The sequence below is a fragment of the Lygodium microphyllum genome, chromosome 5 (genome assembly GCF_053477565.2).
Source record: "Lygodium microphyllum isolate KBCC chromosome 5, Lygodium_microphyllum_v1.1.10, whole genome shotgun sequence".
Classification (NCBI taxonomy): domain Eukaryota; kingdom Viridiplantae; phylum Streptophyta; class Polypodiopsida; order Schizaeales; family Lygodiaceae; genus Lygodium; species Lygodium microphyllum.
This window is the reverse complement of record NC_141139.1, coordinates 2,736,753-3,025,110: the sequence shown is the minus strand read 5'-3', so window position 1 is coordinate 3,025,110 and position 288,358 is coordinate 2,736,753. Positions and strand designations below refer to the sequence as shown.

The following is a 288,358-nucleotide window of genomic DNA, read 5'->3' as shown; positions in this document are numbered from 1 at the left end:
TCACTATCCCTTGAGCAAAGGCAATGTGGCCCATAAGAACTCCTAAAGAGACTCCAAAGATGCATTTCTTTGGGTTGAGAGAGATCCCATACTCTCAACATCTATCAAAGCACTACTCTAGGTGTCCCCAATGCTCACGAATTAGCGTATAGACACAAAAGTCATCTAGGTATACCTCAATGAAGTCATGCATATGGTTTTGAAATGTAGCCATCATCACGTGTCGGATGGTAGCAGGAGTGTTACTTACAGAGCCCAAAAGGCATCCTTCTATAAGCATAGGTTCCCCATTCTGTTATAAAGGTTATTTTGGATTGATCTTCTTTTGTAATCTAGACTTGATTCTATCTGTTGAATCTGTCCAAGAGAGAATAGAGCTCATGGCTTGCAATTGTATCCAACAATTGGCCTATGAAAGGGATAGGAAAATGATCATTCTTGGTCTTGGAATTCAACTTTTAGAAGTCCACACATATTCGCAACTTTCCATTCTTCTTGGGTACTACATTAGGGCAGAGTACATCGTGAAGTTGTCACTTTTGCATAATTTGGGTCAAGGCAAGTAATTTAGGTATTTTTACGGTGACAAAATTGGATTCAATATTTGAAATAAAAAATTACACCTGTGTCTTTGCCTCACTAACTTGGCATCAGGCTTTAGGTCAATGTGATGTTGGCACACCGTGGGATCAATACCCTTCAGATCTTTGTATGACCATGCAAATACATCCAAGTTCTCCTTCAGTAGGTCATGCAAGACTGGCAACTCTTCTTTTGAAGACTGATACCCACCTTCAAGTGAGGTTTGGTACCATCTACATTCATGAACATTAATTTCTTTTCACCTCCACTTCATGGATAAAGGTCCCATAGGCTGCTTCTGGGTATCGATATGTGACTCCTTCAAGGGAGTAGCCTCCTCTTCTGATGATCCACTGGAACCAACTTCCTCTTTCAGTGGAGACTTAGCTTGCTCCTTGGGAAGCTGAAAGGGTATTAGAGCAGTTTTGGATTTGGTTTGTGGACTGGTTATTTCTTGGCTTGAGGACTCATCTTCCAATAATGCATCCAAGAATGTCACATAGCAAGAACCTTCTATGTTTTGTTTGAGTTGCCGAGCTAATGGTTGATGGCAAGGTGCATCATCATCATCTTCTCATGAGAAGGGTGGATTAGGGTAGCAAGAACCACTACTAAAGGAAGGCTTCTTCTTCTTAATCCATTTCTTATGGATATGTTGCACATGATGTGACTCATTAGCCAATCCAAAAGATACCAAAGTTATTTTGTTTAACAACATGGAACACCATATTGGGGAATATGGGAATATTCCATAAGTTTGGCACACGTTGTCAAATATTTAGATTTGTCATAACTTAGATTCCATTTTTCAAGCACTTTCCAATGATAGGTCACATCATATGGTTTTGAGAAACTTATTGGCATGTTATCCGTGTTCCACCTTTTTAGTATTCAAAAAATGGGAATTGGGAGATTCCCAAACTCACTAATAATGTGTTATGGGGTTTTTTTACTTTTGAGGCTTCTAGAACTTCTTCCTCATCTATGCCTTCTGCGAGTAGGATAGATTATTCTAGCTCGCTTTCATAGTCTTCTTCTTCACTGTCATCTTCATCCTCTTCAAATTCTGTTTCTATTTCGATAGGGGCTCTATAAGAGAAGAACGTACTCTCTATTATCTCCTCTACTTCTACTTCTCCGTCTGTCTCTGCCTTTGCCTCTACATCTATCTCTGGCTTTGTGTCTGCTACGGCCATGTAATAGGGAGAATAGTACATCCATGCTTCTATCTTGCTATCAGAGGTGACTTCATGAGTCATTTCTAGTTAATTCAAGAGGTAGTATTCACCCATTGACAATGACTTTGCTTCTTTCAACATTTGGCTTACAATGCCCACTGTGTTAGGAACCATGCCTTTATTTTCTTGGGAAAGATTTGTTTGACGTCTTATTCATCTCCTGATGTGCCATCTGTTACTTTGTTAGAAGAGTCTATTACAACTGCAATGGAAGTGGATCCATTGTCTTTTTGCGATCCATACAACTTCAATACCACTTTGTTGGGTCCTTTGTCTAGGGTTAGGGTTCCTTTGAACCAATCCACACATGCCCTTGTTTCAAAAATCCTTGGTCTTCCTAGTAGCAGAGGATATAAGGTCTTGTAGGAATTTGGTTTGACCACCAGATATGTCAACAAATAATCCCTTCTTGCGAGGGTTGTCTTCATGTACAAGAGAATGCCCAAAATCTTGATTCTGCTTTGGTCTGCTAATCTAATAAGCCATTGCGTGTATTCCTTGCAAGCCTAGAGGATTTGCAAAATGATTTTCAAGCTTATGCAATTCTCTACTTAATTGCATGAAATGCTTACAATTTGATCTAACATGGCTAAAAATGACTAGAACAAGCGAAAATTTTTCAAGAGACAAAGCTTGAAGATTCTCAAATAAAAATGAAGAGAATAGCTTCTTGATTACCTGGTCAAAACTAGAAGGGGGAAAGTTACCACAGCACATCATCCTCATGTTACTCAAGGAAGAAGCCATCGAGAACCATTGACTAAATCCAATCCTACAAGTTCTTTAGGAAAATAGTACCTTGAAAAAATATGTCCTCTAAAATCAAAATTTCTCAAGAAAATTTGCACTATACTTCCTTAGTTAGCTCAAAGATCTTCATATAAAACATCCTTAGTTAGCTTGATTCTTCTTCAATAATAGCTTTATCATTTAGATTTTGGATCTAACATGATTTCCTAGGCTTAACTTTCATCATCTTGTATACATTCATAAGCATGCAATTCAGATGAGAGCCAAATTGTATAATGCCCATCAACATTTTTAGTACAAACTCGATACAAGGCTAAAAGCCTAGTGTGATAATGTTGTATGACACTTTTATGTCTTTTTAAAAAAGAGACAACAAAGAAAAAATGGAAAAAATGAATATCATGTAATGTACTATATTGCATCTAAGGATTCTCAAGTTAGACATGCTTGATGGCCTCACTCAATCAGCTCCATCTTCAACTCGCTTGCCCCAATTTCTAATCCCACACATGTTTAGGACACATCAAGGGTAGGGCATATGTCTAGAAAGATATTTCTTGCCCACTTGCACTTTTCTTTCCCTGCATACCTAGGTAGTTATAGATCACATATTGTAAGGCCCATCTTCTAATCCAACGACATATATCCTATAAATATGAAGACTAGCACTCCCCTTAGGGAAATGATAACACATGAGGTTTGCACATGTTGAAACTTATGGATAATCCTAGCTCCTCATCACTACTTTTGAAGCTAAGTTCTCCATTCTTCCACACTTATAATTCCTCCTCTCTAGAACCCCAAGTCACATCCACTATGAAATGACTCATCCATCAAGTGTACTCACATCAACAATAATACCATCTTTAATAGATATCATTTTCATCCACCAATGTTTGAATTTCCATCAAGCGAGAAAGTGGAAATACATTCCCCACCTTTCATAACATGAGCAACATTCCATCAACAACCACCATCGCTTCTCCATCAACCCCACTACTCAAGTTTCACGATTTCATAAATGATGCAAGCTATATCATGCATTCTTTTGTAACCAATAGATTAGCACTTATTTAAGAAGGGAAAAATGATAATGACTTTAGATATTTTCAAGAATAAAATTGATAAAAATAATGATCATAAAAAATAGAATCTAGTAGAGTTAAAAGTGTGAGGAAGCTACCAAGGGAAAAAAGAGTTAGCATCATTCTTAGAATATTTCATAAATAGCAACTACCACATACATATATTGCTAAAGATAGTAAGAAGAGACTAAGTCAAAATAGCATATTAATTTTGGAAACTATTTAAGGCCCTATCATCCCTTTAAATTATACCTCTATTCAATTTTTAGTCCTATGAATGATCCACATTATTAAAATATCCACAACATGTGGAGAATATTTATTCTAGGATCCAAGCATTGGACTCATTTTTGTGAAAATTCCATGGAAATTTGGTTAAAATAAAATTTCCAATAAGCCTGTGCATATAAAAATATCTTGCGTGCTATCTCTTGCATGAATTATGATACCCATGACAAGTTGCAAAGGCCTAGTCAAATGGCCATGCATTCTTCATAGACAAAGAGAAAAGGGTTGAAATTACCCACTTAGAATTATTTTCTTCTTGCTTCCACCATAGCCATAGCATGGGAGAGTGAGAAAGCATGAAACAGAATCAGAGAATGTGAGGAATTGTAGGAGAAACCTCACTTCTCCATAATATTTCTATCTTTCTTCTCCTTCTTCCTCTCATACCCATCTCCACATGGAGCTTGAGATGGCCATAGACTCATTTGAGATAGAGAGAGTGAGGGAGCGATTGAGGCATATAAAGAGGAGAATTGAAGGATAATATTTGCTTCTCCATTCTTTCTTCCATTCTTCTTCTTTTCCCCTTTCTTCTTCTCAACAAATCATTCTCGGAGGTGAACAATGGATTAGATGGGAGAGGTGGCTTGAAGATTACCAAGAGCATTATCTAATTGGCACCATCAAAGCTCCTCTTGGCAGATCAAACTACAATGACAGAGAGAGAGAGAGAGAGAGAGAATTCAACGGGCCTACTGGACTTGTTCTTGAATCTTCCTTTGTTTTTTTGTAGTCATGAGATTGACAAGATAGAACATGGTCAACTTGGAGCTTACAAGCCAACTATTTGAGTGGTAATTGTGCCAAAGTGAGTGGAAGTTCTTGAAACACACCCTTGCGTTAAGTTCTCACAAGCCCCAACATTCAAACACTTATGCATACCATTCAATATCTTTTTATTACTAGTTGCATTGACCATTGCTCAATGATTGGTCATTATATAGCATTTATTAGTAAATAAGAATGTGGTTTAAGATTAATGAATGTATTTCTAGATGTATGCATATGTACTTACAACAAAAAATGTGGACTTGTGAAGGCTTTATGAGGACTACATGGCCATCATAGTCTCATCCACACTAGATACAACTTTGTATAACTTGGTGAGAGTTTTCAATGGTTGATGCTCAATCCATTTGATGTGAAATGTTTGTTACTAAAAAGATATACTATTGAATTATTGAAGTTATGAACATCAAGGAACGAAATCATGAAAAGGAATGCCTTGAAGAGACTTATAATTGTCAAATATTATTGGGAGAAATCTTCAAATCTTTTGCAAAGTAACCTCAGTAAATTGAATGGAGTTGGGAAAAACAATGAAGAAGATAACAAGGGTGCACTATCGCATGAAAGAGCATTGCCCTTTTGAGAGAGAGAGAGAGAGAGAGAGAGAGAGAGAGAGAGAGAGAGAGAGAGAGAGAGAGAGAGAGAGAGAGAGAGAGAGAGAGAGAGAGAGAGAGAGAGAGAGAGAGAGAGAGAGAGAGAGAGAGAGAGAGAGAGAGAGAATCCCTTTCCTTTAATTGAATGGACTTGGGAAAAATGAAGAAGAAGATAATAAGGGTGCACTATCACATGCAAGATCATTGCCCTTTTTGAGAGAGAGAGAGAGAGAGCATCCCTTTCCTTTAATTTTCTAAAAAAATCCTTCTCAAAAAGTAAGATATCCATACTCATAAGCCTTGAAGGATGCTACTTAATTGAAGTTAAAGAATGGGTTTTTTTTTTGGGATAGGCATCACCTTGTCACCACACCATGTTAGAGAGTAGTCATCCCTTGGACTAGCATCATTAGGCTATAGTTCGTGTATTTAGTTCTCTTAGGTGGAGTTACACATTTTTACTATCAATTTTGTGCACTTTCAGCATTCATCAATAGGAGCCACCATTTCTCGGGCATGTTAGATATTAGGTAGGTAGGCAATTGTACTATATGGTAGCCAAAGGTTGATTACTAATTATTTTCCAATTTTCTATAGGAGTCAATAGCATTTATGATTAGGTAGTCTTTTCGACATCCTGATTTATTTATGCCACTATTTTTTGCTATTCATTTTCTGGTGCCAACTTTCCTTTATCACTCGTGTCTTTAGGTGGTGGAGAGAGGGATCAATTCTCAAGACAAGATACCTTGATAGCTCGTTTGTAAATCTGCCTTCTTTATTTTAGTGTTCATTGACTGTAGATTTTTTCATTCTTCTCTCTCTTTTCTCTCTCCCTCTTCTCTCATGTTTATTGTCTTTCAGTCTTGTCTATATGCTTATGCATTCACTCTAGTTTAACATTGTATCATAGCAATGTAGGGCTAATTGATTGTGGCTAGACCTGATTGGGAGGATTCTTTGTGGCAAAAGTTTGCATTTTTAGCCTTCAAGGTTGAGATGAATAGGTGAAGCACTGAGAGAAGGAGTGAAGTTGCTACTTTTTGCATGTCTTTGCTATGTAAGGAGAAAAGGCTATGTTTTTAGCCTTTTGGAGTAGATTTTGAGTTTTCATCACCTCAAAGGGTGAAATTCCTTGAGGACAACTGAATGAAACCCTAGTGGGTAGTATTGGTAGCATGCATAGAGTTAGAGGGGCCTACCCTTGTCTTTGTATAGGTAATTCCATTTACAATATTGACTGGGAGTTTCACGCTATTATGAACTATGAGATCCCTATGCTATTGAATCTTCCTTCAGATTAGAAACTGGATGTGGAGTCTTATGGTTTGGCAAAGCTCATGATCGAGGCAATAGACTATCTTATAGCCCATGATGCATGCAAGCTTTCTGGATGGGAAAGTCAAGTTAATGAAGGTACATGCACATTGGGAAAATTAAATCACTATATCTATTCTTTCCTCTTTCTCTTTCACACTCCATCATTTCTCACATCGAACAGTTGACTGTGGCTTGGGAGATATGGCTGAATTAGATCAAATATAGAGTCAGGCGATCATGATGAATTGGGTATCTTTGGAGGTTCAAATGAGAACTTTGAGTCCTAATAAGTCTTTTCTATGAAGGAGCATGTCAATAAGCTTCAACAATTGCAAATGCAAGTCTAGAACACAAGGAAGGTGATTACCCCGGAGGACATGGTGATAGCTCTTCTATCTCAATTATTACTACCCTGATTTAGTGCATTTTATTCTACCTTGATTGCTTCAAGGCAGACAGAGACCTTTAAGTGGGAGGAGTTGGTTTCACTGGTCTTGGACCAAGAGAATAATCCAAAGGTCAAAATGATCCCAAGTTAGAAGCTTGACTGGTCAGTCTTCCAAACATAAGAAGAAGAAGAAGAAGAAGAAGAAGAAGAAGAAGAAGTCCAAACATGACAAAAGCCAAGGAGTCTACTAGTAGTCACATTTGTGGCAAGACAGGTCCTTGGAAGAAAGATTGCCTCAACAAGGACAAGAAGGACAACATGAAGGAGAAGCCTACCAAGAACTTGAGAGCCATGGTGGATGCACCTTCATCAATTGCCTTCCTCAATCTGGAGATGATAGAGGATGTTCCTCCAATAAGCAATCATGTAGCAATGATGGCCCCATAGTCTTGTGAGTGGATTATGGATAGTGCCACACGACTCCTTCTTTAGATCAAGATTGTGCATATGTGTCCAATGCATGGGAAAATTCTCATAGATGATAGTTCTTTAATTCCCATAAAAGGCAAGATTGATATGCAATAGATTCCAAATGGGCAAGGTGGTGTCCACACGTCAGAGGTGCTCTATGTGCCAAGTCTAGGGTATCATCTACTTTTAGTTAGGAAGATCTGTGCTCTTGGTTTGACAATCAAGTTTGATAAGGACTCTTTCCAAGTTCATGATGGAGTATCTTGACATGTTCTTTGTGTAGGATATGAGAAGAATGGAGTCTAAAAGATGTGGTCTTCTTCTACCTTTTCTTCTCTTCTTTTTTCTTCACAAACTCAAATCAAGCTACGGCATGCTTGGTTTGGCGACCTCAACTACGAGTACCTTCAGAAGGCATTGTGTGGTCAGCCTTGTGCAAGGATTGCTAGAGATTATGGTGAGCCAATTGCCATGTGTATCTTACATTCATGATGGCAAGCAGTATAGAGATGCTATTCCTAGCAAGGATTCACGATAGGCTAAGGAGCCCTTGGAGCTTGTTTTGAGACATACTTATGTGGACCCATGAGGATGGAATCCCTTAAGGGAAATTTTTATTTTATGATAATTGTTGATTATTTTAGTAGGTTGACATAGGCATATTTCTTGGTGCTAAAGTTTGAAGCATTCTCACATTTTAAGGCTTGATTGATCTTTGATGAGACTATTTTTGGTAGGAAACTCAAGACCTTGTAGAAAAAAAACTCAGGAGAATGGCATATTGGAGCAGAAGAATCATAGTGTGATTGAGATGCCACAAACTATGATGGAGCATCAGGTAGACACTTTAGTGTCTTTGGGTTGAAGTAGTGGCCGTTGGTGTCCACATTCTTAATTGATTCCTTACCTTAGTCGTTGATGGTATGACCCCTTTTGAGGCTTACTTTGAGCAAAAGTTGGATGTCTCTCGTCTCAAGGTGTTCGGATGCGATGCATATGCTCAGATCTTGAAAAAGAAGAGGGACAAGTTTGAGCTGGTATTCTAGAAACAGGTGTTCATGCGGGATATAGCTTATAATCCCAAGTATATAGGCTTTATGATCTGACTTCTCAGGAGATATACACAAGTTGAGATGTTCGACTTGTGGAGTTTCTAACTGTAGAGGGGGGTGTTGGGCATTCCCATTCGTGGAGTTGGGCACCTATTCTAGTGCCTTTGGAGCCCTTACCTATTGAGGCTCCACCCTTAGTGGTGGAAAAGATTGCTTCACTACCAAATTCACTCATTGCAATAGCCTTGATGTATATTCCAAAGACTTTGAAAGAGGTAGAGTGGTGAGGGGAGTATCCTCCTCCTCCTTGTTTGGCTCATGACATACTCTATCATTTAGGGATTGAGGGAGTACTTGAGGAGTCATAACCATAGGATGGCATGTGGCACTCTTAGAGGAACCAAGCACATTCCCCCAAGCTTGCCTGTATTAACTACTATTTGATGACTCATGCTAGCCCACCTCTATAAAAGAGGCTTTATAATCACAACATTGGAAGAAGGCTATGGAAGATGAGTTGGGATGCTACTGAAGGGAATGGGACTTAGGACCTTGTGCCTTGGCCCATTCATCAAAAGATTAGAGTGAAATGGGTCTGTAGGACCAAGTACCATAGTGATGGCACTTTGGATAAGCACAAGTCATGGCTCATCACAAATGCCTTTGCATAGTGGCCAGGGTTGTATTTCCACATCACCTTTGCACCTATAGCTTTGATGGCTACCATTAGGGATGTTCTTGCCTTAGCCAGCCGTATGAGATGGCTAATTGCATTTCTTAATGATGATTTGAAGGAGGAGATCTATGTTGAGTAGCCTCTTGGCATTTCCTCTTCTAATGGACATGTGCGCAGGTTGAAGAAGACCCTTTATGGCTTGAAAACAAGCTCCACATGCTTGAAATGAGAAGGTAGACTCATTCCACAAAGGAAAGTTAGGGCATCGACGTTCCTCTTTTGATCCCTAGTTGTATGTAGACACCTTAGTTGGAGGGCAGGCATTGTTCATGCTTTATGTGGATGATCTTATATTAATAGGTCACCATGCCTAGAAGGTCAAATAGGCAAAGGAGGAATATGGGCCTTCTCCATTTCTTTTTAGACCATGAGATTTGGTAGAGTCTAAGGGGGATTTTCATCTCCTAGCAGTGGTACATGTAGGAGCTTTTGGCTATGTTTGAGATGGAGGGATGTAAGGCCATTTCTACTCCTATGGATCAAAACTTGAATGCTATGGCCCATGCAGGTTCACCAATGGCGAACGCTTCTTGCTACTGACAATTGATTGGGTCCTTGATTTGGCTTCTTAACACTCAAGTTGATTTGTGCTTTCTTATAGGTTTTTTGATTCGGTTCATGAGTGAACCCAAGTTGGTTCATTGGAAGGATGCTATGAGGATTTTGCAGTTCCTAAGGGGGACCCTCGATCTTGCTATTCATTATCCATCAGGCATTGGAGATTCAACTTTGGTTCTTATATGCTAGATGAATTTAGATTGGGTTGGAGATGTTTATCAATGGAAGTCAACAAGGGGATATTGCTATACTTTGGGTGCAAGCATTATCTCATGGAGTGGCAAGAAGTAGCCCATAGTTGCCATTTCTTCTACAGAATCAAAGTATTGAGTAATGTCTTCTACCACATGTGAGTCAGTGTGGCTTTTGAGGTTACTAGGATAGCTTGGTTGCCCAGAGATAAGTCCTACAACACTTCATTGCGACAATGAGAGTTGCATTGCTTTGGCAACAAGAAACCCTGTGTTTCATGCCATGTTGAAGCATATTGGGGTACAATACCATTTTCTATAGTGCATTTGTATATCTACCTTCTTCATTTTAGCATTCATTGATTGCATATTTTTGTGTTCTTTTGTCTCTTTTGTCTCTCCCTTTTCTCTTTATTCATTATCTTTTAGTCTTGTGCATACACTTCCACATTCATTGCACTCTGACACACCATTGTATAAGCATATGGCCTAGAGCACAATGCTAAAAAATGCTTGATCCTCAATCCAATTTGATGGGAAAATGTTTATTAGGAAAAACATTAGTTGTGAGTGATAAGCTATGAATATCAAGAACAAAAATGTGAAGAGAACTACCTTGAATATATTTACAATTAGATTGGAATACATGTTTTCTCATGAAAAGAAAAAGAATGGAATGCATGTCGCATCTTATGGGAAGCAATCTTCAAATCCTTTGCGATGTAACCTTGTTAAATTGAGTGCATTTGAGAAAAAGATGAAGAAGATAACAAATCTTTAGAGTTCTGGGGAGTGAGTAAAAGATTGATGATAAGAAAGGAATGAATAATGGGGGTATGTAAATACAAAAAGTAAAGTTGTCCATGTGGCTATGGCTATGACTATGGAAATGGAAGGAAAGACTCGATGAAAAGATTTGCTAACCAAAAAAGGGAGAATGTCCAAAAAAGAAACTATTCTTGGAGAAAGACACTTTAAAAAAACAATTCTTTGAATAAAACTTGACGATGAGATTCTTAGGGGAGGTGGGTGTCCCTTTTTGGAAGGGGGATTTTTAAATTTCACCCCTAGGAATTATGGACAACCAATGGAGTGTAGGCGACATGGAGATCCATAATGAAAGTGGTAAACAAGGGTGAGGGGAGTTGAAGGTCACTAGACAAGCCTAGATCCAATGGGTTCAATGAAAAAATAAAGTATACAAAATACTAGGCCCTTTGCACCTAGATTCTTCTGATGCTTCGCACCGATATTCTATTGTGCTTTGCACCAAGGTTTGAAGGCACATGTTTCATGTGGTAAGTTACTGCCATTATATGAATTTAACAACCCATAAACTATATAGAGTGTTACTTCTTTTTCTTCCTTCACACACATGCACATGCACACACACACACACACACACACACATGCACACGCACACGTACACGTAGGCACACACATGCATGAGTGCACATGCACACGCACACGGACACACACATGCACATGCACACACACACACGCACATGTGTGCATGGACGCACACACGTGCATGCACACACGCACGCACACGCACACACGCACGCACACGCGCACACGCACGCACGCACGCACGCACGCACACACACACACACACACACACACACACACACACACACACACACACACACACACACATTAAGCCATCAGCCCATTGGAAACAAAACCATAGATAATTTTAATTCTCCACGACATTTGATTGCAATATATTTGTTAATTTATATATTTCTACCATGAGAATGATTGAATAATAAAATTTTATTTTATATTATGTATATCTATTTAGAAGGGGGGGCATTAAGTATTTGGTAGGTGATTAAGATTCATGTATAGGTCAATTTTAGTGCCATAGGGGAGAGGGCATCAAAACTTAGGGATATTAGTCTTTTTAGGTGGGGATTTAAGTTTATAATACATTGACAATAATAAAAATACATATTATATATAATACATAATATTTAATTATGTTAATCTTATTTACAAAATATTATACATATATTACTAATTATAACAATCCATACACACATGTAATGTATATTAATATAAAATAAATATTATGTGATATAAATATAAAATACAAGATATATACATATTTATATATTAATATATATAATATAATATAATACCATATATTAAAAATATAAATGTATGTATATATAATTTATAAAATGATAATATTAATATATAACATGTGTGTGTGATATTAGATAAATAAATTTCTTAAATATATACATATTTGATTATATATATATATCACAATAGTATTATATAAACATTATACACAAACACTCGTAGTCATATATTTATTTAATACTCAAATTATTTAAGAATATTTTCTAAATATGTATTATTTAAATAATTTTTAATAAAATATTAGATATATATTACAATATATATGTAATGAAAATATTAGATAAATATTCATATAGCATATTTATTATATTTATTATATTTATATATAATATATATACCTATTTGTATACACATGTATTAAATACATTTTTATATTAAATTATATTTAAAGCATATACATATTTATACACATATTTATGTACTACATCATGAATACTTCATCATATGCGTGTATATAAATATGTATTCATATACATACATAATATATACATATTCGACATTGGTGTATATTCAACATGATGTGACAATACATGGGGAGCCATGGATTTGATATTCCCATAGTTGAACCCAATAGAAAGCCCTATGCTTCAATTTATGCTATCTTTATGCTCTCTCATTGATTGTTATGCTTATGGGGCAAATTGGCAATGGGATAGGATAGATACAAAAGAACTTGGGGTTAGCCACATGTGGATGGGGTCACAAACAAGCACGGGCAAGGTTGGCTCAAGGTCACATGAATGGGCACCACATGGCATATGCCCCATAAAGTGTGGGAGGGATCAAGAGCACACCACATGCCCTGCACTGACCTCCTGTTAATAGGTATAATAATCTATAACAAATATAAAACATAAATAATATATAATGATATGAAAATACAAATAATAGTAATACGTTATTATGTATTACATAAGAACACAAAGAGAAAGAGCTCTATTAAAGAATAAATCTTAAAAATAAAATTTTAATGTGAGGCATACAACATAAAACATAAACATAATCTCTCTTTAACAAAGAATTAAAATTTTAAAAACTATAAGTAAAATACAAAGAAACAAAAGTACTTGGAAGATTGATTTGATGTGGAAGTGTACTAACTACATGGAAAAAATAATTGTCATTATGAATTTGAAATGTATTAAAGAATTATTGAAATTGACTGTCATGTACTTTGTTTTTGTGTGTGTGTACTTGCACATCTCTCTCCATGAATGTGTATGTATACATACATAGATGTAATTTCTAGAGAAGGGGTGGTGACATAATGGTTCATAGCATGTCACATTGTGCTATATGAGGCCATGAAATAGGCACATAATACATTCAATAAAAATGTTGAAAATCTATGCTATATATAGTTTTATGCTATGCAAAAAATCTACACTTTTGTGAGCAAAGCGAAGCCTCCTTTGTCATTCTATTATCTACATAAGATCTTCCCCACTACCTTTATACCTTGCTCCCTATCAAACAATTAGTCACATGCTCCATAGCAGATCAACCGTCCTCATAAATCCTCTGTGTGTGTGTGTGTGCGTGTGCGTGTGCGTGTGCGTGTGCGTGTGCGCGTGCGTGCGTGCGTGTGTGTGTGTGTGTGATGGACATGCCATGATCAAGTGTATGGATTAATTCTTCTTCATGCCAAATGAATCCACACCCTATGTGAATGCACCCTTAACAGGACATCCTTGAGCCAACCATGAGAACCCACCCTTGCTATGTCATCACCTATATCATCAATGATGTCATCATAGAAACCCTAGAAAATATGCTATGTCTTCGTCTGCATAATCAACAATGTCATCGTGGAACATTCTAAGAGATCTTTAGCCGCTCTCCAACACCTATAAAAGGAGGGGGCTCACCATAGAGCTCCTTAGTCTTGCCAATGCCAATCTTGGGAGCTCAAGGAGTTGACACCTCCAAGTAAGTAACTTTGAGTTCCAGTTCTAGTTCTTGTCTAGTCATGGTATCGAGTCTTGTCTTCTTCTATACTCCTAATTGTCTTGTCACCTTGTAATCTTGTAGTACAAGATCTTGTCTAGTACTATGTTGTATCTTGTTCATCCCCATTGAGGGAGATCTTGTAATTTTGATATCTTGCATCCATACCTACAATTGCGAGTTGTGGGATTCTTCATATCCTATTGAGCCCTATTGTCTATACCTACGGTCTTGGGTTGTGGGATTTTCCGTATCTTGTTAAGCTATCATTGTACATTGTGCCCCTATGTGGGATTATCTTGTAATCATGATTCTTGTAACAAATCTTGCATCTAGTCTAAGTCTCCCAAGCATAGTCTAGTACTCCCATAATAGTTTGACATTTGAGGTCAAGCATGTCTTAGACTCAAGGATTTCCTAAGGTCAATTGGAATACCTTGTTCACTAGAAAGGATATGACATCAATTATTGCAGTTGGGAACTTGCAGAATATCTCCAAAGAGCACCTCTCAAAGTTAAAGATTTTCACAAGAGGAATCCAATGAAAATTGGACCAAACCACCAAGCCGCTCCTCGTGGAACTCATTGTTAGAGGAGGAGGTGGTCACGGACATGTTATGATCAAGTTTTTGGATTAATTCTTGCTCACACCATATGAATCCACACCTCATGCAAATGTATTCTTAATAGGACATCCTTGAGCTAACCATGCAAACGCAACCTTGCCATGTCATCATAGAACCTTCTAGAAGATATGCCATATCATCACTTGCATCATTGTTGATGTTATCATAGAACCTTTTAGAACATACACCATGCCATCACTTGCATCATTCATGATATCATCATGGAACATTCTAGAAGATCTTTAGCCACCCTCCAACACCTATAAAAGGAGGGGAACTCACCATAGAGCTTCTTAGTCTTGCCAATGCCAGTCTTGGGAGCTCAAGGATTCGACACCTCCAAGTAAGTAACTTCGAGTTCCAATTCTAGTTCTTGTCTGGTCATGGTATCTAGTCTTGTCTTGTCTTCCATACTCCTATTGTCTTCTCACCTTGTAATCTCATAGTACAAGATCTTGTCTAGTACTATCTTGTATCTTGTTCATCTGTATTGAGGGAGATCTTATAATTTTGATATCTTGTATCCATACATATGGTCCCAGGTTGTGGGATCCTTCATATCCTATCAAGTCATGTTGTCTATACCTATGGTCTTGGGTTGTGGGATTTTCTGTATCTTGTTAAGTTATCATTGTATCTTGTGCCCCTACGTGGGATTATCTTGTAATTGGAATTCTTGTAACAAATCGTGGATCTAGTCTAAGTCTCTCAAGCATAGTCTAATGCTCCCATAATTGTGTGTGTGTGGTTTTTTATAATTAAAGAAAAAAAGACCCACAATTAGCGAGGGATGTATGGATGAAGGTCATGAATGTGAACTATCACTATGGGGATGGGGTGTGTAGTGGTTGATGAATAATTGAATGTGCACAACTGCTTGAACGTGCATCATCACCATGGTTACCATGGTCATTGGGGGGGATGAACTAGCACAGAGAGAGAGAGAGAGAGAGAGAGAGAGAGAGAGAGAGAGAGAGTCAACACTGTATAGCCTATAAGGCTATAAATTTAGGAGGATGCCAACTCGTAGGTCGAGGATTTTGGAGCTTTGTTCAAGGTGTAGCTAGCGATGGCCCATGGATTGTGAGCAAGGACGGGCAAGATGCACTCAGGACTTTACCCTAGCGATGAGCAAATGTGGAGGAGTCGGGGTCATTTGATGCATGAGTAGATGTGGGAGAGGTCAAGGTTGCCAAATGTGAGTGGGTGAAGTCAAGTGAGGGGTTGGAGTCACATGCCATGTGGCACTTAGCTTGGCAAGCACAGGAGGGGGTGAGAGTGTGCCATTTGACCTACCTCCCTAACCTCTTGTTAATAATAGCAGAAGATGCACACCACCTCCTCCTCCTTTAGACCATCTCAAATATTTATACTTGGCAAACTTATTAGGTCCTAATCTAAAAGACCCTTTTGGAGTCCACATTCCCCCTAATGAATACCACTACCATTAATGAAGGTGTTATCTTGTAAATGATCAACCCACCAGGCTTTTAGCTTACCCAAGATTCTATTTGTTGAAATATTTGTTTGAGTGTATCTAGAGTAGTGAGTGGTGCCTTCTTTGTATGCAAATATGATGGGAACTAGACCTTAGGGTATCGAAAGATGAGGATGAAGAGTTGAAAGGATAAGGATCCAAGTTGGCAAGTCAGATTGGACCCAATGCAATGTATCCAAAATACACATGAGCCTATTTAAAGAGGCAAGCTAAAGCAATAAGTGAAGGGGGTTTTCTTTGCTTTCTCAACCTATGGCTATCTTCATCTATGATCCTTCTTGAACTCTATCTCTTTGACTTGGTATTAGAGTCACCATCCTTATAGTTGTGAGGTTGAGCATCCATAGCTACAAGCTTTGAAGGTGTTGCTATTCAAGTCTGATTGAAGCTTGTGAAGGGCCTACTTACCATGGAAGGCAACTTGCTTTATAATCTTGGGGTCTATTTCTCAATCATACATAGAGGTAGAGAAGAGAAAGAAGTATTTGTTGTTGCATTGACTTAGTCCTTGAAGCAATAAATTAAGTCATCTTTTGCTAGAGGAGAGATTCATAAAATTTGTTGCCAACAAAGGTATATTTTTGACATGTACAAAGTCATGGAAGCTTAGAGCAACTGCATAGCCAACAAGTTAAACATGTTTTAATTATCCCCCTCTAAATTAGCCTTAGTAAGGCTTAATAGGTGCTACCACAAAAGCTAGTCAGAAGAAGACCAATAACTTTGACACTTGCTAGGACATAAGTGGATGCAAGCTCCACCATGTTAATGCTAAGAAGAAGCTCAAGGAATGGAGAGCACATGTAGTGCATCATCTTTCAGGGTGTAGGAAAGCTTATCATATGCACTGGTCCTAAACGGTCAGGATTCAACAAACCTCTAGTCAAGACATACAAATGGTCTAATGACTAGATTCTAGGAATGGCTGATTTGATAGTGTTACCAACGATCAAAGAGGCTACCAAAGAGAAGTTGCATAACATTCACATAGGCTAGAAATGGTCACCATTGACTACCACTCATTTTCAAAACGGTAAGTTTTTCTTCATATTTCTCCCTCCTCCATTCACCCTATTAAGTCTTAATAATCTTCATTGGTTTACACTTTAATCTTCTTCATTAATGATATGAAAAAGCCCTCTCTCAAAATCATGTTCCCACTTGAAGTAGTTTTCCTTCAAGCTCTTGTTCACATTGAGCCTTATAAAAACTAATTCAATATAAAGCTTATCATTCCATCCATCAAATTTCAGTGCCAATGATGTATCATCATCATCATCATAAAAATGTTATAAGCCATGTATACATGTATGTGTTTATATATGCCATTGAGCAATCCTCAAAGCAATATAATGCCCACATTCATTGACATGTACATGAAGAGCCAAAGGTCAACAAAATCCCAAACTCCATGTATCCCAAAATGATCCATGTAGTGTCCTCTCAAGTTGTGTGGGTTGTGAAGGCAGTAACTCAATGCAGATCGTGTAAAAAAGAGTATGACTAAAGGAAAAGAATTTTCAAGGTTTATTCTTCACAAATAAAAAATTCTCAATCAAGCAAAGATGATGGCCATGAAGAAAAGGTCCAAGGAGACAAATCAAATGAAGTAGACAAAGAAAATTAAGAAGAGCAAGGACTTTATGAAGCCTACCAAAGCATATGAAAGACCAAGAAAGGAAGCCAAAAGAACAAAAGTAAAGCAAAAGGAAGATCAAAGGTGGAGCCAAAGTCCAATCAAAATCCAAAGAAAATGACTAAGCAAAGTAGCAACATGGAACAACACCCACACAAGAGGATTAAGAAGATGTGGAAAAAGAAGGAAAAGACAAAGCTTGACTACCTAGTGAGGTGGGACAATCAATCATGAACCATGTAACCACATGACCACCTTGAAGTAGCTGAATAAGGCACCAAGGGGGGAGGGGGGGTGTTGAAATATTTGTTTGAGTGTATCCAAGATTGGTGCCTTCTTTATATGCAAATATAATGGCAACTAGATCTTAGAGTCTGGCAAGATGAGGATGATGAGTTGGAAAGATAAGGATAATGAGGCAAGCTAATGCAATAAGGGAAGGGGTTTTATTTGCTTTCTCAACCTATGGCTATCTTCATCTATGACCCTCCTTGAACTCTATCTCTTTCGCTATTGCACTATGAAAGAAGCTCGTCACTAGTATATAGATGCATCCAAGTGAGCTTTGCTAATAATAACTCACTAGGTTAATTTTTGACATGTTATATTGATTCTAACTAATCTTAATGTTATTAACAAGTATTGCTAACGCAAACACTAAATGTTATTGACATGTTATTTTTTATGCATTTACATTATCGTAATCCCTAAACTCAATTGAAATAGAGTGGTTGTTACAAGTGCTACAACCTAATGAAGTGCCAATGGACATAATATGTTTTAACTTTTCTTCTAATCCTTGCAAGGTAACCAATCAACAGCTTGGTAAAATCTAAAAGTACATATTAAAGGCCTAGGGAAAAGGGACCAAGTCATCTAATACCAATCTATAATATTGATACCCTCTTGTAGTTACAATGAAGGGGTACACAAAGGGACCAAGTCATCTAATACCAATCTGTACCTTCTTGTAGTTACAATGAAGGGGTACACAAAGGAGTATGTAGAGATAAATAACATGCAGCCTTGATTGCACATTTACTGCATGGTCAAAGCTAAGATGGAGGGCATTATCTTGCTCTTATGGAGCCTTAAATATTTCCAAACATTAACTAGTGAGTTACTTTTTGTTGCTCTCTCTCCAATTTTGCCATATCCCTCCCTTTTATATAACTTTAAGCACTTTTAAGTAGATGGTTGTATGCTTTTATTTTTTTCACTTGCTTTTCTCTTTGGCTTTCATCATAGTTGTCGTATTGTGTCTCCATGTTACTCACGTCATGTCTTTTGTTATTACTTCTCTCTCTAAACTCCCCATTTCCATCACTCTCCTTGTCTTCTATTTGTGATCATCATCATATTTTCATGTTTGTGTTCATAAAAACAAAATCTACCATGATTCTTCCAATCAATTAGAATATGGAGATCTACCATGGTATTCAAATTTCAATCCATTTTTAATGCTATATGTCAATTTTATAACTTACTTTTTAACCCACTCTTATTCTAAAAGCATCGTAAAATTTGAAGGGTTTCGGAAAATTCCCTATAGAATGTGCTGAAATGCCAATCTTTGTGACCATTAAAGTCAACTATTTGTCTATTGAGAAGCATGGTAAAGCCAAAACTAGACATACTGCGTCGAGCAAACGTTTGTTGATAGCAAGTACAGTGGTTCTTATTCTACTCTTTGCCTCGAGTTAGCCCTATGACCTGAGGGATGAAACCTACAACGATGGCATATTGAAGCCAAAAATATTTGGCATTTCCTTGAATGTGTATAAGGTTTGCATGATTTGTAGCAAAGGCTTGGGCAGACAAGTTTAGTATGGTGGTTGTGGGAGAAGGTTAGGTTGTTTGAATCCGAGAGATTAAATGCTTAACGTGCACTTTATTAAGGTCTCAATGCCTTAACTCTTTTAAAGCTTTGCGTTGGCACGCGAAGCTCTCTCGAGTCTCGAGACCGCCCTTGTGGCACAACGTGCGCTGTGGTGGGGGCCACCACGCGGTCACCACGGCCCATACTGGCTCGCCACGTGGCAGCCTCCCCGGCTGCCACGTAGCCATTGCCAGAACTATCATGTGTATAGAGGAGAGGAGGAGGATGCATGGTGAGTCCATGGCTGCTGTTTTCTATGATCATTCTCTGACTCCGCAAAATTGTAGTTATGTGGATGAATGTAATCGTACAAAGTGGTGGTGAAGGGCCCTCGCCTTAAGGACCTAGCACCTCCTTATACACCCTAGGCAACATGACCTTAATCTTTGGTATAAGTATCCATGATGTTGCTATTAACCTGATTTCTTTCTCCATAGATCATACCCTTAGTGTAGACCGAGGCTTTGTCTTAATCAACATGGGCTTAGGCATTGGACTAGGGCTTGGACTGTGGCTTTTAGCTGTGGTGAAACAACCGGGGAGGTAGATAATTGGCTACTTCGGATATCCAAGATAGGTGTGGGTATCACCAACTAGCTGGTTGGGATGAACAAGAGCAACACTACTTCCCTGGTCTTGGATGGGTCATTGTTGGAAGGTTTCACCACTCGGACAAACAAAGGGTTTGGATCGAGGGCATATTGTAGGAGGTTAGTCTTAATTTGGCCAATATAGCTAGGGAAGAAGCAGCTCCTCCCAAAAACCCAAAAGGCCACTCCCTACTTCCTTTTAGGCTTAGCGTTTAGGCCACTACCAACTTCCTTTTAGACTTCTTCTCAAAAGACTTCCTTTTAAGGAGGAATGCATCGCCTAGGCACATGCAATTCTCACCACTATTCCTAGCCTTGAAGTTGTGCCTCTAAGTAGGCTTTGTAAATATATTTTTCTTCATAATGCTATATTCATTATCAACATTTTATTTAAAAAACTCTCCCCACTATGCCCCTTTTGTGAAAGGGATAAATAATATTAAGAGGACATGTTTTGAGATTGTATCCACTCTGCCCGCTTATGTGGAGAAAATTCAAGCCATGGCTAGCAAATGCCCATTTGAACAATGACTTTAGCATGTCTGTCACCTTCTTTGCTCACAAGGGGTGCTTGGACGATTCTAGCTTGAAGCTTATTAGACTACTAAGTACCCTAGTTCTTAAAGTTATCTAGAATAGAAGGAATGACTATGCTTTTGGGACAGGTCCTAGAAAACCTCCAAATGAATGTACTAATTTGCTCCTTATTGGCTTGGGTCAACTCTAAAGCCCTTTAGGATCACCCACTAGATTTTTAAGCTCTACTACAAAAAGCTTAGCTCAATTGCCTAAGGCGTTGTTGCATCTATGATGGTGTAAATACTTTTACTCCCTTTTATGAGTAATATTTAGACTTTAGTGCATCACATAACAGAACATGAGGAATGATATTGCATACAAATAATGAAGCTATGTTTATAATACTTGGTTGTCCGAAGAACATGAGGAATGATATTGCATACAAATAATGAAGCTATGTTTATAATACTTGGTTGTCCCAACTAGCATATCTCAATATTTTCACAAGTTAGCATAAATCATAGCATGGAATTTAATAAATTCTCAATCAAAGCTCTTAATGTTGAAAACTTGAATAATTATGGTGGTTAGCTAACATTTATATCTAAATGATTTAAACAACTATTTCTACATTGTTTCTCATTTCTAATTAAGACTCACGCCAAAAGGACAAGGCTATATGCATTGCATTAGCCAAACAATGTTTTTAACACATTAGCCTCTAACTATTGGTAAGGCAAGGTTTAAAGGTGATACTTAAAGAGTAATAGTCCTTAAAACTATTTGTTCTTTCCTAGGCTCTATAAGGGTCTTCTTGACATATCTAAATTATCTTTCTTCTTGTCAATCAATTTGTTAAGATGTCTATATTCATTTCACTTCATTTACTTTACTTATATGTGAGGTCCATCTCTCTTTATTGCTTCACCAGCTTCATTTTCTTTTCATGCAATGTTCTTTACATTTTTCACTATTTGGGGAGACAAAGTCACCAACTCTCTCTCTCTCTCTCTCTCTCTCTCTCTCTCTCTCTCTCTCTCTCTCTCTCTCTCTCTCTCTCTCTCTCTCATGGGTGTGTGTGCATGCATGCATGCGTAGAACTTGTACAACTTGAGTAACAGTAATCTCTCTATTTATTTATTTATTTACCTATCTATTCATCTGGCTATTTATATATTTACTTGAGTAAATCTAATCTCATAGGTGGCTTACATTTAGACGTCTCATTTTGTCTTCTTGACCTTAGGTGTTTTTAATAAAAAATGTGTTTTTAATGCCTTTTAGTAATATTCATTGATGGTGGCTAATGCCCACCTTTTACCCAAAGATGTAGTATGGTGGAACCTCGTAATTGTGGGTTTTGAACAGTTGACCTTCCATAACTCTCACACACTCCAAACAACTTGAGCTATTTTGTCTTAGACCTTAGGTATTTTGCTAGGTCTTGTTTTGTGTTTCATTTGCATATTGTATTCAACACTTTTTTTGACCTTTTGGCCATCTCAAAAATCACCTCACTTCTACATCTTATCTCTTTCACTTGTAATGCCTCACTTCCATGCGTCTAGAAGAATCATTGGGTAAAGAGTCTATTATCATGGAGGGTTATTTTCTAGCCCAAGATGTGGACCCTTGATTGAGGGAAGATATCATTACACAAACAACAAGGTGATGAACATTATTTGTCAACTATTCTAAAGTCTAACAGAACTCAATAGGGTACTAGACAAGAAACCAAACACTATGGATTATGTATGAAAAAATTGTCATGTGATCCTAGTTCTTGTCTTTTTGCTTTCTGGTTTTATTAAAGTTAAGTGTTTTGTTAGATGAAGTTGGGAAACGTAATTTAAAATTATCAACTTTTAAGCTCTTGTTGCATGAAAGAAGGTGTTTATAGATTGCTTTTTATCATGCAAATTGAAAATTATACTTATCAATTGGACTTTGAAAAGCATTTCCAAAAGATAGGGATTTAATGGAAGATGAATTGCACAGTCATGAAAAAACTTCGAAGTTTTGAGAAGCTTTAAGACTTTATACTTTGCAACATTTTAGTTATAAAAATAGCCAAGACATATTGTTTAATTCAATATTTCTTTTTGTGTGTACTGGTTATAACCTAAGTAAAAGGGGCCAATACTTGCAAAAAACCTTTGATATAACCAATCAAAAGAAAAGCTAAGAAGTGATTGATATTTCTTATCAAGTTTTTGTAAGTAGCAAGTTTGTAAGCCTAAGAATCTAAGACGATAGGTAGTTTTGTTAGATATGCTCAATGCCCCACCCTCATAAGGGCCACCAATGATCCATGGTGCTCAAAGTTGGCCCCCATTATGAGGAGAAGCCATATGAGAGCCTAGATATTGGTTGAGTCCTAACTTGTATGTTAGATGAGGTCTATGTGACCGGATGGAAAAAAGGTGATCGTGGTGTGTCTAATCTTTGGGGCACATTGCATCGAGTTGCGGGGTAAGGGAGTTATCAGGGGCCCTAGCCAACGGTAAAGGGAATATTCCCTAGCCAACTAGTGGAAGTGCACATGGAAGGTCAACAAACACATGTGCGTATGGAAGGTCAACAGACATATGGGCACATGGAAGGTCAACAAACACATGTGCATATGGAAGATCAACAGACACATGTGCATATGGAAGGTCATTCATCATGACCCCCTTCACAGGCTATAAAAGCTAAACCCCTTCACAGCCATCAATCATCTATCTTTCACCTACTCAGAGTTGTTCCAACTAGCCTTAAGCTCTTCACCTATCTTCTGTCTAGATCGCCATCTAAGCTTCACAATGGAAGTGCATAGGTGGATAGAGCCATCTTTGTATCAGTTGTTTGGAGCTAAAGAATTTTTTTAATTCTCCTCTTATCTATTGTGTACTCTCTATCTCTTTCTCAGATTCTGTTCGTTGCGTCGTGTAATTTTTACATGGTATCAGAGCCCAGGGGGCTCTAGGGATTGAAGAGTGCATAAGAGGCAAAGGCTTCAACAGTAAAGAGGAACGATCTCGTCTTCTGGAAGTGGTTCTAGCGCATCAGAAAGTGGTGCAGGAGGTGGTGCTACTGTATCGGCTATTCAAACACTAAGGATTCATCCACCAACCTTCAGCAAAGGCAAGTTAGATGGTACAAACTACACCTTGTGGAAGTTCATAATTACAACTATTGTTGATTCTTATGGGCTTTTGGAGACTCTGCTAGGGACTAACACAGAACCACAGCCTACCCCCGACCCATCAAATTCTAGTGTGATGATTCCTCCGAATGTAGATATTCTACGAGCTTGGAAACGAAGGAATGCAAATACATTGTGTGTCTTAGTTACAAGCTATTCTTGACTTTGATTCAACATACAACCAAAGCATCAAAGGCTTGGAACATACTGAGGAGCTAGTAAGTATGAAATGTGAAACCAAACAAGGATTCAAAACTTGGAGAAACAACTAGCAGCGGAGAAGTTTGCTGAATGAGAGACAACTAAAGCATTCATCACTCAGATTAAGAATATACGTGACCAGATGGCTGACACTAGGATACAAAAGGCTAGCGAGGAGCTAGCGAGGAGGTGTCTTCGGATTTGTCCACATAAGTTTGATGGACTAGTAACTGCCCTTAATACTTAGGTGAGACCTCAAGCTTTGACTTTTGAGGAGTTTTGTGCATTATTGATGGAGGAGGAGTTGAGATTGAAAGCCCAAGAAGGAAGCAACAATGGAGATGTTGCATTCTCTACCAATGCAAAAGGCAAAGGTGGTTCCTCCACAAAAAATGATGGTGACAAAAAGAAGAAGGGCGATAAGAAGAAATTTCAATGAGAGTGCTTCTACTGCAAGAAGAAAGACATGCAATCGCAGATTGTCGTGTTAAGAAGCCAGATGAAAAGAATGGCACCCTTAAAAGTAAAGGGAAAGAGACAGCCAATATGACTAAAGAAGAGTTGGAGTTATTCATGGCGACCGTTGAGGAAGTGTGCTCCTCGGCGCAAGAAGAATCTACCATTGACTCATGGGTGTTGGATAGTGGGGCCTCCCGTCACATGACCAACAAGAAAGGTCTATACAATTCTATGCAGCCTCTACAAGAATTCATCACTACGATGGTTGTAAATGATGCAAAATGCCCTATTGGGAGCACAGGTACTATTTCTTTTGTTGCTGCAAATGGTGAAGTAAAAAAGCTTTCAAATGTGTTGTATGTTCCCAAAATTAGGGGAAATCTGTTATCAGTCTGCCATAACTGATCTTGGTCATGAAGTGTTCAAGAAGACATGTGTAGAAATTCTCGACAGTGCTAGCAAAGCTGTTGGCAAAGGAGAAAGAATGAACAACCTATATAAGCTAAGTGCTCTTATAGCCATCGATAGAGTGGGCACCACTAAGCTTTGGCATGAAAGGTTTGGACACATCAGATTTGCAGTGTTGAAGGAGATGCACAAGCAAGGTATGGTTGCTCACCTACTTGTAGTGACTGAATTGAAGGAACCATGTGAAGCTTGTATGATGGGTAAGCAACAAAGAAAGGCATTTCCACAAGAAAGCAATAAAAGAGCACAGGCTCCTCTAGAGTTAGTGCATGCTCACTTGTAGGTAAGATGCCTACATATGCCTTGGGGGGATCTTCTTATTTTATGTTGATTGTCGACAACTACAATAGGAAGATGTGGGTGTAATTCCTTCGTCATAAGGCTCAAGCTTTTGGTAAGTTTGAAGAATGGCTAAAAATTGTTGAGAATGAAATAGGGAAAAGTGTGAAGAAATTTAGAATAGATGGTGGTGGTGAGTCAACTCAAAGGAGTTTGAAGACTTTTGCAAGAGCAAAGGGATCAAGCGTCAATTGATGATGCCTCACACACCTCAGTAGAACGGTGTTGTGGAACGCAGGAATCGCACCATTGTGGAGATGGCAAGATGCATGCTAAAAGGCACGGGATTGCCTAACCATTTTTGGGCTAGAGCTGTTAATACTGCAGTCTACATTCTAAATCATCAGAGATACACAAAGACTCTCAAGGGAAAAACACCTCATGAGACTTACACTGGTAAGAAACCATTTGTCTCACATTTTCGAATTTTTGGATATGAATGTTATGCACATGTTCCAGATGAGAAGAGAAACAAGTTAAAATCAAAAAGTAGAAAATGTATTTTCTTGGGTTATAGTGATGAGCAAAAGGCTTACAAATTATATGACCAAGAGGCAAAGAAGATCATCGCTAGCTGTAATGTGGTGTTCAAGGAGCAGCTGCATACAATGGAGGAGGAGAAGGTAAGTTCTTCCACTTTATCATCAAGCAAAGAAGTAGTCCACTATGGACCTGTCCCGAGAGTTACCCCTATCCTTAAGGAGAAGGAAGCATCATCTTCAGATGGTGAGGAAAAAGTTCACCAACCTAACATCACCCCACCGAAAAATCCATTGCCGCATTGGGTGAAGCAACTCTATGACCACAATAATCCTATGCCTATATCTGTTGAGGAGAAGGCAAACAGACCAAGGAGGTCTCAGAGAATAGAGGAGCAAAGGAGGGCTTTTGCTCACATAGTCAATATGGCCTTGAGGCCGAGATTATGAGAGAAGTAAAGGAGCCAACTGACTTAGAAGAAGCACTTGCAGATCCATCATGGAAGGTAGCTATGCAAGCCAAGTATGATAGCATAATGAAGAATGATACTTGGGAGCTAGTGGATTGGCCAACCAAGCGGAAGGTTATTGGCACCAAGTGGATCTGGAAGGTAAAGTACAAGGCTGATGGTACCTTAGAAAAGTACAAATCCAGACTAGTTGCACAAGGATTTCCACATGTTGAAGGGTTTGATTTTCAAGAGTCATTTGCCCCAACTGCTAGAATGACCACTATTCACACAATACTTGTAGTGGCTGCCCACAAGTATTGGCTAGTTTACCAAATGGATGTTAAGTCAGTGTTCTTAAATGGTGACCTCAAGGAGGAGGTATAGGTGGCTCAGCCACCAGGATTTGAGACCCCCCATTCTGAGAACAAAGTGTGTAAGCTAAAGAATGCATTGTATGGGTTGAAACAAGCCCCTAAAACATGGTACCAGCAGATAGATAAGTTCTTTTTAAACTTAAAATTCAAAATATGTGTCTCAGATGCTAACTTGTATGTTTACAGGAATGGTGAAAATTCTGTAGTGATTTTCCTATATGTGGACAACCTTCTTATTACAGGTGACTATGAAGATACGATCAACCAAACTCGAAAGGCTTTGAGTTCTAAGTTTGAAATGACAGACTTGGGCTTGCTGCATTATTGTTTGGGGATTGAAGTTTGGCAAGAGCCAGGAAATATCTTCATCTCTCAGAAGAAGTATGCATGGGAGATCCTGAAGGCATTTGGCATGACCGAGTGCAAGGAGATAGCTACACCTATGGAGGTGAATGCAAAGTTATCCGTTGAGGATACATCAACACTAGCAGACATTGGGAGGTACAGGAGGTAGTCTGACCTACTTGTGTAATACTAGACCAAATATCAGTTTTGTTTTTGGTGTTTTGAGCAGGTTCTCAAACAAACCTCATGAGAGTCATTGGAAAGCTGGGATGTGAGTGCTCAGATACTTGAAAGAAACTCTTGACTATGGTCTCATATACAGTTCCGAAACTTCTCTTGTGGGGAACTGTGACTCGGATTAGGCAAGAGACAGTGATTCCAAGAAGTCAGTTTTTGGTTATTGTTTCTCTTTGGGTTCAGGAATTTTCTCTTAGATTAGTAAGAAGCAACCAACAATGGCATTGTCTTCTACTGAAGTAGAGTACAAGAAGGCAGCTTGTTTTGCTGCATGTGAAGCAGCATGGTTGATAAGGATCCTATGGCATATGGGAGTGCAGGATGAAGAACCAATTGTACTAAGATAAGACAATCAGAGTTACATCGCCATTGCCAAAAATCCAGTGGTTCATGCATGCACCAAACATATAGAGATCCAGTATCACTATGTGCGTGATTTGATCGAGGATGGGATAGTGAACTAGTCTACTTTCCAACAGAGGAGAATGGAGTGGATATCTTCACCAAAACACTTACGAAGGATCTGCTTCAAGTTCATCTTTAAAGACTCGGCATTGGGTCAAGGAGATAGTTCACCTGCGGGTTGGACATTTAGGGGGGGTGTTAGATATGCTCAATGCCCCACCCTCATAAGGTGCCACCAATGATCCATGATGGTGCTCAAAGTTGTAAGGCCCCCATTATGAGGAGAAGCCATATGTGAGCCTGGATATTGGTTGAGTCCTGACTTGTATGTCAAATGAGGTTTATGTGACCAGATGGAAAAAAGGTGACCATTGTGGGTCTTAATCTTTGGGTTAGACAGAGTAGTTAAGCTGGTAGCAACTCGAGGCACATTGCATCAAGTTGTAGGGTAAGGGAGTTATCAGGGGCCTTAGTGAACGGTAAAGGGAATATTCCCTAGCTAACTAGTGGAGGTGCACATGGAAGGTCAATAGACACAGGTACATATGGAAGGTCATTCATCATGACCCCCTTCACATGCTATAAAAGCTAAACCCCTTCACAGCCATCAATCATCTATCTTTCACCTTGTTAGAGTTGTTCCAGCTAGCCTTAAGCTCTTCACCTATCTTTTGACTAGATCGCCATCTAAGCTTCATAGTGGAAGCATATGGGTGGACATAGCTATCTTTGTATCAGTTGTTTGGAGCTAAAGAATTTTTTTAATTCTCCTCTTATCTATTGTGTACTCTCTATCTCTTTCTCAGATTCTGTTCGATCTGCCGTGTAATTTTTACAGTTTTTTGTTAAGTGAGGACTAGGAGAAAATTGGGAAACTCTTAGGAAAATGTGCGACTCCTAGTAGCATGGCAGGCAGGAATGCAATAGAAAAGGCCCACTAACCTCGTTAGGCTTCCTAATTTTGATAGGACCTCCAAGGCCTAGAAAACTAGTGAAGGCATGCATCTTGAGAACTCTTCTATAGTATGTGGTGAGCAATGTGATATGCTCAAAGTTGACAAAGCCTTGTGCACTAGCAATGCATTCCTTTAGTGGTTGAATGAAGGTCAAAGGTGGATGAAAAAGGGTATTCGAGGTCCCTGCTTCATTTTCCTTACTTCAACTCAAATAGTGGTACATACCATACACTCAATGGTGGGCATCCTCTTCTGCTTGCTACTCCAAAGTTCCCAACAAACACAAGTTTGCCATATGGCTCCTTTCACCTATGAACTTAGGACAACCTTGTACCAGTTTAGCTTTATTGGCAAAGGGATTTCCTTTACATGGCTTGCTTCCTCTACTAAGGAGTGTGTATTGGGTACCAAAATTGGGTACGAGGGTGATTATGTTTGTACCAATTCATGGTCTATACATTTTTCCCTCAAGAAAATATTGCTCCATGAATTTCCTATATGGATCACTTTTCCCTCACTCCTAGATTGGCTTGAGGGAGAGGTCTCTACTATTGCAAGAACTCTAAGCAAGATGTTTCATGGTCCCAAAAGCTCCTATTGTTTTATGTAAGCTAACAAAAAGGTATGCATTCTCTGTGATAGAAGGAGTGAGCTACATGAAGTCTTGGAAATTTTTTATGCAAATGGTCTTGAAATATTTCTTAATGTTAGGTTTGCACCTTCTTTGGATGCTTGCCATGTATCTATCTACTCTACTCATGGGAGTTTGGAATCTAGCAACTCATCCTAAAGGTAGAATCACATGGCCCCTCATGTATATTTGGTAAAACACTTTGCATGTGGGAATCTCTAGTGTTGGGGTAAAGGCCAATGTGGTTCGGCCACCCATCTTACTCTCTAACCCTCACTATGTATCTACACTCTCATTATTTATTCTCGGGGTGATAGAGCAATAAGGTGTTGCTCACAAGAGAACTAGTGGAGGCACCACAAACACAATGTTTTCTCTTTCTCTCCACATCTGTGCACTCTCCATTCTCCTCGTGGCTCCATCAACTAGTATCAAAGTGGGTGGGACTCTCAATCCACCCAATGCTACCACTAGAAATCTTCACAATCTCCATTTTGAATGAGATTCTATGTATGCAAACATATTGAAAAATTGTCAAGGATAACTTGTAAGGATTCAATGTGCTCCTTTTTTTAATATGAGGCTATTTTGAGCTTCATCTTTTTACCCATAAGTGGTATACATACCATTTTGTCTTTTTCTACAATTTTGTACATGTTATTCAAAACCTACAAAATAGATCAAAGCTTATAGTATCGTCTAAAGACATTATATATAGGTTATCAAGCATTTGCAACCAATGAGATAGACTATTAGAAACAAGCAATTTCAAGTTGCTACTTGCTTTGACAGAAGTTGCAAATTATAGATTTTACAATTCTGGAGTTTGTTGTCGATTGCTATTGTATGCAACAAGTATTACTAGAGTCCAGGCTTTGATATATATATTGTAACGATTCTTGAGCTACATACATTGTTATACTATCTATGCATATTTGCTTATGAATGAGCAAGGACACTGCTATTTGATGTACTACAATGGTTTTAGCTTGATGCACTTTTGAATAGTTGGATGTTGTTATACTATTATATTTGTGAGGGAGTATTGATGTAGTAATACAAGTTGTTAACTATAGTGATTTTCACAATGTTTTGACACTTAGCTATGCATTATCATTGACATGGGGTTCATCTTCTATCTTCCCTCAGTTCTGGTTATACAGAGCGGGTGTTGTAGTAATCAAGTGTTATTGAAGTCTAGATATATGTTGTAGCAATTCTTGAGCTACATGTATTGCGATACTATCTATGCATATGTGCTTATGAATAAGCAAGAACATTGTTCTTTGATGTACTACAATGGTTTTAGGGTGATGCACTTTTGAATAGTTGGATGTTGTTATGCTACTATATTTGTGAGGGAATATTGATGTAGGAATACAAGTTGTTAACTATATATAGTGATTTTCACAATGTTTGGACAATGATATATGCATTATTTATGACATGTGGTTCATCTTCTAGCTTCTCTCAGTTCTGGTAATACTAAGTAGGTGTTGTAGAAATTTTTGCCAGTTTTCTAGTGCAATTTATTAATTTTTTCGTTACTATCACTTGACAATTAGTTGTTTTGTACGCATGGTTCATCATTTACAATTCACAAGGAACTATATAACATTAAAAAGTTTGATGGTACTAACTTTATTGTGTGGAAGAATCATATCCAAGATGTCCTTATCTAGAACAAGCAATTGAGGCCCATAAGAGAGATAGATGCAAAACCAACAAACATGTTTGAAGACAATTGGTCAGAGTTTGATGCATTGGCCAAATCCACTATTAAGCTACACTTGATAGAACTTGTCTATTTCATAGTAAGACGACTATACATGACTTATGGAAAAAGCTATTTGTCTCTAACAAAGTGTATCTCATGAAAAAGTTGTTCAAGTTGCAGATGAAGGAGAGCTCTACTATCGCCTCCTACCTTAATAAATTTAATTTCATATTTAGTTAGATATAGGATCAAAATTTAAAGTTTGAAGATGAGATTAAGGTAATCTTTTTGTTGTAATCCTTGCCTGCATCGTGGGACGCATTTAGAGTAGCAATCAATAATTCAACTCAAGATAATGTGTTGAAGTTTAATGTTGTTATGGGTAGTTTATTGGCCCAACATTGGCAACTCAAGAAGAAAGAGGTAGAAAATAGTATAAAGACAAGAACTAGGATTGTGGGCAATCATGTGGCAAATCCAAGTCTAATAAAGATATTAAATGCTTCCCTTGTGGTAAAATGAGTTATATCAAGAAGGATTATTACAAATGGAAGAGAGACCAAAAATATAACAAGAAGAAGAGTGGCCATTTTTGAAAGATATGGTCAAAGGAGAGAAGTCTTTGGTGCTACAAGATTTTGGCATGCTATTATTTAGTGCCTTTCATTGGATTCTATTGATGAATTTTGATTTTCTTCCTATAGAATGCTAAAGATCTACTTAAGATAAAGGTGGAGAATCATGTCAAAAGTGCTAAAATCCAATTAGAAGCAACATTGGGACATTATGGTCGATGGTCCCAATCAATTTTTCTTCAATGCCTTGAAAGCTAAACATAAATGGCAATCCATTACTACCATCAAGGATGAAGCAGGGTGTGTATTCACTAATGAGTGGAACATCATCAATGGCTTCCAAAAGCACCTATAACTGCTTCTTGCTACATAATAAAAAACTTTTGATAATGGGGCATTTTGTGTTAACTTTTTTATACTCAGTTTGATACTATTCCTAATAATTAGGTGGTACTACTATTGGATAGATCCTTCTTAGAGAAAGAGATCCTATTTGTGCTAAAGTCTATGAAAAAGGGGAAGTCTCAAGGGATTGATGCCCTCCAATTGGAATTCTATCTTTCACTATAATATGTCTACTTAAAGGATTTGTTTAATCTCCTAAATCACTTCAAATCCAATACATCTACCTAAAGGATTTGCCCAATATGTCTGCTTAAAAGGATTTTCCCCATCTCCTAAATCACTTCAAATCCGATAGAGTTGTGGATCTCAACAATGTTGAGGGTCTAATTAAGTTCATTCCCTAAACACAAGTTAGAAGCAAGCCCTCCCATCGAGACCTCATATAATGCTAAATTATCTTACAAAGACTTTCCTAAGGATTTAGAGTTAAAGCATGTTTTGTGTGACATTGTTCACTTCATGCAATATGAGTTCATGAACAAGAGAAAAAATCATCATGTTGTCCTCAACTTGAGATATGCAATGGGTCTATGTTTTAGAATTGGTCTAAAGTCTCTTTTGTTGAATATGGACATTGATAAATCATATTCTTGGATTTTTGGGATTTTATCGTGGCAATAATTATGCATCTATTAGAGGGGTTTCAACTTAAAATATTAGAAAGAGTTGTTCAATTACACCCTCTTTTTTACATTGGCTATGGCTATGGCTATGTAAGTGGAAATAAAGACTTGATGATCCAAAGAAGAAATTGAACTTAGAGAAAGACGCATTACAAAATCAGTTTGTTAAACAAAACTTAACATAACATGAGATTTGGGAGGGTCGAGGGGGGGGGGGGGGGGGGGTGTAAGGGCTTTGTAGCTATACCATGCCGTTGCTACCAATTGCACCTATATAGGGAGTAGTAGTGACTCAAAGCCCTGCCTTGTTTCCACTCTACGTGTGATTCCCTATACCCAGTGGTGAACCCTCTTATGTGCGGCGTCACGAGGGTGTAGTCCTGGGATGTGTCTATGTTGTCCCGCTTTTTGGATTGAATAATACAAGAGTATACCTTGAGCTCATATATCGTGTTACCTTTCTGTGTCGTGTTGAGTGCGTAACAAGTGCAGGTTTATCACACTTGGTATCAGAGCAACTCTTGCTCGGAGTGAAGGAGTGCTCACGGAAGCAGGAGGAAAGATCCAGTGCCTCGAAGAGACCGAAGTCATAACGACCCACAGCGTGATGCCCCGCTTCGTGTCACCCCACGTCGCGACGCCCCACATCGTGTCGCCCCACGTCACGACTCCCCTCGACGCGTCGCCCTGGCGTGACATCCCAACATCGACATCCCACCGTCTGAAGACATGATGCGGCTTCCCCACGGCACGACCCACACCACCACAGGCGAAATGTGGCTTCCCCGCGTCGACACCACCACCACCCACATGGAGGACGAAAGGGAGAATGTCACCCTTCCAACACTGGAGGAGAGGAAGAAGAGTAGGGGGCAAGAATGGAGAGTGGCCCAAGAGGAGAAGGTGGCCGGACTAGAAAGACAATTAGATGGTATGTCAGGCATGCTGGAGTCAATATGGAGGAACATGCAGATGAAGGAAGAGGAGGAAGAAAGGAGAAAGAAACTAGAAGTGGAACAGGGCTATAGAGAATGGGTGATACAACAACAAGAAGAGGAGAAAAGACACAAAATGCAAGAGGAGATAGATAGAATGGGTAGAGAAGAGACATCTAGGAGGGCGCAAGATACGAGAAAAGAGAAGGAGAAAGATTATGGTTACATCATCTCAATTACTGATAGCGCATTCAGACTATACTTGCATACACACCCTCCTCCAGGTACTTCGTTCTTTTTTTATTTTTATTTTTGCATATACATCACAAATCATTATTAAAAACGAATCAATTGATCACATTTTTCCATGCGCATTCGTGCTAAACACACCTTTTAATTAATTTTAAAGGAACCAGCCGTTCATGAAGCACATGCTTCGTGCACCAAAAACACTTATTAATTTGTAATAAAATGAACCCGTCATCACAGGTGCACGCACTAAACAAAAAGTACTACACTCATATTAATTTATAAAAATGAACTTGCATTTGTAGACCCAAAGTCAAATGTAGTCCAGGCATGTTTATAGCACCATCAACTTAATAAATTTTTAATGAATAAACTAAATAAACGTTTTTTAATTAAGGTTTATCACCTAATAAAATAAATTCACCCTTTGATAATTAAATTGTAAAATGAACTTACAATTAAATCCCCCTTTTTCCTCACATCGCACATTCCCCCCTTTAATAAATGTGTTACATAGGGTGGGTAACGCTACAGTCAGTTGAAGTCTTTATTGGTAGTCTTGGTCAATTGAGCTTGATCAGTAGTCAATTTGGAATTTGATTTGGTGTTTTTTATTGGTTCTTTGATTCGAGTTGGGGATACATTGTGTATTTCTTTTCTTTTTTGCTTGATACTACGGGGTTTATGGGTGCTTGTATATATGCATCGTGTGAAGCTTTCGGCCACATAAGTGTAGAGGTCATGTTGAAATTTCTCTAGGATGTGGATTGTTTGGGGTGGTCAATTAGTTGGTCTAGTATGTGTGAGTTTTTGTGGTCGCTATCTCATCTCTTATTATTTTGGTTCTTTTGCAGGCATTCTTTGTTATTGTTTGTGTGTGAGTGTGGTGTGTGTAAACCATCTAAATGGTGCCTGGTACTCCTTCCCCAATCCAATACATTTCTTTGGTGTCTCATGACTACTCCTTATTTACTACATTCGGATATTATCAGTAAGGCAGGATTAGCCAAGTTTGTAGCAATTCCATTGCCACTTATCCTAAAGGATACTGATATTTGTGATCAGTTTTTAGCCTCTTACAATAAGAGATCTGGTCTTTTGAGAAGAGCAATTATCCATCTAACACCTAAAAGCTTGGGCAAGGCTTTGTCTTTACCCTATCAAGGAGACTCTTTCCCTATTGCTCGACAATTGTTCTCTATCAAGGATATTCTCAAGTTGTTGCAGAAGCAAACTCAAGATGTATTGGACCTTAAGAGGGTTATTACTACTTCAGGAATTAGTGTCTCCATGATCTCTAATCCTATTTGGAAGTAGTTATGCCAATTTCTTCAAAGATAGATTTATGCCTTCCAAAACACCTTCTAACTACCTTTCAAAGGAACTATTCACAGCTTCTCGAAAAAGGAATTACTATTGATTGGAGCTCCTATCTCTTGTCAAAGATGGATCAATATTTTGTTAGAGCTACATGGGGTAATGTGACTAATGTCACATTTGGTTCCTACCTTTCTATTTTCTTGGCGTATGTTGCCCCTCCGAAGGAAGTTCCTACATTACCAATTCATCCATTAGATGTTCCTCTTCCTCCTACTAAAAGCATTGATGTTGTTATTGAGGATCTTGATCCCCTCTTGCCAGTGGTAATTCAAAGAAAGCACCTTGAATGAGTGGTTGAATCGGCCCCACATCCTCCTCTAGTCTCCATTCATGTTCACTCTAGTAGTCAGCTGCCAACTTTCCTCACAATGTTGAATCTTTTCAGAGCACATCAAGATGGTACTATGGATATTTCCATTCCCTTTGTACAATGCTTGGTGGCTGCCTATATCCAACAACTCTATTTTTCTTGTTATGAAGAAGTTTCAACAGACCAAAGAAGAGATGAATAAAGCAAATGATGAGTTAGCTTCAGGAAAGGTTTTCTAATCTTTGTACCTAGATGTAGTAGACTAAGATTATTGATGCTTGGAGATTTCTGGTTTGCAAACTCACTTGGCTGACACTAAAACCCAATGGTTATTGTGACTGAGGAGAGGGATAGATTACTGCAAGAGTCTCAAGAGCTTAAAGCTTTGATAGCTACCTAGACACAAAAGAGCTTAAATTAGCTACTACCACCTTAGAACATAGCAACATTTAGATTCAACAACTTAAGGAATAGTTGGTTCAGTCACGTTCTGCTTTGCATAGTCCTATTGTGTAGGCAGTTCCTTCATTATCCCCTGTGGATTTTGCGATCCTTCAAAGGAATGCTACCTTATGTCCCTTGTTTCAAGCTAAGGTGGAAAGACTTTAGTCTAGAATGGACTTACTATAGTCTTTATTTGAACAGTTTCAGGAGTTTGTTCCTCCAAACCACTCTTTCTTTGTTCATTACTAGCAACACAAGCTAGCCTTCTATATCAAGCTCTCCATGATGAATTTGCCTCTTCCAAAGGATGATTGGAGTGGAGCTTGGTCTACTGACTTATTGATTGAAGTGACTAGAATGATTTTTTGAAGACTCTCTGACTATAGACACTATTGATGTCTTATATGTACTTGAGAGGTGATTTATTAATTCCAGATGATGAAGATTTAGCCTGGTATATAGGGGATGTGGTACTACAAGCTACATTATATGTCAGATATTTATCATTGCAAATTGATCAAATGGTCTAGGCATATTCTTCTAAAGTGGCTGATTGCCCTGAAACCTCTTGGCATACAATGATTGACTCTGTGATCCTAAATCAATGGCAAAAAAAAGCCTATGTTCATGTGCAAAACAATAACTAAGGGTGGACCTCTTAGCCCACCTTTCAAAACAACCCCATTTCGATTCATCTTTCTTTGATTCTTATAACCATCGTCGATCCCCATCTTAGGTCCATCAATTCCTATCTTATCTTATTATCAACAGATGGCCCATAGATATGATGCTTATCTTTCCCTTTATAAATCTAGCTCACAAGTTATCTTACCTTTTCTTTTTCAACCTCAAGGTGCTCCTCGAATTCCTATTTTCACATAGTCTTTTTTAATTGAGGATCAAGTATTTTTCCCTTCTTCATCTCGTCCTTCCCCATCTATAAATATTCCTTCCACTTTTTCAACTTATTTATTAACATCATTTTTAATGGTTTCTCCTAGGTTCTCAGCTAATCCCTCTTTAGTACATTCTTCCTTTTATGATTTTGATTATCCATCTCTTCATCCTCTTTTATCAGTTCCTCTTCCCTCTCCTACTACTTCTATCTCTTATCCACCTCAGTTGGTTAGTGGGTATGTAGGTTTTTGATTAGAAGATTCCTAGAAGACGAGGATGGAGTGCAGGAGATTCACTTACCAGACCTCAGATCAATTGGCCATTAATTCCAAGAGAATAGACAACTGCTAGTTAAACTTTCCATAACTATCTTTATTTTGCTTAGTAGCATTCATAGACTTCAGATCCTTCAGTGAGATTGATTGATCACTTAGCTTGGTATCTGGAGTATATGCATAGGCATTCACATAATGATCAGAAGTCGATACCAAAGCTATACATGAATGTGAATGTGACTATTGATCCTCAATAGTTGGATATCTTGTACTTTCATGCTCTTTGTTTGCGTGGCAGATACCTTGTTTTAGTGAAGAGGATATGTTGTTTGCAATTTTTCCAAAATCCTCCCAAAACTTTTGTAGACGAATCCTTCTCTATGGATCGCTTCTGTAATCACCAAGCCTTCAAGAGGGATCATCTTCATTGATACCCATGAATGTAATTTTTGATGATTCATAATGCTATCTCTTTTGGAGGTGCCATTAAGATGGGTGTTTTGTGTGTGTGTGTGTGTGTGTGTGTGTGTGTGTGTGTGTGCGTGCGTGCGTGGGTGCGTGCATGCGCGCGCACGTGCGCGTGTGTGTGTCTGTGTGTGTGATGGTTATTTTGTTGTATGATGGGGTCATGGTGATTGGAGATTCAACACTGCTCAAGACGTTATTCTTTTTGAAGATTTGTGGTGATGATGATGCTGAATGGATAGCTCAAGAAGTAGAAATTCAAAACCTCTTATATCCTTTAATAGTTTGTCATGCTTTTATCTTTCTAAGCTATAATAATGGATAAATGTGTTTTCCTTTCATTGCAATTCTTTATCAGATATACAAGTTATGAGTTGGGGTTGTGTTTGGATGGTGTTTTTTCCTAGGTTGCGAGGACGCTCCTTGATTAAATGTGAGAATATGTTGAGGGTTGAAGTGACTTGATTTTTAATCTGATTTTTGTTGTTTTTGTGGATTGACTTGTTGATTTTTTATGGATTTTGAATTATGTTTAGTTGTTTTGGAAGTGTTTGAGAGTTTTTTGGATGAGGTTGATTATTTTTTGAAAGCTTGTGATGTTTTATAGTGGAAATAAGATGTTTTGATATGTTCTGTTGATGTTCTGTTAGTGTCTAATTCTGCCTATTTGAGTTTGTTGACCTTCTATTTTGCTCTATTTTCCTTCTATATAAGGGGTTAGAATTATTATTGATACATTTTGAGAGTTTTTGGAAGCTTATTGATTGATTTTTGATGGTTTGGAATGATTTAAGTAAGGTAAAGACTTTTTGATGCCTTCTATAACCCTCTATTGACTGTTTGTAGAGCCTTTGTCTGTGTTCTATTCTGTTCTATATGCCTTTGTAAGTGTGATAATTGATGAATTTGTAGCTTGGAAAAGTTTTTCAATCTTTGGGAGAGATGAATATAAGTTCAAATTATCTCAAAGAAGTGGAAGAAGTAGCTACTGAAGACTTGAAGAAAAGATTGAAGTGATAATGACACTAATGAGCTATGAAGAGACACTATAGTGGCTCTAGTGAACTTTCATATCAAGCATACCTCTTGGGAGGGGTATCCATGACCTAAGAGAGGCTATGGATGATTATTCTTGATTATCTCATTGTACAATTGAGAGAGAGAGTATGTATGAGTGTGTGTGTGATAGCCAATTCTATGCAAAATAATGTATCTATGAGTGAGAGATTGTGAGAGAAAGTTATGGAACTTTTGAAGAAGAATACTATGTGATCATTTCCATTCAAAATGGTGTATTATCATGTATCTTTGTGGTTTCTTGATGATTTATATCAAGAATATGAAGAGCATAATCAATTTTATTCAAGTTAAAGCCATGGGAGAATTGTTTCTATGAAGCTACGTGAAGATTTCTTATTCCTTGTGTTCTTTTCCTTGTTGTAGACATATCAAATATGAAAAGATGTTTGTTGATGATACAAGATAGGTTTTCTTGTAGTAGAATCCATATTTTCTTGGTGTTCCTCTTGGGGATCCATTGATGCAAGCAGTGATGGAGTGCTCTTCTGGAATCCTCCAAGGAATCTAGAATATTCCAAAACTTTCTACAATCTTCTAGATCTTTTGGTGACCATGACATTAACCCCTCCTTTAGTGACAAGCCATGAGAAGAAGTGGGGTTTCTTGGTACAAACCTTGGATTTAATGGATGTCAATGATGGAAATCCTTCACTTTATTAAGTTCTTGGAGCAAATAATAGGGTTTCTCTAGTAAAGGTATGACTAGCATGTTGTAGGAGAATTCAACCAAGGATAAGTAAATACATGTAATTATCTTGATAATAGTTTATTATACACCAAAGATATTACTCAAAGACTTGATTTACTCTCTCTATTTTTCCATTACTATGAGGGTGATGGGATAAAGAGAGGTTTCTTTGGACACGTGGGAGCTTGAGGAGACTTCTCCAAAAGTAACATGAATTGTGGTCCTCGGTCTGAAACAATGCCATTTAGTAACTAGTGATAGTGGTATATATATTCAAGGAAAAGTTACGTTGTGCCTTGTGCCAAACATTGTCTTGTGGATAGGAATAAAGTGTGCCATCTTAGTCAATCTATAAACCACCACAAGAATGGAATCAAACCCCTTTGAAGAAGGTAGGAACAAAGTGTTCCATAATGAATCTATCGACTACCATAAGAATGGAATTGAATCCCTTTGAAGAAGGTAGATCAATTATGGAAGCCCATTGACATGAATGACCAAGGGTGATTAGAAATAGGCAAGTAGAGGAGTAACCAATGAGGTTGATGGTAAAGAAACTTGGCTCTATTGCATGTATCACATGTGTGTATAGATTCTTTGACTAATATTCACATTTGAGGCCACCAAATGTCTCAAGAGATGAGCTCTATTGTTTCATTTACTCCAAAATATCATGTGCTTGGAAGGTCATGCCTTTTTTGAAGTATGTATATTTAGAAAAACTCTTCAACATTTGTATACCCCTCTTGGACATTTTGTTTCATATATTTAGCAAAGACATCCTTTGAATTTATTTCTAAACTTGCAAAACAAAAGTTGGACCTTCAAAGATCCTTGCTTGATATTACAAAAATTGGAGCTATTTTGGTTTTAAAGAAATAAGTTTTATTGATCATAGTAGGGATCAAGTACTTATTGAAGCCTTTTTTTGGCCTATTTTCTAACTATATCTTAGGTGCAATTTAGGAGCATCAAGTAATGCACTTGGTTTTTCTTGTTGAATACCTCTAATTGGTATGATATTACTTAACCAAATCTAGAAAGAAAGTTGTGCCATCTTGCTTATTGTCGTTTCAAGAAACAATAACCCATGAAGCACCCTAGAACTTTATGGTTTGTAAAGAGTCAAGACTCTAATTTTGTGGAGTGCTCCTTTGAGAAGATGCCTTCATGTTTCAAAAGAGTCAATAATAGCTAGAAGTTTCTTCTCATGAATTTCATAATTAGTTACAAAGAATTTTCTAAAATGAATGGCCACTAGATGTACTAGACCATCGTCACCAATTTGGAAAAGAACAACACCAAGAGCAAAATTTGATACATCAATCACCAAGAAGAAAGGCTTAGATGGATATGTATGTATCAATATGGGGGTTGTAGTGAAGTTTTGCTCAAGTGTTCAAAAAGCCTTTTTTGCATCAAGGTTTCACATAAATTTATTATTTGCTAACATTTGGATAAGGGGCACACTAATCTTAGAATAATGTCTAATGAAGTTTGCAAATCCTAAGAAACATTACACATCTTGACATTAGGGGAGATTTGAGGTCAATTTTTGGCCTTGTAAGAAATTGAGGGGAGAGAAAGTGTTATGCACTTTATAAAATACACCACTAGAAAAAAAATTGCAATCCATGGGAAAATTAGCCCTTGGTTGATAAAAGCAAAGTTTGATGGTACAATAAAAGGACCATTTTTGTATATGCTCGATTGTACTTCCATTAATTCTTAATTTGGATTTTGGAGGGAAATCCCTAGATAAGAAAAGTTAAAATTGTATAGAATTTTGAGCATGTCACCGACCCAAATGATATCAAGCCATGACATATGTCTATGGTATCATTATGATCACTATGGATGGAGTTCAATCAAGTAGACTCGAGTTTGAACTATTGAGAAGCATCCTATCCCGCAAACAAATCTCTCCATCATCCAATTGACAAAGCACAGGAGATGTGCTAAAGCTCGCTACCCCAGATATAGCACGAGCCCCCTCCATCCATTAAGCTCTCAATCCAACCCCTAGGGCTCTTTGCTATGCCACTCAAACTCTCTTCTTGGTAATTTGCAACCAATTTGCCTAATGCCTTGAGGACTCCATCAAGGAAGGGGGCTATTAAAACTACCCCGGTGAAGCCCCCAATGTCAAAATGCAACAAGGGGATGAAATCCCTGCATCAACAAGACACCGCAATCCATGTCGGAGGAGACATGGATCCCAACTGTTGCAAGCAAGGATAGCTGCTCCATGGAGCAGTTTGAGAAAACGTCAGTCTAATTTAATGATGAAGACAAATCCTCAATGAGACCTAAAGGTGAGCTTCCATGGTATTACTTTGTTTGGAATTCACTTTGTTTGTTCTTTGTTTTTCCACATTTAGCTAAGACTTCATGCAGTCTACCATATTAGCACATATGGTTGACCTCGATGTTTCAATTCCCAAGAGCTTCTTGCTTGGTCACCCTCATGTGGTTTAAATCCACAATGGGTCACTACAAAGAAAGAAAGGCCCCTCCTAAGGATGGAGAGTACCATATCACTTTTGGTGGTGACCCTTTTATGTGGTGGAACCCCGTATGGGTAAGCTCCAAGTGAGAGATCCCCATCTCAATGGTAGAGAGCCCTCATATCACATGGTCATGACCCTCATATGTAGTGAGGGTGAGAATTGTGTTCATCAAATGAGAAAAGCCTGTAGATTAGAGAGGCAACCAATGATGAAAATTTCAGCTCTTCCCAATGTAGGCCAAGTTGGCCACAAGGCTGAGGATATTGGCTTTTGATTGTATCCTTGAGATAGATAAAATTGTTGCTTCAACCTACATCTACATAGCTAATATTGATGTAGCAGTGCGAATGCAAGAGAATGCAAGAGATCTTGAAGTCATGCAAGTTGCAAATAAGGGTTGGAAGAATCCAAGATGTTATCGGTGGATTAATGCCAAAGGAAACACTCAATCCTTTTTAGTCTCCAACAAAAAGCACCCACAAAGAAAATACATTTACGAGAAGCTAAAAGATCTTATAGGAAAGATGTCGCAGTAGAGCTATTCTTCCAGCTTCAATATGGTTTCACAAAACATATCTAAAGACATGAAGAAGTATGTGCTTTATGGGCACAGTGAGAATTTAGTAGACTTTCCAAAGCACTTTGCAACTCTCTAGTTTGCAATTGCCTATGCCTTGATCAACACACTAGAAAGGTCAACTATAACTATTGCTATGAACATCTGATTTTGAGAATGTAAGGTTCTTTGCACACTTGATTATAGATAGTGGAGAATAGAGTTGACCAAATGGTGGCCATCTTTACCAAATTTTGATAAAGAAAATGAGGTGATAATAATGTGAGAGAGGTGTTTCTAACATCATCCCAAATTTTATATACATTAAGTATTGTTTAACTCTCAAAAGAGGGCCATAGTATGTCTAACCTCCAAGATTGATTGACATCTCTTAGGGAAAAATAAAATGAAAGAGTACTATAGGTGAGCAAATTTTGCTATATGGCAGAGGAGCTACACCACGAGTATGGTGTGAGTCTAGAAGGGGTGCTTCCAAAGAACTTAGGTGAAGATTCCTTGTATGAAGACCAGTGGTTGACTATCTTCAAGCACAAGCACCAAAAAGGTGCAAAGATCTACCTAAGCTACGTGTACCCTCACTTGGCAGAAGATTGTAGGTTTCTTTTTCATAAGATGTATCAAGCACCTCCGTCTTGTGTGAGATCACAGCCAATTTTCACGGTGCTATTTATTTGAGCGATGCCATGATGGGGTGAAAGACCTCACAGGACACAAAGTGGCATGGGAGAGGCTTGGGAAAAGTGTGACTCAAATGTGCAGGAGTAGACCAAGGGGGTTAGAAAATATGATTGAGACATGGAGAAGGGCAAATGGTGCCTCTTAGGCTGGTGTCTCTCCTAGAAAGAAGCCTCACTTCCCAAAGTCTACGAGTGAGATTTGTACAGAGTCAGGCTTGGGTATGCAGTAGGGCCAGCTATGATTACATTGTTGAGTCGGAGTCATTGTTGGAGAGGATGCTTGGCAAGACCAAGAGTGAAATAAATAGGCTATCAGAGTTGAAGGCTTCAAATCTAACAAAAGAAGAGGTGTTTCTTAGGAGCGAGGGGTCAAATGCAGTGGTTGGTCAAGTGCATAAAGGACAACATTAAAGTGTATGAAGCATGCCTCCAAGAGCTCCAATAGCATATCTCATGTAATGATGTGCAAGGTAAAGGAGGTAGAGATTGACCTAAGAGGAAGCCAGTGAATGTTACAATGTCTTGAGGTCAATGAGAACATAAAACGGCTAGAACAAGCGGTTGAGCTTGAGCAGGTATACTCAATGTACTTTATCTTGGTTTGTCCTTGGTATGGCCTCTTAATCTCGTGGGAACTCTTGGTTGTTTTGGATACATTTGCTACTCTTGAAACCCTTTCAGTACCATCTGATACTCCTTGGAACTCTCTAGCTAATCTCCTTGCTTAAAAACTTATTGGTACAAACTTTGGCTCTTTTGGTATATTTTGGTATTTCTTGTACTCTTTGGTACATTTGGTACTATGTGATACATTTTTACATTTGATCCTATTTGAGACATTTGGTTCTCTTTGGTGCATTAGGTTTATGGGTTGCATTTGGTACACATAAAAATGTAGGGTACATTTGGTCATTTTTGGTACTCTAGGATTATTGAACCTTTGGTGAAATTGGTGCTTTATTGCTTCTTAATCATTTTGGATCACTTGGTTGTTTTGGATACATTTGGTACTCTTGAAACCCTTTTAGTACTATTTGGTGTTTCTTGGTACTCTCTTTGGTTGTTCTAATCACTAACAAGCTTATTTGTATTACCTCATGCTCTTTTTGGGATATTTTGGTATTGGGTATCTCTGTGTAAAGTAGGATGTCCAAGATCCGTGACGCTAAAATGTCGTTAGGAGACCTTGGCCACTAGGAGCCCAAATTCCAGGTCGATCCTAATGGGTTCGACCGTAAATGTTCCGTTGCGAGGCAGCTTCCGGAAAACCTAGGCAACAAAACCCGAAATATTCCATGGAAGTGTCGGGCAACGACACTTAGATTCATTTCTTAATAGACCGCTAAATGTGTACCTAGACAGCCGATGGGTGGGCACCTTACATCCTCCAATAGCCAGTCATGTTTAAAAGGTCCTTTTGATTCCTTCAAGAGCACCACATTGAAATCAATGATTATCAATCTATCCTTGGCTATAGAAATATCACCTAGAAGCTTACTTTCCATGGCAAACTCCTCTTCAAGTCACCAAGCACTTAGGGCTATAAAATAAGTTTAACAAATTAGGTATATGCAGCAAAATAAACAAATAGCTAAACTCAAAAGTGGTTGAGTTGCATATTATCTTCACCTAGTCTCTGCTCATTTTCAGGAACCGTAGTGGGCTCCCCTTCTCTGTCCAGCTCCCCCTTCTACTCTCTAGAGACAGGAATCGTAGCAAGATCCTCCTCTCCTTTCAGTTCCCCCTTCAACTCTCTAAAGACAAGAACTATAGCAAGCTTCTCCTCTCCTTCTAGCTATTAAGGGAAGCGGGTGGGCAGAACCCCTGACGGGTCTATCCTACATTAGGGTGGTCCCAGAAAACTGGGAGGCTTCTCACAAGATTTTATCGTCATTCGACCTTTAGGTATTGTTAGGTTAGAACCCGATTCATATCGCTTTAGGGGACCAGAATGGGACTATGCCCTATGGGCAGAGAGGTTGAGCAGCACATCCCTCTCATTTCTCATTCTCTTTGAACCAAGTGCAGCATGGGTCTGCTTCGGATTGGGTATCTCTCCGTAAAGTAGGATGTCCAAGATCCGACACTAGAATGTCGTTAGGAGACCTTGGCCACTAGGAGCCCAAATTTCAGGTCAATCCTAGTGGGTTCGGCCGTAAACGTTCCGTTGCGAGGCGGCTTCAGGAAACCCTAGGCAACAAAACCCGAAATATTCCATGGGAGTGTTGGGCAACGACGCTTAGATTCGTTTCTTGATAGACCGCTAAATGCATTCCTAGACAGCTGATGGGCAAGCACCTTACACCCTCCAATAGCCAGTCCTGTTTAAAAGGACCTTTTGATTCCTTCAAGAGCACCACATTGAAATCAATGATTATCAATCTATCCTTGGCTATAGGAATATCACCTAGAAGCTTACTTTCCATGGCAAACTCCTCTTCAAGCCACCAAGCTCTTAGGGCTATAAAATAAGTTTAACACATTAGGTATTAACATCCTAAATGCTTTTACATTCAACTGGTTGTTAGTTGTTATTTGGATGATTATTCCAAGTGCTTGTGATTTATGGTAAATGCATGGCAAGGGTCTATGATGACAAGTCGCCATGGGAATAAAGGAATGTTTTCTTGGAAAATGATATTAGGGCTGAATGCCTTGTTTGTGCTTGATTCTTAAAGGATTTAATTAAGGAAGGATATATTGCATAGGTGGATCACCTCCATGATCGCACCGCGGAGTAACTCGAGAGGGCACTGCTCGATTCATGGGCCGAAGGTCGAGTGGTGAAAAGGCGAACCATGGGAATGATGTTTCGCTCCTAGACAACTTGCGGGTCAATAGCTTTGGACACCCCTTGCTACATCTATAATGGAGTTGAAGACCTCCATGGCCCCCAACATCTGGGCATGTTGGGAGATCCTATTCTAGATAAAGGATTGAGTTTGTGGTGCCATGTGAATTGGACCAGTTACTTCTGCAGGGCAGAAGGGATACTTCTATTGGATAGAAGCGATACATAATTTCTCTTGTATGAATGGGAGACAAAGATTAACTTGAAGATAAGTTAAGGAACTTGTTGTCAATAGATTGCTTTGCTCTGTTTTTGTGCCTGTGATATAAGTTATGCGAACGAACCATGTTCCCTAAAAGGCTTAATTAATGAAGCTGACTTTAAGTGTCACACATAAATGTGGTAGGACCTAATTAGAAAACTAAAGCTATTAAGGGAAGCAGGTGGGCGGAACCCCTGACGGGTCTGTCCTAAGGAAGGGTGGTCCCAGAAAACTGGGAGGCTTCTCACAAGATTTTATCGTCATTCAACCTTTAGGTATTGTTAGGTTAGAACTCGATTCATATCGCTTTAGGGGACCGGAATGGGACTATGCCCTATGGGCAGAGAGGTTAAGCAGCACATCCCTCTCATTTCTCATTCTCTTTGAACCAAGTATAGCATGGGTCTGCTTCGGATTGGGTATCTCTGTGTAAAGTAGGATGTCCAAGATCCGGCGTTAGAATGCCGTTAGGAGATGGCCACTAGGAGCCCAAACTTCAGGTCGATCCTAGTGGGTTTGGCCATAAACGTTCCGTTACGAGGTGGCTTCAGGAAACCCTAGGCAACAAAACCCGAAATATTCCATGGGAGTGCTGGGCAGCGACGCTTAGATTTGTTTCTTGATAGACCGCTAAATGCATGCCTAGACAGCTGATGGGCAGGCACCTTATAGTTGGTATTAGAGAGAAACTTTGTAATGATACGTGATTGAACAATATCCTAAATGCTTTTACATTCAACTGGTTGTTAGTTGTTATTTGGATGATTATTTCAAGTACTTGTGATTTATGGTAAATGCATGGCAAGGGTTTGTGATGACAAGTCACCATGGGAATAAAGGAAAACCTGAAATATTCCATGGGAGTGTTGGGCAGCGACGCTTAGATTCATTTCTTGATAGACCGCTAAATGTGTGCCTAGACAGTCGATGGGCGGGCACCTTACACCCTCCAATAGCCAGTCCTGTTTAAAAGGTCCTTTTGATTCCTTCAAGAGCACCACATTAAAATCAATGATTATCAATCTATCCTTGGCTATAGGAATATTACCTAGAAGCTTACTTTTCATGGCAAACTCCTCTTCAAGCCACCAAGCTTTTAGGGTTATAAAATAAGTTTAACAAATTAGGTATGTGCAGCAAAATAAACAAATAGCTAAACTTAAAAGTGGTTGAGTTGCATATTATATTCACGTAGTCTCTGCTCATTTTCAGGAACCATAGTGGGCTCCCCTTCTCTCTCCAGCTCCCCCTTCTACTCTCTAGAGACATGAATCGTAGCAGGATCCTCCTCTCCTTTCAGTTCCCCCTTCAACTCTCTAAAGACAAGAACTGTAGCAAGCTTCTCCTCTCCTTCTAGCTCCCCCTTCTGTTTTTCACATACAACAAGCTTGGCAACAAAAAATTGTATTCGTAAAATAGGATTTTATTTATTTCTTGTATAAAATCTTTTAAGGGATAAACCAAGGAGAGTACAAGGAATGTATTGTGTCCCTAAAAAACTTAATATTTTTGACTTATATTGATCTAATGAAGCCTTTGATGGATAATCACAGACGCTAATTCTCGATATATAAAATACCTTGAGATGGAATTGTCGAAAAAATACATTTCATAATAAAACTAACCAATATTTCTTTTATCGTGGGCAAAGACCCATGAAACTCCAAGGGAGTTATTCTTAAGAATAGAATTCTTGTTTATTCAGTCCAAACAAGATCTCAAGGAAGGGGAAATCCAAGAAGACTATTGGAAGGTATTGACACTTACACTAATTTTTTCCTTGATATTATTATTTTTGGAAAGAAAATATTTGTCTTGGAAATAAATTTGTTAAAATTTTATGCTCAATGCATTCGAAATAAGATGTTCATGATTCTAAGTTAGATATTAATCTTTCCTTAAAATCATTAAGCTAAAAGATGGATGATCAAGTACAGATCACCAATTGAGGTAGTATTTTGATGAGCACAGAACACTGACTGAGGCAATGTTCTTGTTGGCACTAGACCTCCCCAACGCCAATGTGAATAAAACAACCTACTCCAAGGGGTTTCTTTTTTGCTTCGCATTAGTGAGTATAGACCAATCATGACATGAAAGGTCTTGTCATATAGGGAACTCTAGTTGATAGGAGGAGGTGAGGATACTAGGGGGCTCTGGTCATAAACTCCTTAGGCTCTTATGAATTGCCAACTACCCTTTGAATTCCAAACAATATCTGTTTACCGCAGCACAAAGGATCGGAAAATGGAGCAGAGGTGCAAAAAAATGGAAGAAGGAGATAACCGAAAGGGCACATGACAAAGGAAGGAAAAGGCGCCCCGGATGGAGGTTAGACCCTGAAAATTTGAATGACGACCTCTCTAGAAGGCTTCAGTATCGCCTCGAGAAAAGAAAAGAGTAAAAGCGCGCCATTAAATTGAAGGCACTCCCGAACCCTTGTAAAAAGAGTGACGGGCTCACTCTTGTGCAAATTGTATGCATTAGTTGGGGATGGGATAAGTTCGAACGGTGGGAAATAGAAAAAGAGGGCTAGGCTAATGGCCGGCCATGTAAAAAGTGGGGATGACCGCCCAAAAAGTAGGGCATGTATATAAAGTTCAAAAGTGAATGAGAAGCTCATTATTGTGTGTGGCCAAAAGTGGCTCTCCTCTTCTTCTTCTTCTTGCTTGCTTGTGCTTGTGCTTGAGAGAGGGAGTGTGAGAGTGTGAGGGAGTGAGTGTGTGAGGGTGTGAGGATGAGGGACCGGGGAGGAGAATCTCTCCATCTTCTTCTCTCTTCTCTTCTCTTCTCTTCTCTTCTCTTCTCTTCTCTTCTCTTCTCTTGCTCGCGGCTATGGAGCTTGGAGCATGGAGCTTGAGGATGGAGCTTGCTTGAAGCTTGCACTTGGATCGTGGAGCTACCAGAGTGCGCAACAGAGGAGGTAACTCGATCGGCATGGAGGTAAGCTCACTACACTCGTAAGGTAGGCATTGCGCATCAGCTATGTGAGAGGTAGCCATGGCCGCTTGGCTTGAAACGCTTAATCGTAGGTCTCGGGGTAGAGCTCCGTAGCTCCCCTCCATTTTGGTTCTATTTTTCGGACTGACGGAATCGAGCCTTGAGCGCTGCGCGCATCGAATCGAGCATAGAAGTAGGATTTGCAGCCTGAACCAGTGCTCAAGATAGTTAGGAGATTTAGGAGGTTTTAATCCTTGGAGCAAGTAAGTATTCTTGAATTGTTGTTGAATGTTAGAGTAGGACCATCCATCTCCATCTCTGTTTTTTATTTTTGTTGCATTAGGTTAAGATTAGGATAGGAAAAAGAAGAAAAACAAAAGGGTTCTACTGCTGTTGGAAATAGGAAAATAGGGACACAGATTCAGATTTTTGGCTGGAAGAGTATGAGGGATTAATTTCTGAGGCTACAGCAGGCTCGGATGGGGCAATAAGAGGCTCAGGGAACCAGGAAGCACCACATTTGACATTCTGCCTTCTGAGAAGAGAGTGAGCTTGAGAGCCAGTGAGAGAGCAAGAGAGAGAGAGCTGCAGGGAGATCGCAAAGTGCTGATCAATTCAAGTGCCACATCACTTCAAGGTATGCCTGGCAGTTCCCTCTATTGCTTTGCACCTATTTGGAAGGCATGGCACGATTCCGTGGAGTAGGCATTGACCTTGAGACATCGCGCACAACTCGCGAGCCGTCGTCCATGCCGTCGGACCAGGCCATCCGAGTCCTAGAATAGGATTGCTCGATTTCTGGAGTCGGACCGTCCAACTCCAAAAATCAAACCACTTTTCTGATCCGAGTCCCAAAATCAGTACCAGTCCGAAAATCGGACCACTTCGACTGTTATAACCGGATCCGGTGTCAAAATCGGACCACGTATCCTAGTCCCAGATTTGGACCACTCGACCCATTGCAATAGTCGGACCCTCCCCTGTCCAACTAAGGAAATTGGACCAAAGTAGAATTTAACCACTGCTCCTAATGTGAAACTTGGACCAGCCCATCTGATTCCCAGGATTGGACCAGGCTATCCGATTCCCAGAATCGGACCAATTCACCAGAACTCTAAATAGAAGGCTTTTAAGCCTGCCCCATAGTCCTCGCCACCTTGGTCACATCCTTGATCCCCCAGGGAACCCAGTTTGGTCCTTAGAAGCCAAAGGCTAGACGAGATAACCAAGGATTCACCCCGAACAGCTAGACACTGAGCAGACCAAATTTAGAATTTGACTTGACGTTCGGCGACCAACAAACCAACCAACCTTGAAGCGGAATAGAGAATGCAGCAGGGACTTTCAATAAAACCTTAGATCAGCCAGAACCTATGCTTAGAGCCACATCAGGCTACGAATGTGAGGGGAAGAGTGGAGTTTGCATTGAGCATTTCTTGCATCCGCACCTCACTTTCTGATTTCATCACCAAATGTGCACTATAAGAAAAGGAGAAACATGTTTTCGCACTGAGCACTAGAAAGCACGAAGCACAACTTGTGAATAAGATTGACAACTGCTTTCAATAACAAGGAACTCATCAGGAGACATAATAACATCAAGGAACCCACTACTAAGAGAATATCCCAAAACATAGCGGGCTACCTGAGGGCCCATCAGTAGGACCCTAAGAGGACATGACGATCCAGAAGGCGACAACATAGAGGATCGAAGGCTGTTAGAGCTACTCAAGTTGATTGATGACCTTGTGGAGCTGGAAGTGGGAGCAATGTTAGGATCACGAGGTGGACAAGGAGAGGACTAATTGGACTTGGGGAAATTCCTAGTCCTAGTGCAGGAGTTAGTCAATGAATATGACTTGTTGACTAGGACGGTGGTTCAAGGCAGGCTAGTAGAGGAAGTGGTAGCAAACCTAGAAGAGGAAAGAAAGGGAATTAGAAGGGCGCTAAAGAGCATAATTGCCTATAACCACAAGCAAAAGGCTAGGAAACTCCAACAAGATGTGAACATGTACGAGGCCCCTAGCCTTGGTCGGTGCAGCCAAAGCAGGACCAAATGCAGAGAGAGAGCGAGCAGTAGAGGCTGACTTATCATTAAGTGAACTAGTAGCTAGGCGGCTCATGGACAACACGTCCGCCGAGCAGAGCGCAACAACCTTAGCCACAACATTACTCTCAGGATTAGGGGTCACACAAGGGGCAAAGGGACAATCTAGGATCCTTGTTGTAGCAAAGCAGCTAGACAAGTATGAACCTAGCAATGACCCATATAGCTTTGTGAAGCAATTTGAACGTCTGCGAAGCAAACGGTCTCATGGACCTTGCACAACGCTCTCAAGCTTTTAGGCTGTGTTCAGGTGATAAGGAGAGAATTTGGTACACTAGTCTAGATGCAGCTGAGTGCACATCAAGAGATTCTCTGAGGCAGGGTACTCTGACAATCTCATCGTCCGGTGATGAATGTCAGTCAGAGGGAAAAGGAAGACGTAAGAGACTGCGTTACTCATGTGCATGGCCTCTTCAAGAGGATCCCTGCCAATGAGCGACCTAACGAGAAGGTTGTGTCTACCGTGTTTATAAATGGGACTCGGAGCGAGGAGCTCTACAAAGCTTTGGCTAGTAACTCCACTCTACACAGAGACGTGTTAGCTAGAGTTTTTAAAGAGACAATAAGGGTGGACGATCAGCTTAGGGAGCGAACCATGAGGAACGCCAGTTGAGACAGTACAAGCCAGAGAGCTCCAAAGCAGACAACAGCTTTGGAAGAGAGAGAGAAATCTAGCATACGGGATAAGGGAAAAGGTGTTGACCAAGGCCAGGAGCTGGCTGAGGTGAGAATGGAGCTTGCACAATTGCAAGAACAGATGAGGAAGCCTGTGCAATCACATGTGCAGTGTATACACTGTGGTGGAAACCACCTTCCAGCCGAGTGTCAAGATCCTAAATCTAGTCCATACTCGAACTGCAGTAGGTTCAGTCATGATGCATTGCATTGCAGATTGCCAAGGAGATTCCCATATGCGCAGTAATACAACCCTCCATACTTAGGCAACAGGCCACCTAACCTCTTTGGCAGGGGAGCCCAGCTAGCTCTTCCAGCACCAAATGACGCAAGACCGGTCATTCCTAGGCTAGAGATGAACCCAACAGGCATACCTAGACCACCAGGGCCCTATGTAACCCAACCACCGAGTGACGCTCCTGTTCACTAAGTGGAAGAACCTAGTGAAGAGGAAACCTATGTGAACCCATACATCCCCTATGATGAGGAAGACAATCCAATCCTGATGGACTATCGACCGATGCTGGTAATGGCGCTAGGTAGAGGAAGGGGCAGAGGCTTTGGAGGACCAAGCCAAGATCCAATCTCATGTTGGACTTGTAGTCATCCATGCCATATTTCATCACGCTGCTCGGAAAGGGAACATGCAAACAAGGACAAAGCTGACCTTCGATGCATCGAGTGTGGAATCACACACCTATTTCTTAACTGTCCTAGACGGAAGCCATCAACTAGTTCTGCCAACATGCCCTCCGTATCCTTGAGACTATTCGGTGTGGAGACCTTTGGCAGTGAGGATACGCCCATCCCACTGCATGTCATGATGCGAGCACATATAAAACAAACAGGCATCTTGTTGCTTGGGCCAAGTAACCTGGATGCAGCCTCGTTGGGAAAGAAAAGCCAGAGGAGAAGGAGAAAGATAACAGACGCAAAGATTACCCTTAAGACTGAGGAAGCTACAACTCTAGTGGCAGGAAAGAGGGTCACTGATGCAGAGGTAGAGACCTCAGCTCCTAAGACAGCAAAACTAGGGAGTGCCAAGGTAGGGGAATACCCCCACCCCAGAAGGCAACTCAAAGCTATAGCCAAAGTCAAGGAGTGGGTCAAGGATGCCCAGGAACACCTTAAAGATGTAGAACCCATACTAGAAGACTGAATGGAAGACCTCTCTAGTGTGAGTACACCCGTTTCACCATCGCGACCTCAATCAAGGAACACACCCACACCACATGAGATGCCAAAGAGGCAAGACCAAGAAAAAGCTTGTCAGCAAGCTAACCAAGACATATGGCCAAAGAATGCTGACCAAGGAGGAAGCCAACCACCCAGCAACCTCCTCACCACTTTAGTAACCACCCCAGTAACCGTGAACCTAAGAGATTTGCTTTGGCAATACCCTCCCTTATGGCAAGAATTAAGGCACTGGGTGGAGGGAAAAGGGAAGCATGCTGTCGCTGACTTGCAAGAGCAGGACGCAGTCACGCAGATCCCAAGCCTAACGCTACACTCAGCTCCAAGGTCACTACACGTCAACGCTTTCTGGGAAGGCACAGAGATGCATGCAGTCTTACCTATCCTAGCCTTGGGGGATGCAACACGCAAAGGAATCGTAGACATAGGCGACGGGGTCAATGTCTTAGACTAGTTCTTTAATAAGAAGAAGGAGATGCCATGGTTGAATACCACCAGAATGATTAGCATGATAATCTCCTCAAGTCACCATCAACCTTTCATTCAGTGTGGGAATATACAATCAAATCAGCTAGACCTTTTTCATATATTATTTTCATAAATTTCAATGGACTGGTAATTTGATGCTTATGTAGAAAGCATCAATCTACTACGACTTGCACAAAACATTGATTTGCTTTATCTTGGTGCCATCATCACCGCCTTCCATGTGCATGCATTTAACCTCTTAGATAGTCCCTCTCATATACACTCCCTTGGACAAGTCATCTACCTTCACTCGTCCCATTGGCTACCTAGTGTATGAGCACATATATGTGGGTGGTTCCTAGGTGCATTACAAGGGTTGAAAACCACTTGATGTGTGTTGTTTACTAATCCATGGAGTAAATTTAAAGGATCAAGTTAATTGATTTGAGACTACAAAACCTAAGAAATATAGTTGCCAAGATCAAGGAGCAAGGTAATGAAAAAATGGAGGTTACATGGAAAATTCTCAACAAAATGAAGGGTGATGATAGATTGCTTGCATCGCAAAAGACATGAGAGCAAGAAGAGGACATTTGAGCCTCATTATCTCACATGGGGGCATGCATGAGTGATGTTCTTGTTCCATATGCTAGGTATGATGATGACAATGATGATGATGATGATGATGAGGAGGAGGAGGAGGAGGAGGAGGAGGAGGAGGAGGAGGAGGAGGAGGAGGAGGAGGAGGAGGAGGAGGAATTGCCTTTTAACAATAATGAAGATGATGCGTAGACTAGTAATTGGTTTGTAGTAACTAATGTCCCTATAGCCATGGTACTTTTGGATGTTTCTTTTAAGTTTTTAAGCTCCATTGTTGAGTGTTTAGTGCTTGTTGTGTAGTGGCATGCCTCTAGAGTCTAGGATTATCTTGTTGCAAATGTTAGTTACTTTCATATTAAATCAAATTGTAATTTGTGCATTGTGTATGTATCCTATTATCCAAATGCTTTTTTGGAGATATTTTTTCAGAATATCTTGAAATAGGTATTAAAAACTAGGGTCACACAGGATTCAAGTCTAGGGTTCAAATCATACTTTCATACGGGTTTGCATTTGACATTTGAATGATGTAAGAAAAATCTATGGACGTGTCTTTTAAAAACGTGAAGAGAAGGAGGATGTTGCCTTAAGGACTTCTTGCTATCCAAAGAAATTGAGCTCACCACCAAATGTTAAAGCTCCACCCTACAAATATTGGAGCTACTAGCTGCTCTTGCCAAAAGCTTCCACCCTCTCTTTCACTTTCATTAGCAGTGTCCTCTCCACCTCTCTTATCTCACTATCCTCATTTGCTCTATGAAAATAGAGTTTTTCACGCACGTGCAAATGTGTGCAAACACATATATGTGTGTATCTATGTACGTATGCATGTATGTTGTATTTGTATGTAACATTTTCCCTTTAAACCAAAATTCTAACTCTTTGGTACTTGTGTGTGTGTGTGTGTGTGTGTGTGTGTGTGTGTGTGTGTGTGTGTGTGTGTGTGTGTGTGTGTGTGTGTGTGTGTGTGTGTGTGTGTGTGTGTGTGTGTGTGTGTGTGTGTGTGTGTGTGTGTGTGTGTGTGTGTGTGTGTGTGTGTGTGTGTGTGTGTGTGTGTGTGTGTGTGTGTGTGTGTGTGTGTGTGTGTGTGTGTGTGTGTGTGTGTGTGTGTGTGTGTGTGTGTGTGTGTGTGTGTGTGTGTGTGTGTGTGTGTGTGTGTGTGTGTTGCTTCAAGTATGACCTCGGTGACCTTAATCATAGCACTTACCAAGTTAGTAGCTAATTGCACTAACATTTTAAAGTCTAACATCTCTATTTAACAAATATACCTTATATTAGTGACAATGATGAGTTAGATCATGTATAGAGATGGAAAAAATGCATGTAATGGTGCTAGTTGAGTAGCCTAATCCCCAAAGGTAACTTTCCATCACTAGCATCGATAATCAAGAATCTGGGTATACACAAAGTTCTCAAAGGCCATCAAGTTCCCAAGCAAAGTGATTTGAAGCTCAAGTTATGGCATCTAACCACCAATCAATTTCCATGTTATAAACCTAAATTGCATTTTCCATTATAAGTGCACAATTGGTAGAGCTTCATGTCCCCTATGATAGCCTCCACTTGCAATAGCCCAACATACCAATGAGCTCACCACCTACCTCTTGCTCTTGATTTTGACATCCTTGCGTATGTAATGGTGACATAGAACATATTCCATCTTGTTCCTAGATATTTTAGTATATAATAATGGTATAGAGCCAAACCAATTTGACGTGGCACATAAGTATATTATTTGGACATTGATGATACCCATTTCTAGAAATGAGGGCCCTTCAACAACTCCTATTTTCTCAATGTAGGGTTGTTGATCCAATAAAATTAGGGTAAGCAAAAGCTCCTATTTTGTCAAGGTAGGGTTGTCAATCCAGTAAAATTAGGGTAAGAATTAATCTAAACTTATAGTGTATTAAACAAAAATATATGGATGTTCTTTTAACAGTAAGACAAATGCTCCAAAAACCTCCATAAACAAAGTCAATTGTGGACATCCCTTTATCCCTTTGATCATTCATCATTCCAACTTTTAGCTTTTTGCAACCTAGCCTCACATTACTACCCTTATTTAATTTGAAGCTCCTACTAGCTTGTTCTTAGCCTACCACATTTTTTAGCTTGTTGTTGCATGTCTATCAAAATTGCCATCAATGTTAGAGCACTTCAAGCTATTGGCATATCTATCCTAGCCGCTAACAACCTATTTCCCCAAAAATGTCATCCACTGTCGAGCTCTTATAGCCATATGTTGGGCATCTACTACTATATCTCACCTTGATTCAAGCTACTCAATTGTCACCTGCACCACTTGACCTAGTGTCACAATTTGACTTGCTTGTATTATACATGGATTAGCTAATTTTCTCTCTACTTACTATTCCTTTCTATTCATAGTCATATTCAAGATTAGGTACATCATTGAGGATTGTTTTTTGCTCCCTTTACTACCAAACACATAATATTCAATCTTAGTGGATTGCTCTATTGCATTTTGATATTTGTTATAAGCACCACACACCCAGATAGATATCATTTACCTTTTCCTTGGTCTTTTAGACACTGAGGTTTGATGTACTTATTTGTATCACCCATATTTTTATTTAGCATTCTACAAATCATGCTAATCATGTTGTCATACCTTTCACATTTCTCTATGCTTACCATGCCGTTTCTTCATATGGTATTAGAGTTGGAACTCTTATAGAGAGTATCCTATGTATATCTTAAAAGATTGTCATTCAAGAACACCTTCTAAGATGTCTCACACATCTTCTCAAAGTAGTCTCCCTCAAAGCGATTGGTACCTCTCAATCTCCTTCCAAGATATGAAAGAGGTAGTTCTCCCTCAAATGGAAGGGTTCCCACCAATGCAAATGCATTTCCTCACTAAAGACGAATATGCAATAGTCTTGAGGAAATGATTTAAGAGAGTTAGAAAAGGGTTGACTTCTTATGCTTATGATCCACCTTGCAACCCTCCACCTTTGATATATGATGGTAATGGCTTAGTCTACAAACTAGAGGGGGATGCTCTTAAGTCAATATATGTTGGTGGGGATCCAAAATCTCTAACTACAAGAAGATACACCAATTTGGGATTTATGAGCTATAGAATCTCATCCTTTCCATCAGCTCTTGTACAAGGTATGCATGATTAAAATTTTGCAATTCTTTCTTTCATTTCTCCTTCAGAAGTGTAGGTAATGAGTGCAAGTGACCATGGAGACCCAATTTCATATCACTATGGAAGTGTAAAAAGAAGCGATTAAAAAAGCCAAAAATTAGGTAATACCTCTTTTGATGTGTTCATTCCAATGAGTTTCATTTTGGTGCTTCATCATTACTTAATCAAAACAAATCTCCACAAATCCAATTCCCACCCATTCAATCTTCTTTAGCTAATTAAACACATTCATCTATTCCACCATTTGCCACACTAAGGGTAGTAAGATATTATGCACACTTTCCATGGCTTTAAGTCTTATCCCTTAGCTAGGTGATGGTGGTGAAACTATGGTGGAAGTTTCACTCCTAAACCATGCATATCAAGCCCCTCTAATCACTCAAGTGATCACACAATTTTCTTACATGTGTAGTCGAAAAATTACCAAAAACTACAAGAAATGCATATGCTCTTGGGAGTACTAGAACATTAGGATTGGATTGGATTTGGGCTAGTTTGATGTTGATTTAGTTGTTGCTTGGCTTTGTGAGGCCCTCATATTGTAGTTAGTTGATGTTTTCTAAGCTTAGAGTTGGGCACATCTTGTAATTTTGGTGCACATGACACATTGCAACTATTATGGCTTCTTCATCCACTTTTGAAAATGATTTTTTAATATTAAAATTTTATATGGCACCCATTTTTCTTATTAGAAAGAGAATCTATAATGTATTGGTTTAGAAGACATAGGTGAAGCCAATTAAATGCAATGGGTGTTAAGCTTGAGGACATGGATGCATATGTATGGGAAGAAATGGATGAGCTGGCTCATTCCACTATCATTTGACACTCTCAGAGTCATTTATTTTAATATAAAAGACATGGTACATAGTGCATATGGTTTATGGAAAAAATTTGCAATTTAGGTGAGAAATAAAGTGTTGCTTCACAAGTATATTGATTGAAAAAGCTCATTTATGTCCACATGGAGGAGAGGGATTCTATATCCAATCATCTGAATGAGTTTAATACAATTTTTAGTTAGTTGACATTGTAAAAAATCATTTTCCATGAGGCTATGTTATTGTTGGTCACCTTCCCTAAGAGTTGGAATACTTTCAGGATTTCCATTAGTATCTCCACACATGTAATTGGTCTTATGAGTACTAATGTTGAGAGTAGTTTGCTCACTAAGAAGGTGAATAAAAAGAACAATGCAAGGTCAAAAAGTTCAAGTACACTCATTGTGCGGGGATGCTTCTTTGTAATAAGAAAGAAAATATGAACAATGTTTGCTATAAGTAGAGGAACAAATAAAAGGGCTAAAAGAAAAATAAAGATGATGACAAAAAGGAAGAAAAGGGTAAGGCAAAGATAGAGGAGATAAATGCATGTAGGAGTAATGATGGAGACGTCTTATTTGTATCTTCTTTTGGTGATGCATTGTTGGTTTCCATGGACAAAGACATGTCATAAAATTGGTTTTTGGAATGAGGATCAACATTCTGCATCACTCCACATAGAGAATGGCACGCTACTCATCATGATTCTTGGAGAGGAGGATATATCCGTTTTCGTAATAACTATGCATGTGGCATTGTTGGTATAGGAGATATGCATTTGTCACTATCTAATGGATATTTTGTTATCTTCTAGAATGTATGGCATGTTCCAAACTTAACTAAGAGTCTCATTAGTACAAGATTTCTTATTAACTATAGTTACCAGTTGATCTTTGGAGATAATGTGTGAAAAATTTGCAAAGGATCTCTTGCTACTGCAAATCATAAGTGAAAGAAGGTTGTACAATCAGATATGGATTCTTTGGTGAAAAATGGTACTTGGGAGGTCCTTTTCCTAAGGGCAAACATGCACTTCCGTTCAAGTGGGATTACAAGTTAAGGTATCTCCATCTATGCAGGATGGACTTTGATGAGATATTCTCACCAATAGTTAAGGTATCTCTATCTGATGCATTGCCTAAGTACATGGAAATATTGATGGCTAAGGGATTCAAGTAGGAGAAGGGGATTGAATTTAATGAGATATTCTCACCAGTAGTTAAGATGAACACCCTTCGCATGTGCTTGCATTAGTTGCCAAGAAAGACATGAAGCTTGTTTAAATGAATGTAAAGAAAACTTTCTATTATGGTGACTTGCATGGAAACATTTGCATGCAATAGCCTACATAATTTATTGTCAAAGGCAAGAAATGGTTTATGTGTAAGCTATATAAGAGCCTATATGGTTTGAAATAGGTTCTTAGGCAAGGAATCATTTATTGTTGAAGGCAAGGAATAGTTTATGTGTAAGCTACATAAGAGCCTATATGGTTTGAAATATGCTCTTAGGCAATGGTATCATAAATTTAATACTTTTATGTACTTTTAGGGATACATTAGAAGTGAGGCTAACTACTTTCTATACATTAGAAAAGCTAGGGATACAAATCTTATGATTTTGATTCTCTATGTGGATGACATGCTAATTGCTAGAAAATTGGTCATAATTGTGGATTCACCAAGGAAAATGTTGCATGAAACCTTTGATATGGACTTGGGGAATGCTGATCACATTCTTGGTATGTACATTATGTGAGATAGAGACTAAAAGATATTATATTTGTCTTTAAAAAAATACATTGGCAAGTTATTAGAAAGTTAGATATTATATTTGTCTTTAGAAAAATGCGTTGGGAAGTTATTAGAAAGTTTGAATATGTAGAGGGAGAATAGAGAGGGAAGGCTATTAGTGTTCCATTACCTTTGTATTTAAAACTTAGCCATGCATCTACATTTGATAGCTTGATGTACACCATGGTTGGTACACGTCGAGACATTGTCTATGTAGGAGTTGTTAGGAGGTGTATGGCAAACCCTACAAAGAAATTATGTGGGATAAAGACTAAAAGATACTTCATTTGTCTCAGAAGGAATACATTGGGAAGTTATTATAGAGTTTAAATATGGAGAGGGAGAAGACTATTATTGTTCAATCGCCTCCATATTTAAAACTTTGCCAAGAGGATAGCCCCAAGTTAAGAGGTTCCTTATGCATATGCACTTGATAGCTTGATGTATACTATGGTTGGTACACATCCAAACATTCCCTATGCAATAGGAGTTGTCAAGTGGTATATGGCAAACCTTGGAAAGAACCATTAAAAGTAGTGAAGAGTATTCTGAGATACTTGAATGGAACTAAAGCTATGTGCATATGATTTGGAAGGAAGGATGCATTTGTTCTTTGATATGTAAATGTTGCTTTTGCAAGGAGTATAGACTCTAGGAGATTTACTACAAGTTTTGGCTTCACTTTACTGAGGCTTGCAAGCAAGCTATATGGTTTACTCGTCTAGTGGGAGACTTGGGTATTGTAGAAGAGGTGCTTACATTTCATTATGATAGTTAGAGTGCCATTTAGTTGGCACGGAACCATGTCTCTCATCCACATTAAGTGATATATCACTTCATCAAGGACATGCTTGAGGACAAACAAATTGAGCTTGTCAAGATTCATACTATATAAAGAGTTTAACCTATAAGCACTTTGCAATAGTTGGGCTCGCATCCCTTGTACAAGTTCACAATGTACAATCATACACTTCATCAAGGACATGCTTGAGGACAAACAAATTGAGCTTGTCAAGATTCATACTATATAAAGAGTTTAACCTAAAAGCACTTTGCAATAGTTGGGCTTGCATCCCTTGTACAAGTCCACAATGTACAATCATATATAAGTGAATATAACAAAAAATAAGAGTATAATTCATTATACCTACTAAAATCTTGTATGTGCTTCTCTCTCTCACCCTCTTTGTACTCCATAGCTTTTATATTGGATCCCACCATTGCTTCCCTTTAATGAGAAATAGTCACAATATCTTGTCGAAATTGTTTCTAGTGTGCACACTCCTACCATTTTTATTATTTAGCTCTTACATTTTGCAATGTTGTAGAAAGTCATTTTGAAATTCATTATTGATTCTTACTACTTTTTGAGACATTGATGTATAGGTAAAGGATACTATGGCTTTGGTTTTTTAGCCATATTATACATTCAACTAATTTCCACTACTCATTCTCACTAGGATTTTTTAATGCTAAGCTTTGTTGGGTACTCAATTGGTTTCACTTTCTAAGTTAGGTTAGCATAACACAAACTAATATCACCATTGACACTATTTACATGGAATATCAATGAGTCTAAGATGAAAACTCATGGTGCATCAATTAGTTTAGGATGAAAATACATAGATGTACCCATCCAAACCATTGGTATATACATGCATTGTGTTTCTAACTCTTGGGATAAAGTAGAAAAGTTGTAAGTTAGAGATAAGCTTGCAAGTTACACTCATGATAATTCTCTATTTTTCAAGAAAAATAGCTTTTTTAGGATAAGATAATAAATCCCCTAAACAATGTTGATGTCTTGCTTTCTTATTGATTCTAGTTTTGTGGTGTCATCTTGTTTGAAGAGAAAAATAAGAAGAGAGCTATTGATGGCATATCTAGCTCCAACCTACATGCTACACTACACTATTAACTCTAACAATATTTGCTAGGTTCAAAAGTTAAAATGCATGGCATGCTTGTTCAAAGAATGTTGAAAATGTAGGACATGCTTTAAGGCATTCTTGGATGTTTGAAAAGAAAGGATCAAGCCTCCCATTAAAAGAAAGGATGTTTGAAAAGAAAGGATCAAGCCTCCCTTTCTTGGATGTTTGAAAAGAAAGGATCAAGCCTCCCACTAAACAAAAACTAAGGTCAAACTTATACTTCATCAAACTGTGTCAAAAAAGAAAACATTATTACAAGTTTTCATGCAACTTATGCATAGGCTTTATCAATTTTCTATTGTTCATGAAAGTTCAATATCATAAAAATAGGATATATCATATATAGGTCATATATACATGTATGTGATATATACATATAAAGTCTCATTTCATTATCAAAAAATAAGAGAGAATTATAGTATGGAGCTACATACTAACCCAATGGAAAAGCATGCAAGCTATGCACACATTGACAATTACATGGAGTACTACATGCAATTCTCATATCATTATGGAAAGTATAAGAGAGAATTATAGTCTAGAGGCTACATATTAGTCAACTTGAAAAAAGATGCAACCTATGCATACACTGATGGTTACATAGTGTTATAAGTGGATATAACTATAGTAAATGATGCTTTCAATTACCCTCTTGTAATCTTGGAGAAATCATTTAACTCCTCAAATTTCTATCACTGCATTTTGCATATGTGAATTCCAATTACATTTGTAGGATATATACATATGTAAGCCCTTGCATAGGTTTTATCATTTTGCTATTGTTCATGAAAGCTCATTATCATACAAATAGGCTATATCGCATGTAGGTCGTCTATATATGTATGTGTATATATGTATGACATCTCATTCCATTATCAAAAGTATAAGATAATATTATAGTTTGGAAGCTACATAATAGCCTACACTTCTAAAAGCATGCAAACTAAGCATATGTTGATAATTACATGGAGTCCTACATGCGATTCTCGTACCATTATGGAAAGTATAAGAGAGAATTATAGTCTAAAAGCTACATATTAGTTCAAAACTTGGAAAAAGATGCAACTTATGCATACATTCATAGTTCATAGAGTGTTATAAATGAGTATAAATATAACTATAGTACATGATGCATTCAATAGCCCTCTTGTAATCTTGGAGAAATTGCTAAATTCCTTAAATTTCTTTGTGTATCTTGCATAATATTTGAATTCCAATGGAGCTTCTACATTTCTAGGATAATTTACGTATATGAGCATAAATTCGTAAATCCATGCATAGCTTTGGGCACGTGCGCATGCACATGCATGTGTGCTTGTGTGCACAGGCACGTGCACGCACACACACACGCTTGAAGGGTTTTAGTAGTTGATAGCCCAAAATTTGGTGTGTTATGATGCCACAAGATATGCCATCACAATTGTATCTTTTGTACCACATCTAATGAGTCTATCACTCACCTTTTATTTCATGCAATAGCCCTACAAGGGTGAGTTTTCATTTCCTAAATATAGAACTCTATCATTCACCTTTTATTTCAGGCCAATGGCCCTACAAGGGAGGGGTTTCATTTCCTAAATCTAGAATTTTGTGGCATGTCTATGTAGCATCATATTTTCTTGGATTGTGGATAAATAGCTACCACCTATCAATTTTCAGACATAACATGCCCACTTTTAATTTGTGTGTTTGCTTGGCCTTTCAAATTTTTAAGCCCAAGTAATACATCTATATCCAATTCAACTATAAGCATCATGGTCATTTTGGTTGTGCACAAGGATTGTTACTTTGACAAGTGGATTCCATGGTTTCAATTGGTCTCATGCTTAGAGAAGTAGCAACTCCATGGATTAAGATCATCCATTCTACTCCTTGTTTAGCATGATGCCTTCTTTTGCAGTTTTCTACATGTCCTTTTTGTTTTAAGAAAGGAAAGCACAAAAGGATACTTTAAGATTAAATGCTAAATACTTTAAATGAGACTCAAGACACATTGAAATGATTATGTACACACATGATTAGAAATGAACACGAGAACATAAATATTTAAATATACAAAGAGCTCATATTGATTTTGTTCATATATTAAATTGCAATGTTATTCTTGCCCCTTGTATGTGTAATATCAAAGTCATAATTATGCAATGTAGCCACCCATATACATTGCTTTGGAGTGAGGTTTGACTGTGATAGAAAATATTTGAGAACCCTATGATCACTTTTCACTGTAAAATTCTCATCTATAATGTCTTGCTATAATTTTAAAAATATAGGGATAGATTCATGATATACAAGATAGGCCTCTTGGAGCTCCTCTATCCAATCACTATAAAGTATTGTGATGACTAAAACCTTGCATGTCCACATTCTGGATAAGGGATCAGCAACTATGTTATCCTTGCCCCTTTCCTTGTGTGTGTAATATCGAAGTCATAATTTTTTTATGTAGCCATCCAAATACGTTGCTTTGGAGTGAGGTTTGATTGTGATATGAAATATTTGAGAACCCTATGATCACTTTTCACCATGAATCAGATAAAGATAATGATGCCATTTCTTGGTTGCATGAATAATGGCCATCATCTCTTGGTCATAAAAACATTAATTTCCATCCCTTTGTCATTGAGCTTTGCCGCTCTCAAAGGTTATTACCCCATGCTCCTACAATAAAACTAATCATATGCCCCGTCCACTAGCATCATACTAAATTATAAACTATTTGAGAAAGTTATGGTGAGAAGGAAATAATAGAGTCAGCAAGATACTCACCAGCATCAAAGACAAGCATAGCAAAATGCTCAAATAATGAATATCCTTCAAAACAGAGCTGTCATTTCCAACCTCTATACAGGATCTGATCACATCAGCAAACCACATCTTATCCTGTTGCTTAAGGACATCAGCTATGCCTCCACTGGTGGTATATAAACTGGTTTCAGCCACTTCTGCAACATCATCGCAGTTTTGGTTGAATGTAAACGAACCAACATCCTTAAGGAAACATTGGCTGTTGTAGAAGCCCAGTGTCTTCTGGGTAACCCATAAGCAAGTTCATATTTTGCAATGCCTGTCCTGATGCGCCTTTGACAAGATTGTCAATCTGAAAATGTTAAATGACTCAGCTGTATTGCAATCCATACCCATGCACTACATAGTTACCATGGAATCTAAAGTCCTCTAAATCAAACACTCACCACAGAAATGATAATTGCCCTTCCTGGCAACCGGTCCTCAAACACATTGATATGGCAATAGTTGGAACCTCGAACATTTCGTGTCTGTGGAATAACACCCTTGGGCAAAACAACCACAAATTTCTCCTCCTACTCATGATATAAAACTTTGAAGTCAGATTAGAGGGACATTGAGGTCTAAAAACGAACAGAAGCAACAGTTACAGACACATTACATACCTGATATTTTTCGATCAAGTGTTGATGAAGATCATCAATCGTTACCCCAATTGCCATTTGCACATAGATAGTAGATTGCATACCTCGACTCTTAAGAGAGTGCACAGATTACACACAAGACTATAAATCATTTTCAAGTTGAGTAAACTGCCATAAAGTTTCATCATTCTGTGATCTAAGCTGAAATAGCCGATTTGAAATTGTTAACTACACAAGTTGTCTGTTGTGTTACTTTGACACGAAAATGTCCAGTGGGTAGAGCACATTTATCTCAACAATAATCCCCATGTTATTACCAACAAACATAATTCAGGAATATTGAAACTTCAACCATGCAGTGCATGAAGGGTCATTCATTGCCAGTTGTGATTTTGCAATGCATGTCTTCAGAACAATACCAATAGCAACTTCTATACAGATACACGAACATTAAAACAACACACATATGGCTTAGATGTGGCATGAGATTCAGCACTGATCCTGTCCTCTTCAAAAGTTTCACCCTGTTTCATGGCAATAAGAATAGGGATCAAGATGCACCTAAAACAAAATGGTAGTGTGGCATTGGGGGGGCTCTGTATGGCTGACTGCATTCACATGTGGCTTTTATTATGCACAAGAACATGAATCACATGGAAAGAGATATGTTCACAACATCTATTAGCATTGTCATACTATATCTGCAAACATGCATGCAGGACTACTTACACAGTGTACAAGCGCACATAGAAATGTGTGCATGTGTGTGTGTGTGTGTGTGTGTGCGCGCGCGTGCACACGCGTGCATGGACGCACGCACATCTGAATACAGTTTTACTAATCTTTAAAAGAACAAACATGTAGTGGAAACAGACACCTTCTTACCATGGGCATCAGATGAGGAGTGAAACTAATGGTGACTTTTGATTTCACAGCATCAGAAAGTCCCTGTTCTATCTCTGGTACTGCAAAAACAAATTCCATATGTTTTGTAAGCACAGGGTCAACAACCGAAAGGCTCTCTTGATTATTGATGATTCAGCATTTAAGAATATTGCAAAAGCACTTTCTGCCACTTAAAATGCCACAATTGCCAACATTCAAATTTAAGACTGCATTTGCTAGTTTATATCTACAAAGGGAACAGCCACTTGCATTAACATGTTGTTTGGCCTAGAGCTCTCAATTGCACCTACTGCAGGTGATGTGACCACTCAATCACCTCTTGGTCCAAGCCTTCATACCCAATAGTCAACCGGCTTAGGGTTTATTGTTGAATGAAAATGTCAAGCATAGTATGGAGTCTCAACATTGACCAACAACAATTTCAACCAGCTGCTCACTACTTCAGCTTGTAAGGTGCATCACTTGCTTCTGGATGAACTTGATTCTACCGATTTCGGAAATGTTTTCTGAGCTGATTTAACATTTGCTTCTACATGAGGCATATGACCATTGCCATTCACATACAATTATCTCTAAAAATCTTTGCAACCTGCCAAGTTCTGTTGAGGCTTCCTTTTGAGATTCCTCTGTAAATTGTATAAGTGTATTTGCAACATTTTTTGGTCCCAGACTTGGTAGAAGCTTGACAGTTGAAGAGGCAGCCATCTCATGTCAAAGTCTCAATAAGACACCTGAATATTTGGTTGAAGGGGCACCCATCTACAAGCTCATATGCAGTGGTCTTTGTAAACAGATGTTTATGTCATTAATGGCATGCCCAATAAAAAGTAAGTACCCTTAACAACAATGCAGCTCATGCTCATGTTCTCTTGATAGGATCCTGGACTTCCAATACCTCAGGAAGAAATGTTAGCAGACATGTTCTCTTCTATCTTGTTCTATACCCATCTCCTGGATGTGAGACTCTATGAGAGCCTGGCGAGGGCATTCAAAACTTTGGCACTGTTTGGGTCCATCAGTCCTTTGCGCATTACAACAAACTCCATCCCAAACACATCAGGTGGAGATCTTAGATCTATCCATTTCCTTCTTTGACTCGTCCATGGCCTCTTAGGACCTGCCCACTGTTCAGCAAGCAAGCCATGTGGTACTTCAGCAGCAGCAGTCCTTTTCCTCGGCATTCCCTGCCCATCAAAAGGAGGGTTGTCAGGTCCAATGCTGTCCAATTAATACCATCCAATGTTAGTATGGTACTGATCGAACTAAAAAATCTTCCATGTACATCCAATGCCACCTTTGACGCCTGTGTGTGTGTGTGTGTGTGTGTGTGTGTGTGTGTGTGTGTGCACGTGCACGTGCACATATATACATATGCATGTGTGTGTGTGGGTGGGTGTGGATCAATATGATTTATGAGCTTGTGGAGAAAGCCACCAATGCTCTTGGAAGAGAGAGATCTCAAACGGGGAGGATGTTTCCATCCATAAAGAAAGAGGAAGACATGTAAGTGGGCCACAAGAGAGTGGCAAATCCATGGTAGGGTCATTTTACCATTTTCTCCACACCACTAAGGATGGCTTTATTATACACCCAAGGCACATGGATACTCACCTACCGCATGGGATTAGATGTGTTACTAATCATTGATCAGATACCCACCTCCTCACACCAGCTAGAGATTGAGATTGGCAAATATACATCCATATCCCCCAAAGAAATGTATATGTTGGATCTGTCAACGAGAGCTAGAAATAGAGGAGCACCACACCTATTGATACCCAACATAATATGAGATTCGAGCCCACTTTCATTGTCTGTTCAAGGATGGATTCCATTGTCCTGCACTACACTAAAGAGAGATACCTTGGTCTTTATCTCATGAAGATACGAGGATTGAGAGAAATATCCATGAGTCAACACCCAAAGACAGCTCATAGATTTCTTTGTGACAAGCACCCAAGTAGCCTTAGACCAGACTTAGTCTACACTTGAGAGGGGTACCAAAGGGCCCCTCACACAACCTTAGCTTACATTTATTCAAGGGACACTGATTGATTGAGCAATTCAGCTTGGCTGATCCCAGTATCCTAGAGCACAACATGTCTCGACAACATATGCATATGAAGATACAACAAATCATTGCTAACCACCCAAGTTCTTCTCTACATGGGAAGAGATTGACACTATGCTCCGATGACTAATGAGGAATTTTTGGAGTACTACAAGCTGGTATTGATAGGTTAGGGAGGTCCAAAGAGAGCAACACCACTTCACTCACTAGAAATGGAAAGAGTACAAGAACACACTACTAGGACATTCTCCTAATCTTCCAAGGTAGAGATATTGCTGCAACATGGCAGCTTTAGAGAGCCAAAAGAGCAGGTGCCCACTGAGGATCCAAGGACATGGCTTATGCAAAATGTCTATATAATATGCCACACCAACTTCCTATACCCTAGCCAAGAGAGCCAAGGTTCACATCCTTGACTTTTTTCATGACTAGCATGGTGAAGCAAGCTATCTTGAGGCTACAATTGCCACATCACACCGATACCCAAGGTGAGCATTTCACATATGCAATAGAGGTTCTTGCACCATTCCTTGCTTTCATGTTCAACAAGGTCTTGACGGAAGGATTCCTAAACGAATGGATTGTACATACTATTGTGCCTATCCATAAGGCTGGGATCCAAGGAACTATCAAACTATGCGATTGTTGGCCAAGATCTATGGAGCATAGTGATGGAGGTGGAACTTTCTGAAACCACTCATTATATGGGCTTCTAGTCAATGTGACTACTTGACTATAAAAATCTTAGTCATCTGAGCTTTCTGGTCAATCTGACCACTCGACTAAACTTTTAATTTCTCTCGAGCATCTCATCAATGACAATCCAAGTATAATTATAGGGCATTCTCGCCATTGGCCACCCTTAAATAGAAAGATAAACATGTAATCATATTTTGAAACACTTAAATAATACAAATCCGCTTTCAAAGTATATGAGTATCAAATTAATTTAGAATTATTGAGCCAATATATCTTGGTAACAATTGATATACAAAAAATTTGTTGCATCCCTCCCTCTTGAAATCCATTTTGTCCTCAAGACACTGCTTGAAGTATTTCTAATCCCACAGACTCTTCATAAGCTACAATTATTTTTGGATAGTCTTTAAAATACTCTTTTGGTATTCATTTAGAATCTAAATGAGAGTGACTTTTAAATTTCAAAATGAATTTTCTAAATATGTTTCTTCCTCGTTTCCTGATCATATGCAAAACTATTTGCTCTGGTTAAAGTATCTCCTTCTATTCGTCTACTTCACGTGGATCCTCTATTACATGTTCCAATGGTGAAGGCTCTTCATAAGGATTCAAAAGATAGATATGAAAAGCATTGTGAATTCTCCAATGCTCTAGAAGTTGTAACCTATAAACAAACATCATTAATCTTTTCAATCACTTGAAATGACCCATAATTTGTTACTACGAGCTTATGACTTGGAATGAAGGCTTATTACAGCTTCTTAGACGAGCTTTATCAAATTTCAGCCACACCCAATCTCCTAATAAAATCATTTGCCTTCAATGCTTATCTGCTACTTTCTTTTGTTTTTCTAGAGATCTTGGGATAGCTCGCGTCTAACTTGGGTGAAAGCTGTATCCATATCACACACGAACTCATCTGAATGAAATATCTCCTCCTTAGTTTTAAGAATAGGTAATAAAAGTGGTTATCCATATATGATCTCAAATGGTGCTCTACATGTAGAAGTATGAACTGTGTTTGTAAGAAGATCAAGTGCGGACAGTAGATCCAGCTTAGTAAGCACGATCTCAAAAGATATGAGCGGAGGTGAGAACAAAGAGTCCAGCGCAGAAGACTACACTATGTCCCTCTCATCAAAGACCACATCCCTCCAAACAATCACCTTGTTCGTTCACAGATCAAACAAACAGTAGCCTTTCGATGTGGAATACTAGTCCACAAAGATCAAGAGATCACCTCAAGGGGTGAGCTTTCCTATCGTGCCATCAAGAGTTTGCATATAAGCACGACTATCGAAAACTCTAAAGTCTTTTTAGGGACCGCCGCAATAATGCCTCATACAAAGTCCTTTAAGGGACTACTGCAATTAACAGCCTCAACCCAAAGCGCCCAAGGAGCTTTGCTACGAATAATAGAGCATACCATATTCATGATTGTCCGGTTTCTATGCTCTATGACTCCATTCTATGCTGAGGAATTGATAGAGATGAGTTGGTATGCAATGCCTTGCTCCTGAAGAAACTCACAAAACTCAGTGGAAGGTAAACTCGCCACTAGAATTGCTCCTCATAATATCCACACAACGACCACTTCCAGCAACACTCAAGCACCATTTAAGGCAACAATGAGTGTGGGACCACAAAGATCTACATGAATAAGCCTAAGGGTTTAAACAACACGAGTGATATACTATTAAGGAAAGGGTGTACAATGATACTTACCTTGCTAACATGCTTTACAGACCTCTCAAGCTAGTTTTAGGTATGGAATGCCCTCAGTCATCCCCTAATGTAACAACTCATAAAGAGAGTCATAGCCAAGATGTCCTAAGCGAAAATGCCAAAGACACTCAAAAGTCCTTAACTTCCGTGTGGCAACCAAGGCTTGGAAGCGATGAAACTCCGAATCATTGGCAGTCGGCTCGGTAAAGAAATGAGTTGTGTAGTAAAGACCATTATGTTGTGCCTTGTCTCGAGTAATCACTAGACCAATCTAAGAGTCTAGGACCTCGATTGTGGTCAAGGTGAAGAAAACTGCTTACCTCAATTGGTAAAGTTACTGAATAGACAAGTTCACCCCAAATTGAAGGACATGATAGATATCATCCAGCGAAGCAAGTTTTAAACCCTGTTTAGTGGAAATTTTGATGCGACCCTAGGGCTAAATCGTAATAGAGAAGTTGTTTTCTACACGAACACTCCCAACTGCAAGAACTCATGAAATGATAATGTCTGCTGATATAGGAGTCATGTGATGCATATCTCCACTTTCCACGAGCCAATCAAGTGTTGAGCCGCTTGGTTGTGATGAGAGGGCCTCTGCAAACACCTCATCACGAGACAACTTGTAAATATGAACGAGACTTACATTCGATGTCTCTAAGGAGTCGATGTAGGCCTCTATAGACCAGTCATACAAACACTCTAGAGTTAAGTAGTTCGCCAACTGTAACGACTAATTGATGGCAGTGTCAGTCTAGTCTCGCCACTGCCTCTACTTGGGATTACTCAAATGGGATGTGAAGGTCTGATTCTTGGATTTTGGCTGTGTGTCTCTTATCTTCGATCGATACTCGTCATAATGGCCAACCTTTTGACAATGTTGATAATACCTATTCTTCTTAGTTACATTCTATCATCCAAGTTTAAGAGTAGATTAAGGGGTTCCTTAAGATTCACTAGCCTTCTTTTGATTTTAACTTTGATTTGAGTTTTCTTTGCCCTTGTCCTATTGCCCCCGTTGAGAAGATGCAGCTAGAGTCTCCTTTATCGAGGACGTATTATAAAATTGATCGAACTGTGTGTAACGCAACAACTGACACTCAAAGTCATAAAATGTGGACATCTGAGGCTGTTAAATCATCTACTGCACAAAATGGAAATATTTTCTTGGCATTTTGTTAAGCAACATGATAACCTAATCGTTAAGAGGACTTAATAGCCTTAGTGGTTGAGAACTTAGCGAGGAGACGCCTATAATCAGGCAACTTGACTTTCAAGTCATCTTTGTTTGTGATTTTAAAATTTTGGAGTTCACCATCAAAATTGATATGATGGAACTTGCCTCAAGTGGCATAGCGATTAGTCAACTGTGCCCAATGCTTGGATACTAAGTCAAAATGCTAAAGCTAAGAGTGAAACTCAGACAATAAGCCCTACATAAGCTCGACAATAGCATAGGCGTTACGAGCCTTCCATGAGCGGATGACCTTGTATGAAACAAGTGTGGGATCAAGTTGGGGTTCCAACCCTTGCACAAAATCCCATTGTTTCTGAGAGTCTAAAACATGTCTCATCAAATTTGACCAAGTGGTATAGTTTGACCTGTTGAAATGAGTCTTATTGTTAAATGCATGCTTGCCAGATGAGAAACCTAAACCATGGGGTGTCTGTGAAGATGGATAGGTGGGGTAAGATGAAGGATAAGTTGCTGGTAGCGGTGGTGGATAAGAAGGGAGTAATGGTGAATAGACAGAAACAGGTTGTTGATGTCCAATAAGCGCCAATTGCTGCCGAGGTACTAAAATAGACGTAGATCCATACGATACCATAGGTGGAGATAGAGGCATTGGGACACAATAGCCCTATCCAAATGTCAATTTGGACATTGGTGCTATAGAGACAAACTACAATACCAAACCATCCACACTCAAGTATGTCTGAGATACACTCCCAGAGGGATAACTCGAATGTGTATGTGTGGGAGGTCACAAGCCTCTGCCTTTGGTATACCACTCGGAAACGAGTATATAGAGATCCTGAAGGCAGTGCCTAAATGTGCAAAACCCCCCAATGTAGTGTGTGATGAATAATGTGGTGCACTTAATGGAAGTGGAAAGGAAGGTGCAGCGGAAGATGAGTAAGGGATGGGTGGGAGCCCAAATGGATTTGTAATGGATATTATGCGAAACATGGTTGGTTCTTTTTGTCCATTAAATGCATTAGACGAAGATGCACCTACTTCAAATCAACCATAAGAAATAAAGTCATTTGAAGAAAGAGCAAGTAGCAAAATACTTATAGGTTTCTCTTTCGACTTCTTACCTAGTCTTAAGTTCATAGATAAATACCTATCTTTCTCGTTACTCAAAAACCAAAGGTTGTTTTAAAGAGTCCCTTCTTAACAAGCATCCCCCAATCCAATAGGAAATACAGAATCAGCTAGAATAGAATTTAAAATAATAGGATTTGTACCTAGCATTGGAGGAAAGAGATATTGTGGAACCGATGTGTAATTCGAGCCAAGTTCCACTTATAGATGGCCAATTGGTAGTGGAGATTCCGAAGGTCCTGCAAGATCATTAGTTTTATTCACCGAAATTAAAGGAGAAAACTCAAGCTTACCTTCAACCTCCTGTTGAGCCCTATGCATAAGGATAAGATCATACTCAATGGTAGAAATCTAATATGGTTTGTGGACTCCATGGAATTCCGATAATTCTCCACCCATGTCCTATCGGACAGAAGCAAGCTGGGAGACCCACTCTTGTTCATTTTTGTCCATGTTTGGCTGTGGATACTGGAGCCGTGTTATGAATGGGTTTAAAGTTATTTGACCCTTCTATTGTTCCTACTTTTGCGGATGAGCTTTTCGATCAAAGGCCAAGGTTTCTCAGAGAGTACCTAGCTTCAATACCATATGAAGAAATGCTCTAAATGCAGAAAACACAAAATCAATCATACGACAAAGCATAGATTGATAAACATTGAATACAACTAGCGTTAATGTAACTTAGAGACAATGAATACAATAAATAATGAAGTGAATGAATAATGAATATACAGTGCTCATGCAGCAAACACACTATGCAATGAATTCTGAACCTTGAATTCTTGTACCTCTGGGTTCAAGATAGAGGTTATGAGCTAGAGAGTGTATCATACTCTGAACAGATCTCGAATCGTAACAAGGCAACCTCCATGTGTCAAACACTAGCAAACGTAGCCAAGGAAGGATGAATCTAATGCAAACAGCACTACAAGAGAGAGAAAGACTAAAAACGCAGATACATAGTTGCACTCGTACGTAGTACGAACTCGTTCATACTATACGATTCGTACCGTACCGTACCGTACAAATTTGTACTTTGCACGTAGTTGTTGTTGGTGGTGGTAGTTTGGGTTGTTGACTGTTGCTGTTATGGTGGTGGTGGTGATTTTGTAGCCTTGATCGATCAACCAAGAAAGGGGGTGGAAGCTTGATTAGACTCCTCATACATGTTTTGTTATGATTTATCCTAGAGCCAAAGGCTATACATAAGGTATTCAAGCAGTTCCAAACGTTTCTAATTGATGTCCCATCATTTTTCACAATATATTAGTGTCATCAATAAATAAATTCAGCACCATTTGAGAATCATCAAGTAGTTTAATCCTATTGATTTTACCCTAATCATAGCTCATTTTGCACCACCAAACCCAAAGCATTAGTACACATTGCTAATAAAACTAGGCCAGAGGATAGCTTGGCCTAATGTACCTTTTGAGAGCACATGAATTAGTGAATGTACCATCGGTAGTTACTTTAGCCTTAGCAATGCCAAACAAAACCATGACAAAATTCATAAATCTTTTACCAAAACCTTTGGTGGTTTGTTTGGTAATTGTTGGTCTCATAGGTCATTTTGGCCTCTTGTAGACGTTAATAAAGCATCTCATGTCATTTCATCTCTCTTTCTCTCTCCTTAGAGAACAAACATCTCATTGATGGAGAGTTTTCCTTTTTCTACTTTCACTTTTAGATCATTGACATGTTTCCCTTTTATAGGACACTATTTCATTTTTTCAATCTTATAGGCCTGTTTTTCATCTTTTCTCGTTCCAGATGAGAAACACACCATCATTGTATGTATTGCTTTGGTCTCATAGGCCAATTGGCCTTTTAGAGACATTAATATACTCTCTCTCTCTCTCTCTCTCTCTCTCTCTCTCTCTCTCTCTCAACCTTCTCTCTCTCAAGCATACATGCCTCTTATTTGTATGATCATTCATGTATGATGTATCCACTCCTATGTATGTACTTGTGAGTTATAGCACATGTTGCACATGCGACATATGCCATAGAGGTTTTGGCGTGTTACCCTCAAGTATTCATCTTATATACTCCAATAGCATTGCTGACTTTAAACATTTGTTCTATAGTCTATAGTTCAAAATAATAAAGTTATTTTTTTTTTCGTACTAATATCATACCGTACCTTATAAAATCTTAAGGTACCATTTAGTACTGTATTTTATCGTATCGTACAGTACTTTTCGTACCTGACAGCTATGCACAGATATATGAGGAGAGAGAAAAATGGCAACTGTGTTGAACATGATAAACGCAACCTAACTATGCTGAGCAACAAGAAAAAACTGATGGCGATAATGCAGATGCTGACGGAAACAATCGGAGGAGAGAGATTGACTGCAAACATAAGTAGGACGATGACGGTGACAGCTCCTACTAATGGCGATTGGATGCAAATCATGTTGACTAGCCCTAGCAGCAACAAACGCAAATTCCCTGATGTTGGTAACAACTCTAGGAGGTAGGCGACTAGTACAAAGGCTGGAAACAAGCACCAGAGGATAGCACACTGCAATGTAAGGCTCTGACCATGATGTCCTCCGCGAACGGGGTGCAAGCAGCAAAGATACAACTCCTAAAACATGCAAAAACAAGATTAAGGGAGAGTGGTGGGCTGCATGCCTTTTTATAGAAAGTTTGGGACACCCAAATTAGGGTTTTGCATGATGTGGGACAACAATTCTCTAAGATCACATTTCTTTTTAAAGTAAGATGGTTTCTTCATTAATTGTGTCTTAGGGTTGTTTAAGTCAGACTAATACATTTTTAGCTCAACATGGGATAGTCACACACTATGGTCAGAAGCAACTAGAGCTAGGATATGCATACATCCCATATGGAGGTCAGTATGTAATGGGTTTTTCGAGATGTTTGAGAAGAAAATGAGGCAACGTATTGTCTAGCTATAACCACATCAAGACTTAGTCTAGAATCTAGAATGCTTACACTATGCAGTTAGTCGAGAAAAAGAAAGAACTCCCCACCGACATGTCGTTACTCCCGCCCCCGCCATCGCAACCCGTCAAACCCCCCCGCTCGCGCGACACGTCTCTCGTCTCTCTCGCCTGCCAGTTGCCATTGCGTTTTTGGAGCCGCCGACAACTCCCGCCATCGTAGCGACAGTCCTCTCCCCCCCCCCCCCCCCCCCCCCCCCGCCTTACAGCCGCCCATCCTGTCTCCCGCCCGACAGCTCGCCCCTACCTATCCTATGGCCGCATGTTCGCCTTGCACCCCCCCCCCCCCCGCGCGCGCTCTCCCGCCTGGAGGCCCGGCTAGGCGATCACACCACCACTCTAAAAATAACAAAATCCCCCCCCCCCCCCCCCACAGGTAGCGCAACAACATGTTAGTTAGATTCTCGGCAAGGACACGCAATGGAAACTTCTGGTCAGACGCCGACGCATTCTGCGAGTGCCCCCTAGTTAAACACCTTAAGCATCATCCTCTCTGAGGAACAGCTCTCAGCCATCCGTGCCACAGAGCTGAAGTTGAAAGAAACAGCATTCTTTGGTCAGGTCGTTGGACACTCCCCGTCGAGGGCTCAGTTGTGAGATTGGCTCCACTCCACGCTGCGCATTGGCACAGCACAGATCGTAGAGGCAGTCCTCATGGGCCGAGGGATTTTCATGGTTCGACTCACCTCCGTGGATGCAGATTGTGAGTTAGTGGAGAGCTCACCCTATGCCTCCACGAAGGGGATCATCTGCATGGTTCCCTAGTATAGCGGCTTTACGGTGGAGACATTCACGCTCCACAACAGATTTCTCAGACACCCGGTCGCTCTACTTTTCCCCAGACTGGCGGTAGAGTACCGCCAATTAGTGGAGGACTTTGGATGGCTCTTCAGCACAGTTCTTCCTACCTTCTTCGCAGATGCAGTGACAACTGCAGGAGTTCTGAAGGTACGAGTGGCCGTGAAAGACACAAAGAGTATACCCAAGTTCCTTGAGATTGAGGCAGAGGTCACTCCTTTAGGCAACACGTCATTGTGACTGGGCAACCAGGGCAGTGCTTACGCTGCCACGACTTTGGACACAAGGCAGCAGATTGCACGCGTTTCGGAGCCAAGGCAGCTCCGCCGACAGGCCTGCAAAGTGGATGCTGGCGGCTTCACACGGGTCCAAAGACGATAGAGAGGGGGACGGCAGGGGGGCCCACAGCCAACGCCGCAATCGCAGCCTTGACAGCAGGGTGCAAGAGGGCAAGCGACGCCCCCTCGACAAAGCACTCCGTAGCTCCCCCTACCCGTCCCATCCAGTAGGACTGCAGTCCCCCACAGCCACCACCCGCGCCATAGACTACCCCTCCTAAGATCCCACACCCCACACATCCACCCTCCCCCACCTCCCAAGCCTCCCCCGCTGATCGTGGCCCACAGCCCCCCCCCACACCCGCCACATATCTTCGACCATCCCACCATCCCTCGACCCTCTTCCCCCCCACCATCTCACCTGCCAAGCACCCCCCTTGATCTGCATCCGTATCAAGTGATCCCTCCCACACGCACTCCCGCTCCTCCCATAGGAGGTGATGAGCCACACATGCCTACATCCTCCTCGCACAAGCAGTCTTCCCCCTCCCACACAGCCACCAGCTCATCTGCCCTTGCCGCCCGTCACATCTTCCCAAGACAAGCACAGCTGTTGCCACAGAGTCCTTCCGTAGTAGCCCATGGTCCTACCTGAGAGTTGCGGAGCGCGGAGTGTTCCCACTATCTCTAGAGGTAGGAATCTTCATGGTTCGCAAGTCAAGAAGGGGCAAGGTTCATCTACTAGCACCACCTGATGGACCAAACTACTCATTTTTCTTTAAGTCCTCTCACTCAGGAGATTGGACAACGACACAGACAGAGGAGGAGTTGAAGAGACAGGTGATGGACCCACATCTCCCAGTGGATGGGAGAAGGACTAGCACTATTTGCACAGCAGTGGCCTAGTTGCATGATAGACATTAACTGGTGAGCTGGGGCCAAGGTCCCACACTTGACCATTATCTTTCGAGCCCCTCCACAGTGGAGGGCTCCGAGGGATGTGATCAAGTGGCCCCTAGCACAAGCGGCCCGTTTCTACCACTATACGAAGTCACGACTCTCAACATGGCTAATAGATGCATTGATAGTACCACCTGGAGCATCTATCACCCCTATGGTCCGGTCGAGGGACACCATGGGGAACAAGAGTTCGCCGTCCAAACTTACGGCGAAGCGTACTTGCATGCCCCATAGTTTCTCATCCTCATCAGCAGCCTCCACACCGAACAGATATCTGTTCGGTCAGTCACAGGTTTCCCGATGAGCTTACACCTTGCATCCTGGAATGTGAATAGTCTCCACTACAGTGAGGTACGTGGTTCCAAGAAGTTGATTGTTCGGCAAGAGCTGCAGCCTGCCCTCGCCGGACAGATCGACATTTTACTTCTACAGGAGCACAAGCTCACTCCCTCCCAGGCCCAGCGGGTAGGAAAGGTACTCCCGGCCAGCTCGCACACCTACTGGGAGCACGGCATAGGCGCCCATGGCAGGAGTGGAGGTGTATGCATCTCTATTGGCCTCAGTCTCACCGCATGTGTACAAGACCACGGTATGATAGTAGCAGGAAGGGTTCTATGGATCAAATTGGATATTGGGAACTCGTGCCTTGGAATGCTCAATATGTATGCACCTACGGAGGTTAGGGCACGCAACAGGCTCTGGGTGGAGATCGCGGATGGACTCCCAGAGGTGGACTTTGGATCATTGAAGGGACTTCAACAACCTGGAGGCTTTGGAGGATCAGCAGGACAGAGGCAGAAACTACCAGGGCATGGCCGGGGAGGAGCAGGAAGCATGGGAGGTATTTCTATTAGCAATTGATGCACGCGATGCCTGGAGAGACCCTGCCTTCCACAGGAGGGAGAGGTCACTCGACTTCTCTTGGGGATACAGGCGGCTAGGTGGAGTCTTGCTAGAGCGGTTGGACAAGTTTTATGTGGGAGAGTAGGGAGGCTCTCGTGGAGGCCAAATTGGGTAGTTCGCGTGCACCACGTTATCCGATCATTGCTCGGCTCTCCTGACACTAGATCCCCTAGCATTTGCCCTAGACACTCGATCCTGTCGGATCCCTGACTCGATCTATAGGAGGGAGAAGGTGAACAGATAGAGCAGCTCTGGACTAGGGAGTGGGACAAGAGGGACCAGATCGCATAGGAGGTTGCAGAGGTCCTAGCCGAGTCGAGCAGAATCTGCCAAGAGGCAACCATATAGGCCAGGCAGCAGAGCTGGGAGGAGGAGAGAGCTCTCCGGTGGGACCTTGCAGCCATGTAGAGATTACTATAGGAGGCACCAGGGGATCCCACCCTCCACGCACAGGAGGTGCGAGCGCGAGGAGCCATTGCTCGCCTAGAGAAAACGCGCTCAGAGTTTTCTTTCCGCACCTCAGCAGCTTTTTAGGCACGAAAGGGAGACACGATGTGCAGGGAGTTTTTCCAGGTGTACCAGCCTTGCACCTCAAGAGAGCAAATACGCAACCTTCGAGATAAGTATGGGAGGACTCGTTCTAGCCCAGACGAGGTAATGGAGATTGCCACTGAATGCTACATGTGCATTTTCCAGCAGGAGACAACCTCAGCTAGAGGACAGCGATGTAGGCAACAAGTCTGGGATCACATCCCGTCCCTCGTCACAGAGGAGATGGGGCCCTCCCTCCTAGCCCCCTTCACAGAGAAGAAACTAGAGGAGGCTTTCCATACACAGGACGGGAAGAAATGCCCGAGAGAGGATGATCTCTCTAAGGCCTTCTTTACTACCTACTGGTAAGTGGTGAAGGACCCCCTACTGATGGCCTTTCAAGAGATTTTCACTTCAGGACAGATGCCAGGGAGCCTTTCGGTAAGCCTTATCAGTCTTCTCTCCAAAGAGGGAGACCGATTAAAGCTTTCCCAGTGGAGACCGATCACCTTATTGTCAATGGCCTATAAGGCACTGGCAAAGATGATTGGTAGGCAACTACGCCCCGTACTGCAAGACATCATCCATGACACACAGACAGGCTTTGTCCAGGATAGGAGTATCTTAGACAATATATTCACCTTCTTTGAGACGACAGAGTGGGCTCAGCACAATGGGCAGAGACTGGCTGTATTATTCTTGGATTTCGAGAAAGCTTTGTAAAGAAAAATACCCTGACACAAAAACATAAACAGAAACCGTACGACAAAGCACAGACTGATAAAAAGAACACAGTTAGGGTTAGGGTTAAAGTAACTCAAAGACAATGAACATAGTGAATAAATGAAATGATATGACTACTAATAATACGATGCTCATGCAGCAAACACACTATGCAATGAATGAATACTAAACCTCGAACTCCTGTATCTCTAGGATCAAGGCAGGGGTAATGAGCTGGAGAGTGTGTCGTACTCCAAACGGATCCCGAATCGCAGCAAGGCAGCCTCCAGATGTCGAATACCAGCAAATGCAGCTGTGAGAAGCTGGATCTGATGCAGACAACAGTGAGGAGAGAGAAATACTAAAAATAGAGCCTGAAGGAGAGAGAGACTAAAAACGCAGGCAGGACAGCCTGCAGGAGAGAGAAAGACTGCAGCGACTACAGACAGGAGAGAGAAAACTGTCAGGGCAGTAGCTAGAGCCTGCAAACGCAGCAGTTTGCTGGCGTGGCAAGCTGTACGACAACAATGCAGATGAACAGCAGTCAGTCGCCAAGCAGAAACAGCAGCAATCAGTGTGTGGAGGGCTGGAAACAGGCACCAGACTGTAGGGAACAGTGATGGACAGCAAGGGCTGAGATGTCCTCCATGACTGGGGTGTGGGCAGCAAGCTGGTAACACTTGAAACCTGCAAAACCGAGATTGTGAAAGAGTGGAGGGCTGGCTGCCAATTTATAGAAAATTAGGGTTCTAGATCCTCTCCCACTTAACGTTCTCGATCCGCTCCTCATTTTAGGGTTTTGGCTAAAATAAGCCTAAAACAAGCATGTTTGGGGCTATTTAAGTGGCTAAGTGCATTTCTTAGCACAACAAACCTATGACAGGGTGAACTGGGATTTCCTAGAGGGCACTATGGTGAGGTTGGGTTTCCCCCAGGCTTGGATTCGCGGGGTCGCTGCACTTTACAGATCGGCCACCAGCAAGGTTCTCATAGGTGGTAGACGGGGGAAGGAGCGGAGAGATCGGTCTGGCAGGGCTGCCCCTTGGCCCTGTACTTGTTCCTACTCTTTGCAAAGGTGATATCTCACTTTCTCAGGTCTCGTGTGAGTGGATTACGCGGCGTCCGACTTCCAGTGAGAGAGGAGACTGAGTTGCTAGACTCAGAGTATGCAAATGATACAACACTCTACATAGAGGACGATGAGTTGATGCTCGAGAGAGTGAGGCTGGCTCTTGAGGTGTTCTGTTCTGCAGCAGGAGCGAAAATTAACTGGCGAAAGTCGGTTGGTTTCCTCACAAACCCGGACTCTAGCACGGAGTAGGGCGTCCACCTAGGATTTAGATGGGTGAGCAGAGGGCATACCGTCCGGTACCTAGGGTTCCACGTGGGACTCGACATCACTCCCGCCCAGCAGTTTATTCCAGTCCTCGATTCTATTCGGAGGAAGCTCACCTACTAGAGCACGGCTCGCCTCTCACTAGCCGATCGGGCCCTGGTGATTAACCAGGTCCTCCTAGCGACGGCCTGGTACATCGCCTCGTGTTGGTGCTTCTCCTCATCCTGTGTAGTGCAGCTTCGCCGCCTAGTAGGGAACTTCCTTTGGTCCGGGTCAGACGGCTCTAGGGATGATTCCCAGGCAAAGGTAGCGTGGGCGACCATCATACGACATCGGTCAGAGGGAGGGCTTGGGATCATAAACCCAGAGTTTTAGGGTATGGCCCTCTTGGGCAAGCTAGTTGTCCACAACCTCACACCGGGAGGGTAGACTTGGAAGGTGCTATTGCAAGAGGGTCTTTAGAATTGTAGACCAAGGCTTGGCAATGAGTGGAGGCCGTCCCTGAGATGGATCTTCACGTCAACCCAGATCACCCCCCCCCCCCAAAATCACCTTTCCTACGCAGCTTACTCCGTGTGTGGCAGGGCCTCCATAAGGCCCTAATCTAGAGGCCCCCAAGCTACCAAGAGGAGATAGACCGTCAGCCGGTCAGCCGGTGATTTGGAACCCCCGAGTCAAAGATCAGGAAGGGGCACAGATTGGCAAGCGCTCCCACATCCAATGGGTTGGCTGGGAGACCGGCCCAGCTCATATCATTAGGACATTGCGGGAGGTGTACAGGATGGCAGATGAGGAGCTGTTGCAGCCAGTATCAGGCTGTCAGAGAGGAGTGGAGTTCGAGGCAAAGGGAGATAGACACAACAATATCTCCAAAGTGGCTTGCTCCCCCGATACGAGTGCAGATAGAGCCCGGGGAGGTATAGGCTGCTAGGTTTTCACCAGCAGGCATCCCCCTACAGGTAGCAGGTAGAGTGGGCGGCACCCCATAAGGAACTTTCTTCACCGTTCACGAGGGGGTGCGGCTGGCCCTTGACAGAGGGCAGTAGGATGAGGGGATAGCTGCCCTTTCGTGGAGGAGGATTCGGGTGGTGGGCCTTCAAGGGAAGACATGGCAATTGGACCCCTATGTCTTCTGGAAGGAGCTCAGGGAGTGGCACCTTTGGATTTGGGAGGGCAGACCACTTGATGAGCTGGAGTGGGATCTAGGAGAGTGGCTATGGCCGACCATTGCAATCGCCAAGAAGCCACCGAGGTTCCTGGAGTACACTGCCAAGATTGGTAGATACGTACTGATGCAGGAGACTATGGATTGGGCGCCGTCACGTAGCAAGCACTAGGGGGAGCATAGCATCACGGAGTCGTTCCATCGGACCTTCTAGCGCCGCCTGCGGGATAGCTGGAGACCGAGGAGGGTATCGTATTTCTTATGGCTGGTGGCACATGGAGGCTTGGCGGTGGGAAGTTGGCTAGCGCAAGTGGATAGTGTATACACAAATTTTCTCATCAAAAGATCAAGGTTATAGCTCCTTGCAATGAGAATCGGTACATTTGATCCAAATTCAACCATTGGCACTCAAGGGTGGCGAAGATACAAGGCTTACGAATCAAGACCCTTACAAAGACTTGATAGAGATGCAAAGAAGTGAGCATTAAGAAAGTCATTCCAAGATAGGGCTCCAGACATTCCCTTCTTTAATTACTCAAGTAAACTAGGGAGACAATTTTAATGAGCAAGATGAGAGAGATTCCAGTTACTGCTACATAGCGTTGTACAGAGGGTATCACCCAACCTCTTATCTGCAAAGTCTGGTAGAAGATTGGAAAAGAGCTTCTGGCCAAGCAACAGCACACTCTTTCTTTCACTTCCGGTAGATAAGAGCCTGACAATAGGCACTTCTGGCTAAAATCTGATAGCATGCAAGAGATGTCACACAATTGAGAAAATGCGAAGGATCAAGATATCACATTTCAGGTTCCCCCAAAGCATGAGAGATTGGCCTGGAAGTGCAATCATTTGGCTGCAAAGAAAGGACCACCATGTGAATATAAGGGCATTCAAGGGTCTTCACATGTGGTGGTTCTTGCAATCTCTCCCATTTTCATCTAAGCGGATGTATCATCTCTTTGTGAATGTAAGCAAGACTCTTAGAATTGGAGTTGTAGCATTACTGCATCTCATTATCTAGATATAATAAGCAATAGTACTAGAAATGAGCTCCCATCTATGCTAGTGTTTTATAATCTAGTCCATTTGGGTGAAGCCTGAGTTGTGTATGTCTCTCATCTGATGGTTTGAAGTATGAAAAGAGATACTGGCAAAAGGCCTAATTAGACATTTAGAATGAATACACAGGTCAACAGGACTCTAGGTTAACTAATATGGTTTGACCTTTTAGAAGCACAATGCATTCAGGAGCTTCGGCAGCTCGTACTTCATACATAAGCTTACCATGGTCTGTTCTTCACAAAGCAGGATGGTAACCCTCAATGGTGCTTTACTTGGCTACCTTTGCTTCTTTCGCCCATTCATCCCAGAACACCATGAGAGGCCTTGTATTCATGCAAACATATGCCTTTTTGCTCTAGCATTGCTGCTGAGTCCATATACTTTTTTTATTTGCCTTTTTAGTACTAAATATTTACCGGTTTATTTTGCCCCAAACCAAAAAAACCAATCTCCACAAGGACCAACCAAGGCACTCAGAAATGCACAACTGAAGAAACTAACCATGTCGATGTCTTGTGATTCCATATGCATTAAGCCCCTCAGAAATTTCTGTGTACAAATTTGACTCTTTTGCAGCACGCCCTTTACATATCAGAAACCAGACACTCCATCAGTGAGCTAAATGAGAATCAACAAGAGAAGAAATGATGTCCAGAACATAATCAGCACTGCAGTAAGCATCTGGTAGTCTATACCTGCACCACTAACACCTGATTTTGCATCTATGATTATAGAATCAGGTGAAATGAGTCCAGCCTGCCACAAAGGAAACACTTAACACCATATACCACAAGCAGAGTAACATGAGATAGCCATCTACACGCAAATCAGATTTTCACATACAACAAATGCTTATAATACTAATTGAATTCTGTACATTGTTGTAATGTTACTTACATTATGACTGTAGTAGCTGTTATGATGGAATAGATGATGGAGGAAAGACATTGCTATTACACAGATGTATGCTCTTTTTCGCTTTTACCAACACTAAATGTGAGCAAAAATTAATATCTGAAGCTCAAGTTTACATACCACCAGTAATGGAACTAGGGGAAGCTGAACTGAAGTTGGATAGCAACCAGGATTAGCTACCAATCTGGCATTCTTGACAGCTTCTCGGTTTAGCTCAGTTAGGCCATACACAGCTTGCTTCTGTCACAAAATTAATCAAGTATAATGTCAAAAATGTCATTCCAAAACAATGATAAAAACAATTAGGGTGACACAAAATATAAACAATGAAGTGGTAAATTCTCACAAATCATATCTCTGTAAGTGTCACAAATGAACTAAATTTCATAAGAAAAGAAATGCATTCAAATGAAAGCAATTAACAACTGTAATCATAATTGTCAAAGTATGAAAAGTACAAAAAAACAATACAGTAAAAATACATTATTCTCTCCTAACAACTACTTGAGACCTATTTTTGCTTTGATAAAAAAAAAGGTAGAAAAGTTTGAATCTCAAACAACATAATCCCATGAGACTATCATAAAAGTATAAGGAGAATTTGACTCATCCCAATGTGCAAATGAGGACGAAAAAGAAGTATCCATTAAGTTGGTACCCTATGGTACTAATATATGCAGTACAGTACATATAGTACAGCATCATATTAACCCTTTTGTACTTCGTACTAGTGCAACTATGCAACTGTAGAGAGGTAGGAAAAGAAGTGTCCATTAAGTTTGTACCCTAAGGTACTATTACCTGCAGTACAGTACCTATAGTAAGGTATGGTATGAACCATTGTACTTTGTACTAGAGTACCTATGCAACTGTAGAGAGGGCATATGAGATAAATCACTAGACAACAAATACATGCCCAAAGTGTCATAGTTAAATTTAAAAAAACCAAACATGGAACAGGAAACGGGAACAAGAACACCGACAAGAAATATGATAGAAATGGGGAGGCCCCATTCCAAGGAATGGGGAGAGAATGGGACATTTAAAAATAGGTAAATTTAACATTTTTCATAATTCTGAAATAAACAACTTCACTAGTATTGAAGACACTCCAATAGCAATTTCATTACATCATATTGCAATTAAAAACAAAGTGACTGATGCATCATATATTAAGACCAATCGATGCTGCAAAACAAGTACATACTAAAAAAGTCTAACTAGTAAAGATTCAAGAGCCATGAATGTCTAAAGGCTGAAGTACATATGTCATGTTATAAAATAGCTGAGGCCCACATGACAAGGCCAATAATAGATAAATCATAGAAATATCAAGCGAAACTCTCAAAACAATGCACAAAGATGGCAAGCGGAAACCACAAGCTGCATCTATGACCAATCCCTAGGTGGTTTCGCCTAAACTGACATTGAAAGGAAGCAACCATTTATGACTTTGGGCTGCAAGAGAGGTGTCTTGTGCGTGTGTGTGTGTGTGTGTGTGTGTGTGAGAGAGAGATATTGACATCTTCAATCTTAAAGGATAGCAAGAAGATCTTCTTAAAGGAAATGAATAGCAAGGGCGCTGACCTAGAGTCTAAGTTATAATAATCCCGGTTTACGCTATTTTAGGGGAACGGAATGGGACTATGCCTTATGGTAGGGAGGTTGAGCCTTGCATCCCTCTCGTTTCCCATTCTCCTTGAACCAAGTACAGCGTGAATCCGCTTCGGCCCTAGCATTTCTGCGTAAAGTAGTTCGCTAGGGGTTTGACGCTAGTTGCCGTTTAGGAAATGACCATTAGGGGAGACCCTGATTCAAGTCGATCCTAAGTGGGAACGACCAGAATACTTCCGCACTCAATCAAGATCGATGGATAGAGTATGTCATACATCTTGGATGAAATAGTATAAAAGTACCATTTGGAATAGGCCCTCAACTCCGTTAGTTGCTATGCATGTCACTAGCAGATCTCCCTCGTCTCTCTCTGATGTAGTGTCATAGGGACGTAGAATTTTCAAGATGCATTAGTCTTGCTAGTGACATATGATTAATTTAATAATCAAATGTGCAAGCTTGCAAGCCATGTGATGCACATGGTAGCTATTGCATGGTAACATGCCAAGGATCCCGAAAAGTAGTGGATATCAAAGGCAAAATATGTGACAAGTTATGCCAGCTGAGGTTTGAATGTCAATTGGCATTAGTTTGGCCCTAGGATAGTTATTTGGCCATTAAGTATCAATGGTGACACTAGGGTCTAGGTATAAATTAATTAATCTATGCCAATCTAAGGATCAATGAAGGCTAGGGACCACTTGGGGTTGTAGATGGCCTATCCAATTAAATTATGAATGGACATTTTAAATTTTTTGCAAGGTCAAAAGAACTGAAATTAATTTTCAGAATTAATTAAGTATGACAACTGATTGATTCGCTAGAAATTGCTAGAAAATGGGATTAGAAGGTTGCCACTTGTTGGCAAAAATGGCCGTGCAACGGGAGAGAAGGTTGATTGGGCTGAGAGAGAGTCATTTAATGTATTTAGCGGTGTGGGGAGAGAGAGAGAGAGAGAAGGAGCTATTGGTCAAGTTTCTATGCAGAATTCAACCACTTGCTACAGGCAACAGCAACCAGGGACCTTTGGGGATCAAGCGACAGCAGTTTGGTAGACTCCCGAGGATTGACAGCTGCAATTGAATGTTGGCAACAGCATTCAAAGGTGTTTGGCGGCAGGTGGCTCCATTTAATGTAAGTTGGAGCAGGCAGCAAGCACATTGAAGGGCTTTCTTGCAAAGAATCTCAAATTTCTCTCATCTCAGCATTCTCTCACCTTCTCCAACTTGTGCTCAGTTATTCTCAGCAGATCTCAGCCATTTGTAGTAGATCTCAATGTAATTTGGTGGACAGCAAAGGAATTTTTGCTATAAACCCTAATTTGCAATAAAAATTAGGGTTTAACAACCACCTTGGAACCCATGCCATTAGTTAAAGGCATCGTACACTGAAATCAGCAGCTGAAATTCAAGGGAATTGTTAGGGATTCTAGATGCTAGCCCATCCCAACCGATTTGGGACAGTATTTGGCTAGTTTGTGGTTCCATTTATACAAGTCCTAGGTGAAGATCAAGGGGCAATTGGCTCGAATTGCTTGTTGATTGGTTGTGATAGCAAGGGGCTTTTGGATCAATGGAGGAGATTGTAAAATCTTAGTTGTACTCCATCCAAGAGCAATACAAATGAAAGAAATACCGCAAGAGGTGCCAGTTTTGGAGCCACCAAGGTGTCCAATGTCCAAGATTATTATGGTAATGTGTGCATTTCAGTTTATGTTCATTTCCTAATTGCTATAATTAGGTGCTTAATCAAGTTTTACCACCCTCTCGGAGAAGGAAGGCTAGTTTCATGGTTTTGTTGTCAGGACACCACTCAATCCTTTGATTTGGTGGGCTCGAGCCACCTGATTGCAAGTCAGAGCTTTGTGCTAGTGCTGATTTTTGTGCTCAGCTGAGAAATTACAGTAAGATATCGTCATACAATGAAATAAAATCAAGCAGTGATGATGTCTCTTAGTATGGACATTCACATGGTGAAGAAAGAAATGCAATGCTTGATTTTAGACAACGCTCACACGATGGACCACAAGCTGAAAATATTGTTGTTAGGCAAGATACATGGCCTTCGAGGCAAAATGATGCTGATGACCAGCAAGGAGAAGAGAAATCTGATGACCAATTCAAGAATCAGATGAGGACAGTAGCAAATCTCTTTGCTGAACTCACAAAGGATCCTCAATTTGTTCGATTTTTCGTTGCTCCTATGAAGGGGCAAGGGCAAGAAGAGGAACTCATCTTCTACACCTTTGAGATAGAAAGGTGCAACAAACATAGTGCCAAAGCCTTGACTTGAAACACCCAAAGAAGCCAATGAAGAGAAACAATTGGTACCTACGAGGCAAGATGTGCAAATGCAAGGCCATCATGAAAGTGCCAATCCATTGGATTTTGCACAGCTAGATATGCATGCAATGATGGGGCAACCAAGATACTTTGGTAGTAGCACTATTTTTCATGCAATGGTTGGACAAGGATTGCATACGAGAATGTATGCCATAACTCCTTATGATATGCATTAGCCAATGCATGGTGTGCAAGGCCCAATGTATTCGGATATGGCTGATAATGTACATAAACCAATCCAATATATGTCAGTATTCGTTTGATACCCAAGGCATAAAGTGGCATGTTTGGTAATGCATCTACACCCCCGAATGCTTATGGGGCTCAAGGAATGAGTGCTAGTCATGCTAATGCTTCTTTTGGACTTGGTCACGATGTAAATACAAAAAATGCACCCTTTTCTGCAACAGCCAATGTGTGACAGCTTAACTCCTAAGAAGCAACAAAGGACTACGATGAGGGTGGAAAAGGGGTGAAATTTGAGTCCTTCAATGATAGGCTGAAAGCTTTGACTTTCATTCAACAACTTGATGCAGCCGATTTGGGGGGAAACTTCATCGAATCCTCTAAGTTTTGGAGGCAACCACTTTCTTGAGGAAAAAGCATTTTAGTGGTGGTCCACACTCTTGATGCAAGGTAGAGCACCGTCAACATGGATACAATTCAAGCAAATGTTTGCATCGAATTGATTGACAAGTACTTTTAATGTGGACATCATGACAACTTGGAATAAGATTGATACGAAAAGGAATGCAAGAATTTAGAGCAATACAATAAGAAGTTTTGGGATGCATTGCTGTCTGTCACTTCTTATCCGGTTCCTCTTCCTGAGCAAGTGGAAATGTATGTATGTAGACTGCCCAAACGAATCAGGGATTTTTACATAAAATCCACCGTGTCTAGCATGTCTTAGCTCATAGAGACTATTGCTATAGCTGATGCCTTGCTGAGAGGAAAGGATTCAAGCTTCTAAGAGGGTGCGGAGAAGCCCAAATAAAAAAATTTTTGAGACCAAGAAAATGGAAAAATCTGAAAATTAGCTTAAAAAGAGGTAAAAACAGCAAAGAAAGGGCTAGAACATTGTAGGGAATTAATGGCTTCAAATAAATGCTTTATTTGTGAACGGGAGGGTCATATTGCAAAGGACTATCCCAATAGGCAACAAGCTAGAAAATCAGAAAATTAGGTAGATCCTAAGGAAAAGAAGCCCAAAACATCAATTGGATTGGTGCCCAATGTTGTGAGTGATCAATCCAATGATGATGCTACTGAGTTATGCAAAGCCTGGGGCAAAATCAAGGATCGGTATGCTTTGATCTTCTTTGATAATGGTGCTTTAAACAAAATCACAATAAAGAATTGGTTTCTAATCCCTTGAATCGATAATGTTATGGATAGTTTTGCAAGGGCAGCAATATTCACTTGCATAGATTTAAAAAAAGCGTATCATTAGATACACATTAAACCGGAGGATGTACCTAAGACAACTTTCAAGATATCATTTGGGTTGTATGAGTTTCTTGTCAAGCCTTTTTTAGACTTACAAATGCTCCTACCACTTTTAATTAGATGATGGATCGCATCTTCAAGCCACATAGAGGATTTATAGGGCACTTTCTTTGATGACACGATTGTCTACTCAAAATGAGGCAAAGTATATAAAGCATTTAGACATTGTGTTCAATGAGCTAGCAGAGGCTAGTCATTAATGACAAGAAAAGTGAATTTTTTTTTGCATGAAATACACTTTTTGGGACACATTGTATCAGTTGATAGTATAAACCCTGCAAAGGTTGAGGCAATACGTTCATTATCACCATTGAAGAATGCACATGAGATCCACAACTTTTTGGGTTTATGTTCCTACCACATGGTAAATTCATACACTATCTACAAGAAAACGTTATTTGTTAGGGGCTACAATGCAGGCACATCATCAGACTTTGAGGTACCTTTTGACGCAAACAAAGTTGTCAAAGAAGCATATAAAATGGCAAATTTTCTTTAAATGTTTCATTTTCAAATTATACACATTGATGGTAAAAAGAATGTTGTGGTTGATGCATGTCAACCTAGGCGTGGAGCAATTGTGCGATTATTTTGATAGAAAACAAATATGAATGAAATAATTAATCGATGCACAACAATACTCAATCACAAATGTGAAGCATTGTATTAATGAGTGAGAAAGAGTACAACACTCAAGGTGATCAAAAGGAATAATGCCACCTATGTGCCAATGAGGCACAAAATGTCTTTTTATATTTAAAAATGAAACCCTAACGGCTTAACCGTCATAAGAAACCCTAAAATAAACCCTAATCCTAATGTCAATTAGTGCCTAGGACACTAGGGGCAACAACTACATTTAATGAGAATTTAAATGCCTAGGCAGCTTGGATCATGAATCAAAGGGCATCAACAACGTGTAGCCCACGAAATGGCCTACAAAGTCCTCTCCATGAAATGGGCCGACTGATCTAGAAAAAATGATACAATCCTAGAAAATAAAAAGATACATAAGATCATGGTTACACAAGTTTATCCAAGTAGATATAGCAACCTATGACATTACAGAGTATAACAGATCATGGAACAAATGGAATCAAGTTCAAGGCTTGCCAAAAAACCTGAAACTTTGGTCAAGAAAGTACCTTTGTGAAAAGATCTACTAAGTTGTCTTCAGTAGATACGTAAGACAACTCTAGTTCTCCAGCTAATATCCATTCACAAACATAGTGGTAATGAACTTCTATATTCTTTGTGCACTACTGACTGCTAGTAGAGACATTCGTACTTTGGACACATTGAAGCAAAACCTACACAGTAGTTTTAACATGAAGGATCTTGGTGAGGCAAATCACATTTTTGGCATGCATATACTCAAGGGCAAATCAAAAGATCTACTTTATCTATCACAACACGAGTATGTATCCAAGATTTTGCAGCATTTAAATATGGAGAGGGGGAAAGCAATTAGCATACCATTGCCTCCATATGTGAAACTCAATGCAAAGGACATCCCTACATCTAATGATGAAAAGGCTAAAATGGCCAAGATTCTGTATGCTCCAGCTGTGGTGGCTTGATGTATGCTACAGTTGCTACACGTCCTAACATAGCATTTGTAGTGGGAGTGGTTAGCAAGCATATGGCATATCATGGCAAAAAGTATTAGAACGCAGTGAAAGGTATCATGAGATATCTTAAGGGCACAAAGGATTTGTGCATTTGCTTAGGAAAGCAAAAAGCATTTGCCATTGGCTTTATGGATACAAACTACATTGGTCATCTTGACTGTAGAAAGTTCACTTCAGGTTATGTATTCACCTTTATAAGGGGAGCAGTTTCCTGGATCTCCAGGCTACAAAGCGTGTTGCATTGTCTACTATAGAGACAAATTATGTGGCTACCACTAAGGCATGCAAGGAAGCTTTATGGCTTTTATGTCTAGTGGGACAGCTTGGCATTACCAAGATCCATATCCTCCATTGTGATAGTCAGAGTGCTATCATGCTAGCACAAAACCCCATCTTTTATGCAAAGGCGAAGCACATACAAGTAAAGTATCACTTTATCAAGGATGTACTTGACAGAAAAAACACTGAGCTTGTCAAGGTACATATAAACGATAACCCTGCAAATCTTCTCATGAAGGGTCTTCCAACAGAGCAATTTGCTCATTGCCAACAGATAATGGGAGTCGGATAGTATTTGTATTTCAGCTTTGTACATACTTAGACTTAGTTGATTCTTTTCCTCAACCTTAAGGCATACTGCCTTTAGGTGGGAGGTTGTTGGAAATAAAGGGCCACCATGCCTTTTATATATGCACAGGTGTAAACACACCCTTAGTACTTGTACTTTTATATATCTATTTCAAAACCTAAAAGAGGTACACTCTATTGTACCCCCACATCGTGCATCTCTCTCACTCTCTACTGCTCTACTGCTGCTAATGTTTCTCTCTCTATCTGCCATCGCCATCACTCATCATTGGATCTCCACTACGTATCGCTCACTTCACCTCAAAGTCAATTTGATAGAGTTTCCACGAGGCTGTGGAAAAAAGCTCTGTGAATGGTTTTTGTGTTGTATTGCTATATTGTAGATGAGCTACCTTGTTCCTCTGCCTTGTAATACACCATACAGCCTGATGAGAACTCACAGTCATACTAGCTAAGCTTCAAGATGAAAGGTTAGTCATGGATAAAAGTAGCTCACACACCACAGCAACACTCAAACCAATGACTTCATACAAAAGTTCACAGTCACACAATCAATCATAAAGATCTATGTCATCATTGAATGGACAGACACAACCTTTCAATTCAATTCCTTGTTCATTATTGAAGTAAAGAATGCCATATGAGCAAACAAGTCCTCATCATTATGCAGAAGCCTAATTCTTCAAGTGGAAACCTGATCTTCAACCTATATAATAAAGTTCACAGTCACACAATCAATCTTACAAATCTATGTCATCATTGAATGGACAGACAACATTTCATATTCAATTCCTTGAGATCAAAGTTGGGCCACATTCTTGGACAGAGGACTTACTTATCCTAGGGGAGGTTTCAAATTCAGGTTGCTGCCTCGGTGAGAGACTGGTTTGCATTTCAGGAGCTACCACAGGATATCCAAATGTAGAGACTACATGACTAAGGGGAGCGAGGGCTATGATTTGAGGCCATAACAAGGGGTATACCTTCCGATTGGCAAACGGACGGAGACACTTCTCAAACCTCCCTTGGTCTCTTCTCTAGTGGAGACATCCTTCTAGTGATTGTTGTGACTATCAATGATAAAACATTCACTTTTCCGGTTAAGGATGACAGCCTCCAACAAGAGAACTTGGACCAGACAAAGTTCACAGGATGCTCCAGACAGAGGATCAGAGTAGTAGCACACTACAAGAGGACGTGGCACATTGATCCAAACCCACCCACAGAAGGTATGGTGGACAGACCTGAGCATGATATGTCACAGCACAGTAGAGACCATGGTCATGACCTGTGGGGGCAGTAGCTTGGGTCACAGACCTAGGCCCAACATGTGGCTATGAGGATGTTCAGGGGAACCTTTCTTTCTTCATCATAGGACAACATCTGAGCAGGATCAGATGGAAGTTGATTGCTAATATTATAGCTTAGTACATTGGACTGTGAGGTGCAGTCATGCTATAGACCTTCAGAATGTATCCATGGCAGTGACTCTTTCAAGGATTTGGACTGAGATCATCCACACTCTCTGCGGGAGATGGGAAGAGGATGTGGAGTGACTCTGAGAGGATGAGGAGAGATGCCTTCCTACAGACCTAGGACTTGATAGCTATCAAGGAAGAGGTTGAACAATAGCAAGCAACTGTTTAAAATTACTGCTTGGGATAATATTTGCATAAATCTGAACAATAGCAAGCAGTTTCATTTTATACTTGACAGAAGGAAGAGGTTTGCTTGACAACTATGTGGGAATTCCTCATTAAGGGTCTCAAGGCCATATTGGAAGAGGTTTGCTCCATATTGGAATTCATCATTAAGGGTCTCAAAGACATATTGGAAGAGGTTTGCCCATGCTTGACAGCTATATGGGAATTCTTCATTAAGGATCTTGAAGACATTGGACACCAGGATTGTCCATTTCTTGCTGTTTTTAGTCATCCAACCATCTCTTTTTGTCATCTTATGCTGTATATTGTAGTAATATTCTGACAAGCCATAGTTTTCTGAAAATCAGTGGCAACAGCAGCATATATCTACTGGATAGACCTATTTATGCAGCCATATAGCTGCAACCAATCTCCAGTAGTAACAGAATGCACCAAAACAAGTGATTGGAAAGGACAGGGACAAGTGACTGATCTGAACTGGGATTTACAGCGGCAACACAATGATCAGAGGGAGAAAAGGGAACAGAGAAAGAAGGAGAAGAAACAGCAAAGAAGAAAGAGGGAGTCCATCAAAGGAAAGCCAGGTTCACTGTAGTCTTCAGCCACGATTCTGAGTCAGCCCATCACAACTGCCTCCAGTTGCTGGCAGTCCAATGAGAGCAGGCAATAGCGATGAAGACTGGGTAATCTCCAGCCTTGACAGGGTCAGTCCAGCCTAGCAAAACAACCGATTAGCCACCTTCACAACCTTCATGCTCCTCACACACACACACCACACACGCAGTAGATGTACAACACATAACGCGCACGGATGCGCATACAAATGAGTGAGTTCACACAAACAAGATAAAAAGTAAGCAGGGTAGACCATTATTACTGAAACTTGTTGCCTTTTGCCTTACCTGCAGTTCAACAGCTCCATGTGGTCTGTTGTACCATTCTTCATACTCCTTCACATTGTGTAGTCGAAAATCCTTTAAACATCAACAATGTCCTTAAATGCCAGTAAATGTCAAATGATCTACAAAAGATTCAAAAGTAAATAGCAACATGGAAAAGGTCCACATACAGCAGAAAGATCCACAACTTTCATGTCTTCAGGAAGACTTGAGATTATTTCCTGGGAAATGACAAAATGCATTAGTAGAAAGATGGACCATAAACTAGCATATAAGATATTTCAGCAAAAGTTTATAAGTGAAGTGTGTCTTCAGCTAATGAAGCCAATGAGCATAACCTGTGACAAAATTTTACAATGCCACCAATGGAGCTTTCTGCATAATGCTGCTCTAAGTAAAGTATCAACATGTGGATGGCAAATAAAGCCTCCACCAATCAATTACCTGTGTTGTGCCGTGTGGAAGGCAGCAAAAAATAGCATCGACCTCAGAGAAATCTGCATCTCCGACAGCTATCATATTTGGAAGATCCTGAATGGCATGACATATAAAATCAAATAAAGGGATTGGCAACCATTCTTGTGACTGTTCTTTCACTCATCAGCAACAACTTCAACTGTTCTTTCATTCATCAGTAACAACCCCATTCTGGAAAACAATACTGCAGAATTCCGTCTGGATTTCTTATTCTTGTTTGTGTTTGATTCCCAGATTATAGCAAGTATATATGACATGTTTCCTTGGATGAGGAAAAGAAGAAAATTCTTTAGCTGGAAAGCGTACAAAGCCCAAAAGTTGCACGCCAATGAATGGGAATTCAACACAAAGGAACCTAGACATAAAAATTGGAGTGATCAATTTTTTTACTCCTTTTCTCCGTGTAGCACCTATATCTAAAGGGCTTATTTCTCAGCTCGTTCTTAACAATTATGTGGACCTCTGCATTGCCAGTTTTAGCACAAATATGGATACCTAATTTTTAGTTATGTCACATGCACCCACTGACACTTGGCCATATGTACATGTTTAGAAAAGTGAAGATCCGACAGGTCTAGGTAGACAAGACATGGTTAGACACTATAAAACACAATCAAAATCTCTCGCAGATGGTAGTGGTGACTAATTAAATTCTTTTGGTGATTGTCAAGGTCCATCACCTCTTACTCAGCCTTCTCCAAACCATGCATTGAGCAAGTGAAGCATCTTATCCAGAACTTTAGCTAGTGAAGATGGGATGGCCTCCTAACTAGAGCAAAGGTAGCATACGATTTATTATACAAGTGAGATTTAGAGGTGTGCTTGGGATCATTCATGACTCGCCAAAGTAAAGCTTTGCTTCTCAAGCTAACAATCATCCTAATAGAAAGAAGGGTAAACAGCATGAAGGAGAATCAAGAATGAGGAAAGCAAGAATGATGAATGATGCAAGCTATCAATGTAGGCCATCTCATGGGCTATGCGTTGATACCCTTAGATCCATGATCCAAGCTCCCTAGGCATGCAAATTCTCATTAAATGCAATTGTTGCTCCTAGTGTCCTAGACACCAAGTGACACTAGGGTTTAAGCCATTTAGAGTTTCATTTTACTATAAAAAGACACTTTGTGCATCCTTAGCACTTAAGTGTGGCATTTTCATCGTGATCGCCTTGAGTGTTGTACTCTCTCTCATTCATTAATACATCGCCTCTCATCTATGATCAAGTATTTTTATGCATCAATTAATTATTTCATTCTCTACAAGTAATGGCACAATTTCTTCACACCCAGGCCAACAAAGGTATCGAAGTCACCTACCTCTATCACCTACACTAGCGGCCATCTTCTTTATAGCCATTGCCATTGAGCACCACTGCTCGGCCAGTGCCTACAAGCCATTGCCACTATGCCGACTTAGTCTTCTTGGCGATTGCACCCTATGCAGCCATCTTCACCCTTGCTTCTAATCACCTCGGGTCACTTCGCCACTTGAATCCAACCACCCCGTAGCTATATACTTCTATCCGTACAATCATGCTAGTTGCAAATCTGCACCACCCTTACTACTGCTACCCTAGTCACGTTCAACTACTACCTTCTTATCAAAGAACTGTTGTGTGGATTGCTTCTCTATCATGAGCAGGCTGTTAGTTTCCTGATCATGTTCATTTGATGCCTTGTTAGCAAACAACTACTATCTGGGCTGGATGTTTATCATGAGAAAACTACTATTTTGAACATCAAACTCGCCTCCCAATCATAGAGCGAAACAACCTCACCCCCAAGCTTGGGAGCTAGCAACACTCTGGGTCACAACCACATCCCAAGAGCTAGCATCCCATACCACGAGCCCAAACCATCTAGTTGTGTGGACACATTGGTCTATGAGTGAAAAGTCCAAGCATAGTGATGTCACTAGAATGAGAAATGAACTTAATGGTTTAATTAAACTTCATGAGATTTTTAATTAAAATGAACTCTAATTCTGGTATCCCTAGCTTTCAGCATGGTGACCATTGCACCAACAGTGAAGAATTTGACATTGGGGCATATAGTGGACAAGTGTATGGTTCATGTGGTACATGGACAAGGCTAAAGGATCAAGGTGTAACATGAAACTTTCATTAAATTGAAAGTTTGCACCTTAGAATTAAGTTACATTGAAAGTTTTGCCCAACAAGTAGCTCACTTAGGACACTTACGTTATTAAGTAGGTCCCGAGTTAAAGTTTTATCCAATGAGCAGCTTACTTATAATTAAAGACTAAGTCATTAATTAACCCTTAATAAAAAAATTTGATATAATTAAGGAGTAATTGGTTACTCATTTGGAATGCTTATCTTGGCTATTTGGGATTGCTTCTTTCATTTGAAAAAACCCAAGTTTGAAGATAACCATCTTTTCTTTCTTGCTACAAAAAATTGTAGATTTCAGCCATAAAATGAGCTTACAGCTTAGATGGAGTGTGGAGAACATCCAATGTTTCTCTTCTTGGCATAAGGATTCCATTGGGCAACCTCGTAACTCCATTCCACAACAAGGTATGCTACTATTTTTTAGCTAAATATCGGAAAAACAAGTTATGACAACACTAGGGCTGAGATCCTTTCTTCTTCTCTTCGAGATCTCAAGCTTAGTGCACTTGTTCGGTAATTTTTTCACGAAAAAAGTGATATTCTCACAATTTCATCGCAAGAAACCCCCCTTGTTTGTGAGAGGAACCACATGGGAACTATATTAGAGAGTTATGTCAACAAATGCTCTGTGAAATTGAGTTCAATTGCTCGTTTTCTTTTTTAGGGTTTGGCAAGATCAAGTGTTTATTCACAGTTTTGAACACTCTACAGTTGGTTGGAGACAAGCGGTGAAGGTATCAAGGCCATCGTACACCCGTGGATTAGTTATATCGTCACAAGAAATCATTGAAATACAACCATTTGTAACCAATTTTAAGCATACTTCAATAATCTAAAGAAATACCGAAAGGAGCGCCAAGCTTTAGGGTCAACAAGTATCAATGTGTGGTGTACAAGCACTCTAGCTCTAGTTCTGTGTGGAGTTTCTTGTTGAATTTATTATTTTGCTAAAATGTGATTTACTACCGTTTGGGCTTCCAAAGGCCAGTTTCATGGTTCCGTTGCCAGAACATCACCAACTTTCTGAAGGACGTGAGCTTATGGTCATCTGAGGAGCAAACACGTGTATTTTGGTTTTCTATAATTCAATTACAGCAAGGTTTATACTCACTTAAAAGTGTGTACAACAAGGGACAAACATATTGATTAATATAGATTTTGACAAAGCATATGACATGATTAGCTCAAGATTTATTTTGGAGCCTATGAATGAAATGGGCTTTGGCAGACTTTTTACCAAAGCCTCCATAGTGGTTCAAGTCAATGGGATTACTTCTGAGCCATTTGTAATCAAGAGGTCAGTGAGATAGGACTGCCTCATCACCCCACTAATATTTGCCATTATGGATCCCTTGATCCAAAATTTGAAACTAAGATTGCAACAAGGAATCATCAAGGACCTTTTAATAAGTGAGGATCACTTTTTTATCATGCAATTTAAGTTATTAGTGATTCAATTGAAGCTAGAAGGTTAAGAGACAAAAATAAAGCACACATTGATTTGTGGCTAAATAGAGGGTTATATCTAGCGGACCCATTAATAGGTCAATGACCTGGATTTTGAACACTTTATGATACAATTATATTTATTGGAGATGGAAAATTTGGATTGTTGAGACACTATAATCATTTGCATTCTCATCATAAAAACCAAGTTCATAACATGAGGCTAATGATTTATCACAGTCACTATTCATGGGAGGAAAAAGTAAAAGATGTCACACAACAGTGGTAGTAAAAGTAAGGAACGGGCTTAAAAATGTGTACAGCAAGGGGCAAACAGTAAAAGATGTCACACAACAGTGGTAGTAAAAGTAAGGAACAGGAATTCCCTCTTGAAAGGCACTCAACACATGGTTTTGAGTCTCCAAATACTGAAAATGCTTTAGGACAGTGAGCAGCAACAAGTGTGATCGGTGAGCATACAGCTCAACCACATGTAATTCCACAAGTCCAAGGTGCTCAGGAAGCAAATGCAATGTTTATGGCACAATTAGCAAGTGCTCTATGAACTTGCAATAGTTAATTCAGCAACCTCAATTTGCTGAATTTATGCAATCAGTTCCTAATGTTAAAGGGAAAAAAGTTGCTTCACATTCTAAACTGCCAAGGCTCATGAGCAAACTTTTCAGCCAAAGGTATTGCATACACCAGCACTTGTAATGCCAAATGTGCAAGGAACTCCAATTCAGTAACATGATCATCCATTAGGGAATATTGTGCAGCATATTCCTCATGGACAACAAATAATTCCTCCATTGTCCATGCATCCAAGTTCTTTTGGGGGTGGATCAGTGTTTTAGGCTATGGATGCCACTGCACCCACCAATGTTGACATGCAAAATGTAGCTGGTTTTCAGCCACCTATGTTAGGTGTTCACACAAACTATCATGGGGAAATGCAGCCCCAAATGCACACTAACATGTATAGTAACATTGGTATGCAGCCAGCAATGCAAACTGAAATGTTTGGTCCCTTGGAAAGCACTACTAGGCATATAGCAAAAGCAAATGCAGCAATGGCATCACCGGGACCACCATTTTTGCAGCAACCCATATATGATAACTTAACTTCTTTTGGTAAAGTTAAAAACTACAAAGAAGGTGGGGCAGCAGTCAAATTTGAAAACATTAATGGTATGCAGGATTGACTCAAGGCTTTGACCTTCATTCAACAATCTAATGCAACCTACTCTGGGGGCAATTTTCCTGAGCCTTCAACAGTGCACAAGGCAACCACTTTTGTAAAAGGAAATGCACTTTAGTGGTGGACAACCCTTTTCATGCAAGGCAAGGCACCAGCAACTTGGGTGCAATTCAAACAAGTTTCTCTTCTCACTCACAAACACTTTTGAAGTGGATGTGACAACAGCATGGCACAACTTGGATGCAATTCATTGCGCTGATTTGAAAGAGTACACAAATAAATTCTCGGCAGCTTTGTTGTCAATTAGCTCTTTTCATGAGGTCATGATGGTTGAGCAAATAGAAACCTACCGTCGCCGTTTACTAAAACCAACCTTCCTTCCATGGATGGGTGGTAATTCCCTCATTACAAATTATTACAATAGCAACATTTCTTACAAAATTGAGAAATGCAAATTAACTCACAATCTTGGACAATTGACACCCCGTTGGTCCCAAAACTAGCACCCCTTTCGATATTTCTTTAACTTAATTGAAAAAGAAGTTGATGTACAATGGGATTTTTTCAATCCCTTTCAATATTCCAACTTCCCTTCCTATCCAAAATGACCAGCAAGTCTTCAATCTGATTTGCCCCTTGATTCAAGCAATCAATTGGCCTTCACCGGCTTTGATTGATTTGCTGGTCCCTCCACTTAAATTTGACTGAAAACACGTTCAGCCTTGTTAAATCCAAGTCTTGGAGCTTCCAATTTTTTGGCACGTTTCTCGAGGCTGCTACTAAACCCTAATTTTTGTTGCAAATTAGGATTTACAGTAGAGAAATCTGAAATTTCTTAACCTCTAGTGATCTCAAAACTATAATCCTCGGAGCAAGGCTATATAAAGGCTCGCAAATGAGAGAGAATGTTGAGGAGAGAGAAAATTCAGACTTTCTTCATTAAAAACTGAAAAAAATCAGTCATTACTGCTGCTGCCTTATCTAAACAGCCCGTAAATGTTGTGCGTACTGTTGGGAACCCTCTCCCTGCTGTCGCCTACAATAAATGCTACCGCCAATAGCCCAAATGTTGTTCGCCTGCAGTTTGGGGTGTTGAGCTAAAAATGCATTAGCTTTACTTAAACAGCTCCAAAACATACTTAATTAATTAAGAAACCTTGTTTATTCAAAACAAAAGCGATCCTAGAGAGTTTCTATGTCCCATAAGTGTAAACCCACTTGGGAGGGCCCAAACTTACTATAAATACATATGTGGCCCTCCATTCAGCCCACAATCTCATTTTTGCAGATTTCAGGTGCTTCAGCTTGCTGCCCAGACCCCGTTCGCAGAGGACATCTCAACCGAAGCTGTCCATTGCTGTCTCCATTAGTTCGCGCGTGATTTCCAGCCCTCCTCACGCAGTTTGGAGTTGATTCTAGTCAGGCGATTGCTATTCCTACGTAGACCTACTGCCATACAATTTGCCACATCATCACAGCCCTAAATTTGCTTCCTACAAGCTGTCGCCCAACTATCCTACTTGTCGACTCGCAGTTTTCTCTCTCCTGTAAACTGTTTTGCCTACGTTTTTAGTTTTTCTCTCTCCTGCAGGTTCTCTTGCCTGCATTTTTAGTCTTTCTCTCTCTTGCAGGCTGTCCTGCGTTTTTAGTCTTTCTCTCTCCTGCAGGCTATCTTACCTGCATTTTTAGTCTTTCTCTCACTTGTTGCCTACGTTTTTAGTTTTTCTCTCTCTTGAAGGCTGACATGCCTGCATTTTTAGTCTTTCTCTCACCTGCTGCCTGCGTTTTTAGTCTCTCTCTCTCCTCACTATTGTCTGCATCAAATCTAGCTTCTCACTGCTGCATTTACTAGTGTTCGACATACAGAGGCTGCCTTGCTACGATTCCAGATCTGTTCAAAGTACGACACACTCTCCAGCTCATTATCCTTGCCCTGATCCTTGAGATACAAGCGTTTGAGGTTCAGTATTCATTCACTGCATAGTGTGTTTGCTACATGAGCATCGTATATTCAATAGTCATATCACTTCATTCATTCACTGTATTCATTGTCTCTAAGTTACCCTAACTCGAACAGTGTTCTTTTATCAGTCTGTGCTTTGTCGTACAGTTTCTGTTTATGTTTCTATATTAGGGCATTTCTTTACATAGCATCAGAACTTGGTACTCTCTGAGAAACCTAGGCCTTTACTCTGAAAGCTCTACACAAGAAGCAAAAACAACAATAGGTTCAAATGACTTCAAACACAATAACATCGAATCAGTCTCCAGAACCAATGATGCTGAGAACCGAGCGAGAGTGGGCCGATCAGCTTGCTCCACAAAGTTCCAACATGGTAGAAGACACCTCTGATTACATGGAAGAAAAGCTAGGCAGGCTCATCTCTGAGGAATACAAACTGATCATAGCTTATAGATGAAAGAAGATCGAGGAGCTCAAAGATCGAAGGATTGCCCTTCAAGAAAAGCTTCTAAATGAAGGTATGCATGAATTTCTCTCGTCAAATGTTGTGCGTAAATATGAGTATGTTCCTTTCTTTCATCCTCTTCCATCCACTCCGGTGTAAGGTACTTTAGATTCGTCTTTTGTTCCTTCTTTTTTTGCCTGGGGAATCACAATAAACATCCCAAACTCTCAAACCTAGGTGGCAGATGTACCTAAAAAGAATAGGTATTGTCAACATTGTCAAAAGGCTAGTCATTTTGATGTAATGAATGTCGATTAAAGGCCAAAGGCACAGCAGCAAAACCTAAATCACAGACCCTCGCCCCTCAGTCGAGCAACCCCAACAGGGAAGACAAGGTGATGGCAAGGGGTAGTTTAAAGATCAAACTCATACTGCCACCGCTCAGCCATATCAATGGGCTTGACAACATTCTCAACTCCAGAGGGCTTGTCTGACTGGTCTGTAGAGGCCCACATCGTCTCCATAGAGACATCAGATGCGAGTCTCGTCCACATCTGTGAGTTGCCTCTCGATGAGGTTACTGCAGAAGCCCAATCGTCACAGTCGAGAACTTCAACTCCTGTTTGGATTGTGGACAATGGACCTACACATCATATGACTTCTATAGCGGACATTTTCCGTTCTCGAGCCCTTGCAGCAGGACGAGTCCGCGTAGGAAACAACTCCTCAGCTCAAGGTGTATCAGTTTTGCCACTGACAAGGGTCCTGATCTGTCTTCACTCGACAATATATATCATGTCCCTCAACTTGGGGTGAACTTGTTATTTGTTCAGCAGCTTTGCCGGTTGGGACGAGCAGTCTTCTTTACAGCAACCACAGTCGAGGTCCTTAACTCTTACATTGGTTTAGTGATTGCTCGCGGTGAGGCACAGTCTAATGGTCTATACCACATGACATATTTTCTAACCAAGCCGACACTTGAGGGCTCCATGTTCCATAGCTTCCAGGCCTTAGCCACATCTCGGGAACCTACAAACAATGAGCACCTTTGGCATTTTCGCTTAGGGTATCTTGGTAATGACTCTCTTTATGAGTTGTCACATCGTAAGCTAATTAAGAGTCTTCCACGCCTGAAGCTAGCTCGAGATGTCTGTAAAGCATGTCAGCTCGAGAAGCAGCACCGTACCCCATTCCCTCAGCAAACCTTACATCGTGCTGAGACACCTCTTAAATTGATTCATATTAATCTTTGTGGGCCGACATCCATTGCCACCTTGAACGGCACGTTGTACTTTTTTTTAATAGTGGATGATCATTCCAGATACATATGGGTGTACTTTCTCAAGCATGAGTCAGATGCTTTCACATATTTTTCTACTTGGGAGCTGCTGGTTCATAACCAGACTGGTCGTCGTGTCAGTTGCATGAGTGATACCAATGGTGATTCATCTCCTATAAGTTTTCCGATTTTCTACACAAGCATGGCATCTCCTACCAGCTCACCTCTACCACCTCCCCTTCTTAGAATGGAGTCATAGAGCATAGGAACCGGGCAGTCATGGAAATGGCATGCTCTATGTTGTCCACAGCAGAGCTCCCTGAGCACCTTTGGGTCGAGGCTGTTAACACTTCAATGTACATCCTCAACCGGTGCCCGACTGCGGCTATTCCTCAAACGACTCCGTATGAGACATTTTTTGGCTCTCGGCCCACTTCCAAGTCTTCGGGTGTCGTGCGTACACACACACGCCTAATGACAAGATAGAAAAGCTCACTCCCCGAGCTCATCTCCTTATTTTTGTGGAATATTCCTCTGAAGCGAAAGCCTATCGTTTGTTTGACCCTCAGACAAAACAAGGTGATCGTTAGGCGGGATGTCGTCGTTTGATAAGAGGGATATCATGCAATCCTGTACACAGGACTCCAATTTGATTCCTTCTTCCACATCATCAGAGATCGTGCCTACTGAGCCTAGTCTACTTCCCGCTCCTCACATTTCCGCAAATTCTTCCACTCCTAGGCCCCCCTCCTCGAAACACATTGCCTGACTGGTACTAGCAAACCTTGCGGGATTCGGGGATCCTACCACTAGATTCCACTCCAGAGGGGCCTAGAAGATCTGCTTGGCTTACTCCTCAAGCATCATTTGCGTCGTTGTTTACAGCTGATTATATAGCGCATTTTGAGCTAGATACATGGCAAGAGGCTCTTCAGCACCCTCACTGGCGAGAGGCCATGGAGAAGGAGTTAGAGAGTATTGACCGAAATGAGACTTGGACATTGGTGGATCGTCAGAGCCACAAGAAAGTCATCGGGACAAAGTGGATTTTTAGGACCAAGCTAAAAGCTTATGAAACTTTAGACAAATACAAGACTTGCCTTGTCGTACAAGGGTTTCGACAGAAGTATGGCATTGATTATAAAGAGGCATTCGCCCCTACAATGCAGTTGAGTTCCTTTCGGTTGCTACTCACACTAGCCGCTCACCACGGTTGGCCGATACATCAGATGGATGTCAAGAGTACCTTCCTAAACGGTTTCTTGGAGGAGGAGGTCTATGTGGAGCATCCACCGGGCTTTTCTTCACGAAACCCTAGGAATAAGGTATTCCGCTTACATAAAGCTCTTTATGGGCTGAAGCAAGCGCCACAATCTTGGTTCCATAGGATGGATGAGTTCTTGAAGACTCACGAATATCATTCTACCCCTTATGACCTGAACTTATATATTCGATCTACGAGCAGAGGGGGTTAGCTATATCCTGCTATACGTTGATGACTTACTCATCACAGGCTCAGATTCTGCTATCATAGCGGCATAGTTTCCATGCGTTTCGGAAATGAGAGTTTCAGAAACTGGAAGAAACGGAGTTTTGGAGTTTCGGCCATTTGAAATTTTGGTGGAAACGGTGTTTCGGAGAAACCAATAAATTATGATTAAATATACATATATATACACATACTAAGTATACTAGAGACTAGAGTCACTGGTGACTGAACAATCTTAACATTTAGCACAATAATCCAATTTCCAAGACCCATGATTTAAATTTCACAAATCACATTGCGCAGCAATTTCACATAGTTATCAATTTGGCAAGCTACAAATCACAAGATTGAAGAAATCTTAAATCACCCAAAATAACTTACAATATTTTGAAATAACAGTGTAATATACTAACATCATAAAATCTGTCATCCAAGAATCATGATCAGAACTTAAAAGTTAAAAATCAAGTTCATCATTCATGAGACTCATCACTCGTCAGTCATGATAATACGAGTAGTCACCGGTGACCAGTGACAGATCATAGTACTAAGTAGATATATGATACATCAAGATTCATCATTCATCATTCAAATTTCAAAAGAATGTAACCTAGATTCTAGAATCTAGATACATCTAACAACAACAAAAACCAATTTAAAGACTCAAGAGTCAAGACTACAAGCTATAGCAATGATCATACGATATATCATGTGAGTTGTGACATGTCTCAAGAGTCAAATATCAAAGTAAATAATAGATCTATGAGATCTCAAAGAACTAATAACTTCAAACTTCAAACGACGGCCACTGGCCAGCCATGGGAAAAAACATAAGCAATTGACAACTGTCAGCAATACTCAGCATCAACAATAAAATCAAGGCTCAAGGCTCAAGGCTCAAGCATTTGTAGCAACATCATCTAAGTCAACAGAGGTGTTGTCATCCTGATCCTTCTCTGGCTCATCGCTATCCACATCAGCTGATGAGCTAGAACTATCAGAAGCCCCTGAATCTGCTAGAGCAACTGAAGTGCTAGCTCCATCTATGGCTCTCTAGCATTGTGAAGCAGTCTTGCTGCGCGTGGTACGGCTCAGGGCTATCATCTCCTGATAGAGCATGGTATATATGTCCAACTTCTCTGGAGTGATGTCTGGAACAAACCTCACCTTCTCTATGTCGATCTTGTCAATATTTACCTGTGTTTATTAAAAAAGTTATCTTTAGATTCTAGAATTGGCATTCAAGAGTCAAACTTCAAAGACCATAAGCTATTAGCAAAATATAAATATAATCACCTGCGCACGCTCGGGATGAATATCGTTTTTCTCAAGCAGTTGGAGGTTGCAATGGCAAAAGACCAACCTCTCTAACTAAGCAATGGTAAGTTTATTCATTTTCTTTGTATGGAAAAGGGCCTAAGTCCTCCAATTTCTCTCACAAGGGCCTGAGCTATATTCTTGTGAGAGAACCCGTATAGCAATGTGTTTCTATAAATCATCATTCAAATAGAAACACAAACAAAGCCATAAGAATCTAAGATTCAACTTTCAAGAATCAAACTATGCAGTGAATGCCAGTGATAATAAATTACAAAAATGTGATTATGTATAATTATTAAAAGAAATCTTGGGGTTGCAAATTACCAATGTGGGCGGACAATTTCCATACTTTTCCCACCATGAGACAGGCTGAAGTTGAGTCTCTCTCAATTTCGCATTCTCTCTACCAAAATGCAAGCTCTCATTGCAAAATGTCAAAAGATCATCCTCAATCCTTTGAAGCATTGACACATCTCCATCTGTCACCTTTGTCATATACTCCATGCATCATCTCGCCAAAGAGGATGCAAGACATGGGCCACTGCAAGAATTGGTCTATGAAACCAATTTCATCTCCTCTCCCACACAACTACGATTTAAGCAGTCCTTAAGATGTCAACATTGAAGAAATGTCAATTCAAGTCTCAAAAATAGTTATTCAAATTTCAAAATTCACACATATAATATCAATTTGTAAAATAAAGACTCAAGAGTTACTTGTTCGAGGGCAAAAAGTTACTTTTTTTTAGAGTCTCTCCTATCTTATCCATATACTCATAAAGGAGACCCATAGTGCTAACCTCCATATCAGTAATGCATAGCACTCTGTACATAGGATTGAGAGTTCTCAACATAGCCTCCACATCTTTCCACCAAGTATCATTCATGACATTGCACCGAAATGCCATGGTCTCTGGATAATCATACTCATCCCACTGCATGAACTCATTAGACCATATAGTGCGCACCAACTCCTTGTGAACGTACACCAATCTCTCAAGCACAATGAAGATGTAGGCAAATCTGGTGGTGGAGGGTTTTAAGAGCTCAAGGTGGCTAAATGAGCAAAATATAATAAGAACCTTGGGCCTCCTCCTCACAAAATTGACCATACTTGTGGCCGTGCTGAATATGGCCTCAACCCATTGAATTTTGTCTATATCCTCAATCAAAAGATCAATGGAATGAGAAGCACATGGTCTCCATACAATGCTTGGAAACTCCTCCTCTAACATGCTGCCCATGGAAACACAATTGCTTCCATTATTGGTCACAACCTGCACAACATATTCAGGCCTAATTTTCAAGATGGCATCCCGCAAATGCTGCTATATAAATACACCTATCACTACAAGGCCTGGCAAAGAGGCATCAATGGCCTTTACAAACATAGTGCCCTTACAGTATGAGACCATGACATTATACACATTTCTCCTACGGGCATCAGGCCATCCATCACACAAAACGGTGCACCCATACTTCTTCCATGCATCTTTCAATGGCTCTAATTCAACCTCAATGTATGCCTTTTCCTTCTTGAGCTCTCGTGTACGTAGTGCCTCTGAGGATGGGGCCTCCCATTCACATCCAATGCGACTGATGGCTTTTATGGTTCCTCCATTGCTTTGTTTTAGCCACATGGAAGGGAATAGCACATCTAATGAACAATCTCATCAACTCTCGAGTTGCCTCAGCTATGGCTTGCTTTTGCATAGCAACATGTATGCTAGCCCTCTGTAATGAACCTCTAGGAGCATCTGAAACATCAGGCTAAGGCAAAGGAGTCCTCGTCTCACGTGAATCAGAGACCGAGGCTGAAGCAAATGCACTTGCAACACGATTTGATGCAGCCCTACTTCTCTTTGACGGTCCAACCACACTTGTGCTACCCTCTTGTTGCTGAGCTATGACTAAGTCTTGGTCATGTTCTGCACCAAATGACAAAAGACCAAGCCGTTGCCTCCTCCATAAATCAAGAGAAAACTTCACATCTCTTGGCACATTTGCACATGGAGCTATGTCTCTTCTTGGCACATGAGCAAGATGGCCTTTGACCCTAGTGACACTCCCTGTTTTCACCATGCCACAATAAATACACGTCTACTTTTTAGATCCACCTAACCCCTCATATGAGGTTATGAGAGTAACATGGCACCAATTAGGATCAGGAGCCATGGTATTTTCTTGGCTGCAAGCTGTCCAAACATCAAACAAATTACACATAAGGATGAAATAATGTGCACATGGCTGGCAAGACAAAAAATTTCTTATATCTTGGCTGAGAATTGCAAAAATTCAGTTCTGAAATCTACGTGTGCCATGAAAACAGGCTGAATGTTCACAAACAAATGACACATAAGGCTGAAATGTGTACACACAACTGGCAAGACAAAAAATTTCATATATCTTGGCTGAAAATTGATTATTGCAAACATTTAGGCCTGAAATCTGCATGAAACAGGCTGAATGTTCACAAACAAATGACACAAGGCTGAAATAGTGTGCACACAACTGGCAAGACAATAAAATTCATATACCTTGGCTGAAAATTGATTATTGCAAACATTCAGGTCTGAAATCTGCATGAAACAAGCTGAATATTCACAAACAAATGACACACAAGGCTGAAGTAGTGCACCCACAACTGGCAGGACAAAAAATTTCATATATCTTGGCTGAAAATTGCAGACATTCAGGTCTGAAATATACAGGAAAACAAGCTGAATGTTCACAGCTGAGGTTACCTTTCGAGAAGAGAGCTTTCAGCGTTACTGAGTGACCACGGGCTGATATGCAACAGTTCAAGCACGATTGCTTCAGTTCGAGCGGGTGCAGCAGTAGGAGAGTCCAAAATGAGCAGGGGGAGAGATGAAATATGCAAGCGACTAAGAAACGCAACCTGTTTTGGGGGTTTTACCCTGCCTGTCCCCTATCTGGCAGAAACGCCGTTTCCCAGAAACGGAAATGGCCAGAAACGGTCGCCTCGTTTCTGGCCATTTCCGTTTCTGTTTCTGGAAACTATACATAGCGGAAATCAACGCTAAGCTTAAAGCTACATTTGAGATGACAGACTTGGTTGTCCTATTTCTTGGGGATGGAGGTAGTTTATTCTGGGAGTAGTATTTTAGTGTCACAACAGAAGTATGCACTTCAGCTCGTGGAACAGTACACTCAAGATCAAACATGGCCAGTGGCCACGCCTCTAGATCCTACTGTCCACTTCTCGAAGGATAACCTAGGACAGCGAACATACCTATCATTCTGTTGTAGAAAGAATTCTTTGGTTAATTCACACTCGACCTTATTTAGCTTACTCAGTTAGCATACTGAGTCAGTATTTCACAACACCTAGGATGTCACATTGGATTGCGTGTCTTCGTGTGTTGCGTTATTTGCAACGTACTTATTCTTATGGCCTAACCTATGGTTCTGGTTTATGTTTGCAGGGGTACACTAATTCTGATTGGGCAGGACATGCTGACACCAAGCGTTCCCATGGCGACTATCACCAGGTGGTGATACTTTTTGCAATTGCTTTTCTTATTTACTTATATAAATATTTTATTTTTCTTTTTTTTAGTTGTTGCTTTTTACTGCCAGAGTTCTCTTGGATTAAGCCAGGATCTTTGCATGGTCAGAAGAGACAGCCATTGGGACAAATTGGACTAATGGTTTTGTCTGAGCCTTAGGACCGGTTCCATATTGAATGGGCACTGAAGAATAGAATGCCAATGGTTTGGGATTGTGTACTTAGCCACTGGCGATGGTGCAAGACAATGAGCCTGGCCAAGACAGAAGATGCATATGTGTGAATGCTCATGGAATAAAAGTCACTGTAACTAAGCCACATTGCACTTTTTGATGTGGTTGCAATGATAAAAGTTGCTCAGAACAACTTACTACCTAGGATCGGCTTGGGTACATCCTCCTCTACTTCAACTTGACGGGGAGAGGGTACTTCCCTCTTGCTTTCCCTTCCAGTTTGAGAGGGGGTGGCTTCTACTCTTGATAGTGACAGTGATGATACTTACAGTTTTTTTTTGACATTGCATTCATTTATTCTTTTGTATTGTATTATGGACATTTGTAACTTCATCCCCACTGTCAGGATGACATGATTGTAAAAGGGCACTTGGACAAGTGAATAATTCTCCTGCGAGGGCACTATCCCAATGACACTGTTGCATAGCATATTGCATGAGCATGATATCTTGCATCTCCCTTGGTATTACTCTATGCATTGGCATTCTATTCATGTAAACATGCATCTGTGCGCATTTATCCCTTTTCGGTCGTTTGGAGTGGTCGACCCATATTCGTGGCATTACACATGGCAGTCTCCAAGGCAATCTCTTTCCAGCTTGCTTGCTTGCTTTGCTTGTCTTGCTTGCTTGACATATTTGCTATACATACACCTTAGTCATTTTCTTCATCCTTGACACCCAGTAATGATAGGGATAGTATGCTTATTTTGTGAAGGTCTTGGGTGACTCCCTTATCACTCTCCCGTTTGGGGCACAAATACTCAATTGGACGAAAACTGATTTGAAACCCTCACTTAATGCTTAATCTATCAAACCTTCATTTTATTTTATTTTTAAACAAAAAAAAAAACCATAGCTGATTCCATCTGCCTTTCGCTATGGGCATTGACCACATTCACTGAGCAAGTACCATGATAGCTTCAAAGATGAGGAGAATCAAAAGTTATATTATTCTTGCCTATAGCCAACCTACTCTTTCCTGCTGCAAAATGGAGGTAAAATAGTCCCAATTAGCTCCAATAACTTTCTACAATTCACAACGGCAGAATGGCCACATTTTTCCTCTTCTTCAACCTCCCACCAACCTTTATGGGTAAGTTTGCCAAATGGCAGTATTCCCAAATCGTTTTTACAGTATTATCCATAATTAAATATTAATTTTCAGTCTTTAAATACTAAAAATTAATCTAATAATTATTTCAGTGCCCTGAAAAATAATCCGACTAGCCAATAATTAAATTGGCTAGGCAACTTCCATTCCCAAGTGTCTATGCGCCATCTTTGACCATCAAATTGGTATTAGGTACCATTAATCGCCACTTCTCTAGTATCACCAACTAACACTTATCGCCAAATGAATGACCTAGGCCAATAACTAGCATCAAATACCACCAAGTACATGTGCGACATAACTTACAATAACTTTTGCCTTTGATATCCACTTAGAAACACTATCTACTAGGGGCTGATTTTGTTGTACAAACACATTGCAATATTTTCTCACTCAGACTAAGCTAGCTGAGAAGCATATGCGATGGGCCAATTTTTTATCTATGTTTTGCTTTCACGTAATATACAAGGAGGATAAAAAGAATGTTGTGGCCGATGCATTGTCTAGAAAGCCACAGGTTTCAGCAATGTCTACAGCATATCATCATGAGTTAGATGAGATGAAGACACAATATCCAAAGGATAAGAACTTCGCAAGAGTCTATGATCTGTTATCAAATGATCAACACCATGAGCACTATACTTTTAGAGAGGGCTTTCTTATGATGCATGGTCCATTATGTGTTACAAAGCAATAAAGGGCCAAGGTTATAGTTGAAAGTCATTCACCTCCGTATGTAGGGCATCGTGGCATTGATGCTATGGTGAAAGCAATTGAGACTTTCTTTTATTAGCTAGCTTTGAGACATGATGTAGATCACTTTGTGCGTACATGCATTGTATGTCAAAAGGTCAAGTTTGATCGACAGAAGGCACCGAATTTGTTGCAACCCTTACCTATCCTTGATAGACCATGAAACAACATGCCATGGATTTTATCTTTGGTCTTCAATGATGGTATATGGACTCTTATTTGCAAACTCGTTTCATTCCGATGAGCAAAAAGATAACTACGGATCACATGGCAAGATTGTTCATGCAGAACATCTTTAAATATCATGGCATGCCACAATCTATTGTAAGTGGTAGGGATCTTTACATGAGGAGTCTCTTTGTGAGAGGCATTTTTTAGAATAAGGATACCACCCTAAAGTTCCCATCTTCTTTTCATCCACAAAAAGATGAACAATCTGAAAAAGCAAATGCTATTATTTTCGATTTTTTGAAATGCTATGTGTCTAAGTATAAAACGAATTGGGAACAATTTTTGCCTCTTGTGAAATATTATTATAACAACACAGTGCACAGCTCCACTGGAAAGGCACCGTTTAAGATTGTGGAAGGCAAGAAGAAAATCCCACCCATTTTGCAAACAAAAGATAAGATCTTTAAGACCCACAAGTATGTCAAGAGTTTGGATGAAGCTTATGCTAAAGTAAAGATAGCTCTTCTAAAAACTCAAGAGAAACAAAAGAAAATAATTGATCATCACTACAGAGCTTTGGCATTTGCAAAGGGTGATTGGGTCTTGTTATACTTTGAAAAGGCCAGGTTAAAGAAAATGAAAGGTAAAGAGCGTCTTTTCCCTAAACCCAACATGAGGTATTAGGGCCCTTCTAAGTGTTGCAAAGGCTTACAGGTTGAAGCTACCTGAACATTGGAAGATTCACAATGCTTTTCATGTGAGTCTTTTTAGGCCTTTCCATGGTGATATGTCTAATGATATTTGTGATGAGATGCAATCAAACATTGAGGAATTTGATAAAATCTTGGTTCTTGAGCAAATATTGGCACATAAGGAAAGGAAGGTCAAGGGTAAAGTCTCCCATCACTATTTGGTAAAGTTTCAAAACTATGTACCCCTTGATGCAAAATGGATGGAGGAGGATGATTTCATAGAATCATCTCATTTATTACAGCTTTATCTTGATACTTTATAGTTGGAGCCAACTTCAATCCGCTGAGCTAGATCAAACACGACAAAGCATAGATCTAGAGCATTGTATGATGCTCAAGAGGGGGGTGGTGCTTCTACTTCCTTAGTACAGTTATACTCACATATCTAGAGGCCCTTTGGAGATCTTTCAAATTCCATATAGATACTTCTATGATCAACCTACTAGACACTTATGTTTCCATAGTTATGTTTGGTTATTTACTAGTGCAATGAGTACCACTTTCATAGCAATGGATTTGTACAATTATGATCGGTTGTATACTAGTGTAGTAACTATCATCTTTTTTTTTTTAATGTATATTGCCAAAACATGGTGTAATAGCAACGTGCTTGGTCACTTAGAAATATGTATGAACAATTATACATTGACAATACATACAATATTGGCAGTATGCTTGGTTGCTAGAAAATATGTAATGGTCATTTAGTATGCTATGTTGGATTTTAGCTACATGCAATCAGAGTCACTTGCAATGTTTCAAGAGGAGATGTCTCCAAAATGAGAAATGAACTTAATGATTTAATTAAACTTAGCAAATATTTTTAATTAAAATGAACTTTAATTTTGGTATCCTAGCTATTAACATGATAACCATTACACCAACACTGAAGGATTTAACACTAGCTATGCGAGGACAAGTGTATGGGCCATGTGGTACATGGCCAAGGCTAAAGAAACAAGGTGCAATGTGAAACTTTCATTGAAAGTTTGCACCTTAAAATTTAATACATTGAAAGTTTTGCCCAATAAAAGCAGCTCACTTAGAGTACTTAAGTTATTAAGCAAGCCCTAAGCTAAAGTTTCGCCCAGTGAGTAGCTCACTTATAATTAATGACTAAACCATTAATTAGCTCTTAATTAAAAACGTGATATGATTAAGAAGCATCCAGTTACTTAATTGGAAAGTTTATCTTGGCTATTTAGGGTTTCTTCTCTCTCATTTGGAGAAACCCAAGTTTGGAGACAACCACCCTTCTCTTTCTTGCTGCAGAAAATTGTAGATTTCAGCCATGGAATGAGCTTATAATATAGGAGTGTGAACTGTATCCACTTTTTCTCCTCTTAGCATAAGGATTCTATTGGGCAGCCTCGTAACTCCATACACAACAATATCATAAAAACAAGTTATGACAAACTATGGACTGAGATCCTTTCTTCTTCTTCTAGATAGATCCCAAGCCTAGTGCACTTTTTGGGCAATTTTGTTGCGAAGAAAGTGACATTCTTATAGTTTCATCACAAGAAATCCCCCCCCCCCCCCCCTTTTTTATAAGAGAAACAATGTGGGACTGCACAAGACTATGCATGAGGATTATCTTAGCAAAAAAACTCCACGAAATTCGGTTGAAATACTTGTTGTCTTTTTAAGGGTTTGGCAGGCTAAAGTGTTCATTCGCAGTTTTGAATACTCTACAAATGGTTGGAGACCAACAGTGAAGGTGTCAAGGCCATTGTGCACCCATGGATTAGTTATGTCACAAGAAATCGCTTAAATACAACCATTTGTAAACAATTTCGAGCATATTTCAATAATCTAAAAAAATATCGAAAGGGGCGACAAGCTTTGGTGCCAACAAGTTCCGTGTGTGGTGCAACACCACTCTAGTTCTAGTTGTGTAGGGAGTTTTCTTGCTGAATTTACTGTTTAGCTGAATTCAATGTTTGCTAAAATATGGTTTAAATTAAGTGTTTGCTAAAATGTGATTTACTACCCTTTGGGCTTCCAAAGGCCGGTTTCAAGGGATCCCACAAGGATGATGCACAATAGGGTCTTGAGTCTAGTCACTTCGTGACCACTTTGACCAATGCTACTAGCACCCATCCAGATGTAAAAGGATATAGGACTCACCCTCCACTATCCACTTTGGGTCCATTGATGAATGGTTCTCAATTTTCACTGGATAATGATGGGAAACTTTACCTTTACTATAAGCATGTTGTTTGATCCTGTACATACCAAATCCAGCTTGAAGCCGTCCCTAACAGTCCAAAACAACATCGGTCCTTAACAAAATCAGTTGGTTGCTGATGTTGTTAGTTGCTTTCACCTTGCCTCAGGTTGCATGCACCAGCTTGCTATTTTTCTTTTCCCGAGCTCGGCACACTAATTTTTGAAGATCTTTACAGCATTAAATGCTGTTGGTACAATCAGGGCAGGTGGCTGGGAAAGGAAAATTTTAGCATTTCTCACTATAAAGTTGCTGTCCTTGTCAAACATGTGTGTAGATGTACTTTCTTTATGCATTTATTGCAGTAATTACTCTATTTAAAGCAGTTGTAACCTTGGCTTCTCCAGTCATGGACTACCTGGGAACCAAAAAGAGAGTTGTTGCAGTTGATTGCTACCCCAGAGCAGTCTTGACTAATTTTCGAATGTTAACATGGCTGTTTAAATGCAGGTGACAACAGCAGTTGACTTTCTAAGTCTGTCATGGTTTTTAATTGCAGTCATGGCAGTCTTTTTTCAGCCATAAGCACTTGGGAACAGTGGTTTTGTTTTTTGGCTGTTGAATAATTAATAGTTCAGAATATATTCTTGCTCCCTAAGGTCTTTTGGCTCTAACACCAACAATAGCTGAAGGATAAAGGCTTGCTGGTCTGATCAGGAAATTTAAGAGCAATTGAACAGTGAATAAGAGAGAGAACATAGTCACTGAGCTGCCTGATTGACTATGTTCTAGTTCTTTTGATTGTGGAGAAATTATGCCTAGAGACAGGGAAGATCCTTTCACTCTCCAACATCTTGAAAACTTGGCAGAGCAGTTGTCAAGAAAATGACAAAGAGACTAGAGAGGTAGTAGGGTTTGCAGGGAGAAACACAGTGTGTACGATAAACACAGAGAGAGAAGAACTCAAAAACACAAGAACATGGTGATAATGCATTGAATCATGCTATAAGAAGAAAAGTTGATACAGCGGAGCCAAAGCTCAAATGATAACTGCATTGACCTGTCTGAATCAGGCGGTAGGACCTTCGGGGAATCTACACACTAAAGGTAGAGAAATGCAATCCTCCAAGCAATGGGCTATCAAAGTAATCACTAGAAGGTGAAGAACAATTATCAAGGGAGAGAACCGCAGTCTTTTGATGTCGTCAAAGCAAGGTGTCCAAGACAGCACAAAGACATCTACATCCAACCCTGCAAGGAACACAAAGAAGATCCTCACAAACAATAGTCTCTTCCTTCTACATCTCCAAGTTGAAAAACGCGTGTGAAGGTGGAGCTTGAAGGAGAAGAGTGCTGACGCAAGTAAAGGGATGGTAATGCCAAGTGGAAGATACTTCAAACACAAAGGGTGAGCGACCCTAAAGCTAAGGGAGAAGATGGTGATGGAAAACTGTAGGGATCGATTAGGCACTTAGATCGAGGCAGGCTGTCCTACGCGTAGTGAGAGACAGAGAGAGCGAGACAGAGCAGAGTAGAGAGTGAGCACCTTTTAAGGTACAATGACGAGTGTACCACTTTAGGTTTTAGATAGATATATATATATATATATGAAAGTACAATGTGCTAAGGGTGTATTCACACCCGCGCACATATAAAAGGCACCATGGCCCTTTAATCCCAACAACACCTAAAGGCAATGTGCCTTAAGAGGAGAAAAGAATCAACTAAGTCTAGGTATGTACAAAGCTGAAATAAATATATCTATCCAACTCCCATCATCTATCAGCAATGAGCAAACTGCTTTGCTTGAAGACCCTTAGTGAGAAGATCTGCGGGATTATCATCTGTATGCACTTTGACAAGCTCACTGCTCTTGCTGTTAAGTACATCTCTAATGAAGTGGTACTTCACCTGTATGTGCTTTGTCTTTGCATGAAAGATAGAATTCCGTGCTAGTATGATAGCACTCTAACTATCACAACGGAGAACAGGTAACTCTGTGATGCCAAGCTCTCCCACCAGACGTGAAAGCCATAAAGCCTTCTTGCATGCCTCAGTGGCAGCCACATACTCTGCCTCTGTAGTAGACAATGCAACACACTTTTGTAGCCTAGAGATCCAAGAGACTGCTCCTCCTGTGAAAGTAAACACATACTCTACCTCTGTAGCAGACAATGCAACACACTTTTGTAGCCTAGAGATCCAAGAGACTGCTCCTCCTGTGAAAGTAAACACATACCCAGAAGTGGACTTCCTACAGTTCGTATGACCAACATAGTCTGCATCCGTAAAGCCAACAACAAATGCCTTTTGCTTTCCAAAGCAAATGCACAACTCCTTTGTGCCTTTGAGGTATCTCATAATACCTTTCACTGCATCCCAATGCTTCTTGCCAGGGGTTGCCATGTATCTGCTAACCACTCCCACTGCAAAGGCAATGTCAGGACGTGTGGCAACCATAGAATACATCAAACTGCCAACAACCGAAGCATATGGTAACTTGGCCATTTCAGCCTTCTCATCATCAGATGTAGGGCTGTCCTTTGCACTGAGTTTCATATATGGAGGCAATGGAACCCCAATTGTTTTCCCCCCCTCCATATTGAAACGCTACAAAACTTTGGAGATATACTCCTTCTAAGATAGATAGAGTAAGCCTTTAGATCTATCTCTGAGTATTCGCATGCCAAGAATGTGATTTGCATCACCCAGATCCTTCATGTCAAAGCGGCCATGAAGACTTTGCTTCAATGAGTCCAAGGCATGAGTATCCGTGCCAGCAATCAGCATGTCATCAATATACAAAACCAAGATAATCAGGCTGCCATCTGCTGCCTTCTTGGTGTACAAGCAGTGATCCACTTGACTTCTATGAAAGCCTTGGGACTGCATGAATGTATCAAACTTATGATACCATTCTCTTGGTGCTTGTTTCAGCCCATACAAACTCATTTTGAGTTTACATACCATTTTTTTCTTTGCTTGTTCAACAAACCCTTCAGGTTGCTGCATATATATGTCTTCATGCAGATCACCATGTAAAAACGCAGTCTTTACATCCATCTGTATGAGCTCTATATCCTCAACTGCAACCAAGCCCAAAATAATTCTCAATGTAGTCATCTTGACTACAAGAGAGAAAATCTCATTAAAGACAATTCCATGCTCCTACTTATACCGTTTTGCAACCAATCTTGCTTTGTACTTTGGTGAGGAACCAGAAGTGACCTTCATCTTGTAAACTCATTTGCATGGAAGGATTTCTGCCCTTTAGGCAACTGCACCAAGTCTCAAGTGCCATTTCTTTCAAGAGATTCCATCTCTAACAGCATGGCTTTATACCATTTCTTGCTGTCCTGTCTGTCCATTGCTTCCTTGAAGCAAGACAGTTCACCACAATCTGTCATCATGACATAATCAGCCACATTAATTGCACCAGGAACAAACCTGTTAGGTTGTCTAGTAGCCCTAGATGATCTCCTAACCCAATGGTCATTGTTTGCTGGTTGTTCCTGCTAATTTCCATTTTCAGCATGCTGTCCTGGCATTTCAGCCTACAAATCAGCATTAACAGCTTGTTGTCCTGGTTGTTCCTGCACATGTAATGGCTCATTTTCATGGGCAACAGTTGACTGATCGTTTCCAGCATCATTTCCTGCATTTACAGGTTCATTTACAGCAAGTATTTTCGGGTTGTTTGTGCATGCGATTTTCCCAGAAGCTAACATCATTGCTACATACTACTTTTCTTTTCTCAGGATTCCACAATTTATACCCCATTTCACCCTCGTCACCATATCCTAGGAAAATGCATTTACAGGACTTTCGCTCAAGTTTGCTGTATTTTTCTTTACGAATGTGCACAAAAGCCTCGCAGCCAAACACTTACAGATGAGCATATGAAGATGGCTTGCCCGACCACGCTTCTTAGGGAACTCCCCTCCCCCCCCCCCAAAGACCTGTTTGGTGATTGATTAATCAAGTGAACGGCTATCATAATAGCCTCTACCCAAAAACCATGGGGTAATGCAACATGAGACACAATCGTACGGACCTTATCTTGTATGGTCCGATTCATACGCTCTGCAACTCCATTTTGGGACGGATTATGAGGGGCAATGAGCTCCCTCTTTATCCCTTTGCTGTCACAAAATGCTTCAAAGGCCTTGAACACATATTCCCCACCATTGTCAAAGCGAATACACTTAAGTGTCTTATCTGTTTGATTTTCAGCCAATGCAAAGAATTTTTTAAACTTATCAAGCACTTCATCCTTGCTACGAATAGAGTAAACCCATACTTTCCATGTAGCATCATCGATAAAGGTGACAAAATATTTCTTTCCCCCTAAAGATAATCCTAGCATTTGACATACATCCGAATGTACTAACTCTAGAGGAGAAGATTTCAAAGAAAGAGACTTTTTATGTGATGTCTGTGCATGTTTATCATAAATGCAATGATCACAATGCTCAAAATCAGCATAACGAAGACAAGGCAAGTAACCCAAACGAAAAAGCACTTTCATTCATATTTGACTCATGTGTCCCAACCGGCCATGCCATAAAGAAACGCTTGGCTGCTCGGTCACGGCAACAACATGGTCACGCACACTAGATACATGAAGTGGATACAAAGTATCACTCTTGCAACCTCTGGCAATAACCCTAGATCCCTTACAAATCTTCCATTTTCCATCACCAAAGGTGGTATGGAAACCATCATCATCTAGCTACCCTGTGCTAATCAAGCTCTTCTTGAGCTAAGGTACATGTTGTACATGCTGAAGTGTAAAGGCATAGCCATGCTGAAACTGTAACTGCATACTGCCAATACCTGCAATCTCACATGCATAGTTGTCCCCAAGATGGACAACAGCATGTCAATCCCTTGTATAGGCGAAAAACCACTCATGATGAGGGGTGACATGAAAGGAAGCACCTGAATCAAGAATCCAGGTACGCATGTCATCACCTGTATCTGTAAGTAAAGCATGTGCACGAAAGTTGAAGAGACAAAGAGTATGTCACTCCCACTGTCACTGTCATGAGTGACTACATTCACCTCTTCAATTTTTACACTGCTCTTCTTAGGCTGACTGTCTTTCTTCTCTTCCTTGCTATCATCTGTCTTCTTGCTTTTTCCTTTCTCTTTCTTCCATTTGTAGCAGTCACGTTTAAAGTGACCCTTCTTGCCATAATGATGGCATTTAACATCTTTGCTACGTGATTTACTGCGTCCCTTACCATCATATTTGCCCTTTTGCTATGATCTGCCCCTAGTATCCAAAGCACGGGAAGACTTACTGGATGCATTGTTCTACCGATTCATCTCTTCTATAAGTAAAGCACTCTCTACATCAGCATACAAAAGGATCACATTAGAATTGCTCATAGCAATCCTAAATGTATCCCAACTCTCTGGTAGAGTGCAAAGCAAGAAAGTAGCCTTAAATTCCTCATCAATCATGAACTTCAAGGCAACCAGCTGGCTGAAAATGGAGTTAAACTCACTCAAGTGAGTAGACATTGCTGTACCTTCTTTCATATACAAATCCATAAGCTTTTTCAGCCAATACACTTTGCTTGCAGCACTCTTCTGTGCATACAGTTCTTCCAGTCTAGTCCATATAGCATATGCACAATCCAAACCTTCAATGTTGAACAGCAAGGCATCAAAAATCGATAGCTCTATGGTTGAGCGTGCAAGCTCATTCAACTCATCCCAATCACCCTGATCCATGTCCACAGGCTTTGCCCCTTTGGTTTTGATCGGCTTTGCCTACTTCTTTTGTAATAGGATATTGTAGCACTGTTTTGGCCACACTGCAAAATTATGTGCACCTTCAAGCTTCTTAATGTGCATCAAATTACTGCTGTCATTGCTGCCAGCCATGATTTTCAGCCCAAATGTGACCAAAAAACCAGCAAATGCAAGCCCAAACTGTCACCTAAGTGACCAAGGTACAAACAAGTACCAATCAGCAATAAATGACCACGCAGAAGTACAGATTTCAGATCTGTAATTAAATTTTCAGAAGCACCAAACCATGTGCTATAGCATTATCCAACTGATTACAGCTGTTCCAAGGGCATGTGCATCACATTACATGAGAAATCCCAAAATTTCAGCTGCAATTTCTGTTGTACATGTACCCACGGGCATAAAATTTGACACCAACGGTCAAAAGCCCCAAAATTTTGTGCTCAAAGCGTCAAACACACATCTGCATTTCCTCTGTCATGCATAGGACTGTCCAATTTTGCCAAAATAAAGCAATTTCAGCAAAACCCCCCAAATTTTACCAAGTGTTGATGTCCAATTTGCGCAGAATTCAACCTGAATGTACATAAAATGACCAAATGCTGCACAAATTTTGCCCAAACTGCAAAAGCCCCAAATTGCACGGGGTCCAATGTGCCTCAATGTCGAGAAATTGGGTTAATTTCAGCCCAATTTGCGCATGTACATTAAAAGCCCCAATTGTTCGGGACAAAAAGCCATTTCTAAGACAGATTTGCTTGTCCTGCATCCAATTCCCCAAATCTAGGAAAAGCCCCAAATTTCTAGGCCAATTTTGCACAGATCTGAGACTTTGTGCTTGCGCGCGCGAAACCTTGGTTAGAGGGGGGAATTTCAAAGGATTTTGAAGAAAAAAATTTGATGACGGGTCTGTTGACCCGTCAGTCGTGCGCCGTGACGCTGACGCTGCATGTTCGCTTGCTCGCGCTGGTCGCCCCGCTTGACACGGCACCTGTCGCAAGTCCCTCACGCCGCGTCAGGTTGTTGCCGTGCAGTCGCTCGTCGACTGCTACCTGCCACACGCCGGCTGCTGCCCGCTACCCTGTCCCGTCAGTTGCAGTCACCGTGGTCCACGTTGGACCTCAACCAGTCACAGCCCGTCACGCCTGTCACGCAGCTTGACTGCGCCCCCAACCAGCTGCAGCCCGTCACCTGCTACTGCCCGTTCTGTCCGTCTGTTGCCCACCAGCAACCCACCAGCGATTCTTGCTCGCACTGCCTCTTGCCGGCTCTGATACCAGTTTGTAGAGATTGATTAGGCACGGAGATCAAGGCAGACTGTCCTATGCGTAGTGAGAGACTGAGAGACAGCGAGAGAGCAGAGTAGAGAGTGAGCACATTTTTCAGTACAATGACGAGTGTACCACTTTAGGTTTTAGATAGATATATATATATATATATGAAAGTACAATGTGCTAAGGGTGTGTTCACACCCGTGCACATATAAAAGGCACGATGGCCCTTTATTTCCAACAAGAAGAGCCACAAGCCACAAACCACAATGTCCTCTTGAAGGGGTAGGAGGGTATGGAAGGGAAAAGAGTAAGAAAGGGTGTTTGATGACAAAAGGAGGAGGTTGAAGAATGATTGAAGAGGTGAAAAATGAATGAAGTGACTGCCTACTTATAGGCATAAGATGTCGAGGGTGGTGCACCACTGTGTGGCCGCCCACTTAAAAAGTGACCAAAATGTGAACACCAACCCTAATTGAAGTGTGCAAACTAAAGAAGTGGTTTCTTAACAACGGTATGCTTCTAGACTTACATAGACTTAAGAAGAGTTCAACTGTTTTCATAGCCTGCTTAAAGAGGTGCAACACAGAGAATCATCCCTTTAAAGGATACACACCAAACAAGTATACTTAATCTAGCTCATATGGATCCACCAGCCATAGAAGTGTCAAATTACAAGGTTCTCTCTCTTTTATCTTTTCAGATGATGATTATTCTCAAAAGATTTGAGTTTATAGCAAAATCGAAAGCATTCAAAAAGTTTGTATGTGGCATACTCTTGTTGAGACAAGGACAGGTTCACATATCAAAATAATCAGATGTGCCAATGGAGGTGAGATCTATAACCAAAGACAAAGAGGCAAGCAAATTGAGGCAAGTCTCTCTTATTGAGCTAAAATGCTTTAGCCTGATTCAGCCCCAAAACACACTAATTAATGAAGAAACCTTCTTATTTTTAAAAGAAATGTGATCCCAAGGAGTTACGATGTCCCACATGCAAAACCCTCATTTGGGTGCACCAAACTTTCTATAAGTAGGCATGCAGCCCACCACTCTCCCTTAATCTCGTTTTTGCAAGTTTCAGAAGCCATATTGTCTGCCGCCCACACCTCCTTTGCAGAGGACATCACGGTCAAAGCCTTCCCTCACAATTTGCTATCATCCGACACATAATTCAGCCGCTGGTCCCCCCTGAGACCCCCCAATCAGGTTCCTAATAACTCCCACACCCCGCAACTCAATGCATTGTGCCTCAAGTTACTACCAACATAACTACTCTATCTAGCCCAAAGGCTAGATCCACAAAGGTCACCTTTTTGCCATCCGATCACATAGACCTCATCTAACTTACAAGTCAGGACCCAACCAATGTCCATGCTCACACATGGCTTCTCCTCATCATGGGGGCCTTAGATCTTAGAGCACCATGGATCATTGGTAGTACCTTACCAGGGTGGGGCATTGAGCATATTTAACATTAGGCACACTTGACTAACCGCTATGTGGCTCGAGATAGGACTCATCGTATCAATTTGGATCATGAGCTCCAAAATGTTAAAATCACAAACAAGGATGACTTAAAAGTCAAGTTGGCTAGGTATTGACATCTCCTCGTTGAGTTCTCAACCACTAGGGCTCCTAAGTCCTCTAACAATCAAATTACCTTATTGTTTAACAAGCAGCCAAGAAAATATTTGCATTTTGTGCAGCAGGTGATTTCACAGCCTCAAATGCCCACATTTTATAAATTCGAGTGTCACTCATTACATTACACATGGTTATTTAATCAATTTCACAACACGTCCTCGATAGAGGGGGCTCTCATTGCATCTTCTCAAAGGGGGCAACAAGGCAAGGGCAAACAAACTCGAATCAAAATCAAAATCAAAATCAAAACAAGGCTAGTGAATCCCAAGAAACCATTTAAACTAGTCTTAAACCTGGATGGCAAAATGTACCTAAGGAAAATAGGTAATGTCAACATTGTTAAAAGACTTGCCATTATGATAACAAGTATCGATCTAAGACACGAGTCACACAACTAAAATCCAAGAATTGGACCCCCACATCCTAGTCAGATAACCCCCAGTAGGGAAAGTAGAGTGGTGGCAACCCCTGAAGGGGCAGTGGCAAGACCAAACCCACACTGCCACCAATCAACCATCACAGTCGGCAAACTACTCAACTCCAAAGGGTTTGCCTGACTGGTCCATAGAGGCCCACATCGTCTCCTTGAAGTCGTCAGATGCGAGTCTTGTTTATATCTGCAAACTGCCTCCTAATTAGATACTTGCAGAGGCCCACTAGTCACAGCCGAGCACCTCGACACCTGTTTGGCTTGTGGATAGTGAAGCTACCCATCACATGACTCCTATAGCGGACATTTTCATTTCTCACGCCCCTGCTGCCAAGAGTGTCCGTGTAGGAAACAACTCCTCTCTCAAGATTCAAGCCCAAGGTCACATCAATTCTCCCACTAGGCACGGTCTGAACCTCGCTTCATGTCCCCAACTTGGGGTGAACTTCTTGTCTATTCAGCAAGTTTGCCAATTGAGATGAGTAGTTTTCTTCACCACGACCACAATCTAGGTCCTAGAGTCTTAAACTAGTCTAGCGATTGTTTGTGCGAGCCTAAAGGCCTTTACCACATGACACCTTTTCTTACCAAGCCAATTGCCAATGATTTGGAGTTCCATCGCTTCCAAGCCTTGGTCACCACACAGGAGCCCACGAACTCTAAGCGTCTTTGGCATTTTCACTTACGACATCTTGGCTAAGACTCTCTTTATGAGGAGTTGCATCAAGGGATGGTTAAGGGCCTTCCACACCTAAAACTATCTCGAGAGGTCTATAAAGCACGTCAACTAGGTAAGCAGCATCGTACACCCTTTCCTCAGCAGTCTATTACTCGTGTTGTGGAACCCCTTAGGCTCATTCATATAAATCTTTGTGGTCCCATATCCACTGCCGCCATAAATGGTGTACTGTACTTTTTGACAGTGGATGATTTCTCTAAATACATGCGGGTGTACTTCTTAGAGAACAAGTCAACACAAGTAAGATGCCTTCACTTATTTCAATGCTTGGGTGCTGCTGGTCCATAACCAAACTCGTCGTCATGTGGATACTATAAGGAGTGAGTCTAGTGGTAAGTTTACCTTCCACGAGTTCTTTGAGTTTCTACAGGAGTAGGGCATTGTATGCCAACTCACCTATACCAACTCCCCCACATAAAAATAAAGTTGTAGAGCATAGAAACTGGACCATCATGAATATGGCACACTTTATGCTATTCGCAACAAAGCTCCATGAGCGCCTTTGGGTTGAGGCTATTAACACTTCAATGTACATCCTTAACTAATGTCCGGTCCCTAAAAAGACTCTGTACGAAACATTTTTTGGCTCTGGGACTATTATTTCTCACTTTCAAGTTTTCAGTAGTTGTGCCTATTTGCACACTCCAGATGACAAGATAGAAAAGCTGACCCCTTGAGCAAATCCCTTGATCCTTGTGGGCTACTCTTCCGATGCGAAAGCCTACCATTTGTTTGATCCTCAGACGAACAAGGTGATCGTTAGAGAGATGTAATTTTTTACAAGAGGGATATAGTGCAATATTTTGCATTCGACTCTTTATCCTCCCCTCCATTCACATCATTTGAGATCATGCCTACTAAGCCGGGTCTATTGCCCGATCTTGACCTTCCTACAGATACTTCAGCTTCCAGTTGTCCTCAACGAGACCCGTTACTAGTACCAAAAGATCATGCACGTTTCGGGGATCCTTCCACCAAATTCCACTTCAAAGGATCCTAAAAGATCTGCTCGGCTCACCTCTCAGGCTTCATATGCATCATTATTTAGAGTTGATATATTACACATTCAAAGCCGAATAGTTGGCAAGAGGCTCTCCAGGACCCTCTATGGCATGAGGCCATGGAGAAGGAACTCGGTAGTATTGATCGAAATGGGACTTGGAGATTGGTAGATCATCCTCATCACAAGCTGGTCATCGGGCAAAGTGAAATTTTAGGACCAAGCTAAAGACTAATGGTACTTTAGACAAATACAAGGCTCACCCTGTAGTGCAAGGTTTCAAGCAAAATTATGGCATTGACTATGGGAAAACCTTCACACCTATTGCTCACTTGATATTATTTCATCTATTGGTTACGCTCATCGCTCATCATAGTTAGCCGATCTATCAAATGGATGTTAAAAGTGCCTTTTTGAACGATTATTTAAAAGAGGAAGTCTATGTGGAGCAGCCTCCCAGCTTTTCTTCTACTGACCAAAATGACAAGATACTTCGCTTACGGAAAGCTCTTTATGAGCTAAAGCAAGTGCCGAGGTCTTGGTACCACAAGATGAATGAGTCCTTACGAACTCATAGATATCAGTCTACCCCCTATGATCCAAATCAATATGTGCACACCACTGGCACGGGAATCAACTATATTCTGTTGTACGTTGATGATATCCTACTCACTGGCTTAAATTCTACGGCTATAGTAGAAATCAAGGCTATGAAGATATGCTAGGGTTTGCAATGAGGAACACAACATGTAGTACAACACAAAGACTCAAACAAAGACAAGCAAAACTCAAACCCTAAATGCAAAACGCAAAAACTCAAAACTCAAACAAAGACAAGCAAAACTCAAACCCTAAATGCAAAACGCAAAAACTCAAAACTCAAACACAGAGAGAAGAAACTCTGAAGTGAATAAATGTCAATGCAATGTTAGAGAGAGACATCCATCAGAGACGGATCCCAAGTGCTGGGACCACTAGTCGAAGTGTTGAAGTGCAGAAAACACCAAACACTTATCAGTAAAGTGTTAGGAAACTAAGTCGACAACAAGAGAGGTGTTTGTTGATGTAAACGGCTTGCTAGACAACAAAAATGCAAATACTACAGCAGTCGCCTGGTGGGAGAGATGGCAGTAGCCTATCATCTGGCACCAAATGCTGAAAAAGCAAGCTTTTTAGGTGCTATGAAGAAACAGCAAATGGAGACCTCCAACGAACATGGCAATGGCCAAAAACAAGCTGCCTAGGACTCGATAGTGATGAGCTACAATTGGTGATGGCTGTTGAGAAACCACTTCTTCAATTTACACAGTTCATTTATGGTTTCGCACTGACAGCCCCAAAAAGGACTGGTATCCACATTTTGGTCACTTTTTTATTGGACACCCACACAGTGGTGTGCCACCCTAGATAGCTTATACTTATAAATTGCCAATCACTTCATTCATTCTTCAATTCTACCACTCTTCAATCATTCTTCACCCCTCTTTCTCTGTCATCAGACACCCTTCCTTCCACCAACCCCTTCCACTGCTCTCATACCCCTTCATGAGGGCATTACAGTTCGCAGCTTGTGGCTGCCTTCACCATTCCTCTTTTGCTTTAGACGCCCTATTCCAGCATCAAGCCTTGCATTTGGAGCATCTTCCACCTGGCATCACCATCATCTGCTTGGCATCAACACTCTTCTCCTTCAAGCTCCACCTTCACCTACGTTTTTCAGTCTAGAGGCCTTTTCCTTGCCTGGTATCATCATCTCCAAGTTGGCATCACCATCCTAGCCTCTTGCGATAGTCTCTATCACCAAGCGTCAATGATTTAATCACTCATCTATCACAGGGGCTGCTGGGACCTGCATTTTTGCAGCTTGGCTCCTCTATCACCTAACATCACTCGTCTATCACAGGGACTGTTGGGACCTGCATTTTTGCAGACTAACTCCTCCTCACCGAATGTCACTCATTTGTTACAAAGGCTGTTGCGACCTATGTTTGTGCAGCCTGGCTCATTCTCCATCACCTAGCATCATCATTATCCACCCAACGTCAGCATCTGGGTTGCTCTCTCTACGTTTGACAACTCCAACACTCTGGGATTTGCATTTTGCTGCCCATGTCACTCCCTAGCATCAAAGGACTGCGGTTCGCTTCCTGAACAGCTGGTGATCATCTTTCACATCTTTGATGGTATAAGAGGACTGCAATTCGCTCCCTCAACAGCTGTTCTTCACCTTCCAATGATTACTTCAATAGCCCATTGCTCGGAAGACCGCTGTTCTTCGATATCTTCAACCCCCCACATACCTTCTTCAACACAACTGATAGCACTTCCTTCATCATCAAATGATTTGAACGAAGTCCATGACCCATGAGTTTTTAGATTCCCCCTCTCTTGTAGAGGGGGATTGAGAGAGGGCTATACTATCTTTGCCCTTAGAGAGGGCTTCTACTTGTTCGTCTTCAAGGGAGGCACCTCCTCATCATGAAGTTCATCACCCAACATTTACTCATTTGGGATGGCTGTCTTCGAGCAGTCATTTCTCCTATTCATACCCAGGATCTTCACAGACCGCCTCGGTCGGGGCCTTGGAGGTTCAACCACAACTTGGTGACAAGGCCTTCGAATTTCTTCCAGCATGGAGTTACGGAGCTTGTGGCTTCTCTCTCGAGGTGGAGTCAGGTTCTACAATTCATCCCCTCTACTATTCCTTACTATAGGTTATCTTTCAAGTGGAAATCTTGGATCTCTAGGATACTCTACACCTTCTTCGTATCTCTCTTCGCTCCTCTTTCTTCATCCCTTTTTGAACCTGAGCGGGAGCGTTGAGAAACCACTTCTTTAGTTTACAAACTTCATTTAGAGTTTCGCACTAACAGCCCAAAAAAGAGCTGGTGTCCACATTTTGGTCACTTTTTCAATGGGCGCCCACACAAGGTACACCACCCTAGATAGGTTATGCCTATAAATAGGCAGTCACTTCATTCATTCTTCACTTCTACCACTCTCACTACTCTTCAATCATTCTTTACCCCTCTTCCTCCATCATCAGACAACCATCCCTTCACCGGCCCCTTCCACTGCCCTCACACCTCTTTAAGAGGACATTGTGGTTCGTGGCTCATGGCTACCTTCACCATTCCTCTTCTGCTTTAGGCACCCTATTCCAGCATCAGGCCTTGTGTTTGGAGTCTCTTCCACCTAGCGTCACTACCATCTGCTTGGTGTCAACACCCCTCTCCTTCAAGGTTCACCTACACTTGCATTTGTCGATCTAGAGGTCTAATCATCTCCAAGTTCACATCACCATCCTAGCCTCTAGCAACAGTCCCCATCACCGAGTATTAGTGATTCTATCACTTGTCTATCACAAGGGTCGTTGGGTGTAAAGGCCCTTTACGCTCTCCCATGTATATATTACTTTACATGTGAACTCACCCTAGCAGGTGTAAGTGTATTGTACCCTAAGTATAAATACATTCTTTTATTCTTTGTGTGTACCACGCTGATACACACCTATTTGTAGACTCTCACTCTCACACTCAAGCTCTTGCTGCTCCTTGATTAACGTGTGTGCTCTCTCTTTACTTTTGCTCGCAAACCGGTATCAAAGCTAATGGTCCATGCAGGCAGCCGCAACATTGACAATCATAGGTAGTAGTCGTCAACTACAGTCGACAGTCACAATCAGTGTACAAACACTAACTAAGGGCATCGACAATCGCAGCACAGACAAGCATCAGACGGTAGTCAGGTGGACGAGACATACACGCGGCCACCAGTGGTTAGGACCAGCACGCGGGGCTGGGGCGGGTCAATAAGCACCAAGCAGAAGCATAACAATGGACAAGACTTGCACGTAGGGCTAGACGGACTAACGGAGGCCAAGCACGCGTGGCAGGCGACAGGACTGACAAAGGCCAAGTGGTGAGCAACAGGACTGGTGGAGGCCAAGCACACGTGGCGGGCAACATGAGACAGAGACCAAGCGACTGACGGATCGCACGTATCTGAATGACGGACAGGTCGACGGGGGTCAGGGCTGACGAGAGCCTAACGGGCAAGTCAACAATCCTCTTTAATAAATCTGAAATATTCAGTTTTTATTCCTTCTTTTCCGGGCATTCACACGCATAAGCACAGATCATAAATCTATACAAATTTGCCCTTGGAAATTTGGGGCTTTTCCAAATTTGGTGCCTATCACATACTTCAGTGACTCTAGACCCATAAATTGTAGACATTGAGTGCATAGGTCTTGGAAATTTTGTGGATTTTCAGGTGCAAGTGAAATTTTTGCACAGTTGAGCCAATTCCTTTTGAATTTGTACACTCTTGGATTCCGAAATTGGGGCTTTTGTAGAATTCATAAAATTTCTGCAACATTTGCCCACATTTGATGCTTCGGAACATGAATTGATACAATTGGAACACTTTTACTGTAAAAATTTTGGGCCTTTTCACATTGGTGATGTGTTTTGAGTTGATTTGAGGCTGGACAGTGAAATTTGCAGCAAATTCACTATTGAGTGGGAGAATTTTGAGCTTTGGATGCTTCAAATGTTGTAAAAGGACAGCTTCTCTTGGTATATGTATTGTTGAATGCTCGTTATGCAATGAAACAGTGGTAAATACAGCATTTGGGTTATTGCATTTGGGCATTATGGTGATGTATTACTGAAGTGGGAGCTGTCATTAATGCAAATGTATCAAATTTGATTCGTGTATATGCTGTAATCAGTACTTGAGACTGAAATTGCAGCTAAACATCTGCTTTCTGGACACCTTGCAAGTACAAGAGTGTGTACTTGTTGTTACATTGAGCAACCTTGCTATTGGCTAAAAGCATTCAGCCGTTTATTGCATTTGCTTATTGTTAAAAATGGCTGGTAGTGCATCTACATCTGACATAAATAATCTCTTTGAGATTCGTAAATTTGATGGCAAAAGTTTTAATCTTTGGAAAGATTGTATACAGGGTATACTATTTCTAAAGAATTGTGATGATGCTTTAGCAGAACATAAGCCTATTGCTTTGTCAAATGAGGATTGTGGGCTAAAATGAATAAAAAGGCCATTACTTACATTAAAATGGCAATCACAAATGATATCTTGGTTGATATAAAGGGGCTTCATACTGCCTATGCAGTTTGGGAGAAACTCAAAGCTACTTATGAGAATACAACTCCTGTCAATTAGATACATCTCATGTGAAAGTTGGTCAACTTGAAGCTTGATGAGTCTAAACCTTCCTCAGAGCATTTGAATGTTTTCACTGGTATTTTGAGTCAGTTACAGGATGCAAGCTCGCCATCTTTTGATCCTAAATTGAGGGCTATCTTCTTGCTCATGAACTTGCCCGATTCATGGAAAGCATTGGTTGTGTCATTGAGCAATAACCCCAACTTGACATTTGATGGTGTGTGTGCTTCTATTCTCAATGAAGAGATCATACGCAAGGCAAGTGGAAAAACAATGGATCAATCTACAATGTAAGAAAAAGAACTGAAAAAAAGACCTAATGCTGCAAATAAGAACAAAAATCGCAACAAAGCCAAGGAAAAACAGCAAGATGTAACTTGTTATCAATGTGGCCGCAAAGGGCATAAAAAGCCTGATTGCAAGTACTTTAAAAGGAAACAAGAACATAAGAAGCAGGCTAATGCAAAAAGTAAAAAGAATGAAAAGGATGGCAGCTCTACCCCTAAAGAGACAGAAAAAGCAAATGTGGTATCTAGTGTTGTCATTGAGGAGATAGAAAAGAATGAAAAGAATGGCAGCTCTACCCCTAAAGAGACAGAAAAAGTAAATGCGGTATCTAGTGTTGTCATTGAGGAGATAGAAGAGGATAAAGATGCTAATTTTCTGGTTACATTTTCATATCCACGTGCTATGACAATGGAGGACATGTATATCACTAAAACGGATGTGATAGATGCTTTGTTGCCAGCTCATGATGGTTTCTCACAATCGTGGATTGTTGACAACAGTGCTTCATTTCATGTAACTCCATCTTTGGAGTGTTTTTCTTCCTATACAGAAGGTAACCTTGGAAAAGTCTACCTTGGTAACAATCATGCATGTGATGTTGAAAAAATGAACACCATACACTTGGCCCTTGAAAATGGTCAGGAATTGATCCTTCATGATGTTAGGTATATACCTGGCATCAAGAAGAGTTAGCTTTCTGTTGGGCAGCTAGACAACAAAGGTTACTTCACGACTTTTGGCAGTGGAATGTGGAAGATACAGAAAGGGTCTATGCTAGTCACTAGAGGTGGTAAAAAGGGGACTCTATATTATCTCTACTGCAAGGTACTTCCTAGAAAGTTTGTTGTTGTTACTGAAGTACAATCACACATGGAGTTATGGCACAAGCATCTTGGATACATGAGCCAAAGGGTTTGCACGCACTTTCTTCACTTTGAAGAGTTGATGTGAAAAACTCAAAGCTTGACTTTTGTGATGACTATGTTCTGGGTAAACATGTAAAGAGTCCATACTCTCATGAAGCCTCTAGGAACGTATGTATCTTGAATTTAGTCCATTCTGATATATGTACCATGCCAATAAAAACTCATAGTGGTTTCCATTATGTTATGTCTTTTATTGATGACCATTCAAGAAAACTATGGGTTTACTTGCTTAAGCAAAAAAGTGAGCCATTGGATGCTTTTAAAAGGTTTTACGCATTTCTTAGCACTCAAAAGGGTTTAAAATTAAAATGCATAAGAACAAAGAACAGGGGAGAGTATGTATCTAAAAAATTCAATAAATTTTGTGATACAAATGGGATTAAAATGAAGCTTACCGCTCCTTATGATCCGTCATCTAATGGTATGGCTAAGCGAATGAATCGTACGTTATGTGAGAAGATTCACTGCATGCTATCCACTGCTAATCTCTTGCAATTGTTTTGGGGAGAGGCACTTAAAACCACAATATATATCTCCAACCAATCTCCACACCGTGCACTTGAAAGTGGCATTCCTAATGAGGTTTGGTCTGGCAAACTTGCTTCAAATGACCTTAAGAGTCTTTGGTTGCGAATGCTATTACATATACTTGTTGATAACAGAACCAAACTTGACATGGAATCTCATAAAGGCATCTTCATAGGTTATGAAGATGAGGATGAAATGGGCTATACAGTTTGGGTTCCAAGCATAAGAAAGGTGCTACGCAGCCGAGATGTGGTATTTAATGAGTCAAAGCTGCTGAAAAATGTCACATCTAATGACTCAGACAAAAAGAAAGTTAAATTTCAGCATGATCAATCACTTGAACAGCCATCAGCCATTGAAAATTCAGCTCCTTTTGATGCTGATTATGATAATCAACGAATCATTATTGAGCTAGATGAAAATGGGCAGCAGCTGGATATTGAAAATCAGCTAGAGAACCAAAATCACCATGCTGAGAATGAATTACAGTAGCTTGAAATTGTATTACAGCAATCTGAACATGCAATTCAGCAGCCAAACAATGAGGTCATTGACATTCCCTTGGATGTGGATCCATTACCTAATAACACAAATCATTGGGTAAGAAGGTTTACACGTGTCAAAAGACCCATACAAAGATTTGATCCTTCTTTGGACTGCATTTTGCTCACAGATGAAGGTGAGCCTCTTACGTATAAAGAGGCTTTATCATGTGAATTGAAGAAAAAGTGGGAGCTAGCTATGCACGAAGAAATTAAGTCATTGTATCAGAATGATGCTTGAGATTTGGTTACATTGCCCAAGGATAGGAAAGCCATTCCTAACAAATGGGTCCATAAAATTAAATGTGTGGATGGCAAACTCAAATACAAAGCCAAACTTGTGGCTAAGGGGCTATACGCAAAAGGAAGGCATTGATTTTCAGGAAGTGTTTTCTCCTGTTGTCAAAATGACCACTCTTCGAGTGTTATTTGCCATTGTAGCATCTATGGATCTTGAACTTGATCAAATGGATGTTAAAAGTACATTCGTGCATGGTGATCTGGAAGAAGGGTTGTACATGAAATAGCCTGAAGGTTTTGTTATACAAGGAAAGGAGCATTTGGTATGTAAGCTGAAGAGAAGCTTGTATGGTTTGAAACAAGCTTCTAGACAATGGTATAAAAAATTTGATGCCTTCATGCTCTCACGTGGATGTAAACGAAGTAGTGCAAATCACTGCTTATATATTAAGAAGGCTGATGATGGAAGCCTTATTATACTTGTGCTTTATGTGGATGATATGCTTATTATACTTCATGCTCTCACGTGGATGTAAACGAAGTAGTGCAAATCATTGCTTATATATTAAGAAGGCTGATGATGGAAGCCTTATTATACTTGTGCTTTATGTGGATGATATGCTTATTGCTAGTAAGCATAAAAGCCAGATTAATGCATTGAAAAGATAGCTGAATTCATCCTTTTTCATGAAGGATTTGGGTGCAGCTGAACACATTTTGGCCATGTGTGTGACACAAGATAGAGAGCAGCAACTCTTATTTCTCTCACAAGAAAGGTACATCAGCAAAGTACTTGATCATTTTCTATGGCAGATGCTAAGCCTCTTGGTGTACCTTTACCACCATATCTTAAGCTTAGTAAGGCAGATTGCCCAAAAGACGATAAGGCAGCCAGCTCTATGAAGGGTGTTCCTTATGCTTCAGCTTGTGGCTCACTCATGTATGCTATCTCGCAAGTCTACTAGCGGGTACATATTTACCTTGATTGATGGGGCAGTTTCTTGGTGCTCTAGATTGCAAAAGATAGTAGCACTCTCTACCATTGAGGTTGAATATATTTCAGCCACTGAAGCTTCAAAAAAACAATTTGGCTTGGTCATTTGGTCAAGGATTTTGGGCTGCCCACCAAAACACTTGTACTTGGATGTGATAGCCAGAGCGTGGTATGCCTGGCTAAGAATGCCATGTTTCATGCACGGTATCATTTTATCAAACAAGTTCTGGATGATGGTCTAGTAACACTGACTAAGATCAAATGACAGGATAACCCTGCAGACTTTCTCACTAAAAGTCTTGCAAAGGCTCCACATGAGCATTGCATTAGACTTGTGGGAGTCGGTTAAAGGTTCGCTTAGGACCTTTAAGTGGGAGGTTGTTGGGTGTAAAGGCCCCTTAACGCTCTCCCATGTATCTACCGTGTTTATATTACTTTACACATGTGAACTCACCCTAGCAAGTATAAGCGTACCATACCCGTAGTATAAATACATTCTTTATTCTGTGTGTACCACACTAGTACACACCTATGTGTCGACTCTTACTCTCACACTCAAGCTCCTATTGCACCTCGATTGACGTGTGTGCTCTCTCTCTGCTTCTACTCGTACTCATCAGGGGCTACTGAAACCTGCATTTTAGCAACCTGGCTCCTTCTCCATCACTTGGCGTCACTCATCTATCACAAAGGCTGCTGGGACCTGCATTTTTGCAGCCTAACTCCTCCATCACACCTGGCGTCACTTATTTGCCACCAAGGCTATTGGGACCTGCGTTTTTGCAGCCTGACTCATCCTCCATCATATGGCGTTATCATTGTCCATGTAGCGTTAGCATTTGGGCTGCTCTCTCTACGTTTGACAGCTCCAACACTCTGAGATTTGTGTTTTGCTGCCCAGGTCACTCCTGAGTCCTTGGCATCAAAGGTCTATGGTTCGCTTCCTCAACAGTTGGTGATCATCTTTCACATCTTCGATGACATAAGAGAACTGCGGTTTGCTCCCTCAACAGTTGTCCTTCACCTTCCAGTGATTACTTCGATAGCCCATTGCCCAAAGGATTACTTTTTGCTCCCTTCACTGTGTAGATTTCCCACAAGTAGTGCCACCTAATTCAAACAGGGCAATGCAATTATCTTATGAGCTTCAACTCCGTTGTATCAGCTTTTCTTCTCATAGAATGATTTATTGCATCATCACCATATTTTTCCTGTGTTTTTAGTTTCTCTTCTCTCTCAGTATTTGCCATACACATTGTGTTACTCCCTGCAAACCCTACTCTCTCTCTGCACTCACTTATGTCAACATGGTATTAGAGCATACATGTTAATTTTTACAATGGCTGGACAACAAATGTTTGGTGGCTGATGGCTGAAATTTGCACAGTAGAGTGAGAAACCTAAACAAAAGGATAAGGCTAAATGGAGGGCAGCTCACCTATTTATAGATGTTGAAGGATACCCCAAAAATTAGGGTTTTTCATTAATTAAGTGTGTTTTGGCATTGTTTAAAAATGCTAATCGGCTACTATATAGCATGTTTTAAATCGGCTACTATAAAGCATGTTTTAGCCCAACAAAGACAAAATTTTGAAATTTGCTCTACATTCGAGATGAGAAACTTAGGTTTGTTGTCTTATTTCTTGGGAATGGGGATTGTTAGATTCAAGGAAAGTATCTTTTTATCACAACAAAAGTATGCTCTACAACTGATGGAATGGTATTGTGCTAATCAAACACGGTCAATGGCCACGCCTCTCGATCCCACTGTCCATCTGCATAAGGATATCTCAGGTCAGCCTTTTAATGCCCATACCTATTGTTTTATTGTAGGAAAGTTACTTTGGTTGATTCATACTAGGCTAGAACTTGCATGCTTAGTCAATATTTTAATTTAATGTACCTAGAATGTCTCATTGGATTACTTGTCTTTATGTGTTAAGATTTTTATGGTGTACCTATCATTATGGACTAACTTATGATCATGGTTTATGCTTGCAAGGCTACACTAATTCTGATTGGGTGGGAGATCCTAACTCCCAACATTCACATGGCAACTACCTCTATGCCTTGGACACGGCACCCACCTCTCAGGGTAGCCATAAGAAGGAGACGATGGCAGCTTTCATGGCCAAGGCAGAGTATTGGGCTCTCTTTGATGGTCCTACAAAAGCCATCTATCTAAGAAACTTGCTGGTCACACTTCAGTTTCCTTGCAAGTCGCCTACAGTTATCTACTACGACAATTAGAGTACCATTGCCCTTGCAAGCAATTCTATCATTACCCCTTGGACACACCACATGGCAGTTCATTTCAATTTCACCAAACAGCAGGTTGAGCTAGACATCATTTGCCTAGAGTTTGCGCCATCCAATGTCAATTTTACAAATATTTTGATCAAGGTGGTCAACATGCCACTTCTAACGCATCCTCTACCATGAATCGGCTTCGGTACGCCCTTCTCTAATTCCTCCAATTGACGGGGAAAGGTGCTTCCTTCTTACTTCTTCTTCCCATTTGACAAGGGGTGGTTTCCTTCTCTTGATAGTCATAGTAGTGAAGCTTACAATTTCTAACTTTTAAACATATATTTATCTTATATTGTACTTTATGGATATGTGTGACTACATCTACACTATCAGGATGACTTGATTGTAAAAGGGCACTTGGACAAGTGAACAATTTCTTTGCGAGGGCTAAAACCAGCCTTCCTCCTTGGATAGGGTGGTAAATAACCCGATTAAGCACTATTTACAGCAATTAAGAGGGATGTGAGCTCCATGAGCCCTTACCTCACCCGCGGTGTCGCGCAAACTCACAAAACTGAAATGCACACTTAATCTTGGACATTGGACACCCTGCTGGCCCCAAAACTAGGGCCCTTTCAATATTTATTTAACTTAATTGAAAAAGAAGAAGATATACAATGGGATTCTACCAATCCCTATCAATATTCCAACTTCCTTTGCTGTCCAAAATGACCAGCAAGTCTTCAATTTGATTTTTCCCTGGGTTCCAGCAATCGATTGCCTTCACCCGCTTTGATGGAGATGGAAAATGCCCCAAATTCATTGATTTGCTAGTCCCTTCACTTGAATTTATCTAAAAACAGCTTCAACCCTGTTGAATCCAAGTCTTGGAGCTTCCAATTTCTAGCATACTTCCCGGGTTCCTGCTAAACCCTAATTTCTATTGTAGATTGGCGTTTACAGCACAAAAATCTGAAATTTCTCAACCTCTAGTGATCTCAATGCTCTAACCTTCGGAGCAAGGCTGTAGAAAGGCTAGGAGATGAGAGAGACTACTGAGGAGAGAGAAAATTCAGACTTTCTTTGCAAAGAACTAAAGAAAATCTGTCATTTACTGCTGTTGCACTGTCCCTCAACAGCTTATAGATACAAAAGAACTAAAGAAAATCAAACATTTATTGTTGCTGCACTATCTCAACACCCTGCAAATGCTATCACCTGCTGTTGATTGGTCTTCTCCTAGCCCTCGCTGTCTCAAAAGGTCCTCCAATGGCTGCAAATCAAACCAGCAGCATCTCCTCCCTTTCTCTTACAAGCTCAATCCACTCAAATACCTCTCTCCAGCCTCCAAAGACGTTTTTCAGTCTTGCATAGGCATTTTTAACAAGTGACAACCTTTCCAAATGGTTTTTTCAGCATTATTCATAATTAAATATTAATTTTCAATCGTTAAATACTAAAAAATAATCTAATAATTATTTCGGTGCCCTAAAAAATAATCTAACTAGCCAATAATTAAATTGGCTAGGCAACTTCCATTCTCGAGTGTCTACATGTCATCTTTGTGTTAGCAGAGTATTTGTCAGCTCATGTGTGAGTCTGAGCTTGATCTGGGCTGGGCATTTCTATTAGGTATTTTAGGTATTTTTCTGGTGTGGCATTTTATGCCATTGGGGCATTTTATGCACCAGTCGACCAGCATTAATGCTGCCCGACCAGCATTATTGCTCTCCACTTTTTTTGCCTATTTATACTCGGTGCTCCTCCTCAGTCAGTATCATCATCATCACCTTCACCATTTGCAGACTCTGTGGAGAGAGGAGCCAGTGCCAGTGCCAGTGCCAGTTTCCACGCAGCCAGTGACTCACTGTTGTATGCGACTGTCTCATGTTCAGATATATGGATTCCATTTCCCGTGCGTACATCTGAGTTCTCATCTGTATCGTGTTCTTTTCTTTTCTCTTTTTGTCTTGTGTTTCAGCAGTTTATTTCAGCGCATGTTTATGCTTGCACCGCTGCTCCACTTCTGACATGATATCAGTTTTCAGGATTTGTGTTTCTGCTGTGTTTTATTGCTGATTTTAGGACTGTTTTGTATCCCTGCTGATCAGACGACTGCTGTCGCAGCCAGGCGACCTGTTTTGGGGCTGTTTTCAGCCTGCGTTTTTTGCAATCTTGCCATCGCCTGCTGCCTACGCACCCTTTGCTGCCTGCGTTTTTCATCTAGAGCTGCTGGCGACAGTTTTCTACTTGTTTTTCTCCAGTTTACAGCCTGCGTTTTACTGATTCAGCGTCTCTCGTGGCTGGGTGACTGTTAATTCAGGCCGTTTTTGCTGTTTTTGGCAGTTTTTGACTTATTTTTTTTTACTTTCTGCAGCAGATTTTGTCTTCTATTGCTCAGATTTTGGGTTATATTGCATGTGAACTCTCGTTTTCTGCAGTCTGTGCTTGTGTTTTGGCTGTGTTTCCTCTCTCAATTCCATCTCTTCTCAACTTCTCTTCTTATCCTCTCCATATGGCTCCTCCGTGCACTTCCACTGCTGATAAGTTACATGGACCTGATTATCTCACATGGAGTGCTGTCATGAAAGCTTGGTTTGTGTAGAAGCGGCTATGGTACATCGTCTGTGGAGCTATTGCTCGACCTCTCCGTCCTTTTCCTCTTCCTGAAGACTTTGATGAGGACAACCATGAGGAAGCGGTGCTCACATGGGACTCGGACGATGCCCGTGCTTACTCGGCGTTGCTTCGGTGTATTTCTAAAGCGGTCTTACCGGCGGTTACCTCCTGTAGGACATCTCCTGAAGTATGGCAAAAGTTGCAGCAGATGTACAAGGCACCTTCCACCATGCGGGCAGTCACACTCTATGGCCAGCTCCAGCAGATGAAGTTTGAGCCGAAAGATGCTATTCAGTCTTTTCTTCTTTGTGTTACGCAGGTACAGGACCAGCTTCGGCACATGCAATCTGCTCTTCCCGAGGCGCATCTCGTCGGGACGGTCCTCTACAAGCTCCCCCTGGAGTTTGATGGAGTGGCCAATGCTTTGCGAGCGCAGACATCATCGACTCCTGTCAGTTTTACACATATGACCTCGATGCTTCTTGAGCATGAGACATCTTTGAGATTACAGGGGCGGCTTCCGGCACATTATGGCGGCGAGGCTTATGTAGCTTCAGAGAGGGGTGACGGGAAAAAGAAGTCGAAAGCCCAGTGTTACCACTGTGGCAAGAAGGGACATTTGCGGAAGGACTGCAAGACGTTAGCGGCTTCCAGGAAGAAGGAGCAGAAGACGAAGCGGGATGTTGACTCTACTGATGCGTCCTCTCCTTCATCAGACTCCGACTCAGATCCTCCGACCAAGGAGAAGTCCAAGGCGCAGAAGGGATCCTCTTCTTCGGATCGCGGGAAGGGCTTGGTGGCCCCTTCCTCGACTGCTTTCTAGTGGTGGTGATAAGGTCATCCCTCACAACTCTCTTGTGCCAGAGAGGGAGTGTGAGCAGGTGTTCCGATGGGGCAGCCGCGCCTCATCTATACTTTTATATAGGTGCACAGGTTCCAGAGAGAGACGTCCCTGACGCATCGATTTCAGTCTGGCGGAATCAAATCCTGGAGCTGGGATTGACATCCAAGTTCATGATGAGCTAGTTATCTGACAGAGAGCGGGAGGCTTTCGTCTGGAGCTCACATGAGGGGACACTTTGGCGGTCTGGCCAAAGGCGGGGAATCCATGGTCACCTATGTTCAGGGGCATTTTTGACAGGATGGTCTTGTATGCTACTGCGAGACATTGGTGATGGACACAGAGACATGCTATGATCTTCTCTATTTTCAGGTGTTTGGTACGATCGACATCGACATCAGGTTCTCTCCGAGGCACCTTGGTGGTGGCTTGATCACCCACTGCTTGGGTATCCATGGTTCTACTTAGTGGTTCTATGTTGTATAGTTTCTGATCCCTTTTCATTGTACTATTGTATTGTGTCAAATCACCCATGATCTGAGAGAGGGTGTTAGCAGAGTATTTGTCAGCTCATATGTGAGTCTGAGCTTGATCTGGGCTGGGCATTTTTATTAGGTATTTTTCTGGTGTGGCATTTTATGCCATTGGGGCATTTTATGCACCAGTCGGCCAGCATTAATGCTGTCTGACCAGCATTATTGCTCCCCACTTTTTTAGCCTATTTATACTCAGTGCTCCTCCTCAGTCAGTATCATCATCATCACCTTCACCATCTGCAGACTCTGTAGAGAGAGGAGCCAGTGCCAGTGCCAGTGCCCACGCAGCCAGTGACTCACTATTGTATGCGACTGTCTCGTATTCAGATATATGGATTCCATTTCCCGTGCATACATCTGAGTTCTCATCTGTATCGTGTTCTTTTCTTTTCTATTTTTGTCTTGTGTTTCAGCAGTTTATTTCAGCACATGTTTATGCTTCCACCGCTGCTCCACTTCTGACACTTTGACCATCAAATTGGCATTAGCTACCATTAAACGCCACTTCTCTAGTGTCACCAAAACTGACACTTATCGCCAAATATATGACCTAGGCCAACAACTACAACCAGATACCACCAAGTACGTGTGCACCATAACTTACAGTAACTTTTGCCTTTGACATCCCATGATTTCCTCGGGTCCCAAGCTCGTAAATTTACTCCAACCCTAGCTACACCTAACATGTGCAACATTTACTTAACCATGTGGTTAAAAATTAATCCACATGTAAGTGAGGTTTCAAAAATACATATCCTCATGGCTTTCATCCAAGCGACCCGGGTTCAAATCTCGGCAATGAAACCATGAAATCAACCTTCCTCCTTGGATAGGGTGGTAAATAACTTGATTAAGCACTATTTGCAACAATTAACAAATTCATGAAACTGAAATGCACACTTTACTATATAATCTTGGACAATGGATACCTGTTGGCCTCAAAACTAGCGCTATGTTTGGTATTTATTTAACTTAATTAAAGAATAAGTTTATATACAATGGGATTCCCCCGATCCCTTTCACTACTCCAACTTCCCTTGCTGTCCAAAATGACCAATAAGTCTTCAATCTGATTTGCCCCTTGATTCGGGAAGTCGATTGGCCTTCACCCACTTTGATGGAGATGGAAAATGCCCCAAATACATTGATTTGCTAGTCCCTCCACTTGAATTTGACTAAAAACAGCTTCGATCCTCTTGAATCCAAGTCTTGGAGCTTCCAATTTCTGGCATGTTTTCCGAGGTTGCTGCTAAACCCTAATTTCTAGTATAGATTAGTGTTTACAGCACAAAAATCTGAAATTTCTCAACCTCTAGTAATCTCAATGTTTTAATCTTTGGAGCAAGGCGATGAGAGAGAATGCTCAAGAGAGATAAAATTCAGACTTTCTTTGCAAAGAACTGAAGAAAATCTGTCATTTACTCTTGCTGCACTATCTCAACAGCTTGTAAATGCAAAAGAACTAAACAAAATCAATTATTTACTACTGTTGCCCTATCTCAACACCATGTAGATGCTGTCACCTGTTGTTGATTGGTCTTCTCCTACCTCTGGCTGCCTCAAAAGGTCCTCCAACGGCTGCCAATCAGACCAGTAGCATCTCCTCCCTCTCTCTTGCAGACTCAATGCACACACTCAAATGTCTCTCTTCAGCCTCTAAAGACGTTTTTCAGTCTTGCATAGGCATTTTTGACAAGTGGCAATCTTCCCAAGTGGTTTTTCAATATTATCCATAATTAAATATTAATTTTCAATCTTTAAATACTGAAAATTAATCTAATAATTACTTCGGTGCCCTAAAAAAAAATCTAACTGGCCAATAATTAAATTGGCTAGGCAACTTCCATTCCCGAGAGTCTATGTGTCATCTTTGACCATCAAATTGGCATTAGCTACCATTAAATGCTACTAAGTGAGGTTTCAAAAATACATGTCCTCATGGCTTTCACCCAACCAACCCGGGTTCAAATCTCGACAATGGAACCATGAAACCAACCTTCCTCCTCAGATAGGGTGGTAAATAACCTGATTAAGCACTATTTGCAGCAATTAACTAATTCACAAAACTGAAATGCACACTTTACCATATAATCTTGGACATTGGATACCCTATTGGCCTCAAAATTAGCGCCCCTTTCGGTATTTATTTAACTTAATTAAAGAATAAGTTTATATACAATGGGATTCCCCCAATCCTTTTCACTACTCCAACTTCCCTTGCTGTCCAAAATAACCAGCAAATCTTCAATCTAATTTGCCCCTTGATTCGGGAAGTCGATTGGCCTTCACCTGCTTTGATGGAGATGGAAAATGCCCCAAATTCATTGATTTGCTCATCCCTCTACTTGAATTTGACTAAAAACAGCTTCAACCCTATTGAATCCAAGTCTTGGAGCTTCCAATTTCTAGCATGTTTCCCGAGGTTGCTGCTAAACCCTAATTTCTATTGTAGATTGGCGTTTACAGCACAAAAATCTGAAATTTCTCAACCTCTAGTGATCTCAATGTTATAATCTTTGGAGCAAGGCTATAGAAAGGCTAGGAGATGAGAGAGAATACTCAAGAGAGAGATAATTCAGACTTTCTTTGCAAAGAATTGAAGAAAATCTATCATTTACTATTGTTGCACTATCTCAACAACATGTAGATGCAAAAGAACTAAAGAAAATCAATCATTTACTGTTCAACACCATGTAGATGCTGTTACTTGTTGTTGATTGGTCTTCTCTTGCCCCTGGCTACCTCAGAAGGTCCTCCAATGGCTGCAAATCAAATCAGTAGCATCTCCTCCCTCTCTCTTGCAGACTCAATGTGCTTAAATGTCTCTCTCCAGCCTCTAAAGACGTTTTTCAGTCTTGCATAGGCATTTTTAACAAGTGGCAATCTTCCCAAATGGTTTTTCCAGCATTATTTATAATTAAATATTAGTTTTTAATCTTTAAATACTGAAAATTAATCTAATAATTACTTCGGTGTCCTTAAAAAATAATCTGACTAGCCAATAATTAAATTGGCTAGGCAACTTCCATTCCCGATGTCTATGTGTCATCTTTGACCATCAAATTGGCATTAGCTACCATTAAACGCCACTTCTCTAGTGTCATCACAACTAACACTTATGGCCAATTGAATGACCTAGGCCAACAACTAGCACCAGATACCACCAAGTACATGTGCAGCATAACTTACAGCAACTTTTGTCTTTGACATCTCGTGATTTCCTGGAGTCCTGGGCTTGTAAATTTACTCTAATCCCAGTTACACCTTACATGTGTAACATTTACTTAACCATGTGGTTAAAAATTAATCCACATGTTAAGTGAGGTTTCAAAAATACATATTCTCATAACAAGGGCACTGTCCAAGTGACACCGTTGCATCGCATTTTGCATGAGCATGAAAACCTACCTCTCCCTTTGCATTATCCTATGCACATTCTATTCATGTAAACATGCATCTATGCACCTTTATCCATTTTCAGTCACCCTTGGAGTAGTCAACTCTGGATCCACTATACTTGTGGCATTGCACATGCCAATCTCCAAAGGCAATTTTTCCCTATGCTTGCATGTAAGCTTTGCTTGTCTTGCTTACTCTCCCATCGTCGTACTTGTCTCTCCACATATTCTATATATGACTAGCACACACACACACTCCCTTAAGAATCCCAAGGCACTTATCGTAGTAGTGTGTGGGCTTGTTTTGGGTATTTTATGAAGGTAATGCAGCTAGTCATCCCTATTTCCTGTACTTCAGGGCACAATGACTCAATGGAATGAACATTGGTTTGAAACCCACTTACTGCTAAATCTTGCTTTGCTTGTCTTGATTACTCCCCCATCGTTGTGCTTGTCTCTCCACATATTTTGTATATGACTAGCACACGCACACACTCCCTTAAGCATCCCAAGGTACTTATCATAGTAGTGTGTGGGCTTGTTTTGCCTATTTTATGAAGATAGTGTGGCTAGTCATCCCTATTTCCTATACTTCAAGACACAATGACTCAATGGGATAGACACTGATTTGAAACCCACTTACTGCTAAATCTTGTGAACAAAATAAAACAAAGCCCTTTTTTTTAAAAGTCCATCATTAATTCCATCTACCTTTACAAGACTTGGTAGACTCCTACGTAGCCGACAAGCACCCTTGGTCCAATGTCCTTGCCTCTTTGGAGTGATCACTTGGGCTCCCTTGTTAAGTTAACCTCTGTTGAGCTAAAAATGCATTAGCTTTATTTAAACAGCCCCAAAACATGCTTAATTAATGAAGAAACCTTGTTTATTTAAAAGAAATGCGATCCTAGAGAGTTTCTGTGTCCCACATGCACAAACCCTTTTGGGAGGGCCCAAACTTTCTATAAATAGGTATGCTACCCTTCATTCAGCCCTCAATCTCGTTTTCCAGATTTCAAGTGTTTCAACTTGCTGCCCACACCCCCTTCGCGGAGAACATCTCAGCCGAAGCTATCCACTACTGTCTCCATCAGTTGGCACCTGACTTCCAGCCCTCTTAACGTAGTTTGGAGCTGATTCCAGCCAGGCCATTGCTATTCCTATGCAGACCTACTACTGTACAGCATGCCACATCACCAGTTTTCGATTCATTGCAATGAGCGCGGGATTACACAAAGGAGGTCGCAGTGACCAGGCCCAGGCGACTGTTTACCAAACGCATTTGCTTCCTGCAAGCTGTCGCCCAGGTGCTCCATCTATAGACTAGCAGTTTTCTCTCTCTTCCAGGAGTCGCCAACTCCTACAGACTGTCGCCAAGCTGTTCTACTTGCGTCTAGCAATTCCCTCTCTCCTGCAGGCTATCTTGCCTGCGTTTTTAGTCTTTCTCTCACCTGCAAGTTGTCCTGCCTGCGTTTTTAATCTTTCTCTCTCTTGCGGTCTGCGTTTTTAGTCTTTCTCTCTCCTCACTGTTGTATGCATCAAATCCAGCTTCTCACTGTTGCGTTTGCTGGTGTTCAACATCAGGAGGCTGCCTTGCTATGATTCGGGATCCGTTCGGAGTACGACACTCTCCAACTCATTACCCCTGCCTTGATCCTTGAGATACAGGAGTTCGAGGTTCAGTATTCATTTACTACATAGTGTATTTGCTACATGAGCATTGTATATTCAATAGTCATATCACTTCATTCATTCACTGTGTTCATTGTCTCTGAGTTAACCTAACCATAATTGTGTTCTTTTATCAATTTGTGCTTTGTTATACGGTTTCTATTTATGTTTTAGTTTTAGGGTATTTATTTACATGGTATCAGAGCTTGGTTCTCCCTGAGAAACCTAGGCCTTTGATTTGAAAGCTCTACACAACAAGCAAAAACAACAGTAGGTTCAAAAGGCTTTAAACACAACAACACCGATTCAGTCTCCAGAACCAACTATGCCGAGAACCGAGGAAGAGTGGGCCAATCAGCTTGCTCCACAAGTTCCGACATGGCGGAAGACACTTCTAATTACATGGAAGAAAGCTAGGCAAGCTGACCTCTGAAGAATAAAAACTAATCATAGCTTATAGACGAAAGAAGATTGAGGAGCTCGAAGATTGAAGCATTGCCCTTCAAGAAAAGCTTCTAAATGAAGGTATGCATGAATTTATCTCTTCAGATGTTGCGTGTAAATCTGATGATGTTGCAGGGCCATCGAGACCTCCATCAGGGATGGATTCCCCCTCTTCGAGAACAAGACCCAAAGTATGTTCCTTTCTTTCATCCTCTTCCGTCCACTCCGCTGCAAGGTACTTTAGATTCGTCTTTTGTTCCTTCTTTTATCCTACTTTGCAATATTTTGGTAGAGATCATGCGGAAGAAAGAGTCCAATCTGTTGACTACGGAAAAGGTCCTCTTAAGGACCGATTCCTGTATGTTAATACACATCGTGGAAATTATAGGAAAAAGCCAAGTACCTCTTCTTCTAACCTTTCTTCTTTTTAGTCTACTTCACAAAATCAAAATGAATTTGGTGTTCCTTTTTCTTCATTGCATGGTGCATCATCATCTTCACATTTTCATTTCCAATCATTAAATGTTAAAAAAGAACAAAATACATCTGCACCTCACACATCATATTTTCAAAATCCACCCATCCCACCACATTCTTTCGTTGCTTCTCCACTTCCATTCACACCATTTACATTTCCATTTCAGACGCCTCATGTCGCACTACACATCACACTGGGGGGAGGGGGGGGGGGTTATGGAAACATAGAGACATCCTTAAGGACCTCATCCTTTCCTCAACCGAGTGGTATTCCACCTACCTCACACACATTTTCAGGATCATTGCAGCCTCGGTATCCCCCCCAGTCTCTCCCGAGTGTGGATCAGTTGACTCCACAGTTTGCCTCCATAGGTTTACCTAGTGGGCCTTCTAGTCATACAACTGTGTCCCATCCTCACTTTGGACAGGGATTCCATGTCCTAGTGCCTCCACCTACACCGGCACCTTAACGAAACATTCATGTTCCAGTACCTTCGCCTCAATCAGCACTCATTGGACACTCACAACCTACTCCTACCTATCTATCTCTACCCCCTCCTTCTATCTATCAGACATATCCACCTCCACCATCTTACCCCCCACAATCTTATCCCCCACATCTATCTTACCCCACCTACCCGGCACCTCATGGTTCTAGCTCACATCTTCTGCCAAGCATGCATTTAATGACAAGACTCGTTATAACGGGTCAAACTTTACCAGTTGGTCGAACTTGATGAGACATGTCCTTGACCCCTAGAACCTATGGGATCTTGTGCAGGGGTTGGAACCCCAACCCGATCCTGCACTTGTCCCATTCGAGGTTATTCACTCATGGAAGGCTCGAAATGCCTCCACTATTATCAAGCTGATGTAGGGCTTATTGCCTGAGTTTCATTCTCAACTTCAGCATTTTGACTTAGTGTCTGAGTGATGGGCACGCTTGACTGACCGCTATGCGGCTCGGAATAGGACCCGTCGTATCAATTTTAACCACGAGCTCCAACTTTTCAAAATCACTCACCAAGATGACTTGAAAGTCAAGCTAGCTCAGTATTGACGTCTTCTCATTAAATTCTCCACTACAAGGACTTCCAAGTCCTCTAATAATCAGGTCACATTGTTCCTAAATAAATGCCCCAAGAAATACTTCAATTTTATGGAAGGTATAGCTTCAAAGCCTACCATGCCTACATTCTATGAATTTGAGTATCAGCTATTGCGTTACGTACGGTTGTTCGATCAGTTTCATATGAATTTTGCTTCAAAGGGGGCTCTTGTTGCTCATTCTCAAAAAGGGGAAGCAAAATGTACCTAAAAAGAATAGGTATTGTCAACATTGTCAAAAGGCTGGCCATTTTGATGATGAGTGTCGATCAAAGGCAAGAGGCATAGCACCAAAACCTAAGTCACAGACCCCCACCCCTCAGTCGGGCAACCCCCAACAAGGCAAGCAAGGTGATGGCAAGGGGCAGTTTAAAGGTCAGACTCATACTGCCACCGCTCAGCCATCTCAGTCGACAGCGTTCTCAACTCCAGAGGACTTTTTTGACTAGTCTGCAGAGGCCGACATCGTCTCCATAGAGACATTAGATGCAAGTCTCGTCCACATCTGGCAGTTGCCTCCTGATGACGTTACTCCAAAGGCCCACTCGTCACAGTTGAGCACTCCATCTTCTGTTTGAATTGTGGATAGCGGAGCTACACATCATATGACTCCTATAGCAGACATTTTCCGTTCCCGAGCCCCTGCAGCCAAGCGGGTCCACGTAGGAAACAACTCCTCGGTTAAGACTCAAGCTCAAGGTTGCGTCAGTTTTGCCACTGACAAGGGTCCGGATCTCGCTTCGCTGGACAATGTATATCATGTACCTTAGCTTGGGGTGAACTTGTTATCTGTTTAGTAGGTTTGCCCGTTGGGGTGAGCAGTCTTCTTTACAGAGACCACAGTCGAGGTCCTTAACTCTCAGACTAGTTTAGTAATTGCTCGCAGTGAGGCACAGCCTAATGGCCTATACCACATGACACATTTTTTGACCAAGCCAACACTTGAGGGCTTCATGTTCCATAGTTTCCAAGCCTTAGCCACATCTCAGGAGCCTACAAACAATGAGCACCTTTGGCATTTTCACTTGGGGCATCTTGTTTATGACTCTCTTTAAGAGTTGTCACGCCATGAGCTAGTTGAGGGCCTTCCACGCCTAAAGCTAGCTCGAGATGTCTGTAAAGCATGTCAGCTTGGGAAGCAGCACCGTACCCCATTCCCTCAACAAACCTCACATCGTGCTAAGGCGCCTCTTAGATTGATTCATGTTGATCTTTATGGGCCGACATCCACTGTCGCCTTGAACGGCATGTTGTATTTCTTTTTGATTGTGAATGATCATTACATATACATGTGGGTGTACTTTCTCAAGAATAAGTCAGATGCTTTCACACATTTCTTTGCTTGGGTATTGCTGGTTCATAACCAGACTAGTTATCGTGTTGGTTGCATGAGGAGTGATAGCGGTGGTGAGTTCATCTCCCACGAGTTTTCCGAGTTTCTACAAAAGCATGGCATCTCACACCAGCTCACCTCTACCAACTCCCCTTCTCAAAATGGAGTCGTCGAGCGTAGGAACTAGACACTCATGGAAATGGCATGCTCTATGCTATTCGCAGCAGAGCTCCATGAGCACCTTTGAGTGGAGGCTGTTAATACTTTGGTGTACATCCTCAACCGGTGCCAACTGCGGCGCTTCCTCAAAAGACCCCATATGAGGCATTTTTTGGCTCTCGGCCTGTTATTTGCCACTTCAGAGTCTTCAAGTGGGTCATGCTACACACACACGCCTGATAATAAGATAGGAAAGCTCACTCCCCAAGCTGATCTCCTTATTTTTGTGGGATATTCCTTTGAAGCGAAAGCCTATCGTTTCTTTGATCCTCGAACAAACAAGGTGATCGTTATGCGGGATGTCGTCTTTAACGAGAAGGATATCATACAGTCCTCTGCACCAAATCGCGATCCGATTCCTTCTTCCACATCATCAGAGATCGTGCCTAGTGAGTCTGGTCAACTTCCCGCTCCTAACATTTGCGTAGATTCTTCCGCTCCCAGGACCCCTCCGTCAAACCCGTTACCTCGCTGATCCAAACAGACCATGCGGGATCTCGTGATTCTACCACCGGATTCTGCATTTTGAGCCGGATACATGGCAGGAGACTCTTCAGCACCCTCAATGGCGAGAGGCCATGGAGAAGGAGCTAGAGAATATTGATTGAAATGAGACTTGGACATTGGTGGATCGTCAAAGCCACAAGAAAGTCATCGGAACAAAGTGGATTTTTAGGACCAAGCTAAAAGCTTATGGAACTTTAGACAAATACAAGACTCGCCTTGTCGTACAAGGGTTTCGACAGAAGTATGGCATTGACACCCGTCGTTCCCATGGCAGCTACCTCCTTACCTTGGGCATGGCTCCCATTTCTTCATTCAGGCCGTAAGTAGAAGACAGTAGCGGCTTCCACGGCCAAGGCTGAGTATTGGGCTCTCTTCAATGGCACCATTGAGGCCATCTATCTGAGGAGTTTACTCGCAGCGCTTGACTCTCCCACAGTTTTCTACTGCGACAACCAGAGTGCCATTGCCCTTACAAGTAATCCAATCATCACACCACAGACATGGCATGTGGAATTCCATTTCCAATTTTCCAAAGAGTAGGTTGAGCTAGGCACTATTCGCCTAGAGTTTGTGCCATCATCACATAATTTTGCAAATATCTTAACCAAAGCGGTCAACTGGCAGGTTCTTCAATACCTACTACCTAGGATCGGCTTGGATACATTCTCCCTTACTTCTTCAGCTTGACGAGGAGAGGGTGCTTCCCTCTTGCTTTCCCTTCTAGTTTGAGAGGGGGGGGCTTCTACTCTTGATAGTGACAGTGATAATGCTTACGGTTTTTTTTAGACATTACATTCATTTATTCTTTTGTATTGTATTATGAACATTTGTAACTTCATCCGCACTGTCAAGATAACATGATTGTAAAAGGGCACTTGGACAAGTGAACAATTTCTCTGCGAGGGCACTATCCCAGTGGCACCGTTGCATAGAATATTGCATGAGCATGATATCTTGCATCTCCCTTTGCATTACTCTATACATTGGCATTCTATTCATGTAAACATGTACCTGTGCGCATTTATCCCTTTTCGGTTGTTTGGAGTGGTCGACTCTAAGATCCACCATATTCGTGGCATTGCAGATAGCAGTCTCCAAGGCACTCTTTCCCAGCTTGCTTGCTTGCTTTGCTTGTCTTACTTGCTTGACATATTTGCTATACATACACCTTAGCCATTTTCTTCATCCTCAATACCCAATAATGATAGGGATAGTATGCTTGTTTTGTGAAGGTCTTGGGTGAGTCCCTTATGACTCTCCCGTTTGGGGCACGGATACTATCGAACAAAAATTAATTTGAAACCCTAGCTTAATGCTTAATCTATCAAACCTAAAAAGCCCTCAAAAAAAAAAGTCCACAGCTGATTCTATCCGCCTTTGTAGGGCAAGCTTGGTAGGCCACTGGGCAACCCGACGTGCACCCTTTGTCCGATGCCCTATCCTCTCTGAGGTGATCACTTGGGCTCCCTCGGTAAGATAACCATCGCCTCTGTAGTCTTAGTAGGCCACTAGGCAGCCGATGCACACCCTTCGTCCGATGCTCTGGCTACTTTGGGGTGGGATGCCTTGGGATAAAAGATAAACAAAGCAAGGGCTTGGCTGGCCTCTATTCTCATGGCATCGTTGTTGAGCCTAAGAGAGGGTGTTGAGCTAACAATGCATTAGCTTTACTTAAACAACCCCAAAACATGCTTAATTAATGAAGAAACCTTGTTTATTTAAAAGAAACACGATCCTAGAGAGTTTCTATGTTCCACATGCACAAATCCTTTTGGGAGGACCTAAAATTTCTATAAATAGATATGCTGCCATCCATTCAGTCCTCAATCTCGTTTTTGCAGATTTCAAGTGTTTTAGCTTGCTGCCCACACCCCGTTCGCAGAGGACATCTCAGCCGAAGCTGTCCACTGTTGTCTCCATCAGTTGGTGCTTGATTTCTAGCCCTCTTCACGAAGTTTGAAGCTGATTCCAGTCAGGCGACTGATGTTCCTGTGCAGACCTACTGCCGTGCAACCTGCCACGTCATCACGGCCCTGCATTTGCTTCATGCAAGCTGTTGCCCAACAAATGTTGATTAGCAATTTTCTATCTCCTCCAGTAGTCGCCAGCTCCTACAAGTTGTCACCAAGCTGTTCTGCCTACATCTGCCAGTTCTCTCTCTCCTACAGGCTGTGCTACCTACGTTTCTAGTCTTTCTCTCTCTTGCAGGCTGTCCCGCCTGCGTTTTTAGTCTCTCTCCTACAGTCTGCATTCTTAGTCTTTCTCTATCCTCATTGTTGTCTGCATCAGAGCCAATTTCTCATTGCTACGTTTACTAGTGTTCGACATCTAGAGACTGCCTTGCTGCGATTCAGGATCCGTTCGGAGTACAACACACTCTCTAGATCATTACCCCTGCCCTAATTCTTAAGATACTGGAGTTCGAGGTTCAGTATTCATTCATTGCGTAGTGTGTTTGCTGCATGAGCATCGTATATTCAGTAGTCATATCATTTCATTCATTCACTGTGTTCATTGTCTCTGAGTTAACCTAACCCTAACCGTGCTCTTTTATCAGTCTGTGCTTTGTCGTACGGTTTCTGTTTATGTTTCTGTGTTAGGGTATTTCTTCACCACCTCTATAGTCTTGGTAGGTCATTGGGCAACCAGCATGTACCCTTAGCCTGATACCCTAGCTACTTTGGGATGGAAAGTCTTGAGATAACAAAAAATAACTATAAAATGACTTATTTCTCATGGCTTAGCTTTGGTCTTGAGAGAGGATGTTGAGCTAAAAATGCATTAGCTTTACTTAAACAACCTTAAAATATGCTAAATTAATGAAGAAATCTTTTTATTTTAAAAAAAGGCGATCCTAGAGAGTTAGTATATCCCACATGCAAAACTCTAATGTGAGTGTCCTAAACTTTCTATAAATAGGCATGCAGCCCACCCCTCTCCCTTAATCTCATTTTTGCAGGTTTCAAGAGCCATCTCTCTATTTTTCACACCTTGTTTGTGTAGTGACGCGTCAAGCAAGGATCGAGACACACAGGGATTGTTAGCAACAGAGAGTGAGAGTGAGAGAGTAGAGTAGCCGAGAGTCAACACGATTTTTGGGTACAGTGACAAGTGTACCACTTTAGGTTTTTAGATAGATATATATATGAAAGTACAAGTGCTAAGGGTGTGTTCACACCCGAGCACATTTAAAAAGCACGAAGGCCTTTATTCCCAACAGTTTGTGGAGGACATCATAATCAGAGCCTTCCCTCGCAACCTGCTATCATCTGGCGCCTGATTCCAACCTTTGTACCTGTCGCCTACCTTCTGGAGTTGCTGCCATCATCATGGAACTTGCATTTGCTACTGCCAAGAGTAGTCGCCATCAATAGAGATGCTATCGCCATCTTCATCCTGCTTGCATTTGCAATCAATCTCTCTCCTCCAGCTGTCGCCATCAATTTCCACCCATCGCCCAACACAGTCAACTTGCATTTACCTGTTTTGCACGGTCGTCAATTTTCTATCTCCTCATGTATTTCTTTTTTTGTCTTTCTCTCTCCTCATTGCTTCTTTGCATCAAACCCAACCTCTCTAGCTGCGTTTTGCTGGTGTTCGATACACGAAGGCTACCCTGCTACATTTCAAGATTGATTTGAAGTAGGACACTCAAGCTCATAACCTCTACCTTGATCCCAAAGATACAAGAGTTTGAGGTTCAATATTCACTTCATATTGTGTTTGTTGCATGAGCATTGTATATTCAATAGTCATTCACTTCATTATTTATTGTGTTCACTGTCTCTAAGTTACCCTAACCCTAACTGTGTTCCGTGTTTATCAATCTGTGTTTTGTCGTACGATTGGTTTTGTGTTTTCTATGTTTAGAGCATTTCTTCACATCTATTTCATTACACACCCCATTATACTATGCAGCCTTGGAATATTTCACTCAATGCCACCACAAACATATTCTCTTCCATGTAACCTAAGTCAATCAGGCTGACTCATCAATCTGTTGGAATTTGGATTCCCAAGAGTGTGCATGTCCAGCACAGTGAGTGCAATTGGCTTGTGTCTAAGGCCCATTACACACTAGGCAGAAGGCCCCACCGGGCCTCAAAACCGTCCAGTATGTTCTTTACACATAGGATGCCAACAAATTTGTCAAAACAGAGCATTTTTCTTAACGGTAAGTGCTATGAATTATGTACCTATTGGACAAAGGTTCCAAAATCTGACAGGTGCGGATTACTTTTTTGAATGAACGTGTTTGCCCTTATTCCACTTGAGCGGGGTTTGCCCCTTGGACAGGGGACTTCTCCCACCCAAACTTGTCCATCAGGCGTGAGTCGTGGAGCAAATCATTAGCCAGCATGTCAGCACAGCGTCCCTTCTATTTTTGCATTCCGTCCAGGCATGTGTGTAACCAGCCTAAGCTATCATTTTCCTTGTCAACCTTAGGCACCTTTTGCCACATCACTCTCATCAGTCACATTTATCGCACCAGTTTAGGTTGGCCATATTTCTTCGCGGCTGGTTGGTCAGTTTCTTCTTCAGTGCCTATATTAGACTTTAGGTAGTGCACCTTGAAGTTCTCTTCAATTCTACATTTCAGTTTTAACCTAGGAGCTTTAGCTTGGGAGCATTGTTCATTCTGCCTTTGTCTTCTTGTGTTATTCTCTCTTCGCTCATGCAGCAGCTGAAAGGAGTAGGCTAATTCAGATGGTCATTATAACCTCCAAACAGCTTCGAAATAGGTATAAAACCCCATGATGCCTGGCAGAAAAAGCTCAGTCTGCTGAAGAGCTCATACATGTGCATGCGCACCCACCCACATACATGTAGTCACCCAAAATAAGAACATAGCAACAGCAGGAGCAAGGACAGTAGGACCAGCAGACTTCCTTCAGTGGCAGGATCAACTGGCATTATGAGGAACTAAATGTATACTATTTGTCTGTTAGAACCATGTTTACATCTGGTTAACAGAGTTTCTTCAAAACTGTGTAACATTTCATCGTGCACATTAGAAGGCTTGGAACTCCACGTCTTAAAGCAAAAGTACAGTCCAAAAAGTGCCAGACACACATCAAAAAGCAGCTCCATAATACATGGAATTTTTTTTCCAAAAGCTGATTTCAGGTTGGATTATTTCATGAGCTCCACATAACTCTGCAGTCCACCTTCTTGTGGTGAAGTGAAAATCATCAAACCTGGGTCATTAAATGTGGAAAGACTGATGCAAGTGACTGGCCAGCCTTCCTCTCTGCAGTCATCAACTTGATCTTCAAGTATGGATGTGTCGCAAGCAGGCGAACAACCTACAAGCATAAAAGAATATCAAAAGCTTGCGCGTGCGCACGCATGCACACACACACAGATTCATCCAAAGGAAAAAAATCACAATGCTGCATATCTATGATATTCTCCAAGCTTAGCTACATCTGAAAATTCTTTACCTTCATGAAGTCAAAAGAAAATGTGTTGAAAGAATAGATACTAATCAATCCACATCAATGACAACCTACCGATCATTAGCACTGCTCGTAGAACATATCAATCCTAGAATACTAATCATTCCTCGTTAAAACCCAAGCTTCAGACATTGAATCAACTACAAAAATGGAATTTCATAGACCAGCCAATATTATTCCGTCCTTGAGCGGCTACAAAGAATTCAATGACATTTGGAACTTCCCCCACCAGACATGAAAGGATTTCCTAAGGCACGGTTCTAATAGACTGCAAAAGCCCACCGAGAAACTTGCAACCCTAGGTCCCAAACTCCCCCTTCCACTTTCTAACAATTGTTGAATAAATCATACCAAGATCCAATAGCTCAACTAATACGGTGATTGGATTACAATGCTGTGCCAAGTTGATAATGTGGCATGCAAGCATTTTTTCTGTCTTATAGTTAAAAGGATAAGTCCCCTGCCTTCTACAATTTTGTTTTGCTGCATTTCATTTTCTATATTCAGCAGTTTGAATTTCTTAACGCTCTTCTACATGTATAGGTCTTCTCAAATATCATTTAATTTGTGTATGACTATGGCCATAGTTGCCTGAAATGGCATTTCAGGCTGCCCGAAACGTTTCGGACCTGAAACGTGCGTTTTGGCAAACCGGGGTTTTCAGCCAGTTTGGGGTTGAGCATATCATTTCACCTTCCTGCGCGTTCCTGCATAAGCATTTCGGCTTCTTTCCCCTTCTGTCCACCCTCTTTCTCAACTAATCACTCTCCCTACCTGCTATTTGCTTTCCCCCTTTCACATCTACTGCTGTCTACAGCCCTGAAACTCCACAGTCCTCATCCTTCAACTGCCCAATCCCTTTCCTTTCCTTTCCATACCATTTCTTGCTGTTTTTCCTCAAATTTGATGCTAATTTTCACTGTTTCCAGCGAGCAATCCCTCCCCTCTCTTTGTCCTTCGTAGTCCACACTGATTTGAGTAAGTTTTTCCCACTTTTGCTGCTGGTTTCCCCTATTTCCAGCAAGGTACAGCCGTGGTGAAGAATACATTTTGGAGCCACATGTGCATCATTGGCAACTATGGAGGTAGCGGTGGTTCGAAGCAATGGGAATGCAACTACTACCATGTCATACGTGCGAAGAGCATTACATGAGTGAAGGATCATCTTGCTCGTGTTAGTGGTAAGGATATTGATAATTGCCCTAACGTGCCTTATGATATGTATGCTAGTTTAGAGCATTGGAGCTGGCAACGCCTTGTAGATAGTACAACACGAGGATGATACATCGCAGCCAAGTGCACATCCTATAGTTCCACCTCCTCCTATAGGGGATAGTGCCCCAAAGAGGGGTACAGTGTGCACGGATGTTGGTGACAGTGCTTATGCTAGTGCCAACTGTCAAAAATAACAGATATGCTCTCATACCATGTCAAAATAAGTGACACTATAGAGAGAATATGGTTTGCAAGGAGTAACACAGTGTGTATGGTAAACATTGAGAGAGAGGAGAAACTTGGAAACACAAGAAGAACATGGTGATGATGCACTGAATCATGCTATGAGAAGAAAAGTTGATACAACAAAGCCAAAGCTTAGAAGATAATTGCATTGTCTTGTTTGAATTAGGCACCAACACCTGTGGGAATCTGCACAGTGAAAAGAGCAAAACACGGTCCTCTAGGCAATAGGCTATCGAAGTAATCACTAGAAGCTGAACAAGTTGGTTGTTGAGGAAGCGGACCACAATCCTCTCATGTCGTCAGAGATGTGAAAGATGATCACCATCTATCGAAGGAGCAAACCACAATCCTTTGATGTCAAGAAGTGACTTGGGCAGCAAAACATAAATCCCAGAGTGTTGGAGCTACCAAACACAGGGAGAGCAGCCCAAATACTAACGCCACGTGGATAGTGAAGACGCCGGATGATGAAGGATGAGCTGGGCTGCAAAAAAGCAAGTCCCACACCCTCTGTGACACACGAGTTATGCCAGGTGATGGAGGAGGAGCCATGCAACAAAAACGTGGGTCCCCACAACCCCTATGATAGATGAGTGATGAAATCACTGACACTCGATGATGTAGATTGCCGCTAGAGGCTAGGATGTTGATACCAAGCTCGAGATGATAACGCCAAGCAAGGAGAAGACCTCCAAACTAAAAAATACAGGTGAAGGTTGTCAAAAGATGACGTACCAGCGAGATGATAGGGTTTGCGGGGAGGAACACAGAGTTAACTCGGCAACACTGAGAAGAGAAGAAAAGAGAGAAGAAACTCTAATAAATGGAATGATGAAAATCTAAATCATGGAGTGAATGTCATACAAGGGAACAAGGATGCCGTAGCACAAGGAAGATGATGAAGACAACCACGAACCACAAACCACAATGTCCTTCTCGAGGGATGTGAAGGCAATGTAGAGACTGAAGAGAAGAGGTGATGGACTGAATGAATCAATCATGAAGAATAAGTGACAAAGGCAGCCTATAAATAGACAAGAGACTATCTAGGGTGGCGCCCAGAGAGAGGGCATCGACTGTCTAGGGTGGTGGCCCACTGTGGGTGATTAGCCCCTTTTTTGGGGTTATCCACTATGAAACCCTAAATGCAAACTACAGGTGAAGGGTTTCTTAACACCCCCTCTCAGGCCCAAAAAGGAAAACGAGAAAAGTGAGATGGAGATATAATGCTACCGGTTGAAGAATTCTCATGCAACAGATGCCAATTGGACAGTCTCTCTCGTGGGGAAATTGTTCACATGCCCAAGAGCCCTAGTACAAAGATGATGAGATCCTGCAATGCATAGGAGGAATGTCAGACTTTGTGTGGTGCCAAGAACTCAACCTCAAGAGAGAAGCCACTAGCTCCGTGCATCCATGCAGAAAGAAATACGAAGGCCTCGTCACCAAGTCGCGCCTAAACCTCCAAGGCCCCAATCTAGATAGATCCTCAAGATCCTAGGTATTAATAGGTGAGACGACCGCTGGAAGGAAGCCACCCCATCCAAGGGTAGAAGAAGAAGATAAAAGGTCTCCACCAAGGTGTGCGAAGGACTAAGCAGCGGGTCACAGGTGAGGGCCCCCTTTGAAACTGGAGGAATAGGAGCCCCCTCTGAAATCACAATAGATGTAGGTGCCCCCTCGGAGAACAAAGAAAGATCATCCCCCTCAGAATCCCCCTTTGAGATAGATACAGAATCCAAAAACTCATGGATCACGAACTCCGAAATGTTTGAGGATGAAGGAAGTGCCACCAATCATGCCGAAGAAGATATCTAGGGTGGTGAAGAACTCCCATAGGTGGCCTCTCGAACTTGAGTAGAAAAGGGTTAAGGGTGGGACTCAAGATGAGCAATGAGTGGGCAACAATTGCTCCTTCTCAATGGAGCAGACTACAGAGCCCAAGTAATAGAAGGGGTTGAACAATCACTGTCTCTCAAAGGAGCACACTGCCGAGGGAACGATTTCCGACAATCGTTGTTTTTGGAGGGAGTAGGATCCAGAGCCGCAGGCCAAAGTAGCCATTGTACCCGAAAATAGGTAGGAGAAGACTACCGTTGGCATTGCGATAATCTTCGGGAGATTGTAGCACCAATCGATCCTCCATGTGCTCTACAAAACTTAGTGTGCATTGAATGCATCTTATTGCCTTGAGTATAGTACTCTGATAGCCGATGCAGAATGATCTTTGTGGCCCAAAAAGGAGAGGTGGAACAAGTATGCTGGGTGGGAGACACATATACTCAGGGGGGGTGGGGAGCAAAGGTCAAATTCAGCACGCATTGGTGGTGTGTGTGGTGATGCCACAATAGGAGCACCCAATAGACTAGTCATCTGTTGGTAAAGAAGCCATGGGTACCAGTGTGCCTTGCTAAAGAAGGAAGAGGTGGAAGAGGTCAACCACGAACCATGAACCTCAATGTCCACCTCAAGGGGTGTGAGCGTAGTGTGAAGCACGAACCGCAATGTCCGCCTCAGCCAGCAGTCAAGAGTAGCCGCCGGCTGACTTAGAAGAGCCACCAGCTGCAAACGCATCTTTCAGCAACAGAAGTAGGTGCTGGAATGCCATCAATAGTCAAGAAGTGCCGCTAACAAACCAAGCTGAGCTGCCAACAGACTGGGCAGAACTTCCAACAGAAAAATGCAGGATACAGCAGTATGGTGGAGCTGCCAGCTGAAGGAAGGAGCCACAAGCTAAGGAGGAGCCACCAACTATCAACAGGTTGAAATGCAAGCAAAAAACAGTAGGTGGAGGGGAGAGCAGCTGCCAAGTAAGGTGTTGATGCAACGGAAGAAGAAGAGAAGTGGATGCCAAACCCGCCACCGTTCTTTGCCTTCACACTAGAGTGGAGGATCTTTGCCGTTGTTTGAGCAGATCTAGCTCTGATACCATGTTAAAAGATGGCGTACAAACAAGACAGTAGGGTTTGTGGGAGAACACAAAGTGAACTCGCCAAACACTTAGAAAAGAAGAGAAGAGAGAAGAAACTCTGATGAATGGAATGATGAAGATCTAAATCATGGAGTGAATGTGATACAAGGAAACAAGGGTGTCGTACCACAAGGAAAATGATGAAGACTACCACAAACCATGAACTATAATGTGACAGACTGAATGAATCAGTCGTGCAGAATGAGTGACAAAGGCTGACTATAAATAGGCAAGAGACTCTCTAGGGTGGTGCTCGAAGGGAGGGTATCGGCTATCTAGGGTGGTGCCCCACTGTGGGCGTCCAACCCCTTTCTTGGGGCTTGTCCATTGTGAAACCCTAAATGCAAAACACAAAATGCAACCTACAAGTGAAGAGTTTCTCAACAAAGGTGGAGCCTGAAGGAGAAGGGTGCTCATGCAAAGCAGATAATGGTGACACTAGGTTGAAGATGCTCCAAGCGCAAGGCTTGATGATGAAACAGGGCACTTGAAGCAAAAGAGGAAGGGTGAAGGCAGCCACCAACCACAAACCGCAATGTTCTCTTGAAGGGGTGTGGCAGCAGTCAAAGGGGTTGGTGAGAGAAGGGAAGTGGTGGTGGTGAACGAAGAAGGTAGTGATGAATGATTAAAGACAGTGGTAGTAGTAAATGAATGAAGTGATTACCTATTTATAGGCATAGGCTATCTAGGGTGGCGCACCACTATGTGGGCACCCACTAAAAAAGTAGCCAAAATGTGAACACCGACTCTTTTTTGGGGTTGTCAGTGCGAAACCCTAAATGAAGTGTTTAAACTAAAGAAGTGGTTTCTCAACACCCTCTCCTAGGCCCAAAAAGGGATAAAGAAAAAGAAGCAAAGAGAGATACGAAGAAGATGTAGAGGATGCCGAAGATCAAAGATTTCCACCTAAAAGGTAACGTATAGTAAGGAACAGTAGATGGGATGAACTGTAGAACCTCACTCCACCTCAAGAGAGAAGCCACTAGCTCCATAACTCCATGCTGAAAGGAGTTCGAAGGCCTCGTTGCCAACTAGACCTCCAAGGCCCCAATCTAGGTGATCTCTAAAGATCCTGGGCATCAATAAGAGAAATGATTGCTCAAAGACAGCCACCGCAAAGAGTAAATTGTGGGTGACAAACTTCATGATGAGTAGTAGGTACCCCCCCTGAGGATGGAGGTGCAAGCGCCCCCCCCTGAAGCCAAACAAGTTGAAACCCCCTAAGAGTAGAGAGAGTATAGTCCCCTCTAAGGAAAGAGAGTATAGCCCCCTCTGAATCTCCCTTTACGATAGAGAGGGAATCGAAAAACTCATGGATTACAGACTCTGAATCATCTAATAACGAAGGAAGTGCCGTTGATCATGCCTAAGAAGGTTTCTGGGATATCGAAGATATCGAAGACCTCCGGAGGTGGCCTCTCGAACCTCCGGATGCGCATGCTGAGCCAAGGGTGAGCAACAATTGTTGTCTCTCAGTGGAGCACACTATGGAGCCAAAGTAATAGAAGGTGTCAAACAATCACTCTCTCTCGAAGGAGACAACCACCGAGGGGACGGTATACATCAATCATTGTCTCTTGAGGGAACGGATTTAAAAACCGCGGGTTGTCGAGGTGGCATTCTTGAAACCCTGAAAGAAGTAGAAGCTCTTAGCAGTCATGTTTGTCATGTCTTGTCATCTCCTGCCTGTGAGACTCAGTCTGAGTCAGAAGAGGACTTTAGGAGCTCTGACTTGTCTATCACTTGTTTTGACGGAGGAGGTAGCTCATTCTAGAGCACTCAGTTTATTGCATTTCAGTGCATTTTCTCCTCCAATCGGGATTTTATGTGCATTTCCTTGGGCAATTTCTGCATTCTTCAGCCTGCCTCACCTGCCGGACATTGTCCACCCTTTCCGGGATTTTTCTAAGCATTATTGGCATTATTACCACCATTAAATGCTGGTTGGATCAGCATTAAATGCTGGTCGGACATATTTATGGCCTCAAATTTTAGGTCGGCCAGTTTTTGGGTTTTTTGGCTATTTATAGCCATTTCCCACTTGCCAATCAGTTGTATTATCATCTTCCCTCCTTCATTGGCAGGTGCACACTCCGACTCCGTCATCTTTCTTCGTCTTCGGTGTTGCCATCATCATCAGCCTGATCTCGTGCCCTCATTGACGCTTCGGGCTGCGTGCAGGGACTGATCGGTTTACAGTTTTGTATTCAGCATTCATTGTAGTCAGTGCAGATTTTCTTCCTTCATTTTCTGCTTTCTCTCTCTCTCCCTCTGTTTTTGTGTTTCTTCTTCCGTTGCGCACTCTCACATGGTATCATCGCCTAACTGAGAGCACAGAGGAGAGCTTCCATTGCAGAGGAGGACACCATCAAGTGCAGCCTTTCTTCCCTCCTTTCCAGCCCTTGGCGGTGCTGTCCAGGCTGAAACACAGCCTTCCATACCTGCATTTTGTTGTTTTGCAGCATCAGGAGGAGTAGGCGACAGTTTTCTAGGTGTTTGCAGCCTGCGTTTGCATCAAACGCAGCCAACAAGAGGTGGTCAACATCAGCAGAGGAGAAGGCGTCACCATCTGGAGAATAGGCGATAGTTATTTTTCTCCAAGCGGCAGCATTTTCTCTCTCCTCTTGCAGGCGACAGCATCTTCTGGGTCTTTTCTGACATAGGCAGCTCCATCTTGACAGTCTGTTGGTTGCAGATTGTTTGGTGATTGCAGATATATACGAAGATGTCTTATCACCACTTCTTTGTTGATTCAGAGGATGAGGTCTCTATTCCTTCCTCTGAGAGACGAAGAGACTTTCGTGCTAGTTCACGCGACAACCGGAGGTCACCTAGCCCATTTGACCAAGATCCCTCTATTCCCCGTTCTCTCCATGTTTCACAGAAGGCTCGTTCTACTAGCCTTCATATGCCTTCCATGGCACCCTCTATACAGGTGCCCGTACTCCCTTCTTTGCCCAAAGAAGACCGGCTTGATGGTTCCAACTACTCGCTTTGGTCGTGTAAGGTGGAGTGTATCCTTGATACCTTCGATCTTTGGGAGTTTGTCACCAACCCTATTTCCCGTCCATTGGAGGATCCCACCATTGGATCATCGATGGATCGTGCGGCCTTATGGGATCGGCTCAACTCACAAGCTCGATCTTTCCTCTTTATGAGCTTACAGGATTCTATCCTAGTGCATGTGTGCAGGTTACGGAAAGCAGCGGAAGTGTGGACAAAGCTTGCTTCTTTGTACCATCAGAAGACTTTTGCCCATCGGATTACTCTCGAGAAGAAATTACGGATACTCATTGTTGATGATTCTTCTTCCATGAAGGATCATATCAACAGGTTGGAGGACATGAGGGATGAGCTTGCGTCCCTTGACATGATGATCTCTTCCGAGGATATGGCCATGTTTCTTTTGACTCAGCTGCCATCTCCCCGTTTTGATGTCTTCTACACCAGCCTTCTTACATCGAGGACCCGTGAGAAGCTTCTATGGGAGGAGCTTGCCCCGCTTGTTTTGGAGCATGATGAGCGCGCCAAAGAGGTAGCCAATGGATCCACCTCCATCAAAGCTTTTGTTGCAGGTTCGAGAGGGCGGACACAAAAGAAAGGGAAGTCACAGGCTAAAAGACAAGAGAGTTCTTCAGGTTCTGACTCCGACTCGGAGAAGCCTAAATGCCCATACTGTGGGAAGGGGACACATCCAGAGGAGAAATGTTGGAAGAAGTACCCTCACCTTCGTCCAGGAGCAAAGGATGGAGCTAAAACATCTGAGCCTTCTACCTCCACTCCAGCGGTTACCCATGAGTCAGTGTTCCTTCATATTGTTGACTTGGAGGAGCCTTCTTCAGTGGTTGCCTCATCTTCTAAGAGACCTTGGCTGGTTGATAGTGGAGCTTCTAGTCATATGACTCCCCGAGGTGATTTGTTGCAAGATCTATGCCCTTCTGAGGGTTCAGTCACTGTTGGTGACATTGTTTCGGTGCCTATTTGTGGTGTTGGCACTTTGCCTTTATTTCCCAACCGCGCGTCGAGCTCCCTTTCCCAGGCTCTTTATGTTCCTGACTTGGGCTTTCCACTCCTCTCAGTCTATGGCCTTACTAGGCTTGGTACCCGGGTTGTCTTCACCGAGCAGGCCGTTTGTATTGAGGATTCTTCTACAGGGGCTGTTATTGCGCAGGTTGGCAGGAAAGCGGGCTTTATAGGCTCCATTCCCCTTCTCTTATGCAGGGACCTCCGAGGCAGTTGTCTATTGCTACACCCGTTTCCACTCGTGCACCCTCTTTTCCACAGGTTCCTTCCCATCCCCCACCTTCTCCTCCGGTGGTTCCCTCATACCCCCCATCCCTTTCAGAGGGGGACGATCTCGGTGATGCGGCTGTGGATTTCCTGGCCCCTATTGTTTTAGAGGGGGCTTCCCAGGATCGCGAGGAGTTTCTTCATCGACAATCTTCATCGACGGACTTCATTGACCTTGGCATTCCTCTTGCCACCCTAGGATCCGTTTCTCCCTTGGCCTTCCGCCACATCCAGGATCTGAGAGGGGGTGTTAGCAGTCATGTTTATCATGTCTTGTCATCTCCTACCTGTGAGCCTCAGTCTGAGTCAGACAAGGACTTTAGGAGCTCTGACTTGTCTATCACTTGTTTTGACGGAGGAGGTAGCTCATTCTAGAGCACTCAGTTTATTGCATTTTAGTGCATTTTCTCCTCCAGTCGGGATTTTATGTGCATTTCCCGGGGCAGTTTCTGCATTCTTCAGCCTGCCTCACCTGCCGGACATTGTCTACCCTTTCCGGGATTTTTTTGAGCATTACTGGCATTTTTACCAGCATTAAATGCTGGTCGAACATATTTATGGCCTCAAATTTCAGGTCGGCCAGTTTTTGGGTTTTTTGGCTATTTATAGCCATTTTCCACTTGCCAGTCAATTGTATTATCATCTTCCCTCCTTCATTCGCAGGTGCACACTCTGACTCCATCATCTTTCTCCGTCTTCGGTGCTGCCGTCATCATCAGCCTGATCTGGTGCCCTCACTGACGCTTCGGGCTGCGTGCAGGGACTGATCAGTCCACAGTTTTGTATTCAGCATTCATTACAGTCAGTGCAGATTTTCTTCCTTCATTTTCTGCTTTCTCTCTCTCTCCCTCTGTGTTCGTGTTTCTTCTTCCGTTGCGCACTCTCACAGAAGCGACGTACATAGCTCGTTGCGGTGGTCGCGAAGAGGTCGTGGTACCAATTGATCCTCCTATGGTTCGAAAGGGCTTCGTGCGCATCGGATGTGTCTTATTGCCTTAAGCATAAAAATATGAAAGCCGGTGCAAAATAACCTCTGTGGCCCAAAAGGGAGAGGTGGCACAGCGAGTGCCTGGGTTGTAGACCCATATACTCCGGTGAGGTAGAGAGCAAAGGTCCATGTGGGCAAGCATCAATGGGGGTTCCGATGATGCCGGAAGAGGAGCACCCGCTAGTCTGTCCATTTGCCTAGGGAGAGGTCATAGTATCAGAGTATCAACCTATAAAAGGGTGGGTGGGTGGGTGGGAGAGAAAGAGAAGGGTATCTCTGTCTCCTATGCAACGGAAATGAAGGGGGAAATTAGTATATGATGCCAAACCCACAACCTATCTTTGCCTTCTTTGATGAGCAAATCCAGAAAAATTGTCAGCATATGAGCGTGAACAAGGTCTTTAGCTCTCTAAGCTTCTATGCTCTGATACCATGTCAAAAATAACAAGTATGCTTTGATATCATGTCAAAATAAGCGATAGTGCAAAGAGACAGTAGGGTTTACGAGCAGTAACACAGTGTGTACGACAAACACTAAGAGAGAAGAGAAACTCAGAAATGCAAGAAGAATACGGTGATGATACACTAAATCATGCTATGAGAAGAAAAGTTGATATACCAAAGCCAAAGCTCAAAAGATAATTCCATTGTCCTATCTGAATTAGGCGTCAATACCTGTGGAAATCTACAAAGTGAAGGAAGCGCAACACAGCCCTCCGAACAGTGGGCTATCAAAGTAATCAGTAGAAGGTGAAAGACAGTTGTCGAGGAAGTGGACTGGATTCCTCTGATGCCATCACATATGTGAAAGATTATCACCAACTATTGAGGAAGCGAATGGCAATCCTTGATACTGAGAGGTGACCTAGGCAACAAAACGCAAATCCCAAAGTGTTGGAGCTATCAAACACAAGGAGAGCAGACCAAATGCGGATGCCAGGTGGATAATGACAACCCCAAATGATGGAGGATAAGCTAGGCTACAAAAACACACATCCCAGCAGCCTCTATGCTAGACAAGTGACGCTAGGTAATGGAGGAGCAGCCAAGCTGCAAAAACACAAGCCCCAACAGCCCCTGTGATAGACAAGTGATGAAATCACTGTCACTCAGTGATGCAGACTACCGCCAAAGGCTAGGATGCTGATGGCAAGCTGCAATGATGACACTAGGCAAGGAGAAGACATTCAAACTGAAAAACGAAGGTGAAGGTGGAGCTTGATGGAGAAGGGTGCTAACGCCAAGCAAATAATGGTGACGCCAGTTGGAAGATGCTCCAAACCCAAGGCTTGATGATGGAACGGGGTGCCTAAAGCAAAAGAGGAAGAGTAAAGGCTACCACGAGCCACGAACCGCAATGTCCTCTTGAAGGGGTGTGAGGGCAATGGAAGGGGGCCTATTCATAGGCATAATCTGTCTAGGTTGGCGCATCACTGTGTGGCGCCCATAGAAAAAGTGGCCAAATTGTGGATACCAACCCTTTTTGGGGCTATCAGTGCAAAACCCTAAATGAAATGTTTAAAATGAAGAAGTGGTTTCTCAACACCCCCTCTTAGGCCCAAAAAGGCATGAAGAAAAAGGAGCAAATAGGGATACAAAGAAGATGTAGAGGATCCTGAAGATCGAAGATTTCCACCACAAAGGTAACATGTAGTAAGGAATAGTAGACAAGATCAATTGTAGAACCTGACTCCACCTCGCAAGACAAGCCATTAGCTTCGTAACTCCATGCTAGAAGGAATTCGAAAGCCTCATCACCATCATGGTTGGACCTCCAAGCCCGCTCTGGGTGGTCTCTGAAGATCCTAGGTATCAATAGGAGAAATGACTGCTCCAAGACAGCCATCCCAAAAGAGTAATAGTGGGTGACAAACTTCATGATGAGTAGATGTCCCCCCCTAAGGGTGGAGGTGTAAAAGCCTCCTCTCAAACCGAACAAGTAGAAGCCCCCTCTAAGGGCAAAGAGAGTAGAGACCCCCTCTAGATCCCCCTTCTACAAGAGAGGGAATCTAAAAACTCATGGATCACGGACTCTGAATCATCTAATGACGAAGGAAGTGCCGCCGGTTATGCCAAAGAAGATATCTTAGATATTGAAGATATAAAAGAGCTTCAGAGGTGGCCTCTCGAACCTGAGTAGTGGAGGGTGGGGAAAGATGAGGCGCAGGCTGAGCCAAGGGTGTCACTAGGTGGTGATACTTTTTACAGTTGCTTTTCTTATTTACTTATGTAAATATTTTATTTCTCTTTTCTTTTGTTGTTGTTGCTTTTTACCCCCAGAGTTCTCTTGGAATAAGCGACTAATGGTTTGTCTGAGCCTTAGGACCAGTTCCATATTGAATGGGCACTGAAGAATAGAATGCCAGTGATTTGGGACTGTGTGCTCAGCCACTGGAGATGGTGTAGGACAATGAGCCTGGCCAAGATAGAAGATGCACATGTGAGAATGCTCACGGAATAAAAGTCACTGTAACTGAGCCACATTACACTTTTGAAGTGGTCGCAATGATAAAAGTTGCACAAAACAACTCGAGGAATGCAAGGGTCACCATCCCTAAAATTTAGGGAGTTACTATTTTTGGACCCTAGAATCTGTTCGCATCATTGTCTTCGTTTTTACACAAGGATTAATTCTCTGGTCTGTGCCGAGGTTAAATTTTGCACCGATCATGGAGAATTTTAGACGGGAAGGTTTAAACGGGAAAATTGTTACATGTATGCCATGTGGCAGAAATTTCCGAGAGAGAGAGAGAGAGAGAGAGAGAGAGAGAGAGAGAGAGAGAGAGCATTTAAAAAAAACGTAATAGACATAAGCGGCAAATGGGAGAATGAAGTTTGGAGGAGCTGAGGGCAGATTGCTGCAAGAAAACCAGCCATGGAGAGTACTTCTACGTCTCTGACTCAAGCACGGAGGTAGAGCTTGCTCCCTCTGATCACCTCTCTCTCTATTCTCAGAAGAAATGCTTTGCATGATGGATTGATTCCATCGAAGGTACAATTCTGTGTTTTTCTTTGCTCATGCTGAATAAGAACAGTGAACTCTGCACATGCTGAATCAAAACAGTGAACTTTGCACATGCTGAGTCGTAAGAACAGTGAACTCTGCTCATGCTGAATAAGAACAATGAACTTTGCACATGCTGAACAGTAAGAACACTGTGCTGGACAATAAGAACAGTGAATTCTGCACATGCTGGACAGTAAGTGGTGTTGATCTGGACATGTTGTACTATTCCTATGCAACTGGGATTTACTTAGAAGAGATGAAAACCAACTGTTCACAGGTTATGTATTTTGAAACATTACCATTTTTGTAATTTTCTATCTTTTAATTGATAAAAAAGTTTGAAACCTTCAGTGGTATGCAAGATAAGCTGAAAGCTTTGACATTTATACAGCAGTTTGATGCAGCTTACACATGAGGGACTTATTGAGACTTCTAAGGTGCGGAAGGCTGCAACTTTTTTGAAAGGTAATTATTTGCAGTGGTGGAACATATTGTTGATGCAAGGATATGCACCTGCCACTTGGGTTCATTCTAAACAGTTGTTTGCAGCCTCATGGTTAACTAATACGTTTGAAGTAGATGTCATGACTGCATGGCATAAATTGGACACGGCAAATTGTATGGATTTAGAAGAGTACAATAAGAAATTTTGGGAATCACTTTTGCCCGTGAGTTCCTACAGGACAGTGCCCCTGTCAGAACAAATTGAAAAGTATTGTTGCGGTTTGCCCGAAGCCATCAAGGATTATTGTACCAAGACTAGGGTTACAAATATGGTACAATTAATTGAAAATGCTGGTGTGGCAAATGCATTGTTGAAAGGAAAAGCTGACAGCTTTAAAGGCACTGAAAAGAAGGATTCTCAGTTTAAGCAGGATCCTGGCAAGAAGAAGAAGCAATTTCCAGAAAGGACCAGTTTTACAAAGAAGTCTTTTTGGAAGAAAAGATTTCAGCAACAACCTCAAACTTCTTTTAAACAGGGTAAAGGACAAAAGAGGCCACTTTTTGGCAAATCATTTGAAGAAAGAAAGGCTTTAATGATGGCTGGAAAATGCTTTATTTGTGAACAGAAAGGCCATATTGCTTCTAAGTGCCCACAGCAATTTTCTAAAGATGCGGAGAATAAAGATGCGCCAAGTAAAAAGAAGCCCACATTGGCTTAGTGCCTGATATGGTGGGAGATCAATCAGTTGATGATGCTACAGGATTGTGCAGAGCTTGGGGAAATATCAGAGATTCCACAGTGCTTATTTTCTTTGATCCTGGAACTCATGCAAACTTTATCTCACCAGCATTGGCAGCTAAATTGGGTATACGTCTCGAGGAAATGGGACCAGTTGGACAGGCTGATTTGGCATGCCCAGGACATACTGAACCTGTCACCCCCATTCTTGGCAAACTTCGTATGCATATTTAGAGCTATGTGGACACAGAGGAGTTCCATATTATGCCTCTAGAGGGCTGTGATATTCTGTTAGGTATCCCATGGTGCCACTGAAAGCATGCTATCTTGGATACTTACAATAGAACGATTACTCTGGTACATAGGAGCAAGACTCATGTGTTAGATGTGAAGCTTAAAGAAGAGTCTATCCCAGTTGTTTCTGCTTCTGCAATTACTTCTATAATGAAAAATCATATTTCTACATACTTGGTTTTTGCAAAGTAAGTCAATGAAGTTGACAATAATGTGTCTGTACTAGATGAAAGTAGAAGGGCTTTCTTGGATAAATTCAGTGACTGTTTCTCAGATTTGTTATCAGGAGAGCTACCCCCTGAGAGGCATGAAGATCATACCATAGATCTTATTCCAGGAACTAGTCCGCCCAATAGGCCACCGTACAGGGTCAATGCAGCGCAATAGAAAGAGATTATGGCACAGGTTAATGAGCTTTTAGAGAAAGGACTAATTCAGCCGGACAGTTCTCCGTTTTGTTCACCTGTGTTGCTAGTTCAGAAAAAGGACGGCTCTTGGCAAATGTGTATTGACTATAGAGCCTTGAATAAGAATACGAACAAGAATAGGTTTCCGATTCCGAGGATAGATGACATTCCTGATCGATTATAGGGAGCAGGAATGTTTAGCAGGATAGATTTAGAAAGTAGATACCATCAGATCAGAATCAGGCCAGAGGATATTCATGAGACTGCTTTTAGAACGACATTTGGTCTCTATAAATTTTTAGTCATGCCGTTTGGATTGACCAATGCTCCTGCTATGTTTAATAGGACGATGGATAGAATTTTCCGCCCTTATCAAAGTTTCGTTGACACATTCTTTGATGATATGATTATCTTTTCAAAGAATGAAGAGGAGCATAGAAAACACCTAGTTGCACTCTTTAATGAGCTTAAGCATAACAGATTGCTCATTAATGGTAAGAAGAGTGAATTCTTTTTGGAAGAGATTCACTTCCTTGGGCACATAGTTTCTAAAGATTGTGTGAAGATGGATCCTGCAAAGATAGAAGCAATTGTCTCTTGGCCAAACTTGAAAACTGTTCATGATGTCCGCAGTTTTCTTGGCCTATGCTCTTACTACAAAAGATTTGTAAGACACTTTGCAGAGACTGCTTCTCCTTTACATACGCTTGAAAATAAGGATGTCAAATGGCAATGGACTGACTGTCACGAGGACGTGAAAATTTAATGCTTTACTTATGCTTAATTGACATTTGATTAAAGGATTAATCAAATGTGCAATTAAAAGACGCACATGTGAGGTGCAAGCTACTTTCTCACAGTTGAAGACCAAAGGACCCTGTGAAAAAGATGGGTGTTAAAGGCAAAAGTTGTAACAAGTTACACTTGTTAGATTCTAGGTGAATTTTGGTGTCAGTTTGCCCCTAGGACCATTAATTGCCCATTAAGTGTCAGTGGTGACACTAGGGACTAGGCATTGATTAATGGATTAATGCTTGTCCAAGGGTCAATTAATGTATGGGACCACTTTGGGTTGCAAAAGGCCTAGCCAATTAATTTTTGGATGGACAAGGTCAATTTTCTGGGCATGGATTAAGGGCTGAATTAATTCTCAGAATTAATTAATTCTGAAAATTAATTAAATGGCTGAAAATTGCTGAAAATGGATTAAGAAAGCTGCCACTTGGCAAAACTTTCCCATGCAAGTGGGGGAAAGGCTAAATAGGGCTGAAGGGAGAGGGAAATCTCATTTTTTCATTTTGGAGCTGTTGGAAAGAGGTGTTGGACTGTTGCTGCTGCCAGCTTTTGGGGCCAATGCCCAGCCATTGGAGACCATTTTGGCGATGGAGATTGCATCTTCTTGACCCTGGGAAGCTGACAATTGCTGCTGATGCACTTTCTCCTGAAGACCACAGTCTCTGATGCTCCTATTGTTGTTGGTGCATCCGTTTGGGGCTGGTACAGCAGGGCAGCAGCTGATTCTAATTAGTTCTTCGCGACAAATCTCAAAATTTTCTCTCTACAGCATTCTCTCATTTCCTTCAGCCTATGCTCAGCCATTCTCAGCAATTCTCAGCCATTCGGAGGAGATCTCAGCCATTTTTGGTGGGCTGATCTGTAATTTCTATAGTAAACCCTAATTCACAGCAAAAATTAGGGATTAGCAATCACCTTGGGATCCATGCCAGAGATTGAAGGCTCAAGGGACTGAAATCAGCAGCTGATAATTGAAGATTATCAAGGGATTTCAGGAGCCAGCCCATCCCGAATTGATTTGGGGCAGCATTTGGCAAGCCAAGGGTCAGTCCTGGGTGAAACAAGGGGCAAATGACCCAAAAGGTTGGCTGGACATTTATGACAGCAAGAGCAATTGGTTAGCAGGAGGAGATTGAAGAATCTCAAGTTGTACTCCTTCCAATTGAATGAAAGCTAAAGAAATACCGCAAGGGCGCCAATTTTGGGGCCAATAGGGTGTCTACTGTCCAAGAATGTTATGGTAAAGTGTGTATTTCATTTTATGTGCATTTATTTATTGTTGTAATTAACTCTTAAATCAGGTTATCACCACCCATTCCAAGAAGGAAGGCTGGTTTCATGGTTCCATTGCCGGGATACATCAAATCTCTTGATTTGGTGGGCCCGAGACACCTGATTGCAAGCCAAAGCTTTGTGCTAGTGCTAATCTTTATGCTCAGCTGAGAAATTACAGCAAGATGTCTTCATACAGTGGGATGCAATCAAGCAGTAATGATGCCTCTCATGATGCACATTCACATGGGGAAGAAGAAAATGCAATGCCTGATCTTGGACAAGGCACGAATCATGGACAACATGCTGAAAATGTGGCTAAAGGCCAAGATGTTGGACCCTCAATGCAGAAAGAGGATGATGATCAACAAGGGGAAATGGAATTCGATGATGCATTCAAGAATCGAATGAGGGCAGCAGCCAATATCTTTGTTGAATTGGCAAAAGATCCTTAGTTTACTCGGTTTTTGAACACTCCTACGAAGGAGAACAAGGACAAGAAGAGAAAATCCTCTTCTAGAACTTCGGGACAGCAAGATGCACCGAAGAACAAGCCAAAGCCTTCTCAAGATGCTCCTAAAGATACTCATGGTGAAAAGCAATTAGTGCCAGTTGGGCAAGAAATGCAAATGCAAGTTCATGATGTAAATGCTAATCCTATGGTTTTTGGACAGCAAGGTTTCCATGAGAATTTGGGAAAGCCAGCTTACTTTGGTGGTAGCACAATTTTTTATGCTATGGTGGGTGAGCGACTAAATGTGGGAATGTATGGCACAACTCCCCATAATTTTCAGCAACCAATGCATGGCTTGCATAACCCAATGTACTCGGGTATGGCTCATGGAATGCATAATCAATGTATGGCGGCATCAGTATGATGCCTAGTGTGCAAAATCACGCATATAGGCAAGCATCGGTACCCCGTCATGCTTTTGGGGCTCAAGGAATAAGTGCTGGTCATGCAAAAGCTGCGTTTAATGCTGGCTATCATGGAAATTACCTCCACATTGGTAGATACACAATGCCTTTCATGTCAGTTTGTTGAGACCTTTTCGTGGTGATGTGCCAGAAGATGTATCTGCTGAAATTCAGCCAGAGGTTGAGGAACTAGATGAGATTTTGGTACCCGAGCAGATTTTGGCACACAAGGAAAGGAAGGTCAGAGGTAAAGTTTCCAAAAGATATTTGGTGAAGTTTCAAAATTATTCACCAATGGATACAAAATGGATGGAAGAGGATGACTTGGCAGACCATCCTCAATTGTTGCAACTTTATCTTGATGCCTTTCAGTTAGAGCCGACTTTGAATCGGGCTTACTCTGTTCAGCAGAGCGAGCATCCTGAGCATTGCCTGATGCTCAAGGGGGAGGTAGCACTTCCACTCCACCGGTTTTGGACAACTCTCGTATGTAGTGGATCTCGGATGTATTCAGTATGCATTCAAGGTACTGTGCTGACAGTATGTCTGCCATGAGGTCACTACTCGGTGTACTAGTCACTGTGAGATACATGTATATGAGTATGGTTGTCACCGTGGCTCTGAGACTATACTTATGCATGAGTTTTTGGACCAGTTTGGCATGAGTTTTTGCCTCAATTTTGAGATCAATTTCTGATTAGTTTCAGCTCAGTTTTTTATCAGTTTGAGAACCGTTTATGATCACTTTGGGATCAGTTTTGCATCAGTTTCTGATCAGTTTTTTTTACCATCAGCTTGTGATCACTTTGGAGTCACATTTGCAGCCATTTGTGATCATTTCTCATATCAGTCCATGATCAGTTTATGATCAGGTCATGCTCAGTTTTTACTGGTTTACAGCTGATTCCATGGACAGCCGCATGCAAACGAATGTCATTGACAATTCAGCCATAGTTTCGGCTCGGTTTATGCTTTATTATGGTTGTGTAGTCAGCACTATTGAGAAACAAGAGTTTGGGATGCATCCAATGAGTTTCCGGCAATAGTTCTGGACTATTGTTGAGCTTTATGCTATGTTTATGCTGGCTGGAAATTTTCACAAATGGTGGGCATATGAGATAATTAGTCAGCAGTGGCCAAAGTTGTGTTGACTATGATGCCTTGTGAAAATTCCAATGCAGCATTGTTTGCTTTGACACATTACAGTGCAATCGAGGAATATTGCAAGAATTTCAATGGGGTGGTCTATCACGAGGACGTGAAAATTTAATGCTTTGCTTATGTTTAATTGACATTTGATTAAAGGATTAATCAAATGTGCAATTAAAAGACGCACATGTGAGGTGCAAGCTACTTTCTCACAGTTGAAGACCAAAGGACCCTGTGAAAAAGATGGGTGTCAAAGGCAAAAGTTGTAACAAGTTACACTTGTTAGATTCTAGGTGAATTTTGGTGTCAGTTTGCCCCTAGGACCATTAATTGCCCATTAAGTGTCAGTGGTGACACTAGGGACTAGGCATTGATTAATGGATTAATGCTTGTCCAAGGGTCAATTAATGCATGGGACCACTTTGGGTTGCAAATGGCCTAGCCAATTAATTTTTGGATGGACAAGGTCAATTTTCTGGGCATGGATTAAGGGCTGAATTAATTCTCAGAATTAATTAATTCTGAAAATTAATTAAATGGCTGAAAATTGCTGAAAATTGATTAAGAAAGCTGCCACTTGGCAAAACTTTCCCATGCAAGTGGGGGAAAGGCTAAATAGGGCTGAAGGGAGAGGGAAATCTCATTTTTTCATTTTGGAGCTGTTGGAAAGAGGTGTTGGACTGTTGCTGCTGCCAGCTTTTGGGGCCAATGCCCAGCCATTGGAGACCATTTTGGCGATGGAGATTGCATCTTCTTGACCCTGGGAAGCTGACAATTGCTGCTGATGCACTTTCTCCTGAAGATCACAATCTCTGATGCTCCTATTGTTGTTGGTGCATCCGTTTGGGGCTGGTACAGCAGGGCAGCAGGCTGATTCTGATCAGTTCTTCGCGACAAATCTCAAAATTTTCTCTCTACAGCATTCTCTCATTTCCTTCAGCCTATGCTCAGCCATTCTCAGCAATTCTCAGCCATTCGGAGGAGATCTCAGCCATTTTTGGTGGGCTGATCTGTAATTTCTACAGTAAACCCTAATTCACAGCAAAAATTAGGGATTAGCAGTCACCTTGGGATCCGTGCCAGAGATTGAAGGCTCAAGGGACTGAAATCAACAGCTGATAATTGAAGATTATCAAGGGATTTCAGGAGCCAGCCCATCCCGAATTGATTTGGGGCAGCATTTGGCAAGCCAAGGGTCAAATTGGAGAAGAAGTCCTGGGTGAAACAAGGGGCAAATGACCCAAAAGGCTTGCTAGACATTTATGACAGCAAGAGCAATTGGTTAGCAGGAGGAGATTGAAGAATCTCAAGTTGTACTCCTTCCAATCGAATGATAGCTAAAGATATACCGCAAGGGGCGCCAATTTTGGGGCCAATAGGGTGTCTACTGTCCAAGAATGTTATGGTAAAGTGTGTATTTCATTTTATGTGCATTTATTTATTGCTGTAATTAACTCTTAAATCAGGTTATCACCACCCATTCCAAGAAGGAAGGCTGGTTTCAACTGACAAAGAGAAATCAGCATTTAGATGTTTGAAGGGAAAAATGACTACAGATCCAGTACTTATTTTGCCAGATCTGTCTTAAGCAATTTGTAGTGCAATGTGATGCATGTGAAAACAACATTGGTGCTATATTAATGCAGAATGGCCGAGTTGTGGCATACGAGAGTAGAGTACTTTCTGTTGTTGAAAGGACTTACCAAATTTATAAGAAAGAATTATTGGCTGTGATCCATGCACTCTCTAGTTGGAAGTATTATTTGCTTGGTGCTGATTTTGTAGTGCAAACAGATCATCAAACAGTTAGATACTTTCTCACAAAGGGTAAATTGTTAGAGAAACACCTCCATTGGGCAAATTTCCTATCTATGTTTCATTTTCAGATAGTGCATGTGGAAGGCAAGAAGAATGTAGTTGCAAATGCTTTATCTCGCAAACCACAGGTGTCAGCTGTTTCAATTCCTTATCACCATGAATTGAATGATATAAAAGAGCAATATGCTGATAATGAAGATTTCTGTGAAATCTATAAACAGTTGATCAATGGCCAACATCATGACCATTATGTGTTCAAAGAAGACTTTATCATGATGCATGGAAGACTATGCATTACAAAATAGCTAAGGCCAAAAGTTTTATTAGAAAGTCATGCTCCACCGTATGCAAGACATCGTGGTATTGATGCTACAATCAAAGCGGTAGAGACTAGTTGGAAAAGTTGTACCTACATTTGGCAGCAAAGAAGCACCAAGATGTTTCCATTGCAATGAACCCGGCCACTTCAAAAGACAATGCCGAGAGTTAGGCTGATCATTTTGCAAAGGATAATTTCGTGGCCAAAATTGAGGAGTTTCAGTCACAAAAGAAAAATTCCTTGGAGCAACCTTTGAAGGGGGAAACAAAGGAATAGACAAAGGTGAAGCTCCCACATTTAGAATTTGACATGAAAAGAGAAACGTTACATGTTGCTCTCAACAAGAAGGGCTCTAATCGCTAGTCCTTAGTGCTCCAAACTCCGCATGACCAACATAGTCTGCATCCGTAAAGCCAACAACAAATGCCTTATGCTTTCCAAAGCAGATGCACAACTCCTTTCTGCCTTTGAGGTATCTCATAATACCTTTCATTACATCCTAATGCTTCTTGCCAGGGGTTGCCATGTATCTGCTAACCACTCCCACTGCAAAGGCAATGCCAGGACGTGTGGCAACCATAGCATACATCAAACTGCCAACAGTTGAAGCATATGGTATCTTGGCCATTTCAGCCTTCTCATCATCAGATGTAGGGTTGTCCTCTGCACTGAGTTTCACATATGGAGGCAATGGAATGACAGGAGAGAAAATCTCATCAAAGTCAATTCCATGCTCCTGCTTGTACCCCTTTGCAACCAATCTTGCTTTGTACTTGGGTGAGGAACAAGAGTGACCTTCATCTTGTAAACCCATTTGCATGGAAGGGTTTTCTGCCCTTTAGGCAACTGCACCAGGTCCCAAGTGCCATTTTTTTCCAGAGATTCCATCTCTGACAGCATGGCTTAATACCATTTCTTACTATCCTGTCTGTCCATTGCTTCCTTGAAGCAAGATGGTTCACCACAATCTGTCAACATGACATAATTAGCCACATTAATTGCACTAGGAACAAATCTGTCAAGTTGTCTAGTAGCCCTAGACGATCTCCTAACCCAATGGTCATTGTTTGCTGGCTGTTCCTGCAAAATTTCATTTTCAGCATGCTGTCCTGGTATTTCAGCCTGCAAATCAGGATTAACAGCTTGCTGTCCTGGTTGTTCCTACACATGTAATGGCTCATTTTCATGGGCAATAACTAGCTGATCATTTCCAGCATCATTTCCTGCAATTTCAGGTTCATTTACAGCAGGTATTTGCTGCTGTACAGCGGGCACATTTTGCTGTCCAAAAGGTATTTCTTCCCGGAATACAACCCTACAGACCTCCTCAATCTTTTCGGGTTGTTTGTGCATGCGATCTTCCCGGAAGATAACGTCATTGCTGCGTACTACTTTCCTTTTCTCGGGATCCCACAATTTATACCCCATTTCACCCTCGTCACCATATCCTAGAAAAATGCATTTATAGGACTTTGGCTCAAGTTTGTTGTGTTTTTATTTACGAATGTGCACAAAAGCCTCGCAGTCAAACACTTTCAGATGAGCATATGAAGGTGGCTTGCCAGACCACGCTTCTTGGGGAACTCCCCCCCCCCCCCTCCAAAGACCTGTTTGGTGACCGATTAATCAAGTGAACGGCTGTCATAACAACCTCTGCCCAAAAACCATGGGGTAATGCAGCATGAGACGGTATCGTACGGAACTTATCCGATATGGTCCGATTTATACGCTCTGCAACTCCATTTTGGGGTGGATTATGAGGGACAGTGAGCTCCCTCTTTATCCCTTTGCTATCACAAAAATGCCTGAAAGGCCTTGGACACATATTCCCCACCATTGTTAGAGCGAAGACACTTAAGTGTCTTATCTATCTGATTTTCAACCAATGCCAAGAATTTTTAAAACTTGTCAAGCACTTCATCCTTGCTACGAATAGGATAAACCCATACTTTCCGTATAGCACTATTGACAAAGGTGACAAAATATTTCTTTCCCCCTAAAGATAATCTTGGCATTTGACATACATCCAAATGTACTAACTCTAGAGGAGAAGATTTCAAAGAAAGAGACTTTTTGTGAGACATCTGTGCATCTTTGCCATAAATGCAATGATCACAATGCTCAAAATCAGCATAACGAAGACAAGGCAAGTAACCCAAACGAGAAAGCACTTTCATTCCCATTTGACTCATGTGTCCCAACCGGCCATGCCGCAAAGAAACGCTTGGCTACTCGGTCACGGCAACAACATGGTCACGCACACTAGATACATGAAGTGGATACTGTGAGAGTGCGTTGCGGAAGAGGGAATACGAACACGGAGGGAGAGAGAGAGAGAAAAAGCAGAAAATAAGGAAGAGAAATCTGCACTGACTGAAATGAATGCTGAATACACTGAAATGGACTGATCAATCCCTACACGCAGCCCACAGCGTCAGTGAGGGCACCAGATCAGGCTGATGATGATGGCAGCACCACCATGGGGGAGGAGTGTCAGAATCTGCAAGAAGACAAGTGATCAAGTGGGGAGGGGGGCTGCCTATAAATAGGCAACGGACAAACCCTAACCCTAACCCTAAAATGGACGCAAACCCTAAAAATGCCCTAAAATGGGCGCCACACAACAGTGACCAAAAAGTGGCCGGGTAGCCAGTGGCTGCCCACTAAAAGAGGCCAAAAAGAAATACACAACCTAAGATAGCCAGTCGAGAGTGACTAGCCTCCCCCATCATAACACATGACAGACATGTCAGAGCTCCTAATGTCCTCGTCTGACTCAAACTGAGGCTCACAGGCAGGAGATGACAAGGCATGACAAACATGACTGCTAACACCCCCTCTCAGATCCTGGATGTGGCTGAAGGCCAAGGGAAAAACGGATCCTGGGGTGGCAAGAGGAATGCCAATGTCGATGAAGTCTATCGATGTAGACTGCCGCTGAAGGAGCTCCTCACGATCCTGGGAATCCCCCTCTAAAACACTAGGGGCCAGGAAATCCACAGCCGCATCACCGAGATCGTCCCCCTCTGAAAGGGATGGGGGGTACGAGGGAACCACCAGAGGAGAGAGTGGGGGATGGGAAGGAACCTGCGGAATAGAAGGTGCACAAGTGGGAACGGGTGTAGCAATAGACTGCCGCGGAGGACCCTGCATCAAAGAAGGGGAATGGAGCCTATAAAGCCCGCTCTCCTGCCAACCTGTAGATAAGACAGCTCCTATAAAAGAATCCTCAATAACAACGGCATGCTGGGTGAAGATCACTCGTGTGCCAAGCCTCGTAAGGCCATAAACTGAGAGGAGGGAAAGACCCAAATCCGGAACATATAGGGCCTGTGAAAAGGAGCTCAAAGGTCGGTCGGTAAACAAAGGCAATGTGCCAACACCACTAATAGGCACCGATAAAATGTCACCAACAATGACTGAACCCTCTCATGGACGGAGATCTTGTAACAAATTACCTCGGGGAGTCATATGACTCGAAGCACCACTGTCCACTAACCAAGGCTGCGCAGAAGACACTGCAGCCATGGAAGAAGGATCCTCCTCCAAAGCATGGATATGAAGGAACACTGACTCATGGGTAACAGCTTGTGTAGAGGTAGAAGAAGGCTCCGATGTAGATCCACCCGTCGCTCTCGGACGAAGGGGAGGGTACTTCTTCCAGCATTTCTCCTCTGGATGTGTCCCTTTCCCATAGTGTGGGCACTTCAAGCTCTCTGAATTTGTGTCAGAGCCTGAAGAATTGTCCTTCTTCTTAGCCTTTGACTTCTTCTTCTTCTTCTGTCCTCCTGAACGTGCAACAAAGGCTCTAGTGGAGTCGGATCCACTAGCACTGACCTCTCTGAGTCGCTCGTCATGCTCCAAGACAAGCGGGGATAGCTCCTCCCATAGAAGCTTCTCACGGGTCCTCGTGTAAGAAGGCTGGTGTAGAAGACATCAAACCGAGGCGATGGCAGCTGAGTCAAGAGAATCATAGCCATGTCTTCAGAAGATATCGTCCGACCGAGGGATGCAAGCTCATCCCTCAGATCCTGTAATCTGTTGATGTGGTCCTTCATGGAAGGACTATCATCAATAGCGAGTATCTACAACTTCTTTTCGAGAGATATCCGGTGGGCAAACGTCTTCTGTTGATAGAGAGACGCGAGCTTTCTCCACACGTCCGCTGGAGTCTTCAACCTGTGAACATGAACAAGGACAGAATCCTGCAAACTCAGAAAGAGGAAAGATCGGGCTCTAGAATTGAGCCGATCCCATAAGGCTGCACGATCCATAGATATCCCACTTGCGGGATCCACCTGAGGCCGGGGAATAGGAACAGAAACAAGCTCCCAAAGATCGAAGGAGTCCAAGATACACTCCACCTTGCAGGACCAGAGAGAAAAATTGGAGCCATCCAACCGGTCCTCTTTGGGCAGCTGAGGAAGTACGGGTACCTGTACAGGGGGTACCAAAGGCTGCATCTTCGGCCCACTGGAAGGGGCTTGCCGAGATACATGAATAGAAGGGGGACGGGAAAGAGGAATAGACTCGAGACGACAGTCCTCGTGATAGAAATCACGCCTCCGTTCAGATGAGTGTTGAGACAAAAGTTCGTCATCTGAGTCATCAAAGCCCGTAAACTGATGAGAAGACATCTTCGATATCTGCAAACACCAAAACACAACAAGGGAAGGTTGCCGGTGCCGAAACACAAACACCAGAAGCTCCTGAGCTGGCCGCCTTGCACAGAACGCAAGGATGATGTCAAACGCAAATGCTAACGATGCAGTCACCACAGAAAAACAGCCTCCTGCCTGAAAACGCAGCCTGGGAATAGGTCGCCAGCAAAAAAAGAGCCACCTGAAGATGGAACAACAGCCAGAACAGCAAGGCGCAGGCTGGAGGAGTGTCGCCCAGCTGGAGGAGGGCCGCCCAGGCTGAAAACGCAAGTAGAAAGAGGTTGGTAATGACGTGGCAGCCACTGGAGAAGGCGCCAGCAGCAAACGCAAATATGTGACACCAAAACAGGCCGCCTTGATCAAGGAGATGGTGCAGAAGGTGACGCCTCAGCTGTTGGAGACGTCTTGACCAGCAAACGCAAAGTTGTGGGTGTTCTCCCGCATAAAACTCAGCTCCGTGTACTCTCCTTCAGCTCTGATACCATGTGAGAGTGCGCTGCAGAAGAGGGAATACGAACACGGAGGGAGAGAGAGAGAGAAAGCAGAAAATAAGAAAGAGAAATCTCCACTGACTGAAATGAATGCTGAATACACTGAAATGGACTGATCAGTCCCTGCACGCAGCCCACAGTGTCAGTGAGGGCACCAGATCAGGCTGATGATGATGGCAGCACCACCACGGGGGAGAAGGAGTGTCAGAATCTGCAAGAAGACAAGTGATCAAGTGGGGAGGGGGGCTGCCTATAAATAGGCAACGGGCAAACCCTAACCCTAACCCTAAAATGGGCGCAAACCCTAAAAATGCCCTAAAATGGGCGCCCCACAACAGTGACCAAAAAGTGGCCGGGCAGCCAGTGGCTGCCCACTAAAAGAGGCCAAAAAGAAATACACAACCTAAGATAGCCAGTCGAGAGTGACTAGCCTCCCCCATCATAACACATGACAGACATGTCAGAGCTCCTAATGTCCTCGTCTGACTCAGACTGAGGCTCACAGGCAGGAGATGATAAGGCATGACAAACATGACTGCTAACAGATACAAAGTATCACTCTTGTAACCTCTGGCAATAACCCTAGATCCCTTACAGATTTTCCATTTTCCATCACCAAAGGTGATATAAATGCCATCATCATCTAGCTGCCCTATGCTAATCAAGCTCTTCTTAAGCTAAGGTACATGCCGTACACGTTGAAGTGTAAAGACAGAGCCATGCTGAAACTGTAACTGCACTCTGCCAATACCTGCAATCTCACATGCATAGTTGTCCCCAAGATGGACAACAACATGTCGACCCCCTGTATAGGCGGAAAGCCACTCACGATGAGGGGTGACATGAAAGGAAGCACCTGAATCAAGAATCCAAGTATGTCATCATCTGTATCTGCAAGTAAAGCATGTGCACCAAAATGTGAAGAGACAAAGAGTACATCACTCCCACTGTCACTGTCATGAGTGACTACATTCACGTCTTCAATTTTTACACTACTCTTCTTAGGTTGACTGGCATTCTTCTCTTCCTTGCAATCATCTGTCTTCTTGCCTTTTCCTTTCTCTTTCTTCCATTTGTAGCAGTCACGTTTAAAGTGACCCTTCTTGCCACAATGATGGCATTCAACATCTTTGCCACGTGATTTATTGCGTCTCTTGCCATCATATTTGCCCTTTTGCTGTGATCTGCCCCTAGTATGCAAAGCACTAGAAGACTTACTTGATGCATTGTTCTACCGATTCATCACTACCATAAATATAGCACTCTCTACATCAGCATACAAAAGGATCACATTAGAATTGCTCATAGTAGTCCTAAATGTATCCCAACTCTCTGGTAGAGTGCAAAGCAAGAAAGTAGCCTTAAATTCCTCATCAATCATAAACTTCAAGGCAACCAGCTGGCTGAAAATGGAGGTAAACTCACTCAAGTGAGTAGACATTGCTGTACCTTCTTTCATACGCAAATCCATAAGCTTTTTCAGCCAATAGACTTTGCTTGTAGCACTCTTTTGTACATACAGTTCTTCCAGTCTAGTCCATATAGCATATGCAGAATCCAAACCTTCAATGTTGAACAGCAAGGCATCAGAAATTGATAGCTCTATGGTTGATCATGCGAGCTCATTCAACTCATCCCAACCATCCTGATCCATGTCTGCGGGCTTTGCCCCTTTGGTTTTGATCGGCTTTGCCTGCTTCTTTTGTAACAGGATATTGTAGCATTGCTTTTGCCAAACTGCAAAATTGTGTGCGCCTTCAAGCTTCTTTATGTGCATCAGATTACTATTGTCATTGCTGCCCAGCCATGATTTTCAACCCAAATGTGACCAAAAAACCAGTAAATGCAGGCCCAAACTGTCACCTGAGTGACCAAGGTACAAACAAGTACCAATCAGCAATAGATGACCACGCAGAAGTACAGATTTCAGATCTGTAATTAAATTTTCAGAAGCGCCAAAACAAGTGCTACAGCATTATCCAACTGATTACAGCTATTCCAAGGGCATGTGCATCACATTACATGAGAAATCCCAAAATTTCAGCTGCAATTTCTGTTGTACATGTACCCACATGCATAAAATTTGACACGAACGGTCAAAAGCCCCAAAATTTTGTGCTCAAAAGCGTCAAACACACATCTGCATTTCCTCTATCATGCATAGGACTGTCCAATTTTGCCAAAATAAAGCAATTTCAGCAAAACCCCCAAATTTTACCAAGTGTTGATGTCCGAATTGAGCGGAAGTCAACCTGCATGTACATAAAATGACCAAATGCTGCACAAATTTTGCCCCAATCGCAAAAGCCCCAAATTGCACAGGGTCCAATGTGCCTCAATGTCGAGAAATTGGGTAAATTTCAGCCCAATTTGCACATGTACATTAAAAGCCCCAAATGTCGGGGACAAAATGTCACAAATTCCTGCAATTTCTGAGACAGATTTGCTTGTCCTACATCGAATTCCCCAAATCTAGGAAAAGCCCAAATTTTGTGGGTCAAATGTTGAGGAATTTCACTCAAATGAGCAAAATTTCAACAATTTTGGCAAAATCCCCAATTCAAAAGCACACAATGTCTACAATTCCAACGCAGATGCCTCAATGTTTCACAAACAATGCTCAGTCTGGCGAAGCCCCAACTTTTTGGGCCAAAATTGCACAAATTTGACCTTTCATGCTTGTGCGCGCGAACCCCCCCATTAGGCCAAGGAAAAATTTCAAGAAGAATTTTGAAAATTGTGGACCCATTGACCTATGGGGCGGGTCACTTGCCCTGCCCGCGTCACAGTGCCTGCCTAACCGCTGTCCCGTGATGCCATACGCTGACGCCTCGTCGCTGGCGTAACATGTGTGGTGCCCACGTGCCCTCTTGCTTGGTCGTTGTTCCCTGCAGACGTCGCACCCACTGGTCCACGCTTGCCACGCTGTCACCTGCTAGACCCCACTGGTCAATCGTCACCTACAGTCGTTGTTAGCTGTTGCACCAGTCGACTGTCTCTCCAGCACACGCACCTGCCTGCAACCCTCCTCCTCGCCTTTAAGCTGTCTCTTGCCGCTCTAGTCTTCTACCTCAACCTAATGACCGTCTACAGCACCTTACGCTCTGATACCAGTTTGTAGGAATCGATTAAACACGAAGATCGAGGCAGACTGTCGTATGCACAATGAGAGACAAAGAGAGTGCGAAAAAGCAGAGTAGAGAGTGAACACGTTTTTCGATACAATGACGAGTGTACCACTTTAAGTTTTTAGATAGATATATATATATATGAAAGTACAATGTGCTAAGGGTGTGTTCACACCCGTGCACATATAAAAGGCACGATGGCCCTTTATTCCCAACAGGTAGTGGGGCTATCCATTCTTATTTCCCATACTTCAGCAAACAATGACTCAATGGGACGAACACTAATTTGAAATCCTCACTTAATGCTAACTCTTGTGACAGCTTAACACAAAGGCCTTTAAAAAACTGTTTTTTTTAATCCATTGTTGCTTTCACCTACCTTTGCACGACTTGGTAGGCCCTTGGGCAACCGATGAGCACCCTTGGTCCAATGCCCTAGCCTCTCTAGGATGATCACTTAGGCTCCCTTGGTAAGATAACCATCGCCTCTATAGTCTTGGTAGGTCACCCTTTGCTCAATGCCCTGGCTGCTTTGGGGTGGGATGCCTTGGGATAAAAGAAGAAAAAATTCAATACAAGGGCTTATTTCTCATGGCTCAATTTTGGGCTTGAGAGGGGGTCTTGTGCTTAAAATGCATTAACCTAACTTAAACAACCCCAGAACACACTTAATTAAGGAAGAAACCTTCTTATTATAAAAAGAAACGCAATCCTAGAGAGTTTATGTGTCCCACATGCAAAACCCTAATTTGGGTGCCCCAAACTTTCCATAAATAGGCATGCATTAATTAGGGTTCCCCAAACTTTCCATAAATAGACATACAGCCCACTACTCTCCCTCAATCTTGTTTTTAAAAGTTTTAGGGCCTCTAGCTTTGCTGCCCACATCCCATTCATGGAGGACATCTCATCACCGAAGCTGCCCATTGCTGTCTACATTAGTTTGGCGCCTGTTTTTAGCCTCCATCACGCAATTTACATCGATTTCTACTATGTTTACTAATCAGCCGCAACATCTATAACTAGCAAACTACTAAACTACTATATTTGTGATCTATAGTTGCTGTGTGGATTGCCACGTCATTATACCTGCGTTTTTGTTGTCGTCATCATACCTACGTTTTTTGTCTCTCTCTCCTCACTACCTATTTGCATCAGATCCTACCTCTCTGTCTGCATGAGTTGTTTGATACACAGAGGCTGCCTTGCTACGTTTCAAGATCTGTTTGGAGTTCGGGGCTCAATATTCACTACATAGTCTATTTGCTACATAAGCATTGTATATTTAGTAGTCATTCACTTCATTATTCATTGTGTTCATTGTCTCTCAGTTACCCTAACCCTAACTATGTTTTGTGTCATCAGTTTATGCTTTGTCGTATGATTGGTTTTGTGTTTTCTGCATTTAAAGCATTTCTTTACAATTACTATCATAAAAGAATTCCCCCCTCCCCCCTCCTCTCAACTACAGTAAACTGTATGCCAAGATAGTAGTGCAAGTGGCTAAGATCTGTAACATCAAAAGCATACTACAATTCAGCCTTTAAGACTACAATCTATCTCCTAAGGTCTAATCAATAACATATCATCCACATAAAGAATGAGAATCAAGAGATCATCCCCATCTTTGTATACATAAAGCATACTTTCAGTGTGTGAAATATTGACACCAAGAGCAATCAAATATGCATATATCTTTTTGTACCATGCCCTAGGTGCTTGTTTCAAACCATAGAGGGCCTTATGCAACCAGTACGCTTTGCTCTTTGAGCATGTCTAAACAAAGCCAGAAGATTGTGTAACACAAACCTCCTCATGAAGATTACCATTCAAAAAAGCCGTCTTAACTTCCAACTAATGCACATGCCAATCAAAATGGGCAACCAAAGCAATGACACCGCAAATGGTGGTCGTACATGAAATGGGTGCAAACATCTCATCATAGTCAATCCCATGTTGTCCGGCATAACCTTTGGCAACAAGACATTGCCTTGTAGTGATCACAATGCTACCATAAGATCTACATTTTAATTTGTAGACCCACTTTGTGGATATACCACGCTTGCCAACAGACAAGCCACATAACTCCCATGTGCCATTTTTTATGGATAGAGTCCATCTCTAAATGCATAGCTACCATCCAATGCTCATCCTCTAAAGCATCATGTAAAGAAACAAGTTTCTTATTGCATGCAGTAGCTACAAGTGCCTACACAACCAAGTTACCCTCTGCATGGTGAGTGGTTGCTCTAGTTCTACTAGGAACTCAAATGGATTGTTTGCTATTGGCAAAGTGAAGCAGTGCAGCAGCGTATGACCAAGATAAGAGTGAACAAAGAGAGGTGAGAGAGAGAAAACACAGAAAATCTATACTGAAGAATGTTGTATAAGAATGTAGATATATACACGGGTGCAAAGAGAATGTCTGTATATGTCTCCATCTCAAAGATCTCACTCTCCATGAACCCTGAGTGCAACCTCCACGGTTTGCAGCCTGAAAACTGAGAGCACAACTATGAAAGAGTGTGGAAACTGGAGCCAATAAATAGGCCACTAAGAATGCACCAGAATAATGCAGGTCGGACTAGACAAAACTGTCCAATCAGCTGCAGTCCAACCTGCTGCAGCTGTCTGACCTGCCCATGCCATGTGTCCTGCTGGCGTCAGCTCCTACACTCCTGCCACATGGACTACCTGTTACACTTGCTGAAAACTGCACCTGCTTGTCCAAGGAATGTCAATCTCTAACACCCCCTCTCAGATCCTAGACACGACAGAAGGCTAAGGGATCTAGAGTGCTGTCAAAGTAAAGCCTAAAGAAGCGCCTTCATAAACAAGTCTGCAAGGTTGTCCTCTGTCTTGCAGTAGACCAGGGCAATGGTCTCATCCAAAATCTTCTCCCAAATGAAATGATACTGGATCTCAATATGCTTCATCCGAGCATGAAACATAAGGTTCTTGGCCAAGGCAATGCGAACCTCATTGTCACATTGAAGAACCGTAGGACCTATTTCGTCGCCGAAATCGGATTTCATTCGTTTCTCACATGTAGAAGCCACCGCCTAATACTGCGTCTTAGTTGAAGATAGGGCAACCATGGGTTGCTTCTTGCTATTCCATGAAACAGCACTAGCACACAAGGTAAAGCAATAACCTGTCGTGGACCTCCGACGATCCACATCGCCAACCCAAGCTGAATCACTCCATCCTGTAAGTACCAAGTCTGTAGCACTAGTACTTGCTGGATAATAGATCGAAAGATCAGGGGTTCCCCATAGGAATCACGAAATCCTCTCAACAGCCTACCAATGCATCATCTTGAGTTCACTCATGAACCTGGCCAGCACACCTACAGCATAACATAAGTCAACACGAGTATTAAGAAGCCAGATCAAGGAGCCAATCAATTGCCTATAACGGGTAGCATCCGCCAAAGGAGAATCGGAATGAGTTTTAGCTTTCCAATTCAGGTCCATAGCAGTCGTAAGAGACTTGCATTCCTCCATCTCACATGTAGTCAAGAGCTCCTATACATACCGCTACTAGGAAATAAAGATCCCCCGTGGCGACTGATAGATCTCATCACCTAGAAAGAAATGAAGAAGTCTCATACCCGTCATCTCGAACTTCTTATGAAGTATTGCCTTCGTCTGCTCGACCATCGAAGTATGGTCACCTATCACAATCAAGTCATCCACATAAAGAACAAACAACACATGACCTCCACTTGTGGTGTAAATGTAAAGCTGGGGGTCGGCCTTGGAATGGCAATACCCCAATTCCTCTTGGAGGAATGAGCCAATCTTTTCATTCCCAGGGAGCCTATTTAAGGCCATAGAGAGCCTTCCACAACCTATATACCTTACCATCAGAAGAACCGAAGCCTGGAGGCTGCTCAACATAGATCTTTTCCTTCAACTCCCCATTTAAGAAGACAGACTTACATCTAGCTGATAGACCGGCCATTTCCTATGGCTAGCCAAGGCAAGAACTATGCCAATAGTAGCCATCCGAGCTGTAGGTGCAAGAGTATCAAAGAAATCAATGCCTAGATGCTGTGCAAAACCTTTAGCAACAAGGTAGGCCTTGTGCTTGTCCAATGTGCCATCACTATAGTACTTGGTCTTGAAGACCCATTTGACTCCAATGATCTTCTTATGAGGAGGCTTAGGCACAAGGTACCAAGTGCCATTCCACTGAATCAACTCTAGCTCCTACTCCATCGCTCTCCGCCAACGATCGTGTTGTAAAGCCTCCTTCACGGAGGTGGGCTCCCAATCTTGCAAGACATGAGGCATCAAACAGTAATTAGTGTACACAAGCGTGGTCTGGTGTGCTTGCTTCCTCCGAAAATGCCCTAGGCCATCCTGCGGCTGCACTCCTCAAGGACCTCCTCAATCCCTGCATCACGAGGAGTGTCACGAGCCCAACAAGGAGGAGGCCAGATCTCCTCTCGTCACTCGCCATCTACTAAAGTTTCTAGAAGGTCAGCTGGGGCGCAATCAATGAGTCCAATAGCTAAGAACTAAGCTCCTCATCCGAAGAGTAGTCCTCAAGAGGTATCCAAAGAAATAGTCGCTAGCGCCTAGCTATCACCCAAATCTCCAAGAACAAGGTGTTTCTCACCTTCCTCTTAAGGATGGAACTTCCATGGACTGAACACCACGGCTTGTATAGACATCCCACTTAACAGGATCATACAATCAATTGCCTTGAAACTACGAGCTATAGCCCAAGAGCTGTAGCGCCCACAAACACCTATCTTTTGGAAGTTGCTTCAAATTTATCACACTATATTTTCGAGATGTGAACAAAGACATCACACCCAAAAACCCTAAAATAAGAAATATCTGGCTTGGACCCAAAGTAGGCCTCATAAGGAGTCGTACCAACAACAGCAGAAGTAGGGAATCGATTAAGAATGTAAGCAACGATAGCCACAGCTCTAGCCCGATAGCCACAGCTCTAGCCTATAGACACTGGGGCGTCTAACAATGCTCCAACATGGTATGCACTATCTTGAACACACTGCGATTCTTCCACTCCAATATGCCATTCTCTTGAGGGGTGTTTGTATTGGCAAACTCCTAGTGAATACCACAATTTGCACAAAAACGAGCAAGCTCATTAGAAACAAATTCTCCGCCCTTACCCGATCGTAAGGTTTTTAGTTTCCGGCCCGATCAGTTCTCCTCAAAGAGCAATCAATCTGTAAAGTGGGAGAAAGTCTTTGACTTCAACTTCAAGAAAAAAGCCCATGTCATCCTGTTGTAATCATCCACAATCAGCATGAAATGCAAGCTCCCTCTAAGGGACTCTGTCCCTCATCGGTCCACAAAGATCGGTAAAAATAAGCTCAAAGGGTGCTGAAGACTGTCTCAAAGCCTTGCTAGGAATAGCATCACGAGTTTGTTTCCCACGGATGCAAGATACATAAGTATGCTATCTCACCACAAGATCCGGCAAAACTCGAACAAGATGTCCCTTAGACGCCTTCTGTAACCAGCCTTCCTCCTCGGATAGGGTAGTAAATAAGCTGATTAAACACTATTTACAGCAATTAACAAATTCATAAAACTGAAATGCACACTTTACCATATAATCTTGGACATTGGACACCCTGTTGGCCCCAAAACTAGCGCCCCTTTCGGTATTTATTTAACTTAATTGAAGAAGAAGTGGATGTGCAATGGGATTCTCCCAATCTCTTTCGGTATTCCAACTCCCCTTGCTGTTCAAAATAATCAGCAAGTCTTTAATCTGATTTGCCCCTTAATTCGGGCAATCAATTGGCCTTACACCTGCTTTTGATGGAGATGAAAAATGCCCCAAATTCAATTATTTGCTCGTCCCTCCACTTGAATAGGCTAAAAACAACTTCAGCCCTGTTGAATCCAAGTCTTGGAGCTTTCAATTTCTGGCACGCTTCTCGAGGTTGCTGCTAAACCCTAATTTCTGCTTGCAGATAAGGGTTTACAATTGAGAAATCTGAAATTTCTCAACCTCGTGATCTCAATGCAGTAATCTTTGGGACAAGGTTGTAGAAAGGCTGGGAGATGTGAGAGAATGCTGAGGAGAGAGAAAATTCAGACTTTCTTCACAAAGAACTAAATAAAATTTGTTGTTTACTACTGCTGCCCTGTCTCAACAACTTGTAGATGCAAAGAACTGAAGAAAATCGGTCATTTACTACTGCTACCCTATCTCAACAGCCTGTAGATGCTGTCACCTGCTGTTGATTGGTCTTCTCCTGCCCCTGGCTGCCTCAAAAGTTCCTCCAATGGCTGCAAATCAGACTAGCAGCGTCTCCTCCCTCTCTCTTGTAGGCTGAATCCACCAAAAATGCCTCTCTCTAGCCTCTAAAGACGTTTTTCAGTCTTGCATGGGCATTTTTGACAAGTGGTAACCTTCCCAAAAGGTTTTTCCAGCATTATCTATAATTAAATATTAATTTTCAGTCTTTAAATACTGAAAATTGATCTAATAATTATTTCAATACCCTCAAAAATAATCTAACTTGCCAATAATTAAATTGGCTAGGCAACTTCCATTTCCAAGTGTCTCTGCGCCATCTTTGACCATCAGATTGGCGTTAGGTACCATTAAACGCCACTTCTCTAGTGTCACCAACTGACACTTATGGCCAAATGAATGACCTAGGCCAACAACTGGCTCCAGATACTACCAAGTACCTACGCGGCATAACTTATAGCAACTTTTGCCTTTGACATCCCGTGATTTCCTGGAGTCCCGAGCTCGTAAATTTACTCTAACCCCAATTGCACCTCACATGTGCAATATTTACTTAACCATGTGATTAAAAATTAATCCACATGTTAAGTGAGGTTTCAAAAATACATGTTCTCATGACACCTTCCAAAGGTAATCATAGTTGAGGTGGCCAAACCAAGCATGCCAAAGCTCGGACTGAGTTTGAGAGGTAAGAATAAGAGAAGTCAAGGCAGAAGAATACTGCAACTTATAGACTCCATTCTCTTTCATATCCTGAAGAAAGAATCTGTCTCGATCCACGATCAAGAATCCGAAAAGGATCCACATTCAAATCGACCAAGCAACCGAGGGCACAAATCTTGTGCACTAAAAGTAGATGGTATCCCAAGGTCAGCACATAAAGCACGTCAGATGTATGGGCACCACCTTGCCCATTTGGAATAAGATGCATGTCACCCCCTCCTTGAATAGAAATAGATAAACTATCACCAATGAGAATCTAGCCATGCGAAGGCTGCAAAGGCTGCAAATGAGCAACACCTATACTGAAAAAGGGATCATGTGCCATGAGGCACCATTGTCAACAATCCACTCCTGAGTGTATGGAATTGTCAACACAACATTAGAGGCCTTCACGATCGAGTCCTCAACCATCTCCAAGTGGAGGAAAGCAACCGATGAGGGAGCAACAATTGCTCCGGAATCCTTTTAAAATTTCTCCTTCTTCTAATTTTCCTTCTTCTCCTTGTTAGGGCAATCCTTCTTCTAGTGACTTATCTTGCCACAAATGTAACAAGTAGACTTCTTTTCCTTGTCCTTCTTTGATTTGTCCTCCTCCTTGTTTTGGTTCTTTCCCTTCTTCTGAGAGGACTGACCAACAAGGCCTCAGATTTAGAAGCATTGGTCCCCTTCAACTACTCCTCTTGGTCAAAGACCATGGAAACCAACTACTCCCACCAAAGAGTCTCAAACCGCCCTGAAGCAATCAAGGCAAGATAAAAGCCACTGAAACGGGGCGATAACTGTGAAAGAAGAGTTATAGCCATGTCTTCAGAAGTGATCACCTTCCCTGGGTTTTGTACCTGCATCCGAAGCCACCGCACTGCAACTTGTTAATATACTCCCGCATAGAAGATGACTTGTTGACACTCACAGTCCTCATCTACACTTCCAAAGAACTCATTTCGTGATAGTCATACGATTATATATTTGAGCAAGCTCCAGCCATGTCTCCCAGGCCACCATCAAATGCTTGATATGAGAGATAATACCTATAGCACATGAGAAATAAAAACGAGCAAATGTGGGTATTGAGTTTGTCCCAATGTGCCTGAGCCTTTGCCAACTCCATCTTATCATGGAAGAGAGTTTGGACTCGTCTCACAAAGAAGAACAATGAATAGCCTCCATAACAAGCTCCGCCAAATCATAGGACTCCAGAATGGCAAGCACATAACTCGTTAGATGCGGTAGTTCTCGCCATCAAGCTTTTGATCTAATGGAAGAGCTAGTAACATGGACACCTTCATGTCCATGATTGCTTGAAACTCAATCTTAGCCTTAGAGACATCTTCACCTACAATACCTACACAAAACACAAAAAGCACCTGCTAGGGCTCTTTGCCACTCGTCTTGCTCCTTCTTCACCCACTGGAGGCGATGAAAAGGTAAAATCTACACTTGAAGGCCCAAAACGTAGCATTCTTCCTTCTCTAACAACAAAAACCAGTAGCAGCTTCAACAAATCTACTCCTTTCTCGCGCGTCCACGCTCACGTCAACCTTGTTCTAATGTGCAGCCCTCCTACTCGCCCTTGAACGCTAAAAACGCAACCTTGTGTCGTGCTAAAATCTCGTCTTTAAGTAGATCCACCCTTGGTCAGTCCTTCAATGCTCTAATACCATGTTAGAGTAGTGAAGTGGTGCAAAAACGAATGACCTAGACAAAGAGTGAATAGAGAGAGGAGAGAGAGAGAGAGAGAGAGAGAATGAAACGCAAAAAATATGCAATGAAGAATGCTGTATAAGGATGTAGATATATACGTGGGAGCAAGAAGAATGTGTGCATATGTCTCCACCTAGAAGATTTCACACTCCGTGAACCCCGAGGGCAGTCTCCACAGTTTGCAACCTAAAAACTGAGAGCATAACTGTGTAAGAGTATGGAAACTATGGCCTATAAATAGCCCAAGAAAAATACATCAAATAATGCAAGTCGGCTGTACTAAATGCAGCCAACTCAACAAAACTGTCCAACCACCAACCTGCCCTGCCCCGTGTCCTGCTAACATCAGCTCCTACCTGCTTGTCTAGGGAATGCCAATTGCTAACAGCCTCCTCTTGTATGCCCAATATGTCCATCCAACTGCAAAACAAGTGGCTAGGTCTGGGTCTATGTGTCACTTTCTCTCAAAGTGTGCCACTACTCTAATCCTTTGCATGGAGCAACCACTGAGTGCTATAAAGTCAACCTCTTGTTGGGGGCAGCCATCCTTCTCAACCATGAAAGTGAATGTCCAATCTCTACTAGACACAATAATTGCTAGAAGGATATCCCCTCTAGAGAAGAGCCCAACCCAAGTCTGGGAGGTAGCTACTTCTATCTCAGTAGAAAACAGCCATTTGCAGCAAAGCCACAACAGTCAGAGGCCTTTAGGAGGTAGGTGACAGTAGGGATGCACTCATCTAGGGCTGGTGATAGCATATGCATGTTAGCGACAGCATTCTAGGGGCTCCAAAATAGCAAGCAACTGCATTGAATGCTAATTGGGGCACGCAGCAAGCAATTTTGGGGTTTTCCCCATGTGGAAACTCTGAATTTTGTCTCTTCAGCATTCTCTCACTATCTCTAGCTCATTCTCTGGTTATCTCAACAATTCTCAACCATTTAAAGAGTTTCTCAACAAGATTTGGTGGGCAGCAATGAAATTTCTGCTATAAATCCCAATTCTCAGAAGAAATTAGGGTTTAGCAACCACCTAGGGACCTGTGCCACCAGTTAAAGGCATCATACACTAAAATTAGCAGCTGGAAGGAATTGCCAAGGATTTCAGATGCCAACCCATTCCATTATATTTGGGGCAGCATTTGGCTAATTAGGAATCCAATTTGTACAAGTCCTAGGTGAAGATCCAGGGGCAAATTGCCTAATAGGCTTGCTGATCGATTGTGGCAACAAGGGACTTTTGGATCAGCAAGGGAGATTGAGAAATCTCAATTGTACTCCATCCAATTGCAATACAAGTTAAAGAAATACCGAAAAGGGCACCAGTTTTGGAGCCAACAGGGTGTCCAATGTCCAAGAATATTATGGTAAAGTGTGCATTTCAGTTTATATTTACTTGTTGATTGTTGTAACTTAAGAAGGAAGGCTGGTTACAGCTCCCCTAAGACTATGTAATCTCTGCCTCTGAGTCTCCTGAGTCTTGTGGCAACTCATGAAATTCAAACCAAAATCACACTAATATAGTGATGGCCCTACCCAAAAATTGGCCCCTGCCCATCCACATTTAAAATGTTAAGCTCTATGGACTTGAAAGTGTTCAAACTTCCATTAACTTTATTCCTTGGCATTAAATGTTTAATTTCTCTAACCCCCGTGACACCCCAAGTCATTTTCAAGGCTCCGTACTTGTCACCAGGCACCCACTGGCACCTACCTATCTTACAAGTTTGCCAATATCCCCCCCTACCCAAGCTAGGGTTTGACTATCACTATGCTCCAATTTTACTTGCACTTCACACATGCACAACTTGATTATGCCAAAACAATAAGTTAAAATTTCACATCCCCATGAAACAAATGATCCAATGCCTTGGCCTCCTTGAGATTAGACCTTTTGGGTAAATGAGGCTAAATTTATGATTTCTTTTCCCTTAGGCATCTTTTTGAGCTTGAGATGGGGTGTTCAGCAAGTACAAGCATGTCCTAAATTAATCTAAGTTTTATGGCCTCAATTGACTCCAAAAACAGCCCTAAAAAGAATTATCTCACAATAAGAAGGCTATTTTAAATGAGGCCAGAAAAATGCTCAAACGGCCTACAAATAGGCAATTGTGGGCAACTATGGATAATCCCTAGCACCAAACTTTTCGTCAACAAAATTTTATCATCAACTCTGCCAGTCATCCCTGTCATCTCATTTGTTGCATTTTCTCAACCAGCCTCATCAGCAACCTCCAGCTGCCCTCACCACCATAATCCTCATCATCTCTTGGAGAGTCTGTTACTGCCCAAAGCTGACACTGATCAAAGACTCGTGGTCGAGGCTGCCCACACTTGCATTTTGCTGCCCTACAACCTAATAGATGTATTGCTGATTGCTGCTCCTGGAACCTGTGTTTTGGCAGCTTGCATTTTACTCCTTTGAGTTCAATGGCTATCAGTACTGTATAGCAAAATGAACAGGCTAATATCGTACAGTCAAATGCTTCTTGACATGGATATAAGCAATCTCAAACAATGAAAAATAACGCTCCCACTCGGCTTGATGCCAAGAGATATATGCACACAATATCCCCTCCATGGTTTGGTTTATTCTTTCATTAAAGATAGTTGGCCGGGACTCGAGTTTCTAGAAGACCATTTCCAAAAGATTTGTAAATATGAAAGTTAGGCCCATGCAAGTTTGCACAATTCTTGATGAGTTCTGATATTATGCAGCTTAAAATACTTGAAAAAGGAAGTTTCTTGCACTCGATATGGAGAGACTGAATAACACCTCTGATCCTGTGTAGCCGCTGGCTCCAAGGATACCAACTCGGAGCGTCTCTCCTGGTTTTGGTGATGCGTCCTTCTCAAGTGCTGGCTTCTGCAAGGGGGAAGCTAGGCTGCCTGAGCAGAGTAGAGAGGCTCTCTGACACATGCTGTTCTCAACTGCTGGTTTCCATAGCAGCCCCATTGCAATTTGGAACACCACCAAGAATCAAGTCACACACACACACACACACACTCTCTCTCTCTCTCTCTCTCTCCCTCTCTCTCTCTCAGAGTCCGTGTGTCGCGCGAGCAATTAATCATCAAACTTAATACTTAGCCCCGTTCCAAAGTTGCTAATGCATTTTCAAAATTTGTGTGTTTATTTAAAATGATCAATTTTATTGAAAAGCATATAGAGCAGCTGATGTTGAGCCCAGGTTCAATCCCCAAGAACGATGCATTGGTAGATTTAATGCTCTACCCATACGGAGCATTATGAAGCTACCAAACCAACTCTCAAAACTGGCATCTAATATTTTTAAAAGTCGATTATATTTTACTGAATGGTTCCTTGGACTCGACGATTTCAAACTCGTCGAACACCAAGATTTCGATACCCACCTAAGGTAGAAGAGCACAATTAAAAAAAGTATACCAATAGAGTGATATTTCATGATGTTGCTCAAAACAAGAATGTGACAAAGGTGTTTGGGCAAGTGGTTTATATGGTTCAATTAAAGCCGTACCTTTGGTTCACGCAAGCTCAATTCCTATCACATGAATGTCTATATCTTGTATTCTTCATTTAGTGCTCCATTGTCACTTCATGAAAGTCTAGTTTTGTCATTATCATTCCATCCACAAGCATCTCGATGCAAATTTCTTTTTACTATGACAGGGCAATATATCAACAATTATTATGAGCCAAAAAAGTTGCTAAATCTCTATTACATATTAAGGAAAGGTTTCAAGGGGGGTCGGGCAAGGGCAATGGCCCCCCCCTTGAAACCTCTCTCTCTCTCTCTCTCTCTCTCTCTCTCTCTCTCTCATGTGCATGCACTTATGTTGCCACATCGCCACATATTGTGAACTGTAATCCCAAGGTCTATGTCAATCCCACACTCCCACTTCGTACGAGTTTGCAAGTCAAGCATATAGAAGGCTCCTAGGGATCCTCAATTATGGCAACAACCCTAGAGAATGATGAAGGAGGACGAAAACTAGGAAGTTGTGCAAAGTAGAAGGAATGCCTACTGGTGACATAGGGCAAGGGTTTAAGCTGCATATAGGATCAAATCTTTCAGGAGGTTGCATGGGCTAGGATATGTCCAGGAAGAAGGAGGCTATGGCAAAACACTTCCCCTCCCCCGCCCTTGACTACTGCCGCAAGCACGCCACCTAAAAACATCACCCGACCGACCATATTATATATTATAATCCCCCCTAAAAATCATATACATGTATGATATTTAATATATGTATATTATTATAGTTAATTATATTATTTTTATACATATATGATTTTTAATGTATCATATGATTTTTTTGAAATTTATATACTATAGACATATAAAATATGTACGAGAGAAAAAGAGAATTAAAAATTTTATGAGAGGGGAGAGGAAATAAAAAGTTTAGAGATACTGAGAGGGGGAAGGATGTCAGAGTGCAACGAATGTAAAAATGTACATGCAAGATTAAAAGAAAATGAACAATGGAGAAAAGGAGAGAGAAAAGAGATAAAAGAATGCAGAAATCTATAGTCAATGAATGCTGAAATGAAGGGGGCAGATGTACAAGGACTATCAATGTATTTGCTCGAGCCGGATCTCGCTCCCAACCTAAAATGAACAACTAAGGAGGGTAGGTTGGAGTGGTGCTATAAATAGCACAAAAGAATGCATAAAATAATGCAAGTCAATGCCAACCAATTTTGGCCCCTCGATTATTCCCAGATCTAGCCGACCTACCAAATGTGGCTAAAACCACCTCAAAATTGGATGCTATAAATCCTGAAATAAATGCAGTGCCCATGTGGCACTAAAACGTCCATGAAACTTGCCTGGGACACTAGGAAGACTACTAAAAAGAATGCCCAAACAACTGACAAGAAATGCATAAGTTTGTCTAAGGGAACTAACTACACTAACTGTATCCTGAGAAATGATAGTCCTAGGGATGACTAATTTCTAACACCCCCTCTTAGATCCTAGATGTAGCATAAGGCTCAAGAATCTAGAGTGCTATCAGTTGAGGAAGTGCTTTTATAAACAAATCTGCTAGATTATCCATTGTCTTGTAGTAAGCCACATCAATAGTCTTATCCAAGATTTATTTGACTAATGAAATGGTATTGTATCTTAATGTGCTTTGATCAAACATAAAATACTAGGTTTCGTGCCAAAACATGCAACTCTCATTGTCACAATAAAGTGTTATAGGACCGATTTGAGGACAACCAAGCTCTCATGGCAACCTCCGAAGCCACACTAACTCAAATGTGGTGGAAGAGGCCGCTCTACACTCCACCTCTATGGAAAAAAGGGCAACAATGGGCTACTTCTTGCTATTCCACAAGATAATACTCCCACCCAAAGTAAAGAATATCATGTTGTTGACCACCATCGGTCAATGTCTCCCATCCACAATATAAAAACCAAAGGAGAATATCTAGTACCTACTAAATAATGAATAACAAGATTGGGGATCCTCGGTAACCACAAAATCCTCATAGATGGCTTCAAATGTACCATCTTGGGTTCACTCATGAACTCCACCAACAAACCACTAGGAAAGCACAAATCAATCCAAGTGTTAAGAAGCCAAATCAAGGACCCAATCAACTTCTTGTAGTAGGAAGCATCTGCCAGCAATGAATTTACATGGGTTGTAGCCTTCCAGTTCAAACCCATAGGAGTAGAAATGGCCTTACATCCCTCCAACTCAAATGTGGCCAAAACCTCCTACACATACCACATCTAGTAGATGGAAATCCCCTTCAAAGTCTAGTAAATTTCATGGCCTAAAAGGAAATGAAGAAGGCCCATATCCATCATCTTGAACACCTCGTGTACTGCCTCATTTGTCTCCTTGACCTTCTGGGGATGGTCACCTATCAAAATAAGATCATCCACATAAAGCATGAACAATGCATGCCCATCATCTAAGGTGTGGACATACAATTGGGGATCAAAAGAGGATTGTTGATACCCCAACTTCCCTTTGAGGAACAAGCATATCTTCTCATTCCAAGCATGTGGAGCCTGCTTAAGGCCATAAAGGGCCTTCTTCAATGTGTACACCTATTCATTTGATGAGGAAAACCCAGGAGGCTACTCAACATAGATCTCCTCCTTCAAATCACCATTTAGGGAGGCAGACTTCACATAAAGCTAATAAACTAGCCATCTCCTATGGCTAGCTAGGGCAAGAATGGCCCTAATGGTAACAAAGCCTCCTTCATAAAGGTGGGCTCCCTATCTTGCATGTCACGAGTCATCAATCAATAGTTAGTACAAACAAGCTCGATGGTATGTGTCTTTCCTCTGAGACCATTATAGACCATCATGCCGCTACCACTTCTCACATGGACTCCCTCAATCCCTGAATCATAGAGTGTGTATTGAGCACAATGAGGAGGAGATGGATACTTCCCTCACTGTTCTCCATTTACCAAAGTATTTGGAATATCCACTAGAGCTAAGTCAACAGGTGAATCCAATGGTGAAGCAATCTCCTCCTTCATTGAGGTTGGAGCTTCAATATGCAAAGGCTCCAAATGCACTGAAGCAGGTGCCCAACTTTCATATGGATCTCTAAGAATGGGATGCTTAACACCCATTCTACAGCTAGAAACTCCACAAACCAAACATCTTGACTCATGTACACCTCCTAGGAAGCGAGATCATAACGCATGTATCCTTGGGACTGCGAGCCATATCCCACGAACACTTGTCTCGTGAAAGTTGGTTCAAACTTGTCTACCTTTTTCTTTGGGATGTGAATCTAGGCATCATAGCTAAACACCCTAAAATAAGAGACATCTAACTTCTATCCAAAATAAGCCTCAAAGGGGTCATGCCAACCATAGCTAAAGTAAGGGATTGATTAAAAATGTGGATAGTGGTGGCCATAACCTCGCCCCAAATACATATTGAGGTGTCTACATATGCTCCATCATAGTCTGCCCCATCTTGACCACACTGTGATTCTTCCACTCTAACATGCAATTCTCTTTAGGGATATTTGTGTTGGCAAACTCCTAGGTAATGCCACGATCTGCACAAAAATGAGTTAGCTTGTGGAAGACAAACTCCCCTCCCTCATAGAAATGCGGGGACTTGAGTTTCTTACTAGACCTATTCTCTTCAAAGATCAACAAATCCTTAAAATGTGAGAATGCTTCGAACTTCAAGGCTAAGAAATACACCCTTGCCATCCTGCTAAATTCATTTAAAATACAAAGTCCCTTGAGGGACTCCATCCTTGTGGATCCACATAAGTCCATCAAAACAAGTTCCAAGGGCTTCTTAGCCCATCGTGAAGCCTTTTTGGGAATAGCATCCATATGTTGATTATCACAAATACAAGATACATATGGCAACTGGCTCACCCCAATCCCTAGCAATCCATGTCCTAGTTGACAATAAGCTACCTTTCGAACGTACTTGTAGTTGAGGTGGCCAACCCAAGCATGCCAAAGCTTGGTCTAAGTCTATGAAGAAAGAAGAAGAGAAGAAAAGGTAGAAGAAGGCCATATCTTGTAGAGTCCATTCCCCTCATGTCTTGCATAAAGAATATGTTGAGAAACACTATCAAGAACTTGAAAGGAGACCTTATCACAATTGTCAAACCAAGAGTATAGATCTTGTGCACTGAAAGGAGATGATACCTAGACCTGCGACACATAGACCACCTCTAATGTGTGGGCACCATCTTGCCCATTCGGAATCTTCTCTATATAACCCTTGCCTTCAATGGGAACCGAAGAATTTTCACCTATAAGGATTTGCACATGCATTGAATCCATACATGCAATCCCTTTTGAAGAAGGGGTCATGTGATGGGAAGTGCCACTATCCATAATTCACTCACACTATTGTGGGGTCATCTTCATTGCATCAGTGGTGGCTGTCAGAGGAACATGCTCTACCACCACCAAATGAAGGAAGGCTGCCAATGAAGAAGTAGCCAAACCATGAGTCCTTTGTAGTGTTTTTCTTTTTGGTGTCCTTGTCCTTGTCAAGGAAGTCATTATTTCGATGAGCTATCTTGCCACAAATGTGATAAGTAGGCTCCTTGGATTTGTCCTATTTAGACTTCTCATCCTTCTTCTTGTTGTTGTTGATCTTCTCCTTCTTTTGGGAAGACTAAGTAGTCAAAGCCTTAAACTTAGGAGCAGTCTGACCTTTGAGTTGTTCCTCTTGGTCCAATACCATAAGAACCAACTCCTTCCACTTAAGGATCTCTCTCTACCCTGAAGTAATCAAGCCAAACTAGAATGCACAGAATCGGGGTGGTAACTAAGAAAGAAGAGCTATCGCCATGTCCTCCGAGGTAATTGCCTTCCCTATGTTCTGGAACTTCATCTGCAGTTGCCAAATCTTATTGACATGCTCCTACATAGAAGAAGACTTGTTAGGACTAAAAGTCCTTGTCTGAACCTCTAGAGACACCCGCTTCATCACAATCATCCAATTGTACATTTGATCACACTCCATCCATGTCGGTTCAAGTGCTCGATGTGAGCAATGATACTTGGAGTGCAAGAGAGAAAGAGGAAAGGATGGATGTGGGCATTCAATTTGTCCCAATGTGCTTGTATCTTCATCAACTCAACTTTCTCATTAGCAAAAATCTTGGAGGCATCATGGGCTATAGGATAGTCTATAGCCTCAGCCACAAGCTCTGCCAAATCATAAGGCTCCAAGATGGCAAGCATCATTACATGCCAAATGTAGTAATTCTCCCAAATGCAAAAAACTACAATCAATGAATGCTGAAAGGAAGAGGGCAAATGTACAAGGGCTATTGGTGTATCTCCTCAAGCCAAATCTCTCTTCCAACTTGAAATGAACAAGTGAGGAGGGCAAGCTAGAGTAATGCCATAAATCACACAAAGGAATGCATAAAATAATGCAAATCGGCATGCCAAATTTGGTCCATCATTGCTGGATTTGGCCAACCTACCAAATCTAGTTGAAACCACCTCAAAATTGGTCAGTATAAATGCTGCAATAAATGCTACCCATGAAGCACTGAACTTCCTACGAAACTTGCCTTGACACTAATGACTATTGAAAAGAATGCTCAAACAAATAATAGGAAATGCATAAGTCCCTCTAAGAGAACTGACTACACCAATTGTATCTTGAGAAATGCTAGTCAAGGGGATGACTAATCTCTAACACACACACACACACACACAAAGTTTGGAGAGAGTGTGTGTGAGTAGGGAACAATGGGAAAGGGGGAGAGAGAGAGAGAGAGAGAGAGAGAGAATGAAAAAATATATGATGGAGAGGGGTGAGAAAATAAAAACCTAAAGAGAGAGAGAGAGAGAGAGAGAGAGAGAGAGAGAGAGAGAGAGAGAGAACAAAAAAGTTTGGGGGAGAGCAAGAGAGAGAGGGGGGGAATAAAAGAATTTGAAGAAGATAAGGAAAAGAATTGGGGAGAGAGAGAGAGAGAGAGAGAGGCGTTTAGAGAGAATAAAAAATTATATATAGAGAGAGAGTACACATTTGGAAAGAGAGAGGGAGAATGAAAGAAATACAAATAGAGAGAGAGAATGCACACATTTGGAAACAGAGAGGGGGAAGGAAAGAAAGAGATAAGAGAGAGAAAGAGAATCTAAAAAATTAAAGAGATAATAAAAGATGTTCAAAGTATTGGACTAAAACTAGTGTCAAGTATTACCTAACACTTATGTGAAGTAGCAAGGGAGTATAAAGAAATCCTCATCTTTCAAAAAAGCTTTGGGATCTCCCACAATTGGTTTCTTTGTGACTCAAGGACCCATGAACCCTCTTGCCCTTTGAAATATGCCTTTGAATCTTGGTCTGAAGCATTGAAGAATACCAATTCTTTAAGAATACCAATACAAATCGCAAGGAGAATCTAGGCATGAAGTGCCTAGTTTCCATGAATTGAAGAAAAGTGATGCACCTCAAGTAAGGTGTCATTTTACTAGCTCCTCTACCCTATGTCTTTTTTAATGTTATGGTATATTATGCACAATCCATTTTGTGTAATGAAAATGAAGTGCACTTCAAGCCCTAAGTCGGCTTCGCACGACGTTACATACCCTAATCCGTGCTTCACACAATGTTACATATCCTAAGCCATGCTTCGCATGGCAATTGTATTGTACTTGTTTCTCTCTTGCCAAGCTCATTGTTGTTCAGACTCTAGATGATATGGCCAAACACACTCATTCCTTTGGGTCATAGGCTATTTTGACTTTTTGGAGACAAAAATACATCTTTCTTCCTTTCTTTTTTTTTCTATCTTGCCAAGCTCATATCTTCTGTAATTTATCATCTCAAACAGTCATGGAGTCATCTCTCTCTCTCTCTCTCTCTCTCTCTCTCTCTCTCTCTCTCTCTCTCTCTCTAGACACAAACACACCCATGGTATTCTCATAGCCCCCCTATATATAGTACTAAGTATCATATTGGTAAAATGTGTTGCTTAAGATGTAAATAATATCACCATTAACCTAGGTTGAGTATCAACATTGAAAAAGCTCCCATGGGTTGTACAAATATAAGCAAGAAAAGTTGAAATGAACTTTTGTGTGGTGATACATAAATTGAGTGCCCTTTGCAACCTAAGCCCTCCTAGAGCTACATTGCATAACCACAAGTCATGCTGCATAAATGGAGGACTTCACACTCTAATATGCATGGTAACCATATGTTAAGGAAGATCTAGAGGGGATCATCATACAACTTTGCAAACTAGAGTGGCCTAGAGCTTGGGGCCGGTCAAGGCATGTTAAAATGTAGTACATACTTTCATTGGCTTATTCAAATTGAGGAGTTCTTATATATGAATGGGGGGTATCATGAAAATGAAAGGATGGTTCTTGCATTTACAACATCTTACATGAATCACAAGAACCTTTGTTACACCACAAACAATGCATCAAAATACTATAGCAAAACAAAAAAAAGGAAGAGTTGGATTGAACATATAGAGTATTATGATTTGGACAAGATAGAGTAATATGTTAGATTGGTTAAATTTTTTAACACACAAAGTGCTTAGGTTGAATTACAAAACTCCTTGTGCATGGCAAAGGTCCTACACGGTGGAGTGAGAGGAAATAGGGAAAGGTAAGATATGGGACTACACACAAAGGAGGGCTCCCATGCGGAACATCCATATGAGGGTAGTGAAGGAGCAAGGAAGGGAGACTACTTACATGCACATAATACTACAATTAGATTTGCATGGACTTAAGTTTTCTTGAATATGTGTGATACAAATAAAAACAAAAAAACAAAAAAGCAAGTTTGCAATGCTTGCTCGTCTCCTCCCTCACATTATGAAACAAGCTACTTCATCTTTGCTCTCTGCAACTCATCCCCATCCTTGTCTTCATCACCATGTCCTGATCATTGTGACCTAACTACCTCACTGATCACCATCACATGCATAATGCACATGTACTAGCACATAGTGCACATGTGCATAGTGCACTAGTCCTTGTAGAACCATTTTCTATACCCCTCATGCACATGGCCCTAGTGCACACTTGCTGTGCACTAGTAGACTTAACCACCACATAATCATATCCTAGTGCATGCGTACTAAATTAGTGCACTAGGACATATATGGCACGAACTGGGTGCACTATCCCAATACACAAGGATCCCTAGTACATGCAAGTTAGAACACGTTCTTGCACCGTAATGCTAACCTTTGCACACTACCTGTATAGACTTAGGTCTGTTGCACTTAGGCTAACACATGTATACTTTACACACGTGCACCCATGCATCTCCTAGTACACTCACTTAGGCACACAATCCACACCCATCATGGCACAAGAAGAAACACATCACTACAACATGTGTGTGCATGCATAACCTCACATAGCTAAGAAAAACAAATAAACCACAATCAACAACAAGAAATGAGAAGGGTACATGCAAAAACAAAAAGGGTAAAACAACCGTGGAACTCAAAAAACTCAAAGGTCAAACAAAACAATTAAGATAAACCCACTCAAACCATTGAAATTTGGAACTAAAAATGCTTTACTTGTTGGTTCAATCATTGTAAGGTGTTGCAAATTAATGTGTTGATATCACACCATAATGACTAAAAAGGAAAAGCTTCTTTGCACACATTGACACAAAATGTACTTGAATACAAGCTAAACTCATATCAAGAAATCTTTGCCTTCTTGGACAATTGAAAAACCATAAATGCAAGCCTTTAACTCGAGGGATAGGGCAACAAAACAATCCATAATAGAAACAACAAAATAATAGAAAATTTGATCTAATTAAAGGAAATCTAAGACTTGACCCATGGCATAGTTGTATATGCTTATCAAGTGTATGTGAGCTTGTGACTCCCACCACTAGCAGAGACCCTAGTCCTATTTGATTTGTCGATATTGAAAATATCCCTAATTGTGACCTTATCAATTAGATCATCCAAGTAGTCAACCTAGAAACCCTAGGGATTGTACCAAGAATGATGGAAATTTTGAGAGGAGACTTAGATGACTTCCACATCACCATTGATAGTTTTTAGCATGTTGCTAGCTTCAATGCCTCAACTGTGATCCCCGAGGCCATGGGGTGAGGATTTTTAGAATTGTAAAGCCAAGGTGCAGACACCCTCAATTGGATATCAACAATGTGACCATGAAAGAAAAGATGGATAACATCCGAAGGATACTGTTGTCATGCGAGAGCTAGAGGGTCCTCTCAAGATTTGTCATTGGATCCCTTGTAGTGATGTCTATTTGATCGCATAGATATCTTGCAAGTAGGCATGCACAATGCTCAAACCCTTGTAATTCGAATGGGAAACATACTAAGAAACAATGATCAAGCAAACCCATTAGTAACCAAGAAATTTGACAAATATCATGCTAGGAATGACCCCTACAACTTTGTGGAGTAGTTCAAACAAGTTTGAGAATGGAATAATCTTACAAATGATGTTAAGTAAGTGTAAGCATTTGGAACGTGCCTCACAAAAAAGGAGTGAACCTAGTTCATCAGGCTTTTATGCCATTAAGAAGGCCTTACTTATATTGATCAAGAGACAACCTCATCATTCGATTGATGAAAGTATTGAATACCAGCCTACAAGAGGAAGAGAGCATGTAGGACTATGTGAGGAGCCTCCTTAAGCATATCCCAATTGGGATTATATTGAAAGACTAGTTGCCAAGGCTATGACTAAAGCTTTCATCAAGGGAATTCGAGATGAAAAGATTTATGAAACCATGGCAAGTAACTCGGGCCTTAACTTCTCAAGCATCAATGATGTACTTGATGAGATGATTTGCATTGATGACCTACATCAAGAAAGAAGTTGATACAAGAAAGTTGATGGTACTAGATAAGACCTTTAACTAAGTTGCAACAAGGTTAAAGCAATAGAGCTAGAGCTCTTGAAGATGGTAGAATCTCTTAAGATTTCTTGACCTTATTATCAAAATACACAATGCACTCATTAAGGTGGGCATCACCTCCTTTTGGAGTGCTCATGGCAAACATGCAATTGCACAAAATGTGGATATTTTAGACATGAAACTCCTTTGCTATAGAGATCCACAAAGGCCCAATCCTAATTTTTGGCTACCCACAATATAATTAAGGTTCCAATTACCCATGAAAATCACAATTAGCGCCACCATTGGCATTAGCAGCTTCCTAGGAGCAAAGACAAATTGTGCTAAGAATAAAAACCGATTCCTCAAAGATCCCCAAACCAAACTTGGTAATGATCATGTCAAGTATGTTGGAGAACCAATAGAAGACAAGGAGTATACTAAACCCTTCGTTTGCTATGTTGAAGACGGTCATCCTATCCTAATGGATAATACTAAACCCTTTGTTTGCTATGTTGAAGAGTGCCATCCTATCCTAATGGATTATAGTCTTATGCCTATCATGATGTTAGGATGAGGAATGATCTAGTCACGTGACATAATAGCTTATTGAACTATAGAAAACTAGGACATGTGTCCTTGTGTTGTCCCCAAAGATAAAAATAACCTAATGAAAATGAAGTAGAGTAGTAGTGTCTTGAATGTGGAATCACATACATGTATCAAGATCGCCCAAGAGCAAAGTGAAAAGTAGCAGGGAAATCATACATTTGGTATCGTTGAGTCTATTCACCATTGAAATGATCAAGGATGAATATGTCATCCTTCTCTTAGTCAATTGCATCACAGGAGGATAGAGCAAGAAAGTAAGAGTCACCATTGAGGGATTGACAATAGTCAACAAGTCCATGGTAGTCAATAATAATTCTAAGAAAAGATAAAAGCATGCTAATATTAAATTGAAAGTGAAGACTTAACTACTCTACAAGGCATAGCTCTTGTCTTGAGTGGAGAAAGCACAACAATAGTGCCGCAATTTGAGAAGGCTACTACAACAAAAGTAGGGGAATACCCTCATTCTAGGAAGAAATTGGCCACAATAGATAAGGTCAAGGAATGTGTAAAGGCAACACAAAAAGAATTACCGTATGAGATAGGTTTGGAGACCATCATCATCCCCAACCTCTCTCATATTTTGCACATAGCTCTACTTGCTCTACCTGCTCCAACTTCCGAACCTTGGCAACTCTACCACTGAACTGCTCTACTTTGGCCAACATATGCATGAGTGAGAGCTTGTGACAAATGATGTGGGGCATCACAATTTCCAATATCAAGAGATAAATCCTAGTGTCATGTTAGCCCTTGCATCCACAAACTTTTTGGTTTTTCATGGAGTCTTGATGAAAGCAAGCCCTCATGCATTCAAGAATTTGGTGGATAGAAATAAACTTGCACTACTAACACATAATCCACAATCCACTCTCTTAGCTACATGGACTTTGGGTGCCTTGGGGGTCAACATCTTTTGGAAAGGGGTTGAGTGTGATGTTGTCCTCCTGGAGGAAGCCCTCAGGGGTTCCTATTAGATAATTTGAAGAGTTGGAGTTAGCATAATTAACGAAGATGTGTTCTATGCTTGAGGAAACCCACCAATCTAATAGTCCATCGATGGATTCAAAGTTTTTCCATGATAAGTGTTGAAAGATAAGTTATACAAAATCACCAGAGTACAACTTTTTGTTAAATTTGTTGTGAGGAAAGGGGTGGACTATGATCTCTTGCTTGGATGTCCTTGGATGCATAATCCATGACTTATTGAGAATTGGGGCAATGGTGTAGCATTCCTTACAAATAAGGAGGATACAACATAAGTCAAAATGGAGACTTTGAGAACCTCTCTAGTAAATCTTGATGCAATTTTCAATATGTTGTGTTTTCCTGGTTGTCCAATAACCTCTCAATAGCTACATATTGTGCCTTGAGGATGAGAAGATTGGATGCACATACTCGCTACTCTAGAATTGTTATCTACGAAGAAACTAGAGTATTGAGTGTTGAGATATCGAGCTCCACTCGTGATACGCCAGGGTGACCGTTGTGTATTTATGTCACCGACGTGTCAGTTGCAGACGCGGTTGGTAGACCGCCCATGAATAATAGCTACATGATAGCTATCCTTATCTACTCTAGTTCGTGGCTCAGTTAGTATGCCACCTTAGTTAGTTGAGTTTGGTTTGAGACCCATATATAGGGTTCTTCTATTTCTTTGTAAGAGAGTTCTTTTGGCTTACACAACTAAGAAGAGGAAAACTGTTTTCAGCCTCCACCCTTGTGTGTCTTCCCCCATTGTGCAAGCAAGAAAGCTTCAAGCGAGACTCCTTCCTTCTCTCCCACAATCTTGACATGGTATCAGAGCCTTGTTCGTGGTAAGGAGCTCAAGAAAGCAAGCCAAGCTCGCGGTGTTCTGGTAAGAGGAGCAGTGTTGCTTTCATTTTCTGTTTTGGGAGCAGATCTCTGCAGGTAGCACAGCCGGAAAGTGCAAGAGTGCATTGTCTCAGGTTGAGACGCCCTTCGCGGTGAAGCAAGAGGGCAGTATATGCTGCGGGAGAGGGCTTTAGCCCCTTGGCGACCTTATTTTTTTGATTTGAGGCCATTTCGGGGCTTGTTTTGGAGGCGGAAGTTTTCTGCACGCACTCAGGAAAAGGCCCAGTTTTATGCTGTGCAGCCACTGTTCTACAGGTCGGTGAATAGTTACTGTAAAAATTGCATTGTATGCTTGTGCGCAAAGACATTGGGAGTTACAGATTCATCCGTGTTGCCTGTTGATGCAAAATCGTCACTAGGAAGTGACTGTGTGGTCATATACCACTTTCGCCAGTTTTGCAGATTTTCCCTTGTGAGGGTGAAGCTGTGGTTTTTGCAGTGACAGAATTTTCTGCAGTGTTCTGTAATGGCATCTAATTCACTTTCACAGATTGTCACTGAAAAGCTTGACAAGAACAACTTCCAAGCATGGAAGTTTAGAATGACGAATTTCCTTATGGGAAAAGGATATTGGGAATTTGTTGCAGGAAATGAAGAAGAACCAGTTCTTCCTGATGTTCCCAATCAACAACAAATGCAGGCATTCAAAGCATGGCATGAGAGAGCCAGGAAAGTTATGTACTGGCTGTCTATCAGCATTTCAGACTCTATGATTGTGCATATTCAGGATGCAAGTACGCCAAAGGAGGCATGGGATACTCTGTCAAAGATGTATAGCACAAATACGCAAGCCAGGAAAATGCAGCTCAAGCAAGAGTTGCACAATGTGCAAAGAGAAAATATGAGCATCAATGACTACCACATGAAGGTAAAGAAGATTGCAGATGCACTTGCTTCCATTGGGTCGCCAGTGGAAGATGATGATTTAGTTTCTGTGACCTTGAATGGTCTAGGAAAGGATTATGCGCAGTTTCGGACATCCATTTCCGTCCGTGAAAGATTTCCTGATTTTGAGGAGTTGATTGCTCTTCTAATTTCTGAGGAGCAGAGAAATGGTGGTGCATCTTCTTCAGGAGGAACTTCAAAAGAAGCTGTCTTCTACTCAAATGCTGGAAGAGGTAGAGGCAGAGGTAGAGGAGGCCGATTTGGAGGCCGTGGTAGAAATCAGAATATGCAGCAAACTCAAGAAAACCAGTCCTATGGAGGAGGACGTGGTAACTCTAGAGGCAGGGGGAGCCAAAGAGGTCGTGGTGGATGGCAAAGAGGCCAAAATGCAAACAATAATGTTGAATGCTACTATTGTGGTAAAATGGGACATATGGCTAAAGACTGCTACAAAAAGCAGAATGACATCATGAATGGAAAACTGCAACAAGGAAATTATGCATCTTCTAGTAGACAGGGTGATGACAGAAATGAGCATTTGTTTATGGTGCAGCACATGAACAATTCTGTGACAAGTGCAGAAGAAAGCAACGATGTATGGTATGTTGACTTAGGTGCGTCAAACCACATGACAGGTCATGCAGAATGGATGGAGGATGCAAGGAAAATGGAAAAACCAGGATTTGTGGAGACTGGTGATGATACTGCACATTCGATTGTGCAGATTGGAAAAATTCCCTTGTCTATGCAGGATGGGAAAAAGAAATACCTGTCCGATGTATTTCATGTCCCGAATATCACCAAGAATCTGGTTTCTGTTGGTCAAATGGTTGAACAGGGCTTGCAGGTCAGATTTAATCCTCATGGATGCTTTGTTGAGGATATGAAAAATAAAGGTCGCTTGATAGCAAAAGGAAAGAAGAAGGGCAGAATGTTTACATTGGATGCAGACATGTCTGAATTGAGTGCAGCAATGTTTGCACATGGGACCGGTGTAGTTGCAGATATTGATATCTGGCATAAACGCATTGGTCATGTTAATGTACAGTGACTTAAATCAATGTAGGCCCAAAATATTGTTGCAGGTTTGCCAAAATTCAAGGTTGCAGAAATGCATAAGGTATGTGAAGCCTGTCAGTTTGGAAAACAGGCAAGGAAACCATTTCCTAGACATGTTCAAGAGAGTGAGAAGCCATTGGAATTAATCCACTCTGATGTGTGGACAACTAAAGCTGCATCTCTTGGAGGCTGTCATTATTTTGTCAGTTTTATTGATGACTATAGCAGAAAAGTTTGGGTGTATTTTATGAAAAAGAAAAGTGAAGTTTTTGGGCATTTCAAAACTCTTAAAGCTATGGTTGAAAAAGAAACAGGCCTACAAGTAAAATGCCTAAGGTCAGATGGAGGGGGAGAGTACCTCTCAAATGAGTTTGCAAGGTTCCTACAGGAGCATGGTATAAAGCAGCAATATTCATGCAGTCATACCCCACAGCAAAATGGAATTGCAGAAAGAAAAAACAGGCATATTGGAGAGGTATCTCGTGCCATGCTTAATGAAAAAGACCTGCCAGATTTTTATTGGGCTGAAGCAGTTGCTACAGCAGTCTACATAATGAACAGGACTCCCACTGCAGCAATACATGGAATGACTCCAGAGGAGAGGTATACTGGTAGGAAACCAGATATTTCTCATTTGAAAATTTTTGGTTGCATTGCCTATGTACATGTGCCAGATGAGTTGAGATCCAAGTTGGATCCAAAAGCTGAGAAGTGCATCTTTATTGGTTACTCTCTGCAGCAAAAAGGGTATAGATGCTATAACCCTTCTACTCGTAAGTTTACAGTGAGCAGAGATGTTGTTTTTGATGAGATGAGTAGCTGGTATAAACCAGTAAATGTGATTGATGATGTAGATGCACAAAATGGTAATGCTGCACAGAATTCACAGCAACAGTCACAAAATATTAGTGGACCTGGAGCGTCCTCTAGCAGTGGTTCACATTCTTCGCCATGGACAGGCAGATTGAGATCAGGAGAATCTTCTGAAGGCAGCGCAAATAGTGGTATGCAGGTATCACGAAAAGGAAAAGAGAAGTTAGATCAGTCCATGTTTGATGTGAATGCAGGTCACTCTTATGTGGATGGTGAATCCAGTGGCTCAGAACAGAGCATTGATGATGAGTTGGGTATTCCTTCTATTGTTACACCTGGAGTAAGGAAGACCACGGATGTTTTGAGAGCACCTGGGAGTGAACCCACTTTGCGCAGGTCTACCAGAGTTAGGTATCCTGTGGATAGGCTGAAATATGATGGATTTACAGCCATTCACTATGCATATATGGTCAAGGTGATACAGGAACCAGAACCCACTTCTTTTGAGCAAGCCATGGGAAAAGAAAAATGGGAGAAAGCCATGGATGAAGAAATGGATGCCTTGGAAGCAAATGCTACATGGGAATTGGTACCTTTGCCTAAAGGTAAGAATGCAATTGGCTGTAAGTGGGTTTATAAGGTGAAGCACAATGCAGATGGTTCTGTGAACAGATACAAGGCAAGATTAGTAGTCAAGGGGTATGCACAAACATATGGCATTGACTATGAAGAAACATTCAGTCCGGTTGCAAGGATGGCAACCGTAAGAGCAGTCATTGCTATGGCTGCATCAAAGGAATGGTCTTTACATCAGATGGATGTAAAGAATGCCTTCTTGCATGGTGATTTGCAAGAAGAGGTCTATATGGAGCAGCCACCAGGTTATGTGCATACTGTTCATCCTGAGTTTGTTTGCAGGTTGAAGAAAGCCTTGTATGGCTTGAAGCAAGCACCTAGAGCATGGTCTGACAAGATAGGACAGTATCTTGTCACTATTGGCTTTCAGATTTCCAAGGCAGATTTCTCACTTTATGTGAGAAAAACAGAGAAAGGTATTATGCTACTTGTCATTTATGTTGATGATTTGATTATGACAGGTGATAGTGATGAAGATATCCTTCATGTGAAAATGCTATTGAAGCAGAAGTTTGAGATGAAGGATTTGGGAGAGCTGCGTTATTTCTTGGGCATTGAGGTGATTAGATCACCAAGTGGGATACAGCTCTTGCAGAGACAGTATGGATTGGACATGCTGTCCAAATATGGGATGACAGGCTGTAAGCCTATTTCAGTTCCTTTGGAGCAGAATGTGAAGCTGAGCGCAGATGCAGGTGAGCTTCTGGAAGACCCTACTATGTACAGACGCATAGTAGGAAGCTTGATTTATATGACTATTACCAGGCCAGATTTGAGCTATGCTGTTGGATTGGTAAGTCAGTTTATGCAGGCTCCAAGGAAACCACATTTGGATGCGGCTAGACGCATACTCAGGTATGTGAAGTCCACATTGCAGTATGGACTATTTTATGAGACTGGGGTTCAGATACATTTGCACGGATACACTGATGCTGATTGGGCTGGTAGCATTTCTGATAGACGATCTACCAGTGGATATGTGTTCTCTTTTGGGAGTGCTGCAGTCACTTGGAGCAGTAAGAAACAGCCTACAGTTGCCTTGTCGAGCACAGAGGCTGAGTACAGGGGTGCAGCAATGGCTGCATGTGAGGTAGCTTGGTTGCATAAGCTACTTTATGATATGCATCAGTCTACAGATGGGCCAGTTGTCATTTATTGTGACAACATGAGTAGTATACACTTGGCAAAAAACCCAGTCTATCATGCTAGAACAAAGCACATTGAGGTGCATTATCACTATGTGCGAGAGAGGGTTTTACTAGGTCTTATTGATCTAGTTTATGTCAGCACAGAGGATCAGGTAGCTGACATATTCACGAAGGCATTGGGCGCAGAGAAGCTGCGCAAGTTCAGAGACCTGCTTGGTGTGCAGGAATTGGGATTGAGCTCGAGGGGGAGTGTTGAGATATCGAGCTCCACTCGTGATACGCCAGGGTGACCGTTGTGTATTTATGTCACCGACGTGTCAGTTGCAGACGCGGTTGGTAGACCGCCCATGAATAATAGCTACATGATAGCTATCCTTATCTACTCTAGTTCGTGGCTCAGTTAGTATGCCACCTTAGTTAGTTGAGTTTGGTTTGAGACCCATATATAGGGTTCTTCTATTTCTTTGTAAGAGAGTTCTTTTGGCTTACACAACTAAGAAGAGGAAAACTGTTTTCAGCCTCCACCCTTGTGTGTCTTCCCCCATTGTGCAAGCAAGAAAGCTTCAAGCGAGACTCCTTCCTTCTCTCCCACAATCTTGACATTGAGAAGCCTACAAATGCATGAACTAGTAGGAAGCATGAAAACCCACCATTCAAACAATTAGTCCTCAATAATTAGATTGTGCTTTAATGCGTCACTTTATAATGCCCTCTTGACTTAGTGCCACAAACGTTCACCAAGGGCTATCCTATCGCTTGAGTTGTCTAAGCGATTGAGCAAATGGTGCTTATGTTTTTGTGACAAAATTGAAGCCAATCTTTCAATCTTTGAGGAGTTGCTTAGTAGACCCAATTGGCAATGGATGACCCTCGATCAAGCCTTGTTTGACTACCGCAATGAACTCTACATCTCCCTAATGCAAGAGCAAGGTTTAGACATCAAGGAAGAAAGCGAGCTTGAGGAGAAAGAATGTACATATGACAAAAGTGAAGCGATAATAACAACAATTCCATTAACCACTATATCGATGACTAAATGATAGAGAAAATCTCAGTAGATCCCAACCCTCATAGATGGAAGGTTTCCTTATTGATGCAAGTGTTGTCAAGCTCAAATTTGAGTTGGAATGATTTGAGCACTTAGATGTATTGGATTATGAATGAATGGGATATCAACCTATGGATTTGATTTCCACCTCTAAAGATTCACTCTAGTTGAGAACAAAAATGACATAATATTTAATGTTTCATTGATAGAAAATACTAACTCAGAGACATATGGGAATGATGAATCAGATCTTGAAATTCCACCATCCACAAAGTCTCACAAGGCTAAGGCAAAGCTCTTGATCCATCTCAAGCACAATAACCTTAAAAATGTCACATCGGATAATGAGTCAGAAATCAAGAGTTAGAAAAAGGTACAAGATCTACACAAAAGATTTACAAAGTAAAAGTAGGAGATTGAGTCATTGTTTTGCTTGGTGCAAAGAAAGAAGGACAATCTAGCAAATTGATTGAGGGCCCGGTTAAGGTGAAGGTGGTAAACCTCGTTGAACCAAGGAAATCATCTAAATTGATTTCTATCACCAAGGATCTCATAATAGAAAAAACATCTTATTGATCTACTCAAGGAGTATTATGATGTGTTGGCCTGGAACTACTCAAACCTCAAGGACATACCACCCCATGTGCTAACACACATAATCCCTCTAAAACTTGATGCCAAGCTCATAAAAAACAACTACCCTACCCTGAATCCTCGCTACACACATCATGTTTGAGAAGATTGAGAATCACTATCATTGTGGTACTCAAGAAAAATGGTAAGATTTGAGTATGCATTAACTAGCAAAAGCTCAATGGGGCAATAAAATGAGACCATTATCCACTCCCATACATGAATCATATGATCGAGCAAGTGGTAGGAAAGGAAGCTAACAACTTCTTGGATGGATTCTCCAACTATAATTAGGTGCAAGTTTACCTTGATGATCAGCCTAAGATTGCCTTTGTTACATTGTTATGCTATTTGGCTTAACCAATGCATCGGGTCAGTTTCCAATGTCTCATATACATTGTGATGCATACTATCACGATCAAGGTGATAATAGATTCCCCATCATCTGGAGCTCACAAGGGCATTCAATGTTTCCTTGGATATATTAGATATTGCCTCCGCTGTGTGTTGCAATATACTTTAATAGTGTGACCCCTTTATAATCTTTTGGCTATGTAGGAATAGATGGATGAATGCCAAGCTTCATATAAGTATTGAAGAAGGCTCTAATGACCACACCAATTTTAAGAGCCTTGGATTAGATAATAACCTTTCACATGCATATTGACAACACCTAGAAACAATGCCTAACATTGCAATTTTATTTAGCAAAATTGTACACAATTGGCACATTGTTACCAACTTTTTCCATCAATTTAATGTAGATGTGGTTGAGATTTCATCTTTGGAGGATGTGTCTCTGCAGTCCCGCAAGTGGAAAATCTTGGTTCGAAGGAGTTTTGTGCTAGAGGGTGGACTTAGGAAAATACCAAGTGGAATTTGATAGTTTTATCTAATTAGAAGGGATTATTTTCAAGTAAGTGGAGTTAATGATATGGATATAACAATTAGTGGACCATGAGTATTTGAGTTAATGTGACAAGATACTAACACGGTTACTTATCCGTGAAGAAATAAAATGCAAATCAATATTGAGTTGGAGTGATCATCCATGCACTTGCTACCAATTTGATGTGCAACTTAGAGATTGGAGTATGGAGAAAAAGGGTCACTTGCATTATTGTTTATAAATGCATTTGCAACAAAAACATTCAATAAAAAGGTCAATTGTTGGTGGAAGAGGAAGAGGAAGGGGAGAGGAAGCCCAAAGGATGCCAATTGAAGAAGAGGAAGGGGAAAAGGCTAAGTCAAAGAGGAAGAGGAAAGGGAGAGGAAGTCCAAAGGCCAATTGGAGAAGAGGAAGTGGAGGAGTTAGTGGAAGTTGGAGAGTCATGAAAAGAGGGGGGGTACCATCCTATAAAGAGGGAGAGAGAGCAAAATAAAGGAGGAGGAGGGAACCATGATCAAGAAGGGGACGCTATCATCTTGAAGGAAGTGCCATCAATTGGAGTAGGAAAGAGAGTGAAGAGGCTTTCAAGCCATCCAAGCTAAAGAAACAATTATAGTTGGAGAGAACAAGAAGAGATAATTGAAGCCCATGCCTCTCCCATAGCCATCGCCATGTCTTCTCCTTCTACCTCCATTTTGGAGCTTTTCTCTTCTCTTCTCTCTTAGTCATCAACATAAAACCATGGAGGCTAAGCTTTTAAGCTTGGACTTAATCAAGATTAAGTCTTAAAAGAGTTATAAGTGGCTATTTCCATGGCAACAATGCAATTGGCCAATGGATCTCTCGGGAGAGGAGAAATGATGAGCTCACCATTGGGAATGACTGGATAAACTCTCCTTGGTTGGATTGCAAAGGACATGGCTCCCAAAGACACAATCACGATTCTCATACTTCACGTAAGTGCCTTAACTTGTTTAACGTAAAAAAATAATTTTGCATAAATATTTATTTGGTTTGGAATTTTTATAAAATGTCTTTGAACCTTAAATTTAACTTTGGATAGCTTTTAGAATTTATTTAGGTTTTATTTCTATTTTAAAAATAAAAAACCATTAAAAATGCTTTAAAATGGCTTAAAATAGTATAGATAAATTTTTATAACATATTTGGTTAAACAATTATGAGATATGATATTTTTTTGATAAATTATGTACTATTGGAAATATTTTTTATTTTTTATAAAATTTCAAAAGATTTTTACTATGTATTAAAAATAAAAAATTAGCTATTTTGGATGAACATTACAATATTTTTTGATAAAAAGCAGGTTTTTAATTCAACAAAAATTAGGATATTCTATAGAAAACCTAAGAATATAGTTTTGGATGTCTTACGAAATGTTATTGGGGTTAGAGAAAAGGAAAATTTATTCGATGTTATTGCTTTGAACATTATCAATATAAAATATAATGTATCTAACTTTATGCAAATTAAAAGTGTTGACGAGGTATTAAGTTATACCAATATTGGACAATGAATTTTTTAAAAAAAGAAAATTAGAATTTATGGGTTTGGGGAATGTTAGTGGAATTTATAATAAAAGGAATTAGATAGAACCATTGGATTTATACTTGGAAGTTAATTCCCAAAGGGATAAAAATCCTAGTTTTAGTATTTTAGTATCCAGTACAGAGATAGAGACGAAGTGCAAGATTAAGCAAACTTATTGAGTTTTCGATATTAGATTAGTTGGACTACTACGAATGAGTGTCATAAATATTGAGAAAGACTAAGATAAATCATAGAAATTAGTTATCAATATCACCTATTTTGTGCAACAATTCCTAGGAGTTGGCTTGACAACTTGGTTAAAAGTGGCTTGGTCTTTGGCCGGTCACATATCAAAGCTTTCAAAATTGCAATTGGAGCTATGTTTTGCCAACCCAATGAGCATAATATGGACTTACAAATTTTGCTAGCAGACAAGCCATAGTAGTAGAGATGAACTACTCAATGATAGAACATAAAGAATTAGCAATGGTGTATGCCATCAAGAAGTTTTACCACTACTTATTGGCCACCCCCATTAGCATTTTTTGTAGATCCTTGAGCTTGTGTATTTGGTAAATAAGCCTTGTGCTATAGGCTGCATTGCTAGATAACTTCTAGTTCAATGACTTTTCTGTGGTTATACATAAGACAAAGAAATACTATATTGCCGATCATATAGTGTTGTAAAACTAGTGGTGAGGAAGGAATTGGTATTGACAATAGTCTCCAGATGTCCATTTGTTTTGCATATAACAAGAAACCCAACTCTTTAAGGCATACCTTACACCTATTGGGTAGGTGATATTGTGTATAGCTTGGAAATTGGCATTTCAAAGAGACTTATTGAAAAGGCAGGACTCGCCTATCTCCAAATATCCTATAAAATGATCGTATATAAACTAGGGCGGTAGGGCAGTCTTCTTTGAAGATATGTGCTTGAGCACAAAATTGAGGGTATGATGCAAGAAGCACATGGAGGGATTACAGGAGGACACTTTGATAGAAATGCCATAACAAGAAAGATTCTACACTCCCAATTGTGGTGGCCTACTCTTTTCAAACATACAACCCATTTTGTTAAATAGTGTGATGAGTGTCAACAAACCAAACTTCCAGTTAGAAAGGATTGACGATCAAGACTAAAACCATTCCAATCTTCTCCTACATTTTATTGAACAAAGAAGGGCTTGGAATCGAGATCTTGACAGTTGAGACTAAAACCATTCCAATCTCCTCCTACGTTCTACTAAACAAAGAAGAAGTTGGAATTGAAATCTTGCTGGGTTGCCAATTCGAATTCCTCATAGCTTGCAGTGTTAACTATGTTGAAAAATGCATTCACTTGAAATTCACTAGTGCATGGGTTATCTTGGCATTTAGTCTTAGGGATCTAACTTTAAGGCCTATGCCTGCCATTGCCACCCTAGTGAATCGTGGGCAATTAGTCTTGGCATTCAGACTTGGGGATCTAACTTTAAGGCCTATGCCATTGCCACCCTAGTGAATCGTTGCCACAACCAACACAACTATCATCTCCCAGCTTCTAATAATTGCTCATGATAAGAATCACCGACCTGAGAGTAGCAACACCCCACCACCTCAAATCTAGTGGAGGGGCAAGTCCCAAACCCAAATAACTTGTAAATCTGCTCAGAACACTACCCATTCTTGATGGACAAGCCATAAATGCCACCTTAATCATCGTAAGGTCATGTATAATACCTCAATGGGTACCCAGTCCTCTCTTATGCATCAAGGGTACTATCAAGGCTATAGCTACTTTGTGTTGCCTTAGCAAACCACACCCTTGCAATCATGTCATCACGAACCATTACCTCGTCCTAGATCTACTACCCCAAATGCTCAAAACCAAGAAATAGAGTAGCAATAGCCTAGTGCCACTGCTTTATTTAAAGGAAAATTATAGGGAGATAGCAAGCAATGCTAATCTTGCTACTCAAACCTTAGAGAGCATTCTACCAACTAATGCGCAAGTGCTTCACACTTGCTGACCTTAATGAGAAATCTAGACTCATGATGGCATATCCACCCAAGCACCCCTCTATAAACCCCTTGGTTCTCCCTAAGGTGCCTAATCCCCTAGAACATGCATGCTTAGATGACCACATAACAATGACCTCTGATATATGCATCCCCACCACCTCTTACCAACCACTACTTCAAGGCAACCCTCAAGCTACACCTTCGACCTCAACTACTCTATCTAGTGAGCTAGATCTTAGCATGCCTCCCTTTAGGAGCTTAGTGTGCCTATCTAGGATATACAAACCACTTCCCCCTAGACATTTAAAGAAGAACCCTCATGCTACACTTTTGATCTCAATTGATCTACCTAATGAGCAAGATCTTAAGGTGTCTCCCTTTAAGATCAATGATTACAAGTGCCTTTCCCTTGTCCATTTATAACAAAGAATTGGTACTTTTTCTCAATCTACGAAATGGTAGAAGAATTGGTCCAACAAACAAAGTGATCTCCCATAGAATGTGATTGATTTAGGTCTAGTTGATGTTGAAATGGTTATGCTCTCATCCCGATGGCGTCCCACATGAGAAGAACATGAGCATTTATATCATAAAGGCATTCTTATTTAGGAGAAATTCTCATGTAAAATTTTAGAAGAACAATTGCAAAATGTCAAATTCTTCCTATCTATGTATGTAATACAAGGCTTAAACACCCAAACATGCAAACAATAATGTATATTCTCAAACTGCTTCGCATGGAGTTAGATTGACTATGCCATCACATGGTAGTAAAAGGCATCCACCTTCTCACCTTGTCCAAATAATGTCATGTAGCTAATTTTCTAACAAGTGATCTCACATACTATGACTTTATGCCCTTTTAAGATCTACAATTGTGTCCTACAAACTAGATGCACTAAAAGATTTGCTACATCACCTATTGTTGGATAGCTTCATGTCACCATTCATGTTAGTGGACCTTTGTTTCTCAATGATAATATGCTTACTTGTGCATACTCATGGTGCAATCTACAAACCTAGATGCCCTTGTCGAGCTTGAGAATGATCATGATTTCTACAACTGGTGGGTCCTTAACACACCTATTGTATATAAATAAAACCACTTTTTTATTGCAAATATCAATTTTCATTCTTAATTAACTCAAACCTCAAATAAATCTCGCACACATTGTACCTAAGTTCCCAAGCTCAGAAGCTTGCCTTCTTTTTTGCAAGGAGAGGAGAGCTTAAAGCTATTCTTCAACTATAGTGACTCCATGTTTAAAAAAATGACCATTGAGAAGGCTTCCAATAAATTTTTTTGTGGTAAAGGTCAAATGGGTAAAAGAGAAGGTAAGTGGATTGTATTTTATTATTGTTTGATGGATAATTCTAATAAGTGTCTATCTTGTTGTAGCTAATAACTTAGGAGAACCTTCCAATGCTATGAGTATCTCTCCCAATGTTGATTAGAGACCTTCTCAATGAGAATAAGCTATTATTTAATGCACAATAGAGGTTCAATTTTGCTTTACAAGTAAGCATATGGGGAGTGAAACTTCTATGGTTTTGCAACTTGGAAAGGTTGGTAAACACGTACCAAACCACTAGAGAGCTCATACCAAGCTATGGCTTAGGTGATCACACTTGAGACATAACAACCAATGTTCATTTCATGACTTACTTATCTCTCATTTAGAACTACCACCTAGATATTAGATCAAATAGATTTTTCTATGCCCTAATATTTAGTGAACAATTTGTCAAGAGGGTAGTAAACTTTAAACTCAACCCAAAGCTAGTAGAAGAAACATTGGGGATAAAGACTGGAACATGGAAGTACAATAGAATGTAAAAAACAACCTAGGTTGCAAAGAGATGGGATGATCCAATTATCAATATTGAAGGAGTCTTATTGAAGGCTATCATTGACGAATAAAAGGTCAGAACATATGTATTCCATCATCTCTTCACCTACAATAAAGCTACCACCATCCCAAGGGGATAAAGACAATGGAGGAATTATTTCTCGTAGTTGAAACTAGTCCCACAAATCAAGCCATGATAGCTAAGCTCAAGTTGATAGGGGAAGCTTGGCTATGGTGTAAGCAATAGTACATGGATCATGGGATATCTAAGCTGGCTACCACATGGGAGCAGCTAAAAGAAGTTATACAGCAAGGGATACCTTTTGCTAACATATTGGACCATGAAAATGTATGAGTTCTTCATCTTGCACTAGCTAGAATTAAGCTTCAAAGCCTATTATTCTTGGTTCATGAAGCAAAAGTACACTTTGCCTATCGACATTACTCATCAATAGGTGGTCAGGTTCTACCATGGGTTGAATTATCCATTGGATACCCAACGTGAAGTAATGTGACCTATGGATCTTCAAGATGCATTGCTTGAACCCAAACCCCTATACCAACCAAATAGTAGAAGATATTGGGGGTTAAAGTTTTCCAAGCAAGTGAGCATGCACCTTCATTAAGAGAGCCCATGATCAACAAAAGGGAGGCCCAAGGAAGAAGGCTAAGGTAAATAGACCAATAAACTTTGTCCCAATAGTTAAAAATATTGATACTCAAAGTTGCTACCACTACACTGAGCCAAGGCATTTTAAGAGGCAGTACCTAAAGTTGAATCATATCTTCTGTCAAGGGTAGTTCCACAAGCAAAATAAAGGGACAATGATCAAAGGAAAGCGAAGGGTTGCCACAATCACTTTGAAGGAACAAAAAGAAGAGCCCATGATGAAGACTAAAGTAGAAAAAGGAATAGCTCATACTGCCCTTAATAAGTGAGGATCAACTCACTAGTTTTTGATGATTCAAACTCCCACAAATTATGAATGTAAACCTTTCAAAGTTCTAATTGATTGTGAAAGCACTCCTATTTCATCTTACCACAATATGCAAAAAGGACAGGGATAGAAAATACATTGGCACCCAAACTTTCGGTAGAGCTAGCTAATGGAAAATAAGTCATCTCTTCACAACAATTCAGAAAGGTGGGATTCGATCTAGATAATGAGCCTATCAATATGAGATTCCTTGTCACATGAACTTGGGTGTGTACTAGTGCCTTCTAGAGATGGATTAGTTAATCCCTAATAATGTCCACATTCATTGCAAGAAAGGCCAAGCCTCATTCTAAAATTTGAAGGGAAGCCAAGTGATATAGGGTGAAATTGGGAAGTTGAAGATTTAATTAGCAAAGTCCTCATGCATTGCTCAAGGCCTAAGCAAAGAATTACCTATCTACTTAATTGAGCTAAATAAGCTTAATGAGAATAAGGAGTCAAAAGAAGAATCTTATTGGATGAAGGAATATGCATATGTCTTCCCTATAAAGTTAATTGAACAAATCCTAAGAGAGAAGTTGACCACAAAATCAAGCTTGTGCCAGGAGCCAAACTAGTGATAAAGAGGTCTTATTGAATGTCAATTCTTGAGGCCATTGAATTGAAGGAGAAACTCAATATTAGACCTAGGCTACATTTAACCAAGTAACTCACCATGGGGAGCCCTAGTCTTTTTCCAAAAAAGAAGGATGATACTTTTTATCTGCACATAGACTACCATGGGTTGAACTAGGTGGATAATTAGGAATATAATATCCAATTCCTAAGATTGATGAGCTTCTTGATGGAATTCAAGAGGCAAAAATGTTATCAAAGATTGACCTAAGATTGAAAGGTAGAGCCTGAGTAGAAGCAAGAGCAAAGCAAGAGCTATGGCAGATGGAGAGAGAGAGAGAGAGAGAGAGAGAGAGAGAGAGAGAGAGAGAGAGAGAGAGAGAGAGAGAGAGAGAGAGAGAGAGAGAGAGAGAGAGAGAGAGAGAGAGAGAGAGAGAGAGAGAGAGAGAGAGAGTATATATGAGAACTCCAATAGTCAGAATATGTTACCGGCCTTTCATTATTAATAGTCACTTAATTCATAAGGAATAAAGTGACAGTGAGATAAGCACTTTCCACTTGTAGTGTATAGGTGTGCGGTCACAATGTGTGAAGTAAATATAGGGTAGTGTAGACATAGGTGACTTTAACTCCAACAAACTTCCACTTAATGGTGAATGTGCCTTGAGTGAGAGAGAACAAGAAAAGTGACAAAATTCAAATGTACAGAAAGTACAACAAGATAAGGAATAAATGTTATCTCATCCTATGCATGCCATCTTCCTAAGGAAGATAAAACATTTTACTGAGAGACTTTTAGTGAGCAAATCTGTAGGATTCTTGTTCGTAAGCTCAACAAACTTGTTCTCTACCACCTCCTTGATGAAGTGATAGTGTAACTCAATGTGCTTTGTCTTCACATGGGAGACTAGATTCTTGGCCAACTGAATAGTATTCATATAATCCAAATGCAACATAGGAGTAATAGTAATACCAATATCTCAGCCTAGCCATAGGGCCTTCTTGCAAGTCTTAGTATAGTTGCAATACACTCTGCCTTACTAGTAGATAAGGCCATGTATTTTTACATCCATGACATCCAAGAAATAATACCTCTAGCAAAAGTGAAGATATATCTACAAGTGGACTTCCTACTATTTGCATGTCTTGTATAGTTGGAGTCAATGTGGTGTATGGTAAGAGGAGGCTCCTCCTAAAATATCACATTGCATACCTCAACTAGCTACTTAGGTTTCTTATGCATCTCCTCATGGAAAACAATATCATGGCTATGGATGACCTTCCTAGCATGTGGATCCCATAGGTGATAGCCCATCTTACTTACATTCCCATAACCAAGAAATATGCATTTCACTAATTTAGGATCCAACTTATTGTGTTTATCCTTGGAAACATGCCAAAAAGCCTCACATCCAAAGACAGACAAGAGCATATGGCGAAGGTTTTCTAGACAATACCTCCTCTATAACTCGACAACCAGTAGTAGTGCATGTGGATCTATTTATCAACTATATAATAGTCATAATTGCCTTAGCCCAAAAATGCTATGATAAGCTTTCCTGACCAAGTATACTACAGACTCTCTCCGAATCATCCTGTTCATGCTCTCTACAATACCATTTTGGAGTGGGGTGTAAGGGTTAGTCAATTGATGCTTAATACCTTGCTCATCGAAAAACTGCTCAAATACTTTAGAGACATATTCACCCCTATTATTTAACCTCAGGGATTTTTAGTCTATACCTAGTCTGGTTTTCAACAAGAGTAAGCCAACATTGAAAGGTAGCCAATACATCCGATTTCTACTTTACAAGATATGCCTAAGCCTTATGCAAATAATCATCAATGAAAGACACAAAATGCTTTGCACCATCTAATGAGTAACAGGGCATGGGACCACATACATTAAAATGAACAAGAGTGAGAGGCTCACCCATGCATGTAGTACTAAACTTCTTATGAAAATTGCATGTTTGCCTACCATAAAGACAATGATCACATGAATCAAAACAATTGTAATCAAGGGATAGAAATACTACAAACGAGAAAGCATTTTCATTCCTTTTAAGGACATGTGTCCAAAAGGCGATGATTCCTTAAAGATACATGTGGTATGTTAGTCATAGCCAAAACATGGTCAATAGACCTAGATACAAACAAGGGATATAGGCTGTCAACCTTGGCACCTTGAGTAAAGATAAGTTTCCCACAGGTAATCTTTCGTACGAAATCACCAAAATATACGTGGTATCCTATGCCATCCAACTACCCAGCAAAGAATAGGCTTTTGGTCAAAGCTAAAACATGCCATAAAGTAAAAGTGTTACTTTAAGCAAACTGCATTCTAACACCACCAATACTAGTAATATCCAATGCCAAGTCATTTCCTAGTCTCATGCAACCTATCATGCTGCAATAGGAATGAAATCAATCCCTATGCAGGGTAATATGGAAAGAAGCCCTTGAATCAAGTAACCAACACTCAGAAAAAGTGGATGAGGCATCAACCAACTATGTAATATCGAGAGAAGGAGTTGCCAAGATGTAATCATCATTTGACTTAGGCTCAAAGGTATTGATCTCCTCGAATTTCATGCTGAACTTACTAAGAAGAATGCTGTAATCATTAGACTTATCCTACACTTTGCCCTTGTCCTCCTCCTTATGCTTATTATTGTGCATCTTATGGCATAGTGGCCTAATATGACCTTGCTTCCCACAATGCGCATAATGTTTGCCCCTAATAGTCAATGCATGAGAAGTACTGGTTGCATCCACATTATTTCTATTTATCTTCTTTGTGAGTAAGGCACCCTCAACATCCTGGAGTTTCAAACCATCCTTAGATATATTGGCACACATAGTAGTATGGAAAGTGTTCCATGACTCAAGAAGTGTAACAAGCAAGAACAAGGGAAGGAGATTCTCCTTGAAGTCAGCTTGATGAAAATAGAATGAAATTCATTCAAATGCATGGATACAATAGTCCCTTTTTTTGTGCAAAGGTCCATGAGCTATTTTACCTAGTACATTTGTGAAGTAGGACATTGCTTGTCATAAAGATTCCATATCTTTTCCCATAACTAGCATGCATTATCCTCAAGTGCAACAACATTGAAGTAAGCTTGTTTAGACAATAAGGGTGGATTTACATAGCTCACCCAACTCATCCCAAGCATCATGATCAATGTCTTTGGGCTTTACCCTCTTGGTTTTCAAAGGCCATTGCTAGGGATATGCCAAAGTAGTAATCGGGATACAAAGAATGCATTTAGTAGTGACTAAGCATAGACCATTGGTACCAAAGACTATCACTTACTAAAAGTGTTGGTAAACCATACATCCCATAAAAATATACATCACTAATAAACTACTAATAGAGGAAAGTGTTGGTGTTCATACCATTAGGAATCAAATCAGCCCACAAGTGGAGATAACTAAGTCCAATAGCATATGAGAGAGCATATGCACCAACCATGAGTCCCATTGTCTTAGAGAACTAAGATATGCCAAGTAAGTTAAAGTATTTTCCATTGGAAGCAAATCTAGAATGCAAAGTGAGCAAGCAAAGCTCAAGACATATACATCAAAGCGTCTGAGAAGTCCAAGCATATAAAAAATACATTCGGGAGTATAAGTATCCAATGAAGCTGGAATATTTGTAAGTTAGTAAGCATGGAAGCTCAAAGTAAGTTATTAAAGCCCAAGTTTATCAAATGTAGCTCAAATACAAGTGCTAAATCATATCATAACCATATTTGGGCACACATATCAATGGTAAACATCATCGTAGATATGTAGCATACCTGAAATACTATGTAGGCACAATAAACATTTAAAGCATGACGCTCACTATTGCATGCTTACTATGCAAACTATTATGATAGCAATAAATCTCTCTAAAACCAAGTTGATCAAGCTCTAAACAATCCAAATAGCATCCCAAAGCATAACCATACCATCCACGCACCAAAATATATGTGAAGAATCAAACATGCATAATGGAATTTACTGTTTATTATCCAAACCAAAATTGTTCTATATTGTGTAAAACAAAGAGCTAAACATGATAGAAAATAAACTCTATGAGTACTTAGATTAGTATTTCTCATTGTGCTCTTTGTTTCTAACTATAGAACACTTGAATTTGATATTGTATGCAAAAGTTATGGCCAAAATATGAAAGTGCTGTCAAGCTACCATAGCTGTCCATGAATTTTGTAGCATACTCTATATCTACTCAAAGGGATAAAATGGTTGTTTCTCAGGTTAGAAAGCACTCAATAAGGCTCAGCTAAGCTCTAAAAAGCTATTTGATTTGGTGAGAGTAAGCTGGAACAAGCTAGGACAAGGGAAGACTCGATGCATACATCGAGAGGAAGAAATAATGGTTGCTATGAAACCTTGAGCTGAAGCTTTGAATTTGGGGTGCAATAAAGGATAAAGAAGCTCTTTGAATGCCCACTCTAATACTAATTGAAAGGTAGATCCCTAATGAAAGTAGACATGTATAAGCAAAAGTAAAGTAAGAGCTATGGTGGATGGAACAATAGAGCAAGAGAGAGAGAGAGACACTGTATGTGGGAACTCCAACAATCACAATGTGTGATTAGCTTTCCCTTATTCAATAGTCACTAAAAGAATAAATAATAAAGTGATAGTGATGGGTACCCACCACTACCTCTACTGAAATGTAAGGCACGAGTTCATGTTATGTCAAGTAAATATAGGGTGGCATAGGCATAGGTGCCTTTGCCCACAACAAAGATTAGGCTACTACTAGATCAAGATCAAAGAAGAAGATATTCCTAAGGGTATATTCAAGACAAGGTACATGCATTATGAGTTCCTCATAATCCTTTGGTTCCTCAACTACTTTTGACAAGTTGGTGCAAGACATCTTGAAGCCTTACCTTGATGAGTTCATCCTAGTCTTCTTCGATGATATGCTTATTCAAGAAACAATAGGGAAAGCACTTTCTCAAGATTTGCACTAGATTTGGCCTTTGATAATAGAACCACATCATAATATCCACTCTCTAGCTTATAGAGATGAGCCCTTCCTCTATATCAAGCCTCACTACATAGTACAAGTGCCTATTGACACACACTACATGTGGTTTGCATTCAACTTGTAGTGAAAAATCCAACTTTGGTGGTGGCTCCATGTAGGTCTTTAAGACTACACCATTGACATCAAATATTATTAGTTACATATTGTGAGCAATTACATCCTTTGGTAGCTCTATGGCTAGTGATTTCTAATCTAGTGACCAAGGATTAGTTGCTATAGTAGTTTAGGAAGACAAAGATAGTGAAGGCATAACATGCTTTAGAATAGGGACCCAAATCAAAACCAAAATCCCAAACAATACCAAGTGTGGTTGTAAAAAAAATTTCAATATTGATACTAGATAGTAGCAAAGTTGAACCAAACCATACCATATCTCTATTTTAAAATCCAACACAACTTTTGTACTATGGTCTGAAATTAAATATCTAGTCCATGATCAAGAAGAGTGCACAATATAAAAAACAAATCATGAATTGTTTTCAAAATAGAAGGTAAATGAAGGAGATAAAGAGCCCATATGCGTTAGATCAATAAACAACATGGTCAAGTACAAAGAGTTGCTACAAAACCTATAGTTCGTAAGCATGGGGCTTGTTACAATGATTAGAAAGACACATTTTTTCTACATTGAAAAGAGATGTGACAAGGTGCAATCACCTGAAGATTTTTCTATTGCATCAACCATCTCCTTTGGATTAGCATCTCCCTTGGTAGCTCCTTCAAATATTACATAAGACCCACTAGTATACATAACTATACTGAAGAGAAGGGGCGGTGTTGATGTTTATAGTTGAGCATGAAGTTACCCACAACATGTTCCACTTCCAACAACTCCCCACATGTATTACAAATGCTAAACACATGGATGATCCTATCTTTGTCTACCATATGTGACCTAGGGAAGAGATTGAACCTCTTCCCCTCAATAATAGCTAAAGGTAGTACCACAGAAAGCCAAAGAGTACTAGAAAATAATTTAGTACCAAAGGTACCAAAAGGCACCCAATGTACCAAAGTCTACTAAGTGCTTCAAATAAGAGAGAGCTCAAAATCTATCAAAGATGACCAAAAATACCAAAAGATACAAAAAAAGCTAGTGGCAATATCAAAAAGCACATTAATTTACCAAAAATAGCGAGAGAGAGAGAGAGAGAGTATCAAAAGCACAAAATGTGGTAAAAAGTCAAAAAGCACCTTAAAGAGTTTCAAAAACCGTCAAATGTACAAAACTACCAAATGCACTGAATGTACCAAAGAGCTTCAAGTGTATCAAAGAGAACTAGAACTTCAATACCAAAAATACATATAAATGGTTTCAAAAAGCACATAGTATAAAAAATATTCAAAGGAAGTGCCAAAAAATAACAATTGTACCAAATATTCAAAAAGCACCTTAGTATGACCGATTTCAAATGTACCAAATGTTTTAGATTTACCTAAGGTACCAAAGAGTACCAAATGTATCAAAGATGACTAGAATAACTAAAAACTTTGAGAATCTATATCAAAACTGGTTAGTCAAAGGGTTTTATTAAGGGTTTCCATGTAGTAGTAGTATTGAGAATAAACAAAGACAAAGTGCATTGAGTTTGCTCAAGCTCTTTTTTGAGGTATTATATGTTCTTATTGACGCTGTAGCATTCATTGGCTCACTCTTAGATCAATTTTCACCTCCTTTAATTCTTCATCATTACATGGAATTTACTGTTAGAGCTCTTGGAGATGCGCTTTATACACTTTATTGTCATTCTTTATGTCATTAGCCACTGCATGGAAGCCCTTGTATCTTAGCAATGCCTTCTTTTTTTTACTGGATCAAAGCCTTCAGTTATGGACACCTATTTAATGTATCCTTGGTCTTGCCAAGCATTCTCTCTGCCATTGTCTCTAGGTCAGCAATGTAATCACAAATTGGTCCTATATACCCAAGCTCCATCTCTATACAAATGTTGCTCACAAACTATTGCAAGCAAGGATTGTTTTCAAGAGGGACACCAACTTGGGAGGCACCATTCACCCTTCCTCATGTTTGAATCATTTATTCAACTCTCCTAAGCTACCTCCGCACATTTGATCACACTTTCTTCAAACTTTACCCATGCTACTTTGTGGTCTTTAGGGTCTTTTATTGCAGCATGGCATTGTTCAAATGCACATCAACGTGCAAACTCGGTAGTGACGTCACAACAAGATGGGGCTGCTTAATACACATTATGGAAAAGCAACCTCCAATCATCTTCCAAGCACATATGCATGTGGTTTAGGTAGATCTTTAGACCTTTTTGGTGCTTGTGCTTGCGAAGATTATCAACCCCATTGGTATTTAGGGAGGGCATCATTTCTTAAGTCCTTTGGAAGCTCCCCTTCCAAACTCAAGACATACTCCTCATGCAACTCCTCTACTATATGGCAAAATTTGCTCAAAGATGGGTGCTCTTCTATTTTATTCTTTCTTGAAAAGTGTTAATTGATACTCTAGAGTTTGGCATCCCTTGACAATCTTTAACAAAATTAACAATGCTTATTGGATAATGATTTGTAAAAATGAGAAAATTTTCAAGTGCTTAAATATATGTGGAAACATAGCAAAAGGGTCTATTAATGTAGAGTCTTGGTAGAGGATTTGCACAATCCAAACACTGGGGATTCACTAGTAGTAATAAGGAGATGTCACCTCCGTGCAAGAAATATATGAAAATACCCCTTATCTACTCCCTATTTATGGAACCTTACCTTATAAAATGTACATTCCTTCCCTTAAATAACCCCCTCCCTTACACTCATGTGGTACCATATGGTAAACCCTAGTCGACCCTTGGGAATCCAAAACCACCAAATTTGGTACTGTAAGGTATCAAATTTGGTGTTGCTTATTCTAGAAAGGTAAAAAACTAGAATTTTCCTATAAATTATAACCGTTCAATCATCTACATCAAGATCTTAGAAATTAAAATTGTGAGATAATACACTGATGTTGTTTTGATGTCACCATCGACCAAAACTAGTGTATGCATAAGCATGCATTGGAAGATTTGACAGTGTAGAATCCATTGCACAACCATATATGTTAATATTGAGAAGATTTGATGGTAGATTGCATGAAGTTTTAAATGTGTAAAACACATATCAAGTAAAGCGAATCTCAAATAACTCCACACCATCATAGCTCTAGAAACTAATAGCCACAAAATAGTCACAAAATAGAATTCATACAAAGCAAATACTCAAGTAGCTTGCATAATATAATGTGGGAACATGCACCTCTAGGTTTTGTTGTGGAATTATCTTCATCACCAAACAGGACTAAGATTCTCTTTGATTGCACCATAGAGCAATTATCCTTACTTGCATGAGTGTTTAGGGTTTGCTTCCCCTCTAGCATCATAGATTTTGCTATCTTGTTCATGTTGTGAAAAGATCTCATTCTCCCCCCTTACCCTTCATCTTTGGGAGCTTCTTTGGGGTGCATTTAACTTCTCTTTTCCTTGGTGGAGTCCTCATAGCAATAGGCAAACTAGGTGCAAATTACCACAAGAAGAGAGCTTGTGGACACAGTGATAGGGCTTAATGGCTATATTGAGAAGTTAATGGTTAGAGGAGGTGTATTGTACCTAGGGTAGGGAGATTGCACAAGTCTACTGCCATACACTCTTAATCTAACTATCAAAGCGACGAGATTCTCCAAGATCCAAATTAAGAAATAATGGAAGCACTAATCACGTAGAAACAAAATTGATAATTTTTTGGTACCACCAAATGGTGCTTTTAGAAATCTTGGAAATTTTCTTATTTTCTTGTATCAATGTTTGTATAGTTCTTTTGGGTAGAGCATTTTGAACTTTTTTTTCCTCAAGAACCTTGAAGTCAAATACTATGGTTTGATCTCCTTTTGGCTCCTAGTACTTCTTCATTGGTTCATCCACATCTTCTTGTTGCTCTTCATACCCTATGTAGTCAAGGGGATGCTCACTCACCTTCTGAGTAGGAGCCTTCAGGGCACTCAACAATCTCAAATAGCACTCTCATACTTCTGTTACCAAATCTACCCTTGACTATTGTCCTTGAGGCACATCACCTACACTCTCCCTTAGCTCATCAAATTCTTGGAGTTCCATAAAGTTTGCCATGGAAGACATGATCTTCAATGGCTTCTTAGGAAAGGATAACCCAAATATAGAGGGTTATGTTGTTCCTAGTTGTACAACTTTCAACTTATGTTCTTTGTGGCACCCAATACCCTTTAGATGGCATCTAAGTGCATCTTTTTTTGGGATTGGGGCTGGAAGATTATGCACTTGGCCAAAATCCAAATTACTTAATGCTACATTAACCAAGCTCAATCGTGCCTTCAATGTAGCTATGGTGTTAGTGCTAGAGGTGTAAACTATATGGATATGGTTTCTAAAGAGTTCCTATTGCGCTGTGATACTACAAACTTATACACATCTCTACACTTAAAAGTTGACTTTCTCTACTTAGTGACTTTACTAGTTCATCAGTGAGCTTTCTCACTACTTTCTCCAAGTTTTTCTATACTTCATTCTTAGTTTGAGTGGTAGATTTGATTAGAATTGTGGCAATGGTCTATTGTAGACCTAGCTTTGTCTATTCTTAGGTCTATTGGTTCTCTCGGATCTCTTTTCCACATAGATCCATCTTAGTCTTTTCCTGCTCTAACTATATTCTCAAGTCTACTACTTGAGATTGCACTTCCTCCTATTTTCTCTTTAGCTCCTCTAGTTCCTTATCTTTTGTTTCTAATGCTAGGTGATTTTTAATTAGATGTACTTGGTGGTTCTACAAGCTGATGATTAGCTTGGATTATGGGCCTCCTATAGGCCTCTTGGGTCTCTCCTAACCTATCTTGGATAACCCATTTACTTTGAAGTGCTTCCATTTTGTGTTTCCAAAGTTCACCACATAGCAACTTTAGGGCATCTAGATTCCATGTTGCACTTAGTGCTAGACTTTGTTCCTATGAGGTTGGGGTGGGCTTTATATGGCACTACTTGTCACCCTATGAAGTGGGCATGATTTCTTTAATGGGTTTTATCTTCTGCAAACTTGTGATTAGGTGTTGCAAGCCTTGTATTTGCACTATTCGTTTTGCTTGAGAATATCTAGATCAAGATTTTGTAAACTTTCAAATACTTTTTCTTTTTCCTTACTTGAGCTACCTTCCTTCATCTCTATCATGATTACTTGAATTGTTGGACAAGCATGTGGCTCATCCCCTGTATGCATTCATGAAATGATTGGAAAATGGACATTTGAATATTTTCAGTGTGTTTCTTCATATTGACTCCTATCATTTTTGTCTTCTCTCCTCTACTTCTCTTTTCCCCTTAATGGCCTCTCTATTTCCTATTAGATGTTTGACTTCTTCTTTCCTATTTCTCTTGCTCTTTTTTCATTTACCTAGCCTATTATCTTTGTTCTTTTTACTTTTCTCTTTCCCACTCCCTAGATTCTTTTGTTAATGATTGCTCCTATGTTGTGTCTCTTGAAGTAGCAACTTTTCTTGATGGTGTGACAATTCCTAGGATAGGTGGTGCATTGATGGATAATCCTAATCTAATCCTATGTTGCTCACTCTACTAAGTGCACTCGCAAAGTTGATGATCATCCATTTTGGCTAAGAGGAACTAGCATTAAGAGTTTGAGTGAATACTTTCTTTGCCTTGACAATGGTTTCATGAACTCCTTCTATCCAAATACCATTCAGGTTTGTGATTGTGACCTCTTTCATAAATATGTATTCCATTAGTTTTCTAGGAAACCTTGTTATGGAAGAGTGAGGTTTGTTGTAAGTGAACATGTGGTGGAAGATAGGAGCTACTGCATGCAACTTCTCCTCCATAATGGCACTAAACAAGAGATTGTGCTGCATGAGGTTAGGTGATCTTTTATTTTTGTAAGATAGTAGGAATTCTCATTGGTCCCTTATACTTCCCTTCTTTATTATTGTATATTCTTAAGGTGAATTCTACAAGTTGAGGTGTGAATGTCACTCTTTCAACTATTTGATTTCCCCTTGCCCAATAGGCTAACAAAGAGCTAGGCTCATAGTTGTGAATGAAGCTTAGGCATGTAATTAGGTGGGCTAGTTCACATCAACCTTTAGCATAAAGTTGCAACCCACAATGCTCAACAAGGTCCTTAGCTTGCCACTGTCATTGATTAATTCCTCAAAGTTCTAATTAGCTAGAATTTAAGATCCCCTTAGGCCTCATATGGTGGGTTGTAAACCATAATTGTTACATTGGTTTGTGGCAAGGACAAGTTTTTCTTTGTTTTTGGGTTCATTGATTGGTGCAAAAAATTATGGGTTATTCATTCTAATGGATGGAGTTGCCATGTGCATGATTTTCAATAAGTAAGAAAGTTATGAGAACACAAATATTGCTTTTAGATTTAGAAAAAATTTCCAAATGCAAGCTTAGCATTAAAAAAACATTTTTGAATGTAAGACAATATATGCAATTCAAAGGTTCCCCCTCTTCCCAATGATGATTCCTAGCTTCCTAGTAAGGAGGCTAGTTGATCATGTGTGTTTGTTTGTATTGTTTTTGTTTGTTTATTGTTTGTTCGATGATTGGACATGATTTGTTTGCATAAGGGTGTACCTCATTAGGAATCATTCATTGATACTATGGTTTGCGATAGCCATCATTGGAAAAACGGGATTAAATTGAAGCTTGGCAAGCATGTCCAAGTCAAATGAATGGCATGGGAGCTCGCAAAGATAGATCACTATGTCTATTAACAAGTTTGGGATGTCGTCAAGAAGACTTACCACATGAAGTTCCTCTTCCAAAAGGGATTTATTGAATAAGGGGTATTGCTCCACTTTAGAGGGGTAAGGCAAATTGTGGATGATGAGAATTGCTCAAAATGAACTCCATTGTAGTGGGTTGGGTCATGTTGCAAAGTCTTTACATTGCATTGTTCTGCATTGGCCATTAATTGATTGCCATTACATATCACTTGTGGGGAAGGGGATTTTCACTTTACACTTTTGTTACATCTCCTCCACTTTAATAGGGTCCTTAGCTTTTATGGCTGATGTCCAATTTGCAACAAGATCATTGCTTTAGTGCTTTTTTAAAAAAGTGCTACTAGAATATCCATCACGATTGCTCTTTTTTTAACACAAAAAATGTATTTCTATCCTTGTAGTTTTCCAATAGGAGATTAGGTCTATCATTTTTTTGATAATTCATAGATTGATCATTTCATATGCCCAAGCAAGTGTTTTTAACATGCTATTGAGATGGGTGAAGCAATTAAAAATTAGGAGATTGATCTTGCTAGCCAATTCTGTGGCCAATAGATTGACTATCGAATTGAGGAGGGTTGCAAACTCAGTTGTGGTGGTCACAGTTTAGTGACACTTGTTTTAGGGACTACAACTATGATGATTAGTTCACTTTTGATTGTAATTTTGTTTTTTTTATATTGTGTGCAGTTATCTTGTTTCTTGGCTCATCTCGTATAGGGTTTGTTGATGAAGCTTCCATGAGTTCTTGTGTTTGAGATGCATTCCCTTGGAGTATTAAAGGGAAATTCATAGCTATGCCTTGGATATTCTTGGGCTTGTATACCTAGAAAATTCATGGGAATAGAATTTTTGTGGCATGGGTCTTAGGTGGTCGGGGCATGAAGGCTTTTGTTTAAGTTGCATTCTGCGAGGTTTCATGGATTGGCTTAGGTCAGCATAAGGAGCCTATTTTGAAACCCATATGTAGTGATTACATTCATAATAGTCTTGACATACTCAATAAGGTCCTCGATACCCATGTGGAGATAATGTAAGATTTAGGTTTAATTTATCCGTGATGACAAGTAGGTTCCTATGATTGTTTTGTGTGGGTTGTTGTGTAATGTTGTATAGTTTTTGAATTATTCATTTTTAGAAGTAGTTTATTTTGGCCCAAGAAAGATCTTTTAGTGGTGTTTATTTTTGTTTTATGGGAATTGTTGACTAGGTGGGTTTGGTTGGATATGGTAGTCATTGAAGGCAAACATTATTTTAGTCTTAGGGAGATTTAGGTGGATAAGTTGATCAACAAAATCAACTTGACATTGTGTTTTGTATGGTGTGAATGAGCATCCTAAACAAGGATTTATTGTTCCACATTCTCTCAATTTGGGGAGAACATAGAAATGCATTGGGACACTTTTTGTTTCGATAGTTACCACTCAACTTACACTTGGATAATACTAAGCAGGATGAGTCTTTGTATGAATTTAGTTATCTATCAAATGGTATTGGTGAGGGATGCTCAATTTGATGCCAAAACTCATAAAACAAGATGTCAAAGCCGTTTCCCTTATCAATAGGAGCATTGATGAGGACTTCTCTTGATATAATGAATTTAAGGCATAGACAGGCTGGTGGTATATCCAACCTGTTCTCATCATCCAAATTACTAATTGTGATTGCTGGAACTTGAAGATTTCATTATGGGATTGTGTCTTTGTTGTAAGGATCCCTTTTTTTTTTGGAACCTTTGGCTCATTGGTGGGTGTTTCAGGTTTCTCATGTTGAGGGTATCTAAGGGGTAGTAGTTTTTGATGGGGCTTCCATTAAATTGGAAGCAATCCCTTCCCTATTAAGAGTTTGGAGCTCTATATTTCCAATTTGGCCAATGGCACAAATGCAGTATGGCTCCAATCCTTTTGATTTTTGTCTATGTCCCATAAGTGAATAAAGGATGATTAAGTCTCCTTTTTCAAATAAGTTTTGCTGCACATGGTTATCAAATCAAGCTTCTATGTGAGCTTTTTCTAAAATAAGTGCACGAGTGGCCAAAAGTCAAGTTTCCATCAGGTGTTCTAGATTAGAGAGGCACTTGGTCTAGGCCTTGTTTCCTTCCTAACATTCTTGTATTACAATACATATGCTCAGGATTAAGAACTCTATGGCATGATGGCATCTGTGGCATAGGTTAGCCTAAAATGGGTTTGTGTTGAGTGCTGAAATGATTGTATTTTTTAAGTTGTTTTTTTGTTGATTTTTGGATAGTTTTTGGTTGATATGAGGGAATGTTGATTGAATTTTGACGAATTTATGAGTGTTTTGGAATAGTTTGATTATGTTTGGGAGAGTTGTGATGGTTTTTGGTTGAGATTTGATGTTTTGATAGCTTTGCTTCTGTTTTGATCTATTTTCTTTTTGTTGGTGAGGTTGAGATTGTGAATAAGACTTTTGAGGATTGATTGAGAGTATGTTGGATATTTTGAAGTGGTTTCGGTTGAAGACGTATGGTTTTTATGCTTTCTGTTGAGTTTCTATAGAGCCTCTGTCTTTGTTTTTGTTTTCTTCTATTTGCCCCTGTGAAAGTTTTGTAATCTTGGAAGAGGAAGAATGCAAGCTCAAAATAGTTGAGAGAAGTAGCTGAAAAAGACTTGAAGTGAAGACTATAGTAATAGTGACAGTAGTGAGCTCTCAAGGGACACTGTAGTGGCTCTCTGGTGACTCTTCATATCAGACATACCTCTTGGGAGGGGTATCTACGGCCAAGAGAGGGTTATTGATTGTAATTCCAATGTATTATTGAGTGAGGATATGTGTGAGAGAGATAGAGTGTGAGAGAGAGTCAATTATATGCTAAAAAAACATTGTATCTACTTGAGAGATCAAGAGAAGACTATGAATATGAGTTTTATGTGATGAAATTCCATTCAAAATGGAGCATTATTTTGTGTTTTTATGGTTATTTGATGGATTCTAAGAAGAATGTGATCAATTTTGTTAAAGATAAAGATGTGGGAGATTCTTTCTATGATGCTACATTAAGATTTGTTGTGCTTGGTGTCCTTTTTCCTATTATGGTTATATAAAGAATAAAAACAAGCTTGTTGATGAATATAAGATAGATTTTCTTGCAGTAAGATCTTTGTTTCCTTGGTGTTCTCTCAAGAGCTCCATGTTTTTGGTGCATAAACTCCCAAAAATTTCCATCAACAAGCACCAACAGAGACTGAAAATGGAGGAACTGGCTCTATTGAAGAGGAAGAAAAGGAAAGAAAGATTGAAAAATCCCTTCTACTATTGAGGAATTGGAGATCTGTGTTGCCAAAGCCCCTTTTGTACAAGAAATGCATCCCTCAATGGTGGAAGCATGTCACTATCTTGATGTGGGCTTTAAGTAGTATACTAATCCCATTGTCTTCTCTAAAGCTATAGAATGTTGTGTAACAATAGTCAATTGTTTCCCACAAAACTAAAGAGCAAAAAAGAATTTGAGAGAATAACCATCCATGCGAGATTTGGCCCTCATTGAATATTTTTTAGATATCATTAAGTGAGAGATTGTGAAGAAGCTTTAGGAGTCGTGGTCAGTTGAAGTTCACAAGAATAAGCATGAAAAGAGTTGGAATCTATTCGTGGATGCTCAACAGCAAGATAGATAGGATGCTTAGTGTATTGACAACCTTCTATTTGTCTAATTGGCAACTCATTGGAAGTTAGTAAGTAGACAGAGTGTTCTTCACAACATATGCTATTGAAACCTTTTGAAGTTGGTATTATCAAGATGATGGCACTATGGCAATCCTCAAAAGTTTGAAATTTGATACCTTCATAATCGAATGTCTTCCCCTCTATAGTGGAAGGAAAGCTAAATTTAGAGGTGTTGAAAAGAAGGAAGTAGAAGAAATGTTGGCAACAGAGTCCTCTAGAGACTAAAGCCCTTCTGATTGTTCTCTATTGAGTATAGACAAACTAGATGGAGCTAACTCCCAATGAATGACATGATCAAGAGGCAAGCACTAGAACAAGTTCAAAGGTATGTGAGAAGAGAATGAAAAAGTCAAAGTTGAGAACAAGTTAGTAACAAAAGCTTTCTTTGAAGTGCTTGTGGCACGCTTTACAGAAGTCCCATCCCTATGGCAACTCAAGGTCCCCTCCTAGTCAAACCTGTCTTGAAAATATTGATGACATGCCAATGAATGTAGTCTCATTGCCAATCTTTAAGGGAGAGTACAATGAAGACCCTGATATTCATATAGTCGAGTTTATGGTAGAATGTGTAGCCAAGGATGCCAGAATCCCTGAGCATTGGCAATATTTCCTGCCACTTCCAAAGGCATGGCATTTCAATGGTATGAGAAACAAGCAACATGAACTTTTGGTACATGGAACGACATGAAGTTGGCCTTTCTCACTAAATTCAGGCATGAAGATTTTGAAGAGTGGATATGAGAGAAGTTCATCCATCACTTGGATGAAAGCATTCTGAAGGGAGTTTTTCTTAGAGGCTTACAACCAGAAGTTCATAAGTTTGTGAAATTGAGAAGACTAGTCAACTTGCAAGCTGTAGTAGTGGAAGGTGCAAGAATGTATAATGAAGTTGAAGCAAGGCTGTTGATGACCTTAGAAAGATGATTCTTACCTCCTCCCATGCGAGGAATGGTATACCCACCAAATTCCATGATAGAAGCATGTTGTGGTGAGCCTTGGTACCTTCTATGGATGATTTCAACTCCCCAGCATGTCGTCGATAGTCTCCATTGACCAACTGAATGGGCCAGGTGTTTCTAAACCTATCTCTTGTGTCCATTTATGTGTATGTCATGTCTTAAGTGTGGGGACATATGGGTACGGGTCATGGTCAAGTGTTAGGTCTTATTGATTAGTCAAACTGATATATTCACGTTTTAAGTGTGGGATGCGTCCGTGCGTGTATCGTTTATATATATTCATGAACACCCTGCTAATTGGTCGTTACATGATATCTTATTTCCTTTATGCCCTATTGAGGTTAGTTCCTCACCCACCCACCCTATTCTAACCCGTTTGTGTGGTCTTCTCTTGCCCTTTCAGTTATTTTATCATTTGACTAATCCTCCATGTGAACCCACCCTACATTCTTCGAAATTGCAATCTAACCTTCCAGCCCTATTTGTCCCTTCAAATTGGCCATTTTCCTTTTTAATGCCCTCTATTTTGAGCAATGGTTCATCAATTATTCATTTTTGAAGAATTTTACATGAATCGAACATGTTTTCATGTAAACACACATTTTTCACAATAGGACTGCAGTTTGATATGATAGCCTTGATCTTCTCTTCTCTCGAACACTTTTTCTTTTTACAACCCATCTTTTGTCAAGAATCACGTGGTGGGGGGACTTGCTCAAGATGCTGCGCTGAACACACACAGAATGCACAATGAGAAGCTCACTCAAGAGACAAGAAGAGAGATGGAGGCCCAAAACATTTTCTTGCTGGTTTCTTCTTCTTCTTCCACACACTTTACAATGTACACAAAGTATAGATAAGATACAACATAAAGGAAAGCGGCCTACTAAGTCAAACAATGCATAACCGACTACACTAGTCGATTGGCGCTATAACTATGCCAGCTGTAAATAGGTGTAACAACCTAAATATAATAAGTAATGAGTTAGTGGCCATGTGAGAGTCATAATGACCACCGACGTGCTAAGTGTAGATGTGTGGAGCCATCTAACCAGGCGGTCCATCATCAATGTCCTCATGTGTTGAGTTTGTCATATCAACACTCCCCCTCAAGCTCAACTGCATCTCTGCAACTCCAAGTAAGCTTCCAAAATTTTGAAGCTTCTCTGTACCCAATGCCTTCGTGAATATGTCAGCTATCTGATCCTGTGTGCTGACATACACCAAGTCAATCTCACCTGCTATTACCTTCTCTCTCACAAAGTGGTAGTTTACCTCAATACGTTTTGTCCTGGCATGGAACACAGGGTTCCTAGCCAACTGTATACTACTAATGTTGTCACAATAAATGACAACTGAACCTTCCACCTGCATATCTAAATCAACCAATAACTTTTGCACCCATACTACCTCACATGCTGCAACAGCAACACCTCTATACTTAGCCTCTGTACTCGACAAAACAACTGTAGATTGCTTTTTGCTGCTCCAAGTAACTGCTGCACTACCAAGAGAGAATATGTATCCGCTGGTAGATCTTCTATCAGACATACTATCAGCCCAATCTGCATCTGTGTATCCAAACACATGTACATCTGTACCTGCCTCATAGAAAAGTCCATAATGTAATGTAGACTTCACATATCTCAATATGCATCTGACTGCATCCAAATGTGGCTTTCTAGGTACTTGCATAAACTGACTCACAAGACCAATAGCGTAGCTCAAGTCTAGCCTTGTAATGGTTATGTAGATCAAACTCCCCACTATCCTCCTGAACATAGTAGGGTCTTCTATCTCGTCCCCGACATCAACACTCAACTTTACATTCTGCTCGAATGGGACTCAAAGTGATTTGCATGTTGTCATACCATACTTGGACAAGATATCCAAGCCATACTGTCTTTGGGATAGCCATATACCATCATCACATTTGATCACCTCAATGCCAAGGAAGTACCTTAGCTCACCTAAATCCTTCATCTCAAACTTCTTCTTCAAAAAGTCCTTGACTTTAGCAATCCCACTATTATTATCACATGTAATAATCAAGTCATCCACATAGATGACTATGATGACCAAACTTGCATCTCCCTTTCTCACATAAAGTGAGTGATCAGCATTAGAAACATAAAAGCCAATATTGACAAGATACTCTCTGATCTTATTAGACCATGCTCTAGGTGCTTGCTTGAGCCCATAAAGCGCCTTCTTCAACTTGCACACATACGTGGGATGCTCTAAATCTTCATAACCTGCTAGCTGATTCATATACACTTCTTCCTGCAAATCACCATGCAAGAAGGCATTCTTCACATCCATTTGCTACAACCTCCAACCTTTGGCTGCTGCCAAAGCAATCACACATCTGACAATTGCCATGCTAGCAACTGGACTGAAGGTTTCTTCATAATCTATGCCATATGTCTGGGCATAGCCTTTTGCAACCAACCTAGCTTTGTACCTACTAATAGAACTATCTGCATTGTGCTTAATCTTATAAACCCACTTACATCCAATGGCTTTCTTGCCCTTTGGTAATGATACTAGATCCCAAGTCTTATTGGCCTCTAATGCAGCCATCTCCTCATCCATTGCTGCATCCCAATGAGTATGATCAACAGCATCCTCAAAACAAGTGGGCTCAACATCCTCAACTAGTTTCACCATATAAGCATAATGGTGAGCTGCATAACCTTCAAAACCAAATCTTTTAATAGGGTATCTGACCCTGCTAGATCTGCGTACCACCGGATTACTCAATGGAGCCTTTATATTATTATGAGCTCTCTGTACACCTAATGTCCTGACACAGAAGGAATACCAAGCTCATCATCTAAGCTCTCTGAGCCACTGGAGTTTCTATCAAGAACTGCATCAATGGCATCTGACACTTTATTCTTTCCTTTGTCTTTACCTGTAGTGCTACTAGATGCACCTAAAGATGTAGAGCTACTCCTTAGTCTCCCAGACCATGGACTACCAGATGATGTCTCTGGTCCACTAAGAGTCCATGATTCTTGCTTTTCAGCCTGCACATGAGTGTCATGATCATCATCATCATCCAATGCATCACCACTAGATGCATACCAACTGATCATTTCATCAAAGATGACATCCCTGCTCACTTTGAACTTACATGTGACAGGGTTATAACAGCGATACCCTTTCTGCTCTAAAGAGTATCCAATAAAGACACATTTTTCTGCCTTTGGATCAAGCTTCTTTCGTAGCTCATCTGGCACATGGACATATGCAACACAGCCAAATATCTTCAAGTGCGATACATTAGGCTTCTTGCCAGTAAAGCATTTTTCAGGAGTCATCCCATGAACTGCAACTATGGGAGTTCTGTTCATAATATAAACAGTAGTATGAACAGCCTCATACAAAAAATGCTTAGGCATATTCTTTTTAGCCATCAAGGTACGTGCAACTTCTGCAATATGCCCGTTTTTCCTTTCTGCAACCCCATTTTGCTGTGGGGTATACCTGCATGTGAATTGTCTCTTTATCCCATGAGACCTCAGAAAATCACTGAACTCATTCGAGAGGTACTCTTCCCCTCCATCTGACCTCAAGTAATTTACTTTCAAGCTTGTTTCTCTTTCAACTGCAGCCTTGAAAGTTCTAAAGTGCTCAAATGCTTCACTCTTTTTCTTCATAAAATATACCCACAGCTTTCTAGAACAATCATCAATGAATGTGACAAAGTATGGATTGCCTCCAAGAGATACAGTTTGTGTAGGCCCCCAAATATATGTATGCACAACATCAATGATATTTCTGCTCACATCTCTATCATGTGAAAAGGGTTGTCTTGCTTGCTTACCAAATTGACATGGTTCGCATACCTTATGAAATTCTGCAACTCTAAATGTAGGCAAACCTGTAAAACCCTTTGGACTGCATTAATTTCAGCCTTTGTACATTTGCATGTCCAATGCATTTGTGCCAAATTTCAATATCTACAACAACACCTTTTCCTTTAGCATACATAGCATTATTCATAGTAGGAATTCCAGCATCCAGAGTAAACATACGTCCAACTCTACTTCCCTTTGCAACCAACCTGCGTTTGTCATTGAAGTCTTCTACAAAGCATCCCTTTGCATTAAATCTGACTTGCAGCCCTTGCTCTACCATTTGACCGACTGACACCAAGTTCTTTGTAATAGATGGCACATGTAATACATCTGAAAGACTCTTTGTCTTACCATCATACAAGGACAAGGGAACTTTTCCAATGTGTGAAATTGGGTGGCATGAATCATCACCTGTCTGCACATAACCTGCATTTTGCAAATCCTGCATCTCTCCAAACCATTATGCATGGTTGGTCATATGATTGGATGCACCTGAATCAACATACCAAACATCATCATGTGTTCCCTTTCCTGTAACAGCATTCAGCATATGCTGCATAACAAATAGACGTTCATTTTTGTCTTCATTCTGTTGTGAAGACGATGCATAGTTTCCTTGCTGCAACTTACCATTGCGAATATCATCTTTCTTAGCATAACATTGGGCTGCAATATGACCTGTTTTGCCATAGTAGTGACACACAATACCAGAGTTGTTAGAACCTCTGTTCTACCATCCACCTCTTCCTCTAAAGCTCCCCCTGCCTCTAAAGTTACCACGACCTCCTGAACTTGCATATCGCCAAATTGCTGATTCAATCTATTTTGCTGGTTGTCACTACCACGTCCTGTACCACGGCCTCTTGAAGAGAACCTGCCACGTCCCCTTCCTGAACTAGAGTAGAAAGCTTGGACCTGTTTACCACTTTTTTCAGATGTCTCACTTTGCATGTTGATCTCTTCAGTGATCATAAGGGAGACCAACTCATCGAAATCTGGAAATGGCTTTCTGACATATACGGAAGTTACAAAAGACTTCTAAGCCTTTTCATTGTTAAGTCCACCCAAGGTAGATGACACCAAATCATCATCATCGGGCATTGCATCAATCGCTGCCAAGGCATCTGCAATGCTCATTACCTTCAGTGCATACTCATTGATAGACATCTTCCCTTTCTTCAATGTATTCAACTCTTGCTTGAGTTGAATCTTTCGTGCCTTTGTATTTACGAAAAATATACTTTCAAGTATGGTCCAAGCTGCATATGAATTCTCTGCATTTCTAATATGTCCCAGCATATTATTGTCAATTACTGTAGACAGCCAATACATGACCTTTTTGTCTTTTGCATTCCATTCCTTTCATGCCTTTGTCTCTTCTGCAGTTGGAGGATCACTCACCTCTGGCTCCTTTTCTTCACCTGAAACAAACTCGTAGAGGCCTTTTCCAATAAGGAAGTTCGTGACACGGAACTTCCATGAAGGGTAGTTGTTCTTGTCGAGCTTTTCAATGATGGGGTTTCCACTGTTCTCTGCCATTATCACAAAACTAATACCAAACAGCAAGCAAAACTTCTGCAACCCTCGACCTGTAGTGCACAGCAATACACCAGATAATCTTTTTCACTATCTGCTCAACAATACATGCAATCTGCAATCAGTTTGCAGATAAACCTTGTGTTTATTCGCTGGTAAACACCTTTGAACTTACAGATTTGAAATTTGTAACCTGTGCATTTGTATACGGCAGACACAACTGAAATTGCAGGGTATCTCAAACTGCTGTCCTCAACCTTGCGGCTCTAAAACGGGGCCTAAAACGGCCTCAAATGCCCAAAATAACTGCGGGAATGCCCTAAAGGGCAGAACTGCAGAATATACACAACGCTCTTCGCGCACACCAAATCTCAATGTAATCCGAGATTTTTGCTCTGCCCTGCTTCCGGTGCCTCCACAGGCACTATCCAAGAGAGAGAGTGGAAGGATGGGAGAGCTTCTTACTCATGGCTTGCTTGCTCGAACCTTGCTTCTTCTCCTTCACTTCAGCCTTCGAAATCAGTCTCTCTCAGTGGCGTGGCTCTGATACCATGTTAAGAATCGCGTCGTGGGGGGACTTGCTCAAGATGCTGCGCCAAACATACATAGAATGCACAAGGAAAAGCTCACTCAAGAGACAAGAAGAGAGATGGAGGCCCAAAATGTTTTCTTGCTGGTTTCTTCTTCTTCTTCCACACACTTTACAATGTACACAAAGTATAGATAAGATACAACATAAAGGAAAGCGGCCTACTAAGTCAAACAATGCATAATCGACTACACTAGTCGATTGGCGCTATAACTATGCCAGTTGTAAATAGGTGTAACAACCTAAATATAATAAGTAATGAGTGAGTGGCCATGTGAGAGTCATAATGACCGTCGACGTGCTAAGTGTAGACGTGTGGACCCATCTAACCAGGCGGTCCATCATTAATGTCCGCATGTGTTGAGCTTGTCATCTCAACATCTTTTTGATGCATGGATTGAATGTTATTTATTTTTGCATATTTGTGAGTTTATGTTTATGCTGTTTTAATATTTTTTCCAAGTGAACGTACTATTTCTCATTGAAATGACATCTTGCTTGGATAGCTCAAGCTGTTAGTTTCCCAAATATTTTTTCTTTTTTCTCTCCCTCATTTTAGCCCACAAAAATTTTTACATTAATTTTTAATTGTATTTTTCCATGCGTTTTTGCCTCTTTTTCCATGTGAACATACCCTTCTTCCATTGGAATCGCATTCTAATCTGAGAGCCCTATCAATCACCATTCCTTGAACTTTTTTTCTTTTTATTACCCCTTGTTTTGCTTGATAGATTGTCTCGACTTAAGTTTTGTTCAAATTTTCGTGTGGATTCGTTATTTCCATGCGAATCACCCCGACTGTCATTGGAACCATGTTTCACTTGATAGCCCTATCTATCTTGTCAGCCCAAATATTTTTCCTTCTTACTACATTCCATTTTGACCACCCCATTTTTTGTTATTAAAATTTTATTATGTTTTTAGATTTTATTTTTTCCTTCTTTTCATGTGAACGTGTGTTATTCTTGTCGAAACTGTATTTTGACTTAACAACCATGTGCAACACCTTCACTCAAGCATTTTAATATTTTTTTGCACTTGGTGTTGATTGATAGATTTTACGTTATTAAATTTAATGTGTATTTTTTCCCGTGTTTTTTTGTCATTTTTCCATGTGAACATTGATTTTTGCCTTATATTGCATGTCGGGGCATCCATCATGTTGTGTTTATTCTGTGTCTGTTTCGACAACTCCCCTTCGATTGCATCATGACAAATTTTTTTACCCCCATCATGCAATGGTGTGCGAGATGGGGGGGCTTATTTTTATGATTATTTAGAAAAACATAAAAAATAAAGAAATTACAAAATCCCTCCCCTCAACTATTCCCTCCCATACCCTCCTTTCTCTCCTCTCTCTTTCCTTCCTTCTCTCCCTCTCTCCTCTCGCTTTCCTTCCTTCTCTCTTTCTCTCTTTCTCTCTCTCTCTCTCTCCCCCCATAGCCTCCATCTCCTCTCTTCTCTCTCCTCTCTCTCCATCTTCCGCTCCCTCCTTCTCCTCCTCTTCCTTCTCCCTCTATCCTTCGTCCTCTCCCTCTCTTCTCCTACATCTCCTTCTTCCTCCTTTCGGCCCCCACCCTGTTGGGGCGGCGGCTCTCCCTCGTTTTCCTCCTCCCCATCACTCTCCCTGCCTTCTGCGCCCACCTTATGGCCGTTGCCTCACCACTCACATGTCTCACCACTCACTGCTATTCATATGCCATGTCGTCGGTACCTACCTTTTACCCGCATTATAATTTAATTAAAAAAACAAAAAATAAAAAAAAATATTTAAATTAAATGAAAAAAGCACTAAAAATTTATAAAAAAAATTAAATGCCTAAAAAATGAGGAAAATCCATTTTAAGTGAAAGTTTACATTTAAAAATTCAAGAAAAAATTTGGAAAAATTTAATTAAAATTGATAAATTCATAATAATTTGGTAAAAATACATAAAAATAGCTTTAAAAATCCAAAAAACTCCAACACACTTCTCACCATAAAGTTTACCCATTTTTAATTTTCTTTTATTGATATGCCGTCATGATTGAAACAAAATAAACATCAACACAAATAGAACACCAAAATTACATTAAAAATAAAATAAAATAAAAAAATCAACAAAACACAACCCAACCCACATACGATTTGCATAAATAAAATCTACTAAAATAAAGAAAATGACAATATAACCAAGAAAAAGCCACGAAAACAAAGACACCATATAAAAACAAAAAGAAAAGAAAGAAAGAAAAACCATAACTCACAAACTAAACCAAACACTCTTATTGTTCTGAATGATGGATATTAGCCTAAGGGTTTTTTCTATTTTATCATTGTCTAGGCAATCGATTCTCTACAATCGACCTGCTGCACTCTTGTTTGTGGATTTTTTTGGACATGAAAGTTGTGTTGGTTCTTTTCCACCGTGCCATCAAACTTTGCAAGTGCCATATATACACTACCAAGTTTCATTTTCTTTTCCCTTCTTCACGTGCACCATAACACACATGTAATTTGTAAATAAAGTTCACTCGACTGTTGTACTCATAAAATTAATAGAATGCACCCTATAAAATTTTAAATTAAAATCAATCGATCGTTAACTTGTAAAAGGAACCCCTGCCATTGCATGAGCACATGGGACAATAACCCACATAATTTTGTAATTAAAATTCATATATGATATTCATAGTGCACGTGCATACATTCTGTAGACACAAGTAAATTGAATAAAATAAACCCCCTGCTATCACACATGTATGCGCTTTGCACGAAACATAATCTAATTTGTAACAAGGAAGTGTATTAGTAGAGACCAAAGTTCAGTCTAAGTCTAAGTGGGATTGGGTTATGCAATCCATTTCACCATGCATTAATGCAAAAAAAACATTTCATCCACAAAAGAAATTAGTGTAGTTCTCACCCACCCACATAATCACACCTTAGGTTAACAAATTGCACTTACGGGGATGGGATTTATTAGTCAAATGGTAGTCTGGTCAAGTCCTATCTATTATCAATGGTCCTGTCACAAGTCTATTATGTTTTCTTTGCTTAAGTCCGAGTTGGGGATACATTGTGGCTTGATTATATTTTATTTGGATTGCTTGATTATGGGGGACTAGAGTGCCTATTTGTTTGCATAGCATGAAGCTTTTAGTCATATGTGTGTGCAAGTCATGTCAAATTTTTTCTGTATGAGGTTGTGTATTGCCTAGGGTTTTCTGGTTTGGCCTTATTAGTCTTGTTCTTTTCCTTCAGTTTTTCTATCGTAGTGGTGGTTTGTGTATTGGTGTTTTGCAGGAATTTCCTCCTTTATTTTCTTGGTTTTGTGTATTTTTGCTTAGATAGTATGAATGGCACCTTTTGAGCCTCCTACACTTATGATTTAGCATGTTTCCCTTATGGTCCATGATTATTCTCTCCTACTAGATGTTGATTGCATTCGTAACGTTGGTCTTTATCTTTTTATGGCCCTAAAATTTCCTCCAATGGGATGCAAAGCTCGATTACTCTTTTCTAGAGACTTACAAGAAGCTTTCGGGCTTGGTTTATGGTTGTCAATTCTGTTTATCCCCTGTTATACTATCAAAATGAGGCCTTGTTTATGCCTTTTATGTTGGGGGTAAAGGTGCCTCCGCCTAGCCACTCATGTATTACTACATTGATAGTACCCGCGCCTGCACACTGTAGGCGGCGGGTGCTCATCATTGTCACTTTATTCTTTATTCTTTTAGTGACAGATGAATAAAGGGAAGGCCGGTCACACATTGTGACTGTTGGAGTTTCCACAATGTGAATCTCTCTCTCTGTTACTCTTGCTCTCCTGCCATAGCTCTCCCTTGCAAGCTTCGATCCTTCTCACCTTTCAATTGGTATGAGAGCATGGTTGCTTGAGCATTTGAGCTTGGCCCGTGACTCCTTCAGAATTCATTCGAATCCCTACACCATTGGTTCTCACTCTTGGTAGCCATATCTGACTCCTTCGAGTCAATCACTCCTTGGCTTCCCGAGCACCTACCTGGCCCATTTGGGCACCCTCAAGGCATTCCTTCAGAGTTATTGAAGCTCTCTTTTGTTATTTCACTTCAGTCCACATGTTTTGTGAAGCAGGGCAACCATGTCCTCTTGCTTCTTGTGAAGCCTATACTCTATCGATGACTTTGCTCTTCAAGAGGGAGCTCCGGGGGATCCTTGACTACCCTCAACCTTGCCTTGACCTTGCCTAACCCTTCCATGGGCCCCAGATCAGTTTGTGCCATCACCTATCATGTAGGAGTGTCTTCCTTAGCTTGACATTGATCTTCTCTAGCTACTTCAGCTATTGGGCACTTGGATATGTCTTATTTGATGCTTAACTAGAAGCATACTTGGAGCCCCTGACATTGAAGAATTGAGCATTGGTATTGATTTGGGTCTGATTTAGCACTATTTTGGGACTGTCATAACAACCCACATGCCGTTATAAACAATGTTACACTAACATTTGATGCTATAGCTTGGTTGGCATTGACATTTGATGCCCGAAATGGTCCCCGAATGTAAGGGGGAATGTATACCTATTGATTTTCCATCATTTGGAGCTGATTTAGTGGCATGAAATACTCAATTTTACATAGCAAATCACTGCTATACACTTTAGGGATGAATCTTATTTAGTCACTTTATGCTTTCCTTATTGATCACTCACGGGTGTTTCCCGAATGTTTCATATGACTATTGGGATGCAAATGAAGGTTGGCAAATGCTTTGGATGGTTTTGAAATGTATTTTGAGCCTTCTTTGAGCTCTGTATTTGTTGGCATTTGCTTGACATTGGTCTACACTGGCATGCTTCGTGATAGAGGTTATACCTATGGTCTATGTATGACCCATTGGTACATGCTTGATGCTTATGTTACCTACACATGCTAGTTACATTGTTTGGACTTGAATGCTACTGGTGCTTTGTTTGGGCTTGACTTTGGATATTCTAGATCTTATTTTGATCTTGCTTTGGCTCGTCAGAGATTGATTGGGATTGTCTTCATGACATTGGATGCTATCATTGGATGCTTGATCAATCATATACTTTGGATGTCTTATTGATGTATGATCTTGGATACTCCATCATTGGTGCTCTTATATGATTTGTTTGAGCTTATTTGCTTGACACTTATGACTTTTGTGCTAGTGGGAGCATCTTTGTATGCTTATCAGACATTGAGCAGTGCAGGTTATGCATATTGAGCTTTTGGATCTTTGAGATCGGGATCTCATCGTGGATGATGTATGGTTGGTATACCTTGTTCCATGTAGATGTACTTAGGCTGATTCGGCATTATATTCACTGAGCATGCATCGACTTGTGTTAGGTCTTGGCGGTGGTATGTCCATTTTTCCTTGTTGATTGGGGGGCATATCAACTTTACTGACGGACTTTGTCTGACATGCTTGGGTGTTGGCTCATGTTAGTTTGATTGTTACATACTTGTTTATTCCCGATTGATGCTGGTTTTGCATTGATAATCGGTGATTGACTTTGAAAATTGGGTTTTGCCTAGTGTTAGCTCTCATTGTACACTGCTATCATAAATTACATCAAGCATATATCTCTAGACTGTCATGTACTTTTCATGTTGAATCATCTAGGTCTGATGTACTTTTGATGGTACTTGGTGGATAGCATAATTAAATACTTGTTTCTTGTCATTTTGCCTTGGTTTTGGTGGTTTTTTGGTCATTTTCTACAGTTTATAGCAAGCAGTTTTGAACTGTCTACATTGTTTTAGCTTGCAATATGGCATCTTTTTCCACTGACAGTGCTATCTTCAACATCACTAAGCTTGATGGTACGAATTATGCCTATTGGAAGAGCCAAATTTGGCATGTATTGGTACAGAAATCACAGATAAAGCCACTAAGGTTGAGTGGAGAGCAGCTTGAAACTATGATTAATGATGAATGGATGGAGCTTGATGAGTTATGAAAGTCCACCCTCATCTTGTCTCTCACTGAACATGTGTATTACAATGTGGTTGAGGAAGCACAGAGTGCTTGGCAGCTTTGGGATAAGATCAAGAACCTCTATGACAAGTAAAGTCCTCCAAGTTAAATGTATTGATTGAAACAACTTATGGATCTCCACATGAAAGAGAACGTGACCATGTTAGCTCATCTGAGCCAGTTTCATGCTATTCTTAAGAACTTGGTTTCGCAGGGCATTGATTTCAAAGAGAATGTCACTCAATTGTTGTTGCTTGGAACTCTTAATGAGTCTTGGGATGTATTCTGCACTACCTTATGTGCTTCTGCCACTACTTTGAAACTATCTGATGTTGAGAGCTCTCTTCTGCAAGAAGAGATAAATTGTAAGAATTTGGATGCCTCTCATGTGTCTCATGCTTTGACAATTAGAGGTTGATATAACGGAAATGCAAAGAATGACCGTGGTAATGGCCATGGATGGGATTCATAGAAATCTCGGTCCAAGTAGCGTGGCAAGTCGCGTAGCAAGTCTGGTGGGAGAAATGTAAATCTGACTTGTCATCATTGTGGGAAGAAAGGCCACATTGTCATGAATTGTGCAATGAAAGGCGCAAAGACAAGGGGAAAGAGAAAGTGCAGGAAAAGTCTTCTGATCGCATCATAGTACATGCTAAGTCAAGTGTTAAAATTGAAGAGATTAATGTTATGCATCTCGAGGATAGTGATGGGGATTATATCTGTGCAACAGCTTCATCTAATGCTTGGTAGATGACAAAGATACACTCTATGTATGCATAGTTTTGGCTCTTGACTCAGGTGCATCCTTTCATGTGACAACTTGCCAAGAGTGGTTCCATTCATACCATTCTGTTTTGAGTTATGTGCACTTGGATGATGATAGGTCTCTTGAGATTGTCGGCATTGGTGATGCTAGGTTGTAGTTTCCTTCTGGCAGTATTTTTATATGCACAATGTATGTCATGTACCTTGGCACGTAGTCTCCCCATGTTTGCTTGGATAGCTTGATGATGCAAAATATCATATATCTTTTGGAGACTTTGCATGGAAGATTACTCATGGCACACTTGTGCTTGCGAGAGGTGCCAAGGCTGGCAACCTCTACCCCTTAGTTGTTTTTGGATCTATAGTTGATCATGCTTTTTCTGTGAGGTCTTTACCTCATGTACCTCTTTGGCATGCCCATTTGGGGCACATGTCCATTAAGGGAATGAAAATGCTTTCTGGCTTGCCCCTTGACTATTCTCATTTTGATTCTTGTGATCATTGTCTTTTTGCTAGGTAGACTAGGTCTACACATAAGAAGTTTGATATGTCATGGCATGAGTGATCCCTTAGCTTTGGTTCATTCTGATGTTTGTGGGCTCACGCCCTGTGAGTCTATGGGTGGTGCGAAGTATTTTGTTACTTTTATAGATGATTTTTCATGTAAAGTATGGGTTTATCCCATAAAGCAGAAGTTCAATGTATTGGTAGTTTTTCAGAGATGGCTTGGTTAAACCTGTCTGGGCATAGGTTGATAATGGGAGTGAGTATATCTCATGTGCTTTTGAGCAGTTATGTGATGAGAGGGGCATTAAGTGTCAGTTGATTGCCCCCTACACCCCTCCCCAGAATGGTAGGGTTGAGCGGATGAATAGGACCATCCAGGAGAGGGTTCGGGGTGAGCGGATGAATTGGACCATCCAGGAGAGGGTTTGGAGTATGCTTAGCCAGCAGGCCTACCCCAGCACTTTTGTGATGAGGTAGTTATGATTGATGTGCATATCATTAATAGATCCTCTTGTAGTGTCATTGATTTCCAGGTTGCAGAGGTGGTATGGACAGGAAAGCCTCCCTCTTATGCGCATTTACGTGTCTTTGGATGTGAAACATTTTGCCATGTGCCCAAGGACAAGTGTAACAAGCTAGATCCTAAGAGTGTTAAATGCATATTCCTTGGCTATGGAATGCAAGAGAGATGGGTTACCGTCTATGGGATCCGCAGCAGGTGCAGAAAGTCATCCATAGCCATGATGTAGTCTTCCATGAAGACAAGATGCATAAGCAGCTTGAGAAGATAGCGGAGATACACAAGGTTATATTTCAAGAGGAGCCATGAGCTCCCATATAGCCCACTGGACAGCTTGCAACAACAGTAGGCACTCATGGCTAGGGTATTGTACAAAATGTTAGGTAGGCAGTAGAGCCTGCAGTGCGGCATTCTACTAGAGATAGATGCCCCCTTGACAGATTTCAGTCCTCAATGCATTATGTCTTAGTTACAGACATAGGAGAGCCTTTCAATTATGATAAGGCTATGTGGAGGGGTGACAGTCACTCCTGGGAGAGGGTTATGTAGTCTGATATAGACTCCTTGCATAAGAATAAGACTTGGAATTTGGTTTCCTTGCCTAGTGGCAAGAAGGCTTTGCCATGCAAATGGGTGTACAAGTTAAAGAGTAGCCTTGGACACCCCAAGCTGGCTTATAAGGCAATATTGTTGCTAAGAGTTTTAAATAGGAGCATGGAGTTGACTTTGATGAATTTTTTCTCATGTGGTTAAGATGACCACCCTCTGCTTAGTTTTGGCCTTAGTTGTGTAGATTGACTTGGACTTGTATCAGATGGACGTCAAGACGACATTTTTACATGGGGATTTGCATGGAGCAGCCTAAGGGCTTTGAAAAGCATGGCAGGGAGCACCTAATGTGCATGTTGAAGAAAAGACTTTATGGCTTGAAGCAGGCACCTAGGGAATGGTACCATAAGTTTGATGCTTTTATGCAATCATAGGACTACAATCGTAGTGCTATGGATCCACGCTTGTACATGAAGAAAGTCTGTGATGGATCTTTGCTTATTTTGCTACTCTATGTGGATTACATGCTATTAGCAGGGAAAGCTCATGATGAGCTAGATGCTCTTAAGGCTCAGCTCAAGAAGAGCTTTGAGATGAAGGATCTGGGACAGGCCTCTCACATACTTGGTATGCGCATTAGACGCGACATGTATCATGGACTCCTCTGCTTGTCATAGAGGGAGTACATTCATAAAGTCCTTGAACGCTTTTGCATGTAGGACATGAAGCCTATTGGATGTCCATTGCCTTCTTATGTGAAGGTATCATAGGACGATTGTCTGTAGACAGATGAGTAGAGGGTCGAGATGGCCAAAATTCCCTATACATCCACAGTGGGCAGTCTTACGTATGCCATGATAGCCACTCATCCAAATATCTCCTTTGTAGTTAGTGTTGTGGCACGCTATATGGCTACAAATGGCAAGAAGCATTGGGATTTTGTGAAAGGTATCATGAGGTACTTGAAGGGGACTGCATATATGTGCATATGCTGTGGCAACCAAGATATAGGGGTCATGGGGTACATTGACTTTGATCATGCATGACATGTAGATAGTAGGAAGTCCACTTTTGACTATGTGTTCACCTATGCTGGAGGTGGTGTCTCTTGGATGTCTAGGGTGTAGAAGTGTACGACTCTTTCCACCACTAAGGTTGAGTATGTTGCATCCACTGAGGCTTGCAAGGAGGCCATATGGCTAGGCCATTTGGTTCATGACCTTGGTATTGATGCTACCCCTACATTGCATTCGGATTCTATGAGTGCTATTCAATTAGCCAAGAATATGGTCTTCCATGGGAGGCGAAACACATTGAGGTGAGGTATCACTTCATATGTGGGGTCATTGAGGATAAGTCTGTTGACCTTGTCAAGATCTCAACTGACCAAAATCTTGTAGATCTGCCACCAAAATCCTCTCTATGGAGTGCTTGGCCTTCCTCAAGAGATTGATGGGCATGGGATGAGATGACGTCTTTCCTCATCGTGTTGTACATGTGTACATGTTGTATTATCTTATCTTTTTCTTTTTCACTCCTCACTGGGGAAGATTCGCCTTTAAGTGTGGGACGTTGTTGGGGTAAAGGCGCCTCCACCTAGCCACCCATGTATTACTACACTGACAGTACCCGCACCTACACACTGTAGGCGACGGGCACCCATCACCATCACTTTATTCTTTATTCTTTTAGTGACAGATGAATAAAGGGAAGACCGGTCACACATTGTGAGACTGTTGGAGTTTCCACATTGTGAGTCTCTCTCTCTCTCTCTCTCTCTCTCTCGTTCTTGCCCTCCTGCCATAGCTCTCCCATGCAAGCTTTGATCCTTCTCACCTTTCATTTTGTAGTTTCTTTTGTGCCTAGTGGTAACCAGTTTATTAGTGCAAAGATTCTTGCCTTGTTGCAGAAGGAGACCTCTACTCCTTTGGTAGCGAATGAGGTTATCACTAGTTCAGGAGTATCAATGGCACATATTTGCTCTTCCTCATGGAAGCAATTATGTTGATTCCTCTAGGACCAATTTATGTTGGTGGGAAAACCTATATCCAAGTGTTTGTCTAGGGAACTAGTAATTGTTTTTGTCAGAATCCTTGAGGGGCTTAAGTTCAATTGGACAACCTTTCTATGGGCTAAAATGGATTGGCATTTTTAGCATGTAAAGAAGGGTCAACTCAAGACTCAACTCAAGACTGTTTCCTATGGGGTTTTTCTATGAAAGATCATTCAATTAGTACCTCCCCTAGGTGGGCATTCTTGTGCCTGATCCTGTTTCACTTCTGTAACAGTCTCCTCCTTTTGTTCCTTCTCCTCCTATGTAACCCAATTTTTGGATTTAGCAGATGTGCCCCCTGTTAGGATCATTCGTAAGAAGCACTGCACATAGGGTCCTTTTGATCCTGTCCCTGTTCCATCGCATGTGGTACAAATTTTGATATCTAAGCTATCTGGTAGCTCCCTTCCGCCATTCCTTGCATGTCCTAATTTATTTGTGGTACAACAACATTGGATTCATAGATCCTTTCATCCCTCCAAACATTGATTATTGACACCCTGTTTATGCAGCTCATGTTGAATATCCAAATTACAATGGAAACAACTTGGACTTCCTGTCTCTAGTTTGCCTACACAGGAGTTTCTACCTCTTTCTAGGACATGGTGGATTCCTTAACATGTTAATTGAGGAAGGCACTAAAAGATTTAGCTTAAAAAAGGTTTGCCATCAGTGACATCCATAAGTAAATGCAAGGAGCTACTATTGTAATGGATTCTCAAAAAGCTACCATTAGCGAGTTGGAAGTTATAGTTAGAGTTGCAAGCTTAGAGGCAAATAAGGTGTCCATCACTAAAGAGAAGAATGGTGCATTGGTAGAGATACTTACTTTGGTCACAAAGCTTAGTGTTTGTGAGGGTGAATTAAAACATGCCCAAGTGACTATGGAATCTGAACAAAAGCATATTGATAAGTTGTAGTCTAAAATAGTTACCCTCTCTATTTCCCCTCCCGCTCCTATTATTCCTTCTATTGTGCCTTCTAAAGAGGAGCTGGAAAATTTACAAGAACAGGCTTGGTTGTGTGATGCCTTTGTTGCCAAGGTGGAAATATTACAGCGCCATATAGATCGTGTGTAGGAAGCTTTTGCTCATTATAATGAACTTGTCTCCTCTCTGCCCTCATTTTGGCTTAAATATCATCAACAGAGGTTGGCCTTATATATCTTTTTGAGCAATGTGGATTTACAACCTTCAGAGGGTGGTTAGTAGGATCTTTGGTTGAGTGATTTGCTTAAATCATTGTTTGACAGAGCTTTGGATGCCTGCTTGATCCTCAAGTTAGATTACTCTCTTTTTCATGTATATTAAAGGGGACTTGCAAATTCTACATGAGTAGGATTTGAATATTTATGTGGGGGATGTGGTTTTTCAAGCTATATTGTATGTGGAGCCCGATCTTGTGGATGGTCTGAGCCTTCTTAGTATTATTTCCTCCATTTTCAACATCATTATCCTTACACTTTCCATCTTTCTATAGTCTGTCATATCCACCTCTTCAATGTTCTACCCTCATTCCTATTCCGTCTCCTACAAAATATATCAATTATTCACCTCAGTATGTATTGGATACTCTCGGATTTGATAATGACATCCTCCATTGATGGTAGTGAACTTTACACGATTCTATGTGATAGGACTTGTATTCAATTGGCCTCTCATTCATGGGTCCTGGGAAACTTCTTTGGCATGTTTGAACTCTTATCTTCAATTTGCTCGTATGCATGCTCAATAGTTTGAAGATAATTTTGTACGTCTTGCTACACATTTCTATTGGTATCTTGTCTTCATGCATCAACAGTCCAATGTGAACACTCGGAAGACCATTCCAAAATCGACAATAAATCTTAATGAGAATGTGACTGTTTCTCAAATGGATGTGCTCTAATACTTTGCATAGGTGTTTTCTACCATAATCATTATCTTGTTGGAAAGGATGTGTTGTTTGCAATTCCTTTAGAATGTAGCTCTCAAGTTTGTGGATGAAAGAAAAACCCTAGAATGTCTAAAGCTTAGAATGAAGTTTAAGAAGAAATATCTTCATCCTATATAACAGTGGTGTAGTCTTTGGATGTACCATATTTTTAATGTAAATTCTTCTTATTTTTAGCTCTCCATTTTTGGGGATTGGTGCCATTTAGACTACGTTTTCTTGTGTATTTGTGGATGTTGTGTTCTATTTCTATGATGTGTGTGGTGTATATATATTATCCTTGTCATGTGGAGACGATGAAGTTGCTGTTGAAGAAGATTGAAGCTAAAGATGATCAAAGATGGTTGGAGGTTGAAGTTAAAGATTGTCTGGATGACTATATGCTACAATGCAAAAAACTCTTATATCATTTACTAATTTGTTTTGTTCTAGTTTGGCATACTAAGGGTTGATCTAGTTTCCCTTTCATAAATATGTTTGCTAGTTATAGGTTATCTTAAATAATGGATAGACTTGTGATTGGTTGCTGCCTATTGGATGAATGTTGTGATTGATTGTTGTTGATAAAGATAAAGTGATGAGCTAGTATTTTGAGATTTTATTCTCCTTTTTTAAGGTCGCAAAGAGGACGATCTTTGATTAAGTGGGGGGGATATGTTGAGTGCTGAAATGACTATATTTTTAGCTATTTTTTGTTGATTTTTGGATGGTTTTTGGTTGATATGAGGGTGTGTTGATTGAATTTTGATGTCTTTTAGAAGTGTTTTGGGATAGTTTGATTATTTTTGGGAGATTCGTGATGGTTTTTGATTGAGATTTGATGTTCTGATAGGTTTTGTGATGAGTCTGTCAGTCTGGTTCTATCAGGTTTGTTTTGATTTGTTTTCTTTCTATTGGTGAGATTGAGATTATGAATAAGTATTTTGAGGATTGATTGAGAGTATTTTGAATGTTTTCGGATGGTTTGAAGTGGTTTCGGTTGAAGATGTATGGTTTTTATGCTTTTTGTTGATCCTTTATTGAGTTTCTATAGAGCCTTTGTCTCTGTTTTTGTTTTCTTCTATTTGCCTCTATCAATGTTATGTGGGATGGATGTTTAGCTTAGGAATGTTTTGTAATCTTGGAAGAGGAATAATGCAAGCTCAAAATAGCTCGAAGAAGCGGAAGAAGTGGTTGAAAAAGACTTGAAATGAAGACTACAATACCTTTTGGGAAGGCATAGAGATGCACACAGTCTTGACTATAAATGCATTAGGAGATGCTACAAGGAAGAGAATTGTAGATATGTGAGCAGGAGTTAGTGTACTCAGCCATGCAATCCTGCAAGCTTGGGGTAATCCACCTATGGAAAACAAAAGGTTTGATGTCACGTTGGCCAATGCAATGAAGGTTAGACTATTTGGAGTGCTAAAAGACTGGCCCTTGAAGATAGCGGGAGTCCAGTTCTTAGTGAACTTCATAGTCATGAAGGGAGTGGACTACAACATCTTGCTTGGCCGGCCCCAGATGCGAAATACATGAGTGATAGAAGATTGGGGCAATGATCTTATATTCTCAGGCAATAGATTGGAGGTTGTAAGAGTTGAGATGATTACTTAGAAGACCACTGTGGTTGACCAAGATGCCATCTCCACTATTTTGAAAGGGAACTCACATGTTAGGAATTCTTACGTGCCACTAATGAAGTATATCCCTTGCTATAAGGATGAACAGGAAAAGATGCATGTGTTGGCCACCATCGATCTGCCATTCTTGGATGATGAAGAGGATTATAAGCAGGCTACAAAGATAGTGAGTCCCATAAAGCCACAACATCTTAGCTGCTAAAGGGCAAGACCTCGCCTTAGTACCACTTTGCATGATAACAAGAGCTCTAGCAAACGACCAACACCTGTCCCTTTCCACATTCCATCTAAAAAACTCACACTCCAGGGGATCCTTGAATACTTGACAAAAGGGCTGGTAGATAACCTAGCTACCAATGTCAAACCCTTAAAGGATCTCATGGATGAGCCAAAGCGGTAGCGGACCAAAGTGCACAACTTGAACTTGATGTACAATTGGGCACTGATCACGGATGAGAACTGGGATGAGGCTAGAAGCCTAGGGGATGATGAGAAATCGGAAGATAATGATATGGACTACGAGTATGAAGACGACTACTCTACAAATGAGGAAAGTGAGGAAGAAGTCGACACAATAGAGTATGACACGAATGGCCAAGTGATTAAACAAATACAAGTGGACTCCAAGCCACAGAAAGCCAATGTTTTTAGGATTGAAAGAGGAGTCCTTAGAATAGAATGTGACCATACTTGGTTGGACCACCTAGGGGTGTTTAGAACACGAGCAAGCTAGATTAGTTCAACCAAGTATTGCACCACTTCTTAGAGTAGAATTGGTCTCGGTGTTGTAGCCACCAAGGAAAACTCCTTCTTCTAGTGAAGGTTGTGAGTTTGACTCCAAGTTTGAAGTGAGCTCCGAAAGTGACCCGGAAATGCCTTGACCACCTAAGGCCAAATGCACCAAGTGGACCTCCCAGTCCACCTAAGGCATGGGCAGTTGAAGAAGGACAAGAGGAAGTAGCTAAGGGGATTGGAAGCCGAAGAGCAACGGAGGCCCCATGGCCTACCTAAGCACTTCATGAAGTTCAAAAAGGGTGACAGGGCAGTAATCTTGTTAGGAGCTAAGAGGTAAGGACAAGAGAATGAACAAATAGAAGGGCCTACTAAGGTCAAGGAAGCCAAATTGACAAGGGAAGGGAAAAATCTTCAACCTATACTCATTCCTGACAATGTGATCGAGCAAGAGGAGGTTGATCTTGTTGCTCTCTTGCGAGAGTTCATAAATGTATTCGGTCCTTAGATGAACTCAAAGAAGTCAATCAGAGGGTCATGACCCATAACATCCCAATGAATATGGATGCAACACCAGTTAAATAGTGGCCATACCTAATGGATCAAAAGCATGCACATGCCATCAAGGAAGAGATAGATAAGTTGTTGAATGCTAGATTCATCTACAAAATCACGCACACAGACTGGGTATTGCCCATAGTGATTGTCTTCATAAAGAATGGAAAGATTCGAGTGTGCGTAAACTATAAAAAGGTCAATGCTGCAACGAAGAGTGATAACTATCCACTACTACACACCGAAGACATGCTTGAAAGAGTAGTGGAAAAATAGTTTTGGTGGGTGAAGCATGGATGTATCCTAGGGCACATGGGATCTAAGAACGAAATTACCACTGACTTCTCCAAAGTCAGAGTCATTGTTGATATACTACCACCCATTTTCTTCTTGGGACACACAAGGTACTATTGGCGATTTTTTTTGGACTATGCACTAATTACTAGGTCCCTTTACAAATTGTTGATCATATTCAAGTGGATCGAGGAATGCTAATGTGCCTACGAGGAACTAAAAAAGACTCTCACGGTGACAGCACTGATTTGATGAGCCCTAGATTGGAATATAACATTCCACGTGCACATTTATGCACGAAAGTTTGCCGTGGGAGCTGTTTTGTGTCAACTTGGTGGTGAACATAATATAAATTATCTTGCTAGCTTTGCTAGTAGATAGCTCATAGATACAGAGATAAAATCCTCCACAATTGAAAGGAAAGGCCTAGCCATGGTATTTGCTGTAAAGAAGTTCCGTCATTATCTTTTGGCTATGCCCTTTGTCCTTTTTGTTGACCATCAAGCCTTATTTTGCCTAGTGAACAAACCTTGTGCTACAGGATGCATAGTTAGGTGGTTACTTCTTCTTCTTCTAGAATTTGACTTCTTTGTATAATTATGTGCAAGGGTAATCAGCATTACATGGTAGACCATATGTCCTGTATACCCACAGGAGAAGCTACTGGACGTGGCATCATAGACGACTTTTTCGATGCACACTTGTTTAGCATGTCTAGTGAGGGGGACCTTTTTAGAGCTGATCTAATGCCGTACTGGGTAGATGACATAGTCTAAGTTCTCGACATGGATTGCTTGAGAGACCTATAGAGAAGGCTAGGCTAAATCACCTTATCCTTAAGATTCAACCCAATCAGTTATTAATTTCTAGGTAACTCTATAGACTAGGACATGATGGGTTATTCGAAGATGCATGTGTGAGCACGAAATGCATGGGGTGCTTGCTAAAGCCCATGGTGAAATTTCTGGAGGACACTTTAGTGGAGACACTACACCTTGCAAAGTGCTGCAATCTCAGCTACGGTGGCCCACCCTATTTTGCAATGTTTCTAAGTTTGTGAAGCATTGCGACAAATGTCAAAGGACTAGAGTACCCATCAATAAGGACAAGATGGAGTTGATCCTAGTAATAGCATGACAACCCTTTGAAAAGGTGGGGATCGACTTTATTGGGAAAATCAACCTTGCAACACAGTACTCACAAGCAAAATACATCATTGTAGCAATGGATTATCTCTCAAAATGGCCACCATGAAGAATGATGCTAGGACCACGGCTAAGTTCCTTTGGGAGCAAGTAATCTCATGATTCAGTTTCCCAATTGAGCTAGTTAGTGATCAAGGCATGCACTTCATTAATGAAGTAATTGCCCACATGCTATTTACATTCTTGATCATCCATAGAAGATAATCACCATACTCCCCTCAAGCTAATGGTCAAGCAGAATCCACGAAAAAAATCCTTGTGAACATGCTAACTAAGGTAGTCTTTGCCTCACGCAGTAGTGAGTGACTGGGACAATAAACTCATGACAGTGTTGTGGACCTATAGGATAGCCTGCAAGAGGCTGTAGGGAAAACACTCTTCAAGCTTACCTACGTGACCGAAGCAATCCTGCCAATGGAGTTTTTCGTTCCAAGCTTGAGAGTAGCAGTGCAAGAGAGATGGGATAGTAAGGAGGCATGGATGGAACATCTGGCAGAGCAAGAATGCCTTTCTAAGACCCGACTCCTAGCTACCCATGTGCTAATCTACAAAAAGTCAAGACACAAGCGCTAGTTTGACAAATATGCAAACAACGTGATTTTGAGCATGGCAACCTAGTGCTAGTATACTCTATAAGGGGGCCATAAGCAGAAGATGAAGTTTAGAGGATTGGGGCCTTTCAGAATCCACAGGTTAGTCAAACTTCAATGTAGAGCTTGAGACCCTAAAAGGAGAGGGTGTAGGTTTCTTCAATGGCAGTTGCTTCAAGAAGTACTACACCCCAACACATCCACTACATGAGCCTCCAATGCTAGAACCCCTTGTAAATGTGAGAGTTGCCATTATCACCAAGCTTGAGGAAGAGGATGAGGAAACAATAGAACATGCCTACCTATGCATATCAGTGATTTCCCAGAGGACACATGTCTTTGATGTGCTTACTGACAAGGGAAATAACTGTAATACCATTACTCACGATCACTGGACCCTCATTGGTCAGCCCCAACAAGTGTAGCCTACCAATGCTCAACTCAACCCATTTGGGGGATAGTCCTACTCACTACTGGAAAAGTGCAAAATAGTGGTCTCTATTGAGTCTAAAAGCCTACCTATGATCTTCTATGTGATGCCTAACACCAAGGTCATTGATAAGGAATCACTACTAAGATGCACATTCAAGAAACAAGCACACTGTAATGTCGACTGTGACTTGCAGCACATTCATTTTGCCATTGGCAATGTTTGGATAGTGATGGCTTTCAACAAGGGTAGCATGACTCCATTGTAGTTTGCAATGCCACATATAGAGGAACCAAGTACAAGGTCTAAGGAGGGGGGTCGTGACTTGTCCCACCCTACCAAGACAAATCGCTCGCAACCCAAAGGAGACACATCCAGGACCATTGGGTAGTAGCTCAAATGGTGCCTAAATAACAATTGCAATTGCCTAGGAGGCAAATCGCAGAAACCCGTAACCATGGAACCTCATGTCCTAGGCCTATGAAACAAAGCTAGCACTACAGAAACAAACAAATAGTCAAAGGGTACCCAAAGATCTATTGCATGCTCAAGGCTATTACAAAGGCAACAACTAGATTGGGTTGCCGACTACAAGCGGCATGTGTACACCTCAATCCAGGCCCACTAGCCCATCTCAACAAAATGCTAAGCTAGCGAGGAATGAGAAACCCATTGACCCAAAAAGCACCAAACCCATAGAATCCCAATAGGACTATTGACAAAAACTGCAGCCCACTATATCCATTCAACCTAAAACTTCTACCATTCCAACTGCTCCACAAGTAGAGAGCAACACATCAACTGAGTTGTAAGACCAATCCATCATACAAGTGGCTTCGATAGACACCCCGTTGAACAACCTAGAAGACATGCATCAGTAGTGGAGTTATCCTATCTCCAACCTCCCACTAGCCTCAAATCCTCCTATAAGCATAGATCCCTTGCCTTGGCCTCGGACCTCGCCACAGACATGGCGGACAACATCGATCACATGCATCAAACATTTGGATGGCATTCACCACGCTAGCCCCAGGAGGTATGAACAATTGTTGGACTTAGGTCTCCTCAACAAGATATTAGCAATGGAAGTACACTCCTTGCGATGCACTTTGGGAGGACTATGAGTTCATGTTCATTAAGATTCTTGCCAATGAGATCTCTTGAGAGCAAGCTCACAAGCAATGGCTGATTACAACAAATCGCAAGAGCAAAGTCTCTGCAACAGGCCAAGAGCTAGAAGAGTTGACAAAGCTAGCTGACTCTAACTCCTTTATGCAAAAATGGTATGTTTTGCAACTTCGATGGGAACAAGAGGGCTATTAAATCATGACCAACGCCAAGCAAAGAAACGCAATTGAAACCATTGAGTACGACCCTACCTATGTGGTTCCCACCATGTTCAGAGTCTTGGCCATCACATGCAAACAACCTTTAGAGGAATATGTCATGACCCACCCTTATTTTGTTCGAATCTAGACCAAGGAAGAATTGCATATTGTTAGCAGGATGAACTCTGGGGACTTTCTCATTGATGTCCTAACCTACATTACACATGTAGGCATTAGACCTCATGACATGGACCGTCATGCCCACTTGGAGTATAACCCAAACTTCTATGATTGGCTCATGATGAAGTAAGCATAGCAAGCATGTGCTTAATACCCTTAACCCTTCATCCTCCAATCCAAGGAAGGATTTTCATCACTACCGGGGGGAAGGAGATAAGTAGACACAACTTGAACCTTGAATGTGAAAAATTAGGCAAAAAAGCAGACACAACTTGAACCTTGAACCAACTTGTAAAAAGTGAGAAAGAGTGATGAAAGTCAATTTGTACTAAAGGAAAATTTTCATATAATTGTTGGTTGAACTATGTGGACTACTTGAAGTAAAATTTTCATTCTACACTTGAGCACTTCATCTTTCTATGGCATATGTTCATAATCTCTTAATAGTGAGCTATTGCATCATGACAAGAACCCGAGATGGCCGAGAACGACAAAGGCAATAAGCTCCCATTCACTAAAGAAGAGTAGGCCAAATATGGCCTAACAATGGAAACAAGGGCCTTTGATCAATTGAAGTTCAGAATCATCCATAACTTACAAAGCATGGTGATGAAAGAGCAAGTGGTAGAATAGATTGTTGACTAGGGTAATCTTAGCAAATATATGGAGAAGGTTGGCCAAGCCATTGACTATAGCAAGTGTGTGGAATTCCAGCAAACTTTTGATGCAAACAAAAATCATGGTACGATGATAGTGAGACAGGGAGAAGAGATTCACAAAGTAAAAGTGGAGTTGAGCCCTAAAATAGTGGAAAGAGCTCTAGGGCTAGTAAAGAAGCCCAAGAGGCGCCCCAAAAGAGAGGTTTATAATATGCAAGGATGGACAAGGCCCAAGTGTACACAAACAATGGAGTTAGCCTACCTAACATCCCTGACCCCAACATCAGTCTACAAGCAAAGACAATCCATGCTCTATTCTCTAGTTAAAGGTACAATGCCTTGATGAGCACGATTGGAGTGCCACTGCTCGAGAGCCTTGTGGCCAAGTCGCTAGACAAAATCAATTTGAATGACTATGTGTGCAAGACCATGGAATCCTCAGCAAAAGCACTAGCCATAGGAGCCAGATAGTAGGTGGGGAGTTTGTAGCTTCCACAACAGAGACAATGTGGAAAAATCCATCAGCTAAGGCCTTCAACATAGATTTTGGAGGTGTGCTCACTACCATCATCCAGGAAGCCATGAGGGACTTGGAAAGGCATGAAGTGGTTGAAGAAATCCTCAAGAACTCACTAGCCCACAGATCACGAGTGCTGTCACCTGAAGAGAGGAAAGCTCCACCCCAAGTCCACCAACAAAAAGAGGCCTCAAGTGAGAGAACTATTAGTGAGGAAGGAAATGAAGTAGAAAACGAGGAAAGGCTAAGGAGAGAAGAGGATGAGAAAATGGCCCTAGCTTTGCAATTGTTGGTAGAGCAAGACTTTCAACCCAAAGAGCTCACATAGAGAAGCCCATGTGATGCGCCAGGCTCTAGTGTTGCAGTTGAAGAAAGAGTTCAAGAGCCCATTGTGCTAGGCAAGTGAAAGGCCCCCATGAATCCACCACTAGTAGCCTTGATGGCCATGCTAGCCACCACCTAGGAGACCTCAGAAGGGGGAGTGGACCAAAGCAACGTGGTGGCCTGGGTGCAATACCTATTGAGAATGGTACAGTGAAGCAACTAGGCCCATCATTCAGTATAGTAGAGCTCCAATAATAGGGACAAATAGACTTGCTACCATGGATGCAATATCTAGGAAGGATCCAAAGAAGTCCAAGGTTGAAGCATTCACAACGTTTATGCCATTGGCCATGTCAACAGCAACCAATTGCGATGAGTATATGTAGGAGCTCCTAGGCCAGCTTGAAAATATGAAGGAAGACATGAAGGTCATCATGACATAATTGGAAGAGGAAACTGATGCTTTTGCTGCTGCCAATTGGAGAAGACAAAGTAAATAACCATCTATCAGAGGTAGGTGAACGACCTAAAGGAGGAATTAGAAGCAAGGAAGAAAATGGAGGCAGAGTAGGAAGAAGAAAGTGCAAAAGAGCTACAAGTGGAAAAGATAGAGGAAGAAATGGGGCTAGAAACAAACTTCTCAAGCCTCATATAAGGGCAAAAGGATATGGAGGAGAAATTTGAACAATTAAAGAACCTAGGAGAGGAGATCATCGAGGAGTTGAAGAGGGTAAAAACACAAGCCCATGCAGAGTTCCGAAAGGAGAGGAGGCAAAAATAACTACTACTAAAGGAACTACAAGAGGTTAAGGCCCAAAAGGACAAGGAGTCAACTAAAAAGTTGCTAGAGATAGAGAAGTGACGTCTCGAGACTCTCTAAGAGCATGAGAGACTGCAATAAGAGCTGAATTTCCATAAACAAGACAAGAAAAAGATGTTGTCAACATGGAAAGAACAAGAAGAGGTGGTGACAACATTGTCACAAGAGCTATAACAATTGAGTCAATGCAAGTTGGAGGAGAAGGCCGAAGCTTGGGAAGAGAGGAACCTTGGAAGAGTCAGGGACTTGGCTGAATGCCTTACCCTAGCAAAAAGCAAGAGAATCATGGCAAAAGCAAGGGTTGAAGCAGTGAAGGTAGGGCTAGAGGTTCAACAATATGCCTTCCTCAATACTGTAGTTCATGTAACTAAGGTTGGGGATGACGACGTTGTGGAATGGGTAAAGACAAAGCTAGAGGTCTCAAGGAGAGCCATAAAATATGGGCTTCAATAGGACACTCCAAGGACCAACACAATCTTGGCACAATGAAGGCAACTTTTTTTTGCAAGTAGGGATCTCGATAGAGGAGTTAGAGTAGCTTAGAATTGAAGAATAGGAGTATGAGAACATTCAACCATAGTAGGCAGGTAGAACCATCGAGGGGCGAAGGGCTCGATTTCTAGCAACTTGTTGATACCAAGGCCCGAACTAGTGAACATAGCCCTCCCCCACCTCCATCAACAGAAGCAAAAGGCCAAGAAGAAGAAGATCCTACCACTGCAAAAAGAATCATCATGGCCAAAAGAAAATGTAGAGAGTTAGCTGACTTCACAAGGAGAAAGTTTAATATCAGACCACATGACATGCTTGATGTCCAGATGCTACAAATCGAGGAACAATTGCCTATTGATTGGGCCCTAAAATTAAACCATTGGGTGAAGTGGGAGAATGGGTGCACACCATTTTGAATTTGAATTCTTCTACCATTCTACCTTGTATCAAGGATTACCCCCTCCCAGTGGTTGAAGGAGCCATCGAGGTTGCAAAGTGGTGGCTCGATGAGAGGGCAAGAAAGCCCACGTTATGGAGAAGAATTTGAGACACTAATTTTGATGCATAGCTGGTTTTTTGTAACATGCTACCATACAAAGGGATAACCCCACCTACATGGCTTACCCAATGCACCATGAATGGTAGATACGACTTCCCTTTAATCTACAATGTCAATACTGCCAGTACTGAAGAATAAAAACCACTTTCCTTAACACTTGTAATTTCCTTCACCTCTTGAAAATTCTACTAAAATAAAATCCAGTAGCCCAAGAAGAGCGCACACCACCCCTTTATTTTGATATCAATGTAGGGATAGACAGCTGTGCAATGACTTGCCTCATGTTAAGGGCCACTCTCTTGCCAGTTTTTTGCATGAGCCTTTTGGAAGATATGAATGATAGATGGTTCTCAAAATGTAATCATCCTTTTCTCTCTACAACCCCTCTCAATGTAAGGATTAACCAAAAGGGCTACACGCAAAGCATGATTTCCTTAGCAAATCTCCTAGGCTACCTCAAAATGTAGATCTTGAAGAGCATATGGATGAGGTTTAGCGTGCTTTCTCCCAGTATATCTCCAAAAAGAGAAGATAAGAAAAAAAGGAAAAAAAGGGAAAAAAAGAAAAGAGATTACAAAGAAAAGACCCACATCAAGAAAAAGGAAAGGAACAAAGAGAATTCTCATGAAATGTCAGAATGCCACAAACATTGCACTTAAGGGCTCTCAAGTTAGATATATATGGTGGCCTTGGTTTGGCTGGCTCCTTGCCTAACCCCCTAGTCCTCTCCATTCCCCCAATTTACACTTAGGGCACATTAAGGGTAGGACACACCTAGGGAGTTTTGCATTTGCCTATGGTAGACTTGTCTCTCGAAGTCACATCCACAACACCTCCCCTCATACACAAACTGGGTCCTCAAGTGTGGGACAAAACTATGTACTGCACGGTGAGGTAGGCATACTCCCCAAGTAGTACACTTCCTTTTTCTTTTTCAGGTACACTAGACAGCTGCGATCAACCATCGACATCAGAGGCCCCCATCACCCACTCAAATCTATCCTCGACCTTTGCAAACTCTCATCCAATTTGGTGATGTTTCTTCTTCACAACCAATCTCCATGATGCACCATCATTGATCCACTTGACAACCCTTCAACCACTTGAGTTATCATCATCAACAAGTGCCAGCAAGTGCCATGGGACTGGCACTTAGCTAGGAGAGGGTAATGTTAACCCCAATGCAAAGAAAGCAAAAAGAAAATTAAAAAGATGTAGGGAAAAGCGGAAAAAGGCAGCCCACGACTAAAGAAATAGGAGGGAAAAAGGCCAAAAGTGCAAGGACAACCTTAAAAGTTTAGGGCAAGTGCAAAAGAGGAAAGACACATTTTAAATATAAAAGCACACTCTAAATCTTTGTAAAAGAGCACCAGGCTCCCTCCTGTGCAATTTGCAAATATAGATGGGCATGGGTGAAGCACAATGCAAATAGGAAGGGAATAGGAAAAGAGGACCTAGGCTAAAACGGCTGGTCATGTAAAAAAGGGATGGGTGCCCAAAGGGAAAAAAGTGAATGAAGAAGGTCATTCTTGTGTGTGACCAAAACTATCTCTCTTCTTCTCTTCTTCTTCTTGTCCTTGCTTGCTTGAGCTTGTGCTTGAGAGAGGGAGTGTGAGGAAGTGAGGGAGTAAGTGTGTGAGGGACCATGATGGAGAAGTGCGTAGCAATGGGGCTTGAGGATCAAGATTGCTTAAGCTTGCACCTTGGATTGTGGAGCTACCGGAGTGCTTGTGGGAGGAGACAACTCGATTGAGCATGGAGGTAAGCTCACTAGACTTGTAGATGTGAGAGCACGTACGGCTACGTGAGAGGTAGCCATTGCACTTGGCTTGAAACGCTTGAAACAATAAGCGTTCTATGGTCTTAGCGGTTGAGCAAGAAGCTCCCACAAGCCTATACAATGGTCTCGCTTTAGACATGTAATTGAGCACAAAGTTTCTATAATAACTGATGTGCCAGAGAAAGTGTTGAACGCGTTTAAATTTTTTTGGTGATAAAAGTTCCACAATGACTCAACTCTTTGACATGTCAATTGCAATTCCATTCTTGGCACGACATGTCCTAGAATTATGCAATGCTCAATCCAAAACTAGCATTTTAGTGGATTTAAAGATAGTCAATATTACCTATACAATTGGAAGATTGCTTGAAGGTTCTTTAAGTGCTTGTCCCATGATGAATTGACAAAAAATTCATCAACAAACACTTTGAGATACTTACAAAGCATGTCCTTAAAAATTGTACACATTAGGCACTAGAGAATTGCAAGTACATTTGTCAATTTGAAGGGTATAACAATGCACAAAAACACTCTCCATTCAATGGCAAATGCAAATTTATACTAGCATCAGGATACACTTATAATATATCTTGAAAAACCATCAAGGAAGCTATAAACCTCCTTGCTTGCCACATGCTCAATCATGTGTTCAATGTAAAGAAATAGATAGTGGTCTTTCTTAGTAGTTGCATTCACCTTCTTCTAGTTAATGCATAGTTGGATCTTCCCATTTTTCCTAAGTAATATCACGATGGAAGGTACCCAATCTCTCTTCTCTATTTTGCGAATGAACCCTACCTTGAGAATCTTATCCAATTATTCTTATATGAGATGTGCATACCTAGGGATCATTGGGTAGGGTCTTTGTTTTGAAAGGTTGATATTTGGATATATTCAGATAGTGTGGGTAAGAATGTCTAGTGGTACTCCCTTAAGATTAGTGTAACTCCATGCAAAGATGTCTTGGGATTCTTTAAATAGGCTAATGAGTTTTTCTTCACCCTCTTCCATGAGAGCATCATCAATATATGTGGGTCTAGGAGGCTCTCCTTCCGTAGAGAGACTTACTTTGTTAACCTTTGTGGGTCCCTCAATTGGTTTGTTGGAATTCCCTTCTTGTTTTGCTCCCAAAATGACTATGTGGTCCCCTTTTTGAATCAAGTGAAATTTTTTATGGGAGAACTTGTGGATTTTTCTAAATATTGATGTTAAACTCTCCACTTCCTTGGGTTTCCTTGAGCTTTCTCCACTATTGTAAATGCACTAATAACTTTATATTAGATTTCTTATCTAGAGTTGGGTGTGGAATTTTCAAGTTGAAATCCATGTGATTGTTTGACTCGTCATGTCTAATTCTCAAAGTGAATCATTATTTTCATCGTGCATTTCATCAATCTGGAGTAGTTCAGGGGTTGAGATGAGGTCTCAAGACCCCGTTTGATCACGATTTAGTACCTCTAAATATTCCAACCCTTCTAGCAGAGACTTCACTTTGATAACTCTTGCATCCACAAGTAGTATGTACACCCTTTGAAATTTAGGATCTATTATGATTTGCTCTATGGTCCTACCATCCAAGACATAATCTCTAGACTTATAGTCTCCTTTGTCTTTCCTTTCCTTATTGGTTAAGATTTCTTCAAAATCATTTACTTCTTCTACATCCAGATTGTTGATTTTCATGAAGGATGCAACCAATTCAAAATGGTAGTTGAATAATGCTTGGTGCTACCATGTTGAATAGCCATTGAGCAAAAATATTTCTTAGATCCTAGTGGCTGGCAAGGACATTGAACCCTATAGCATTTGATTTGGATGGTCATGGGCTCATCATGAGGATAGATATTGTTAATTTGGAGGTGCTAAGCTCGATTACTATGTAGTGAGCTTCTCCTCGCCTAATTTCACTCACTTTTCTATACTCATCTTCCTTCATAAAGGGTAGGCCACGCATGGCAAGGATATGCATCTAGTCTTGCTCATCATTGGGGTAGGGAATGTATTTGTTCAAGGACATTGTGGTGATTGTATAATTTGTAATACCTTTAAGCATACTTGATATGGTATCATGATCCATAGGAATGGTTTTCCAACTTTCCAGTTCTACCCTTACTGCATCTCACTTGTTTCTCAAGAAGGCTAGTCTATTATCCCAATATTTAATGAATTAAGCATTTCAAATCCAAGGACAGTCTAGAAGCAAGTTGTAATGCACTTCTTTGATGACCATAAAATATACACTAAAATTTATTTCCATAATTTTGATTGGCCAAGCCTTCAATGCCCCTAATGTTTTGACTTTGTAACCATTGGGCACTATAAGGTTGAAATGCATGCTCTCAATGGCAGGATTTCCCCATGCTTCTAATGTTGACTAATTGACTATGCTAACCCTAAAATTTGTATCAATGACCCCCCTTCTTGAGGAGTTACCTAGAGCTTGGATAAGGAGGATTGTGTGACACTCAACTCCCTCCCAAAACATGTTGACTTCAAGAGCTCTTAGAGAATGGTCAATTGCCTTAGTATTCGCATTGTTTCTTTGGACTAGATGAAGTGGTGGTTCATGTGATTCTACCCCTTCCTCTATCCATTGTTTAAATGCCTTCTTTCAAAGGTTAGGGATACTATGCATTAGTATTCCAAATGGTATTGTTACAAAGCTGAGTTCCACATCCTTACATTGGGGCTAAGAATTTTGTTGGTTTTGATTTTGTCCATGGATTGTGAGACATTGGCTCATTCCCATCTTAGGTGCTTCAAAAGTTAACTTTCAATGTTAGATTATTATCTTGAGTAAGACAATGGAACGTCACTTGATAATCCAACATCACTCATGTCAAATGTAAAGAAACCTCTTGGCCTTCTTGCACCCATTTCTTGACCTTATCAATTATTTCCAACTGTCATTGAGCATGTGGATACTCTTTTGCCTTTGAGGGTGCAACCTTCTTAGTTTAAGGAGCAATGGTGGCACTCTTAGCACTAGATGCAACTTTCTTAGTAGGTTCAATTGTAATCCCCTCACTTTGCAAAATGAGCTTCTCAGTTGCTCTCTTTTTCCTCTTCTTAACATTATTTTTCCCCATGATAGATCTGTTTGTTGCGGATGGACTTGGGATGTTGACACCAATTTGATTTCTTTGAGCTCTTATGAAACCATTGATGGGTATTGCTATTGTATCCTCATTGTGGATCATCTCTACTCCAAAGAGAATGAGGGGAATTGATGGGACAATGGCCTTACTTGTGCCAACTTCTGCCTAGGATAGTCAGGATGAATATGTGTAATCATGCATTTAGGGCAACATTAATCTAGTTGACAGTCCTTGGGTGGTTTAATTTTTTGGACATCTCAAGGAGACATGTCCAAGTTGTCCACATTTGTAGCATTCAATGGGATCTTTGAATCGAGTTGGAGCTCCTCCTCTTCTTTGGCGTAATGCCATGAGTGGTATGGGTTGGTAGTCCATAAGGACTATGTTGAGATCTCTTCATCATAGGCTACATGCGGGTTTGAATAGTCCTCTTCTTTGGTCAGGTCCTCTATGTAGTGGAGGCGAGTGTTGCTTGGAGGATAAGTGACCATTGAGGCTAGGAGGTTGAGGTATGCTAGAGGGATTGATTTTAGCTCTTTGCATGGCTAGATTTTTTTCAATGGGAGTTAGTAAGGCTAATTGCAAAGGCCTAGGGTAGTAATGCACCCTATTTTATTGTGTATATGAATTGTTATTGAAAGGATTTACATAAGGTAAGCATCAAGGAGCCTAGTAATAGGCTTCCTTGTCTCCAATACATTCACAATTTGCACAAACTCAAGAAGGTTTGGAACACTTGGATGCAAGGTGGTTGCCCCACAATTTATACATAAAATGTTTTGCTAATGCAGCATGGTTATTTCAAGGCATCAATTAGCCTAGCCAATTGTGCCTAATGTTGCTTAAAGGATGTAAGAAGATCTTATGCTACATTTAGTTCAATGCTACTTCTCATCTATGCAGTATAATTTCCAAATCTATCCCTTTTATATCAGTTTCTCTCTATATGCAAGTCATCAACACACATGGCCTCATCTAGGATGGCATTTAAGTTAGACCTATACGTAATCGAATTACTATCCATGGCTTCATAAATGCGTTCATTCCAAATCCCCTTGACAAATGCTTTTGAAATGGCATTGGGATTTGGTCTCTTGGCACTTTGGAGGCATGTTTGCATATTCTCTTAACCTCTTGTTGTTGCAAGTTCATGAGCCTTACAATGAGGTTGTCCCCATATTTGGCTTTTGCAAATTTTATGATGGAAAAGTCCTTGAGATTGGAGAAGTATGCTTTCCTATTTGCATCCAACCTTGTGAACCTTATCCTTCCTTGTTTCTTAAGTAGAGGCCTGAGCCTTCTTGTTATATCAGTGGTAAGATTGTGTGCTTGTTCAAATTTCTCTACAAAGATGTTTGGGTCATTCCCTACTCTATACTTCTCTATTTACTTGGCAACTAATGGAATTCTCAATTGACCCCTAGAACGGGGTGTGACATCGAGTCCTACCAACAATGAGTTGGCTAAATATGTCATAATGTGGAGGGCATATGAATTATCTAATAGTATCCATTGCAACGAGTCAATTTACTAAGTTGCAACATAATGTGGTCCATGTCTAGCTATATATCTTCTTGCTTGCATTGAGAGGCTAAGGTCAAGTCCAACAAGTTATCCAACGTGTCCTTACTTTGTCATGACCAAGGTACTATATTGATTTTCCAAATCTATCGGTGACACCTCCCTAATGTATTTATTGCCTAAAAATAGCTTGAAAACTATCTAGTGCCACCTTTTGTTCATTACACATGTCCTTGAACAACACTTTTCCATCATGCTGTGTCCTAGCAAGGTTAATTAACTATGCTTTAGCAAGTGTGTCTCTCAAGCCTAGGTTAAGTTGAACATAGTTGATCTTTGTGTTGATCAGTTCATTGTACCATTATTGATAGTCTTGGTACTTTTGAGTACCGAATTTGATAGTCCCACAATACCCTTATGTGGCATCTGGTACTTTCTATACATGATGAATAGGTTCATAAATGCAGGTTCCTTGTGCCTCATTTTAGTAATATCTCATATTAGTGTGTATTGGTCTACTTTGGGACGTGAAAAAATCATATTAGAGCTAATTGTCATTCAGAATGGCAACAAATTTGAATAACATACCTTTAGAGGATCACAACCAAGTGATACGGGGATCGTTATCCTAAGGAGACACCTCTCTAGCTTAGTGGTGACCCATATGATGTTCAGTGCACACGAGGGTCAACATCAAGTGAAGTGGGGCCCTTCGACCTAGGGAGGGGGCTCTTTTCTTGGTGGTGACCTTGTGGGATTCACCGCACACAATAAACACTTCAATTATAGACAAAATGAACTAGCATACATTGGAGGGTGATGACCAAGCAATTTGAGGGCTGCCACCCTAGGGAGGTGCTTCTCTCACTCAATGGTGAACCATACAACATTTAGTGTAGAGGAGGATGAACACCAAGCAAAGGGGCCCTTTGGTGCCCTAGGGAGGGCCTCCTTTGCTTTTGGTGGTGACCCTCGTGGGGTTCACTATACATGTTAAACACTTCAATTATAATAAAAAGAAATTATCTTTTCACAATTATAGACACATGCATTTTCCTCAAAAGAAAGGCAAATGTTACATGAGGCTTTTGTACTCAAGAAAGACCACACCATCAAATAAATGTCGACAAGTACGGCAATATGTAGTATGAGAACCTTTCCTTTTTTCTTCTTGTTGCATTTCCATTTCTATTTACAAAGTGGTTAACAAGCATAAAAGACTTACAATGCAAAGGAATTGAAGGCTAGGTCCAAGGATCTTCTTGAGGATAAGGGCTAAATCTTTGAGAGTGGGCTTGGTTGCAAGTGTGGCAAGGTTGTCCCCGAAGGTGGCAAGGTTGTCCTTGGGGTTTTCATTGGGATGGGGAGGGAGAGGTTATGGGGTTGGGGCTAGGAGGGTTGACATGCTTCCTCCATATCATGCCAAAGAGCTTCCAATCTCTATGGTCCCCTCTCCACCGCTTGCAACCCCACCCGTTCTCTACAACTTGTCTTGATTCAACCCATTGACAAACCTCTTCCATGGCCTCCTCATGACCTCATATGGCACCTGCCACCTCTTTTAGAGGCCTTATCTACTCTTGTTCTCGCTCGTGCCTCCTGTGTAATCTCTCTCTCTCTCTCTGTCTCTCTCTCTCTCTCTCGTAAACTCCTCTCTTTGTAGTAACATCTCCTCCTTGTGGTTCTTGGCAATTGCAGATGCAAAAATTTGAATGGTGTTTACTTTAAATTTTTTGACTTCAAACTCAAAGTAGTTTCCTATATCAGCATCTTGCTCCAAAGAAGAAATTAAAATTGGGAGCTTCAACTAGCAAAATAAGATTGCATCACCAAACACACTCACATTTGGAAGACCGTACATAGCCTTCAAAAGGAGAAATGCATTGAGGCATGTCCTCCATCCATAGCTGACATCTCTAGGGCTATGTTATGGGACCTACACAATCCTTGTACTCATATTACATAAAAGGTTGTTACAAATAGAATGCCCTCAATGCAAACCACACGTTTGAGCCAGCCCTACAGACACATGTGAAATTAGTTTAGGGTTGACACATTCAAAGAGCAGGAACCAAATCTCAAAGGAAAGACATAGTGTAATGTGTTTGCCCTAGCTGCTTCCTTGGTGGTATATTCTTAGTAGCCCATCAAGAGATGTCCTAGAAAACGCCGTTCGAGATTTTTCGTTAAAACCCTCAGAGTTTTCTAACTAGGCTTGCTTGAGTCTACCCCCACAATGGAAGTTTCGACTGTCAACCTGAGTCTCTTTGGTCAAATCAACTACTAACAGTTGATTAGTGTCAGTGGTTTGAGTTTTCATTTCTTATAAAAATTGCTAACTGAAATGAGCTTGCATTGTGCTATGTTCAAAGAGAATGGGAGATGAAGGGGAGTGTGGCACTTTGATCCCTTCTACCCATGGTCCTAAAGTGATGTAAGTCATGCTTTTTGATCTCTATTAGTCTATCAAAATGTGATTTTTATTCCTTCTTAGGAAAGCTCTCGGCTCACCGAGACCACCCAACCATAGGTCTGGATCTGTCGGGGGTCCATCCTGCCACGTCCCTTGAGAGAGTGTTTTTAACTACCTAATTATCTACCACCTTAGGTTCAACATGTAAAAACAACTTCTTTGAATTGTCTCCTAATACAAATTTGTAACATGCCTTTAATTCACGACACAAAAATAGAATAAAGCAGTCCCTTCTCAATAGTTCCTTTAGGAAAAATAACTTTTTATAATGTTTTCTGTTCTTACTAGAATAATGTCAACTCAAAGCTATTATTCTTTCCAAGTTTAGTTCCTTAACTAGTATTGGAACTTCTAGGATATTGTTTGAAATTCAAAGGGTAGTTGGAAGTTCGTAAGAGCCTAAGGAGTTTATGACTAGAGCCCCCTAGTATCCTCACCTCCTCCTATCAACTAGAGTTCCCTATATGACAAGACCTTTCACGTCATGATTGGTCTATACTCACTAACGTGAAGCAAAAAAGAAACCCCTTGGAATATGTTGTTGTATTCACGTTGGCATTGGGGAGGTCTAGTGCCAACAAGAACACTGCCTCAATCAGTGTTCTGTGCTTATCGGAATACTACCTCAGTTGTTGGTGATGTGTACTTGATCATCCATCTTTTAGCTTGATGATTTTAAGGAAAGATTAATACCTAACTTACAATCATGAAAATCTTATTTCGAATGCATTAAGCATAAAATTTTAACAAATTTATTTCCAAGACAAATATTTTCTTTCCAAAAATAATAATATCAAGGAAAAAATTAGTGCAAGTGGCAATACCTTCCAATAGTCTTTTCGGAATTCCCCTTCCTTGAGATCTAGTTTGGACTGAATCTAAACAAGAATTCTATTTTTGAGAATAACTCCCTTGGAGTTTCATGGGTCTTTGCCCACGATAAAAGAAATCTTGATTAGTTTTATTATGAAAAGTATTTTTTCGACAATTCCATCTCAAGATCTTTTATATATCGAGAATTAGCGTGTGTGATTATCCATAAGAGGTTTCGTTAGATCAATATAAGTGAAAAATATTAAGTTTTTTAGGGACACAATACCTTCCTTGTACTCTCCTTGGTTCATCTTGGACAAACCCAAATTACCCTTGGAATTTGCGGTTAAGAATTCCTTTAAACACTAGGAAAAAAATGAACTCACAAATGGACCTTTTAGCACCCCCTCTCTCCTCCTTAAAACAAGGAAAAGAGGAGAGAAGAATAGTAAAATAATCCTCCTCTCTCTCCACTTTTGCAATCTCGTTTTCCCTTTTTAATATTATCTACAAAGATATACTCAGATTCCTTCTCTCTCCTCATTAAAGAAGTCTTTTTCAACCAAATTTTATATTAAAAAAGGAGTTAGTTACGGGAGTGTGGTGCTTCGTTTTTCGTTTTCAATGCAAAATGATTAGTAGATACGAGGCAATTGATTTTTTAATCGAGAACAAGGAAAATGAATTTTCGGAAGTTCCTTTTAAGATATTTTGGGGATTTTTTATATCCTAGCTTTTGGTCAAAAAACAAACAAAGAGGTCAAATTTCGTGTTTTTTGGAGATGTTTTTGGATGCAAAATAGAAATATCTAAAATACGAAAAGTCTTGGACATCCCTACCCTCTGAGCTATTTCCCCCCATATCTATACTCTCATGGCTCTATTGTGACCTCTTCTCTGTGTTTATGTAACCTTCATTAACAGAGTGAATTACTTACACCCTCCTTTCCCTTGGCACCTTTGTGTGCCTCTCTGTGCATCTCCACTCTACCTCTTGTGACAACCAAGTAGGCTCCCCGTTTCTATTAATAGTAAAATGAATACAGGAAAGAAGGAGCTGCATATTGAGGTAGAGATTGAATATGCCCCATTATTCAAAAGAACCCAATATACTAGTGTCAACCCTCAGGTTTTACAAAGTTACAGGCAAATGGGATTGAAACATGTGGATTTGTGGGTTGATGGGGGAATCTACCCAATTGACCCCTTAAACAATAGACCTCCAACTTTCTCAAGAATCACAAATTTGCTGATGTATGTGTGTGAGGGTGAAAATGGGTTACTTGGTTATACTAGGTGGCTCAATGATCACACGTTCAAAGTATTTACAACTTGCCAGACAACCATAAAAAATTGCCATGATGTGATCGCTGCACATCAACTTCATATACAACAGCTTATAGGACAAGTGGTACAACTAAATGACATTGTAATTCAACAAAACAATCAAATTATTTCAATGCAGGATACTATCCATGACATTGGTATCTCATATGAGGAGGCAAAGGCACAATTGGAAGGCTTGAGAAAGATTAACAGCAAGCTAACACAAGAGCGCAAACGAAAGAAGAAGACAATCAATGAGTTAATTGTGAATAGTGGCCACCAGTGAAAGCAATGTATCAAAACATGTAAGGTAGCTCGGAAAGAGAACCTAGGTGAGGGTGAGGTTGGATCGTGTATTAGTAGATTGTTGAAGGCAAGTACAGTGGAAAAAGCTTTGAGCAATCGTAAGTTTAAGGTTGTGAAGGAAAAGGTCATTGAGTGCACATTAAAAGATATGTCAAATGAGTTCTCAGTTGTGGATGCACAATCTATTTGTGATAGGGCCGGCATTAGCATAACGACTTACTCAAAGATATTCAAAGGTGTGAAGGATGGGTTTGGTCATGTGCTGAAGAGAAATAGAATCGTGCCTCTTCCTCAACCTTCAAAGTTAATAGAGGCCTGATAGCAACTTAATACAAAGGTTTTGGAGTTGATAGGAGATCCTATGCATGTTCAATGTGTGGAAACACTAAAGGTTGGGACAAAAAATACATATGAGGTGAAGTTCACCGGACTCCATAATTACTATTTAGATTTGAACAAGGTGCAGTCGGCAATGGTAATGTACTACAATATGTTTGTTGAGGAATGTAATGGTAAATTACAGTTTGTTATAAAATTAGATGAAAGTGAGGTCGTCAAAGGAGTAAAGCTTGAAAGAGTTAGTGTAACTCTGATGAATAGAGCTTTACAATTAGACAAGAATAACCCAGGGAACTTTAGTGTTCAATCTGAGCGCCATGTGTGGTGGCTCATTGCATTTGAGGTTCCTAAGGAAACATTTGAGGTGTTGCAGCTATTCTTTATGCATACAAGCATTCCAAGCATCATCGATTGTCAGGAACATGGTGAGATGCTCTTGGTTGAAGGGTATGGTCAATACTTGGTTGAATGGCATCTTGCAGGAGACTTGAAAACTTTAAAATGCATGTGTGGAATCTCCAATGGTGCAAATACAAAGAATCCATGCCTATATTGCTTGACAGAGAGGGTGGAAGGAAAGGACGGAAAGAAGAACTGGCAAAAGGTGACAAGTGCTACACCGACGTGCAATAGAGAAGATCCCACTTGGAAGCCCATCTTCAACATTCCCTTGGATCGTATTCACATTTGTTCATTGCATGCTTTTGTTAGAATCGTGGAGAAACTTGCATATGAATACATTTGCTTTGCTTATAGGATGCAACCAGAAAAAGAAGCCATTGCCACGTGTAGGAATGTGGAGTGAATGCTATCAGAAATTGGGCTACATAAGCATCAAGTGATGATTGAAAAAGATGAGAAGAGATCAAGAAAATCTGGTAACTTGCCAAAAAAGCCTTGCTTTGGAGGAGCAAAGGCTAGGAAGTTTCTCTCAGTACCCATCAATGAGGAAGGGAATGTCATGGTTCGTAGGCCACAGGACTACGATGGGTGGAAAAAGTTACATTTTACAGTTCTTGATCAAAGTAATGGAGGAAAAACAAGATTGGCCAAAGCTAAGGTTTGGATAAGTCTTAACAAATTGGCTCCCTTACTTCGCAAGATGGTGTTTAACAATGAAGATAAGCAAGAATTTATCAATGCTGTGCATAGCTTCTACGAAAACATGGTGGAAGCATGGGGCAAAAGCTCTATCACACATTACATGGTGTGTACTAAGTTAATATTTTAAAATTGTATGAATTGTATAAACTATTGAGCATAGTTTTACTCATGTGTGATATGTGTCTTTGTAGCATATCCTTGAGGTGCATGGGCCATACTTTGCAAAAAAGGGAAGCATTGGAATTTGGTCCACACAAGGGATGGAAAATTCACATCGGATAGCGCGTGGTGCATACCAAAGAAAAACTGATCATGGTGGAGGGGTGAATGGTAGCAATCCAATGATCCAATTGCTATCTTGGTGGTATAGGATTATAGTAGCAGATGAAACTAAAGTATCGCAAAAGAGAGCAAATGAAAGTGCTAATGAATCGACTGCAGACATGATGGAATCACATCATGTCACTAAAAGAGTGCGTTATGAAGCCTCAAGTGCCAAAGAAAACCATGCCAAGTGGCTAGAAACAAGGCTTCGACAAGGCAGCAAATGGGTTCGAAAAGAGCTAAGATAGTAAGATGAACAGTGTGAGTCAGTGTGAATGCAATTTATAGTTTAAGAGAGAAAGAGAGAGTGTGCATCTATGTGAATGAGTCTCACAGTTTAGGGTTATATAAAAGAGGGTTTCACTTTCTATCTTATTCATTGAGTTCTCACATCCCTTGTGCAGGAAAGATGACTAGGTGTAAGGTAGTTGCAAATAAGCTTCCGCTCAGAGCCCCATATCGTGTTCAGTCCCTTGGACATCTACTAGCTCAGATGCACCCCCTTCTCAACCTAATCCACCTTCCTCAAGTCGCCCTCACAAGGGTCCTCCTCAGCATCCCCACAAGAAATGCAAGTGGAAGCTAAGTACTATAAAAAACTACATGGCGTAGCGAACAGAATCTGAGAAAGAGATAGAGAGTACGCAACAAATAAGAGGAGAATCAGTAAATTCTTTAGCTCCAAACATTTGATACAAAGATGGCTCTGTCCACCCGTGCGCTTCCACTATCTGAAGCTTAGATGGCAATCTAGACAGAAGATAGGCGAAGAGCTTAAGGCTAGCTGGAACAACAACTTTGACTGGGTGAAAGATGAATGATGGATGGCTGTGAAGGGGTTTAACTTTTATAGCCTACGAAGGCCGTTAGGTTGGCCTGACCGACCTACCATATGAGCCTCCACTAGTCGGACATGGAATATTCTAGGGAATATTCCCTTTACCATCGTACCCCGCAACTCAATACAATGCGCCTCGAGTTGCTAGCAGCTTAACCACTTCGTCTAACCCAAAGATTAGACCCACAAATGGGCACCTTTTTGCCATCCGGTCACATAGACCTCATCTGATATACAAGTCAGGACTCAAACCAATGTCCTGGCTCACATTTGGCTTCTCCTCATAATGGGGGCCTTACAACTTTGAGCACCATGGATCATTGGTGGCACCTAATGAGGGTGGGGCATTGATCATATCTAACATCCCCCTTTAATGTCCACCCATAGGTGAACTATCTCCTTGGCCCAATGCCGAGTCTCTGAAGATGAACTTGAAGCAGATCCTTCGTAAGTGCTTTGGTGAAGATATCTGCTCCATTCTCCTTTGTTGGATAGTAGACCAGTTCCACTATCCCATCCTCCATCAAATCACGCACATAGTGATACTGGATCTCTATATATTTGGTGCGTGCATGAAACGCTAGATTTTTGGCAATGGCGATGCAACTCTGATTGTCACATCTCAGCACAGTTGGTTCTTCATCCTGCATTCCCATATGCCATAGAATCCTTCTCAACCATACTGCTTCACATGCAGTAAAACAAGCTGCCTTGTACTCTGCTTCGGTAGAATACAATGCCACTGTTGGTTGCTTCTTACTAATTCAAGAGAAAATTCATGAACCCAAAGAGAAACAATAACCAAAAACTGACTTCCTGGAATCACTGTCTCCTGCCCAATCTGAGTCACAGTTTCTCACAAGAGAAGTTCCGAAACTGTATGTGATACCATAGTCAAGAGTTTGCTTCAAGTATCTGAGCACCTGCATCCTAGTCTTCCAATGACTCTCATGAGGTTTGTTTGAGAACCTGCTCAAAACACCAATAGCAAACCTGATATCTGGTCTGGTGTTACATAAGTAGATCAGACCAACCTCCTATACCTCCCAATGTCTGCTAGTGCTGATGTATCCTCGACGGATAACTTTGCATTCACCTCCATACATGTAGCTATCTCCTTGCACTCGGTCATGCCAAATGCCTTCAAGATATCCCATGCATACTTCTTCTGAGAGATGAATATCTTTCCAGACTTCAATCCCCAAACAATAGTGCGGCAAGCCCAAGTCTGTCATTTCAAACTCAGAACTCAAAGCCTTTCGAGTTTGGTTGATCATATCTTCATAGTCACCTGTAATAAGAAGGTCGTCCACATATAGGACAATCACTACAGACTTTTTACCATCCCTGTAAACATACAAGTTAGTATCTGAGGCACATCTTTTGAAGTTTAGGTTTAAAAAGAACTTATCTATCTGCTGGTACCATGCTCTCGGGGCTTGTTTCAGCCCATATAATACCTTCTTCAGCTTACACAATTTGTTCTCAGAATGGGGGGCCTCAAACCCTGGCGGCTGAGCCACATACATCTCCTCCTTGAGTTCACCATTTAAGAACGCCGACTTAACATCCATTTGGTACACTGGCCACTTCTTGTGGGCAGCCACTGCAAGTACCGTGTGAATAGTGGTCATTCTGGCAGTTGGGGAAAATGACTCTTGAAAATCAAACCCTTCAACTTGTGAAAATCCTTGGGCAACCAGTCTAGCTTTGTACTTTTCTAAGCTATCATCAGCCTTGTACTTTACCTTCCAGATCCACTTGGTGCCAATAACCTTCTGATTTGCTAGTCAATCCACTAGCTCCCAAGTGTCATTCGTCATTATGCTGTCATACTCCGCTTGCATAGCAGCCTTCCATGACGGATTTGCAAGTGCTTCTTCTAAGTCAGTTGGCCCCTTTACTTCTCTCATAATCTCAACCATCAAGGCCATATTGACTATGTGAGCAGAAGCCCTCCTTTGCTCCTCTATTCTCTGAGACCTCCTTGGTCCGTCTGCCTTCTCCTCAATAGATGCAGGCATGGAATTATTGTGGTCATAGAGCTGCTTCACCCAGCATAGCAATGGCTTTCCGGTTGGGTGACGTCAGGTTGGTAAACTTTTTCCTCATCATCTGAAGATGATGCTTCCTCCTCCTTAAGGATAGGGACAGCTCTCGGGACAGGTTCATAGTGGACTGTTTCATTCTCAGCAAGTTTTAGCCATTCTTTATACTTACCAAAAGCTTGAGCCTTATCACAAAGGAAGTACACCCACATCTTCCTACTGTAGTCATTGACAATCAACATAAAATAAGAAGATCCCCCCAAGGCCTGTGTAGGCATCTTACCACACAAGTCAGCATGCACCAACTCTAGAGGAGCCTATGCTCTATTCTTGCTTTCTTGTGGAAATGCCTTTCTCTATTGCTTGCCCATCATACAAGCTTCACATGGTTCCTTCAATTCAATTATTGTAGGTAGATGAGCAACCATACCTTGCTTTTGCATCTCCTTCAACACTGCAAATCCGATGTGTCCAAACCTTTCATGCCAAAGCTTACTTGTGCCCACTCCAGCGGTGGCTGTAAGAGCACTTAGCTCATACAGGTTGTTCCTTCTTTCTCCTTTGCCAACAATTGTGCCAGCACTATCAATAATTTCTGCACCTGTCTTCTTGAACCTCACTTCATGACCAAGATCAGTTATGGCAGTAACTGATAAGAGATTTTTCTTGATTTCGGGAACATACAACACATTTGAAAGCTTTTTGACTTCACCATTTGTAGCAGGGTATTTAGCATCATTTCCAACCGTCACAGTGATGGATTCTTGTAGAGGCTGCATAGAACTATATAGATCTTTCTTGTTGGTCATGTGACGGGAGGCCCCACTATCCAACACCCATGAGTTAGTGGTAGATACTTCTTGCGTGAGGAGCACACTTCCTCAATGGTCGCCATGAATAATTCCAACTCTGCTTCAGCTGTATTGACTGTCTCTTTCCCTTTACTTTTAAGGGTACCATTCTTTTCATCTGCCTTCTTGACACGAAAATCTGCAATTGCATGTCCTTTCTTCTTACAATAGAAGAAGAACCACCTTTGCCTTTTGCATTGGCAGACAATGCAGCATCTCCATTGTTGCTTCCTTGTCGGGCTTTCAGCCTCAACTCCTCCTCCATCAATAATGCACAAAACTCCTGAAAAGTCAAAGCTTGAGGTCTTACTTGAGTATTAAGCGCAGTTACTAGTCCATCAAACTTTTGTGGACAAATCTGAAGACACCTCCGAGCTAGCTCTTCGCTAGTCTTTTATATCCTAGAGCCAGCCATCTAGTCGCACAGATTCTTAATCCGAGTGATGAATGCTTCAACTGTCTCTCCTTCAGCAAACTTCTCCGCTGCTAGTTGATTCTCCAAGTTTTGAATCCTTGTTTGGTTTCATGTTTCATACTGACTCCTTAGTACATTCCAAGCCTCTGACGCTTTGGTTGTATGCTGAATCAAAGTCAGAACACTGTCAAAACAACTTGTAACTAAGGCACACAATGCATCTGCATTCCTTTGCTTCCAAGCTCGAGAAGATCTGCATTGAGAGGAATCATCACACTAGAATTTGATGGGTCGAGGGTAGGCTGTGGTTCTGCGTCAGTCCCCAGCACAGTCTCCAGAAGCTCGTAAGAATCAAGGATAGCTTTAATTTTGAACTTCCACAAGGTGTAGTTTGTACCATCTAACTTGCCTTTGCTGAAGGTTGGTGGACGAATCCTCAGTGTTTGAATAGCCAGTACAATAACACCACCTCCTGCACTGCTTCCTAATGCGCCAGAACCGCTTCCGGAAGTCGACATAGTTTCTCTTTGTTGTTGAAGCCTTTGCCTCTTGCACACTCTTCGATCTCTAGAGCCCCCTGGGCTTTGATACCATGTAAAAAAACTACACGGCAAAGCAAACAGAATCTGAGAAAGAGATAGAGAGTACTCAACAAATAAGAGGAGAATCAATAAATACTTTAGCTCCAAACAACTGATACAAAGATGGCTCTGTCCACTCGTGCGCTTCCACTGTGTGAAGCTTAGATGTCGATCTAGACAGAAGATAGGTGAAGAGCTTAAGGTTAGTTGGAACAACAACTCTGACTGGGTGAAAGATGAATGATGGATGGCTGTGAAGGGGTATCAATGATGAGGTCAAAAGAGCCTCATTAGGTATCAATGCTCTTTTGACCTCATCATTCCGAAGGTGAGCTTCTCAAGACTTGCTCGTGAGATTGTGCAAGACCTCTATTGCACAGAAAGTAGGAGGTGGTTTTTGGTACAAGGTCAGGATAGATCTGATCGCTTCACAAAAGAATGTCTTAATACTCTACAGTGTGCTGCAGAGGCCTTTTTTAGTTGACTTGATGACCGATGCTCAATGTTGTGCAATACATGCGAAGTGCATCACTGTAACTCCCAAGGACTTCCAACTTGTAAGAAATCTTCAAGCAGTGAAGGATGCATTCGTTCCAATGGAATGAACACAGTTTGCAATGTTATCTTTTTTGGCATAGTGTTATCCTTGTGCATTGGATATATGACTATGTCCTAGTGCAAAACTATTGTATGCACCCTTAAAATATGAATTGAAATTTTACACTTGTCCTTCGCTCTCAACTTTGACTGTGCATCTTCGCTGTATTTTCAATTCTTACTTACGGTTTTTGTTAGCACTGTCAATTTCAATAGGAATAACATGCAAAAATTTACCATTTCTTGTTGTAGGCTTTACTCCTAATGCCTCTGTATAGTTTATGTGGTGCGAAGTTTCTAAGGGCCAGTAGTTGCGATGTTGATTTCTCAATTATCAATCCATCCATAATTTTGGTGTGGGATAATTTTTAAAATACCAAACTATATTGAAATGCGACGAAACTTCATACGCACACTCGTTGGGTGGCGAAGAGCCCAAATGTAGGAATGTGGCTCTAGACACCAGACTTTCAGTCCAGGGATCTGCATGCACTTTTTTTTCCAAAAAAATAAAAAATTGGGCTCTTCGCCACCCAACGAGTGCGCGTGTGAAGTTTTGTCGCATTTCGATACAAGGTTATGGATTTATGATCACATGATGGACAGTGCGTATGAAGCTCCATTAACCTAGTTTTGGGGTTTAAATGGGTTAAAAGTTCATTCTTCTTCTCATTTTCACATCTTTATTTCTTTGCTTCGTCCATTTTCACATCCCCAACCTCTGTCTCTTCTCCGTCTTGCCCTCCTTGCATGGCACGGACCAAGCAAGCATGTCACCGTTTTGGCCCTAAGAAGACATCATGCCAAGGCCTGCCACTTGGAGCACAAGGTGGAGGCTCCTCAAGTGCAGCAACAGGTGCTCCCCGTAGAGCACAAGGATCACCACAGAAAAAGAGGAGATGGAAATCGGGCACTATCGCTCTTCGAGAGGTAAGGAGAATCCAATGCGGATACGAGCTTCTTATCCCAAAAAGTTCTTTAAATAAAGTTGTTTGAGAAGTCATGCAAGACTTGGAGCTGAAAGGGATGGGAAGATTTTGGGCATGAGTGCGGGATGGCCCACTAGCAGGAGAGGTAGAAGGATATGCCTTCAAGAGGCTGCAACAAGAAGCTTCAGCTTGAGCTTGAGAGAGAGAGAGAGAGAGAGAGAGAGAGAGAGAGAGAGAGAGAGAGAGAGAGAGAGAGAGAGAGAGAGAAAGCTCAATTCCCTTGTCTCGATCTTT

General features: G+C 41.0%; 1 protein-coding gene and 1 pseudogene across 1 annotated transcript; both read right to left on the bottom strand.

Moving 5' to 3' along the window:
* Positions 1-64,033: 64,033 nt before the first annotated feature.
* LOC148035446 (Putative N-acetyl-gamma-glutamyl-phosphate reductase) lies at positions 64,034-196,815 on the bottom strand. The gene is made up of 12 exons (XM_087677402.1): positions 196,513-196,815; positions 155,648-155,755; positions 95,450-95,536; positions 95,176-95,226; positions 95,009-95,080; positions 84,879-84,998; positions 84,539-84,599; positions 84,345-84,425; positions 66,268-66,347; positions 65,404-65,493; positions 65,185-65,313; positions 64,034-65,090 (listed from the first exon to the last, which is right to left on the bottom strand). The coding sequence occupies exons 1-12, from the start codon at positions 196,690-196,692 to the stop codon at positions 64,983-64,985; spliced, it is 1,167 nt and encodes a 388-aa protein (XP_087533528.1). The 5' UTR covers positions 196,693-196,815; the 3' UTR covers positions 64,034-64,982.
* LOC148035447 (uncharacterized) lies at positions 107,476-108,501 on the bottom strand (annotated as a pseudogene).
* Positions 196,816-288,358: the final 91,543 nt, after the last annotated feature.

Bases quoted from the DNA above. Each gene is read 5' to 3' on its own strand.
- LOC148035446 (XM_087677402.1), bottom strand. From the start codon at position 196,692: ATGGGGCTGCTATGGAAACCAGCAGTTGAGAACAGCATGTGTCAGAGA. The intron at 84,600-84,878 runs GTATGTAAACTT...CCTTTGTGGCAG, and splicing joins CCCTAGTTCCATTACTGGTG to GCTGGACTCATTTCACCTGA. The intron at 65,314-65,403 runs GTATGTAATGTG...TATCATGAGTAG, and splicing joins ACTTGATCGAAAAATATCAG to GAGGAGAAATTTGTGGTTGT.